Here is a 254,070-nt window from a genome sequence, read left to right on the forward strand (position 1 = left end):
GTGAGCAGTTAACAGATTCAGAAGCCCCCCTAAGGCAAGTAAGCACCTCTTGATTGGCGTTTCTCCATACATCTCCCCTGTTAGGTCTGTCCCAGCACTAGAGACTGGGAGTTCTCAGAAATCTGCAGACCCACCAAGAAGACTAGACGTTTGGAACTCAAGATTCTTAAGTGTTGGTGCACTGTAATACCATCTTCCAGTTTAAACTCTTTGGTAAATTTACATGTTAGGATGGTCACATATTCTTTTCAGATCAAGCTTCAAGGCAGAGAGTCTAAAATATCAGGACAATTCCAGGGCTTTAGGTATCTGGTGTGCTAGTTTGCAAGCTGCCTTTGGTTCCCAGGCTGTATCAGAAACACCTGAGGCATGTGTTAAAAGTGCAGATTCCCTAGCCCCACCCCACCCCACCTAGACCATCTGTATCAGAATGTCTAGGGTGGGGCCCAGGAATCTGTATCTTTCACAGGCACCTCACACAACTTGAAAGCTTGCGTAAAAAAATCTCCTGGCCACAAATATACCTTTGCCAAGCAGCTAGCAATGAAATTTAAATTTTAGGGTGTTCATTAGTAGTCTAGTGTGGTTTAATTCAAGCCAACAAATATTTCCTGAACACAGACTGTTTGTCAGGCATCCTGCTGGGTGCTGGGAAAACAAAGATGAATACGACATTGTCCAGTCTGCAAGGAGGTCGAGTTTATAGAGGGAGGAGGGACAATCAAAAGTGAAACCATACCTGGGGCACCATTGGTAACACTCATCAACATAAACAGATGTTCTCACTTGTTTGCCCTCCCTGATCCCCTTCTCCCTCTTCCCATTCTTTTCTCCTATGTTTTCTTCTTTATCAGATCTTCGTTTTTACCCTGAACATTGTAAATGTTTTATTCCTGATCTAACGTGGTTTTAAGACACTACTCTAACTTTTAAAGTCAACCTAGTGATTTCAAAATGGAGGGAAACAGCTGATTTTTCAGCAGAGAAAAATGGGTATGAGAACATTTTTTTAATATGTGAAGATCTTTTTTGTTCGTTTTTGTTTTTGTTTTTTGCTGTGTCGCATGGCTTGCAGGGTCTTAGTTCCCCGACCAGGGATTGAACCCATGCCCTCACAAGTGAAAGCACATAGTCTTAACCACTGGACCAGCAGGTAATTCCCTATATGTGAACATCTTGATGAGTCCCAGTTACTGGAGACTACTAAGGAATAGTTTCTAATATATGCACTCTTCTCCTAAAGAAAATTGTTAGAAGCTTGGATTTGGTTTTTGTTCATTTTCATTTATTTGGATGGGGCTGAGGGTTGTTGGGGGATTTGCACAGTAATACTTCCCAGCCTCTCTGGACAGCCCAGGGGGAGAAAACTGAGCAATAAATAACTCTATTTCTGGGACTTCCCTGGTGGTGCAGTGGTTAAGAATCCGCCTGCTAATGCAGGGGACATGGGTTCGAGCCCTGGTCCGGAAAGATCCCATATGCCGCAGAGCAACTAAGCCTGTGTGCCACAACTACTGAGCCTGCGCTCTAGAGCCTGCATGCTACAGCTACTGAAGCCCCCGCACCTAGAGCCCGTGCTTCACAACAAGAGAAGCCACTGCAATGAGAATCCCACACACCACAACAAAGAGTAGCCCCCACTCGCTGCACTCGCCGCAACTAGAGAAAGCCCACTCGCAGCAACAAAAACCCAATGCAGCCAAAAATAAATAAAATTTAAAAAAAATTACTAACTGCATTTAAAAAAAACAAACAAAAAAACAACTCTATTTCTTTGCACCAAGAAGAAAGAGTACCATGGGAAACTCTTGCCCAATGCATCATGGTATATTATTATCTCGTGTTCATGGTTTTCACTGTGGGTGGCCACCACCACTTTCAGAAGCATAAAGGAAACAAAATAAATGCACTGTCATTCTAAAGTAGGTAATGGAAATGATGATAAACCTAGAGGGCATTCCACAAGTGGGGGAAGTTTAAAGTTATGGGTTATTAATTTAAGATAAGGGTATACTGTCAATAAGGATGGATGAAATCCAGCCCTCCAATCCATTCGTGTGAGACTGTTTCTGTTTTCAGACCTTCCCATTCAAACCCAAGGTACTGAGTTTGAATTCCATCCATTCATTCTCCTAAACTGCTACAAATCAAATTTCCTTTTGAAAGGTAGCAATATATTTCCTATGCCTACTGAATAAATGTTTTTCTAATTCAGTGCTTCTATGGGAGTATGCTCCCAATTTGCTATGAAAATGGATCATTTATCCTGTCACATAAGCAAAGATTAAAATACTCATGGTTGGCAAGGGGAGAAATAGGAACCCTCAAATACTTTTGGTAAGAGTTTAAAATGATATCCTTTTTGAAGGTATTTTAGCCATCTGGATTCAAGGCATAACCCTTTCCATCACAATTCCAGTACTAGGACTTCATACTTCAGAGATACACTAAGATATATGTATAAGGATATACATAGTAGCACCCTTTGTAATGAAGAAAGATTGCCAATAATCCAAACAGCCATTAGCAGGTGCTTAAATAAATAAACTGTGGTGTGTGCATACCATAAAACACCATGCAGCTTTTAAAAGAATGAGTTAGATCTAAATGTACAGATATGGAAAAGGAAAATAGCAACTAGTAAAAGTAACTTTGATTCTATTTTTTTTAATTTATATGTGTAAGTTGGATTATTCACAGGAATGTTCTAGAAGAATATATGCCAAACTGTTAACAAGAGAAGACATACTTATACTAAAAAACTATTTGTTGCTTATCTGAAATTCAAATTTAACTGGGAGTCTTATCACACAAGATTGTTACACAAGCCTACGCTGGTGGCTTCAGGTAGCTATGGGTACTGTTTGAAAGCGTGTATTACGAACATTGACACCGATCCTAGCCTCCTTTAGAACTGTGTCTTCACATGCAACTTTGAATGATTCTTAAAGAGAGGAAAGGAGGAAGATGAAGACTGACTATAACAAAAATGCCAGGCACGCTGATAGATGGCATCATTTGAAGCTTCCTGAAAACAAGCACAGCAGATACTATAACTGATTTACTGACCCTCTCATCCCAGCAGCATACCTCTTTGCAAGGTGATTTTGCAATAACCTCCCATGTAAAGGCCCAGTCTCTTCTTCACACCATTAATCTGAGCTGGACTTCTGGCGAGTAAAATGTGGCCAAAGTGAACATGGTTCAAGTTCCTGAGCCTAGGCCTCTAGTGGCCCTGCAGCTTCAGCCTTCACCCTGTTGTAACGCTGCCCTGAGAACACCATCCTGGAAGAAAGACCACTTGGAGAGACCAGCCAACCCTCAGAATCATGAGAAATAATGAACTGATGGTATTTTAAGCCACTAAATTTGGTGGTTACGTGTTGTGCCACAATAGATAGCTCAGTTTCTTTCCTCATTGTTTTCCTCATTTTTTTCTTCACGAAATCTCTGTGAGGTTTCACTGAGGGTCAGAAATCTTCATCATGAATATCACCAGTCTCACAGCTACATGTAAAAGAATGAAATTAGAACACTCCCTAACACCATATACAAAAATAAACTCAAAACGGATTAAAGACTTAAATGTAAGGCCAGACACTATAAAACTCTTAGAGGAAAACACAGACACAACTCTATGACATACATCACAACAAGATCCTTTTTGACCTACCTCCTAGAGAAATGGAAATAAAAACAAAAATAAACAAATGGACCTAATGAAACTTAAAAGCTTTTGCACAGCAAAGGAAAACATAAACAAGACGAAACGACAACCCCCAGAATGGGAGAAAATTTTTGCAAATGAAGCAACTGACAAAGGGTTAATCTCCAAAATTTACAAGGAGCTCATGCAGTTTAAGATCAAAAAAACAAACAACTCAAACCAAAAATGGGCAGAAGACCTAAATAGACATTTCTCCAGAGAAGATATACAGATTGCCAACAAGCACATGAAAGGATGCTCAACATCACTAATCATTAGAGAAATGCAAATCAGAACTAAAATGAGGTATCACTTCACACCAGTCAGATTGGCCATCATAAAAAAATCTGCAAACAACAAATGCTGGAGAGGGTGTGGAGAAAAGGGAACCCTCTTGCACTGTTGGTAGGAATGTAAATTGATACAGCCACTATGGAGAACAGTATGGAGTTTTCTTAAAAAACTAAAAACAGAACTACCATATGACCCAGCAATCCCACTACTGGGCATATACCCTGAGAAAACCATAATTCAAAAAGAGTCATGTACCACAATGTTCATTGTAGCTCTTTTTACAATAGCCAGGACTTGGAAGCAACCTAAGTGTCCATCAACAGATGAATGGATAAAGAAGATGTGGCACCTAAATACAATGGAATATTACTCAGCCATTAAAAGAAACAAAATTGAATTATTTGTAGTGAGGTGGATGGACCTAGAGTTTGTCATACAGAGTGAAGTAAGTCAGAAAGAGAAAAACAAATACTATATGCTAACACGTATACATGGAACCTAAAAAAAAAAAATGGTTCTGAAGAACCTAGGGGCAGGACAGGAACAAAGATGCAGATGTAGAGAATGGACTTGAGGACATGGGGAGGGGGAAGGGTAAGCTGGGATGAAGTGAGAAAGTGGCATGGACATATATACACTACCAAATGTAAAATAGATAGCTAGTGGGAAGCAGCCACATAGCACAGGGAGATTAGCTCAGCTTTTGTGACCACCTAGAGGGGTGGGGTAGGGAGGGTGGGAGGGAGATGCAAGAGGGAGGGGATATGGGGATATATGTATATGTATAGCTGATTCACTTTGTTATAAAGCAGAAACTAACACACCATTGTAAAGCAATTACACTCAAATAAAGATGTTAAGAATATATATATATCACCAGTCTCACAGCTAATTAGGTGTGAAGCCAACAAAAATTTGAAAACAGATGTGTGTGGCTGTAAAAGTCCATTGTTTTCTGTACTCACACCTTGAACATAATGAGTATTCATTAAAAATTTAGTTGGATGACTGTCTGAATCAGAACTTGGTTTTTTTTTGTTTGTTTTTGTTTTATTAATTAATTATTTATTTGGCTGTGCCGGGTCTTAGTTGTGGCACGCTGGATCTTTGTTGCCTCGTGCCAGCTCTTTTAGTTGCAGCATGTGAACTCTTAGTTGCAGCATGCAGGATCTAGTTCCCTGACAAGGGATCAAACCCAGGCATTGGGACCTGGAGTCTTAACCACTGGACCACCAGGAAAGTCCCAGAACTTGATTTTTATTGCTTGTATATATCAGAATTAAGAATATATTTATTGGGACTTCCCTGGTGGCGCAGTGGTTGAGAATCTGTGCTCCCAATGCAGTGGGCCCGGGTTCGATCTCTGGTGAAGGAACTAGATCCCACATGCATGCCACAACTAAGAGTTCGCATGCCACAACTAAGGAGCCTGTGTGCCCCAACTAAAGGAGCCTGCCTGCCGCAACTAAGACCCAGAGCAAGCAAAAAAAAAAAAGAATATATTTATTCAACAAGACATGTCTACTAGTAAGAAATTTTTAACCCTTAGTCCTTTTCTCTTGATTAAATTACTTGAAAGGAAACAGTATTCAACCTATTATGTTCTCCCTAAAATGTGAACCACAATTGTTCATCCTTGGAGTAAGTACTCGAGTAGCTTAGGAATTGTGTTTCTCCATTTCAGGTAGGAAACTGAGAGACAGAAAAAATAAATGACTTAACCAGAAGGAACCAACTAATTGAACCCTCCTTGCCTGACTCATTTACCTAATACTGTCTTTTTTATTTTTCTTAACTTTTTTTTTTTTATTTTATTATTATTATTTTGGCCACACAGAGTGGCATGCAGAACTTCCCCCACCAGGGATCGAACCCATGACCCTGCAGTGGAAGCACTGGACAACCAGGGAAGTCCAACTTTTTATTTTTAAATGAATATAGTACAGCCTCACAGAAAGTTGCAAAACTCATTTATAGAGTCCCTTGAACTAAAATGAGAGTCTTTTTAAGTAATTTAATTAATTTATTTATTTAACTTTATTTATTTTTTGGCTGTGTTGGGTCTTTGTTGCTGCACACGGGTTTTCTCTAGTTGCAGCGAGTGGGGGCTACTCTTCGTTGCAATGCGCGGGCTTCTCATTGCGGTGGCTTCTCTTGTTGCGGAGCACGGGTTCTAGGCACGCAGGCTTTCAGTAGTTGTGGTGCACAGGCTTCGTTGCTCCGCGGCATGTGGGATCTTCATGCACCAGGGCTCGAAGCCGTGTCCCCAGCATTGACAGGCAGGTTCTTAACCACTGTGCCACCAGGGAAGTCCCTTTTTAAGTATTTTAAATTATATACTTCCTCCTGAAATATTCTTTACATTTTCAGTGTGAGCCATGAATAAAGGAGGGAAGAAATATTACTAATTAGTAATAAATGGGCACTCACTGTAGACTAGGCAATTTGATATATGCCTTATTTCTATTTAATACATTATTAACCACCATTTTATACAATCTGAGTTTTTGAAAAGCCAAAACTTGTCCAGAGTCAGAGGCTGAATAAGTGACAGAGCTGCAATTCCAAAGACAGTTTGTCTGATTCCAGGGCCCATGGTGTTTCCATCCTGTCAGAGTTCCTATCCAAAATAATTTCAACTTTCATTTACTAGTGAGGTTTTATTTTGTGATTATTTAATTTTTTTTAAATGTTACTTTGGTAAAAGTATTTATAAACCCTGGGCAAAGTCTTATTTCTTTTCCAACTCTCAGTGCAGTAGCATGTCTGCATAGCAAAACAATCTGCACACTTCCATTACTGATGAGATCTTTCTATTACATCTTTCTCTAAACAAACTGCATGTGATTTACTTGATGATAAAGATGCCCAGACAGAGAAAACAAATTTTTTTTAAAGAAAAAATATTTTAATTAATAAAAAAAGATGCCCAAGCATTTCTGTAAATCCTTGAAGGTATAATAATTCAAACTTCCTTAAGACAAGGTCATTATCGGACTTCCCTGGTGGCACAGTGGTTAAGAATCCTCCTGCCAATGCAGGGGACACGGGTTCGAGCCCTGGGCCAGGAAGATCCCACACACCGCAGAGCAACTAAGCCCACGTGCCACAACTACCGAGCCTGCGCTCTAGAGCCACAACTACTGAGTCCGCGTGACGCAACTACTGAAGCCCATGCACCTAGAGCCCGTGCTCTGCAACAAGTGAAGCCACCGCGATAAGAAGCCCGCACACCACAACGAAGAGTAGCCCCCGCTCACTGAAACTAGAGAAAACCCGCGTGTAGCAATGAAGACCCAATGCAACCAAAGATAAAATAAATAAATAAATGTAAATAAATATATATTTTTTAAAAAGGCAAGGTCATTATGCTTAGATATTAAATTCAGAATTGCTGTGATCCAACCACGAAATTTATTTAGTCATTTTAGGCTCTGATAAAATGGAGACTATCTTACTGACCTAAGAACAAAGTGCTGTCATAAAAGGCCTCATAACCCTATGACCCAGAAAGATCACATCTCCTGCCCAAAAAACCCTAATATGATGAAAATTTACATAATAAGATATTTATATCAAAATTATATAACATAATACATTAGGGATTTGTTAAAGTCTATTATTTGAGAAGTAATTAAGTAAGCTATCAGATGGGCAATTATATAACTGTTAAAAAATGCTAACCATGAAGAGTATGCAAAGCCAAAAAGGGAGCTAGAACATTGTATGTACTGTATGAGTACAACTATGTCAAAGACCATATAGAAAAAAATTAGGAAGAAATGACTCCTTTTCATTTTTCCAAGTATTCTGTAATGAGACCTTATATTGAAAATAATTTTTTTAATTAATTTAAAATTAAAATCCTATATATCTTGGAATGACTTACAGGATTAGTGTGTCTGAAATTCCAATATTACACTTTTACTGATCACTTATTCTTCCTGACTTAATAAAACATGCACTTCACTCACTTCCCAGGCCCTTTGAGCCCACAGGTTAAGGACCAAGGCTATTTTTATTTTCTTTTAATGTTTTATGATTTGTGTATTACACTGACTAACCTGGTGCTTCTTTTTTGTTTTTTTTTAAAGCCTGGTGCTTCCTAACCACATAGTCTAGGATAATTTTGTTTTAGCTACAGCTGTTTAACTGAACACACAACAGTGATATGCCAATTTCTTCTTTGCCAAGAAAGTGTGTGTACCACTATTTTATCTATGCTTATGAAGATCAAGATAAATGAAGAAAGCGTAACATAAGAATAAGAACAATCCTATGTGAATTTCAGCATGGAATCTACGTGTCATCATAATGTATGAAGTTTCTCATTGACCTTTCACGGTAATGACACAAGAACACAGATTGCATTCTGCAAGCATGTAAAGGCCTAATGTTCCTATATCTAAGCCACTAACATGTGAGCCAAACAAAATGTATATTTCTCTCCCTAACTTTTTGTCTGCCTGCTATTCAATATTTTGAAAGTATAAGTGATCAGTTTTATATGCAATTTCACGAACATGCCCAAAGGCCAAAAACCTTTGTCACCATAACCACTTTGAACTAACTCAAGATCATTCCTCCACAGAGCTCAGAATTCATCACATTTATTATTCTGTGAATCATAAAATCCCTGTGGAGATGGAGAAAGGAAAAAATAGCTTTAATTTCATAAGTAAAGTCAGATCTCATAGTAGAGAATTATCAACTAATGTAGTAAAAATTGACCAGTCTATTTGTGGCACCTCCCAGACATGGCATCCCGTAGCTCCACATGCTCTAGTCAACTGCCACTTGAACATCCTCTGCCACCAGTGTCCAGTCTTTATTGTCCAATGGAAAGAGGAATTGTGGAACACTAATAATCCCCCAAAATAAAAGTTTCTATCTCTCTAATCATCCTCCATTCTGTTTATTCTCCTCACCCATCTTACCTTATTAAAGCCTATAATAGAATTGCCTCCTGATCATGATGTATACTAAGAAGATAGTGCCCACTAGCCATCCAGATGTAACATCTCTTCTATCGTGGTGCTCTTGTCAAGTTCATACCATCCTTCCTGTTATTAGTTAAATCATGACCCCACCAAACAAAGATATATTAGTGTACTAATCCCCAGTACTTCAGAATATGACCTTATCTGGAGATATGGTCTTTACGGAGGCAATCAAGATAAATGAGGTCATTAGGATGGACTCTAAGCCAATATGACTAGTGTCCTTATAAAAAGGGGAAATTTGGACATAGAGACATGCAGAGAGGGGAGATGATGTGAAGATACAGGAAAAAGACAACCTTCTTCAGCCACGGACAGAGGTCTGGAACAGATCTTTCCCTCACAGTCTTCAGAAAGAACTGACCCTGCTGACACCTTGATTTTGGACTTCTAACTTCCAAAACTGCAAGACAATAAAATTTCCATTGTTTAAGCCACCCTTTTGTGGCAGCCCTTGCAAACTAATACACTTCCCTACCATTTATATTCACGGAAGTTCTCCTAAATCCTTTTTTTTTTTTTTTTTTTTTGCAGTACGCGGGCCTCTCACTGCTGTGGCCTCTCCCGTTGTGGAGCACAGGCTCCAGACGTGCAGGCTCAGCGGCCATGGCTCACAGGCCCAGCCGCTCCGCGGCATGTGGGATCCTCCCAGACCGGGGCACAAACCCGTGTCCCCTGCATCGGCAGGCGGACTCTCAACCACTGCGCCACCAGGGAAGCCCCAAATCCATTTTTTTAACGAAGGGCATCATGACTCCCCGTTAGCCTAAAATAGACTAAGATTGTGCCTCTTGCATAAACATAAATATTAGTAGCACCTTTTTTATTCTCAAAAGTGCCCAGGCTTATATAGTCATCCTACCTCTCATGCCACCCACAATCCTTCCTACACCCCACTTCCATTCAGCCAGGAGGTTCTTCACAATCACTTTAGTATCTCTGATTATTACAGACATACTTTGGTACAATGATAAAAGGGATATTCATTTAAAAGCTTTCATCAATTTTTGTTTTGACTAGATTGTACACCCTGTAAAGATAGGAACTGCTTCTCTCTCACTTTTGCTTCACTTAGCATTGACATGGTCCAGCATGCAAGAAATGTTTATACAACAAAATTAAATTGAAGTAGGAACTTTATTATCTTTACTGAAATATCATATTTGTTCCAAATTAACCTCTCAAAGTTATCAAGAAATAGATGCAAATTGCTAAGTATCTCTATTTTATGGGACTGAGGAATTCTTATTTTTTTAAAAGCATGAAGAATAAACAAGTTGAAGCATTTTAGCTTTTTATGGCATTAGTAAGCTTAGGCCAGCATGATTGTATCTACAGGGAGAAACCAAATATATTGCACATGCATTAGTATCATGTTCCCATAAATATTCTACAAAGTTGTAATAGCATAATGGAAATCAAAAACTACAAAAGCAGATGATTACTGCAAGTAATGCAATCATCACTGAGATAAGGAGAGATTTTAGAAGACAAATATTTCATGTGGGCTTGTAGCATATTTAAAGGGCATGGCATAAGTATTTATAAGTATCTATAGACTTAAAGTCCCATCTAGGACAGCACAGAGAGGACCTAAGAAGCCTAAACACTGCTGCTTGATGCTCTGGGCAGAAATGGAAAATGATCTGTGAACATGCCTTAACATGCATGGTCTTCAGTATAACCTCTTCTAGAATGGTGATGTAAACCCAGGGCTTAAAGGACTTATGGCTCAGTAGTAATCAGGCTCCTTTCTTGACTCTGTCAGGACCCTGCCCAAAGGTGTCAATGGTAGCTTTGTATTTCATTGCAGGAACCAAGGAAAGGATAGCATCTGTGCATTCCCAGAGTAAACCTCTCCTCTGTAAAGTTCTGAATTGTGTACATGCCTGTGCCCACTCAGAAGGTTCCTACCTTTCCAGGTACCTGTTACTGTACTTGGAAACCACCTTTGCTTCTACCTTGTGGAGCACATTGCTCCATATTCTACCTCCTCTCCTGCCAACCATATTGGGAACTGCTTGAAAAACCTGCATGCACCTCTTTCATTCCAGAGCACTCTAATTTTTGTGGTTATAAAAGCAATGCATCTCAGTTGTAGAGGATTTGGAAAATTCAAAAAGATACAAAAGAAACAGAGAGAGTGAGGATGAGGGAGAGGGAGAGAGAGAAAGAGAGAAAACATGAAGAATGAATCACTGGTAATTCCACCTCTCAGAGACAATCACTGTACTATTCTGGTGTATTTCTTTTAAGGAGCTCTCTTTTCAGTATTTCTCTGCCTAGTTCTCCTAACAGCTCCCTTGTCTGCACTTCCTCTGTCACCTCTTACAGGACTGATAGTTAAGTGGGTGAATACTTGAATTAGGAAAGATTTTATTTTTGTGTAATTAAAAGTATAAAAAAAGGGGTTTTCCTTTAATATTACCCATTGTATGCAGTGGGAGTTTGTAGCAAGAGAACTCCTATTAAGATAGGAGCCCATCTGACACAGCAGAGAATCCTCCTCCCTAACTCTCAGAAACCCAACCACTACCACCATGTACAGCAATGATCAGTATTGTTCTGTAAAGAGATTAGTTACATTTTGAGTTACGTGGCCCAGAGATAGGCCAGGGAACCCATAATCTATGTACCTCTGTTTCCATGAGAAAATCTGTTCTGGGTTCCAACTACTTATTTACAAACTAGCTCACAGAAAACAAACGGTTTCTAGGAGGGAGACTGCCTATGTTTGGATCACTGGAATAAGAGAACAGGAGTGACAGATGAATGGATAAAGAAGATGTGGTACATATACACAATGGAATACTACTCAGCCATAAAAAGAGCAAAATAATGCCATTTGCAGCAACATGGATGCAACCAGAGATTATCATACTAAGTGAAGTAAGTCAGAAAGTGAAAGACAAACCATATGATATCACTTATATGTAGACTCTAAAATATAACACAAATGAACCTATCTATGAAACAGAAACAGAATCACAGACATAGAGGACAGACTGCTGGTTGCCAGGGGGGAGAGGGCTGGTGGAGGGATGCAGTGGGAGGTTGCGGGTAGCAGACTTAAGCTTTTATATATAGAACGGATAAACAACACGGTCCTACTGTATAGCACAGAGAACGATATTCAATATCCTATGATAAACCATAATGGAAAAGAATATTTTTTTAAAAGAGCATGTATATATATAACTGAATCATTTTGTTTTTCAGCAGTAATTAACACAACATTGTAAATCAACTATACTTCAATTAAAAAAAAAGAGAGAGAGGGCTTCCCTGGTGGCGCAGTGGTTGAGAGTCCGCCTGCCAATGCAGGGGACACGGGTTCGTGCCCCAGTCCGGGAAGATCCCACATGCCGCAGAGCGGCTGGGCCCGTGAGCCATGGCCGCTGAGCCTGCGCGTCCGGAGCCTGTGCTCCGCAGCGGGAGAGGCCACAACAGTGAGAGGCCCGCGTACCGCAAAAAAAAAAAAAAAAAAATATATATATATATAGTTAAAACACTTGACCAAGTTTTTTTTTTTTTAAACAATATAGTTTGGTGCCCAGGAAACATTTGCTAGTTCAAGATTAGAGTTTAAAGGCTGTAGAAGCCTGTACCTCTGTCTCCTTTAATCTTGGTTATCACCATAAACAGGCAGTTATCAGCTGAGAAGCACAAAGGTTAGTCACAGGTGCGTTGTTTTAACACTTGCCATAAAATCTCTGTGAGTTCATTGAAGGAAATGCTGCAGAAGCACTTTGCTAACTCCAGAATCCACCCTTCCCTAGGTAATCTTGTCTGAATCAAAGGGTGAACAGGTTTGTTTAAGCTGAAAAGTTGGGTGAAAAAAACAAACAGGTAAATTTTAAACTTTATGAAAAATGTGTACCTTCAAAATCAATATGAACGGTATCTCCACACTGAGAAATTAGAAACGTATCTGCTGACTTAATAGAGAATATTCTTAGAAAAGTTACCTTCTGATTTAAACTTCTATTTACAGGCTAAAATATATGGGTTGTCGCCTAGAAATAGGAACTGACTTTATACAGTTGACCATTGAACAATATGGGTTTGAACAGTGTGGGTTCACTTATACGCAGATATTTTTCAATAAATACAATATAATTTTTTAAAATTTTTTGACAATTTGAAAAAATGTGCAGATGAAATGCGTGGTCTAAAATATTGAAAAAATTAAGAAAAAGGCATGTCATGAATGAGTAAAAAGTATGTAGATACTAGTCTATTCCTACATAGGCATAAGGTGAGTGACATTTAATATAAAATTAATAATGTGTTAGTTTTCTTACTGTTTCGTAAGCTTTCAAAGAATTACATTACTATACAGGATGCCTCTCTCTCCTGTACTTGGAGAAACTGCATATCAGCCTGTTATCACAGGTAAGTGGTTTTTTAAAAATGTAATAATGTTTCCAATACTGTGTTATAAATAAGACTGTAATACTACATGCCACAAAAATTTTATAATGATTTATTCATTAGTATATAGGCTACTCTACCATGAAGCAATCTTATTGATTACACAAAGCTACCATTAAAGCAAACACATTGCTGCTTCTTTGTTATCAAAGCATGAATCGTTTTATCTGTTAAAAAATATGAATTTCTTTTTCACATTACCTTTTCATTTTTGATGTCTAGTGTTAGTAACATGTATAACATCTACAGTGTTTTGTATTACATACAATATTAATGTAGGTACTGACAAGTAACTCACCTTGTAAACAGAGGACATAAACTTAAGTATAGTACTGTAAATGTATTTTCCCCTCCTATGATTTTCTTAACAACATTTTTAATCTAGCTTACTTTATTGTAAGAAAACAGTATATAATACTTATACAAAATATGTCTTAACCAAGTGTTAATGTTACTGGTAAGGCTTCCAGTTAGGTTTTTGAGGAGTCAAAAGTTATATGTGATTTTCGACTGTGAAGGGAATCAGCACACCTAACCTCTATGTTGTTTAAGGGCACTATGTGATAGTAGATATATTATCCACAAAATAAAATATTTAGTGAAATAAACAAAGATCAGAATATGTGTATGGTATTCTTTTTTAAAGTTTATTTTGTATTTTAATAACTTTTTATAATAATCAAAGTAAAAGCCACATAATTTTAATATTTAGAAAATATGGCAATGTAAAGAGAAAAATCATTTTTAATTGAAGTATAATTGATTTACAACATCGTGTTAGTTTCAGGTGTACAGCAAAGTGATTCAGTTATTTTTTTTCAGATTATATTCCACTATAGGTAGGATATTGAATATAATTCCCTGTTGTGCATGGTATTCTAATTCTACCACTTATACTTTTAAATGAGAGGACATTTTATACACATTTATATTTATATATACATACATATATACATATACACATACATACATGTATGTGTGTGATTTTATATGCATGAGATCTCTCTGGATAGATACACAAGAAGCAGGTGACAACGGCTACTTCTAGGGAAGAAAATTACTAGTAGACGAGTTGGGAAGATTGATTTTTTATAAAATTTTCCACTGTTTTGAGTATTTTACTACATGGATGTATTATCTTTAGAGATGTTTTATCTTTTTATTGTAAAATAAAACACAGGTAGAGAAAAACCACATGAAACAAATTAATGTCTCAGTAAATTATTAAAAGGTAAACACTTTCATTTACCTTGACACCAGGTCAAGAAATAAAACTTTGCCAGCCACCCAGAAGCCTCTCCATGTGCCCCATCTCAATCACAGACTGTCCCCACCCTTTCCAAAAGTAACTACTATCTTGGCTTTTAAAGTAATCATTTACTTCCACTATCCTGCTTTGATAACTTCCCTTGCACTTCTTTATAATTTTACCAATCAAGTGTGTATCCCTAGCTTCTATATTTAGTCTTGCCCATTTTTTTTTTAAATTGGTCTTTTACGTCTCTTGTAAGGTGTAGTTTTCTAAATTTTTTCTACTGTGAACTCATGGACTTACACGTATCTAATGGGTTTCAGATTGTGGGAGCCAGAGTCCAGGATGGCCCCCAGTGATCCCTGCCTTCTGGTATTCATACCTTTATATGGTCCCCTCCCATATTGGACAAGGGTTGGTCTGTGTAACCAATAAATTACAGGCATACCTCAGAGATATTGCAGGTCAGGTGCCAGAACACCACAATAATAAGAATATTGCAATGAAGTGAGTCACAGGAGCTTTTTGGTTTCCCAGTACCTATAAGTTATATTTACACTATACTGCAGTCTATTAAGTGTGCAATGGCATTGTCTAAAATAATGTACATATCTTAATTTTAAAATAGTTTATTGCTAAAAATTTCTAACCATTATCTAAGGCTTTAGTGAGCCCTAATCTTTTGCTGGTGGAGGGTCTTGCCTCGATGTTGATGACTGCTGACTAATCAGGGTGTTGGTTGCTGAAGATTGGGGTAGCTTTGGTCAACCCAACCCATTTCTTAAAATAAGACAACAATGAACGTTGCTGTGTTGATTGACTCTTCCTTTCATGAACAATTTCTCTGTAGCCTGCATTGATCTTTGATAGCATTTTACCATAGTAGAACTTCTTTCAAAATTGAAGTCAGTCCTCTCAAACCCTGCTGCTGCTTTATCAACTAAGTTTATGTAATATTCTAAATCCTTTGTTGTCACTTCAACAATCTTCACAGCACCTTCACCAGGAGTAGATTCCATCTCAAGAAACCAATTTCTTTGCTCATCCATAAGATGCAACTCAGTCTTTAAAGTTTTATCATGAGATTGCAGCAATTCAGTCACATCTTCAGGCTCCAATTCTAATTCTAGGTCTCTTGCTATTTCCACCACACCTACAGTTACTTCCTCCACTGAAGTCCTGAACCCCTCAAAATCATCCATGAGGGTCAGAATCACTTCTTCCAAATTCCTGTTAATGTTGATATTTTGACCTCTTCCCATGAATCACAAATGTTCTTAATGGCATCTAGAATGGTGAATCCTTTCCAGAAGTTTTCAATTTACTTTGCCCTCCATCAGAGGAATCACTATCTATGGGAGCTATAGCCTCATGAAGTATATTTCTTCAATAATAAGACTTGAAAGTCAAAGTGACTCTTGATCCATGGGCTGCAGTATGAATGTTGTGTTAACAGGCATGAAAACAACATTAATCTCATTGTACATCTCCATCAGAGCTCTTCGGTGACCAGGTACATTGTCAATGGGCAGTAACATTTTGAAAGGAATCTTTCCTTTCTGAGCAATAGGTCTCCACAGTGGCTTTAAAATATTCAACTTAAAGTCACCAGCTACATAAGCCCCAAACAAGAAAGTCACCCTATCCTTTGAAGACTTGAAGCCAGGCATTGATTTCTCCTCTCTAGTTTTAAAAGTCCTAGATGGCATCTTCTTCCAATATAAGTCTGTTTTGTCTACACTGAAAATCTCTTGTTTAGTGTAGCTACCTTCATTAATTATCTTAACTATATCTTCTGGATAACTTGCTGCAGCTTCTACATCACCTTGCTGCTTCATCTTCTACTTTTATGTTATGGAGATGGCTTCTTTCCTTAAACCTCATGAACCAGCCTCTGCTAGCTTCAGACTTTTCTTCTGAAGCTTCCTCATCTCTCTCAGCCTTCCTAGAATTGAAGACAGTTAGGGCCTTGCTTTGAATTAAGGGAATTTTGTGGCTGGTTTGCTCTTCTATCCTGATCACTCAAACTTTCTCCATATCAGTAATAAGGTTGTTTCACTTTCTTATCATTTGTGTGTTCACTGGAGTAGCACTTTTAATTTCCTTTAAGAACTTTTCCTTTGCATTCACAACTTGGTTAACTGTTTAGCGCAAGAGGCCTAGCTTTCTGCCTATGTCTTTTGACATACCTTCTTCACTACGCTCAATCATTTCTGGCTTTTGATTTAAAGTGAGAGAGAGCATTGAGTAGCGTTCCCTGTGCTATAAAGGAGGTTCTCATTAGTTATCTATTTTATACATAGTATCAAAAGTGTAAAAATGTCAATCCCAATCTCCCAATTCATCCCACCTCCCCTTACCCTCTTGGTAGCCATGTTAAAAATTTTTAACATAGGTCAGTGAGAGGAGAGACCTTCAAGATGGCGAAAGAGTCAAACGTGGAGATCACCTTCCTCCCCACAAATACATCAAAAATACATCTACACGTGGAACAATTCCTACAGAACACCTACTGAACGCTGACAGAAGACCTCAGACCCCCCAAAGGCAAGAAACTCCCCACATACCTGGGTAGGGCAAAAGAAAAAAAGAATAAACAGAGACAATAGGATAGGGACGGGACCTGCACCAGTGGGAGGGAGCCGTGAAGGAGGAAAGGTTTCCACACACTACAAGCCCCTTCGTGGGCGGAGACTGCGGGTGGCGGAAGGGGAAAGCTTCCGAGCCGTGGAGGAGAGCACAGCAACAGGGGTGCGGAGGGCAAAGCGGAGAGATTCCCGCCCAAAGATCAGTGCCGACCAGCACTCACCAGCCCGAGAGGCTTGTCTGCTCACCCGCTGGGGCAAGCAGGGGCTGGGAGCTGAGGCTAGGGCTTTGGGGGTCAGACCCCAGGGAGAGGACTGGGGTTGGCTGAGTGAACACAGCCTGGGGGGGGGGGCGCTAGTGTGCCACAGCTAGCCAGGAGGGAGTCCAGGGAAAAGTCTGGACCTGCCTAAGAGGCAAAACATCATTGTTTCGGGGTGTGCGAGGAGAGGGGGGTCAGAGCACAGCCTAAAGGAGCTCCAGAGACGGGCACGAGCCGTGGCTATCAGCGCGGGTATGAGACGCTAAGGCTGCTGCTGCAGCCACCAAGAAGCCTGTCTGCAAGCACAGGTCACTATCCACACCTCCCCTCCTGGGAGCCTGTGCAGACCGCCACTGCCAAGGCCCCATGATCCAGGGACAACTTCCCTGGGAGAACACACAGCATGCCTGGTGCAACGTCACACCGGACTCTGCCGCCGCAGGCTCCCCCCACATTCCATACCCCTCCCTACCCTCAGCCTGAGTGAGCCAGAGCCCCCTAATCAGCTGCTCCTTTAACCCCATCCTGTCTGGGCAAAGAACAGACGCCCTCAGGCGACCTACACTCAGAGGTGGGGCCAGATCCAAAGCTGAAGCCCAGGAGCTGTACAAACAAAGAAGAGAAAGGGAAATTTCAACCAGCAGCCACAGGAGCAGTGGATTAAATCTCCACAATCAACCTGATATACCCTGCATCTCTGAAATACCTGAATAGACAACGAATCATCCCAAAACTGAGGCAGTGGACATTGGGAGCAATTGTAGACTTCGGGTTAGCTTTCTGCATCGAATTTGTTTCCGGTTTTATGTTTATCTTAGTTTAGTATTTGGAGTTTATTATCATTAGTAGATTTATTGATTTGGTTGCTCTCTTCCTTCTTTTTTTATATATATATAGATATAGATATAGATATTTCTTCCTTTTTCTCTTTCTGTGAGTGTGTATGTGTATGCTTCTTTGTGTGATTTTGTCTGTATAGCTTTGTTTTTACCATTTGTCCTAGGGTTCTGTCTGTTCTTTTTTTGTCGTTGTTGTTGTTTTAGTATAGTTTTTCGCACTTGCTATCATTGGTGGATTTGTTTTTTGGTTTGGTTACTCTCTTCTTTCTTTCTTTTTTTTCTTTTTATTACTTCTTAATTTTTTATTTTTAATAACTTATTTGTATTTTTTTATTTTAATAATTTTATTTTTTTTTCTTTCCTTCTCTCTTTTTTCCTCCCTTTCCTTCTGAGCCTTATGGCTGACAGGGTCTTGGTGCTCCAGCTGGGTGTCAGACCTCTGCCTCTGACATGGGAGAGCCGAGTTCAGGACATTGGTCTCCCAGAGACCTCCCAGCTCCACATAATATCAAATGGTGAAAGCTCTCACAGAGATCTCCATCTCCACACTAAGCCCCAGCTACACACAAAGACCAGCAAGCTATAGTGCTGGATACCCTATGCCAAACAACTAGCAAGACAGGAACACGGGCTTCCCTGGTGGCGCAATGGTTCAGAGTTCACCTGCCGATGCAGGGGACATGGGTTCGTGCCCTGGTCTGGGAAGATACCACATGCCGCGGAGCGGGTGGGCCCGTGAGCCATGGCCGCTGAGCCTGAGCGTCTGGAGCCTGTGCTCTGCAATGGGAGAGGCCATTATAGTGAGAGCCCGCGTACCGCAAAAAACAAACAAACAAAGACAGGAACACAACCCCACGCGTTAGCAGAGACGCTGCCTAAAAGCATAATAAGGTCACAGACACCCCAAAACACACCACTGGATGTGGTCCTGCCCACCAGAAAGACAAGATCCAGCCTCATCCAGCACAACACAGGCACCAGTCCCGTCCACCAAGAAGCCTACACAACCCACTGACCCAACCTTAGCCACTGGGGACAGACACCAAAAACAATGGGAACTATGAACCTACAGCCTGCAAAAAGCTGACCCCAAACACAGTAAGTTAAGCAAAATGAGAAGACAGAGAAAAACACAGCAGATGAAGGAGCAAGGAAACAAACCACCAAACCAAACAAATGAAGAGGAAATAGGCAGTCTACTTGAAAAAGAATTCAGAGTAATGATAGTAAAGAGGATCCAAAATCTTGGAAATAGAATGGAGAAACTACAAGAAACATTTAACAAGGACCTAGAAGAACTAAAGAGTAAACAATGATGAAAAACACAATAAATGAAATTTAAAATTCTCTAGAAGGACTCAATAGCAGAATAACTGAGGCAGAAGAACAGATAAGTGACCTGGAAGATAAAATAGTGGAAATAACTACCACAGAGCAGAATAAACAAAAAAGAATGAAAAGAACTGAGGACACTCTCAGAGATCTCAGGGACAACATTAAATGCACCAACATTCAAATTATAGGAGTCCCAGAAGAGGAAGAGAAAAAGAAAGGGACTGAGAAAATATTTGAAGAGATTATAGTTGAAAACTTCCCTAGTATGGGAAAGGAAAGAGTCAATCAAGTCCAGGAAGGGCAGAGAGTTCCATGCCGGATAAATCCAAGGAGAAACAGGCAAAGACACATATTAATCAAACTATCAAAAAATAAATACCAAGAAAAAATATTAAAAGCAACAAGGGAGAAACAACAAATAACATACAAAGGAATCCTCATAAGGTTAACAGCTGATCGTTCAGCAGAAACTCTGCAAGCCAGAAGGGAGTGGCAGGACATATTTAAAATTATGAAAGGGAAAAACCTACAACCAAGATTACTCTACCCAGCAAAGATATCATTCAGATTCGATGGAGAAATTAAAACATTTACAGATAAGCAAGAGCTAAGAGAATTCAGCACCACCAAACCAGCTTTACAACAAATGTTAAAGGAACTTCTCTAGGCATGAAATGCAAGAGAAAGAAAAGACCTACAATAACAAACCCAAAGCAATTAAGAAAATGGTAACAGGAACATACATAGTGATAACTACCTTAAATGTAAATGGATTAAATGCTCCAACCAAAAGACATAGACTAGCTGAATGGATAGAAAAACAAGACCCGTATAGATGCTGTCTACAAGAGACCCACTTCAGACCCTGGAACACATACAGACTGAAAGTGAGGGGATGGAAAAAGATATTCCATGCAAATGGAAATCAAAAGAAAGCTGGAGTAGCAATTCTCATACCAGACAAAACAGACTTTAAAATAAAGACAATTACAAGAGACAAAGAAGGAGACTACATAATGATCAAGGGATCAATCCAAGAAGAAGATATAACAATTGTAAATACTTATGCACCCAACATAGGAGCACCTAAATACATAGGCAAATTCTAACAGCCAGAAAAGGGGAAATCGACAGTAACACAATCATAGTAGGGGACTTTAACACCCCACTTTCACCAATGGATAGATCATCCAAAATGAAAATACATAAGGAAACACAAGCCTTAAATGATACATTAAACAACATGGACTTAATTGATATTTATAGGACATTCCATCCAAAAACAACAGAATACACTTTCTTCTCAAGTACCCATGGACCATTCTCCAGTATAGATCATATCTTGGGTCACAAATCAAGCCTTCATAAATTTAAGAAAATTAAAATCATATCAAGTATCTTTTCCGACCACACGCTATGAGACTAGATATCAATTACAGGAAAAGATCTGTAAAAAATACAAACACATAGAGGCTAAACAATACACTAGTAAATAACCAAGAGATCACTGAAGAAATCAAAGAGGAAATCAAAAAATACCTAGAAACAAATGACAATGAAAACACGACGACCCAAATCCTATGGGATGCAGCAAAAGCAGTTCTAAGAGGGAAGTTTATAGCAATACAATCCTACCTCAAGAAGCAAGAAACATCTCAAACAACCTCACCTTACACGTAAAGAAATTAGAGAAAGAAGAACCCAAAACCCCCAAAGTTAGCAGAAGGAAAGGAATCATAAAGATCAGATCAGAAATAAATGAAAAAGAAAGGAATGAAACGATAGCAAAGATCAATAAAACTAAAGGCTGGTTCTTTGAGAAGATAAACAAAATTGATAAACCATTAGCCGGACTCATCAAGAAAAAAAGGGAGAGGTCTCAAATCAATAGAATTAGAAATGAAAAACGAGAAGTAACAACAGACGCTGCAGATATACAAAGGATCATGAGAGATTACTACAAGCAACTATATGCCAATAAAATGGACAACCTGGAAGAAATGGACAAATTCTTAGAAAAGCAAAACTTTCCAAGACTGAACCAGGAAGAAACTGAAAATATAAACAGACTAATCAGAAGCACTGAAATTGAGACTGTGATTAAAAATCTTCCAACAAACAAAAGACGAGGACCAGATGGCTTCACAGGAGACTTTTTTCAAACATTTAGAGAAGAGCTAATACCTACCCTTCTCAAACTCTTCCAAAATATAGCAGAGGGAAGAACACTCCCACACTCATTCTACAAGGCGACCATCACCCTGATACCAAAAGCAGACAAAGATGTCACAAAGAAAGAAAACTACAGGCCAATATCACTGATGAACATAGATGCAAAAATCCTCAACAAAATAGTAGCAAACAGAATCCAACAGCACATTAAAAGGATTATACACCATGATCAAGTGGGGTTTATCCCAGGAATGCAAGCATTATTCAATATATGCAAATCAATCAATGTGATAAACCATATCAACAAATTGAAGGAGAAAAACCATATGATAATCTCAATAGATGCAGAGAAAGCTTTCGACAAAATTCAACACCCATTTATGACAAAAACCCTCCAGAAAGTAGGCACAGAGGGAACTTACCTCAACATAATAAAGGCCATAAATGACAAACCCACAGCCAACATCGTCCTCAATGGTGAAAAACTGAAACCATTTCCACTAAGATCAGGAACAAGACAAGGTTGCCCACTCTCACCACTATTATTCAACATAGTTTTGGAAGTTTTACCCACAGCAATCAGAGAAGACTAAGAAATAAGAGGAATCCAAATCGAAAAAGACGTAAAGCTCTCACTGATTGCAGATGACATGATACTGCATGTACATAGAGAATCCTAAAGACTCTACCAGAAAACTACTAGAGCTAATCAATGAATTTGGTAAAGTAGCAGGATACAAAATTAACGCACAGAAATCTCCTGCATTCCTGTACACTAATGATGAAACACCTGAAAGAGAAATTAAGGAAACGCTCCCATTTACCATTGCAACAAAAAGAATAAAATACCTAGGAATAGGGCTTCCCTGGTGGCACAGTGGTTGAGAGTCCGCCTGCCGATGCAGGGGACACGGGTTCGTGCCCCGGTCCGGGAAGATCCCACATGCTGCGGAGCAGCTATGCCCGTGAGCCATGGCCACTGAGCCTGAGCGTCTGGAGCCTGTGCTCTGCAACAGGAGAGGCCACAACAGTGAGAGGCCCGCGTACCGCAAAAAAAAAAAAAAAAAATTAGCTATTTCTCCAAGAAGTTCTGGTTTATTTTATTCAGAATGGTCTTGAAAAAGACCACAGTCTGCGTGCCATGGGTGCTTGGTTGGTCATTATTTTTAGATCTTTTCAGTAAAGAGATAAAATATTTATCTAGTGAGTTCATACTTAAATTTCCAACTGATATTCAGGATTAAAGATTTTTAATTAAGTCCTTTTATATTAAATCTGATTTTTTTCAACTACATGAAGAATCCTAGTCCTCAAAGACAGAGACAACTAAATTAAATATCCATTAATTAGTCATTTGCTTTATTCCACATAAACACACAACAGTCTCAGAAAACAACTCCAATACTATAACCAATCATTATGATTTCTGAAAACCATTTGAAAAACTTTTGCATATGCTACCATACTTTTCTCCTCTTTAAATACTTGTACCATGTCTACATTCTATGATCAGGTAATCATTTTTAATGATTAAACCTTTTTAATATTCACATGTTAGTTCTAGAACTAACCATACAGTATATTTGATGCCTACCACCAGTACAATGATATGATAGGGTCTTTCATATCATTTTGGTTGGTAAGTTGTTCTTTAGTAGATTACTCAGGGAAAGCTCAGGAAAACAATATTCTCTAAATCCTTGCATGTTGCTAACAGTTTATGCCCTTCATACTTGATGGTCAATTTTGTTGGATATAAAAGCCTCAGTTCACATTTTCTTTCACTGAATATCTAAAATGTGTTACTTAATTTCCTTTGGAATAGATTATTGTGGTCAAAATGTCTGATGATAATATGATTTTCTTTCTCTTATACATCACATGCTATTTTTTTTCCTAGATGACAAATTTTTTTATTTTTTTAATTTTTAAAAAATATTTCTTTATTTATTTATCTCTGGCTGCATTGGGTCTTCGTTGCTGCACGCAGGCTTTCTCTAGTCGCGGCGATCAGGGGCTACTCTTCCTTGTGGTGCATGGGCTTCTCATTGTGGTGGCTTCTCTTGTTGCAGAGCACGGGCTCTAGACGCACAGGCTTCAGTAGTTGTGGCATGCAAGCTCAGTAGTTGTGGCTTGTGGGCTCTAGAGTGCAGGGTCAGTAGTTGTGGCACATGGGCTTAGTTGCTCCCCGGCATGTGGGATCTTAGTTCCCTGACCAGGGCTCGAACCCGTGTCCCTTGCATTGGCAGGTGGATTCTTTTTTTTTTTTTTTGCGGTACGCGGGCCTCTCACTGTTGTGGCCTCTCCCGTGGCGGAGCACAGGCTCTGGACGCGCAGGCTCAGTGGCCATGGCTCACGGGCCCAGCCGCTCCACGGCATGTGGGATCTTCCCGGACCGGGGCACGAACCCGTGTCCCCTGCATCGGCAGGCAGACTCTCAACCACTGCGCCACCAGGGAAGCCCGGCAGGTGGATTCTTAACCACTGTGCCACCTGGGAAGTCCCCTGGAAAGGTTCTTACAGGCAGACTTTTTTTTTTTTAAGTGAAAGAGACTTTATGGGGGGGAGGTGGGGGAAAGGGAATGTGTGCATAAACTAATGCCACCATTCTGCAGTGAAATCTGGTACTTCTTAGTCAAATTAAATAGATATATATCCTATGATCCAGCAATGTCATTCCAGGAGATACATCCCAAATAAACTCTCAGACTAGATGTATGAAGAAACAATATGAGATTGTGCTATTGGTTTCCATCACTGGAGATGTAAATAGGTGAAACGCGGTGAATTCACATCATGACGTCTTATGTAGCAATTAGAAACAACAGATCTATAGCAATATGCATAGATCTTTAAAACCTGAACACTTAGTGAAAAAGATAAGAACCCAAATTGAGACCCATAACGCATTACAGCATATATAAATGTTTTAAACACATGCTAAAAAAAAATACACATTTTACAAAAACTGATACGAAAAGAGAACATACATTAACCAAATTAGAATGGCTGCTGTGACAGTAATGAAAATAGTAATGGAGATAAAGAGGAACACAATAAATAAATCGATTTTTTTAAAAGAGCAAGATCTTATCAATAATGATAAATTTCCTTAAACTGAGAAATATATCAACTCATTTCTCCACATCTGAATTTCCATAATGTTTTAAAGTAAACTTAAATATTGTCTCTCAAAACCTGTACTTCTTGAGAATACCTCAAACCACAAAGTACTATTTATCTTCCTTGTCCTATAAGCATCTCCTCGAATTATTTTCCATTCTTTGACTTCCTTTTTTAGCAGCATTTCTAACCTCATAACTTTTTATTCATCTCATTCATTTATTTACTCAATAAGTATCTAAGTGTCTACTCAAATATTAAGTGTACATAAAGTATTGTTGGGCACTAAGAGGATATTTGGGAAATGTCTTATGATCCCTTTTTCCGGAACGTTTATTCTAATGGTGGGTGTAAAGCATTAAGCCATGAAACAGCTCAAAACAGTCCAAGGCAGTACTGATTTAGTGTCTAAAAATGAGAGGTGAATGTTAACATGTGATGGGATGCAGAGAGGAGATCAGTGAGGATTGGAGTAGATGAGAAAAATCTGTCGAAAGCGTCAAGGTGCAGGACTTCCCTGGCACTCCAGTGGTTAAGACTCCAAGCTTCCACTGCAGGGGGGCATGGATTCGATCCCTGGTCAGGGAACTAAGATCCTGCATGCCGTGTGAGGTGCAACAAAAAAGAAAAAAAGAAAGAGTCTAGGTGCATTGGATGTTTTTTTTTGGCTGCGTTGGGTCTTCGTTGCTGAGTGCGGACTTTCCCTAGTTCGCCATTGCGGTGCGCAAGCTTCTCTTAGCAGTGGCTTCTCTTGTTGCAGAGCACAGGCTCTAGGCACCCAGGCTTCAGCAGTCGTGGCACGCAGGCTCAGTAGTTGTGGCTCGCAGGCTGTGGAGCGCAGGCTCAGTAGTTGTTGTACATGGGCTTAGTTTTTCTGCAGCATGTAGGATCTTCCTGGACCAGGCCTTGAACCCATTTCCCCTGCATTGGCAGGCAGATTCTTAACCACTGCACCACCAAGGAAGTCCTGTGCACTGGGTCTTATATAATGAGTGGGGGGGTGGGGGAGAGAGAGAGAGAGAGAGAGAGAGACAGACAGACAGAAATAGAGAAGAGCATTCCAAGCAGGGATATGTCTTTTTACAAGGCACAAAGTTAAGACTGAATAAAGCATAATCAGAAAGCATAAAACTAGAGGGTTGGAACTGAGGTAAGGAACATTAAGGGCAATAAGATCAAACCAGGGGCTTCCCTGATGGCTCAGTGGTTAAGAATCTGCCTGCCAATGCAAGGGACACGGGTTCGAGCCCTGGCCCGGGAAGATCCCACATGCCGTGGAGCAACTAAGCCCATGCGCCACAACTACTGAGCCCGCAAGCCACAACTACTGAGCCCACGTGCCACAACTACTGAAGCCTGAACACCTAGAGCCCGTGCTCTGCAACAAGAGAAACCACGACAATGAGAAGCCCATGCACCACAACAAAGAGTAGCCCCAGCTCGCCGCAACTAGAGAAAGCCTGCAAACAGCACCGAAGACCCAACACAGCCATAAATAAATAAATAAATTTATAAATTTATAAAAAAGAAAAAGAAAAGATTAAGCCAGCAGAGGACAAATTACAGAGGACTTGAAGGTCTAACCTAGTAATCTGGATTTTATACTGTAGGTAGCAGGAAGCTTCTGGAGGTTTTTTGATTTGGGAACTGAATAGATTTTTCTGTGTTTTATTATCACATGAAATCTTTCACCAAATACTGCTCGGGATCATAGCTCTCTTTCTGTCCAGTCCCACAATGACAGACCTTGTCCAAGATCGGTCCAGTGAACTACTACAACCCCTTCATTGCTCCCCTCCCTCCCCGACTTGCTGCCTTTTTTCCTTCACTTCTTCCACTTCTTCAGCTTCATAACTTGACCTCTTTCCATCAGAGTTTGGGTTAGGTGTGTTTCCCTGGCATCCTATGCTTGCCTCTACCACATTAATTGATCATTATTTTATTCATCAAATATTTAGTGACCCCCTATGCCTTCTAGGCTGAACCCACAGTGATGAGCAAAAACAGAACCAAACCCTGCCCTCACGTAGCCTAGAAGCAGAGAGAGAAGCTATCATATTTTGGAATCTGATTTTTCACTGTAGAATGTATTGCACTGCATTTCAACTGAGCTCAGAGTGTCCCTCACTTTGTAGATGCTCAATAAATGTTTACTGAATGAATGAATGTGAAGATACTTGGAGAATCCTACTCATACGGCCACAAGCATTATCATCAGTCTTGGATTGATAATGGCAATCTCATCCCTTCTCAGAACTGCTTATCACATAAAAACGTAAACTCTAGGTCAAAGGTCAGCAAACTTTTTCTGTAAAGTGCTAGCTAGTAAATATTTTAGGCTTTATAAGCCATATAGTGTCTGTCACAACTACTCAGCTCTTCCATGGTTGTGCAAAAGCAGCCATAGGCAATATGTAAACAAATGAATGTGGCTGGTTCCAATAAAATATTATTTATAAAAACAGGTGGTGGTCTGGATTTGGCACACAGGCCCTTGTTTGCCACCCTGTGCTGTAGATCAGGGGTCCCCAACCCCGGGGCTGTGCACTGGTATGGGACTATGGCCTGTTAGGAGCGGGGGCCGTACAGCAGGAGGTGAGCAGCAGGCGAGCAAGCAAGCAAGTGAAGCTTCATCTGCCACTGCCCATCGCTCCCCATTGCTCCCCGTCGCTCGCATTGCCGCCTGAACCATCCTCCCTCACCCCCATCTGTGGAAGAACTGTCTTCCATGAATCCGGTCCCTGGTGTCAAAAAGGCTGGGGACTGTTGCTGTAGATGATGGCACTTCTGTCAATTTTTCAGGACCGCCTTCATGCCTAGTCCATACTCTGTTCTTTAGTCAGGTAAATTTACTTGCTACACGCAACAGCTGAGTTCCCCCTTAAACTCATGTCTGACACCTGTAATTGTGGTACTGTTGAAAGAGTATATAATTTGGAGCTCAAAAGACATGCTTTATTTATTGATTGACCTTTTGCCAAGTTACTTTAGCATTATTGAACCTTTATTTCCTCACAGTAAATGGAGTTTGGGTTTTTTTTTTAATCCTGACTATGAAGATCAAGTGTGAAATGTATATTGAGAACTGAACATGATGCTTACACAGAGTAGACAGTTCACAAATATGCCCCCCCATATCTTTGCCCAGTTATGTTCTTTTCCTCTTTTAAATCAAGTCATTAGATATTTATGGAGGATCTACTATATCCAAGGTACAGTTTCGGGTGCCTTTAAAACTATTCTAAATCCTCCCTGATATCTCTCTTGACCACTGGGTCTCCAAATTGCATATAACACAATACACCTGGGAGCCTAAAAGTACCGATGCTTGAGTCCCAACACTAGGTATTCTGATACAAGTGTTATAAAGAGTGACCTGAGCATCAGAATTACCCACAGATAATTTCAGTATAGAGCAAATTTGAGAGTCACTGCTCCAGATAGGACTCTGGGTTCAATCAATTCAGAAGCTCTCTTCTTCCATCTTTCCAACTGCCTTCTCTTTAACAGTTAGTACCTGTACGCACATCCTTATAGAGTTAGAATTGATTGAGTTCTCCCAGCGATTAATTACTCATATTTGGATATATTTATGTTAAGGAGAGAGGAAAGAAGAGAATCAAGTAATTCTCTTACCTTGCATTTGACATTTGTGGTTTAATTATCAGGCATCCATTCCCCTTTCTTGTGGCAACAACCTTGATTTTTATTTGGGGATCCTCCTCTCCCCACTCTCAGTTCACTTGGCCTGCTTGAGGCTTTATTCCTGGCCCCTAGAAGCTCATGAAACCAGTACACTAACATCCTGGTTTCAGTTACTGCTGGTCCACTCTGAGCAACTGTCATGATTTAGTTTTCTAGGATTGCTGAAAGACACTCACTTTTTTTCTGCTGGATTGGAATCTGAAAGAATATGGTTCTTGGAGATTCTGGCAGCTATTTTATAACCTCAAAGAGAAAGCCTGTCTGAGAACAGAATAAGAGAAAGAGAGACAAGACACACAAAGAGAGAGATATCACTTTGTGTCACAGTGTCTAGCTATTTCTCAAGCCAGGTGCACCATTAAACTGCTATATGAGCCAATAAATCGCCTTTGCTTCCACTTCTGCTTCTGCCAATTTTAGTCAGGCATTCTATCACTGGCAACCAAAAGAATCCCAAACTGATACAGCCTCCTCTCATCTCCCTCAGAACCCAATTTACCAGCCATACACACAGAGATTACATGCCAGAGTCAATCACCAATCATTCGTTCAGTAAGTGTACTGAGTGCCTATTGTATACGATGCTCAGCCTAGGAGGAGGGATTATAGTAGTATGCCATCATTAAGAACTGCACAAAAGTTTGTGGAAAGAATACTCAACAACAATGCCATCCTACTGTGTGTGAGGCCCTGTGCTAGGTATTGAGGACAGAAAGGATCATAAGACAGGGTCTGTATTCTCCAGGGTTTGCCATCAAATTGGAAAGATGGCACGCACATAAAAAGCTAAGCACCAATCTGGGATGTTAGATGCACGGATTCCTGAAGATGGATGTCAAACGCAAAGTAAGATGCCTCGGCAGAAAATCTTAAATAAGCACAGGCACCATGACATTTTCATTTCCCTTTGAACCAAAATTAGCTAGAAAAGGGAAGGAAATTGTTACAAAAAGTAGAAAAGAAGAAGAGGTAACATGAAGGGAAGAGAGATTAGAGGCTTTGAAAGTTGTTCTAAATATTTTTTAATTAAAACAATAAGTCATTTTGTGGATTTTATCTGCTTGAAAATCAACTGTGCTAAATTTTTAAAAATTTAAATATTACGTAAATCTCTTCATTCATTTATTCGACACTATCATATGCCTGTTACGTGCCAGACACTATTATATACACTGAGGTTTTAGCAGTAAATTTAAAAAGTCCCTACCAGTTACATTCTAATATCTACAAGGTAGAAAATAGGCTTTCTCATTCAATCCCCAAAAATGGTGACTCTAAATGATTCGGTAAATACACATACAGACATTGTAAATGTAGATACTGGTTTATTTGTTTTTACCAAAAAATGAGAATACTGTACACTATACCTACTAACTCACTATTTTTTTTGAAACTTGCTTTTTGAAAAAAATAACTTAGAAATATTATTTGGACTGCTTTCATGTTAATAAATATAGATTCACCTCATTCTTTTTTACAGGTTATGTAGTATGACATTGTCTTTAACCGCTGTTCTGTTCATTAACATTTAGTTTTTTCCAGGTTTTCACAGTGATGAGCAATGTTGTTGTAAAAAACAGGTGGCATTTTCTATAATTTTTCAAACACTCAGAAGAAAAGTATTAATTACAGTTCTCCAAAATACAAAGGTTTGGTTCATAGTGGGAAAGAGGTGAATTAAATTCCTTTCAGATAAAGACCCTTTTCTATTTCCTTTTTAATTCATCATTGACATATTGAGTACTGAATAAAGTTTTACACAAGTGACTAGAAGATATCTTCTAAAATCCATTAATGTAAGTTCAGACTTAAAAATAAATAATCAATAACTAATTCCACAAAGTCTTCTATGTGCCCAGGACTATTCTAGGCCTCAAAAAAGAGAAATTCTGTATTTTTCTTGAAATGAAAGGTCACCACAATTGAAATGGGCAAGAACAGAGTCTTGCCCAGTACTTTTCTAATGAAAGCACTTCTATTATACTCAAATATCATTTTCCTTTTCCAGAAAGACAATAATTGAAATATCATTATAGGTTTAATTTACAAAATTGTTACGACTACTTCAAATAGATTTCAAGAAACAAGAAAAAAATCATCTTGCTAAATAAAAACACACAGCTAGGGGCCTCCCTGGTGGCGCAGTGGTTGAGAGTCCGCCTGCCAATGCAGGGGATACGGGTTCGTGCCCCGGTCTGGGAGGATCCCATATGCCGCGGAGCGGCTGGGCCCGTGAGCCACGGCCGCTGGGCCTGCGCATCCGGAGCCTGTGCTCCGCAACGGGAGAGGCCACAACAGTGAGAGGCCCGCATACCGCAAAAGGAAAAAAAAAAAAAAAAAAAACACACAGCTAATATATTTCTATTAGAATTACTTGACATTTGAAGTTTGCCTCCAGATGTTCCATCCAGTTCCCACCTTGGCTATTTCCAATAATCAAAATTATTTATGTCTTTTTGTTCACAAAAAATTGTTTCCAGTCTATTTACTGAACAGTCCAACATTCCATTAATGCAGAAAGACATTTCAATAACAGTTCAATTAATTAAATAAACTGTATAATTAATAGAAATGATTTTTTTTAGGAGGAAAATGAAACAATTTTGTTTGGCATGTATGCCTAATGTATGTTTTAAATTCTTGGTTTTGGCCTGTGATCACTTAAAAACAACCTCCAAACACATCTAAATGGTTAACTATAAATGCAAGATTATGCCTTTTGCATTTTATTGTGTATAAAATCTAGCATAAGAGAAAATAAACCCAAAGAGGTCCAGTCACTTACCCTCTTCATAACCACAGCCAGGGTAAACTTCACTCAGCCTTCAGCCATTGAATTTTATCCTGAGGTTTCCATCTACCACACAATCAGATAAACCCCAATTTGTGGGAGCAACTAATGGAAATTGTGATGTAAAAAGAATTGCCAAACGAATTTCCATGTGCTTAACCTGAAAGGGAGAAACCGCAAAGTGAACTGAGTAAAATGTTTTTTAGCTGCTTTTAAACCCAAGGGGCTGATTTCACTTTTAGTGAACTTGTGACTAAGATTGCCTGGTCGGGAAATGATTAACACTCCTGTTGTCGTCATCTGCTTGAGCTCTCCAGCTGCAGGAAACTGGCTGAGGGAACCTTATCAATCCTGGGAATGTGTGCTGTGAATACACTGTCCTCCTGAGCTGGCATTTAGTTATTTTAAATAAAAATGTATTTAGAACCTCTACCAACTTCGTTAGTGGTTATTTTATTAAAACTATTATTATAAAACATTTTATTTTTATTTTTCATTTCCTTACCACCCCCTTAAAGGAAAGATCATCACTTAGATCCTTTTTCTTTAAATTCCAAAGTTTTATAAGTAACATTAGCAATACCTCTGTGTTCTCTCAGCCTTGTTTCTCTTCCCAGACATGCTTGTGTCTAAAGCTTCAGTGTCCTTTTGAACTGTCAGTTTTCAACTCATCTGGAAAACAGGGGCATGAAAAAATGAGGAGTTAATAGGTGTACATAATTTGGAGGCATTAGATAGCCATCAAAGGATTTTTTATTCTTTAAAATGATTGTCATGAATAGCATCTACTACCTGATGAGTCCTTCATAAATATTTGTAGAAGAAAAGAAAAATCTCATCCAAATATGAGAAAGAAATGGCAGAGATTTATTTAGATAAACTTCTGTGCAGTATTTGTGAATAGGAGTCTGAGATGATATTGCAAATGCATGGCTTCTCTCAGGAGGGCTTTCACTCCAACAACAGGGAGAAGTAAATGGTGCATTTCAGGTCAAATGGCCAAGGAAAGTTGAAACTAGGTTTCAAATACAGTGCTGAGTAAAGAGTTTAAGAACTAGTTGTCAGTTGTGTTTATTACACTATAAACTTCATTTTTCTCATAGCCTTAGATTGCTGATTTAGGAGTAGATTGATGACTCAAGAGTTCATATCACCCTTCCTGAGGTATTTTCCATGAATTGTCAAGTTCCTTTTAGGAACTCAGTTGCATCACCACCAAAGAAAGCAAGTTTGAACTGTTTCAATGCTATAAAACAATTCCAAACAAACTCAACTAGTTTTTCCCTTTGCACCTTTATATTGCTTTTGTCTCTGAAAAATAACAAGCACTCTGAGTTTCAAACATTCTTTGCATGCCTGCATGCTGAGCACTTTACAGTCCTAACTACCACACCTTCACTTGATTTTGCTGGGCCACAAGAAACAGATAGTAAGTTGAAGGAAAATGCCTCCTCCCCCTGCCCCCACCCCAAGCTTTAAGCCATCTTAGTTGCTTATCATTATAACAGTGCCTGGATCATAATAAGCACTGAATAATCATTTGTCATTATTATTCAGTTGTACAAAAGAATAGTGTCCACAAGCATACGAAAAAAGCAAAAACAAACAAACAACAACAACAACAAAAGCAAATCTTCCAGAACTGAAGTTCTTAACCTAGATTTTAAGGGAACCAGAGGTTCTGGGAACACCCTGAACTATATGTAAAATTTACAATTGTGTGCATTTTTCCTAACATGGTTAGGATTCATCAGATCCTTAACTGAATGAGTCAATAACACACATAGAAAAGGGCAAGAAACACCACCTCAGAGAACTATTAAAAATATGTAGTTTCAAAAGAGAGAGGACCAAAATAAGAGGAGAAATTATAACTAACATCACAGAGATTAAAAAAAAAAACATGAGAATACTACCATCAGTTATATACCAACAAGCTAGACAACCTAGAAGAAATGGATAAATTTCTAGAAACATACAATCTTCCAAGACTGAATCAGGAAGAAATAGGCAATCTGAACAGAACAATCACTAGTAGTGAAACTGAGTTAGTAATCAAAAACCTCCCAGTAATCAAAAACCTCCCAGCAAACAAAAGTCCAGGACCAGACAGCATCACAGGGAAATTCTACCAAACACATAAATAAGAGCTAATATCTATCTTTCTCAAACTATACCAAAAAAATGGAAGAGGACGGAATATGCTCAGATTCATTCTATGAGGCCACCATTACCCTGATACCAAAACCAGACAAAGACTCTACAAAAAAAATTACAGGCCAGTATCTCTGGTAAACATAGATGGAAAAAAACTCATCTAAATATTAGCAAATCAAATCCAACAATATATAAAAAGGATTAGGGACTTCCCTGGTGGCACAGTGGTTAAGAATCCACCTGCCAATGCAGGGGACGCGGGTTCAATTCCTGGTCCAGGAAGATCCCACATGCCGTGAAGCAGCTAAGCCCATGCGCCACAACTACTGAGCCTGTGCTCTAGAGCCCGCTAGCCACAACTACTGAACCCATGCGCCACAACTACTGAAGCCCATGTGCCCTAGTGCCCGTGCACCGCAACTACTGAGCCCACGTGCTGCAACTACTGAAGCCCGCAGGCCTAGAGCCCATGCTCTGCAACAAGAGAAGCCACGGCAATGAGAAGCCAGCGCACCACAACGAAGAGTAGCCCCCGCTCACCCCAACTAGAGAAAGTCCGTGCACAGCAAAAAAGACCCAATGCAGCCAAAAATAAATAAATAATAAATAAATAAACAAATTTATTAAAAAAAAGAAAGTTTCAGGGGAGGATTATATTATCTCCATAATATGGCAAAGCCCAATGTTAGCTATTTTGAGTGACATACAATATCACTACCTATTTTTACTATGAGTATTATGAGGTTACTATAATTAAAGCATAATAAACACCCATGAACAGGTGATCACAGTTCATGCTCCTTTGACTCTCAGAGTCAGTTACTGATAGCCATACTCATGATGTTACAAAGTAATTAGACCTAAATGATAAGAAAATGCAAGCTCCTGAAACCAGCATTACTTTTACGTGATCAAAGCAAATATCTCTCTTCATGCTTTAATTTGATATAGTTGCAATAATGCTAATGCCAGCATTAGGCATCATCCTAAGATGCTACTTGAGTCCTACCTGAGATGATTTCATCCTCACCCAGACTGGGGAGTTGGTGCTGGGTTGCAGAGAAGTCCCTAAGTAATGTACTCTTCATATCTGACATTTGAGCAGAGAGAAGGAATCCCATCTGGGTTCAAAAGAAACAGGGAAGGCAGGACACCAGGACAGGGAATGAAACCTAGAGCTGGAAACTGAACTCAAGCAGGAAATATCTCAGACTGGAAGAACATACACTGCTCCATCTACCCTCATAGCTACTGGGAAACTCACAGATCATGTGGTAACTCAGTCTCTGGAGGATGGTAGACACCACTCCTTCTCCTATATTTTCCCACCCTTCCTAGAAAGATGCCATCAGGTTTATCAACTTCTATCCCCTCAAAATTCCTTCCAAAGGAGAGAAGTACATTCCTCCCCAACAAATGCTTTGGAGGAGAGAGCGTGTGTGAGGAACCCAACCACCATCATTTATTGAGTACCCATTAAACACTGGGTGCTTGCTTTACATTCATTTTCTTATTTATTCTTCACAGCAACTTTATATGGTAGGCACTATAATTATTCCTATTTAACAGACCAATCCTTCTCAGGCTCAAAGTAGTATAATTTAGAGAAAGCAGTATGCCAGAACTCTCTAATTTTCATTACAATGTTTTATCTATAATCTTCTCATTTTATTCTCATTTGGTATAAACCTTTACATCTTCATTTCTGAACCACTAGACTTGCTGCCTACCTGGTGTCTTATCCTCCAGAGTCTATGTCCAATTCATTCTGCAGTGTCATATTAGCATGCACACACATGTGCACGTGCACACACACACAAACACACACACACAGCCCCTCAAGCATAAATGAGCCAGTCTAGAGTCCTCACCACTGCAAGGGGATGGAGTAGACAATAATAAACACTTTTCTGGCTTCACAGAAAAAAGTAGAATTGTGAACACTTTAATATTCATGCTTCTTTCATATTTTCAGTGACATTTTCCGGTTTTTTTTAAAGATGTATTTGGGTGTATTTAATCTTTAGAAGCCATTGACCAGAACACTGTCAAATATTAGAGTAAATAAAATCTATTGACTATGATTCTGATATAATGAAACACATGAGTGACGTTTCCAACTGCAAAGGCAGCTTGAAGCATTATTTTGACTTGGCATCACTGAGTGACATTTGGCCCAAGGAGGCCATAGTTCTCGGCCACTTGATGGTCATTTGCACAAGGCTGATTGTTTCATAGCGCCATTAGTACTCTATGGCAATGGAGTCATAGTTGGATTAACACTTGATAAGCAGCAAAGATGAGCTAAAAAAAAAAAAGGTCTCTTACACTAAGTGAACCGCAATTAAAAAAATAAGACCCATAGCAAAATTGCGTACAGGTCAGAAAAAAAATGTGACAAAGAAAATTCTAATGAGCCTTTGCAAAAAGACCAAAAAGGAATATATCTTGTCTCAAATTTGACTTTCACTTAGAGCTTTGCAAATCCTAGAACCATATGTATTATCTATATAAAATGTTGATGGGTTACCCACCCTAAAACTAATATGAATCATATATATATAAGTATGCAGTTGTCAACAAGTGCATGCTCTCAGATAATTACTTAATGGGGTTATCTTGTCTACCTTTCTGGTGGTTGGGACATCTCTGAGGGTAAGGATCATGGTTCCTGACCACTCTCTATAAGCCTCTGGCTTTGAGTCTTTGAAAATAATTATTTGAAATACATCAATAGTTTGATTTGACTTCTGCTAAGATCCATCTTCTTTGATTTCTCCTAACCACCATGGACCTGCCAAATAGAAACCCCTCTCCCCATCCTTGGTTTGAGAGATGCTACACTCTCTTCCCCTGTCTCCGACTGCCCTTCTTCTGCCTCCTACCCTTTCTATAGTTTTAAAGAGGCAGTGGTCCTAGGTATGTGGCCAGAGTCTTCTTTCTGTCTTCTCCCTCAGTATCTCAATTACTCCTTTTGCTTCAATGGGCACCTCCAGGCAAATGACTCTGAAATCTAGTACTTCAGCCCCAAGTCTCCTCCAGCTTGAGATTTCCTGACTACCTGCTGAACATTTGCAGCCGCCGCCAAGTTCAGTTCAACAATACTAAACTGGCCTTGCACTCCTCACAATTCCCATTCTTACTTCTCTATTTCTAGCAATGGTCCATTATTGTCTCTCTTACCAAGGTCTGAAACTTCAGTGTCATGTTTTATTTAACTCTCTCTCTGTCTCAGGGTCCTTTCCCACTCACTAGTATATCTAATCATTGCCTAAGTTTTATGGGATTTTTTCCTTCATTAGAAAAACTCTTGAGGGAGGGACTTCCCTGGTGGTCTAGCGGGTAAGACTCCACGCTCCCAATGCAGGGGACCCAGGTTCAATCCCTGGTCGGGGAACTAAGATCCCACATGCATGCCACAACTAAGAAGCCCACAGGCCACAACTAAAAGAAGTCCGCATGCTGCAACTAAAAGATCCTGCATGCCACAAGGAAGATCCCACGTGCCACAACTAAGACCCAGCACAGCCAAAATAAACAAATAAAAATAAATGATATAAATAAAATAAATACTAAAAAAAAAACTCTTGGGGGAATTCCCTGGCGGTCCAGTGGTTAGGGCTCCATGCTTCCACTGCAGGGGGCATGGGTTCGATCCTTGGTTAGGGAACTAAGATCCCCCATACTGTGCATGGCGCGGCCAACAAAACAAAACAAAAAACTCTTGGGAGGGAGAGGGAAAAACTGAAGATGCTGGAGACAAAAAAAAAAAAAAGTCAAAGGAGGAGATGAGAAGGAGGGGATCAAGGATTTGGAGGGAAGTATTAGTCTTAAACAAGAAGGGCAATGCTTAAGATCGGAGAACATAGATAAACAAAGACAAGTATAGGTATGAATAAGTGTATGGGAGTATGTGGGAAAAGAATGAGTACTGAAGGACAACATACATTGTAGCCTAGGAAGAGAATGGTTATGAAGAATTAAGGACATGGGAATTTCAAGATGAAATAATTAATAGCATATTTTGACACAAAGATGCCAAGGAACATGAAGAATGATAGAGGATCACTAGATTTGCAAAACCATCCATTGGTGTCACACAGGAGTGTATTTTTAGGAGAATGGTGATGATAGAAGCCTGATTATAAGGGTGAAAAAAGAAAAGAGATATAAAGACAAAGGGATATAAATAACAGGAAAACAAAACAAAACTCCGGAATTCCCTGGCAGTCCAGTGGTTAGGACTTGGCACTTTCACTACTGTGGCCCAGGTTCAATCCCTGATCAGGGAACTAAAATCTAAGATCTCGCAAGCTGCTCAGCCAAAGACAAAAACAAAAAAACTCTTGCCTCCATTCCTTCTTTTTTTTAATTATTTTTCACTCCTACTGTCATTATCCTACTTCAGCCATTCAGCCCCAAACTTCTGGGTAATTGGGGTTATTGTAATTTCCTCCTGGTTGGTATCCTTCTCTCTTCTCTCTTTGCTACCAAATAAAATTTCCACAGAGCATCACTTCAGTAGTATCCTTCCCCTGATCAATAAGCTTCAACAACAGTATTTCATAGTTTAGATGAGGGTTCCTCCTCAAATTTCAGTGTGCACATGAATCACCTGGGGCTCTTTCTAAAATGCAGATTGAGATTCAACTGGTCTGGAGTGAGGCCTGAGACTGCATTTCTAGGTCCCAGGTGATGTGGCTGCTCCTGGTCCATGGACCACATGTTGAAGGTTTATGACCTTGGTCATGTCCAAGTTACATTCTCCTCATCTATCACATGGGAAGACTAATAGCTAATAACAGGTCACGCTGCCCTCACCTTTGTCCCATTCAGTCTATTCTCAATAAAGCAGAACGATTTTATTATATGTAAGTCTGATCATGTCACTCCTCTGATCAAGATTCCAATGCCTTCCTTCTCAGGCAAAAAGAAAGTCCTCACAATGGCCTGCAAGGCCTACATGATCTCACCCACCCTTTGCCCACCTGACTGCATCTCCCTGCACTCTCCTTCTTGCTCACTCTATTCCAGCCACACTGCTTTTCTTGTTTTTAGAACACAAGCTCCTTCCTCTAGGCTTTTGCTCTCATCTTTTCTTCTGCCTAGAATGCTTTTCCTCCAGACAGTTGGACAGCTTGATCCTTCACTTCCTTTAAGCTTGGACTCAAAGGTCATTCTCTCACTGATATCTTCCTCAGCCCACTATCTAAAACTGCAAACATCTCTCCTTCATCACCATTTCCTCACATCCCCTTCCTTGCTCTATTTTTCTAAGCAACATTTATCCATATCTAGTATACCAAATATTTTCCCTATATAATGTAAGCTCCAGAAAGGTACTGATTCTAGTCTGCTTCATTTAACTATTCATAGATTTCTGTTTCTTTTAGTTGATTCCCCAACACCTAGAAAACTGCCTGGAACATAATAGGTATATTAATAAATATTTGTTAATTGAATGAGGAATGAATGTATGAATGATAGTATCCACTTCTAGGATTATTATGAGGATAAATAAGATAACACACATAAAGCATTTAACACAGTACTTGACCAATTTCACAGAAACAGAATAAAATGGTTGCCAGGTACTGGGGAGGGAGAGGAAAATGGGTGATATAGATTAAATGGGCACACATTTTCAGTTCTGAGAAGTATGAGGATCTAATGTACAGCATGGTGACTACAGTTATTAATATGATATTATGTATCTAAAACTTGCTGAAGGTAGATCTTAACTATTCTCACCACACACACAAAAGAGTTACCTATGTTAACTATATGAGGTGTTATAGTTAACTATATGTTAACTACCTTGATAATCATTCTACAATATATATGTATACCAAATCATGATGTTGTACACTTTAAATACATACAATTATACTTGTCAATTATTCCTCAGTAAAGTTTAAAAAATACAGTGCTTGAAATATAGAACCAGAATTCTTTGATTCTAACTCAATTGTCCATCAACAGTAAAATGGAAAAATAAATCGTGATAAATTCATACAGTGGAATTCTTTGAAGCCATGAAAATAAACAGCTACATGTAATAGTATGGATAAATCTAAGTAACATAATGTTGAGTAAAAGAAGCCAACAAATAAGGAAATAACATATATTTGTGTGTATGTTTGTTTAACGATGGGCAAAAACTAATCTGGAGTGGTAGAATTTTTTTTTTTTTTTTCCTGCTGGGCCATGCGGCTTGCAGGATTCTCACTTCCTCAACCAGGGACTGAACCCAGGCCATGGCAGTGAAAGCCTGGAATCCTAAACACTAGCCGACCAGGGTACTCCCTGGAGTGATAGAATTTAAAATATTAGTTACCTTTGATGGTGGGACAAGAATGACTGAAGATGCATAAAGTAGGCATCTGAGGTGCTGATTATGTTTTATTTCTTGATCTGTGTGGTGCTTACACAGCTGTATTTACTGTGTAAGAATTCAGTGAGTTCCACATTTATGTGTGCACTCTCTGTATGTTACATTTCAATAAAAACATTTCCTTTAAAAAAGAGAAAATAGTCTTTAGACTAGGAAATGCAAAGCAAAATTAAGCTAAGAGAAATTAATCAAAATTTCATGTAATAAATGTCTAGACCATCAGTCTTCTCTTTACTTGCCAATCAGAGCACACTCAGTCAGCATTTTCTTTCCAGACAGGAGGTTAGAAGATTCTTCCCTGGGAACTCTGACTAGTTGGAAGAGAAGACCTAAAAGTATTAATATTAGGAGTTCCTCAAAATAAGGCATAGCTGGACCACTGTCTAATGAAGGTGCCAGTTGACAGCCTTCACACATGCACAGAGCACGTAATAAGCTTTTTACTATTCAAATGTTAAATATGAACACATAGCTAAGGGCTACTGGATATTTTAAAAAATATTTAATAGGAGTAAAAGGAGAAAAAAATTTCAAAAAAGAAATCATTCCTACACTTACCGAGTTAGGATCATATTACATCCATGAACAAGAATAGGATTGTTATTTTGAAGGGAGTAGTCTGAGAACAAGCAAAAGTTCTTAAAAATTAAAAGTATGGTAGGATAAATAAAAAACTCTACAGAATGGCTGGAAGATAAAATTGAAAAAAATCTTCCAGGAAGTAGGACAAAAAGACAATGATATAAAAAATAGGATGCAAAAGCTAAGAAAATTAATAGACCAGTTTGAGAAGTCCAGGATAGACAGAAGAGAAAATCCAGAGTCAAGGATATTATCAAAGAATAGATTTTTTTTTAATTACCTAAAATACAAGAACCTAAATTTCCAGACTGAATGAGCACCTAACACAAAGAATGAAATGAGAGTCAAACTGCTGTGAAATTCTACAACAGTGGCAACAAATAAAAACTCTTACAAGCTTTCAACAGAAAAATGTCACACAAAAACTGATGAATCAGGACTTCCCTGGTGGTGCAGTGGTTAAGAATCTGCCTGCCAATGCAGGGGACATGGGTTCCCACATGCCATGGAGCAACAAAGCCCATGCGCCACAGCTACTGCCTAGAGCCCCAGCGCTGCAACTACTGAAGCCCGTGTGCTCTAGGGCCCGTGTGCTGCAACTACTGAGCCTGCGTGCTGCAGCTACTGAAGCCCGAGTGCCCAGAGCCCATGCTCTGCAACAAGAGAAGCCACCACAGTGAGAAGCCCACACATCTCTACGAAGAGTAGCCCCCACTGGCTGCAACTACGACCCAACGCAGCCAAAAAAAGAAAAAAAAAAAAAATGATGAATCAGAAGAACATTGGGGGAATTCCCTGGCAGTCCAGTGATTAGGACTCAGAACTTTCACTGCCATGGCCTGGGTTCAATCCTTGGTCTGGGAACTAAGATCCCCACAAGCTGTGCTGTGTGGCAAAAAAAAAAAAAAAAGAAAGAAAAGAAGAAGTTGGGAAGTCTAACTCCAAGGCTGGTGCAACTCTCCAAGGATCTTAGACCACCATAACCCTTCAATATTTCTGCTGTGCACCCTTTAGTATGTGATTTCTGACTTCATTGTTACAAGATGGCTGCTGCCTAACCACATAAAAGACATATGACTATGTTAATTAACAAAGGATAAAATTTAAGAGCAATCCCTAATAAAATATCTATTTGAGTTTTCTAGGTATGATATTTTTAAAATCTACATAGAGATCATTTTCTCTTTTCTTCTCCATGTTTGGCTGATTAAATTCGTTTCTGAACCATTAGCTAGAATCTCCAGAAAATTTTTTAAATAAAATAGTGATAATGGACATTATTTGCTGTTCTTAATTTTTCAGTAATTCACTGTTTTTATTTCATTTTCTTACTGTATTTGTAGGACTGCCAAAACAATGTTGAATAATGAGGATAGTAGTGTACCTTTTTATATTGTCTTGATTTTACTAAAAAAATGCTTCAGCATTTTATTACTCAGCATGATATTTATCACTTTTAAGGAGTTTTCTTTTATTTGTGTTTTATTTAGAATAATGCCTAAAAGGTTCCAAGAGGGAAAAAGTGAGACTTAAGAATATTATAGCCAGTCAAGCTTTGTTGAAATGTAAAGGCAATGGGCAGACAATGTCCACCATGCAAGGGCTGAAGGACTATAGAAATTGAGCACTCTTCTTGAAAAAATTCCTTAATTATAAATTCAAGACTATCAAAAATGAAAAATTTTATACCAGCCAAGATGTAATACAAATATAAGAATAGGGCATAGGCACTCTTGAATAAGCAAAGCAACACATATAAAAATAAACTTTAAAGAAAAACTATACAGCAATGAAATCAGCCAACCAGGAGATAACTTTTTTTAATCCTCTAGAATGAATGGGGTATGGTAAAAAATATGTTAACAAGTATCTATGGCAATTATGTATAGAACTAAAAGTAACTAAACATGGAATTATGATTACAGAGGGAAAATAAATGTTTTTAAGCTGACAAAGTAAAAATAATGTAAGTAACAAAAGTTAGAAGAAGGGAAATAGAAAAAAATATGAGAATATTAATTTCCTTGTCTTTTAGTAAAGAAAATCAATCAATATGATCTAAAATTGAGGGAATTCCCTGGGGGTCCAGTGGTTGGGACTCTGCTCTTCCACTGCAAGGGGCCTGAGTTCTATCCCTGGTTGGGGAACTAGGATTCCGCAAGTGGCATGGTGAGGCCAAAAATAAATAAATAAATAAATAAATAAATAAATAAATAAATAAATAAATAAATAAATAAATAAATAAATAAAAATTGAAACATGTAGGTCATGTAGAATTCTTCATGATCTTTCCTTTCTAACTTTTGATAATTCTTTATTTGCTAAAATATTCAGCGGTGAAGAAACATTTACCTGATGTTTAGCAATTTCTTCTGTCTTACATTAAATTCAAGTAAAACTGCATGTAATACTTTTCATGGTGCCATTTTATAAACCTACTTCTATCTTTTCTATACTCACCAATGTATTTCCATCCATCAATTCCTCTATCCATCAAGAGGTGCTAGATATGACTCTTACTTAGTGTTGTCAAACATTACTTCTAAGTGATAATGGCGGCATTTTACATTCTTCTTTGCATTTACCTGCATTGCTTAAATTCCTATGAGTATACTTCATTTTAATAAAGTTAAAGCCATTAAATTTTAAAATACTTGGGAATTTCAAGCACATAGGTCACAAAAGAAGAGTGTGTTAACAGATGTAGAGAACAAATGTATGGATACCAAGGGGGGAAAGTGGGGAGTTGAATTGGGAGATTGGGATTGACATATATACACTACTATGTATAAAATAGATTACTAATGTGCTACTGTATAGCACAGGGAACTCTACTCAGTGCTCTGTGGTGACCTAAATGAGAAGGAAATCCAAAAAAGAGGGGATATATGTATACGTATAGCTGATTCACTTTGCTGTATGGCAGAAAGTAACACAACATTGTAAAGCCACTATACTCTAATAAAAATTAATTTAAAAAAAAGAAGAGTGTTAAAACAACTCGAGTGTTCTAAAAACAACGTGAATTTGAAAAAAATTAAATGTATATTCAGCCATGTCCCTGAATTTCTTTGATTAAATAAAGCAATAATGGTGAATTCAAATATATATATAAGAAAAATCAAGCTAAAACCATGATTGTCTCTGGAAACAGGATTTGGATTTTTTCTGTATCTTCATGCCTTCATAAATTTCCAAAATGAGCACATATTACTTAGATAGTCAGAAAAAGAATATATGTTTTTTAAAGATAGATTTATCATTTATAGATGATGGATTTAGCTATGTACAGTTAGAGAGTCATGTACTGGGTTAATGTCTTTGCCTGCAAGACTTTACAGCTGCTTGTTTAACAATGAAACACAGTGATCAAATGATGCCTGTAAAGCTTAGAGTTAGAATTCTATTAGACGTCATTGAATACACCCACACTTTTGCACCTGCAGTTTTACAAGCTCAAGTTAGAAAACCTGTCATATTAGAAAAATAAAAATATTCTCAAATTTTAATAAGCATTATAAAATTATATAATAATGCCCTTTGTAATTCTAACTACCACCTTTCATCTAAAGGTCAAGCCAGTATATTTTAAAGAGATGATTAAAAATATTGAGCTACTTATATGAAAAGCAATACTATTTTTAAAAGTCCAGGTGTTCAAAAGACTCATTAAGCCTTAGAAATACCCAAATAAAATATTCAGGAGTAATAATGATTACAGCACCACTCTATCTTGGACTAAAAAACCAAACCAAACCAAACAAAAACAAACACAAAAACCAGAATTAGCTTATTGTAAGAAAAAAAGAACAACATTTATATCTATTCAATCTATTCTAATAGATTAGAGGGGGATATCTATTTTTATCTTTTTGTACATTACCATTTTAATATATTGTTAGATTTATTTGTGAATATTTTCTAGAGGGTTTTTGTGTTTAGCTTCATGAGGGGTACTGATCTATCGATTTTTTTTTGTTGTAATTATTTGTCTGGATTTGGTAGCAGGGTAATGCTGGCCTCATAAAATGAATTGGAAAGTGTCTCTCCTCTTTTTTTTTTTCTGAAAGAGATTATACTATTTCTTCCTTAACTGTCTGGTAGATTCCCCAGTGAAACCATGTTAAGTTTGGAGTTTTAAAGAATTAACTAGGAGTTTAATTTTTTTAAATAGATATAGGACTATTCAGGTTACCTATTTTCTCTTGACTGAGCCTGGTAGATTATGCTTTTGAATAACTTTGTCCATTTCATCAAATTTGTGAAACTTACAGGAATAAAGTTGTTCATAATATCTGAGACTACGATGACACAAATAAATTATGTGTTTTGATACATACAGGTCACAGAAGCTCTAATAATTTCTTTTAATCTTTTTTCTCCTTGTTTTTCAGACTGGAGAATCTCTATTGATTTATTTTCAAGTTCACTGATTCTTTCCCCTGTCATCTCTATTCTGCTCCTTAGCATATTTACTGAATCTTCTATTTCAGTTATCTTATTTTTCTCTTCTAAAATGTACATTTCTTTCTTTTCTTACCATTTATATTTCTCTTCTGAGAAATTCTATATTTTCATTAAGTTCATTTTCTTTATGGAACACAGTTTTTTGCTTTTTTGTTTTTTTGTGTTTTTTTTGCTATACGCAGGCCTCTCACTGTTGTGGCCCCTCCCGTTGCAGAGCACAGGCTCCGTATGCACAGGCTCAGCGGCCATGGCTCACGGGCCCAGCCGCTCCGCGGCATGTGGGATCTTCCCGGACCGGGGCACGAACCCGTGTCCCCTGCATCGGCAGGCGGACTCTCAACCACTGCGCCACCAGGGAAGCCCTGGAACACAGTTTTAATAGCTGCTTTAAAAGCATTGAAAATTTGGAGGGAGGGATCAAGATGGCAGAGTAGGAGAACGTGGACCTTACCTCCCCCCAGGAACACATCAAATATATATCTATATGTGTAACAGTTATCACTGAAAACTAACTTCAAATTGGCAGAAAAACTCCTGTACAACCAGGACTGTAAGAAAAATACACATATAATCAGGTACTAGGGGAAGAAAAGTGATTGGTTTGACACCTGTGTCCCTGGGAGGGGACTCAAAGAAAAAGGAAAATTACATGGGCAGATACCCTCGCTGATGAGTGAGTGGTTTGAGCCAGATTTGGGGCCCCAATTCTGGGGTTCTATGTGAAGGAGACAGCTGCCTGGACTAGTTTGAGGACCACTGAGACAAACAGAAAGGCTCTGGGAGGACTGGACTCTGATTTGGGGAGCATGTGTGCACTGGCTTGCTCATGAGGCAGAGCACACAGAGGTCTGCTCTAGCGGCTGCCGGTTTTCCCATTACCACATCGTTGTGTGCCCCAGCCCAAGCTAAGTGAACACTCCAGCCTCATTCACTCCATGCCACGGCACAGCACTGGATCTGGGGTGCCCACAACCGGGGAAAATACTCAACTATGGGACACAGAGGTGACCTGGTCCCAGGGTGGAGCCTGAGTAGGGTGGCGGCAGCCACTGTTGGTGCTTACTCAGGCAGAACCTCAGAAGACAGATCTCTGACGGTGGCTGCTCTACCACAGCTGACTTCCTGATACATGCTGAGAGTCCATGGGCCCTGCCAGCCATGTGGAGTCGGTCTACAATGGTGCAGTGATCAGCTGTGAGGGACAAAGGGGACTTGCACCCAAGGCTGCATCTGAGCAGAGCCACAGATGCCTGCACAGGCAGTACATCAGACCTCTGTCTGCACATGGGCCACACTTTCACTCCCCTCTGAGGCAAGGGCTCCAGCGTAGGAAGGGGTAAAAATCACACTTAAAAGGAACAGAGTCAGCTTGGGCCTAACCCTCAAGGCTGCAGCAACTTGGGATCAGACCCTGCTCCCAACAGGGTGATGACAGCCACCGAGCAGAAAGGAAGTCCTGCCTCACAGCTGGCACCAGCTCTAGCCCCTCCATCTCTAGCCCCACAACCTACCAAGGTGATACCTGCCAAGAAACCCTGAGGACAGACATGACTTGCATCCATGTCAAACCCAGCTCTTCCACCAAAGGCACTTGACAAATATAGTCTGCACAGGGATACTCCCACATAAGAACATTCCTTCAAGACCATAATAGGTAACTACTTCACCTAAGTTCTTAGAGGCAGAGAAAGTTAAGCAAAATGAAAAGTCAGAGGAACTACTCTCAATTGGAAGAACAAGAGAAAACACCTCTTGTTTTCTCATAAATAATGAAACAGAAATAAATAATTTACCAGATAAAGAATTCAAAACATTGGTAATAAAGATGTTAACTGAATTAGGGGGAAAAATCAATGCAAAAAGTGAATATTTTAACAAAGAACTAGAAAATGTAGAAATGAATAATTAAATAGCTGAAACACATTAGAAGGAATGAATAGCAGACTAAGAGATATAGAAGAACACATAAGTGATCTGGAAGATACAATAATGGAAATCACCCAATCACAACAGAAAAAAGAAAAACAAATTTTAAAAATGAAAGCAATCAAAGATATCTCTGAGATAACATTAAGTATATCAACATTCACATTATAGGGGTCCTAGAAGAAGAAGAGAGAGAAAAAGGGATCAAAAATTTATTTGAAGAAATTATGGCTGAAAACTTCCCAAACCTGAAGAAGGAAACAGATATCCAGGTCCAGGAAGCACAGAGGATCTCAAATATTAACCCAAACAACCCACACCAAGACATATCATAATTAAAATGGCAAAAATGAAAGATAAAGAGAATTCTAAAGGCTGCAGGAGAAAAACAAAGAGCTATATACAAGGGAATCCCCATAAGGATATCAGTTGATTTCTCTGCAGAAACTTCACAGGCCAGAAGGGATGGCATGATATATGCAAACTGCTCAGTGGTACAACCCTGCAACCTAGGATACTCTACCCAGGAAGATTATCATTTAGAATAGAAGGAGAGATAAAGAACTTCTCTGACAACCAAAAACTAAAAGAGTTCATCAATAATAACCCTACGCCAAAGTAAATGTTGAAGGGTCTTCTCTAAGGGGAAAAGAAGAAGAATCTATGAAATAGGGAAAATCCCATCAGGAAAAGCAAATATATAGTAAGGTCTGAGGATCGACTACTTAATTAAACCAGTATGTAGATTAAAAGACAAAAAATTTAAAAAGCAACTACAACTACAATAAACAATTAAGGGATAAGCATGAAGATGTAAAATATGACATCAAAAACACAAAATGTGAGAGAGGGGGGTAAAAAATGTATAAATCTTTTAGAATGTGTTTGAACTTAAATGACTACCAGTTTAAAACAAGTAGACATAATTATAGGTCAACATACATGAACCACATGGTAAATCACAAATCAAAAACCTACAGTAGAAAAAGAAAACTAAAAAGAAAGGAACACAGCACTCTACTGAAGAAAATCACCAACCACTAAGGAGGAAACAAAAAGAAAAATGAACAGATAAGAACTACAAAAACAACCAGAAAACAAGTAATAAAATGGCAATAAGTACATATTTATCAATAATAGCTTTAAATGTCAATGGACTAAATGCTTGAATCAAAAGACATGGGGAGGCTGACTGGATTTTTAAAAAGACTCTTCAATATGCTGCCTACAAGAGAATCACTTTGAGGCTAAAGACACATAGACTGAAAGTAAGAGGACAGAAAAAGATATTTCATGCAAATGGAAATGAGAAGAAAGTGGGGGTAGCAATAATTATATCAGACAAAAGAAACTTTAAAAGAAGGGCATAATATAATGATCAATACAAAAAGAGGATATTACACTCATTAACGCATATGAATCCAATAAAGGAGTGCTTAAATATATAAAGCAAACATTAACAGACAGAAAAGGAAAACTGACAACTATATAATAATATTAGGGGACTTTAACACTCCACTTACATCAATGGACAGATTAGCCAAATAGAAAACAGTGGTCTTAAATGACACAATAGACCAGTTGGACTTAACAGACAGCTACAGGACATTACATCCAAAAACAGCAGAATACACATTGTTTTCAAGTGCACATGGAATGTTCTCCAGGAGAAATCAAATGGTAGACAAAAGTCTCAACAAATTTAAGAGGATAGAAATTATATCAAACATTTTTTCTGAACACAACAGTATGAAACTAGAAATCAGTTACATAAAAAGACATGGGAAAAGAACAAACACATGGAAACTAAACGACATGCTACTAAAAATCCAATGCTTAATGAAGAACTCAAAGAGGATATCAGAAAATACCTCCAGACAAATGAAAATGGAAACACAACACTCCAAATCTATGTGATACAGCAAAAGCAGTTCTAAGAGAGAAGTTTATAGTGATGCAGGCCTTCTCCAAGAAACAAGAAAAATCTCAAATAAAAAACATAACCTACCATCTAAAGAAATTAGAAAAGGAAGGAAAAGCAAAGCCCAAAGTCAGCAGAAGCTAGGAAATAATAAAGATCAGAGAAGTAAATAAAATAGAGATCCCAAAAAACAATAGAAAATATCAATGAAACCAAGAGCTGGTCTTTGAAAAGATAAACAAAACTGATAAACCTTTAGCCAGGCTCACCAAGAAGAAAAGAGAGAGGAACAAATAAACAAAATAAGAAATGAAAGAGGAGAAATTACAACCAATACCACAGAGATACAAAGAATCATAAGAGGATACTACCATCAGTTATATGCCAACAAATTAGACAGCCTAGAAGAAATGGATATATTTCTAGAAACATACAACCTGCCAAGACTAAATCAAGAAGAAACAGACAATCTGAACTGCTTGATCACTAGTAGTGAAATTGAGCTTATAATTAAAAAACTTCCAGCAAACAAAATTCCAGGGTTCAACAGCTTCACAGAGGAATTCTACCAAATATAAAAAGAAGAACTAATACATATCCTTCTCAAACTAAACCAAAAAAAAAAAAATTGAAGAGGATGGAACACTCTCAAATTCATTCTATGAGGCCACCATTACCCTGATACCACAACCAGACAATGACACTACAAAAAAGGAAAATCACAGGCTAATATTTTGATGAATATAAACAAAAAATACTCAACAAAATACTAGCAAACCAAATCCAACAAAAAGGATCACACCATGATCAAATGGGATTTATTCCAGGGATGCAAGGATGGTTCAATATCTGCAAATCAATCAATGTGATGCACCACATTAACAAAAGAAAGGATAAAAACCACATGATCATCTCACTAGACACAAAAAAAGCATTTGACAAAATTCAACATCCTCTCATGATAAAAACTCTCATCAAAGTGGATACAGAGGGAATATATCTCAACATAATAAAGACCATTTATGAAAAACCCCAGCTAACATTATACTCAATGGTGAAAAGCTGAAATCCTTTCCTCTAAAATCAGGAACAAGACAGCAACATACACTCTCTCCACTTTTATTTAACATAGTATTGGAAGTCCTAGCCACAGCAATCAGACAAGAAAAAGAAATGAAAGGCAACCAAATTGGAAGGGAAGAAGAAAAACTGTTTTCATTCCAATATTATTAGAACTAATAAATGAGTTCAGCAAAGCTGCAGGATACAAGATTAATATACAGAAATACGTTGCTTTTCTTTTTTTTTAATTAATTCATTTATTTGTTTTTGGTATGTTGGGTCCTCGTTGCTATGCGTGGGCCTTCTCTACTCTTCATTGATGTGTGTGCACCTCTCACCGTGGTGGCCTCTCCCTCCGTGGAGCATGGGCTCTAGGCATGTATGGGCTCAGCAGTCACAGCCTGTGGGCTCCAGAGTGCAGGCCCAGCAGCCAGGGTGCACGGGCTCAGCCGCTCCGCAGCATGCGGGATCCTCCCGGATCAGGGATCGAACCCACGTCCCCCACACTGGCAGGCAGACCTTCAACCACTGCCCCACCAGGGAAGTCCCTATGTTGCTTTTCTACACACGAATAACTATGAACTATCAAATGAACTATCAGAAAGAGACAGCAGAAAAAATTCTATTTAAAATTGTTTATCAAAAGAATAAAATAACTAGGAATGAACTTAACCAAGGAGGTGAAAAACCTATACTCTGAAAACTATAAGACACTGATGGAGAAAACTGAAGATGATACAAACAAATGGAAATGTATGCCATGTTCATAGACTGGAAAAATTAATATTGTTAATGGCTATCATCAAAAAGTCTACAAATAATAAATATTGGAGAGGATGTGGAGAAAAGGGAACACTTATCCACTGTTGATGGGAATGTAAATTAGTGCAGGCACTATGGAAAACAATACAGAGGTTCCTCAAAAAATTAAAAATAGAACTACCATATGATCCAGCAGTTCCACTCCTGGGAATATATCCAGAAAAAACAATAACACCAATTCAAAAATATACATGCACCCCAGTGTTCATACCAGCACTATTTACAATAGTCAAGACATGGAAGCAACCTAAGTATCCATTAACAGACAAATGGATAAAGAAGATGCAGTACATATATGCAGTGGAATATTACTCAGGTATAAAAAAAGAATGAAATTTTGCTATTTGGAGCAATGTGGATGGACATAGAGCATATTATGCTTAGTGAAATAAGTCAGACAGAGAAAGAAAAATACTTTATATTATCACTTATATGTGGAATCTAAAAAATAATACAAACGAATATATATATCAAAACAGAAACAGACTCACAGATATTGAAAACAAACTAGTGGTTACCAGAGGGGAAAGGGAAGTGGGGAGGGGAAAATTAGGGGTATGGGATTAAAAGATGCAAACTACTGTGTATAAAATAGATAAGCAACAAGGCTATATTGTATAACATAGGGAATTATAGCTATTATCTTTTAATAATTTTTAATGGAGTATAATCTATTAAAATACTGAATCATTATGCTGTACACCTGAAACTAATATTGATTGTAAATCAACTATATTTCAATACAAAAATAACTTTCTTAATTCTAACATCTGTCTCATCTTGGAATTGGCATCTGTTGATTACCTTTCCCTGTAAATTGATCACATTTTCTTGATTGTTTGCATATCCTGAATATTATGTTGTGAGATTCTGGGACTTTTTAAAATCCTCTAGAGGATGTTGATTTTTTTTTAAAAGCAGGCACTCAGCCCAGTTAGGCTCAGACCATAAATTCTGTCTCTTCTGTGGGTACAGCTCTAAGGTCAGTTCAGTTTTCAAAGTCCTGGCTATGCTGCTATGTGCCGGTCCCATGCATGCACTGCTCAGACATCAGTGAAGAAATTGGGCAGAAGTTCATACTGTTGTTTAGTTCTCAAAGCCTTTGCTATATAGCTTTCAATCTGTGCCATGCATGTGTACCTTAGGGATGAGCCCAGGATTAGTGTCAGTTTATATACAGAATTATGGGATGACTTACCCAGCTCTCTCATCTCCAGAATTCTCTCTCCTGCTCAAAGCAGCTCCCTTTCCTGGTCTTCTACCCAAAAAGTGAAGCTTCTCTCAGAATTTGGGCTGCCCATGCTGCCACTGCAGTTCTGCTGGGTGTTCACTCTTGGTTCAAAGCTGGGGAAGAGTAAGAAATAAAACCAGAAAACTTAACGCTGTATGAATTGCTTTGCCAAATTTGACTTCTGTTTCCAACCCAGTAATGCTTTCATTTAGTTTTCAGAGACCACAGGTGTGTTTTAGCTAGTTTTTAGTTGTAATTAGTGGGAAAGAGAGAGTGTACTGAGTTTACTCCACCTGATCAACTCTTAAAGTCCTAATTTTTTTATTTTTCTATATCATTAAAAATTCTTAATAACACTATTTTATGATTTCATTATCTTCTATTACACATATTTAAATTATCCATCTGTTCTCTTTAAAGCTATTTTTTGTTTATTGCTAATATTTTGCTATTACAAATAAAACTACAAATAATAAGTGTGCATCTAATTTTCTGATTATTTCTTTAGGATAATTTTTAGATATAGAATTACCAGTTCAAATTATAATAAGGCTCTTAAAGCATATCATCAAATTGCTCTTCAGAAAGGTGTTACTAAAACTAAAGCATTATCTCCAACTTTTGCCAATTTATATAGAAAAATATTATAGTATCTTGTTTTAAATTTAGGACCACAATTGATGAGAAATGTTTATTTTTTATACTCATGTATATTTTTTCTTTTGTATTTTTTGTAGTTTAATGCATGTCCATTACTCATTTATTAGAATCATAGTTTTATAATAAATTTGTATGAATTCTATATATAAATAAAGAAGAAATTACATGTCTACCTGCCCACTAGTGCAAAAATAAAAACAATAGAACAAATCAGAAATTCATGAGATTTTTACTTACAGGGGTAAATGACAAAGTAGGAAAAATAGGCGAGTGAGAGTGGGGTAAAATATTTAGGGGGAATGACTTCTCTGATGATACATTTTTGTATAGTTCTGACTTGCAGAACTATGTGAATGTTTCACAAACTTATAAACTTAAAAGAACATAGATGGAAAGTCAAAACAAAATAGAAACAACTGAATCCAACTGTATTACAAATAACTAACATAACCACTTTGAAGAGAGGGATGGGAAAATAGAATCAAATGAAGTAACTTTGGGAAACAATATTTTAATTGCATATCCAAAGAATAAAGACAAAAAGAAAAGTGTATACAAATATTTTGCTCTAATTAGCTGCCTACTTATTACACAAGTACGGGTTAGCAGTTTACAAACTATGTTATATGTATTTGAGGACTGAGTAAATAAATATACTGTGGATAAAAAGCCCCATTTTCTCACAGTTGGAGAAAGGAGTTACAAATAAGGAAAGGTGGGAAGATAAAATGAACCCTGTTATGTTTATCAGTATGAATTCAAGTGTTTTTAAATATTTTTAAATGTTTTAAAAAATCCGCTTAAAAATATGTATAGGAATTCCCTGGCGGTCCAGTGGCTAGGACTACATGGTTGCACTGCAGGGGGCATGGGCTCGATCCCTGGTGGGGAACTAAGATCCCACAAGTCGCACAGCCAAAAATAAAAATAAATAATTAAAATATGTATATACAGATATAGACACAATGTACAGATACATATAGATATACATTAGTTGTATACACAAAATATATTTTATTGTTCTGTCAGCTGAGAGGACCTAGAAGCAATGATACCCAATACCAATGAGCAGATCTTGCACTGAGCTCTTCATTTCTAAATACCATTCTCTAATAAAGGAATCAGGGCTTTTTGGAGAAATAATTTCAGGACTAGGGTAGAGAAATTACAAGAGAAACATCTGTGCCAAACATCTTGTGTGAGAAGCTAAGGAAGTGTTAAAAAGTGATGGGGTCTGTATTAGCTGTCTATTGCTGCATAATAAATTACCACCAAACTAAGCAGCCTAAAAAAACAGAACAAAATTTATCAATTTATTAACTCACCTCTAAATGTCAGAAGTCCAGCTTGACATGTAACGTTCTCTGTTGAGAGTATCATTAAGCTGAAATCAAGGTATCAGCCAGGCTATGTTCCTTCTGAAGGTCCTGGGCAAGAATCCACTTCCAAGTTCATTCAGGATGTTGGCTGAGTTGATCCTTGAGGTTGTAGGACTGGGGTCCCATTTTCTTTCTGGGTTGCCACCAGGACTTAGGCCCTCAGCCTCTGGTGGTTGCTCTCAGGTTCTTGTCACATGGGCTCCCTCCATCTTCAAAGCCAGAGGAAAATTACTCTCATATTGAATCCCTCCTACACTTTGTATCTCTCTGACTTCCTCTCTCTCTGGCCTCTCCACCCATATTTAAAGGGCATGTATGATTAGATCAGGCCCACCAACTCATCTCCCTATCTTAAGGTCAACTGGTTTGAGACCTTAATTATATTTGCAAAGGTATTCAAGTAGTACCTAAAGTAGTGTTTGATCAAATAACTGGATGTTAACAACAGGGTCTGGGAATCTTGGGGCCCATCTCTGCCTATCACAGGGTCATATCATTAGAATACAACAATCAACAAATATAAGGTGTTATGGTATTCCTGTTTAGGTCTGTGGACTCCAGATAATTCAACAGCTGAAATTCTTGAAAACTGATCTTCCTTGAGTGTTTTCCTCAATCAACTTCAGGCATTGAGAGATCACTAATAGTTATCTATCTATCTATCCATCTACCTATCTGAAAGACAGTGAATACATGCATTTCAAGTACTGTTAAAGAAGAGAGATATGTATTTAGTGCCCACTATGGTTTCCCCACAGCCACCATATCATTTTCCCCCAACTCTGCTCCTCTGAGGGAAGTATTAGTGTCCCCATTTTCTGAGGACACCAAGGCTCAAACTGTTTACTGAGTAACAGAGTTGCCATAGCTGGCACTGATTTCCATCCAGAGACCTTGTAAATGCAAAAGTGCACTGCCAATATTAACCAGTACTCACACAATAAATAATAAAATACATTTAAAAAGGGGAAGGCACAAGAGCCAACTTGAAGGGACTCCCAATGGCTAAACCTAGGATTTGTGCAAGAAAATAATGATAGTAACAGATTATAACTCATAGAATAAAATATATACTCATTAGTCTATATTGATATAAACTGAATATAGAAATGAGGATGAAAGGAAAGCTCTTCCTTTACAGTAGAATTCCAATAAATAAATATACTAGGGATGATGGAACTAAAAAATTACCATTTGACAGATACCAGAGAAATAAGTATTTCAGGCAAGAATCATCAACATTCTAAAATTTGTGGGCAGAATGAGAAATTTATATAGTTTCGAAGTATCTTTCCAAAAGATAATTATTAATTACAAAGGAGAAAATTGTAAATTTACAAGAGAGAAACCTGGCAGATACCCCCTTGACCAAGTAATCAGTTACAATCACCAATAAAGAGACAAACTGACATCCCAGGCCTCCTGGTATGATGCACTGAGGTTACATCACTTCTATGGAGTTCTTATTAAAAATGCATAATTATGGGAAGTAACAGACAAACAGAAATTGAGTGCCATCTGATAAAATAACCAGAATACTTGTCAAAAAGTATCAAGATCATGAAAGGCAAAGAAATTCTGAGGAATTGTTTAAAGAGGACTAAGGAGGTACAACTAAATATATGACATGGATTGAATCTTGAGGCAGAAAAGGGATGTTAATAAGACAATGGTGAAATCTGAATCTTCCTTTTTTTTAGGTTTTTGACATATATTCTTTAAAAGAGTAGTCTGAAGTCACTCTTTCCATGTCCTCATCAAAGTATAATAGAATTATATTGATGCTAATTTCCTCATTTCATAATCATACTGTGATAATGTAAGATATTACAATAGGGAATCTGGGTGAAGGGCATACAAGTTAAAAAAAAAAAAAGAAAAACCTACTTTTTAATTTCCATCTCTATTTATCCACAACGCAATTTTGCCAAGTTACCTGAGGCTTACTAAATTGACAACTTTTTAAAGGACAAAATTATTTCAAATCTCTCTCTGTATATATACGTATATATATACACACACACACCCTGCATGTGTATATTATACATATTTAACATATATGAATGTTTACATTGTACTTATATATACACCTACATTAAAATATTAAACCTTTTAACATATTAAGAGCAAGTGTTTTCCCTGAATCTTTACCTTCTTTGTTTTTGTTTTATTTATTTATTTTTGGCTGCGTTGGTTGCTGTGCACAGGCTTTCTCTAGTTGCGGCGAGTGGGGGCTACTCTTCATTGCAGTGTGCAGGCTTCTCACTGCAGTGGCTTCTATTGTTGCAGAGCTCAGGCTCTAGGCCGTGGGCTTCAGTAGTTGCGGCACATGGGCTCAGCAGTTATGATTCGCAGGCTCTAGAGCGCAGGCTTAGTAGTTATGGCACACAGGCTTAGTTGCTCCGTGGCATGTGGGATCTTCCCGGACCAGGGATCGAACTCCATGTCCCCTGCATTGGCAGGCAGATTCTTAACCACTGTGCCACCAGGGAAGTCCTACCTTATGGTTTTGGTGTTTTTTGACATATGCTTGAAAAAGTCATCCAAGCTACTCTTTGGATCTCCTTCACTCAGACACTGCAATGTGGTGTCCGATGAAACTTCTTGTCAAAGTAACCACCTCCTATTGTTCATCTGGGGGACATGTCTTAGTCCTTACGTTACTATACAATAAATATAATAAAGTTAGCACATTTCCAATGTTTTACTACTGGATCTCTGTAACAAACCTTTTCTATATGCATCTTCAGGAAATGGTCTAAAATTGCTGGCATGACCCTCCCATCAACAAATAGGAACACCCATTCATTCGTTCATGCAATATTTATTGACTATGTGGCAGGCACTGTTCAGACACTAGGAAAAGCAGTGCAAAAAAACAGATACCTTCCAAAAATAAAAAATGGACACCTTCCTACCCTCAGGTCAAAGAGAAAGGAGGAAGAAAGTTTATCCTTTCCACAGTACTTTTAACTGCTTCTTCCCACCTGCCTGCTTTCTTTGCTATTTCTTCAATCCCAACTCTTAAACTTCTAGTAGCAATTTAAAGTGGAATGAAGTGCAACTATAGGAAGCACATTCATTCCAATTATGTTTTTTGTACCCATAAGATCATTACGAGAATTAAACATGATGATGCAGGTACTTAGTATACTGCTTGACAATAAACATAGTCTGAGGTAGATACCATTTATTTGTTTCTCATTTTACCAGTGAGGCATCTGGAGCTTAGAGATGAAAAATAACTTGCTTAATGTTACACAGGTAGAAAGTAGCAGGCCAAGACTTTGAACTGTCTGACTTCAAACCATTAATTATACAGTTTGTCTTCTGTTCTAGAATATTCTTATTAATGTCAACCCATACTTAGATCCTACAGTACACACAAAACATTGGTGGTTCTCTCTCTCTCACTGGCATTTATCATCTTTCCTAAATTTTGGATCTAATGTCATTAACAACAACAAAAAATATACAAGCAAGATGAGTTAGTCAATTACAAAGCCAACATTCTGAATGCAATACAAAAATTACTAAGTTATTAGTAACTTAGTTACTAATATAACTTAAACACAAACTGCTTACTTTATTTAACAATAAAACAGTAATAATGACACAATAATTCAGTTGTAACAAAGCCATCAACAGAGCAAAATAAAAACAAAGCTAACTAAGGAGGCAGTGCTTCAGCTCAAGTTAGTTATCTCTTTTAAACAGGAAAAACAATCATTAGTCTAGTGGTTCTTGAACTGGCCTGCTCATTTGAGGAATGGGAGGAAGGAAGATTGGTGCTTAAAAAAATAGCTACATCCAAAGCCCAGCTCAGAACAATCATATGAGAAGAGTGGGGCCCATCTGAAGTGTTGTCAGTGTTGACAAGTACAAGTCTAAAATAATAAGCAATAAACAGCATACCCTCAAAGCAATTCAAAACCAAGAAATTAAAAACAGAAAAGAAAAAGAAATATGATAAATTTCTTTCCTTTTTATCCTGGGACAAGGGGGAAGGAAGCACCTACTCATTTCTCTTTGTTCTTCATCCATCTTTGATTGCCCAAAGTCAAGTTTAACAAACGTTAAATATTGGAAGTTATGCAAACATCCTATCCAAATTAAAATGTTCACTACTGTACATTTAGAAAGCTCTTTTAAACACAAAAGGGGGCTTCCCTGGTGGCGCAGTGGTTGAGAGTCCGCCTGCCGATGCAGGGGACACGGGTTCGTGCCCGGGTCCAGGAAGATCCCACATGCCGCGGAGCGGCTGGGCCCGTGAGCCATGGCCGCTGAGCCTGCGCGTCCGGAGCCTGTGCTCCGCAACGGGAGAGGCCACAACAGTGAGAGGCCCGCATACCGCAAAAAATAAAAAATTAAAAAAATAAAATAAAAAAATAAAACAATACCAGGTTTCAGAAAGAATCCCCCACATTTTAAGTTTGCATAGATGTTTAAGTCAGCTATTTGTTCAATGAAGAAGAGTCGATGAAATGCATTAGAAAGCATTTTATTAATAAGTTATTATAAAACAATATTCATTTCGTGTACCACAAATTAACTTTTTGGTGCAACAAGAGGAATATCTGAATGTTTCCCATCTATTTCTAAAACTGTCACAATTCCTTTTTATAAGACTGATATCTTCAAATTTAGAACCTAAACATAAATTTTTCTTAAGAATGCATACATAAAATACTTCTCCTATAGCTGCACTATATCCTTGACAAATCCCTATCGGGAGGTATAGTAGTGACTGCAGGCATTTATCTTTAAAACAACTTTTCCTCATTTTTCAGGTTTGGGAATGATATCACATCAAGTATGGAAAATAACTTTTTTCCTTAAGAATACATAAATTCACTTAGAGATGTCTCCTCAAATTCAGAAAAACCCATTTCTTCAGCTCCTTCTGTCAGGACTCCATATCGATCTCAACAACTTCATTCTTGTCCTGAAGTGTTGTTTCTGTCAGGTTGTCTTCACTTACATCTTCAATGTCTGCCAGATCAATAGGTGGTAAAGGATTCCTCCAGTACTGGAAGGTGTTATACTGCCAAAATTCTTCATCGAGCTTTAGTGAAAAGAAGAGAGAGATGAAAGTACATCAGTGGTCTAGAAAAAGTTAAGTTTTTTCATGAAACAAATTTTTTTCTGCTTTAAAAGCAAACTCACGTTAAGATTTTGCAGTCTTTAACTTTGCATCTTCAACAAATATATATTTTTAATTCTGCCTAATCAAAGTACTTCATGGACTCAGTCAAATCTGTGCATTTTCATATTCATGAACTGGTGAAAGTATTTCCTGTGAGTAGTTTAAATTTAAAAGAATTTCCTCCAAGAGCTTCTCTTCCCAGAATTTTCTTCCATTTTTCAACCAAAAAATAATGTCTGAAGATGGTCTTAAATTTTTTTACCTTTCAGTGAGGAAAACAATTTATTTAAAAAACACATGCACACATCTTAAAATTTACTTTTGGTCTTTTCCCTGATGTTTGGTATTTTAAGGGATTGACTTGACGTAGGCTAAAATATTTTGACAACCTTCTAAAAAGCATTAGAATAAAAACATGGTAAATAACAAGAAAATCTTAAACTGATCATTTTATTAAAGATACCATTTTGTACAAGACATGACTCAAGATACCAAAACTGATAAATCCAAGTGAATGCTGGCCCCTTCAAAATTCAACAGCTTACTGTAAAAGGCTATAAAATTGTTTCTAGTAACTATGAAGTGAAGTTGATATTCCAACTTCACTTCATTCCATATTCAACTTCAAAACTGGCACAAAATTAAAATACTTTGTGCAAAGGAAGTGGCATTGCAATTACATATAGGCTTCCAAAGTGACCATTTTGAAGGTTAACACCTTTCCCAGATGGATATCTACATATCTATATTTAGTCTACTAAGTTGTGTTTGTACTTTAGGTTCATACTTGCTACAGCAGCACTAACCAACAGAAATATAATGAAAGCCACATATGTAATTTAAAATTTTCTAGTAACTTCAGTTAAAAAAAGTAAAAAGCAGCAGGTGAAATTAATCTTAAAATTTTACTTGCCCTAATAAAGCCAAAATACTATCATTTCAACATGCAGTCAATATTCTTAAAAATTAATGAGATATTTTACGTTCTTTTTGTCTAACTAGAAGTTTTCAAAATCTGCCAGGTATTTTACACTTCCAGCACTATTCAGACTAGCCCCATTTCAATGCTCAATAGGCACATGTGACTAGTTACTCAAATGGGGAGCACAGGTCTTCTCAATAATAAGTTTAGGGCCTCCCTGGTGGCGCAGTGGTTGAGAGTCCGCCTGCCGATGCAGGGGATACGGGTTCGTGCCCCCGTCTGGGAGGATCCCATATGCCGCGGAGTGGCTGGGCCCGTGAGCCATGGCCGCTGAGCCTGTGCGTCCGGAGCCTGTGCTCCGCAACGGGAGAGGCCACAGCAGTGAGAGACCCACGTACCGCAAAAAAAAAAAAAAAAAAAAAAAAAGTTTATTCAATGCCTTAGACACTAAGGCTTAGAGCATTAAGAGTCTCTTTGGAATTCCTTAACACTGGGATAAAAATGTAATAACTCAAAGGATGCCAAGAAAACCTTCATTTTAATAAGTAAATAGGGTTAAAAACAAGGACCTATTTCTCTGCCTTTTGGAAAGAAAAACTATTGTTCAAATGATCTACTTATAAAAACAACCCAGAAAAGATCCTTAATGAGGTCAGTATAACCTAGTAGCTAAGAGCACAGACTTTGCCACCAGACAGACCTGGGCTTGCATGATAACTCCTCCACCCATTAACTCTGATCTTGACCTAGGTCTCTTTCATCATTGGTAAAAAGCAGAAAGGCTCTTGTGCAAATTACAGTTTAGCACTATAAATGCCCAATATAGCTAGTTATAGAAGACTACGAACCAATATCACTATGAACCAAAATCACATTTCTGCTTCCTTTCTATTTAAAGTATTTAACAGTAAGGGTCAGCACCGACAGAGTACTCAATCTGCATAAAGTGACACTAACATGAGAAAATAAATGAATATTTATTGAAGTAATACCTGGTTTTATTTTAGTTCTCCGGTTAAAAAAACACCTGAAACAACTCATATATTCTGAGGTTCTAGGACAGAAAAATGGGTACCACGATTCTGCCTAGATTGCATCCTCAATATAGAAAGGACATATTTGAGGAAATTCTTCCCAAATGAGATCCCAAGGGTAAGGGCAGGGACTTAAGCTCTATTCTGAGCAAAATAGGAACCAGGAAGACATTTGCTGCATGAAGTGAAAAAGCTTTTTAACTTCTACATGTTTTTGCTATATCCTATTTTCCCTTGGCTGTAAGACCCTTAAAACAAAAACCATGCATCTCTGGTGGCAGGAAAGAAAGAGGGAAGCTGGAGAAAATTAAGTTTGCACAAAGAAGCAGCTCAAGGAACAGAACAAAAGAAAGGAACATGAGGGTAACTGGGCTTTTGCCAAAAGAGAACAGGGGACTAGTCTTGATGAAGAAGGAACCCCTAGAGGCAAGCTTGTTCCCTGTCACAGGCTTGTAGTGACTACAAGCAGCAGAGAGCTGTCAGATGTGGTCACTGCTGTGGAAGAAGACACAGGTGTGTCTAGATTCTAAGCAAATGTCTGTGTCAGTTTACTAAAAAATTCCTTTGCTTACCTGCCATTTCCATGTCCCTCTTATCAATTTGTGGCATACTGCAGTCAGTATATTCTGGTATGAAAGACAAGCCTAAGTATGGGCCCGGCACCAAAAATGGTCAAGTTTTCAAACTACACAGTACTTATCTCCATACCAAATAGGTCTGGATGACTGTCACTCTGGATTTTTGTTTTTTCAGGTCTTGCACATTGGTGTGACATGATTTAATTGGAAATTCTAATTCTTTATTCTACTTTCAAAACATAAGTGCTATCTAAAAGCAGTCTGAAGAAAAAAAAATCTAAATAAGGATCATGTTTTCTAAATTCCAAGAAAACTGGGGGTAGAAACATTTACAATTTATAGTTTCATCCAGAAATGCTCATCATAATAATTATATCTAAAGGATAATTTCTCATGACCACAGAAAAAGATCTTTCCCAACTACTGTATCTTATTGGCAAGGTGTTTGATAAATTCTGCATAAGATACTTTAGACAATGGAAAAATGTGGGGTGGATGCTATGATGGAGTAGTTGAAGAGAATCTGGTGAAGTCTGGTCTCTACATTTGGCTCTTCCCAAAGCTCCTGGTTCAACCCAGAACTGCCAAACTGCAGCTTGAATTCCAAAGGTTAGACCAACGCTGCCCAATAAATACAAAATGCCAGCCACAAACGTAATTCGAAATTTTCTGATGGCCATATTAAAAAAGTAAAAGAAATAAGTGAAATGAATTTTAATATATTCAATCCAATATCTCCATATTATTTCAACGTGTATTCAATATACAATTTTTTGAGATCTTCGAAATCTAGTGTGTATTTTACTTTGAGAGCATCTCAATTTGGACTAGTCCCATTTTAGGTGTTGTGTCACATAGTTAGTGGCTGCCACACTGACTAGCACAGATCTAGACAGATCTTATGTGCAGAGACAGGGCAGGCTCATTTCCCAAGGAACAGGAACTCTCCAAAGATCCTCATACAGACGGCGGATCTTAAGAACCAAATTAATTCTCAACAACGATCCTTTCTCATAGGTTCCGATTTAACACTGCCTTTTCCCAATATACGGAGGCCCTTCCTCTCAACCAAAAGAGCTATACCATGCCTAAAGGATGTTCAACTGGTGGCTACCACATTCGTCACCCTCTTTAGAAAGAAATCGATCACGAATTCCAGAAAAAAAAATCATCGTTAAACCAAGGAAGACGCAATACATCTTTCTCTGACGTTTGTCGTTGAGCTTAACTTATTGCGGTTCACGGTCAACGTCTTCCCCAAGTTCTACAGTCTGTCATTACCCACGCCCCCGCTTCCCTCTGGGACAGCACAGATGCTGAAGGTCCAAGGCCACGTCTACTACCTCACGCAACGAACAGTCTGTCTCCCCCTAGTTTAGCTTAGTGCTCTCAGCTCGTCGGACTCTCCCAAATCGCTGCCAAAGGTGGGCTCTGGGGCCCCTGGTGTGCTGCCTGGGGCGGGGGGTCGGTGTTCATTCTTGCGACGAGGATCCCGGCTTTTCATCTTTTGGGGCGTCGTGACGAACACGAGTCTAGAGAGGAACGATCGGTTCCTTCCCGGGACGCGCAGTGCCCGGGAAAGTATGACCCTTTTCCCCCTCACCCCGGGCCCCGCCTCCCGTCCCCCGCCGGAGCGCCCAGCCCACCGCCAGACCCTACCTGGCGCGGGGCGGCCCCCCAGTCTCCCCGCAGGGACTCTGCGTGCTCCGCCCCGTCGTCGCCACCGCCCCTCGGGGGCCGAACGCCCCGGGGCTCCTCCCCCGGCCCGCGGGGCCGCACGGGCGGCTGCAGCAGCGGCGGCTCGCCAGACTCCAGGCCGCGGCCCTCACGCTCTGCGCCGTCCGGAGCGCCAGTGTCCCCGCCGTCGCGGCGCTTGCTGGGCGAAACCAAAGGCTCAGTCATACCCCCTGCGTCAATTTTACGCTTTCGGGGCAGCTCCGGGACGCCGAGGGGCTGCTCGGGATGCGAGGCTCCCGGCGGCGGGATCCAGAGCGGTGGCCGCGGCGGCTCCTCAGGAAAGTCGCAGAGCAGGAGCCGCTTCCAAGGCACGTGGAACGTCAGGGGCTCGGCCGCACGCCGCTTGGCCATGGGCCCCGAAGGCTCGGGCGGAGCCCGCCGGGCGCGGGAGGCCGAGCGCCGATAGCTGTGGGGGCGGAGGGCGAGGGCGGAGCGCGCAGCACGCTAGGAAGGGCGAGGCCCGAGTCCGGGCGAGGCTGCGGCTGGAAGGTGCAGAGGGCGGAGGGGGCGGGGCGGCCGGTGTGGCCCAGCCCGCGGACGCTGCCCTCGCGACCGCCGAGGTAAGGCCGGACGCTGAGGAGCAACCACGAAGCGGCTGAGATTCGAACCTGCGCACAAATGTGCGCGCGCGCACTCGCACCGGCGAGGCGGAGCCTTTGGTTGGTGGAGGCTCGCGGGGCGAACTCCCGAGCGCCCCTGCGGCCGGAAGTGCGCGTCCCGGGGCGAGGCGGGAAGGCCGCGGCGGGTTTATTAAAGGCCGATTGGCGGTGTCCTCGGAGGGCGTGATTTTTCCTCAGGGGCGGGGAGAGGGGTGTGCAAATCCCGAGCTTAAAGTGTATATGTTAATATTCCCTTCCTTGAGTCAGTGGCCGTCGGGACGTCCCCAGGAGTTTAAAACAGAGAATTATACAAATTTAATAAATCAGTGTTAACAGGCTTTAGCGCTACGTTAAATGATTACTCAAGACAGACTGCTGAACGGGGGTCGGGGCTGAGGGAAATAGATAAAGCCAACATGCAAAAACAAAAGAGAAAACAAACCAACGAGTGTGTTTTGCAGTGGCTGTTGTGGAAAGTGAAGTAGGCACCACATTCCTTGATCTTTTGAATAAAAATTCACTGATGAAGTTGCAGAGAAGGTGCGTCGCTCATCTAAGGGCTAATCCTGGAGCACAGTCCTCTCCCAACTGAAACCTAAAATCGTTTGGCTCTTAAATTACGTGGGAAGTGCACAGAATTCCCTCCTTGCTCTGCGCGGTGATCAAAAGTGAGATTCCAAGACCTTTGTTATGTCAAACTTGTGTGTGTTGTCAAAGAAAATGAGGAGACGATAACAACATATAAGGTATTTACCTTATATTTTAATAGTTAATAAAGACAGTAACCAAGTAAAGAAGAAGGTAAGGAAGAAAATTGTATATAAGTGCTTTGAAGGGAGAAACTACTACGATCTTCTAGAGGAAAAGAGTGCAAGGAAGATAACTGTCCTCTAACTGGTTGGTACTACCTATATATTACCCACACCCCTATACCTCAAGGCTGTTGTGAGAAGATAAGGCAACCAGTTGTTTATTAATAAGCACAAATATAATAAGTAGGGTAATAAACAGTAGCTTTTCTGTTTGATCGTTCCATTTCCTCTTGTTTTGTTTTCCTCTCATCCCCGCGTCCCCCTCCCCTCTGGCAACCACCCGTTTGTTCTGTGTATCTATGACTACTTCTCTTAGGTTTGCTCACTTGTTTTTTAGATTCCACATATAAGTAAAATGATACAATACTTGTTTTTCTCTGACTTACTTCACTTTGCATATCCTCTAGGGCCATCCATATTGTTGCAGATGGCAAGATTTCATTCTTTTTCATAGCTGAGTAATTTTCCAGTTATTTTATTGATATTTATATTATATATATATATATATGGATATATCACAATTTGTTTATCCATTCACTGATGATGGACATGCAGGTTGCTTTCAGTTTGGGGCTATTACAGATAAAGCTGCTGAGAACATGTGTATGGACATAGGCTTTTTTTCTCTTGGGTGAATAAATACCTAGGAGTGGAAAGGCTGGATCACATAGTAAGTGTATATTTAACTTATTAGCAAACTGCCAAACTGGTTTCCAAAGTGGCTGTACCATGCTACATTGCCACGAGCAGTGTATGAGAGTTCTAGCTCCTACATATTCTCTCCAACAGTTGGTTTAGTTAGACTTTAATGTTAGTCTTTCTAAATAAGTATCTCATGTATCCCACTGTAGTTTATCCCTTTGGATTCCCCTAATGACTAATGATGTTGAGCATCTTCTAAGTGCTTACTTGCTATCTGTATATCGTCTTCGGTAAAATGTTTAAATTTTGCCCAATTTTATTTTATTTTATTTTTGCCCAATTTTATTTTATTTTTGCCTAATTTTAAAAGTGGGTCATTTGCTTTCTTATTTTTCTTACTTCATATTTTTATGCATGTAACCATATTTCATTCATTTGTATTAAGTATAGTATTCCATTATATGAATCCACTTCATTGTTGATAAACGTTTCAGTTTTTTCAGATTTTTGCAGTTACAAATAGTGTGCTATGAGCATGCTTGTTCATAATTTCTAAGGCACAGGTGCAAGAATGTCTCTACAGAGTGGAATTACTGAGTTGTAGAATATATTTAACTTCACCTGGACTAGGATAGTGCCAAAGCTTCCCAAAGTGCTTTTTACCAGTTTATCATTCTAGTAGAGGACAAGAGATGCCTTTTTGTCACATCCTCACCAGTAAACTGAGTATGGTCTTACCGGAGCAGTGTGATATGGTATCTCATTGTGGCCTCAGTTTGTATTTCCCCAGTGAAATTGGACATCTTTTTATATGGTTTATGGACCATTCCTGGAGCAATAATCCTGGCTCTTTACTCTGCATGGTGTCTTGTTGAACAAGTTCTAAACTTAAATGTGGTCTAAATTATCAATCTTTAGTTTATGCTTCTTTTTTGTCTTGTTTAAGGCATTGACCCTTTCACCACCACCTCTGCCTCAAGACCACCCTGCCTAATCCCATTCTCTGCTTGGCCCAACTTGGATCTCTAGCTTTTTGAAAAAGGATTGTTAAATTCTTTGCCCTTTAAAAAAAATTGGTTTAGTTGGTTTTTTTCTGATTTGGAAGAGCTTCTTTTATATTCTAGAAAGCAATGTTCTTATGGGTAGTAGGTGTTGTAAATATTATAAATATTTCCTCCCAATTTGTGTCTTGTATTTTTACTCTCTGTGATACCTTAATTTTAATGTAGTCAAGTTTATCAATGTTTTCTTTTCTGGTTTACACATGTTACATCTTGTTTAAGAAGTCCTTTCCTGTCCCAGTTCTAGACATTTTATGGTTTTATATTTTTGCTTCCACATTTAAATATTTCATCCATGTGGAATTGATTTGTGTGTTTTTAAGGTGTGAAAAAAGACTCAAGTTCATTCTCCTTCCCTGTATGGAATAACTAGTTTTCTTAACACCATATATTGAATAGTTGTCCTTTTTTCACTGTTATGCAGTACTTGCTTTGTCACAAGTCAAGTTTTCATAAATACACACAACTTTGGGGGAGCTCTCTATTCAGTTAGATTGGTCTATTTGCTATCTTGGGCCAATTCAACAGTGTCTTAATTACCATAGCTTTGTAATAAATCCTTGATATCTTTAGAGCAATCCTCCACATCTTGTTCTTCAGGAATATCTTGACTCTACTAGGCCCTTTGCTCTTCCATGTACAGTCATCTTGTAGCATTACATTACCCTTTGGAATCATAATTGCACTGAAACTATAGATCAATTTGGAGAGAACTGTCATCTTTACAATAGGGAGCCCATTTCCTTTTCAATGATATTTTATAGCCTCAAATTGTTTAGGTCTTTTAAAAAGTCTCTCAATAAAGTTTTATAATTCTTACTGCAAGGAGCTTATGTATCTTTTGTTAAGTTTATTCCTAGGCACTTTATAGTTTTTGTAAATAGTTCTTCCCCCCACACCATACCTTTTTTTTCTCCAACATTTTAAGTTATTACTCAGGAGTTGTTACTCCTGTGCTGTCTTTAAAAAATTAGTTTACTCCAAGTTTTATATAGTACCAGATTCATTGCTTCAAGGAATTTGTCCATTTCATTCCAGCTGTCATATTTGTTGGCATAATATTTTCTATTTTCTGTTTCCTTGATTTCTACTTAATTGGGGTTTACTTTGTTCTTCTTTCTCTAGGTTCTTTTGATTTAACCTCTAGCATCATTGATTTTAGCCTTTCTTCTTTTCTAATATAAACATTTAAAGCTATAAATTTCTCTGTAGCACTTCTTTATCTGCAGCCGCCCAAATTTTGCTATGTTATATTTTCATTATCTTTCAGTTTGAAATACTTTCTAATTTCCCTGATTTCTTTTTTGACCTATGGATTATTTCAATGTGTTAATTTTTCAAATATCTGAGATTTCCCTAAATATCCTTTTCTTATTGATTTCTAGTTTAATTTCATTCCCCTTTAATTCATACTCTGTAATTTTAATCCTTTTAAACTTATTGAGATTTTATGACCCAGTATATGAATTATCATGGTGCAGGTACCACGTGCTCCTGAAAAGAATATATATTCTGCATGTATTGGGCACCATGCTGTCACGTAAGTAAATGTCACTTAGGTAAAGGTGATTGATAATGTTTTTTAGATCTTATATGTCTTTACTGATTTTTTTTTTTGTCTAATAGTTCTATTAATTGCCAAGAAAGGAGTGTTAAAAATCTCCATCTATGATGGTGATTTTTTTGTTTCTCCCTTAAGTTCCATCAATTTTTGTCTATGTATTTTGAAGCTCTGTTATTAGGTACACACGTATTATGATTGTCATGTCTCTGATGTACATCCATCTAGTATAGTTGTTCCAGCCCTCCTATGCTTACCATTTGCATAGTATATCTTTTTTTTCCATCCATTTACTTTCAGCTTGTCTGTGTCTTTACATTTAACGTATCTCTTGCAGACAACTTACATAGCTGGATCTTGCTTTTCTGGCATTCTGACAATTTCTGAATTTTAATTGGAATGTTAAATTATTGATATGGCTATATTTAGGTCTGCTGTTGTGCTATTTATTTTGTTTGTTCCCTTTCTTTTCTGGCTCTGTACCTCCTTTCCTTTTTTTTTTTTTTTTTTAATATTTATTTATTTGGCTGCACCAGATCTTAGTTGTGGCACGTGGGATCTTTAGTTGCAGCACGTGGGATCTATTTCCCTTACCAGGGATTGAACTCTGGCCCCCAGCATTGGGAATGCAGAGTTTTAACCACTGGACCACCAGAGAAGTCCCTTTCCTTACTTCTTTTGGATTAACTGAATATTGTTTTGAATTTCATTTTAATTTAATTCTTAACATTTAACTATATCTCTTTGCATTAATTTTTAGAGATTGCTCTAAGGATTGCAGTATACATCTTTAACTTTTTAGTCTATATGAAGTTAACACAGTACCACTTCACGAAAAGCAGAAATCTTGAAACCCTTCTTTCTCACCCCTGCCCTGTCCCAGAAGCACTTTTATACTGACCCAGTAGGATATTCTACCTATCCTATAATTTCGTTAGAAGCACTGACTTCTTTCCCCAATACTTCTTGTGGAAAATAACCCAGAACTCATCATTAGTAACAACAAAGCAACAAAGAAGTTTTCTTAATGTCTTCTTGGTAAAGAAGACTCATGAATTTATTCTGCTTATCTTTAAACTTGCCTGTTTCAGACTGATTGAATGAAGCCTCACAGCAGTTTAGTGTAGGGAAGTGGTTTAAAAATTTTTTAGCAACTACGTATTTGCCAGACCTTTTACATATCTCATTTAAGCCTAAAAACTGCAGCAGATGCTATTACCAATTTAACAGATAAACCTCACCCCTGAGCATCAGATCCCTGTCAACTTCTCAATGCGTCCAGACTTGACCACCGTACTTAAAATCGCAACTCACTCGGCACTACCCATGTTAAGATTCCCCTTGCCTTTTTTTCCCCCACAGCACTTTACACCTTCCAATCTATTATATAATTCACTTATTTGTTATTCTTATTATCTCCCTCTCTAGAAAGTAAGCTCCTTGAGGGTAGGGTTCTTTGTGTTTTTTTCACAAAGATATATATATTCAAGCACTTAGAACAGCGCCTGGCATGTATTAGTAGCTCTTTACATATTGTTGAATGAATGACTATTCTTCATTTTACCTGGGTGTTTCACAGGCGTCTCATACTCCACCCTCCAGTATTCCCTATGAGCCATCATTCAGCCAACCAGGTACTCATATCAGAAATACTCCTGTGCCCCTTCACAATCTTATGTTCACTCATTAATTTATTCTTTGAACAAATATTTTGAGTATCTGCTATAACTGGGCAAAATTCTAGACACTAGAGTTTCAGCAATAAACAAAGCTAAAATCCCTATCCCTTGACTCTCCCACCGAAGCTTTGTATGGGGGAATTAGACAATAAACAAGTACATCTGTCATATGCTGAGGAAAAAAATAAAGCAGGGTAAGAAGGATAGGGAGGGTTTATATAAGGTGAGCAAGAAGGATCTCTCTGATAAGGAGACTTAAGCAGAGACCTGAGGAAAATGAAGGGACAAGTTGTATATATATATGGGGAGTGATTGTAGGCAGAGGCAATGGCAAATACAAATGTCCTAAAGCAAGAGCATACCTAGCATGAGCGTGGGACAGCAAAAAAGCCAGTGTGGCCTTTTTTCTGTCTTGTTTTGCATAGTTGCTATATCTGCTGTTAATCCTATACATTTTTTCATCCCAGACAATGTACCTTTCAACTCTAGAAGCTCAATGTGGGTTTTATATGTCTCTACATAACTTTTTGAACATATGGAATACAGTTATGCTATCTTATTATTTTTTTTAATATTTATTTATTAATTTGGCTGCACCAGGTCTTAGTTGTGGCATGTGGGATCTTTTAGTTGTGGCATGTGGGGTCTTTAGTTGTGGCATGGGGGATCTTTAGTTATGGCTTGTGGGATCTAGTTCCCTGACTAGGGATTGAACCTGGGCCCCTTTGCATGGGTCCACGGAGTCTTAGCCACTGGACGACCAAGGAAGTCCCCAATTATGCTATTTTAATGTTCTCTGCTAATTGTTGGTTCTGGGCTGGTTTCAATTGATTGATTTTTCTCCTCTTTATTGGTGGTGTTTTCTTCTTTCTCTGCACACATGGTAATTTTTGATTGGATACCAGATGTTATGAGTTTTATTTTGTTGGGTGCTTTTTTTTCCTCTGGCTCGGGTATCTAGTTATCTCACACACATGCACTGATCAGTACTCTACAGATTACTCCAAGGGCACTGTCCTCAGATCTCCCATGTTCTCTCTGTGTGCAACTCTTTCCTCTCAGGAACTCTGTCCTACACAAGGTAACAACAGCTCACTGCCGGTGGAATCTGAAGCCTGTGATGCTGTGCGATAACAAAAACAAGACTCAAACCCAACTCAAGTTCTTCTAAGATTGACTCAACCTCCCAGGCCTGCCTGAGAGGTATATATGTATACCCAGGCATAAATACTGTTTACCTCAGGTTCTGTTTTTTTCTACACAGTAAGTGGAATTCAATATTATGAGACTTAGGGAAAAAAAAGGAAAAAAAAAAAAGGCCTTGTTAGCAGATGAAGCACTTAATGGAACTAGACTCAGAGTTGACCCAGATATTGGGATTATCAGTTAGGGACTAAAATATCTATAATATATTAAAGGATACAGTAAAAAAAAAAAAAAAGGTGGACAACATGCACTGATACACAGGGAATTTCAGCAGAGATGAAAACTACAAAAAGATAAGTGGAAATGCTAGAAATATTAGAGATAAAATTTCTTTCAACAGTTTCATTAGTACAATGGACAAAGATGAGGAAAGACTCAAGGAACTTGAAGATAGGTAAAAAGAAACTATTCAGTTTGAAACACACGGAAAAAAATTTTTTTAAAGTGTAAAAAACAAAACAAAAACTAAGAAACCACCAAAAACAGAGCATCCAGCAGTTGTGGGACAATGACAAGACAATCTGATGTACATGTAATAGAAGCCCCAGAAGCAAGAAGCAAGAGACAGCAGGGCAGAAGAAATATTTGCAGAGATAACGGCAAAGAACATTACAGAAATAGTAACAAAATATCAAACCATAGATCCAACAAATGGGGCCCAATGGGTCAGCCTGCTGCTGGTCAGCCTCAGTGCCAGCTACGTAAAACCAAAAGCAGATGTGGTCAGTCTTCAGAGGCCAGAACTCAGAACAGTCCTCACGACTCTGGCCAATCCTCCACTTAATGAACCTCACTACATTTTTCCTAACTTTTGGGTCTGGTCTGCCAGGTGAGAGCCTACAGACTGGCAGATTAAAGACAGCTCTCTTTGGCCCTTAAACTTACACAAATTGCTCAGCTTCCCTCGTAGCTAAAAGAATATTAAAATTAGATACTTATATTGACAAAATATGGAAAGTTTAGCAATATCTAGTACTGGCCAGGAACAGATGCAAAGTTATTCTCAAATGCTGGATGGAATGTAAATTCCATCTTGAAAGGCAACTTGACTGAAAGTGCACATACACACCCAATGATCCCACTTCCAAACAGCTACTGAAGAGAAATAAACATATATATGAGGCAGGTACTACTAGCATGCTTGTGAAAATTAGGGTAACCCTCCATTAAATTTTACTTGCGCCCTCTGTCCCATTACCTACTATTATATTTCTTTACACTTCCCACCAAGCTTTTGGAATCTATACTTATACCTGTCATCTTTGATTTTTTCCCGTAAGATTGCACTGAAACTTTTTTTTCAAAGGGTCACCATAAATATTAAAAATAATGTCCTGTTACCAATCTTCATCTTTTTTTATCACTATACATCTTTTTCTATCACTATACAATAGTCAACACAGATTGAAATCACATTTACTTGTCCACCATGTGCTTTCACATATTCACATACAGGTATACCTCAGAGACATTGCAGACTCGGTTCCCGACCATTGCAATAAAGCTAATATCAGAATAAAGTGAGTCACACAAATATTCTGGTTTCCCAAGACATCTGAAAGTTATGTTTCTACTGTCGTTTATTAAGTGTGAAGTAGCATTGTCTTAAAAAAAATGTACATACCTTAATTTAAAAATACCTATTGCTGGGCTTCCCTGGTGGCGCAGTGGTTGAGAGTCCGCCTGCCGATGCAGGGGACACGGGTTCGTGCCCCGGTCCGGGAAGATCCCACATGCCGCAGAGCGGCTGGGCCCGTGAGCCATGGCCGCTGAGCCTGCGCGTCCGGAGCCTGTGCTCCGCAACGGGAGAGGCCACAACAGTGAGAGGCCCGCGTACTGCAAAAAAAAAAAAAAAAAAAAAAAAAAAAACAAACAAACAAACAAAAATACCTATTGCTAAAAATGCTACCATCATCTGAACCTTCAGCAAGTCATAATCTCTTTGCAATGGTAACATCAAAGATCACTGTTCACAGATGACCATAACAAATACAATAATGGAAAAGTTTGAAATATTGCAAGAATTACCAAAATGTGACACAAAGACATGAAATGAGCAAATACTGTTGGAAAAATGGTGCCGACAGACTTGCTCAACACAAGGGTTATCACAAACCTTCGATTTGTAAAAAATGCACTATTTGCAAAGTGCAATAAAATGAGGTACGCCTGTATAATATTTCACAGATAGCACATACGACCTCATAAAAACCCACTGAAATAGGTGGTATCAATCCTGTCTTATAGATGAAGAAACAAACTCGGAGCACCTTGCCCAAGATCACAAATAATAATTCAGGAAAAGTATCTAAGTGCAAGTTAAGTGCTCATCCTACTAATGGCTGGTCCTGGAATTTTCTTCTACTGGTTCCTTTACAATTCTTGGTTGATTATTTAACAAACCAAAGACCAAGATTAATTAGTATAAGGCCCAGCATACTCAGAAACCAAATAATCATATTAGAAGCATATAAAAATAGGCTAATCCAAGGGTTCAAAAGTATTATGTGTTCAATTAAAATTCCCATGTCTATGGTTATGAGTAATTTAGATGGAAACAACCAAGCAAATATTGTTTCATAGCAATTGGCAGACTTTAATATTCAAGAAAAATTAATCCCATCATACACATTAAAAATATAGGAAATTTCATGCAGACATGAAGCTTCCGATTCAGCCTTTGTGGCAACTTTTAGAATGAGAGTTACATATAAATACAGTGCATTTTACAGTTCCCAAACTTCATAATTTTTTACTGTGATTTATACAGCTTCTCTTTATATTTTACATATCCCATCTTGCTCACTTGATTAATATACCCTAGCCTGCATTGCTTCAGATTATGGAAATTTAAAAAAAAACAACAACAAAAGCAAACACAATAACCTATCTCCTCCCACTTGATGAAAATGAATGACAACATTTGTGTATAGTTATTTAAGAAAAATGTTTTAAACTTTAAGGCTTATACACTTTAGTAGCTATTTCTACACATAAGAAATACAAAATTAAATTCTCCAGTGACACCTCTATTATTGATTGATACCACAATTTTCAAGTTTAGAATATATTAACTACAAAAGCTATAAGAAAAAGAGTGATGCAAATTTGTGAAGTACGTTTAAAAAACAGTATTCATAATATGAGGGAGAAATTAGAAACAAATGAAATAACTGATTTCAGAATTAACTAAAATATAAGCTATAATTTAGAAATATAAGTAACATTATTAAAGAATAAAACCTGATAGCAAAAATTTTAAGTAATAATGCCAACCCATTGGTGTCAACCTGTTTTTCCCTCTATGAGAAAACCAAGATCGTTTGTTTTGATACAAGTTGTAAAAAAGTGAATATTAATCAGTGAATAAAAAGCATTTCTAAATTACAAACAGCATGATTCCTTTCCTTTCAATGGCTTTTTAAAAATACTTATGCTCCTCTTAAGTTTCTTTCTTTAAAAGAAAATAATAAATTTGGGGGCTTTTTCCCCTTGCAATTAATTTCAAGTTCATCCATGTGGTAGGTAAGGAGAATTCCCACTAAGTGAATATCTGCCAAGTATTGAGGAACACAAAAAAGAGAAACAGTTTTTCAGAAACACTCAACAGGTTACATACACGTGTCCATAACCTGACAAATCAAATTAACTTCACGGAATCCTTCACTGCATCATGGGCATAAAGGCCACAGGAGCTCCTGTAGTGTATGCAGAAAAGGTCCTACTGGTAAGATGCCAAATCGCGTAGTGACTCCCCCGCACCTAACTGACAGTAAAGGCCTAAAGATTTCTAAGTAAGTTTTCCTATGAAAACATGACATTTATGCTACCAGCACATTATTGAGATTAAGTCTATCTATCCAAATTGCCACAGAGGTCACTTAATATCATCACAATCATCTGTGAAAAAATTCAATATTACTTCCTTTTCTCCAAGAAAAGGTTAAATTAGTCATCTCTACTTATCAAGCTACTGGAAAACAGGACAATAAGCATTAAAAAAATACAAAGGAAAACTCCCTCCAATAAAGATCCGCTAGAGGTAGAAATTTAAAGCAGCATATATACTGTTTTAGCTATAGCTATCAGGGAACAAAATTGGTATTAATCTGAAATTATATTAATGGCTGCTTCTTACAATATTAAAGACACAGACCATGGGCAGTAATTTATCCCTAAATTTCATAATCAAAATTTCTCCACATTAATACTATCATGACAGTTTTTACTAGTATATAATTGTTTTAACGGAAAAAAAAGTGCTTGCTTTTGTAATTGATGTAACCTAAAGAAAAGACATTATTGTAAACATCTCACTGACAAACTCTGTATTCATTTATAGTTTGAAATCATACATTTCAAATGGGCAGATTTTATTCTTATGTCCCCAGTTTCTGAGCAGTACCTTTAATAAAGGCTTTTGTGCCTCACTTAGAATGTTGAGATCTCATACATTTCAGAGTGATCCATGATGAGTATGCTTTCAAAAAGCGTTCAATTTAGTGTGGCCAAAAGACTTAATTTCTCAGTTATTTAAAATGCATTTTACTGGCCTGTGATCCTATGAATTCAGCATTTCATAAAAATGAAATGTTTGATGCTAACTATAAATTCAGCTGAGCTAGAAAATAAAATCAAATAATCTGAATGATAAAAGAATAGATGCACATTTTTTTTTTTTTTTTGGCGGTACGCGGGCCTCTCACTGTTGTGGCCTCTCCCATTGCGGAGCACAGGCTCCGGACGCGCAGGCTCAGCGGCCACGGCTCACGGGCTCAGCCACTCCGCGGCATGTGGGATCTTCCCAGACTGGGACACGAACCCGTGGACCCTGCATTGGCAGGCGGACTCTCAACCACTGCGCCACCAGGGAAGCCCCTAGATGCACGTTTTATGTATAGATTCCTTAGGTCCAAAGTAAACAAAATTCCCAATTCCAGGTGTTGAAAGTGACAGAGGATCCTTAGACTCTTTTAAAAATAACATGTGCAATGTATACAAAAGAACAAAAAAAGGAGATTATTATGGACTTCAATACTATTAGTCATTCATATGGCAGACTTGCAATGGACAGCTTCATGAAGACACTGGAGATAAAGTTTTTTCTACTGAAAGATAATTCTGGGCTTCAAGGAAAATGTATATTTGAAGACACTGGAGATAAAGTTTTTTCAACTGAAAGATAATTCTGGGCTTCAAGGAAAATGTATACTTGAAGACATTTCCTCCATTTTTACTTGTGTAGTACAAATATGCATGGCATAGTATGTTTCTGAAAAAGCAATAGACATATTAAGAAAATAGACGATATTTCTTAATTTTGTTAGGAATAAGAAGGCACCACTGACTTGAGGTTGTGTCCTGTCATTGTGATAGTTGACTTTGAGTTGTTTATTTCAGCATCTGCTATTATTAAACTTTTTTCCTTGTGATACCACTTGAGATTGTGTCCTGTCATTGTAATAGTTGACTCTGAGTTGTTTATTTCAGCATCTGCTATTATTAAACTTTTTTCCTTGTGATACCACCTGAGACCATTATTGTGGTTTACGGACCACAAACAAGACACATTCATAGTAGTACTTCATCATGGAGAGATCATTCACAGTATATGTTGACAAGACAGATTCTTTTTCCACCTGAAATGCAAACAATAATCATAATGATGATGATGATGACAACCATGGTGCTATTTTAAACATATTCTGTATATTAATTCATTTATTACACACAAGTACCCCCTAAGATTGGCACTATTAGTAATCCCACTTTACCAACAACAGTTTTGCTCAAGGTCACACCACTAATAAGTGGTGGAACTGGAATTCACACTCAAGAAGTCTAATTCCAGAGCTTGAACTCTAAACTACTGTAATATGTTGCTTTTTTTTAATCTTTAAGAACAAACCTTTTACTTTTTAAATGAATCAAATGCTTCTAAATAAACATACAACTAAAACACAATAGTCAAAGTATCATGAAACCTTATAATCACATGATAAGGAAAGACTGAACAGTACAAAAGTACATACAGTAAACAATATCCCTCTTACACCTGCCCTCCCACCCTGTCTACCTGGTACTTTTCAGTCTACAAAGGCCAATATTATAATGGTCAGCTACCACTTATTGAAAGGTGATTACACCAGAGATTACAGTTTTCCATTTACATATATATTAACTAAAATCCTTATAGTTCTAAAAGCTAAGTATTATTATTTTCACTTTATGGGTGAGAAAACAAAGAGGTTAAGAGGTAAAGCCAGTAACTGCCATAACATCAGCATTCCTGTTTAAGTGCTTTGGAAGTTAAATTTTGGCAATACTTCATTCCATCCTTACCTCTACCTGGAATCCATACTGCAGGACAACGTTTTTTATATCCTCATAGCTCAATTCTATGGAAAGTTCATTTGCCAAATTTTCAAAGTGGTATAGCAGAGGACCTATGGTTTAAAGATACTATGAATGAACTACTTAAATATAAACATGCACTAGTAGCCGTTTAAACTGAACTCCAAGTTGAGAATTAAGTTGGATAGAGGATGAAACGTAAAAAGGAGAGGTAAAGAACCATTACATTTGTCAAGGACAAGTATCCAGACCACTGAAACTTTGGCCAAGTAACTGCCATTTGAGTGCTGGGCCTACATTCATGGGGAGCGAGACCCTCTGGTATAACCGCCTTACACTGTGATTCTCCACATCATGGGCCTTACACCTGCAACTCTTAAGGTCCTGAAGGAGTAGCTGAATCACAGAATACCAAGTCCCCAAAATGCAAGGGTATACTGTAATTATAATTCCATAAATGCAAAACTGCAATTACAAACTGAGTATCACGTGAAAACAGAGAAGAGTCCTCAAGCCAGACTGGGAAGGAAAAATATGGGGGTAAGGGGGGTTGGAGAGTTATAGGCTGGGCTTCCTAGAAGGAAAAGGTGATACGAGAGCTGGCTTTTTTTTTTTCCCCCCTTCTTTTTTTGGCAGCACCTCGTGGCTTGCAGGATCTTAGTTCCCTGACCAGGGATTGAACCCGGGCTACCGCAGTGAAAGCACTGAGTCCTAACCACTTGACCGCCTTGTGCTGGCTTTTTAAGTGCACAGCTCATATCCCAGCTCTAACACCAACTAATTGTGTGCCTATGAACAAGTCACTAACTCTGCCCCATCTGTAACATGACTTTAACATGAGATAACACACCTGGCATATAGTAGGCACTAAGTTCATCAAAGCTATTACAACTTCTTAAAATAACATTCCCCCTTTACTATTCTCTCACTCCAGATATCCAAGGAACTATCACCTGACTCAAACCAAATTTTCCAATCTTTTAGTCTCACATTTTGCCCAATCTATCAGCTTTATCCAGGTAACATTATCATTCCAAAGTTATACTAAAGGATTAATCTAGACAATCATCTCTGCACCTTTCATTGGGTTAATTATAAATCCTGAGACCAACTCACCACCCACACCCCATCCCCACTGCTCATACCATGTGCTAATAATCACAAGAGATAAAAGTAACAAACAAGACAAAGTTTCTACTCCCAAACTGCTCACCACTCTGTGGAACATACTTACTTAGGGTTAAAAGGTTTTTCTTCTTCTCTTTTTTACTGTACATAAACCACTAGAAAAAAAACCCTATAATTTATATATTAGTGCTCTTTTCAAAAGATAACAATGACTCCCCACCAAACTACTCACTCTATCAAGCTTCAATTCCTTTTAGCTGGATTAGTACTAGTAAAAAGGAAAGATGCTACCATTTACTGAGCACCTGTTATATCCAAGATCATCCCAAAGCTTTTGAAGCCTTTTATTAAAGAACGCAAAGCCTCATAGCAAAGTCTTTCCAGCTCTAAAGCATATGCTGTTCCTTCTCTATTATTTTAAGAACCTCCAACAATATTGTTTTATTATATCTACATAAACACATTCCTAGGCCAGATTTTACTTCTACTTATGCTTTATTCCACTACAAGCTATATGTCTTAAGTTTCTTTTGAATCCACCATAATGCCCAGCATAGCACTGAATGTACAGTTAAGCATCTGTAACTTTACCACCCAAAGACAGCCATTATAATTGTGCTGTATTTTTCAGTCTCCTATCACAAATGGTACTTCAACAAATAGCTCTATGTGCATTTCAGATTCTTCCTTACAAAGACATACCTTGAAGTGAAATTTCCAGGTCAAAGAGAATAAACAGGGCTTCCCTGGGGGCGCAGCAGTTAAGAATCCGCCTGCCAATGCAGGGGACACTGTTCGATCCCTAGTCTGGGAAGATCCCACATGCCGCAGAGTAACTAAGACCATGCGCCACAACTACTGAGCTTGCACTCTAGAGTTCGTGAGCCACAACTACTGAGCCTGTGTGCCACAACTACTGAAGCCCACGCGCCTAGAGCCCGTGCTCTGAAACAAGAGAGGCCACCACAATGAGAAGCCTGTGCACTGCAACGAAGAGTAGCCCCCGCTCACCGCAACTAGAGAAAGCCCACGTGTAGCAAGGAAGACCCAACACAGCCAAAACTAAATTTATTAAATAAATAAATAAAATAAAACAAAGAGAATAAACATTTTTACTGACTTGATTCAAACTGCCAAAATGCTTTCCAAAGGAGATATAACAGTTTTCACTCACAATTGCAATGGTAAGTACTTGTTTTAACACCTTACTTAGGAAGTGGTGGGAATGCAATGGTACAGTCACTCTGGAAAACTGGTTGGCAGTTTCTTGTAAAGTTTTGCATACATGCACCACATATGACCCAGTAATTCCACCAGTAGGTACTTATCCAAGAGAAATGAAAACTTGTGGCTACAAAATTTGTACTCAAGTGTTTATAGCAACTTTATTCATAATCATAATAATTTGGGAACAACCCATATGTCCATCAACCAATGAAAGAATAAACAGAATGTACTATATCCATACAATGAAATATTACTCAGCAAAAAAGAAAAAAGCTATTGGTATATGCAACAAAACGGATGAATTTCAAAAGCATTATGTTAAGCGAAGAAAGTCAGACATAAAAAGCAACCTACTGTATGATTCTATTTATATGGTATTCTGGAAAAGGGAGAACTATAGTAACATAAAACAGAGAACTGCCAGGTATTAAGGATGAGACAACTGACTACAAAGGGGCACAAGAGACCTTTTGGGGACGATAGAAATGTTCCCTATCTTGACAGAGGTAACAGTTACATGATTATCCAGCTTTCAAAATGCATCAAACTGTACACTTAAAAAAAAAAAGGGTGATCTGTTCCGGGTAAGATGGCGGAAGAGTAAGACGCGGAGATCACCCTCCTCCCCACGGATACACCAGAAATACAGCTACACGTGGAACAACTCCTACAGAACACCGACTGAACGCTGGCAGAAGACCCCATACCTCCCAAAAGGCAAGAAACTCCCCACATACCTGGGTAGGGCAAAGCGGAGAGATTCCCGCACAGAGGATCGGTGCCGAGCGGCACTCACCAGCCCGAGAGGCTTGTCTGCTCGCCCGCCAGGCGGGCGGCGCTGGAAGCTGAGGCTTCGGGCTTCGGTCAGAGCGCAGGGAGAGGACTGGGGCTGGCGGCGAGAACTCAGCCTGAAGGGGGCTAATGTGCCACAGCTAGCCGGGAGGGAGTGCGGGAAAACTCTGGAGCTGCCGAAAAGGCAAGAGACTTTTTCTTCCCTCTTGGTTTCCTGGTGCGCGAGGACAGGGGATTAAGAGCGCTGCTTAAAGGAGCCCCACAGACGGGCGCGAGTCGCGGCTGAAAGCGCGGAGCCCAGTGACGGGCGTGGGACGCTGGGGCTGCTGCTGCCACCGCCAAGTAGCCTGTGTGCGAGCGCAGGTCACTGTCAACACCGCCCTTCCGGGAGCCTGTGCAGCCCGCCACTGCCGGGGCCCCGGGATCCAGGGGCGGCTTCCCTGGGACAACGCACGGCGCGCCTCGTGCTGGTGCAACGTCACGCCGGCCTCTGCCGCTGCAGGCTCGCCCCGCACTCTGGGCCCCTCCCTCCCGCCCGGCCTGAGTGAGCCAGAGTCCCCGAAGAGGCTGCTCCTTTAACCCTGTCCTGTCTGAGCGAAGAACAGACGCCCTCCGGCGACCTACACGCAGAGGCGGGGCCAAATCCAAAGCTGAGACCCAGGAGCTGTGAGAACAAAGAAGAGAAAGGGAAACCTCTCCCAGCAGCCTCAGAAGCAGCGGATTAAAGCTCCACAATCAACTTGATGTACTCTGCATCTGTGGAATACATGAATAGACAACAAATCATCCCAAATTGAGGAGCCCGGAGTCAGTGCTGTGCCTCTGAGGTGGGAGAGCCAACTTCAGGACACTGGTCCACAAGAGACCTTCCACCTCCACATAATATCAAACGGCGAAAATCTTCCAGAGATCTCCATCTCAACACCAGCACCCAGCTTCACTCAACGACCAGCAAGCTACAGTGCTGGACACCCTATGCCAAACAACTAGCAAGACAGGAACATAACGCCACCCATTAGCAGAGAGGTGGCCTAAAATGATAAAAAGTCTGCAGACACCCCAAAACACACCACCAGACGTGGACCTGCCCACCAGAAAGACAAGATCCAGCCTCATCCACCAGAACACAGGCACTAGTCCCCTCCACCAGGAAGCCTACACAACCCACTAAACCAACCTTGGCCACTGGGGACAGACACCAAAAACAATGGGAACTACGAACCTGCAGCCTGCAAAAAGAAGACCCCAAACACAGTAACATAAGCAAAATGAGAAGACAGAAAAACACACAGCAGGAGAAGGAGCAAGATAAAAACCCACCAGACCTAACAAATGAAGAGGTAATAGGCAGTCTACCTGAAAAAGAATTCAGAATAATGATGGTAAAGATGATCCAAGATTCTATTTCCAAGATCCAAAATCTTGGAAATAGAATAAACAAAATGCAAGAAACAGTTAACAAGGACCTAGAAGAACTAAAGATGAATCAAGCATCGATTAAAAACACAATAAATGAAATAAAAAATACTCTAGATGGGATCAATAGCAGAATAACTGAGGCAGAAGAACGGATAAGTGAGGTGGAAGATAAAATAGTGGAAATAACTGCTGCAGAGCAAAATAAAGAAAAAAGAATGAAAAGAACAGAGGACAGTCTCAGAGACCTCTGGGACAACATTAAACGCACCAACATTCGAATTATAGGGGTTCCAGAAGAAGAAGAGAAAAAGAAAGGGACTGAGAAAATATTTGAAGAGATTATAGTTGAAAACTTCCCTAATATGGGGAAGGAAATAGTTAATCAAGTCCAGGAGGCACAGAGAGTCCCATACAGAATAAATCCAAGGAGAAATACGCCAAGACACATATTAATCAAACTGTCAAAAATTAAACACAAAGAAATCCTATTAAAAGCAGCAAGGCAAAAACAACAAATAACACACAAGGGAATCCCCATCAGGATAACAGCTGATCTCTCAGCAGAAACTCTACAAGCCAGAAGGGAGTGGCAGGACATAATTAAAGTGATGAAGGAGAAAAACCTGCAACCAAGATTACTCTACCCAGCAAGGATCTCATTCAGATTTGATGGAGAAATTAAAACGTTTACAGACAAGCAAAGGCTGAGAGAGTTCAACACCACCAAACCAGCTTTACAACAAATGCTAAAGGAACTTCTCTAAGCAAGAAACACAACAGAAGGAAAAGACCTACAATGACGAACCCAAAACAATTAAGAAAATGGGAATAGGAACATACATATTGATAATTACCTTAAATGTAAATGGACTAAATGCTCCCACCAAAAGACACAGAGTGGCTGAATGGATACAAAAACAAGACCCATATATATGCTGTCTACAAGAGACCCACTTCAGACCTAGAGACACATACAGACTGAAAGTAAGGGGATGGAAAAAGATATTCCATGCAAATGGAAATCAAAAGAAAGCTGGAGTAGCAATTCTCATATCAGACAAAATAGACTTTAAAATAAAGACTACTAGAAGAGACAAAGAAGGACACTACATAATGATCAAGGGATCGATCCAAGAAGAAGATATAACAATTGTAAATATTTATGCACCCAACATAGGAGCACCTCAATACATAAGGCAAATACTAACAGCCATAAAAGGAGAAATCGACAGTAACACAATCATAGTAGGGGACTTTAACACCCCACTTTCACCAATGGACAGATCATCCAAAATGAAAATAAATAAGGAAACACAAGCTTTAAATGATACATTAAACAAGATGGACTTAATTGATATTTATAGGACATTCCATCCAAAAACAACAGAATACACATTTTTCTCAAGTGCTCATGGAACATTCTCCAGGATAGATCATATCTTGGGTCACAAATCAAGCCTTGGTAAATTTAAGAAAATTGAAATTGTATCAAGTATCTTTTCCGACCACAATGCTATGAGACTTGATATCAATTACAGGAAAAGAGCTGTAAAAAATACAAACACATGGAGGCTAAACAATACACTACTTAATAACGAAGTGATCACTGAAGAAATCAAAGAGGAAATTAAAAAATACCTAGAAACAAATGACAATGGAGACACGACGACCCAAAACCTATGGGATGCAGCAAAAGCAGTTCTAAGAGGGAAGTTTATAGCAATACAATCCCACCTTAAGAAACAGGAAACATCTCGAATAAACAACCTAACCTTGCACCTAAAGCAATTAGAGAAAGAAGAACAAAAACATCCCAAAGTTAGCAGAAGGAAAGAAATCATAAAAATCAGATCAGAAATAAATGAAAAAGAAATGAAGGAAACGATAGCAAAGATCAATAAAACTAAAAGCTGGTTCTTTGAGAAGATAAACAAAATTGATAAACCATTAGCCAGACTCATCAAGAAAAAAAGGGAGAAGACTCAAATCAATAGAATTAGAAATGAAAAAGGAGAAGTAACAACTGACACTGCAGAAATACAAAAGATCATGAGAGATTACTACAAGCAACTCTATGCCAATAAAATGGACAACCTGGAAGAAATGGACAAATTCTTAGAAATGCAAAACCTGCCAAACTGAATCAGGAAGAAATAGAAAATATGAATAGACCAATCACAAGCACTGAAATTGAAACTGTGATTAAAAATCTTCCAACAAACAGAAGCCCAGGACCAGATGGCTTCACAGGCGAATTCTATCAAGCATTTAGAGAAGAGCTAACACGTATCCTTCTCAAACTCTTCCCAAATATAGCAGAGGGAGGAACACTCCCAAACTCATTCTATGAGGCCACCATCACCCTGATACCAAAACCAGACAAGGATGTCACAAAGAAAGAAAACTACAGGCCAATATCACTGATGAACATAGATGCAAAAATCCTCAACAAAATACTAGCAAACAGAATCCAACAGCACATTAAAAGGATCATACACCATGATCAAGTGGGGTTTATTCCAGGAATGCAAGGATTCTTCAATATACGCAAATCAATCAACGTGATACACCATATTAACAAACTGAAGGAGAAAAACCATATGATCATCTCAATAGATGCAGAGAAAGCTTTCGACAAAATTCAACACCCATTTATGATAAAAACCCTGCAGAAAGTAGGCATAGAGGGAACTTTCCTCAACATAATAAAGGCCATATATGACAAACCCACAGCCAGCATCGTCCTCAATGGTGAAAAACTGAAACCATTTCCACTAAGATCAGGAACAAGACAAGGTTGCCCACTCTCACCACTCTTATTCAACATAGTTTTGGAAGTGTTAGCCACAGCAATCAGAGAAGAAAAGGAAATAAAAGGAATCCAAATCGGAAAAGAAGAAGTAAAGCTGTCACTGTTTGCAGATGACATGATACTATACATAGAGAATCCTAAAGATGCTACCAGAAAACTACTAGAGCTAATCAATGAATTTGGTAAAGTTGCAGGATACAAAATTAATGCACAGAAATCTCTGGCATTCCTATATACTAATGATGAAAAATCTGAAAGTGAAATCAAGGAAACACTCCCATTTACCATTGCAACAAAAAGAATAAAATATCTAGGAATAAACCTACCTAAGGAGACAAAAGACCTGTATGCAGAAAATTATAAGACACTGATGAAAGAAATTAAAGATGATACAAATAGATGGAGAGATGTACCATGTTCTTGGATTGGAAGAATCAACATTGTGAAAATGACTCTACTACCCAAAGCAATCTACAGATTCAATGCAATCCCTAGCAAACTACCACTGGCATTTTTCACAGAACTAGAACAAAAAATTTCACAATTTGTATGGAAACACAAAAGACCCCGAATAGCCAAAGCAATCGTGAGAACGAAAAATGGAGCTGGAGGAATCAAGCTCCCTGACTTCAGACTATACTACAAAGCTACAGTAATCAAGACAGTATGGTACTGGCACAAAAACAGAAAGATAGATCAATGGAACAGGATAGAAAGCCCAGAGATAAACCCACGGACATATGGTCACCTTATCTTTGATAAAGGAGGCAGGAATGTACAGTAGAGAAAGGACAGTCTCTTCAATAAGTGGTGCTGGGAAAACTGGATAGGGACATGTAGAAGTATGAGATTAGATCACTCCCTAGCACCATACACAAAAATAAGCTCAAAATGGATTAAAGACCTAAATGTAAGACCAGACACTATCAAACTCTTAGAGGAAAACATAGGCAGAACACTCTATGACATAAATCACAGCAAGATCCTTTTTGACCCACCTCCTAAAGAAATGGAAATAAAGACAAATATAAACACATGGGACCTAATGAAACTTCAAAGCTTCTGCACAGCAAAGGAAACCATAAACAAGACCAAAAGACAACCCTCAGAATGGGAGAAAATATTTGCAAATGAAGCAACTGACAAAGGATTAATCTCCAAAATTTATAAGCAGCTCATGCAGCTCAATAACAAAAAAACAAACAACCCAATCCAAAAATGGGCAGAAGACCTAAATAGACATTTCTCCACAGAAGATACACAGACTGCCAACAAACACATGAAAGGATGCTCAACATCTTTACTCATTAGAGAAATACAAATCAAAACTACAATGAGATATCATCTCACACCAGTCAGAATGGCCATCATCAAAAAATCTAGAAACAATAAATGCTGGAGAGGGTGTGGAAAAAAGGGAACACTCTTGCACTGCTGGTGGGAATGTGAATTGGTACAGCCACTATGGAGAACGGTATGGAGGTTCCTTAAAAAACTACAAATAGAACTACCATATGACCCAGCAATCCCACTACTGGGCATATACCCTGAGAAAACCATAATTCAAAAAGAGACATGTACCACAATGTTCATAGCAGCCCTATTTACAATAGCCTGGAGATGGAAACAACCTAAGTGTCCATCATCGGATGAATGGGTAAAGAAGATGTGGCACATGTATACAATGGAATATTACTCAGCCATAAAAAGAAATGAAATTGAGGGCCTCCCTGGTGGCGCAGTGGTTGAGAGTCCGCCTGCCGATGCAGGGGATACGGGTTCGTGCCCCGGTCTGGGAGGATCCCATATGCCGCAGAGCGGCTGGGCCCGTGAGCCACGGCCGCTGGGCCTGCGCATCCGGAGCCTGTGCTCCGCAACGGGAGAGGCCACAACAGTGAGAGGCCCGCATACCGCAAAAAGAAAAAAAAAAAAAGAAATGAAATTGAGCTATTTGTAATGAGGTGGATGGACCTAGAGCCTCTCATACAGAGTGAAGTAAGTCAGAAAGAGAAAGACAAATACTGTATGCTGACACATATATATGGAATTTAAGAAAAAAAATGTCATGAAGAACATAGGGGTAAGACAGGAATAAAGACACAGACCTACTAGAGAATGGACTTGAGGATATGGGGAGGGGGAAGGGTAAGCTGTGACAAAGTGAAAGAGCAGCATGGACATATATACACTACCAAACGTAAGGCAGATAGCTAGTGGGAAGCAGCCGCATAGCACAGGGAGATCAACTCGGTGCTTTGTGACCGCCTGGAGGGGTGGGATAGGGAGGGTGGGAGGGAGACGCAAAAGGGAGGGGATATGGGAACATATGTATATGTATAACTGATTAAATTTGTTATAAAGCAAAAAATAAAGATAAAAAAAGAATATCTATCTATCTATCTATATGTATGTATAACTGAATCACTTTGCTGTACACCTGAAACTAACACAACATTGTAAGTCAACAATATTTCAATAAAAATTTTTAAAATAAAAAAAAAGGGTGAATTTATTATATGTCAACTATACCCCTCCCAAATCTAACTTAAAAAGAAAAAACACAATAAGTATTTTTATTAAACTAAGTATTTGCTAATTTGGCAAGAGGAAAATGATAGGCCAGACATGATTTCATCTGCATTTCCTTGAGGCTGACCAGTTTTTCACATTTATTACCTGGTCGCTCATTCTTTAAGTGAATGTTTACCAAGCACCTAGCAAATACCTGGCACTGGATATATAAAGATGAATAAAACACTGCCACACTCCTCAAGGAGTTCTTTATTTTCTCAATTTGTGTGTCTCTTCACATTTTTTAATGGAAATAACAGAAGAAGCAAAGAAATATTTTTTTCCTTGACCATAAGTATAAAGCAAGCTCAATAAGAGAAAGCTAAAATAACATGTAATATGATAAAAATAAAATCAAACCCATGAGTAATCCTAACTCACAGATAACCACTTGAAAACTTAATGTATCTCCTTGCAGTCTTTCCTGGATGCATTAGCATGAGATATTATGTATATAGTTTTGCATCTTCATTAGGAACATTTCCCTATTTTATTGATTATTTCTGGAAAATGGTTTTACTATGTGGCTATCCCATGACCATCCATTCCATTACTGTTAGAAATGTAGGTTCAGTCTAAGTTTTCGCTCAGTGAGTATGTCCATTAATTGGTCTTTAGTCTTCACCCATATCTAATTATTTCGCTCTGACAGACTTCTACAAGTGTAATTAACCTAACACATGTACGTAATACTGAATGCAATTATGTAATAGGTTAGATGGCAAGGCAAATATCTGAGGCTTTGTGGGCCACATACAATCTCAATCACACATTCTTATTTGTGTGTCCCCCTACCCCAACCCTTTAAAAAATGTAAAAAATACTCTTAGCTGGTGGGCCATAAATAGGCGGCTGGCCAAATTTGGCCTGTGGGTGATAGTTTGCCAAGCCCTGACCAGTGTATGAATTGTTAAGATTTTATCATACATTATCAAATTGTTTTCTTCCTGAATAAAGTTTTATTACTATACTCCCACTAGCAGTACATAAGTACACCTTATCTCACTGTACCTTATCTAAACATCAAGCAAAAAATTTTTAAATCTACCCAATATGATACGTGAAAAATGGCATCTCATGTATATTTATTTGATTAGCAATGAAGGTGAACATTTTTCCCCCTGTATACAGGTTATTTACATTTACTCTTTTATAACTTATACATTTATGTTGTCTGTCTATTTCACTTCTGAGTAGGTTTCTCTTAAAGACTTTTACTTTTTTTTCCCTTTCCAATTTTTTTCTAATTAAAAAAATAGAGCTCATTGCAAAAATACGAAAATATATAAAGGAACTGCTGCTTCCTGTAAAGGCAGGTTAGGTTATTCAGACCAATGCTTCTACTGAAAACAACTAAAATTGGCGTATATAATTTATTTTTTTTAATATTAAAAATAAAGAATACATGGCAAGTTTCTAAGAAACTACCAGGAGCCCAGAGGATTAAGCAGAGGTAAAGCTAGATACCATTTTTTTTACCCTGAGGGTATTTGACTATCCATATGAAATGGACCTGCACTTAACAAACTCTTTTGGCCAGGGTGATAAAAAGACAAAACTGTGAGCCTACCCAAGGTAGGTCTGACAGATCACCCAACATTATATTTGGAATCGTACAGGCTATCTTCTTCTTCTTTTTTAAAAAAAATTTTTTTAAACATCTTTATTGGAGTAGAATTGCTTTACAATGCTGTGTTAGTTTCTGCTTTATAACAAAGTGAGTCAGCTATACACATATATATCCCCATATCCCCTCCCTCTTGCGTCTCCCTCCCACCCTCCCTATCCCATCCCTCTAGGTGGTCACAAAGCACCGAACTGATCTCCCTGTGCTATGTGGCTGCTTCCCACTAGCTATCTATTTTACGTTTGGTAGTGTATATATGTCCATGCCACTCTCTCACTTTGTCTTATGGGCTATCTTTAAGGTAAGAAATAAGTAAACTGAATTCTATCCTTTAACCTAGGGGTGGGGGGAAAGGGGGTTGCAAGAAAAGCTGACCTAGTGCTTACTAAACAAGGGGGAAAAAAGAGAAAAAATAATTTTGGAGAGATATTGTAAATCATGCTTTAACCCTAGGGTAGATCTTCAGCCTAATTTTACATAACATGAGTGGTCCAATGAACCTCAAGTCCAGGTTTTAGTTTAATATTTAATTTTAATTTAATTTAGAATTTAATATTCTGTTGTTTTTCTGATAATATTCCAATCATCTCCCAAAAGCTAATGCACATTCCTTTGGAGAAAAAAACCCTTTAATGTAGGTCTCCAGAAATCTCCAAAAGTGACTTCTCAAGGGCAATGAGCAATAAATAAATGGTTAAGGTCCACAGCCCAGGGAAACAAAGAACTATAAGCAAAAACCAGCAGGAACAGGAGAAAGCAGAGACTGACCTGCAAAGACTTGAGATATTACAATTATTGGACAAAATATGCTCAGTATTTTCAAAGAAATAAAAAGACTATCTTGAAAATATATTCAGAGAATAGAAGATTCTTAAATGACATAGCAGACCAAAGCACACAAACAAACAAACAAAACCCACCTAATAGAAATAAAATAGATATTAGACACAGTGAAAGAGAGAATTTGTGAATGGGACGACAGGTCAGAATAAATTATCCAGAATGCAAAACAGAGAGACAAAAAAATTGCAAGTAAAGAGAAGTGAAAGCTAGAGTGAGAAGGTCTAAAATATATTTGATTGCCTTTCCAGGAGAGAAAAAGAATGAGGGAGAGGAGATTTATGAAATAATAGAAATAATACATGTTATTACTTATTTTGATGCTATGCTTGCCTCATATTGGCAAGTGGAGACCCCTTTTTAAGCTAAGATTTTTCAGAACTGATGAAAAAATTTACAGACTCAGGTAGCCCAATAAACTGTATAGTCTTTGTTTTTGTTTTTGTTTTGCGGTACGCGGGCATCTCACTGTTGTGGCCTCTCCTGTTGCGGAGCACAGGCTCCGGACGCGCAGGTTCAGCAGCCATGGCCCACGGGCCCAGCCGCTCCATGGCATGTGGGATCTTCCCGGACCAGGGCACGAACCCGTGTCCCCTGCATCGGCAGGCGGACTCTCAACCACTGTGCCACCAGGGAAGCCCAACTGCATAGTTTTTAAAAAGAAAAAATTACAACTAGATATAATATTGAACCTGAAAAAACTACAAAGTGAAAAATCTTAAAAACAAAACCGATTACTTAAAGGAGCAACAGTTAAAATAGCTAAAGTCTCAACAGAAGCTAGAAGCCACTGGAATGATATCTTCCATGTATTGAAAGCTATATGCCAACCTTGTACTCTATACCTAGTGTTGCTTGGGAACTAAAAGTACCAGCATAAACTCATGATCTATAAACATGAACTGTGTCTACAGACATAGAAGGGTACAAACATATACTTCTAAAAAGGCCTAGAAGCAATACCATCACAGTGGTAGAATCCAGATTTTCATTTCTACATACCATTCCCCACTAAAAGGAACCAGGAATCCTTGGAAAAAATGACTGACTTCAGGGATCTCAGGCAGAAAAAGTATAAGATGAGCCTGGTATACCTGGTTATGCCAGAAAGGAGGTGCTCAGAAAATGACAGGGATATTTCAAAAGGACACAGGAGCCAGCTTGAAGGAGATCCCATTTACCAAATCTGGGATAAGTTGATTTAAACCATTTATATCCTTAAGGTTCTAAAAGTTCCAGTTAAGAGACAGAGATTATTAGATTGGATAGTGAAAGAAAATTTAACTGTATGCTATATATAAGAGACACATCTAAAACATAAAGATACAGAAAGGAGGGGTTTTTCTGGTGGTGCAGTGGTTGAGAGTCCGCCTGCCAATGCAGGGGACATGGGTTCGTGCCCCGGTCCGGGAGGATCCCACATGCTGTGGAGCGGCTGGGCCCGTGAGCCATGGCCACTGGGCCTGCGCATCCAGAGCCTGTGCTCCACAACGGGAGAGGCCACAACAGTGAGAGGCCCGCGTACCGCAAAAAAAAAAAAAAAAAAAAGATACAGAAAGGATTTAAGAGAAAAAGATCCACCATGCGATTATTAAAAGCTAGTGTAGGACTTCCTTGGTGGTGCAGTGGTTAAGAATCCACCTGCCAATGCAGGGGACATGGGTTCGAGCTCTGGTCCAGGAAGATGCCACATGCCACGGAGCAACTAAGCCTGTGCACTGCAACTACTGAGCCTGCACTGTAGAGCCCGCGAACCGCAACTACTGAGGCTACGTGCCAAAATTACTGAAGGCCGCACACCTCTAGCCTGTCCTCCACAACGAGAAGCCACCGCAATGAGAAGCCCGCGCACTGCAACGAAGAGTAGCCCCCGCTCGCCACAACTAGAGAAAGCCTGCGCGCAGCAACGAAGACCCAATGCAGCCAAAAATAAATTAATTACCAAAAAAAAAAAAAAAAAGCTCATGTAGCTATACTGACATGCCCATTTAAAGACACATGGCTTGCATCTGTGCAAAACAGACAGCTGGCACTCAAACCCCAGCAAAAAGTTTTATAGGCAGGGTAGGGAGGTGTTGGGGGTAGGAATAGGGTGAACTGGTGGTCACTGCCTGCTCATTTTCCAATGCAGACTTTTAATTAATCCTCTTCTTTTCTGTCCTACATTTCACACTCACTCTCTACTAGGCCATGCTTTCATAAATTCTGCTCCTTTTCCATTCACTTTTTCCAGGGAATTAAACTTCTGGTCTCCTGCCTGAGCATGGACTGGAAGGGGGCATAAGGTAGGCATCTTGGCTACATAGAGGTCAACTGTTTCCTAAATATAGATTTTCAACTTATGTTGTTTTCATTTAGTGCCTCATTTTCCAGGGTTATTCCAGGTCAACTGGCTCTATTCACGTTGGTTTCTTTGCACAACTTATCCACTTACCCCATCTTCTGAAATACTGTTACATTCTTTTGTCCCCTGATGACATCCCTGCCATTATTTGTTCATGTGTTTTATACCTTTTTATAAACTGTAACAAGATCTCAGTGAGGAGATAATGTATGTGTTCAATCATCCACCTTTTATAGGAAATCGTTCATGTTTTTAAAAATTCTGTAGGTTTACAGTGCTTTCAAATCTGATAGGCTCCATTTCTCATTACGCTTTACAAAGACCTCCTTTGGTACTTTAACCTGTTTATTCTTCCAGATGAAGTTAGATTCAATTTGCTAATTGCCTGCCCTCCACTATCCAACTATAAATGTATCAGTGCATGGGCACAGACATGCACACCTACACCCCCACTTTTAAAAATAAATTCCATATAAATGCATTTAAGGGGTACTGATCACCGTGAAAAACTGAAAAACAGTTGCACAGGATGCACAGGCATTCTTCTGCATTTTGCCAGATCAGAGCCTTTCCCAAAGGACATATGCATAAGAGTTCCCTTGAAAAGCTCACTAGTTTTCCCGAACCTAAGAAACATTAAAGTGAATACCTTAAATACCCCTTAAAGCATTTTCTAAATTAATAATATTCCCAACTCTAATCTCATATAATGTCGCAAATTTTTCATTACAATTTAACTTCCAATGTAACTTTTTGGTATTCCAGAATGGCTAGCAGTTACCTCTCCCATTACATATGAATATGTTGACATTCTGGTCTATGTAAGCATGATTAGGGTGAAACTGTCCCCGAGGGGCTGGGGACACACTCTCAGTTTACAGGTAAAACTAATTTTCCAAATCCACATGGCTGAAGCCGAAACCATAGGAATGTTATGAATTTACCAATATAAATGCCATTTTATTAAGTCCCTTGGCAGCAAACTTCTGTGGCATCTTAACATTACTTTGATCCTGATTTCAAATTCTGAAACAATACATCCATTCATACACATAACAGTTGCTAAATATTCACTCCAAGTGAGGAAGAGGCATTAGATTCCTGCCCTCATCAAGCTTAAAGACTAGTAGTGGGGGCTTCCCTGGTGGCACAGCGGTTGAGAGTCCGCCTGCCGATGCAGGGGACACGGGTTCGTGCCCGGGTCCGGGAAGATCCCACATGCCACGGAGCGGCTGAGCCCGTGAACCATGGCCGCTGAGCCTGCGCGTCCGAAGTCTGTGCTCTACAACGGGAGAGGCCACAACAGTGAGAGGCCCGCGTACTGCCAAAAAAAAAAAAAAGACTAGTAGGGGAAACAAAAAGATGACTATACCACAATGTGTTAAATGCTACTGACAGATTCTGTAATGATATAAAAGAGAAATACAGGATATTTAACCCAAACTGAAAGGATCTCCTGAGCTGAGTGTTAAAGAGCACATAGGGAAGAGTCAAATGAAAACAGAGAAGAAAAAGAAAGGGCTTTCTAGGCCAGAGGACTAGCACTTGAGGTCAGGGCAGGAGCAGTTAAAAAAAAAAAAAAAAAAAAAAAATGAAGCTGAGACACAAGACAGAAGAAAGATCACAAAGGGCACAACACATCCAGAAGAGTTTAGGTTACCAACGAAGTTAGACTTTAATGCAGGGAGTCTGACAGGGATAGATTTGCACATTGGGAAGATCACTCTGGTGGTAAATGGAGAAACTGAAAGAGGTGCAGAGGGTTGAAGATAACTTGAAAGCAGGGATACTCTTAAGAAAACTACTGCATTAATCCAGGCAAGCAATGATGAGGGCCTGGACTAGGGCATTAGCACAAGGCTAGAGCAATGGTTTTTGATCAAGGGTAGTTTTGCATTTTTGGCTGTCACAACTGGGGAAGTACTACTGGAATCTAATAGGTACAAGCCAGGGATGCTGTCAACCATCCTACAGTATACAAGACAAACTCCCAACCCCCAAATGACTGCACAGTCAGAATAATGCTAAGTTATAGACTGACCCAGCACAAGCCTGCAGAGGTAGCTGATTAGGCATTCAAGGGGTTGGATGGGGGCTGTCAGCCTGTCTCTGCCATATATAAGCTCCACAACCTTTCTGCTAGTTATTTAACCCAAGATTCAGTTTCTTCAATTATAAAATAGCAATAATCCCATTTCAACATAGGGTTGTTTTGAGACTAAACAAGGTATTTTTAAGTGGCTAACATAATGCCTAACCCACAGGGAGCAAATACCCAGTAGGTAATGTTATCTGTCAATCATTCCTCAGGAAAAAGAATACTTTTCTTTTAAGGAAGACCCAAGGTTAGAGATATTTGCTTCATATCATAGCTACAGTTTACAGCTGCTCTCATCTTTCCTATGGACTTCTAAAGAGAAGTCTGGAAAAGACTTACTATTACCTGTAGGCTTAGTCCTACTGGCTAAATCTCTGGTAAAGTCAAATCATTAAAGAGAGCACATAATAGAACCCACCAACAAAACTACACCAATACTAAAGACACCAAGGACTCAAACAATGTTTATCTGACTTTTATGTAATATAGGCTTCCTTAGTATGGATTATATATCCTACTAAAAAAGACAAGTATATTTACCTTGATTATCATTATTCTCCCTTTATTTTAAAGGAAGAGCATAAAATTGGCAATTTCCCTTAGACTCTGGATGGGAAGGACCACGTCATACTCATTATTTGATTTCTAGCACGTGGCAATAGGATGCAGTAAAAAGGTTTTTGCATAAATTAAATTATATTTCTACCCTTTCTTAAACTCAAGGTAATCACATAAGTTATCATACCTACTCTTTTCCTAGTATGTGTATGTACTGGGGAGGAGGTTTCCATGGGAGAGATTAAGTGCTTTCCCTCAAATGTTTCATTACAGAAATAAAAAAAGAACACTTCCTTCTTAAAGGAAGCACTGTCTCCATGGAATGGAGGGTGGGGAAGATGAGGGAACGATTATAATCAAGTTAATAGTTAGTACCTCTTTGAAATTACGACTGCTGTGAGACTGACCTAGTATGAATATACAAATTTGGGGGGTTCTACTGCTTTTGGAGGAACTAACTATGATTGGAGGAGCTGTACCATTAACTAGAATGCAGTCTAAAGGAAACTGCGGAAGTTTTAAAACATGTATGACATAATTACAACTTCTGTGAACATTTAGTACTGTGAAGTTACCAAATGCAGAACAGCTCTAAGTACTCAGATGAATGTGTAAATTCTAATAAATACTGAGGAACTTACCTAGGTTTATCCAAATTCCACCTGGTTTGAGTATTTTCCATATTGTGTCAATATAATCAATTACATTGTGAGCTGTGTCTATAAAGAAACAGGTAGCAATACAGTCCCAGGTACCTATTCAAGGAAAATCAAATTACTATATGTTATATTATTTTGCCTTTCTTTTAATGAATTCTATAAAGGTACCAGTTACCTCTTTACAGACTATGAATATTTCATATAACTGCAGGGGTATAGAAGCTAAACTCTTCCAATCAACTACTATAATCAAGGCTACCAAATAATCATTTATGAGATACTTTGTAATTCATAAAAGCTTTTATTACTAATTTGATAAGGTAATCAATTTGGAAATCATTTTTGATAACCTATATCACTATACCCTTACCAGATAATATTTATAAGAGTTTTGTTTATAATCTTTTCAACTTCTAGCCTTCATTTAAAATCAGTTAAGATGAAATGATATTTGAATTTTAAGTTGTGATTTAAACCAGTGTTAGCTACCAATTCCGGAAGGTTTCAAAAAGACTTCATGCATTTGCTGCCAATTGAGAAATGAATGGCATCAAAATACATAAGCATCCACCAGTACTTGGGAGAACTGCCAGTTGAAAAGGGGGATGGGGGCAGTCAGCAGCAGTGGGTGGGAACCCAGCAGAGAACTCTGTTTGCCTTCTGGAGGCTGTGGCCTGGCACAGAGACAGAAGAGACTGCATTGAAGGTGGCTGTCTGTACAAATAAGGCACTTGATCCAACTGCGGATTACCTTCACCATCTCCTCTTTCAAACCTGCTCCAGAAGAAAGTCACTTTTACTTGACAAAGCAATGTTTTCCATTATTTCACTCCTATTTTGAGACCCTGCTCCCTAACTTATCCCCAGCACCTAACACCTTCTATCTCCCTCCTTCTACCTTCAGAGTGCAGGTTTTCACAAGGTCAGCGTTCAGGGAAAAATAAACAAAAACTTGACTATCTTGTTCCTCTCCCACTCTAATCTCTCCAAGGCCTCCCAATTCTCTCAGAACACAATTCAAAGTCTTCGCTGTGGCCTACGAGTCAGCCTCACCAAACCCACTCCAACCTGATCTCCCATCATTTGCCCACTGCCTATCACACCCCAGCCAAACTCACCTTCTTACTCTTCTTGAGCAGAACAAGCGTCCTTCCCACCCCCTAATCTTCTTTCCTTTGCCATTCCCTCTGCAACACTTGCCCCCACGTATCTGAATGGCTTGCTTCTTCATTCCTTTGAGGTTCTCTGCTCAATCTTTCTTCTTAAGTTCCCCTTTTAGAAAGACCTTCCCTGGGAATTCTATATAAACCAGCAGTCTCTCCCCAGTCACTCATTATCCCCTTTACCCTGCCTTATTTTTTCTTCCTCACAATATTAATTTGTTATCGCCTCTCTCTCCGAACTAGAATATGGGTTCCCTGTGCACAGGGGCTTTGTTTTGCTCACTGCTCTCTTTGCAATGCCTGCTACTTAGCAGGTACTCAACAAATACCTGTTAAATGAATGAACCTGCTGACCCCTCAGCCTTCTATTTTTCTTCTTCCTTTTATTGCCAATCCCTCTCTCCTCTTTCCCCATTATCATCTCCCTTTCTCTAATGCTTAGCTCAAATTTCTTCAACATTTTGCCAGGCTGAAGTCCAAACTTCATAGCCTGATTATAAAGGTCATCCACAATCTGGAACCAACCTACTTCTCTAGCCGTATCTGCCATTAAATCCCCAAATGTTCTTTTTCCTTCCAGTAAGGCTATTCTACCATCCCCGATTACCTTACTCATTCATATCTTTGTACCTCTGAATGCCATTCCTCCCTATCCTTCAAGTCACAGCCTCTCCACAAAGAGCTCACTTCTCACACTAACCTACTTCCATCTTTATTGTATTCATTACTCAACCTTTGTTTACATGTTGTCTTATATTAATAGACCCAACATTCTAAATTTCTTAATTGTGGGATCTCATACTTCTTTATATTTCACATCACTGCCTTATACATAACTTTGAAAATATTCTAAATTGTCGTTGAAGTATACCTTATATTCTATTGTCAAAATGAATGACCACAACTTTGGTTTAGTATAAAATTAGCTCATTAAATTTAGAATAAAGCATGTGATCTTTGGACTTACTGCATTCTGAGTATATCTCCTGAAAATCTCCTGCTGTCATAGAAAAGTTAGAACCGGGAGGAAGACTGTGGGGGTCAACATCAGGGAAAAAGATGGGTCGAATCTGATCAGCTGACCTCCGGTTATTGCTAAACTGATGAATCCAGGGATAAAGCTTATATTTATTAATTTCAGAACATCTGCAAAATATGAGCATAAAATTCAGTGTTAACTAAATATTTTACCAGGGAAATCTACTTTAAACACTAAAATATAATCTGTTTGATTGAAGATTTACTTATATAATTAACACTTAAAAAGTGTTACCACTACACTCCACCCAATTATCTGAAACTCCACATAGGCATGTAGATGAGTAACCAATCACGGATTAAAACACAGAAACAAAATTAAGGTAAATTAAGATATATAAATGTGCTATTTTCATTCAAATTTTTAAAAATATATCACTGAACTCAAGCTCAAGTAAAAAAGTCTAAGTATTTTTTTCAAAAAAGGTATGGGTTTTGTTTGTTACCTAATTATTTTAATTATTTTGTACAACACTCTCCTTTTTACCTTCTCACTATCCCCTAACTCACACTGCTACCAAGACAACACATTATTTAAACAAGGCAGCTATTTATTTTTTCTCTAACACACCTCTTCTGGCTTTGAAAACTCTTTTCCACTACTTTCTAAATGAGGCCACAGAAGTTCTGCGAGATCTTTCCAACTCAGATATGTGAGCCATTTATAAGAATTTGACTAAGAAAAAAATTATGATTGCTACATTATAATCTTACTCCACTAAAGAAACAAAGGGGTAAATAAGTTTAAGGAACAATAAGAAAATACTCCTTCCAGGACAATACTTAGCCCAAAATTCTGCAGAGAAATCATCTCAGCTTCATGGAGTACCCAATCACTTTTTAAAATATCACTTACCCATCCCGTTCAACATTCTGTTAACTAGGCAACTAATTAAAGTAGTAATTGTATAAGCAATTTAATTTTAATAAGAAACATTTATGATATATACCATATTTAACCACTACGTACTTATCTTCAAATTCAGAATTCTGCAAAAATAGGTAAGTCAATCTGATTCTGAGAAATTACTATTTCCAGCAAAAAGTAAATTAAATACCTGTTGAGTACAAAGTTGGAAGAAAAGAGCATAAAAAAACTCCATTCATTTCCTTGACAAGCATAACCTAGCATAGCTATTTCCCAGGCCAGTCTTCCTAGTCCAGCACCAGGTACCAGAATATTTACTTTAGAAGGATCCCTGAAATGAAATAAGGCAATTATGTCCAACCCCTCAAAGAAAAGGGGAAAAAAATAGACAAAATCCATATTAACAACTAAAAACTTAAGATATTTAGTAAGAATAAGCTCACTCAAGACTCTGACTTCTTAAATTTGAGACATACTTGTAAATATCAGTGAGAAATAAGGATATAAAGAATTATCAAATGTTCAGTTGTTATTTTAGGGTTTTATCCCCAAAGTATTATTTTTAAGAAGAAAAAGGAGTCGCCTTATATCCAAGACTTATGAAGACACTCATATTCCTAGTAGCTATCAACTAACTGGGAAGACAAATTATTCCAAAATGATCCCTATACATACAAAGAGACTGAACAAAATTATTTTAGCATATGAGACAGTAAAACAAGACATAACTTTATTTCTGAATTCTACATGTAATACAATGGTTTATGTAACCAAATTAAGTACAAGCAGATTTTAATGTGTCAGGTCTCTCCTTAAAATCTTATATATTTCAATTGGCAAAAGAATCTGGAGCTGGGATATTCTCATGGGGAAAATGGGGAACTGCCTTCTAATTGAGCATATATGATGGCAAACGTATCATACCAAACCAGAGGTTCACAATCAAACTGTTCTCCACTTATTAGCATCACTCTACCATCACAAATTTCCTTTACTGTAACATCTGTCATTCTATTTTCAGACCACTGAAAAGCCTTAGCAAAGCAAAGACTTTTCTCAGTACTTCTGGCAAATCAACATAAGCCTAAGGAAACTAAAATGTGTTCTTGTGAAAAACCAGAGAAAAATGTGTATAATCAGCTGTCATTGTGTCAATTAAAAAGGAATTTCATTATTGTCTGTATTCCCCAAATTTAGCTCATAAGTCAAATCCAATTTCCAAGTCTACTCCCATGAACAATTCTTTTTTATCTTTAAACTGTATGGGCTTTAAGTTTGATGTGCTCCAAATGGCAACAGGACTTTTTACTAGTAGCCCGTATGATAACCTTTAGCATTTCCCATTTTGAAATAAAAACAAACAAATAGAACTATGGGGCTTCTGAAAATTCAGTCTACAAATACAGTAACAAGGGAATTTGCCCAGGGTCCTTCAATCTTAAGTATCTATATATGGAATATGTATTTGTATAAAAATCGCAACAAAGTCTATTTAGTCTGTTTTACTGCTGAATTTTATATATACAATAAGGCATAAACTGAAATTTGTTAAAAATGATTTCTGACAAACAGGCTTATTATGATTAGTAAGATATTCTTTAATACTTGACATGGACAAACTAATACCAAGCTGCCTTATAATAGTTTTCACTAAAATAAAATAGAATGTTTCCTTTTCATTCCAGATTACATGCAATATGTTTGTATGTGCGAACACTAATTTTTAATAAAGAAAATGGGTACATCCTCTCATTCTGTTCAGGCCTACCTATATCAGTTATCTAACATGAACATATATACTTTTTTTTTTTTTTTTGAACATATATACTTTTAATACTAGAATCTGAAAAACTCCTAGCTGTAAGACTATATGCTAGCCCTTGTATAAAGGACCAGCCACTGTCATTTTCTACTCCCCACCAGACCCACCAAAACACTTACCCTCCAGAACTACTACCTCTTTTCTTTTCCCAGTTCCCATTTGCCCAGTCAAAAACATGTGTTTTTTTTTTACAAGTGGTTGTTTTCAGCTTAGATTTTTTTTTAAAAAATCAAGGTAATGCAACAGAAAGTAAAAGGATCTGCAAGTAAATTCATAGAGTATTTAAACCTTTATAAAAACAATCACTAATAATCAATTTCTGAATGGCTCATAATCCGAGTAAAAGATTACCATGCAGAAATTAGAAATCATGCCAAACTTAAGGGAAAGTTGTGTTAATAACTGTACTAATATTTATTTTGTTCACTTAAAGAAAGTTAACTTTATGATAGCTATTACCAAATACTTCCAAACTGATCAGGCCTATAGAACTCTTTATCCCTACCTTGTGGCAGAAAGTTTCTATATAAAACCGCTATTAAAAGGCTGTCATATGCAAGAGGGAGGAGATATGGGAACATATGTATATGTATAACTGATTCATTTTGTTATAAAGCAGAAACTAACCATTGTTAAGCAATTATACTCCAATAAAGATGTAAAAAAAAAAAAGGCTGTCATAAAGCCACGGAATACAGAATACATCAAGCCTTACCTTAAGAGTTAGTAGAGATTACTATAGATCTATCAAGAGTTAGTAGAGATTACTATAGATCAATTATTTGTATCACAGAAAAAAAAGGATTTTAGTGGGAATATTAAAGGAGACACATTAAAACAAATTCTCTAAGAACTGAAAAAATGATCAAGAATCAAGCACTGAATGGGAGAATTTTCCCCCAAATCTTTGTTCTTAGCTAGATTTTTTTTTCCCCCAATTGGGTCTTCATATAAGGGATATTAACAGCATACAAGAAAGTCTCTCTAAACACAATGTGTATAAAACTAAGGCACTCTAAAAGGCATTTTCTAGTATAAGTTCTTATAAAGTCAAGGGCATTTCTACTCTGTGGAGAATAAGAGGCATATAAATCTAAGTATAGACCTTAATGGTGAACTGACTTTAAACTTAGAAAACCAGGAATAGAGCCATATGATTAATATGTGCCTCAGTAATCAAATGTTGCCTGCTTGAGATTCTCAGCAAAAAATTGGCAAGCAAACAAGTTTATGTAGTTATTAAGGCCCAACTATGGAGAAGCAGTATATTCACTACAAATTTAACACCTCTGATAATAGTGGGAAAATCTTCAATGGTTTTCCAGACAAGCCAAGAATGAAGACGACAGAGAACCCCTGTGTGTCTGAAGAGGCCGTGGATCATGTTTGCACCAACCTTTGCGCTCCAACTATTTTACCAGCAGGAAATGTTGTTCTTGAAAGAAGTTTCCTTTATTGTACACAGAATGATTTTTGCATAGCAGCTGCAAATCAGCAAATTCCAACACACAAAATTGTGGCTACTAAATACTTAAAATGTGGTTAGTTCTAATTGAGATGTGTTTCAAGTATAAAATAAATACCAGATTTCAAAGACTTAGTATAAAAAAGGAATGTAAAATATCTCATTAATAATCTTGTATACTGATTATATGTTAATAATTTTAGATATACTGGGTTATTAAAGTATATTATTAATTTCACCTGTTTCCATTTACACTTCTGATGTGACTACAAGAAAATTTAAAGTAACACAGGCAATTTGCATTGTATTTCTGTTGAACAGTGCTGGTCCATACAGAGAAATCATAACAACACAATTCTGAGCAAAAAAAAACAATTGTGAAATGACACCACAAACCATTATATGATCTTTTAAAACACACAGAACACAATGTGTTGTTTATGTACATGTATATAGACACGTAGCTAATGTAGGAAGGTAAGATTAGAGTAACAAATTTATATTAGTTGTTATCTCTGGAAAGAGAGAAGAATGTGCTCTGTATGGTTTGCAGGGCAGTTTCAAGTGTATCTGTAATGTTTCTTTTAAAAAATACAGAAAAAAGAGATCTGAAGCTACTATGGCAAAATGTCAAGGTTTAACAGAGTTGGATGTTGAAACACTTTTTATTCAGACTAGAAAATGGTTTAGAAATCAGAATTAGTGTCTAGCCCCTTCAAAAATATGGTCCCAACTTACCTATCTACTCCCAATAAAGAACTCCATATATTAGCAAGACAACTTCTCATCCATTTCAGAAAACACTTTCTCACCTTAATCTTTAGAGCTCCTATAGAAACTGAGCTTAAATTATCACCGAATCTATAAAGTCTTTCTTTTTCCAAATATCCCAGGCAAAGCTTTAAGTCACTTCTCAATGCTTTCAGTACTTCATTCATCTCTCTGTTATAGTTTATATACCTAGTTCATCACTTCGCTTCTTTCATTTAATACGGGGGTCAGCAACTATGACCCACTAGCCAATCACCTGTATTTGCAAATAAGGTTTTATTAGAACACAGCCATGTCCAGTCATTTATGTATTGTCTATGGTTGCATTCCCATGACAAGAGAGCTAAATAGTCAGTCTCCAGAGACCACATTGCCTTTAAAATCTAAAATATTTTCTAGCTGGCTCTTTAAGAAAAAGTTTACCAATCCTGATCTAATGTATCTTGAACTTCTTTCCCAATCAGTGCACAGAGCTTTCTTAATCTGTTTTATGACTGAATAAGTAGTCCATTGTAAGACTGTATAATAATGTATCAAAATTTGCTAATTAAGGACAACTAGATTGTTTCCAATCTCTTGTTATTATAACATTAAAACTAATATCCTTGGCATAAATAGTTTCCCTCATGTACCTCTGTGGATAGCTTTCCCAAAACTGAACTGCAAGGATCAAAAGATATGCATTTGAATTTTGTTAAAATTACCAAGTTGCCCTCCATAAAATTTTACTAATTTATTCTTCCATCAGCCACATGCTTCCTCACACCTTCAGTAAGTTATGTAACTTTTAAATCTTTACAATATAATGGATGAAAATGGCATCTTAGTGTGGTTTTTACATTTGCATTTTTGCATGAGATTAAGCATCCTGTATTTCTTTTTCTGTTTACTATTTACACTATTTTTCTACTAGATTATAGTCTTGAATTGTTTTTCCACTGAGTTATTACTCTAGATTTGTAAGCACTTGAAATCCTGGAATGTAGGTGCTTGACATCTTGAGTTGAAAGAAATCTGAAATATATATCTGTCTTTGGTCTAAGAGGACTTTCTGGATAGAAAAAAGAGACTATTTTCAGTCTCTAAACTACTTTGGCATTATTTGGCAATCTCCATTTGCTCTTTTAAAATGGTTTCTTACAGTTAAAAATAATCCTTTTAAAATGTGTAAATCTTAACAGTTACTATCTCTGATAGATTAAACAATATGATTTTTTAAAAAATCCTTTTATAAATTATAACTTACATTCTTTATTTCAATCTAAGTGAAAAATGCTTCTTTAAAGCTCAGCATATTTTTTCCTAAGGGTCAACTATATAAAAGAAAAAACATATTCAATATAGTCAGTAGTACATCATTGGCTTCTTGAAGTGTTAGACATATACTGAAATGCAAAGGCATAATAGATTTACCACCCACAAACAAAATATCACTTCAAATTCTTCTAAAATAGAATGGGTTAACAAAATTAAGCTCTAAAAAGTACAGTCCAGAAATTTTCAGGATTCATAAGAGAATATGATTCTACATGGTTGTGATTTCCCATTTCAAATAGGACTCGTACCTAAGAATCTCTCCTTAGCAACTATAAACTTTATAGCACTAAATTCTTGAGCTAATAACTACTGAAGTGTTTGGCATTCAGCACAATTAAAACAGCATTTCCTTAATTTAAAAGTAGACCCCAATATAGATGTTAATCTGTGGCTTCAAAGCTGCTTGTACTTGTAAACTCAGACACTTAAAAATTCTAAACAGGAACAAATTTGACAAACTGATAAGACAAATATGCTTTCATAGGAAAAAGTATTTTAATGATCACAAGTACAGTTAATTTATGCATATTTAGGTATATTGTTTTTTGCAGACAGCTCAGTTAGAAAAGGCCTATATTGAAATTTCAAAAAGAAAAGAACACAATCCAAAGGCTAGCTGACATAAATATAAGTCAAATTCAGCCTGAGTGTAAAAATATAAAATTCTCACGCACTTGCTGTGGCACAAACAGAATCCTAAAAATTTATCTGAGACCCAAACTTAACCAGGATTTACCTAGAGTCAACCTGGATTCTGAAGGGCTATAATTATGTCCCTTTTCCAGGACTCGGAGTTTACTTTTTATGGCAAAGTTATAACTTTAATATGGATAAAGACTTTGTTGTATTTTATTAGGTTTATTTTTTACTTTTTTTTTAATAGCTCATCTTATCTATTATAAGGAAACCAATCTAAGTTTAACAAGCAAAACAAGTGACATAGGAAGAAACATGTAAATTTTCCATTGGGTACCAGAATGCCAAAAATAAAGTTTGATATTTTGGTGCACTTCATTTAAAGTTCAAATATCAATGTCCACTTTTATAACATTGATTACTTTCAGGGAAGGGAAATGGGTAACTAGATAGGAAACTTTATATCCTTTGAAACCTTTAAAATTTTGAACCCTGCAAAATGTTTTACCTATTCAGAAATTTTTTTCAATTATTTACTTATTTTAAAGAAACATTAAGAGTTAATTCATCCTTTTCTCACCAGTCTACATTGTATCTGCCAACAGTAATAATAATAATAATAACAACAATAACAGGGACTTCCCTGGTGGGCCTTCCAATGCAAGAGACGAGGGTTTGATCCCTGGTTGGGGAACTAAGATCCCACATACCGCGAGGCAACTAAGCCCACGCACCGCAACTACTGTGCCCGCGCGCCACAACTAGAGAGCCCACACGCCACAACTACTGAGCCTGCGTGCCACAATGAAAGATCCCACGTGCTGCAACTAAGACCCAATGCAGCCAAAAATACATAAATAAATTTTAAAATAAAAATAATAACAATAACAGATAAATAATAGTAAAATAATACTTGTGCTAGTTCAGTAAGTACCTTTAACAATGACATGCCTTTTTAGTACAGCTAACATAACATTGTTACGCTGACTGGATACCATGGTAATATACATGATTCAATGATCACTGAGTATGAACGAAATCATGTTTAAAGTGCTAGAAATTATGCTGACTTAAGCATTTGACATTCGGCCTTCCAAGAATACCCAAACTTGTATACTCCAACAGTAAAAAGTCTTATCTCATAACCTACTTTTCAGAAACAAAGATATTTTGAATTTTGAGAAATACCTGGATTTTATGTTTACAAAAGCTATCAAGGGGCTTCCCTGGTGGCGCAGTGGTTGAGAGTACGCCTGCCGATGCAGGGGACACGGGTTCGTGCCCCGGTCCGGGAAGATCCCACGTGCCGCGGAGCGGCTGGGCCCGTGAGCCATGGCCGCTGAGCTTGCACGTCCGGAGCCTGTGCTCCGCAACGGGAGAGGCCACAACAGTGAGAGGCTCGCATACCACAAAAAAAAAAAAAAAAAGCTATCGAACTATATTATCCATTATTTTATAAATAGTATATACATTGAGAGAGTGTACCAACTAGGAACTTTAAGAATATATTTTTGGAAGCAGCAATATTTATAAAAGTTCCTAAAACTGAAAACATATATTTATAAAAAGTATGAAAAATAAGGAAATAATGAGACTAGATTATAACTTTAATAGTTGTAGAATATTTAAGGTAAGACTATCGATAAAAATTAACAAAAAAACTTGTAACATTTATTAAAGTAAAGAAAGGTAGGCTTTAAGAAGAGAAGAAAATTAATAGAACAAAGGAAAAAAACATGATCATTTCATCTGACACAGAAAAGGTATTTGACAAAAGGCAACATTCTTTCATGACAAAAACTCTCAGGACAATAGGAATACAGGGAAAATTCCTCAATATAAAAAAGGGTATTTATGAAAAACCCAGAGCTAACATCGTAATCAATGGTGAAAGACTGAAATCTTTCCCTCTAAGACCAGAATACTATATATGGATGCCCCCTTTCACCACTGCTATGTATTGTTATGTACTTCCAGAGCTATTTAAATGTGAAAGGAAGAGGTAAAAACTATATTCACAGATGAGATGCTCCTATATGTAGAAAAACACAAAGAATCCAGAAGAAAGCTACTAGAGCTAATAAACAAATTAAGCAAAGTTGCAGAGTACAAGATGAACACATTAAAAAGTTAGTTGTTTCTATACATCAGAAAAGGAAATTAAAAAAACAATTCCATTTACAATAGCATCTAAAAGAATTTAAAACTTAGGAATAAATCTAAACAAGGAGGTGTTACATTGAAACTTGTACACTGAAAACTAAAAAACAAAGCTTAATGATATTAAAGAACACCTAAATAAATGGAAAGACATCCTGTATTCATGGATAGGAAGATTTAACATTATTAAGATATCAACACACCAAAAACAATCTACCTATTCAACACACTCCCTAACAATATTCCAATAGCCTCTTTCACAGAAATGGAAATGGAAAAACTGACTCTGAAATTCATATGGAATTGCAAGGAGCCCCAAATAGCCAAAACAATCTTGAAAAAGAACAAAATGTACAAATCACACTTCCTGACTTCAAAAATTGCAAAGCTACAGAAATTTAAATAGTATGGTACTGGCAAAGGGCAGACACATAGACCAATGGAATAGAACAGAGAGTCCAGAAATAAACCATCACATATGGTCAATTGATTTTCAAGGACAGTGCCAAGACAATTCAATGGGGGGGAAAGACAGTCTTTTTAACAAATGGTGCTGGGAAAACTGGATATTCACATGTAAAGGAATGAAGTCAGACCCTTACCTGATACCATATGCAAAAATTAACTCAAAATGGACCAAAGACCTAAGCTTAAGAACTAAAATTATAAAACTCTTAGAAGAGAAGATTGGGGAAAATCTTCATGACACTGGACTTGGCAATGATTTAATGGATATGGTATGAAAAGCACAGGTAACAAAAGAAAAAAACTGATAAACTGGATTTCAAATTATAAAATTTTGTACATCAAAAGACACTATCAAGAAAGTAAAAACAGCCTACAGAACGGGAGAAAATATTTGCAAATCATGTATCTAACAATGGATTAACACATGCAAAAAAAGAAAAAGAGTCAAATCTTATCACACAATCTTATCTATGAAAACCATCTTCAATCCAGACATAATAAAGTATAAAAATGCATTAACAAAGCCTATGGACAATAAAAATGTAAATTAAAAGCTTGTCAAGTGAGTACTATATATGTCAAGCATTTGAAATCTGAAATCTGAAGTATCTGTAGTTGAATATTTGAAATCTGCCTAGCTTTGAAGCCTAAGAATAAACTTCTTTCTAGAAAAAACATGTCACTAAAAAACTTCTTTCTAAATCGTATCTGCAGAGCATACACAAAAAGGCAGTGAATTATTACCGACTCTACATCTGAATCTTGTGCATTAAATATCTGGACATGCAGAAATAAGCAGTCGTCTTTTTTTTTCTTTTTTAAGTCTGACAACATGGCTGAAATAATGATAAATTCAATTGTGGGGCGTCCAAAGTTACTCGCTTACTGAGATATTTCTGGGTCTCACACCCAGAACACTATACACTTGACTGAAGAAATATTTATAGAATTGAACATCAGTAGTGTCATGACTTCATCAACAATGGAATAAAAATTATGAAAGTTTTAAGTGATTAAAAAAAATCAAAAGTATACAACGAATCTATTATCCCTTCAACTGTGTGTTCAGAACATAATTACAGCACAGCATGCCAAAAAACTACTGGTCACAAGCAGAAATACATTGGATGATTTTCATACTTATTAAGCTAAAGACAATCTACATGGCACACAGACATAAAAGTGTTCAAACAAGGTGGATCGGCATCCATTACATGTTAAAGGCTCACTAAATAAAACAGATATTTTAAAGTCTTTCAATGGGCTTATCAACAGACTGGCATAATAAAGAATCAGTGAAGTTCAAGTAAAGTCAATAGAAATTATCCAAACTAAAATATTAAACGAGTTAACAGGGAGGGGCAATGTAGAAAAAGAGCCACCTGAAACCTGAGAGACAATAGCAAACAGTTTAATATATATGTAACTGACATCCCTAAGAGAAAGAAATAGAGAAAAAGGTAGGAGAAACATGTGAAGAGATAAGAGTAAAGAATTATTGATTCGGTGATATATATCTACTCAAACCCCCAAAAGCAAAGCCAACCTCAAGTGGGAGAAACACAAAGAAAACCACATCTAGTCACACAGCTGACAAAGGTGGGGAATGGGGTGAAGAGAAGGGCGAGTAACTGTTTAATGGGTATGGGATTTATTCTGGGTTGATGAAAATGTTTTAGAAGTATACAGAGATGATGGATGCACAATACTGTGAATGTACTTAATGCCACTGAATTGTTTCCTTTAACATGGTTACTTTTGGGGCTTCCCTAGTGGCGCAGTGGTTAAGGATCTGCCTGCCAATGCAGGGGACATGGGTTTGAGCCCTGGTCCGGGAAGATCCCACACGCCACGGAGCAACTAAGCCTGTGTGCCACAACTACTGAGCCTGTGCTCTAGAGCCCAAGAGCCACAACTACTGAGCCCCCACACCTAGAACCTGTGCTCTGCAACAAGAGAAGCCACTGCAATGAGAAGCCTGTACACCGCAAGGAAGAGTGGCCCCTGCTCACCGCAACTAGAGAAAGCCTGCACGCAACAAAGACCCAACGCAGCCAAAAATAAATAAATTAAATAAATAAATTAAAAATAAATAAATAAATAAAACTAAGCCAAGATACAATTTCCCATCTATTAGATTGGCAAAAGTTCAAAAGCTTAATAATACAATATATTTGGCAAGGCTGTGAGTAAACAGGCACATTCATATATTGCTGGTAGAAGGCAAAACAATACAACCCTTATAGTGACACATGGCAATAACTGTGGCAGACAGACTCTAAAGTGGACCCCACCTCCTGGTGTTCACGCCTTTTTATAATTCCTTCCTTTGAGTGTGCCCCGGACCTATGACTTGCTTCTAACCAACAGATGTCACTCTTGTGATTGTGTTACATTAGAAAAGACTCCACTGAGTCTTCTATAATGAAACAGAGCCTGCTGGCTCCAGAGACTTTCCTTGCTGGCTTGATGAAGTTAAGTAGCTATTTGTGAAAGCCCACAAGACAAGGGACTCTGAGAGGTCTCCAGGAGCTAAGGTAGGCTTCTAGCCCTTAGTCAACTAGAGCCAGGGCCTACAACCACAATGAAACAAATTCTGCCAACAACCTGAGTGAGCTTGGAAGTCAGTGCTTCTACACCCAAGCCTCTAGATGAGAACACAGCCCAGCAGACATCTTGATTACAGCCTTATAAGATCCTATACAGAGAACTCAGTGAAGCCATGCGCAGACTTTTGACCCAAGGAAACTATGAAATAATAAATATGTGTTGTTTTAAGCAGTTAAATTTATGGTATTTTGTTGCACAGCAACCAATATACATTTACCTTTCAGATGCAGCAATCCCACATCTAAGAATTTACACTAAAGATACATCTCCAAAAATACAAAAATATACGTGCACAAGGTTATTAACTGTAGCATTATAATTGCAAGATACTGTCAGCTACTTTACTTAAATAACCAAATATAAGAGACTGGTTGAAGTATTCTGAAACTGTTTAAAAGAAAAAAAAAGATTGAGTAAGATTTCCATGAACTGATAATCGAGGATTAAGTGGAAAAAGGAAAGTGCAAAATAAAATATATAGTATGCTCCCTTTTGTGTATGAAAAAGGGGGTACTTAAAAAGAAAAAAATACTTATCTTCTTACTTCCATAAAAAAAGACCAGGGGCTTCCCCGGTGGTGCAGTGGTTGAGAGTCTGCCTGCCAATGCAGGGGACATGGGTTCGAGCCCTGGTCCGGGAAGATCCCACATGTTGCCGAGCAACTAAGCCTGTGCACCACAACTACTGAGCCTGTGCTCCAGAGCCCATGAGCCACAACTACTGAGCCTGCGTGCCACAACTACTGAAGCCCACGTGCCTAGAGCCCATGCTCTGCAACAAGACGAGCCACCACAGTGAGAACCCCGCGCACCGCAACCAAGAATAGTTGCTCACAGCAACTAGAGAAAGCCCACGCAAAGCAATGAAGACCCAATGCAGCCAAAAATAAAATAAATTTATAAATAAATAAATAAATAAATAAATGTTATTAAAAAACCAGAAAAACACAAGAAGAATACATGAGAAATTAATAATATTGATAACCTACATGGCAGAGTGAGGGTGAGATGGAGTATGGAAAAAACAAGGGAAGGAATGACATTTTTTCTGAATATCACTTTTTTGTATAGTTTTGTTGAGATGATTAGTCCACAAATCAAAAAAATAAAAAATCAACAAGAATGGGGTAGGGGGCAGGGACACACAACCCTAAAACTGAAAGAAAACAGAAACAAATAAACCTAAGTATACTGAATTTCACATAAAAAATATAACCACGGTGAGATTGCGAAGGCTGAAGGGGAGCTAATTTGAGTAAATTGTGAAGAATATTTTTATTAAAAACCCTTAATTTAGGGGGAAAAATAATTGCTAGCAAACCCTGAACTTTTTGGGTAGTTCTGTTTTTCCTACAGTATGGAGGTATCAATTCTGAAACAATTTTGTGTGTACTGTAGGACTGACTGAATGAGCAAATATACTGATGTTGTCCGAAGCCAGGGTTTTCACTGTGGAAAAAGACAGACAGATTTAAAGAATGGGGGAAGCCAAGGGAGGAACCCAATGGGGTTGGAATAGAATTGAAGATATCAGTATGAACTCATTATTTCTTGTGTTTGGTGTGTGTGTGTGTTCTGTCCACTGAAAGGCCCATAAGCAATGACATCTTAGGAAGAGTGAACATGCCTAGTGCCAGATCTTGGTTTCAACCCACCATTCCACATTAAAGGAACCAGGTCCTTGGAAAAACACTCAATTTCAGGACTGAAGTAGTGAAGATACAAGATGGGACTGAAATATCTTATGTCAGAAAGTAAGGAAGTGCTCAAAAAAATGACTGAGGCATGCCATGGCAAAAGGCCATAGGCACCAACTGACTGAACTCCTGCTGGCCAAACCTGAGGAGATTTGAAAAAGAAAAAAAAAAAAACAAAAAACGGTAATGGATTATAACCGATTGAATAAAACAGGAACCATGAGTCTTTCCTGTAATAGATAGTTAGAGCAGAATGCTGACTGATAATTGTAGTTAGAAAACCACCATTCCACAACCATCATAGCACAGGTTAGTTCATGTAATTCAATGGATGACTATTCTAGGAGGCAGAAGGTTTGAGAAGGAGCAGGATATTAATTGCATGGTGTCAAAGTGTCTCCTCAGAAATTGCTTATTGGTTGCCAGAAGAGAAACAGTGGACTTCCCTGGTGGCTCAGTGGTTGAGAATCGCCTGCCAATACAAGGGACACGAGTTTGAGCCCTGGTCCGGGAAGATCCCACATGCCACGGAGCAACTAAGCCTGTGCGCCACAACTACTGAGCCTGCGCTCTAGAGCCCATGAGCCACAACTACTGAAGCCTGTGCGCCTAGAGCCCATGCTCTGCAACGAAAGAAGCCACTGCAATGAGAAGCCCGCACACCACAACGAAGAGTAGCCCCCGCTCGCTGCAACTAGAGAAAGCCCGTGCTCAGCAACGAAGACCCAAGGTGGTGAAATAATTAATTAAATTTTTTTTTTTTAAAAAAAGAAGAGAAACAGTAACTAAACAGTGGGAAAACCAAATAACATCTTGATTAGAATCATCAATGATGGGCTAACAGACTTTGCATGTCTCTGAAGGTGATATCCTGAAAAGGATACAACATCAATTACCTATTATTTTGAGAGGACATATAACCTAGATCTAATCATGAAGAAACATCAGACAATGTCAAACTGAGGAAGAGTCTATAAAATAACTTACTTGTATTCTTCAAAAATGTTAATGTCATGAAAGTCAAAAAAAGGCCTAGGAACTGTTCCAGATTAAAGACATTAGAATTAAACATAACACAATATCCTGGATTGGATCCTAGACTGTGCAGAAAAATAAGTCTCATAAAGGACATTATTAGGATAATTTATGAAACTTAAATATAGACCATTGATTAGAAAGCAGTAATCAAGTTTAAATTTCCTCAATCTGGTAACTGCACTGTATGCTTATGTAAGAGAGTATCATTATTCTTAAGAAAAAAAAACTCAAGTATTAAGCAGTGAAAAAGCATGATATATGGAAACTGATCTCTCAAATAGTTTAAATAATAATCGTGTATATGTACGGCTATAGACTAACACATAAAGGGGGGAAGGAGGAAGGAAGGGAAATAGGAAAGGAAATAAAGAAGCAAATGTACAATGCTAAGAATTGGTGAATTTAGGTAAAAAAAAAAATATGGGAGCTCTTTGTACAATTCATACAATTTATCTGTAATTTTCAAGTTATTTCAAAATAAAAAGTTTTCAAACAAGAGAGGGAGAGAAGGGACACACACATATGTACGGAAATTTCTGGATGGATACATCCAAACTTAAAGATGTCAATCAATGAGGAGGGGAAGAAGATGAGGAAAAGGAGCATCTCTCTCTACAATGATCCTTTTAAACAATAGACTGAACTCCATCCAGTGGTTCTCTTTAAATATATAACCTGTAAGTCAGGTTCCTAACCTGGGATCCATGGACCAAAGAGGTCTACAGACAGAATTCACTGTACCTATAAGGGGGTGGAAAAAAATTACATTTTCATTTCATTAACCTTTAACTGATTATTTTTTTGTCAATTATGAATGTAGACAAAAACAATAGTAGTTTTAGGAGTACCTGTAACTGTATCACCAATAGAAATCATATATATTTTCACTTCACATTAGCTGTTGAGATTCTCAAAATAACATATACCGTTCAGTTATTTTCAAAGTAACACTTCCTGCAAGACTTTTATTTAATGTGATACATGATAAAAAGCAGGTTACATAACATTTGCTTTTTAAGCTTTTAAACATTACTTTACATGTTACATAACATTGCTTTTTCATAAGTATATTTCAAAATAACTGGTTTCTTTGTAATCCTATGTATGTTATTCACTTATGTTATTCTGAAAAAGAAAATTATGAGCTTCAGACTGCTCAAGGTTTTCATGGCATAAAAAAGTTAAGAATCTCTTCTCTGAGCTATAGATCCCTCACTTGTTTACAAATATGCCATAATGAGGAAAATTAAAATAGTTTGCAGCTTTTTGCTCTGCTATAAAGCAAATTATAAAAAAAAATGTCGCTGATAATGAACATTCAATCTAATCTTCTCATAATGTAATTTCTAGATAGAGTAACTTCCCATAGTGCTAGAGCAATAATTATTCAAAACACTAACTGCAATCTCACAAAGTACCCAAGAACAAATATAACAGCATACACCCACACATGAAAAAATACAGGCACACAGCAACTTGTAAAAATGAATCAACACTGTGAAATGTCTCTTAGAGAAACTCAGTGCTTACGTATCTTAAAGAAACTGGTTAAAAACAAGATACTATTTACCATCTCTCTTTTGGAAAGTTTTTTAAAATTTCTTTAATGATTGGCTGGTAGCAGGCATCCCTTTCTGCTTTCCCAGTTTCACTCCAGTCTCTCACAAACTGTTTCAATGTGGATTTTAACTTATCCATGTCAAATGTAGATGCTGGCATAATCTTTCCATTCTCCTGTTTAAAAAACAGAAATCAATTAGTTTCTCAGAAAGTAATCAATCTTGAATATGATTAAATAAACATGCTACTAAGGGGCTTTATAGATGGTTTAGAGGGTAAGTCACTAGCCTTTCAACTCGACCAGGGTTCAAGTGCAGCTTGAGATTCTAAATGAAAAGAGTTTGGTGGTCTCACTTCTACCCTCAATACAGTATGGTCCATTAATCATGAAACCACCATATAATTAAGCAGTCTTTACTCAGGAGAGGACCAGAACTGAGCTGCTATGGACACCAAACATTCTCTCCATCTAAGAGAGGAAAGAAAGTCCCTCCAGGTCATTGATGGGGCAGCATGGAAAGGCTCACACTGGAGTGGCCCAACTGTATCTATCCTGTGGATACAAAAACAGGACTTCAGTTTCTATTACTTCCTGTCCCTTGAGATTTATAAGTGAAAATAATCTTTTAGAGTAAAAGATCAACATCAATAGATGCAAGATTCTGAAGATAATGTTTAGCAAGGGAAATTAATTTCACACAGCTAGGAAAGTTGTTGATAAAAATGTAAGTCACTAACTCCATATGCCACAATAGGCGGAACACTATGTGAAAAGTGTATCAAAATGCCCACAATTTTCTTAGTACTTTTAGGGGAAAAAAAATCAGTGAACAAATCCAGTTTCTGGAATACTGTTCTATTAAGCCTAATAAAATGACTGGACATACAAGCGAAAACATTCTCTAAGTAGAGCCAATGACTCTTTCATTTCATAAAAATGAAATCCAGGAAGATACAGATCTCAAAATATAGAAGTCAAACGCTAAAATAAAAACAAATAGAACAAAATTGCACATACATCTTCTCCATATTCTTTATTTTCAAACATATGTATGCAATCATTCACAATGGTGAGTAGTATTTCTTGATTATGATCAACACATTTCCGGATCTTGTCCAAGTGAAGAAGAAACTGCGGAAGTAGTTTCTGCTGATTAGCTGGGAGTGATCGAAATTGTCTTTCCGTTCGGTGCACTCGCTCATGCATACTGGTGCTAAAACATAAAAGGTGTTTTTTAAATTGGCAAAGAATTCTCACCAGAAGCCAATCTTATTTTAAGTTTGTCTTCCTGTGCAATTATTTCCTTATAATGTTGGAGACTGTCCAGCCATTTTCAATCTTTCGGTTTCTTAAAGGATATCGATTTACGAAGTTTTGTATATTTTCATCTTATTACAAACTCTCTAAGCAACCAAACAAAAGACAAATAGTTAAAACACCTGCACCAATTAGAAGGGAGAAAAAAGGAAACGTAAAGAAGATTAATGCACATGTTTATTTTTATGATTTCAATTTCCAAAATTAAAATTTTCAGCAAAACAGCTTTGATTTTAGAAATTTTAGATTTCTCCATCAAGTAGCAGAATGCTGCTCTGAAATTACTTTAGAATATATACAAAATGTGTTTTGAAATTATTAAGAGCCAACCAAGTTGAATTTTTTTAAATATTGTAAAAGATCTTATATACTACAAAAGTAGTAAACAAATGAAAAACTGAAATTCTATAGCTTTTTGTATGACGATATTCACACTTTGTATTCCAAAAGTTTCCAGATAACTCTAAAGGTCATTTTGAGGACTTTTTTTCAAAATAAAACCTAAAAAGAACACCATTTTTTTTTTTTTTTTTTTTTTTTGAGGTACGTGGGCCTCTCACTGTTGTGGCCTCTCCCGTTGCAGAGCACAGGCTCAGGACGCGCAGGCTCAGCGGCCATGGCTCACGGGCCCAGCCGCTCCGCCGCATGTGGGATCTTCCCGGACCGGGGCACGAACCTGTATCCCCTGCATCGGCAGGCGTACTCTCAACCACTGCGCCACCAGGGAAGCCCAAGAACACCATTTTTTAAAGTTAAATATTATACTCAAAATGAAATGTCATTTTACATCTATCAGATGGGCAAAATTTTAAAGCCTGACTATATGAAATATTGGTAAAAGTGCGGAAGATTTAGAATATTTATATACTGATTGATGGTGGGTGAATAAATTAGTACAACCACTTCAGAAAATTTAGCATTACCTAGTAAAGCTTAATATGCAGACTCCCTATGACCAAGCAATCATACACCTAGACACATACTCAAGAAACTCTTGCAAATGGGCACATGACACATGAATAAGTCTCATCACAGCACTGTAATAAATAACAAGCAAAAAATCTGGAAACAACCCAAAAAGTCTATCACCAGTAGACTGAACGAAGAAAACACAGTATAGTTATACACAGAATACAGTTAATAAATACAGCTACACACAATAATATGGATAAAACTCAGAAACAAAACATTTGTTGACAAAAGCAAGTTGCAGAAAAATACATAATGTACAATTCCATCTTATATAAAAATAAGCAATATATTGTAGGGACTAAACATATGTAGAGAAACTACAAGGAAAGTAAGGAAACGAAAATGCAGGAAAATGATGTCCTATGAGGGGAAAAGGATAAGATAATGTTCTTTTTGTAAACTGGGTGGTAGGTGTTCACTACATCATTCTTTACATTTTACATATACAAATAAACAAATACATAAGTGCATATGCTTCTTTTAAATGTCCTTTAGCATTTACTCAATATTAAATGGAAATGAAAAATATTCTTTTTCATTTGGTTGCCTAAGTCTATTTATCCAAATAATTCTGTCATTTTATCGTATGTCAAATTACTGTATAATTTCTGAACAGTCAAATTTAAAGAGGTTCTGAAGAAACTTGACAAAACTGAAGCAAAAACCTGGTCACATTTTTAGAAGATTGTGTGTGGTGGTATTCTGGGGGTGGTTAGGGATAATGTGAAACCAAGTAGGCAGTGGCTGCACTAATGTTTGCTTTTTTTCCCCCCTGGAGACAGTACAACAGTGAGCTCTGGAGTGTAACAGATCCAGATTGAAACCCAGGTTATGCTACCTATTCGCTATGTGACCCTTGGCAAGTTACTTCCTTTCCCTGTGGCTCAACTGTTTCATACACCAAAACAAGGAAATACATAACAATGATGATGATGATGACAGAAGCTATGATTTATTGAGATTTAATAAATGTCAGGCACTAAACCAAGTCACTTAAAATGAATTATTCTGAAAAATCTCCATAAAACCCCACGAGGTAGACACCATTATACTCCTCTGCCTACTTAATGGATTTCATTGAAAGTGTAACAAAATAAAGCACACAACACACTTAGCCCAGTGCCTAAATCATAGTCAATGCTCAAATATAGGAGGTATATCTAATTTATATAACTAATGTGTACACAGTGAAAGTATGAAAAATGAAGAAAAGTAAAAGTATTCAGGAGGAAAAAAGTTCCTAATAATTCCTGTTCTAGAGGCAACCACTTCTAACTTTCTGGCATATTTCTCTGTTTTATTGTTGTTAAGACAAAGTCATCTAACACCTTTCTAGTCAAAATGCGGTACAGACCACAGCAGATCACTTGGAAGTGGTTAGGAATGGAGAATCTCTGGCGCCATGCAAGACCTACTGAAATGTAGTCTGCCTTTTAACAAGATCACCAAATGCTTCACATGCACATTAAAGTTTTAGAAACACTTGTAATTCTTCATCCTTATCGAAAGAATTTTCCCAGGTCAGAAAAAAAGTTCTCAAATGACTATATGACAAATGACTATAAGGGCTGCTCATCATCATCCCATCTTAGGCAACCAAAATTTACTTAGCTATTTCCCAAACATTGGGCATCTAGATACTTTCACTTGTCTATACAGTGAAATTTTGTGTTCAAAATCTGTCTACATTTTAGAAAAAAAGAAAAAAAATACCACAAATTCCCAAAAGAATTACCAGATCAGAAAGATAAGTATTTTTAAAGCTCTTGATACAAACTGATTTTCAGAAAGATTTTACCAATTTACATTCCTATCAGTAGAGTATGACACTAACTACTTAAAGTGGGCAAACAGCAGAGTTGCAACAGTTTACAATTTACTGTCAACAGGTTAAATAGTCTCACAGTAATCCTTTCCTAGAATTCCTGGGCACTGGATACCCCACCAACTCCCTCTCACCACGCCTCAAAACTCAGCATTTCCAAACTGAACTAAGCACACATCCCACCAAAAAAACTTGCACATCTTCCTATATGGCTGATGTTGATGAATGGTACACCACACATCCACTCAAGTCAGAAATTAATGAGTCAGCCTAAAATGCCTCTTCTCATAGCACACACAATCAAGCAGCCTGAAATCCTTTTGATTCTACTTCATAAAACTATCTACATATTCCCCCTCCTCCAATGCTTTACCTCGGGCCCTCACTATGTCTCCCAAAGATAAACTGAGAGGCCTGTTACCTAAATATGCTTTCCCCAACCTAACCCCCTCCCACCTCCAAGCAGATAAATTCTTCTAAAATACAAAACTCATCTTTGTCACTATTTAAACTCCATATTTCAGCATATGTAAAAAGCAATCAATAAATGTTTATGCTCCCTCGGCACCACTTCTGGTTCTCCTTGGAGACTACTTATTTCCATAAGTGCAGGGGAGTTGAGTAAGTTATGGATTGGTCAGAAAAGCCAATCCATATAAAAGTTCTGTTAATTCCATATAAAAGTGATGTAATGGGGCTTCCCTGGTGGCGCAGTGGTTAAAGAGTCCGCTGGCCAGTGCAGGGGACACGGGTTTGATCCCTGGTCCGGTAAGATCCCACATGCCGCGAAGCAATTAAGACCGTGTGCCACAACTACTGAGCCTGCGCTCTAGAGCCTGCGAGACACAACTACTGAGCCGGCGTGCAACTACTGAAGCCCTCGCACCTAGAGCCCATGCTCTGCAATAAGAGAAGCCACCGCAATGAGAAGCCTGTGCACCGCAATGAAGGGTAGCCCCTGCTCACCGCACCCAGAGAAAGACGGCGTGCAGCAAGGAAGACCCAATGCAGCCAAAAACAACAAAAAACCAAACCAAAACAAAAAACAACAAAGAAAGTGATGTAACTACACAGAGCAGGATGAGATGCAGCATATCCCTTAACCCTCGGTTACTTAATGGTATGCAAAGCTGTCCATAACACACATCTACATACTCTCTTGAAATAAGTGAGGTCTTATCAAAGTTGAAAAGAGTCCAATCCTTACTATACTATTAAAACTGGGGCTAATTTCACTATTCTGTAAATGCTTACATTATCAATGTGTTTTAAGACAGTGGTGGGCAAGTTATGACCTCCTGGCTACTTGTCTGTTTTTGTGAAGAGTTCTAGTGGAACACAGCTGTACTCATTCCTTCGCATACTGCCTGTGGTTGCTTTCACAGAAGCATACAGTTGAACAGTTTTAACAGAGACCACCTAGCTCTCAGAGCTTAAAATGTTCATTGCCTGGCTCTTTAAAGAAAGTTTGCCAACCTTGATTTAAAGGAATGTTTTACAACCTTCAGACTCTCCTTAGTTCTGAACTCAGTCAGCATGAAGAGGCTACATCCTTGGGCACCTAAGAGGAGAACAGAGTCAGCAGCCATATTTCCTCAAGGGTATCCCTACCTCCAGCTCTCTCTAGAAGGCTGATCTCAGCAGTGACCCCAACTCTGACTCAAAGTGGGTCCAGTGCTGGATCTAGCCAAGGGCTAAGGTCATAGACCCATTCCTCTGCACCTGTTGAACTATTCTAGAATTCCAAACACGGAAGCATACCTTTTCAGAGGAGAGTCTGTCTCAATCCATTTAAAATATTTATTAAATGCCCAAGGTTAAAACTGTCTTACTAGTACCACTGCTTACTAATGCAGGGTAAATTTTTAGGTAATGACTTTGGATTTCAGGCCAGACTCTACCACAATTTGGTTGTATAACCCTAGGCAAGGTGCCCACCTCTTTATATCCCCTCACCTGTAAAAATGAGCTCTACATCTCAGTTTTTAAGATCTCACCTAACTGCTATTTCTAAAAGTAGGACATTTCTGACGACGTTTGATATTTCAAATGTAGTATTTCCTCTGTGAGTAGGTATCTCCATTCATAACAAGAGCAGTATTTTAAGGCTAACGTTTTTTGCTATTCAGTACAATGCTATAATCATTTTTACCTCAGTCAGAATATGTCATCTAAGCAAAATCTGTAGGAAGTACAGAACTGGAAGCCACTGGAAAGAGAAATTTTTTTTGAATTTTGAATTTTATTTTTTTTTACAGCACGTTCTTATTAGTTATCCATTTTATACATGTTAATGTATACATGTCATCCCAATCTCCCAATTCATCCCCCCACCACCACTCCCCACTGCTGCTTTCCCCCCTTGGTGTTCATACGTTTGTTCTCTGCATCTGTGTCTCTATTTCTGCCCTGCAAACCGGTTCATCTGTACCATTTTTCTAGGTTCCACATATATGCGTTAATATGATATTTGTTTTTCTCTTGGAAAGAGAAAATATTAATCAAAAGACATTTCTTGCCTTATGACCTTTATCTAAATCTCCTATATATTGACAAAAAGGCAGTGAGTAGTAAAACCAAACTGTCTGAAATTTGGAAGTATCTGCTAAAGGTCTAGAATAGAATTGTCCATAAGAACTTACTACAATGATGGAAAGGCTTACATCTGCACTGTCCAGTACAGCAGACAATAGCCACATGTGGCTACTGAGCACCTGAAATGTAGCTAGTGAGACTGAGGAAAGGAATTTTTAATTTTATTAAATTTTAAGTAATTTAAGCTTAAATGCAGCCAGATGTGATTAGTGGCTATGGTATTGGACAGTACAGGTCTAGAAGATTATAAAATGTTGGAATGTAATAATCCAGTGTTTTCTGCTACACAATCCTTCCCATACCCCTAAACATATTTTTAATTGTATACTATTTTCAGTACAAGGATTTCAATTTTTTCATTAAGAGAGTACATGCAAATAAAAAGGATTGCTGTTAAAAATGAAATTTTCCTCAGTCCCACACTGAACTTGTAAAGAAGAGGGAGGAGAGTATAGGAAATTGTATCACAACCACCAGAACATGCACACAGTGCCCTTTTCTATATTGCCACACTTAGGTCCTAGTTTCAGGTCAAAACCCCCTGCCCTCCCCCACAAAAAGGCCCAGCTGATACCCAATCATAAATATCAATTCTAAATTAGTCCCAATATATTAGAACTGCGTACAAACACACATTTTAACTGAGTCCACAATAGTCCCAAGACATTTCCCAGTATTCTTTCTACATTTTTCAACAGCAAAATATACCAGACTTCTCTGCAGCTAACACTCCTGGCTATCTAATGTCAGCTTCTTCCCCTCGCTGTATGGTTCTTCCAGACACAATACTTGTAACAAGTTCAGTGCTCCAGTTGTCTGCCTTCCTTACTCCGCTGATACTAAATCAAATCCCCATGTTACTAATTCCCTCTTGAGCTCCATAAGTAATGCAATCCATGCCTCCTATATCCGAGTTTAATTAGTAAATTATTTCATCAGAATCTCTCAACTTCAAAAATTCATGTCACAAATTTAATCAGAGTCTAAAGTAACTTTAAGCTTTCATTAAGCAAGTTTTAAAATTCAGAATAGTAACAAACTAGCTTAACCATCAGTCACAAATTGACAAACTATTTGGGAATGACAAATGTACTTCTTTGCTACTACTTGTCTTATTTGTTAAAAATAGAGCTCCAACAACATGGCAAGCACTGGCAACATAAAAACAAATAAGGCTCAGTCCTGCCCTTGAGAAGGTCAGTCAAGCAATATTTTAAAATTTGCGGGCTTCCCTGGTGGCGCAGTGGTTGAGAGTCCGCCTGCCAGTGCAGGAGACACGGGTTCGTGCCCCGGTCCGGGAAGATCCCACATGCCGTGGAGCGGCTGGGCCCGTGAGCCATGGCCGCTGAGCCTGTGCTCCGCAATGGGAGAGGCCACAACAGTGAGAGGCCCGCATACCGCAAAAAAAAAAAAAAAAAAAAAAAAAAAATTGCATAAAGCACAGCAGGAGCCCATCTAAGGGAACAGTTTTACTTCAGTAGGAGGTCACATCTATCTGATTCCAACTGCAGACTCAGAACATCGCCGTCGGTTTACTCATCTCTCACACGAATAAAAGTGCTTTCTTTACCTGAAAATCCAATTGTTTTAAGTCCCTTTCAGATCTTGGAATTATAATTTTGTGACTAAGCTACTTTACGATTTATCTACAAGAAAAATGAAAGTTAGGAAGTTTAAAAGTCCTACCACTGTGCCCAACCCACAGTGAGAATTCGATAAATATTTGCAGGAAAAAAATCATAAAAGCGGCTCCTACAGTGCTTTCCGTCATTTCCCCCTTAAAAACCCACAAATTTTAGAACATCCGGACCATCTCCGACCTTAATTTCACCCACCAGTTAAAGGCACTGAGCAGCATCATTCACTAGCTCAGCACAAAAGTGCTGTGCTTTCGCAGCGCCAAGGGGGGGGGGGGTGAGGGGCGGAAATCTTAATGCTGCTCTCACAAGAACTGACAACAGTTTGAGAAAAAACATCCTACGGCATCCCACGTGTAGGTGAACTTGGGCTCTCTGTCTGTTCAGTTTGCAGGACAGCGACAATACATACAAATCATGCCCAGCACTGGACGATTTTACTACCACCATCTTCTATCTGAAATTCTTACAGCACTTTTCCGGTCACCCTCACCGGCCTCAAAGCCAAACCTTTAACGAGGGATGAAAGGCAAGAGGGCTAATCTGATCCAGAGATCAGAAGACAAGAGGCTGAGCAACAGACGGCGCGGCAGACACGCGGGAGTGCAGGGCCGGGAGGGGCTAAGGTGGTGCGAGATGACTCGGGGGCGCGGAGGTCATCTCAGGCGGCCCGGTTCCGACGCCCCGGAGGCGTGGCGACCGGAGGGCGAGCGCGGCGTGCGCCACGGTGCGGACGGGTCAGCCGCAAGCATCGGGCGCGCCGACGGGCTGAGCAGGGGTCCGCCACGGGCTCCTTACCCGTAGTAGCGGAAGGCATTAATGATCTTCCAGAAGTGCTCGCGCTCGAGCCTCTCCTCCTCTTCCTCTGTGCTGCGCGTGGCCGCCGCCGCCGAAACCGCCGCGGCGGAGCCCAAACGCCCGGCGGAGAACTGCACTTCCACCTCCTCGCTGCCGCCGCCTCCTCCGCGGCTGCCGCCGCCTCCCCCGCAGCCCTCGGGCAGCTGAGAGACTGGCGGCGGAGGGCGCCGCCGTCGCTGCATCGCCGCCGCGGCCCTCGGCCTGGCTCGCCTGCGTCTCGCCGCGACTGAAAGCGTGGTGGCGGCTGCTCGGCCCTCCTCTAGACGGCGCCCGCTGTGGACATGCCCCCAGCTCGCGGCGCGCCCCGCCCCCGCCGCCCTCAGGCCTCCATCAGCGCCGGGATCCGCCAGGTCTTCCGAGCACCCGGAACGACCGCGCTTGCGCATTCGAGAGTACGACGAAGGGCCGCAGCCACCTGCGCTCATTTGCTGCCGGCCTTTGGCGACGGCGCGCTGATGTCACGACAACGCGTGAAGTAGGCGGGGGCAAGGGCCAGATGGGTGGGGCGAAGGAGGAGATTCCTGGCAGGTTGGGGATGGCACCTGCGAGCCGCCGCGTGGTTCGGGCTTGAGAGCCGGTGAGTGCTGGGTGGTGGAACAGGCCACTGAACTAAGGCTAACACATTAGCAAAGGAGAAATGCAGGAAAAAAGTTCAGCTTTGATGAATTTAATCGGAACTTTTATTTCAGAAAGTCTAGAAGGAAGGTCTTGCATTCGCCCTAAGTTGTTTTAATGAATTTCTTAAGTGAATTTCTATTTTTAATTGCATAAATGTAGAGGGACACTGTCATCTTTTCAGTGTTTAGGGGCCAGCAAAAGCCCTAACCCAAGCCCTGGACTGGTCATGGCAGCAGATAGGGAAACATTCAGGAACCTAACTCTGGCTAGTACTCGCACTTTGAAAGACCACCAAAGCGCAAAGGAGCCGTAACGCGGTGCAGCACTAACATCAAACGGTGGCCCATAGCAATGTCAGACTTAACCACTAACTCTCATTTACCTGCGTTCATTTTCCGCCCCATTTCTCTCTGGGCTCGTGGATAAAACCGCTGCCCTACCTGCATTTGATGTTATTCTTAGAAAATAACTCGTTTCACTCAATTTAATCTACCATCCAGCAAACTAGTCTTTCAAAATAATGGTAAAAGAAGATTGTTTTATTCAGGAGAATTAAACTTGCTCAGGGACCACGGATTCTATTAAAAAGATAAAATCATATTGAAAATGAAGTGGCTCTCTGATCGCGCGGCGGGCCTTCAGGATGGCGCCGAAGAAAGACAAGAAGCCTAAGAAGTCAACCTGGAAGTTTAATTTGGACCTTACTCATCCAGAAGAAGATGGAATTTTTGATTCTGGAAATTTTGAACAGTTTCTACGGGAGAAGGTTAAAGTGAATGGAAATCTTGGGAATGTTGTTCACATTGAACGCTTCATGAATAAAATCAGTTGTTTCTGAGAAACAGTTCTCTAAAAGGTATTTGAAATACCTTACCAAGAAGTACCTTAAAAAGAACAGTCTTCGTGATTGGCTTCGTGTGGTTGCATCTGACAAGGAGATTTACGAACTTCGTTACTTCCAGATTAGTCAAGATGAAGATGGATCCGAGTCTGAGGACTAGATGAAGCCATCCCTTGTAGGGCTTTGCTTGCTAATAAAACAAATGAAGTATACAAGAGAGACATCTTGAAATGGACCTTTAGTTTATCAGTGAATAAAAAACATTACTCTGGGGCTTCCCTGGTGGCACAGTGGTTAAGAATCCACCTGCCAATGCAGGGGACACAGGTTCGAGCCCTAGTCCAGGAAGATCCCACATACCGCGGAGCAACTAAGCCCGTGTGCCACAACTACTGAGGCTGCGCTCTAGAGCCCGCAACCCACAGCTACTGAGCCCGTGTGCCACAACTACTGAAACCCGCGCACCTAGAGCCCGTGCTCCACAACAGGAGAAGCCACCACAATGAGAAGCCCGCGCACCGCAACGAAGAGCGGCCCCCACTCGCTTGCTGCAACTAGAGAAAGCCCACGCACAGCAACAAAGACCCAACACAGCCAAAAATAAATAAATTTATTTTAAAAACAAAAAAACATTACTCTGTATGTTAAGCATTCATCTCTTTTATTTAAGTGTATGCTGTTTATATGGTGCTGGCTTTCCTTTAATACTTTTTTAAAAAATTTTTATCGGAGTATAGTTGATTTACAATGTTCTGTTAGTTCCGAGTGTATAGCAAAGTGAATCAGTTATACACATATGCACTCCTTTTTTTTTAAGATTCTTTTCCCATATAGGCCATTACAGAATGTTGAGTAGAGTTCCCTGTGCTATAGAGCAGGTTCTTATTAGTTATCTATTTTATATGTAGTAGTGTGTACATGTCAGTCCCAGTCTCCCAATTTATCCCTCCCCCCCTTATCCCCTGGTAACCGTAAGTTTGTTTTCTACATTTGTGACTCTACTTCTGTTTTGTAAATAAGTTCATTTGTACTCCCTCATTTTTTAAAAAATACTTTCTGTAAGCAGTATTTAAATAGCCTATAGTTAGTGGAATTTCTTTCAGGATTTCTAAAATGTACTGCTTTTACAAATGTCCTTGAGTTAAAGTATATAGTGAAAAAATGAAGCACAATTTTGGGTATAACTTTATATAATAAAATATTTAAATTCTCAAAAAAAATGAAGTGGCTTCATTTTCATAATTTAAATTAATAATTGAAATAAAGGCAATGCTAAAAAAAAGTACTGTGGTTATTCTGTGTTAATGTTACATTTTAATACAATGTTTTTATAAAGTGTAAAGTTATTTATTTTTTGAATAGTAATGCAGTAATACATGGTTCAAAATTCAAAAGGAAAATGCAAAGGGTTACAAATGTAAAGTTTCTTTACCCTGTCCCTAACCGCCAATATCCCTGTCCCAGACACAATATATCAATTCCTTGCCTATTCTTCCAACTTTTCTATCCAGTACCTTTTTTCTTAGAGTCTGGTGTTTGGAAGTTATGTATAAATTCTCATAATATTAACTGTTACCAATGCTGTTTTCATATGCACACACAAATTATACATGTCATAATTTGTGACATATATCATGCTAACATTTAATATTTTATATTTTAATTGTTTTTCCCTATTGTATCACCTTATTTGTTCCTTACCTCAACTCTGTGAAGTAAGTCTTGTTATATTCCTTTAAGAAATGAAGACAGACTCAGCAAAATTGTCTTACCGGGGACACATAAATAGCAGAGCTAAAGTACATTTATTCACTCATTCTTTCCAGCAAATGTGTTGGTTGCCTCCTATGTCTCTTGCACTGAGCTAAAGGCAGCTAGAAGCTAGTGGAAACATGGACTTCTCATTTTCACTTTGCCAGTTAGTAAGTGTGACCTGTTTTAAAAAGTTATTTGAGGTGTCGACTGTATTGTTTCTAAAATGGATGTAATATTACCCTTCCTACAGGGCCATTGGGAGAAATAACTGAGATAAAGAGAAAGAAACGCCTAGTATATCAGCTTAATAAATGTTTTCTCTTCAGAATACATTTTTGACCTTGTTTTAAAACACTTTTCTTAAGACTTCCTCTTCCTAACTTCTTTGCAATGAGTTTCTCCTATAGACATCTTCCCAAATAATAGATCCCTTTGGGCTGAAAGTTTGGGAATGTTTTCATCCCAAGGTCAATTAACCTCCAAGAATTAATAACCAAAACATACTAAGCATCCCTTAGTTTTCCCAGTCCTACCAACAAAGTTACGCCTTCATTATTCTCAAGGTTGTTTCATAATGAATAAATGTTTATAAATAAAGGCTTAGAAATCAGCAGGCCTATTCACCTGTTAATCATAAGTATATTTCTATTCGCCTCATGTTCCCCAAGTGGATATCTCACTGGAAGTTGGCACTTAAATATTATGTTGGTTTACCTTTTAACCAGTTGCTTTCCCTACTATTAAGTTCTTTGAGGGCGAGATGCATATATTGATCTGCTTTGTTCAAGACCATATCCCCAACATCCAGCACAGTGTCTGGCATGTGAAGATTTTCTAAAACCAGTTTATGGATTGAGTACAAGAACTTACAAGTGCCAGGCACTGTGCTAAACACTACATACATCATTGCCTTTAACTTAGTACTTAAAATAGTATCGTCATTCCTGGTTTGTTTTTTTTAACAGATGAAACCACTGTAATTTAAAGACTTTAAGTAATGCTATCAAAGCATACAGCTCCTACATGGTAAAGCCCAGATTTGAAAGCAAGTGGACAAAGCCCAAAATACTATTAACCACTGGATCTGCTGCCTCTACTGAAGTTGATCTTGTTTATTCTTACATCAGTTTCATGAAGTCCTTTTACTTTTGGAAACCTTGCAAATAATTGTTATTTACAGCATTTGACCTTCTAGGTGGGCGAGAAATTTACTTATTTACATATTTACTTATGAAAAGCAAAAATTTACATATTTACTTATGAAAAGCAAGAGACTAGATTGCTCAAGAAATATGTTTATGGAGATAAACTATTTCTTACTCTTTATGTTTAAATATCTTGTTTTTATATCAACAAAGATTCAAATTGCTATTGATCTAAGCTCCTCATGGAAAAAGGGGACAGCAGCTAGGGACTTCCTCAGCTTAATATCAGGGTCCCCTTATAATCATCATCATTCTGGGGTTTACAGTTTTTCTTCTTGGAATCCCTCTATTAAGGCTACTCTTTATGAGTAATGTCTGTGATTGAGAACTAGCTAGTTTTGCCTTTGTATTCTTTGTTCTAATACCTGGATTTAGGCTAAGAGTACCATAATTTGTCTTTAAATAACGACCATACTCTCCACTGTGGAACTAAAGATATGACTCCTGTAATGATCTCTTTTTCCCTTTAGAGAATCTTTATATTCTTAATCACAGGAGCCACTTCCAGTTGCAATCTTTGTGTACATATTATTTTAATGCTCTCAATAGTTATTCTCAAACTTGGGAAAATAAGTCATAGATTATTTACCATACTGCTAGGAGTCACTACTTATTTCCAGAAGCACTAAAGTAGCCCTGCAAATAAGTTTTCCCATCCTCTAAGCTCTAAATCATTTTTTTGTTGCTGTTGGGAAACATTTCAAGTTAAAAGAATAATTTGAACTGACATTATTCCATGCTTCCCTGTCCAGAAATCCAGGGCCAACCGACCCTACTGGCATACCCGTGCATGGTTAGGGTACCAGTCAAGCAAATGTACCCCCACCAAAAATTTAAGAAGAGTAATATATCTATTACTTCCCCCCCGCCACCAAAAATTTAAGAAGAGTAACATATCTATTACTTCCCCCCCCGCCCCCCAAAAAGTGCCAGAGTAGTCATTGTGGAGGAAAATCAAAATTTGTACTTCCTTACACTTATTTTACAGATTATTTTGGTGGTGGTGGTTTAAATTACCTATGGTGGTGAAGATGGGAGTACCGCAATATTTTCAGGCAAAAGGCCTACAAAAGTCATCTAAAAGACCTGCTAGTACCAAGAATTTGTGCTTTGTCTGAGCACCTCCTACAAGTAAGAAAGACACTTTCTACTTCCTTCTTCTCTGCAGAGGCAGTCTCTAAGATCTTGTCCTGGTTTCTGTCTGCCCCTGGCACCTATCTGCCCCTTACCTTTTCTGAAATTATCAGTATTAATAAGGAATAATATTGGGCTAATCTGTGTGAATTAGCAGTCACTATTGTACCTCATCCTGACTCCTGGCTCTCCCTTTAAAAATCCTATCAGTCACTTGGAGGTTTCCCATCTATCTAACCTTTAATGAGCTATAGCTGTGGTCTACATTTGCTGCTCAAAGGTGTGGACCCTATTCCAGCACCATGGACAAATCCTGGGAGCTTCTTAGAAATGTAGTATTTCAGGCCTCACCTACTAAATATGCATTTAAACAATACCCCCAGGTGTTTGATAGGTACGTTAAAATTTGAAAAGCACTGCTTTAGAAACAACACAGAACATATACATATGAATCCCTTTACTGATGACAGATACATGTCTCATAGTATCTTTCTCTCTGAGAGCCTATATTAGGTAGACTGCTCTCGGTGATAGGAACAGAACACCCAACTAAAACTAGCTTAAATAATAAGGACATTTACTATCTAAAAAAACATGAAGTTCCAAGCTACATCAGCTCCAGATTATCAACCCAGTCCTTTCCATCCTTGGGCTCGGCTATTTTCAGCATGCTAGCTTAATCCCTCACAATCGTAAGATGGCTGCCACAGTTCAAGGCATCACACCCAGATACAACAAAGTCAGCAAAGAAAGCTTGTTTCCTCCTATATGTGTCTCTTTTCTTCAGTAGGAACACTTTTCCTGGAAGCCACCCAGCAGACTTCCCATAGTGCTTCACATTCCCATTTCTAAACTAACAGTAGACAAAAGATATAGAATTACCTGGACAGGCTTAGACTAATTAATATCATCTCTTCATAATCCTGAAATACAATCAGAATTTTTTTTTTTTTTTTTTTTTTTGCGGTACGTGGGCCTCTCACTGTTGTGGCCTCTCCCGTTGCGGAGCACAGGCTCCGGACGCGCAGGCTCAGCGGCCATGGCTCACGGGCCCAGCAGCTCCACGGCATGTGGGATATCCCCGGACCGGGGCACGAACCCGTGTCCCCTGCATCGGCAGGCGGACCCTCAACCACTGTGCCACCAGGGAAGCCCACAATCAGAATCTTTATTTTGGCCTAAACCTATCAGGCCTCTCTTATCAAGAAGAAAACTAAACACTCTAAGCTAGGTGGGGATGGGGGGAGTTTGCTGCTAGGAAGGCAAGTAACAGTACCTTTATCTTCACGTTTAAACAGAAAAAAGAAATAAAGTAGGAGTGACAGAAATCCTCTCAAAGAACAAATCCTCTCTGATTTAATATATACCCACACTATAAGCATAAATAACTTAATATGTATGTATAATTAAGGTTTGGCTTTAGTTCCTTTTATTGTACTCTATGCTCTATGCCAAATGAATCCTGGTGTGTACTTTACTTGCTAATAAATAGGCTAACGTAAAAATTATTTGGGGCAGGGCTTGGCCAAGGTCAAGAATCTGGTCTATTGCAACACTTCCTAACTTATCTGCTAGCCTCCAGTTTTCCCTCACATATGTGAGTGCCCCAGGTATATGAGAGACTTCAATGGATTCTTTTCTCAATAAATAGTTTTCTTTTCCAAAAGTGAATTGAGTAGGGACTTCCCTCGTGGTCCAGTGGTTAAGAATCCGCCTTCCAATGCAGGGGACGCAGGTTCAATCCCTGGTTGGAGAACTAAGATCCCACATGCTGCAGGGCAACTAAACCTGTGCACCACAACTACTGAGTACACAAGCCACAACTAGAGAGCCCACATGCCACAACTACATAGCCCACACACTCTGGAGCCTGCGCACCGCAAGGAAAGATCCCGCATGCCGCAACTAAGACCTGATGCAACCAAAAATAAGTAAATATATATATTAAAGTGAATTGATTATGTTGCTCTTCTGATTCAAATCCCGCAGTGACATTCCACTGCCTATTGAATAAAGTCTAAGTTCTTTAACATAACATATAACATATAACATCCCTCCCAGTGGGCCACAGGCAATCTTTCCAGTTATGTCCTATAAGTCCCCACCCATCCCCTCACCTTATCACCCACAAAGAATAACTCCTTCCCCTATGATCTCAGAGCTCTCCTTCCTCTGTTACTGAGTGCCTCACACTCCTTTGTAATTAGTTGCTAAAATATCTGGTTCCCCAGCAGAATATGAGCTCATTTATCTTCTTCACTTTGCATGACTGAATTTTCTAATTTTTCTACAAACTTTTATACCAAAAGTTTTATATCAGCATTTTACTAAAAGTGTGCCTTAATAAAAAATATGTTGTAAACAAGCTTGTAATATTTTGGATGGACATAAAAAATCTTGGTGGGAGGAGGCATCAGGCTGCAGAAGAAGGAAGTATCTGTGGTGGATGTGATGTCCATGTTCAGATTTAATGTCTTTTCAGAGAGAGAAAAAAAAAAAGCCTTTTTACCTTCAGCCAAAGGCAGAATAAGAGTATGATGTCATATGGCAGAAAACTGAAGTTCTAAAGATAGAAGAATTTCTTTTGCAGAATTAGAACCATCCAATAGATGAAGACGAAGAAATAAAAACTTAGAAGCTGGAATCATGGCTAAGGAAGTGGCAGAATTCCATTATCTTAATAAAATCTCCAGAAAAATCAATGTTTTTTGGTGGGAGGTAATGTTTCTTTCCCGCTCTTGACCTGTCCATCTATGAAAAGGGAGTTCAGTCGAGCAATACCCCTTGACTTTCTCTACTCCTCTGCCTGGGGAAGGTGGGGTGTCTCATCTGGTTGGAACATTTGGGAGGAATAAACTGGGCGTGCTCAACCCAGCTCCGGGCCTTATTTATTTTGCCCCTCTTGGGAGTAAACTTGCTTATAGTAAGCACAATTTCTTCTCTGTTACTCATGCCATAAAATCCTTCCCAGCTGGAAAAGTTGTCCTGGTCCAATACTGCTATGACTATATGAGTAAGTCTAATTCCGAATGGAGTTAGGAGGCCCATTTGACTCTCGTGTAAAGATATATTCTCCAAGGTAGGCTTTATCAGTAAAAGAGGGGATATTTGGACTACCATCTGCCTCTGCTTTGTCTTATTGCTTAATTGTTCTGAATCCAGGTGGGAAAGAGGGGAGTGCAGTAACTATATTTTCTTATTTTCTGTATTCTTTTTTTTTTTAAGTTTTATTATGGAAAATTTCTAACATGTATAAAGTACTGAGAATAGCAATGAGGACTACCATACAGCTTCAACAGTCATCACTCATGGCCAATCTTGTTTCCTTTGTACCTCCCACTCTCCATTATTCTGAAGCAAATTCTAGATATCACATCATTTCGCCCCTAAACATGTAGGCACGCACCTCTAAAACAAAAGAATGGGAACCAAGACATTTGGTGTCTGTGCCTAGCTCAGTGGGTGGCAGTCCTCTGTATCTTCATTTCTGCAATTTGTAAAATACGATTTATAGGTGGCTGCAATGAAATTTTTTGTTTTTTAAGTAACCACAATCAAAAAGGAGGGCTAAATCCTCCCAAGTCTCCAGGAGGGAAGCTCACCCCATAAATCCAGGCTGGCAAAGCCCAAGGCACCACTCAGGAACAATTCCCTTCAAGGTGGGGATCCCAGGCACTGCCCATGGTCCCTGGCCATCTAGGGTGCAGTGGGTCCTCATCCTCCCCTTATTTTCCATATTCTTGATGCTCTGCCACCTGGGCCTCACTGACTGGGGAGAGACTGCTCCTCTCAGGGCTAGATAATTGTCCAATAGCTAACAAATCCCCTGAACCTTTCATATACAAACTGACCAATCCAGAACCCACATCCGTCCTTCAACCACCTTCTTTATCAAACTCTCACACACCAAGTCAATATTCCCCTGCCCTAATCAACCCAGCACTAGGTACTAGATAACTGGAGACAGTCCCTACATCCCAGAGCCTGCTGAAATTATTCAGACTAGCCAATCCTAAACATGCTTACTCTGCCTTGCCTTTACTGTGGAAACCACAATAAACGCTTTTGCCCACGCTTTCCCCTTGACCACCCCCATCTCCTGATTGATCCTGGTGCTTCCCTGTATGGCCCTATGTGGTGAAGCATGCCCCTCTCCTTGAAGACGGTAAGTAAAAACTATCTTGTCAATGGCATCTGTCTCCAGATCTCCTGGTCTCACCATACCTGAATAATAATAAAACATATATTTTAAAATGGGGAGCTGTTATCAGGCTCCTCCAAAGGCCCCAAAAGATATCTTCAGGAGGTGGTACAAAATGTGTCTTTATAACACACTCATTGATATCATTTCCCCTTCTTTCTTGCCATATTTGTTTTTAAATCAGTAAGGTGGGAACAGAATTACCCAAAGAGCTAGGCCCTGATTAGTAACAGTTTGCCCAGTTTTCATTTATTCTTGAGATTCTAACCACAGATTTCTAAAGAAAAATAATATATCCAATAGTTTATCAGTCAATCTGCATCTTAAGTGTAAAAAATTCTTAAGTGTTGTGAACATAAGAGAAATGTAACTCATGGTCCAAGCGTTCAAGAAGGTTATGGTACAGTGGGGAAGTAAAACTAGGAAATATTAAACAATTGAGATGATTTAGTGTTAAAGCAGTAGATTAAGTAAGGTATAATGGGAGTTAAGGAAAGGGAAGAACGGTTTGAAAGTAGCATGAGAGCTACATCTTAAAGGGTAAACTTAACTTGAAGAGGCAAAGAGGTGGGAGTATTCTTTGCAAGCCAATTCAAATTGGTTTAAGTCAAAACAGAAAAAAAAATTTATTGTTTCTTATTACCAAAGAGATCAGTCATATGTAGATCGAGAAGCTCAATTATATATCATCAGGAATCTGTCAGTTGCTGTTTCTTGGCTTTGTCAAGCACTACTTTTTCTAAAAGTTCCTGCTGAAGGTTCAGGCAAGGCTTACATTGGGCCAGCTTGGGTCATATGTTTTTTTTGTTTATTTTTTTAATAAAGTTATTTATTTATTTATTTGTGGCTGAGTTGGATCTTTGTTGCTGCGCGCGGGCTTTCTCTAGTTGCAGCGAGCTGGGGCTACTCTTTGTTGCGGTGCACAGGCTTCTCATTGCAGAGGCTTCTCTTGTTGCGGAGCATGGGCTCTAGGCACGTGGGCTTCAGTAGTTGTGGCTCACGGGCTCTAGAGCACAGGCTCAGTAGTTGTGGCACACAGACTCAGTAGTTGTGGTGCACAGGCTTAGTTGCTCTGCGGCATGTGGGATCTTCCCGGACCAGGGCTCGAACCCATGTTCCCTTCATTAGCAGGCAGATTCTTAACCACTGCACCACCAGGGAAGCCCTGGGTCATATATTCTTTATTGAACTGATTGCTGTGACCAAGGGGTCATGGTCCTCTGATTAGCCGGGCTTGGGTCGCATGTCCACCCTAGAGCTGGCTGTGGAGTCAGCCACATGCAAACCTTTGGACCAAAGGTAAGGGTTTGATGATTCCCAAAGGAAATTCTGAACGATGTTACCAAAAGGTAAGATCAATTCTGGACAGGAGAGTATAACAATCTTCGGCGTGGTGGGGGAATAACAGCATGAGCAGGGTGGAAAGGAAAGCAAAGACCCATCTGACTATAATCCATATTAAGAAACAGAGGAAAATTTTGATAATTCAGGTGGCATAAAATTATTAGAACCTTTAAAAGTCAGACTGAAGAGATTGAATGACTCACTAAGCAGTGGAGATTCATTTTAGATTCTGAAGCAATAGAGTGATATGGTAAAAACAATATTACAGAACAATTAATCAGACAAGAGCCAGTAGCTAAACTGTTGTCAGGAAGACCAGATGAGGAGATTGTTCAAATAATCCTGAAAGGACATGATAAAGATTTATGCTAGACAGTAATAGTGAAAGGAAGAGATTAAGGTAAATCTAGATATTACTTTCCAAGGAAGAAAAGACTAAATTGAATACAGGGATGAAGAGAAGAATCAGAGGGGATGACAAAGGTTGTAGCTAGAGTTATAAAACTATTGCTAATAGAAATTTATAAGGAGAGTGGGTTTCCCTTTCTCCCAATGCGCCCGCCTGTTCTCTTAGCCTACAATTTCTTTCAGTAGCCTGGATGTAGACTGCTGAAGGGTCTAAGTACTGAAAGATTATGGTACCTAACTCCACCATCATATGTGATTCCATATAAAAATATTAAATGGTAAAATAAGCATAAGAAGTCCAACGGTCATGATTTGTCGAATGATGGTTTTTTTTACAATCACAAAATTTTCTCATTAGAAATTTACTGGTGACCTAAATGGGAATGAAATCCAAAAAACGTGATACATGTATACATATAGCTGATTCACTTTGCTATACAGTAGAAACTAACACAACATTGTAAAGCAACTATACTCCAATAAAAATTTTTTAAATTAAATTAAAAATAAAAGAAATTTACTTATTGATACCCTAATTCACATTTAGTTTATATAATCCAGCACTACTTGTTAGTAATTATGTACTTATTTTCACCCTCATCTTGAAAACACAAATTTTTAGACTCGTTTTTTTTTTTTTTAAAGCAACTTTTAACAGTGCCCTAATACAGCTGAAATACTTCCCCCCCACCAAAGGAAATGAAAACAGGGTATCGAAGAGATATCTGCATTCCCATGTTCATAGCATCATTATTCACAATTGCCAAGACATACAAACAACCTAAGTGTCTTTCAACGGATGAATGGATAAAGAAGATGTGGTACACAAATACATATAAATAAGAATTCTGAAATTCTTATTTATAACTGTCAGCTGTTTAAAAAATAAAAGCTTATTTATATAATCTTAGTAATTAGGACTATTCAGTTGGGGGTACTAATTATACATAAGCAGAGGGAAGAGAAAAGAGGGAAGAGGAAAGATGAAAAGTACATGAGGTAAAGCTATCTCTTGATGGGGGATGGGACTCACATTAGCATTCAGGCAAAGAGATTCATCTTCCCTTCTAGCTTCCCTTCTCTGGTCACTAGATCAGAGGATGGATTCCTCGTTTTAGGAAGCTAGAGAGATTCAATGATTTGGTGGATAGAATACAGAGACTGTGAGAATTACCGAAGGAGTAAAGTGTAGACTGGAGAAAGAAACCTAAGTAACGGCTCCTAATTTAAAAACTTGATTACTGGATTGATGGAGCATGCAATTGGAGTCATACTTGAATGTCTTGTCACTAACCTTCCACTGCTACAAATTTTAGACATTTTCTCTAAGTAACTAATATTTAAATAATGAATAAAAATAAATTTAAATAATAACAAATATTTAATGAACACACATTCTGTGCCAGATTACTATGTTAAATGTAAAGCATTTGCATGGGTTAAAAATTTAATCCCCACAGCAAATTTATAAAGTAAATTGATCATTATCATTATCTCTATTTTATGAACAAGGTGACTAAGCCTCAACATAGATAATAACTTGCTTGAGGTCACAGAGCTATATTTGATTCTGCTCTATGTGATGGACACTAAGCCTTGGTTTTCACTGCCACATTATACTCTCTTCCAAATAAATAATCTCTTAAATTTCTTATAGCTGGGTGACAATGCTCAGGCCTGAAAAACCAGGACTGTTATTGCTAAAGGAGGGGCAGTGGGAAATTGGGAGGCTTTCTCTGCCACATTCAATAAATCAGCACAGTTTTTCCTCTACTGTTGGAACAGATCACTGTTTCTTCAGCTGAGCACCAGATGAAGTAACTGGCTTGCATTTAGGGGGTGTATTTTCTAAAGAGTGAACCACATTTAGCATTGTGGGATGCTCATACTATATGTGTATGTGAGGCACTAGTGGGAGATCGTATAAATTCATGTGTTATCCCATGGTACCTGCCAAACGTACATTCATTTTCTGTCTTTCTGCCTCTCTTTCTCCCTTTCCTCCTTCCAGCTATCCCTCTCTCCCTCTCTACTAAACTTCTATAGTTAATTGGAATTTGTTGTAATAGCATATGATTTTTCTTCTGGTCTCTTTTTCTTTTTTTTAATATTTATTTATTTGGTTGCACCGGGTCTTAGTTGTGGCACATGGGCTCCTTAGTTGTGGCAGGCAGGCTCCTTAGTTGTGGCTCACCGGCTCCTTAGTTGTGGCATGCGAACTCTTAGTTGCAGCATGCATGTGGGATCTAGTTCCCTGACCAGGGATCGAACGCCGGCCCCCTGCATTGGGAGCATGCAGTCTTAACCACTGCGCCACCAGGGAAGTCCCCCTGGTCTCTCTTTTTTTTTTTTTTTTTTGCGGTACGCGGGCCTCTCACTGTTGTGGCCTCTCCCGTTGAGGAGCACAGGCTCCGGACATGCAGGCTAAGCGACCATGGCTCACGGGCCCAGCCGCTCCGCGGCATGTGGGATCTTCCCAGACCAGGGCACGAACCCATGTCCCCTGTATCAGCAGACGGACTCTCAACCAATGCGCCACCAGAGAAGCCCTTTGGTCTCTTTTTTATCTACCTTTTGAAATAATTTTTCACTTTGTAAAAGTTACAAGAGTGGTACAGAGAGTTTTCATATTCTCTCCACCCAGCTTCCTCTCATGTTAACATCTTGCTTAATCATAGTACAATGATCAAAACTAAGAAGTTGGTACGGTAGCATTAACTACAGAATTTATATGAATTTAATCAGTTTTTCCACTTACATCCTTCCACTGGTCCAGAATCCAATCCAGAATGTAGCATTGCATTTACTCATCACGCCTCCTTTGTCTTCTCCAGTTTGTCACAGCTCCTCAGTCTTTCTTTTCCTTTCATGATCTTGACACTTTGGAAAAGTACTGATCATTTATTTTGTAAAATGGCCCTCAATTGGGCTTATCTCATGTTTAGATTGAGGCTCTGCATTTTTGGCAAGAATACCGCAGATGTGATGAGCCCTTCCCAGTGCACCATGTTGGGGAGTACATGATGTAAGTGGCATGTTTTTAATCAAGGGAGTGGCCTGATACAATCTACAGCTTTGAAAGATAACTCTGACAGTGAGGTGCAGAGTAAACAGGAGTGAAGGAAGGTTGTTGTCAAGATACCAATTAAGGGGCGGTTGTAATAGACTAGGCAGGGCATGAAGGTAATCTGAACAAAGGCTGTGGCTGTAGGGATGGGGGTGAAAGTCTGAATATGAGATTCCCAAAGTAAAATGAATAGGATCTGGGGAGTTGTTTCCATGAGTGAAATGAGGTGAGAGAGGAACTGAGGATAATTACTAGGATATTAGGATATCAGGTAGATGGTTGACTCCATTATCAATTGGTGGCCAAGATCTTTGTAATTCAGATCCCTAATAAGATTTACAAAAAAAAAAAATGCTGGTGTGTGGCTGTAATAAGAGGTTGTTTGCATGTTTGTGACAAAAAGATACAGAAAGAGGGGAAGAAAGAGATCTTCGGCCATTTATTTACTCCTGTTTTCAAGTTTCAGGTTTGGAAATTCAGCGTTTTTGCTCTGTATCTATGAGTGAGAGAGAAGTCAGCATCTCATCACAGCCCTCATTTTCACTGGGTAAAAGGGACTTTTCATACATACTTGACAAATATTTGTGGAATAGTGCATGAAAGAGTTAGTATGTCTGAGTCAGGGGCAAGGGAGACAAAAGAATGTGATGGAAGCCACTGCAAATTGTCTCATGGCCAGAAGTATTTCAAATAAACTAGCTCTGGTCTTAACCTGGAACAGTGAAGCCAAGATGGAAATTCAAGATGAAAGCAGTGAAGTTTAACCTTTCTTGCTCATTTCTATGTTAGAGATAGAAGAGAGGAAGAAACCTTGGATTTTCCTAGTGTTGGAGAAACCTACCTGAGCTTCCACTGACCTAAAAGCTGACCTCACAGTGTATCATGGAGGGAAGAAGGGAGTTTAGCTGATTTGAAGCCAATGGATTATAATTACATGTTAAACATTCATACTTCCCAATAAAACAGGTTTTTAACTGGGCTGCACATAAGGTTTTTAACTGGGCTGCACATAAGGTTTATCTGCAGAGCTTTAAAAAACTACAGATGCCCAAGACCCATCCCAAATGATTCTGGTACAGAAGCCATATTATTCAGAATTTCTTTGACTGAAAGCAGCAAAAAATCAACTCAAATCAGCCTCAGCCACAATTTGGAGTGAGTTGTGAATTATTATCTAATGCTGCATAACAAATTAACCAACTCAAACCTTAGCAGCTTAAAACACACCTTGTACAGTTTCTGTTGATCAGGATTTGGGGGGTGGCCTAGCTGGGGGTTCTGCCTCAGGGTCTTCCACGAAGTTGAAATCAAGGTGTCAATTGGGCTTCAGTCATCCAAAGGCTTGACTGGGGTTGGAGGACCCACTTCCAAGGTGGCTCCGTTACATGGCTGGCAAACCATTTTGCCACACAGGTTTTTTGCACAGGGCTGCTTGAGTCTTCTCACAATTTATTGCCTGGTTTTCCCCAGATCAAGCAATCCGAGAGAACAAGGCTGAAGCAGCTTGATACGATTTTATGGCTCAGATGAAGGTGTCTTTGAGTAGGAGGAGGGGGATCATCACAGGTGGGATGTCTATTGCCGCAAAGGCTGAGGACCATCCTAGAGCAAACATACTATATGTTCCAACACACCCATTCATTGTTTATAAGGTGAAAATGATTAAAATGAGTATCAAGGGAAGGCTTGAAGGGGAAAGTATAATAATTTTAAAAACCTCAAGGGTTATGACTCACCTCTAACTGTGGAAATAGACTTAGATCTGTCTTAATAAGCCTTTAACATTTGCAGATCCCTTTAGAGTTTCTCGGATGATTTCATAACATCTTATTTGATCTTAAGAACAATGTTAGGTTTGTAGGCTGGCGTCAGGAAGATTGGGACTGAAAGACAGAGCTAATAATAGTGAACACCCACCAGATGCCAGGCATTTGACTAGATACTTCATATTCATAAACTTTTTAACCAAATGCCATGAGGTCAATATTAGTAATTTCAATTTTGAGGGAGGCTTAGCTTCCTTGGGCTCAGAGAAGTTAAATGACATGCCCATAGCTGAGCATTGGAGCCAGAAGGAGAACACAGATTTTCCTTCTCACAGTCCTACATGCTTTCCACTTGGCTGCTTCCCTTTCCAGCATAACAACCACTGCTGCTACTTTCTCCACATGCTACATCCTTGACTTAACCTTCATCTTATGGTAGCATGGGACTCCCCAAAAGACAGAGGACTCAATAATTGCAGGCCGGTGCAGGGGGGGTGGTGGTGGGATGAACTGGGAGATTGGGATTGACATATATACACTAATATGTATAAAATGGATAACTAATAAGAACCTGCTGTATAAAAAAATAAATAAAATAAAATTCAAAAAAAAAATTGCAGGCCCAGACTTATAGTACCCTAAGAATGGTGTTTTTTTGGTTTTGTTCTGCCTTGTTATTTTGGTGACCACTTCATTACAAGCCTATTGGAATGAAAAAAGAAAGGCAGAGAGAAAATATATTGAACAAGAAAAGATACCTAGTTTGCAGTTTATACTGAAAAAATCCAATTCTCTAGGAATGTCTACCTTTGTTTGATTTTTATTAAAAATCTGTCTCCAAAGCAGACAACTTGAGTGGCCACAAATAACATCTTGGCATCTCATTTTCCTTTTTGTCAAGTTGGGTAATATTTCTTAAGGTTGGCCTAACTTTCATGGGTGTGGAAGGATAGGTGGCATGAAAGATAAGATGTACTTTGTGTTCCTACATGTGTTTGAGTGAAAGAAATGATTTTCAAGAGGTAAACATCATCTCTATTACTAACGGCCTCAAAGTTCTAACTGTTCTTCTAACTTATAAATATGCAATTACACCTCCATGTTGTTTGTGGCTTACTAAAAGCAATGTGCAATAGTATTACATGAGATAATCCAAAATAGATGTCAAGTCTCCCACCAAATAAATCTGCTATTTTTAGCAGCTGTAGGCTAGCTAGGCAATATGTCCTCCATCCAATATTGTCAGGGTAATCATAGCAACTTTTCCGAGCTCTGTACAACCTTTGCTTCAGTAAGGACCACATCAAAACAGAGATCTGGAGGTTCTCTCCTCTTACATATCCTGTATATCCTGGCTTACAGGATACTAAGCCAGTCATATCTTCAGTGAAGTCTTATCCCTTAACCCCCTCATTCCAGTCCTACCAGTCGGGTACTCAAGCATTCCTGTTATTATGGCAGAGTATAATAATTAAGAGCATGAAATTGGAAATCAAATTTGGATTTGGTTCTGCCACTACTTGTATGGCCTTGAGCAAGTTATTTTACCTCTTTGTGCCTCAGTTCCTTCATCTGAAAAATAATACTATCTTCTAGTAGGATTTAATGAGTATTAAATGAGATAATATTAGGGAGTTTAGAATGATGCCAGGTATATGGTAAGCACTCTACAGCTGATACCTATTTTTATCATTGCATGTATTTTTCATGAAGCTAGGTTACCTCCTAAAAATTTGAAGACTCAGGCAACTGATTGTTTAACCAGTGGGTCAAATAAACATTTATATGCTGCCTACTGTAATTAGTATTATTGGACTAGACAGAGAAGACATGAAGATCAGCATAGACCTAAACAAAGTAGCTTTAAGTGTTGATGTCATGAATCCCTGATGCCTTTCTGCCTTATTCTACCACATCCCCCATTTTTAAAACAGGGAAAGGGACAAAAAGTGATTACCAGGGGAAGCAAGTTCCAGCAGAGTCTCCTGCTGGGTCTTTTACAGGCTTGGGGGAGAAAGGGGGGTGGGTAGAGAGGGAGAAGGTGCATAGCAACTCACTCACAAAGATAAGCTCAAGAAGTGTGTTGAACATGGAGTCTTGAGTTGAGTTGCTACAGGTCTCTGTCAGCCTCCTATTTTGTTGACATCTGTGATATTATAATAAAGTGAGCACAGAATGGTCCAAAGTTAGAAGGCTACTCTGATTGGTTCTTGGATTTTTAACTATGAAGGCCTTTCATAGTGTATAAATGGGGTGGCCAAGAACTGCAAAGGTATAGTTGCAAGCTAAGCACAATGACAACAGCAAGCCGAGTCCCAGAGTTTCAGGACTAGCCTCATAATACAGAGTAGCTCGGTGATTCACTATTTGGGGTCATAAAGTCTTGGGTTCCAAACCTGGTTCCAACAAATGTTAGCAGTGTGACTCTGGGTAGTTACTTTATCTTTCAAATCCTCAGATTTATACAGTTGTCATGAGAATTAAAGTAATGTATGTAAGGTACTGTCAAAACATACTTCCCAAAAAGTTAAAAACATGACTCTCATACAAATATAAAGTGAGCATGCGTCAAAGATTCATTTCACATGTTAATGAGAGAACTGACAAGATGGTTTAAAGAAAACTGGAGAGAGCAAAGTATTTACAGTGGCTAAAGAAAAAGGCTTGAAAAAGCTGGCTAATTTATATACAAGACTGTTTAATGTACAGGGCAATAAAACTGTAACTTCTGGGGTTGTCTTCGTTACCAGATAAATAATTTGCGTCTCTAGTGAACAAATTTCATTTTCATGACAATCAGTTGTTCCCAAGTGGGGGTAATTTCTCTTTCCAGGGGACATTTGGCAATGGCTGAAGACATTTTTGGTTGTTATAGCTGGGGGGTGAGGGTGTGTGTGAGTGCTGCTGGCATCTAGCGGGTAGAGAACAGGCATGGTCCTAAACATCCTTCAACGTACAGGACATCCCTCCCCCCCCGCAAAAAAGAATTTTCCAGCCCCCAATCCCCATAGTGCTGAGGTTGAGAAACCCTGTGTATCAATTTCTACAAGTTAACATCTACTCTTATGAAATTTAAAATATCCTAATCAAGAGAAAATAGCGAGTCAAACAAAGATACACACTCCCAGAGAACTGGCTAAGGTGGGTTGGCTAGAAAATGCTTAGATAACTCTGAAAGGACATGCAGTAGCCCTTTTGCCTATTTCCCGGTTTTGGAAAGTTTTCTTGACAATACTTGACACCATACCTGAAACATGGTAGGTGTTCAGTAAAGGTTAGTTATTTCTATAAATTTATAGGCCACTAGATAGAAGTCCAAATGCCCATACAGTAAAATAAATACCATACTTTTACAGAAGCATCGTCATTGTTGGAAATTTTTTTCCTGTTGGATTTTTTCATCATGGTCACTTTGAAGTTTTAAGGAAGTCCTCCAATATAACCTTCAGACTAACAGATGATAGATCTATTAAAAAAGACAAGTCATGTTTAAGAAATTTCCTGAAAGCCTCATTCAAAAAACTAAGCCCCTCCTCCTGCATGAAAAACTTATTGTCAAATTGAGAATATCCAAGATATCCTTAGGAAATCCATTTAAAGTCTGCTATAGAAAGGATAGTAAGGTAAAGATCGTAGAATTGCAGACCGTGGCCCTTTTTATTGGCCAAAATGTGTATGTGTGATTTTTGGGTTTTTTTTGACATTTTAAAAATTGAAGCATAATTGACGTACAATAGTATATTAGATTCAGGTGTACAACATAGTGATTTAATATTTATATACATTACAAAATGGTAACCACAATAAACCTAGTTACCATCTGTTACCATACAAATTTATTACAATATTATTGACTGTATTCCTTATGCCATACATTACAGAGGTAAAAAAAGAAAAAAAAGCAGCCACGCAATTGCCCAAATTTGTCTTGTATAAATCAGTTGAATAGTATATCCAGTGGTTGTATCTATCAGTCTGAGTCCAAAGGAAGAGGTTTTATTCCCCCCCCACCCCTTCCCCCCTTATTAATGACAGCCAGATCTTGTTGGAGAAGGCACTGCCATGGCTCACTGAGTGTCAAGGAAGCAGCTGTGGTGAAATGCTAGCAAAACTTGCTGGAAATCTATCCCCTGGAATTTTGGGGAAATCCACCCTCTAGGGTGCCATGGAAAAGCTGTTCCCCAGTAGATGTCTCACCAGAGACACTCTGCTGCATTGCCAACCCACAGGAACCTAAAAGCAAAATCCTTTTCCTGCAACGGCTCTCCAGTGCCCTCTATTGACAATGCTTAACATTGTTCCACTTGGCAAAGGAAAACTAGAAGGCCCAGATTCATTTTCACAGAAAAAGCAAAAAGGGAGAATTTGGAGCTAAGAGTGAATAAAATCAATAACTGATGCAAGAGTTATTCTGTAATATTTTTAGGAGCTGACAATATTGATAATTTCAGTCTGGTAGTGTCTGAATAACAGCCAGTTTGGGTCCTCCTGAGCCTGCAAGGTGCTTATTTGCCCACTATAGAGCAGTAATTCCTCCTGGGCCCTGAGTAGGCAATATCGACATCACCTGGGCACTTGTTAGAAATGCAGATTCTAGCACCCTACCCCAAACTAACTGAACCAGAAACTCTGGGGTTGGGGACCAGCAATCTCTGTTTTAATAAACCCTGCAAAGGATTCTGGTGCATGCTAAGATTTGAGAACCACTGTTATAACAGTAAGTTCTAGGAACTTGCTGTGCAGACACAGAAAGGAGAGTCAATAAGGATTTATTTGTACAAGTTTTAGTCTCTATTTATTTATTTATTTATTTATTTAGGCTGCTTTGGGTCTTCCTTGCTGTGCGGGCTTTCTCTAGTTGCAGCAAGGGGGGGCTACTTCTTGTTGCGGTGCACAGGCTTCTCATTGCAGTGGCTTCTCTTTGCTGTGGAGCATGGGCTCTAGGAACGTGGGCTTCAGTAGTTGTGGCACATGGGCTTAGTTGCTCCACAGCATGTGGGATCTTCCTGGACCAGGGGTTGAACCCGTGTCCCCTGCACTGGCAGGCAGATTCTTAACCACTGCACCACCAGGGACATCCTTAGTCTCAATTTTTAATCTTGAAAAAGACAACCTAACTTCTCTGGGATCTGGAAGCTAGCACGGAAAATAATATTTTAATCTCTACTTTTACATTGATGATGTGTTTCTGGACTCGTGGACATGAATGCATCAGCTATGCTCACTTTGGTAAGAAACTCTGTTTTTGATGTTCTCTTATCTGCAGGTCATGCTGCCTTGATGCGGGCCCCAAAGCTGCTATTGCAATTTTCATCTGTTTCTGTGTGTACACAGAAGTGGAGAGTAATGCTCATTCTACATTTTCCATACCCTTGCTTTTCCCTAGGTCTCCACCATGCCTGCAGTTACTGGAAGAACAGCTAGAGCCACAAACCTAAGGTCAGCATAGCAGACAGTGGCATGGAGCTCACATTAGCTCACCACTGCTCCTTGCCCCTCAGATAACCTCATGAGTTGGCTTGCCTCCTTGACAAAGCTCCAATAGCCCAAAACAGAAAGGTTCATTTTCCTGACACAGCCTTTGCCTTTACAATTTGCTCCCTTCGAAGGAAAGATGGTGAGATGTATGCTAGCAAGATATTTTTCTGCTGCTTTTTGCTTTAAAATGAAAAATATATGTGTGCATGTTTGTGTGGTGTAGGGATTATGTCCTGGCCCTGGTCCTGCCAATAACTAGCTGCATGGGGTTGGGCAGGTCACCAACTCTGGCTCTAATTTCTACACATAAATATAGAGCATTAGACAAGCTGATACTGCTCCAACATTTTATGATTCTATGCACTACCACAAGCGTATCCTTAAAAGGTAACTTGGTGGGCTTGAATCTCACCCTTTACTGTAACAGTCCGTGCATGAGGCCCTCTTCTAAATTCCCTCCTCTGGGTTTAACATTAAGCACAATGAAACCTTCCTACAGCAAATTCATCCTAAAGGGATTGAGGTTATTTATACATAGAAAGTGAAGTCTTCAGCAGATTTGCTCCTTTTCAATAAATAAAGAGCATGTGTCTTTCTAAACAGATATCTATCCCATTAACTGCTTTGATAAGAGTAACTAAATGTGAAAGCACACACTGGAAATGAAGCACTAGTATTCTTTATTTCAAATTCCTGATTTATTTCTCACTCATAGTAGTAAGCAAAAATGTTTACTTCTTCCCAAAATGATTTGAACGTTTACATTTTTAATGTTTGTTAAAGTTTTTTTTTTTCTCAAGATAAAGAGTCTTTCTCTGACCTGTTTTCACATGCTAAAATGGGGGAAATGACCATCAAGTATGATGCTTCTCAATCAACAATTGCCCTCTGTGGGGGATGGTATTTCAGAAATTCTTGGAAAAAATAAAGTTTGAAAAGTCATATCTAGACTTTTACACTAAAAAAAAAAAATAATCCTCTTAGGTTTTTTTTTTTTTTTTTTGGCCATACGCGGCCTCTCACTGTTGTGGCCTCTCCTGTTGCGGAGCACAGGCTCCGGACGCGCAGGCTCAGCGGCCATGGCTCACGGGCCCAGCCGCTCCACGGCATGTGGGATCTTCCCAGACCGGGGCACGAACCCACGTCCCCTGCATCGGCAGGCAGACTCTCAACCACTGCACCATCAGGGAAGCCCAATCCTCTTGTTTTGATAACACAAATTACATCTATCTAAGCTTGCAAAAATCAGAGCCAGAAAAAAGCAGAAAAAAGTTTGTGGTAATACTTGCTGTTGCTTACCTATTTTCTCCTCCTTCCTTAGTAAAAGCTTTTTCTTCCCCGTGGCAACATCCCCAGACAATGAAACACAATGAGCTCAAACCTCTCAGAACGCCTCTTCCCAGCCTCTCTTTCAGTGAGAAGTGGCCATGGAGGCAGTTCTGGCTGTTGGGGTCACTGCTGGGTGACTCTGGAAGGCCTGCGGCTGGCTGTGCGTCCTCTACCCAACTTCCTGCCTTTATAATTGACACTGTGCTGGCAGTTTCTGCTGCCTTCCTGTGACCTCCTGGGGTAGCTCCACAGCCAAGGATGAAAGACCCTGGCTTTTCCATAACACTTTCAAGTTGCTAAATATCAGAAAAACAGGTCTTCAATATGTAATATTGGGGACTTACCCTAAAAAGTTATTTATAGTTTATCTGAAATTCAAATTTAACTGTATGCCCTCTAATTTTCTTTTTGTTTTTTTCCCCCCTAAATCTGACAACTCTAACCCTAACCCTAACTCTAACTCTAACCCATAATTCTTGGTTATGTAAAAATAATAAACCCCAATAAGCTACTATTAGTCAAATAACATGTTGCTTGCATGTGAACTCATTCCTGACATAGTAGTAATTTATAACAAGTACCCAACATTTATTGTGTTCATTATGTGCCAGACACTGTGCTAGTTAGCAGGGGTGTGTTTGTAATTAAGTCACAGAGGTAGGTCCTGCCTTCAAGCAGCTTGCAGTCTAGCTGGAGAGACAGCCACTAAATGAGTGATTCTGTAAGCAGCAGCATAACTACAATTGTGATTAACGCTTTGAAGGAAAAGTAGAACTTTGAGAGCACCTATGAGGGTGGGGCAAGGAGGAGGGAATCCTCTGAGAAGCAGCATCTTCTGAGAGAGGAGGAGGAGTTAGCAGACTAATTGGAGGGAAGGGTTGCAGAAGTTTGCTCTAAGTATCTCGGGAGCAGCACGTGAGCCCGCTGTGAAGCAGGAAGGGTCCTGGTAAGTTTGAAGAGAGGAGGTCCCAATGGCTGAACAGCAGTGCGTCGAGTGACTGGAAATGAGGGTAGAGAGGCACTCATAAACTAGATCAGGGAGTGTCTTGGGGGCCATATGAAGGATTGGGAACTTTATCCTTACTCTCCACTAAACCCACACTAAGCACTGTTGATATCCCCTTCTTATAGAGAGGAAGTATAGACTTTCAATGGCTTGATCAAAGACATATAGCTATTAAAAGGAAGAACTGTAATTTGAGCCCAGATTTTTTTTTTTTTCAGTGTGTGTGACCAAAAAACCCCCTAGTCATCCCTGAGTGTAAGCTAGTTACAAATTTCTAAGTTCTGAGTGCTGATCAGATGAGTCTGTAGAGAATGTTTAAAGTTAATGTAAGAATATATTTTATATTTGTAAGGACTGAGAGGGTGTGAGCAATCTATCTACTATTAATAAATAACAAGTTGATCACTAATTTAAATTCCAGCATTGAATGAGGCCTCAAAAAAATGATACGATTATACAGATCTCCTATTGTGTTTTTCAATGAAAGCTCCCCTGTATTACTTATCACTGAAGTAACTAACTTATTTCTGCTATTTTAGACCAATGGTTTGACAAAAACAAAATAAAACATGCACATAAAAAACCTTATTTGTAACAAAGTCTCAACATAAGTGACACAAATGATTCAGTGGCTTCAGACACATATAAAAAACAGTAACAGCGGCAACAAGGACAAAACACAAAAAAGGGCTTCCCTGGTGGCGCAGTGGTTGAGAGTCCGCCTGCCGATGCAGGGGACACGGGTTCATGTCCCGGTCCGGGAGGATCCCACATGCGCAGAGAGGCTGGGCCCGTGAGCCATGGCTGCTGGGCCTGCGCGTCCGGAGCCTGTGCTCCGCAACAGGAGAGGCCACAACAGTGAGAGGCCCGCGTACCGCAAACAAAACAAAACAAAACAAACAAACACAAAAAAGATACTGTTGCAAATTGTTGATTTATTCAATATGATTACCAATATGACTACTCCTGGTAATCCCATTATTTGTAGGAGGTGGGCATTGGTATGGGATGGTAACCAATATTTTTAAAAAATTAAAAATAGAAAAATATCAAGAGTACATTGTATGTGAGGTAAATATTTTATAATTCTTGATATGATACATGCAACACATATAGATACATACACACAAACACACACATCAATAGATTACATATATACTGGATTGTGATCTATATCTTATTCCTTACTCCGGGTCCCATTCAGAAGAGTTTGACAATCACTGGTCTAGAGAAACTGACTCACTCTTTGGGGGCTATGCTATATCTTGCACTTCCTGGAGTGAGAACAAAGTTAAGGTAAATTCCTGTCCATTGTCATGGATAACTACTTACTTTTCCATGTGTTAAGGAAATCATGTGTGAAGAACAAACAGAGAAACAAATAAACAAAACAACAGGCTGTCATCGTACTGAAGTACACATTGTATCTTGGTTAACGTTCTTGCATAGATTCCTTTGAATTTCCTAATTCACTCCAGGAAGGATTCAGTGCATTCCAACTTTACGCTGTCACTTGCAAACCTGGGGAATAATTATAAATAGAAAAGAAATTAATGGAGAATTCCAATTGTCATTTCACACTAACATCTAAGGATGTTAAGATTACAGGGATTCTGGGGCAAGAAATGGTGGTTTTCTGTAAAGAACTAAATAGAGTCCAAGTCTCATTCATTTAATCCTTGTGTTAAATTTAAGCCTATTTTCAGCTATCAGATATCTAATATGATTTGCAATTGGTATAATAATCCTTGACTTCAAGGAATGAAATAATTTGAGAACTAGAAGAATAACACAAAAGGTGGCTGGTACAGTAGAATTCTTGTTTTGGAATGTTATCCTTGGTTCGAGGAAAGAAGTATTCTTACCTTCAATCTTTATTTTTTTAATATTTTTTATTTTTTTAAAGTAAGGAAGCCTTGCTGAATACTTAGTGACTTTGGCTTAGAAACTCAGTGATAAGCCTACCGCATTCTTATTACACATCTCATGCTGGAAAAGCACACCTATTTTAGGATACTATTTAATCTTTGAAGCATGTAAAATATAAAAATGATGATACTCTTTGACCAAGCAAGTGCTACTTCTGAAAAATCTTAATATAATTCAAGAAGAAGAAAACCAGTAATCTGTGCAGATATTTTTATCGCATGTTATTTGCCAATGTAAAAAGCTTTCTAACAACACAAAATATCCAACAATTGGGAAATGGTTCAATAATTTTATTAATTTGGATATTATACTATATAATTATACTGCTATTACTTTATAACTGGAAACTATTTTAAATTCAATATAGAAAAATATCCCAAATTCATTTTATTAAATTTTTATTTTACAATGTTTGTTCCTTTGATTTGACATCTTTCTTCCATAGCAAGATGTCACTGTCAGGTCTTATAATTTACTTTTAACGAACAAAACAGAACTCAGCCTTGAATCCTTCAACTGGGAGAACTATTTAGTTTTATTCAGTTTCATTACATAATGGACTCTATAAAGCTTATTAAATATTAAACACTAATTTAAAAACAAAAGTAAGCATGGCAATTAACTATGTAAACCATGTAACCATATAAAAGACTGATGTGAATAGCAAAAACGTTGGATATGTACTTATCAAAATGTTAACAGTGATGATTGGTGGGAATATAGGTGATTATTTTCTCCCTAAAAGATTAAAATTAAAAAAAAATTATTATGTTTTTATAATGAGATGAAAACATACATTTTATTTAAAGGGAGTTTGAATGTTCCTGGTAGCTAGAGCTGCCTTGTCATAGGGAGAATAGGTAATGATTAAATTTTGCCTCAAAGTCTGGATTTAAATAAGGATTAAACATATTACTTTATAAACTTACTCTCCTGGGTTATTTGTTTCATTACTAATTAAATTCAATCTTTGTTGTTTGCCTTTCATTATTATTACTTAATCACAATTATGATTCTATATGCTTAGAATAGAAAATTAGTTAAAGAGTTTATGAGATGCTATCAAAACCTTGAGGTGTAGTCGACTGAAACATTTGAAAGGTCTCCTGGCTAGCTCAGACCCATACTGAGGGTTAAACCAGGCTATGCTGAGGATCCCTCCAGGCTGGCTTTGGCAGGTACTGTGGTTGGAAGAACTGGGAAATGTGATGTATTATATAAATAATGCAGTAACTTATTTACGCAGCTGGAAAAAATGAACATAGATCTTGGAGGTAGGAAAAGCTGATCTTCTTTGGATTTTACGTCTTTTCTAACATTTTGCTATTACTTTTTTCTTTTTAAGCTTTATGCAATATCTTGAACACAAGCAAGATAGCCTTACAAAGGAATACTTCCTTACAAACCTCTAGGATGTAGGCAAGGAAAGAGGAGGGTGTCACACACATGGAAATGTACTTTGCTGTGGGCTTTCAGCCCATCAAAACATGCCAGCTATTCTTGGGCCTTGGACCAGATGGCACAAACTGGCACTTGGTATAGAATTAGGTGCAATTTTCCTGAGCTACACGATCAAGGCTCCTTCATTTTTTATTTTTTTATTTTTTATTTTATTTATTTATTTATATATATTTTTTGCGGTACGCGGGCCTCTCACTGCTGTGGCCTCTCCCGTTGTGGAGCACAGGCTCTGGACGCGCAGGCTCAGCGGCCATGGCTCACGGGCCTAGCCACTCCGCGGCATGTGGGTTCTTCCCAGACCGGGGCACGAACCCGTGTCCCCTGCATTGGCAGGCAGATTCTCAACCACTGCGCCACCAGGGAAGCCCCCTCCTTCATTTTTTAAATAAATAAATTTATTTAGTTAGTTAGTTGCGGCGAGTGGGGGCTACTCTTCATTGCAGTGCATGGGCTTCTCATTGCGGTGGCTTCTCTTGTTGTGCAGCACAGGCCCTAGGCACGCGGGCTTCAGCAGTTGTGGCACGAGGGCTCTAGACCGCAGGCTCAGTTGCGGCTCAGGGGCTTAGTTGCGGCTCAGGGGCTTAGTTGCTCCGCGGCATGTGGGATCTTCCCAGACCAGGGGTCGAACCCATGACCCCTGCATTGGCAGGCGGATTCTTAACCACTGTGCTATCAGGTAAGTCCCAAGGCTCCTTTACTTTTATCAGCAGGTGGATCATAAGGGCAAACTTCAGTGTATCCACTTATGCTGGCGCCTGAGCTTCATTATGGGAGGCCTATCAGAGTAACAGATGGCAGAGGTGAGCAGGCATACCTGAGCAGGCAAGGATTTTTTTTTTTAAACATCTTTATTGGAGTATAATTGCTTTACAGTGGTGTGTTAGTTTCTGCTTTATAACAAAGTGAATCAGCTCCTGGCAAGGATTTTAAGTTCCACTTAAAGGAAGAAATTTTAATATGGTCCTGAAATTTCTTTAAATAGGTTCATGTCTACATGAAGGGCTGATCCTGAAATTGGGAGTGTGTCAGGATCAATGAGCTGCCTGGCTGGGCTTAGACTGCTAGTCAGATAGGAATTTACTGAGGGCATAGGAAATCTAATTCTTTTTTTTTTTTTTTTTTTCTTTTTGCGGTATGCGGGCCTCTCACTGTTGTGGCCTCCCCCATTGTGGAGCACAGGCCCCGGACGCGCAGGCCCAGCGGCCATGGCTCACGGGCCCAGCCGCTCCGCGGCATATGGGATCCTCCCAGACCGGGGCACGAACCCGTATCCCCTGCATCGGCAGGCGGACTCTCAACCACTGCGCCACCAGGGAGGCCCCCGGGAAATCTAATTCTTATTGAGAGATTTTGAGATTTGGACTGGGGGATTTGTTTCTCACCAAAAGAGCATGTAATATTCTTCACTGCCAAAGTGACTCATACTGTCATCTCTTGAGCCAGCTGATGACTGCATTTTGTATGTTAGCCATGAAAACCCTTTTAGTTCAAACAGTTCCAATGAAACAGCTAGATCTATAGTTTTGTTTCCCCAGCACACTTTGTCATCCTTCTTCTTCTGGTTTCTACCTCCTGCCCTGCTTTCCCTTGGGGAATTTCTCCCCTTAAGTCAGGAGGTCTTACGAGGGGTACTCAATTACAAGATGAGTACATGATCCAGTCCTAGCCATTCAGAATAAACCATCTCCCCAGGCATAGTGACTGGTTTAGCAAAAGTCATGTGACCCAAGCAGGACCAATCAAAATCTTTCCTGGGACTTTTCTGCTGGGCTAAAATGGAAAACTGCTTTAAAAAATGTCCAAAATAAAGAATTTTAAACACATGCAAAACTAGTGAGAATAATATATAGACCCCCTGTACTCAACACCCAGCTTCAACATTTATCAACTCACAGACAATCTTGAAAAAGAATAAACTGTCTTTTTACTGGGGCTGTTGGACCTAGGAGGATGGTGTTGCCAAAAGACATCATATCTGTCAGTGGAGAGAGACTGACTTCAAAATATACCCAAACAGAAAATGAAATTGAGGCAAAACCATGAGGACCCCATTTGAGCTCCTTAATACAGCTGAGCCTGAAGCCACTGCCACTCTTGTACTTTCTTTCTGCTTAAGCCAGATTTAGGATTTCTGTCACTTGCAAAATGTATCGTCTGATATGAAAACCTTGAAGAAACACTCAGTAAGTAATTTTTAAAATTTTTTGTTTATTTTGGGAAATAGAATTTATGAAAAATCTTTAGGAGGAATAAATGAGAAAGGGAACTTTATACATATTAAAAGATCACCAGCATTTTAACTTCACTAGGCTCAAAGGATAATTTCAGTCCTATTGAAATAACAGCCATCTACTAAAAATTTTAAACTAAATAACATAAATATCATTAAGAGATATAACAAAGGGTGAATATTTTCACCCTTAAAAAGAAACTCACAAAGTAATCAAGTCCCTAAACCCATTCAGAGTGTCTGATTCTGTACTATCTTCAAAGCAATGCATGAATAGATACGATCACTCCTACATTAGCTGTCCGGTATACCATTCTTGGGTATGTAATGAACTATTTCTCCTGGCTGCTCCTTCACAATCCACTTTGATTGGACAATACTTACACTTTTGCTTTGCTAGTTCTTGTATTAGGTCTTCATACACTTGTGAAAAGAGGTCCTCTTCAGATTTTGTTCCATCTAGGTAAACTGAGAAGGGGAAAAGAGAGCAGTTTAAATGCTAACAGGCTTATTAATACAGGATGCTTACTCTGGCACTTGGCATCTCTTGAGAACACCAATAGGTTTAACCAAAGAACCCAGGAACATAACTTAAAAAGAAATTAATAGCCATTAAAGAGAGAAATATATCACAGCCAGGTACAACGGGTAAGAAATTGTGACTTATTGCAGAGAAAATTCAAACTAGCTGATGTGAAAATTAAAAAAGAAAGAAACAGAGTTAAGTGGCACTGTGCATATGGCACTTTAGGAGCACTGAAGAGGTCCCTTCTCAAAACAATCATTTATGGAATTCCCTGGCAGTCCACTGGTTAGGACTCCAGGTTCAATCCTGGTCCGGGAACTAAGCTCCCACAAGCTGCACAGCATGGCAAAAAAAAAAAAAAAAAAAAAAGGAAAGAAAGAAAGAAAGAAAAAGAAATCACTTAAGGGAGTAGTTCTTGAACTTACTTATACATCAGGATCACCTGTGAAGCTTCTTAAACCATGGAGGGGTCTGAGTTCACATGTGTACTGAATCTGAATTCTCCAGGCCCATGAGATATATATTTTTAACAAAACTGGCATAGTCAGTTTGGGATAAAAAGTAGAAGTTATGTAGGTTAAAGGAAAGAAAGGGCCTTCTAGTCAGAAAACTGCAGAGGTAGGGAGGTAGGAGGAACTTCGTCTGTTAAGGAAAAGATGCTCAGTTTGGAAAGGCTAGAATGTGGGGAGGCAGGAACAGTATAGAGATGAGATTTTAGAGCTGTGCCTTAGTCTTTAGTGGCCTTGAGGTCTGGCTGTTTGGATTTTATACTGAAGGGCTGGAGAATCTTTGAACGTATTTAAGCAAGGTAGGAGCATGGTTGGATTTGCATTTTAGATGGAGAGAGAGAGGGGTAGTAAGAAGACATCCCTGCAACCAATGGTCCATGTTGGAAGTGGTGTGGCCAGAATGTCACGAGAGGCTCTGTGGATGGGGAAGAGGGGTTGAACTGGACTGAAGAAGGGACCATAATAGCCGCCAGATCATGGGAAGGCCCTGTGTGCTTTCTGTAGCTACCAAAGAGGCCACAAGGCTTCTCACAATATGCGCAACGCCTTTTATTCTGAAAAGATACATCAGTTTTGATTGCTCTACCCCATCCAAAACCCTTCTCTCTCCAGCCTCCTGCATCTTCTCCATGTGGTACTCTATATTCCAAGGATCCGTTCTTGGCCCAGGCCCATAGATCCAGCTATTTATTTCTAAATCACTGCTTTAAGTCCCTCAGGCATCTCAGCTTCATTACGTGCAAAACAGACTCGCATTCCTCCTTGCAAATCTGAGACTCCTTCACTTTTTCCTGTTTTCTGAAATAACGCCTGCCAATTCCTGAGCTGTTGTCCTTGCCACCTCAATTGCCTGCACCCTCCATGTCTATCCTATCACGCAGTTCTTCTGAGTACATATGTCCAATATTGCACCCTCTACATCTACCCTTCACAGAGCCAGAGGGATCTTACTAAAACAAAAATTTTATATCTACCATATCCTTGTATAAATCCTCCTGTAGAGGGCGTCCCACTTTCCTTAGGATAATGACCTAAGTCCTTAACTGGTCTATGGCCTTGCAGGGTTTGGACCCTTCCTGTATCAGCAACATCACCTCTTGCCTTGGCTTTCTCTACCACAACCTTCCTTCTGGTGCCCCCTGGTCTCTTCATGCACCATACCCACCATCTGGGGTGACCTTCTATCTCCCCAAGTTACCTCCCTTTGTCTAGTTAAATCTATCATCTGGTTTAAATATGGCTTCCTCAAGGAAGCCTCCCCGGATTGCTGAGACTTGGGCGGTCCCCCTGAAGCTCAGTGTCACAGTACTCAGCACAGCTAAAAGGGATAATCTTGTGCATCATCCATTTAACATCCATTTTCCTGATAGAATGCTGGTTCATAAGAGTAGAAACTGAGTCTGACTTATTTCCCTTGATATCACCAGGGCAGTGCCTTGTACATGGAAGGCATTCAATCAATATTTGCTGAATGAATGACCATCTAGAAGTTGACAAACTTTCACAAGAGCCATAGAGAGAGAAACAGAAGGCAGGAGAGCCAGTATGGAAAAGGGGGAGCCCAGAGTGTTCTAGCTTAAAGTGTCCTTTTATAATCTAATACATGAGAAAAATGCCTTCTAAAGTCCTTTCTTTTGTGTACTTTGAGGCAATGACAAGTAAAAAGACTTCAGTGGAGGGAAAAAAAGGCACTTACCGATTTCCCATGAGATGTTCTCCATTTCTTTTCTGTGCTTTAGATACATGGGCCACACGTGGCCCTCAAAGTACCCTGGGGTGTCTGGAGGCTCGTAGATCCTTGTACTATCAAAATACGTAGGAAACTTTACGTTGACATAAACACAATTGATAAAGTAAAATAATGGTCAGGACAACGGGGAAATCACTCAGAGACTGAGTCTAAACAGGATTAAGACTACACTTTTTAGACTCAATGCCAGTTACAAAGACAACACCCAATGGATTTAGTCCCCTGATCTAAAAAATGAACTCTGTAATTCACTCACTACCATTCATATTATTTTCCCCCCTCTAGTGATTTATAAAAGAATTGAGAGACAAATATTAATGTAAATAATGAAAGAGATACTGATATGTTGTAGTAAGCTTTAAACTAATCGGTGTTCTCTGTGGCTGTAGCAGAATACAGGCCCCCTAATTTAAAACCAAAATCAACATGGGATTGCTTCATATGAAGATTTAGGAAAGATGAGCCAAAGAGCTTGTTGTACAAGAGCCTTTTCTTAGAAAAGTAATTTGCATTACTCCATGTGGGTGACCATTTATGGAAAAAGGTCTTGCTCTTTGTATGAAGAATTGAGGCTACTCTTGCTTGAAAAATGACATATACACATTGCTCAATAATGCTGTTTCCTTGTTTTTCCTAAAGTTTGTCTTTTGAATTACAATCCACAAAGGCAATTTCAAAACTTACCTCCTCCTCTTCTTACATTCTTCATAAGGAATGGTCAGAAAATAGCTTCTATTCCATATAGTGTCAAGGGGCCTAAATTAACAGCATATTTAGTGCACAAAATTTTTTCCCCATTCATTCAGAGTCAATATTAGAGTGGGGAATGCTTACTTATAATTATAGAGAAGGAAACCTTCGATAATTAAGATGGGAATTTCCTCAGTGTTTCCCTTGTCTCTTGATGCCAGAGGGTGTGCTGCGCTTTCCATCCAGCAGGAAATGGCGGACATCATTTCCTCCATGTTAAGTGCTTCAAGCACTTCAAACAAACACACAAAAATATGAAATCAATACAACAAAAGTTTTACGCTGTGGCTTTTTATGATGAGTATAGCCAGTGGTCTATAAATATATAAAATAACACTATTTTATTTACCCTTCAAAACACCTAATTAAGGACTTTCCTGGTGGTCCAGTGGTTAAGACTCTGCCTTCCAATGCAGGGGACACGGGTTCGATCCCTGGTCTGGGAACTAAGATCCCACATGCTGTGGGGCAACTGAGTCTGAGCACTCTAGAGCCTGCGCACCACAACCAGAGAGCTCACGGGCCACAACTACTGAGTCCGCATGCTCTAACTAGAGAGGAGCCCGCATGCCACAACTAGAGAGAAGCCCACACACCACAATGCAGAGCCTGTGCACCACAACTAAGAGCCTGTGTGCCGCAGCTAAGACTAAAAAAACACCTAATTAACAAATATTTTAGACAAAAAATATAAACTCTAATATTGATAAAGTGGTATGCTTGATATATTTTCATTCTGGAAAATTTTATTTATCTATTTATTTATTTTTGGCTGCATTGGGTCTTTGTTGCTGCACGTGGGCATTCTCTAGTTGCTGCAAGCGGGACTACTCTGTTGCAGTGCGTGGGCATCTCATCGCAGTGGCTTCTGTTGTTGCGGAGCACGGGCTCTAGGCGTGCGGGCTTCAGTAGTTGTGGCTCTTGGGCTCTAGAGCGCAGGCTCAGTAGTTGTGGCGCACAGGCTTAGTTGCTCTGCAGCATGTGGGATCTTCCCGGACCAGGGCTCAAACCTGTGTCCCCTGCATTGGCAGGCGGATTCCTAACCACTGTGCCACCAGGAAACTCCTGGAAAATTTTAAACATATACAAAAGTAGAGCATAGAGTACAATGAACTCCCATGTCCCCATTACCAGCTTTGACAATTATAAACTCATTGCTTTATTTATAACTTCTATTCCCCCTTGACTATATAAAAGTTTAACATTTTTGGATGACAAAATATTTATGAATTAGTTTGAAAGATATGACACACTGGTGAAAATACCTGCAATGTATTTGGCAAAGAATGGATATCTTTAATATATAAAGAGCTCTTACAGATAAATAAGAGGAGGAAAATCATTAAAATAATTTACAAAGGATACAAGTATGTCACATTCAAATTCTAAAATGTGCATACTTTTAGAGTTTACAGTTGTTAATGCTAGAAAAGTACCCTATAACAGTGATTCTCAAAGCATGCTATCTACACTAGCAGCATCAGCAGCATCTGAGAACTTATTAGAAATGCAAATTCTCAGCCCCACTCCAGAATGACTGAACTGAGCCATCTGGTCTTAAAGGTTTTTTAGTGGAAGGTTTTTAAATTATGAATTAATTCATTTAAAAGATATAGAGCTATTAAGATTTTCTCTTTTTTTCTGGTGTTTGTTTTGGTTAATTTGCATTTGGTAAGACTGTCAATTTCATTTAAGTTTTCAAATTTATTTGCATAAAATTCTTCATAATATCATCTTTTTTTTTTTTTTTGCGGTACGCAGGCTTCTCACTGTTGTGGCCTCTCCCGTTGCGGAGCACAGGCTCCGGACGCGCAGGCTCAGCGGCCATGGCTCACGGGCCCAGCTGCTCCATGGCATGTGGGATCTTCCCGGACCTGGGCACGAACCCGTGTCCCCTGCATCGGCAGGCGGACTCTCAACCACTGCGCCACCAGGGAAGCCCTATCCTCATCTTTTAATGTTTGTAGGATTTGTAGTGATATTAACCTTTTTGGTTTTGATATATGTAATTTGTGCCTTCTCTATTTTTTTAATTGATCAGTCTTGTTTAATTTTTTTGAGGATCACTCAGATTCTTCAATCTGTAGGTTTATGTCTTATGCCAAATTTGAGATGTTTTACATCATTACTTATTTGAATACTTTTTCAGCACCACACTCCTCCTCTCCTTCTGAGCTTCCAATGATATAAATGTTAGATCTTTCATTATTGTCCCACATTTCTGTTCTTTTTTTTTTTTTTGGCTGCTTTGTGTCTTCATTGCTGCACGAGGGCTTTCTCTGGTTGCAGCGAGTGGGGGCTACTATTTGTTGTGGTACACAGGATTCTTATTGTGGTAGCTTCTCTTGTTGCAGAGCACAGGCTCTAGGCACATGGGCTTCAGTAGTTGCAGCACGCAGGCTCAGTAGTTGCGGCATGCAGGCCCTAGAGAACGTGGGCTTCAGTAGTTGTGGTACATGGGCTCAGTAGTTGCAGTGTGAGGGTTCAAGGGCATGTGGGCTTCAGTAGTTGTGACGTGTGGGCTCAATAGTTGTGGTTCACAGGCTCTAGAGAGCAGGCTCAGTAGTTGTGGTGCACGGACTTAGCTGCTCTGTGGCATGTGGGACCTTCCTAGACCAGGGATTGAATCCTTGTAACCTGCACTGGCAGGTGGTTCTTAACCACTGCACCACCAGGGAAGTCCCTCTGTTCATTTCATTTCAGTCTACTTTCTCTTGCTTGTTCAGATTGAATAATTTCTATTGTTCTGTCTTGAAGTTCACTGATTCTTTCCTCTGTCATATTTATACTGCTGTTACACCCATCCAGTGAGTTTTAAAATTTCAATTATTGTATCAGTTTTCAGTTCTAAAATTTCTGTTTGGTTCTCTTTCACATCTTCTCTTTCTTTGTTGAGGCTTTCTAATTTTTTACTTGATTCAAGAATGGTCACAAATGCTCACTGAAGCCTTTTTATGAATACTGCTTTAAAATCCTTGTCAGAATTCCAGCATCTGTGTCATCACAGTATTAGTGTCTAATTGTCTTTTCTAATTCAAGTTGAAAGTTGCCTGGTTCTTAATATGACAAATGATTTTTAGTCTCATCCTGGAAATTTTGGGTATCATGCTATGTGGCTCTGGATCCTATTTAATCTTTTTTTTTGCAGGCAGTGTTCCTGTTTAGGTGTAGTGTGCAGGTCCAGGTGGGGTGGATGTTCAGCTGCCTGCTGGGCCTCACCAATACTGAGGTGGGGGGTGACGGTGGGGGGAAAAGAGGAAAGCATGCGGGTGTGGCTTCATTACAGCTCAGTGAGGATAGAAGTTCAGCTCTCAAGTGGGTCCTGCTGAGAGTAGTTGACACTGCCTGGTTAAGGAAAGTGGAGTGCCAACTAGCACCACCTCACACTGCCTTATTCGGTCTCTTTGCTGCCAGGTAGGTGTGGAAGTTCAGCTCCGTTCGGCACCACTGATATGATCCCTATGACGATGTGGAAAGCCAACTCACCATACCTTGCTGGTGCTGATGGGTCCAAAAGTCTATCCCTCCACTGGGCCCTGCTAACACCATGATGGGAAGTTGGTTTTTTCCTTTTGTTTGCCTACAGTAAGGTGGATATTATCAAAATAATTTTCTATTCTGTTAGGCCACCCTTTTTCTAGTCCTTTGACTATAGGGAACAGGTTTCTTGGGAATTTTGGGTTGTACCTATTGATGGTTCCATGTTGTACACTTCTCCATCACCAGTCACCCCCTTCCAGATATATGACACAGATAAAAAACAAAAAACAAACAGGAAACTCACAGCTATGTCATTCCTCAAGATCCAAAGTCCCCAGTCAGTCTTCTCTCTTCATCTTTCAGAGTCTTTCCTTTTTGTTGTATTCCATCCATGGTTTTTAGTTATAAGAGGGAGGAATAGCAAGGAATGGGGCCAAGCCATCTTGGCTGGAACCAGAAGTACCATCAGTTTTAATGTATTTCCACTATCATTCAGTTAAAAATATTTTCTAATTTTCATTGTGATTTATTCTGTGACCCATGGGATATACAGAAGTGTTTTGCTTCAGATAAAATGTGATAATGTCTGGAATTTGCTTCAAAATAATATAGAAGGAGCAGGTGGGTGAGGGTATAGATGAAATATAATTGGCCAAGAGTTCATCATTTTAAAATCAGGATGGTGAATTCATGAGAGTTCATTATACTTTTCTGTCTTTCTTTGTATATATTTAAAATTTTGCATAAGAAAAAGTTTTTAAGAATCAGACAAAAGGTACTGATTAATTTTCAAACACTTGGGAATTTACTATTTACTCTTTTGCTATTGATTTCTAATTCAGTTCTCTGTGATTAGAAGATATCTCTATATTACTTCAATACCTTGAAATGTATTAGGACTTGTTCCATGTCCTTGTGTATGCCTTCCATTTTGGTTAACGTTCCATGCGTTCTTGAGGAAAAAAATGTGTATTCTGCTGTTGTTGGGTACATGTTCTATATATGTTAGTTTGGTCAAGTTTGTTGTGTTGTTCAAATCTGTTAGACTCACAATTTTTGTCAGTTTGTTCCATAAGTTACTGAGAAAATTGTATTAAGGTCTCCCACAATACTTATAGATTTGTCTATTTGTCCACTTAGTTTTGTCAGTTTTTGCTTAATGTATTTTGAGGTCATTATTATTAAGTGCATACAAATTTTAGACTGTTTTATATTCCAGTTGAATTGATTCACTGAGCTCTCTTTATCTCTAGTAATACTCTTTGCTTTAAATTTTACTTTGTCTAAAATAAACACATGGGACCTAATGAAACTTAAAAGCTTTTGCACAGCAAAGGAAACCATAAACAAGACCAAAAGACAACCCTCAGAATGGGAGAAAATATTTGCAAATGAAGCAACTGACAAAGGATTAATCTCCAAAATTTATAAGCAGCTCATGCAGCTCAATAACAAAAAAACAAACAACCCAATCCAAAAATGGGCAGAAGACCTAAATAGACATTTCTCCACAGAAGATATACAGACTGCCAACAAACACATGAAAGGATGCTCAACATCTTTACTCATTAGAGAAATGCAAATCAAAACTACAATGAGATATCATCTCACACCAGTCAGAATGGCCATCATCAAAAAATCTAGAAACAATAAATGCTGGAGAGGGTGTGGAAAAAAGGGAACACTCTTGCACTGCTGGTGGGAATGTGAATTGGTACAGCCGCTATGGAGAACGGTATGGAGGTTCCTTAAAAAACTACAAATAGAACTACCATATGACCCAGCAATCCCACTACTGGGCATATACTCTGAGAAAACCATAATTCAAAAAGAGACATGTACCAAAATGTTCATAGCAGCCCTATTTACAATAGCCCGGAGATGGAAACAACCTAAGTGTCCATCATTGGATGAATGGATAAAGAAGATGTGGCACATATATACAATGGAATATTACTCAGCCATAAAAAGAAATGAAATTGAGCTATTTGTAATGAGGTGGATAGACCTAGAGTCTGTCATACAGAGTGAAGTAAGTCAGAAAGAGAAAGACAAATACTGTATGCTAACACATATATATGGAATTTAAGAAAAAAAAATGTCATGAAGAACATAGGGGTAAGACAGGAATAAAGACACAGACCTACTAGAGAATGGACTTGAGGATATGGGGAGGGGGAAGGGTAAGCTGTGACAAAGTGAGAGAGCGTCATGGACATATATACACTACCAAACGTAAGGTAGATAGCTAGTGGGAAGCAGCCGCATAGCACAGGGAGATCAGCTCGGTGCTTTGTGACCGCCTGGAGGGGTGGGATAGGGAGGGTGGGAGGGAGACGCAAAAGGGAGGGGATATGGAAACATATGTATATGTATAACTGATTAAATTTGTTATAAAGCAAAAAAAATAAAAAATAAAAAAAAATTTTACTTTGTCTGATATTAGTACAGTTATACTAATTTTCTTTCAGTAGATATTTGCATGGTATATCTTGTTCTAGCCTTTTAATATTTACTTTTCTATATCCTAATGCTTAAATATATCTCTTATAAGGAGCTTATAGTTGGCTTTTTAAAAAAATCCAGTCTGACAACTTTTGAGTATTTCATTTTAGTTAATTTAACTTTATATAGCTACTGATGTTTGATTTAAGCTATCATTTTACTATCATCTTCTATTTTTTTTTTTTTTTTTTTTTTTTTGCTGTACGCGGGCCTCTCACTGTTGTGGCCTCTCCCGTTGCGGAGCACAGGCTCCGGACGCACAGGCTTAGCGGCCATGGCTCACGGGCCCAGCCGCTCCGCGGCATATGGGATCCTCCCAGACCGGGGCACGAACCCGTATCCCCTGCATCGGCAGGCGGACTCTCAACCACTGCGCCACCAGGGAGGCCCTCATCTTCTATTTTTCCACCATCCTTTGATATTTTAGTTCTGATTTTTACTTCTTTTGCATTTATCAGCTATATATATATATATATATATATATATATATATTTTTTTTTTTTTTTTTTTTTTTTTTTGCGGTACATGGGCCTCACTGTTGTGGCCTCTCCCATTGCAGAGCACAGGCTCCGGATGCACAGGCTCAGTGGCCATGGCTCACAGGCCCAGCCGCTCCACGGCATGTGGGATCTTCCCGGACCGGGGCATGAACCCGTGTCCCCTGCATCGGCAGGCGGACTCTCAACCACTGCGCCACCAGGGAAACCCCTATCAGCTATATTTTAATGATTCTACCTACTTATAAATGTGATAGCTATATACTTTATTACTATTGTTATTGTTTTAAAAAATATTTATTTATTTGCGGCAGGCGTGCTCCTTAGTTGTGGCAGGTGAGCTCCTTAGTTGTGGCGTGCAAACTCTTAGTTGAGGCATGCATGTGGGATCTATTTCCCTGAGCAGGGAACGAACCTGGGCCCCCTGCGCTGGGAGTGCGGGGTCTTAACCATTGTGCCACCAGGGAAGTACTGATAGCTATATACTTTAAAACTATTGTTTTGGTAGTTATCACAAAGATTTCAACATTACCTTGACTTACCTTAAATTTGTACATTTACCTAAAAGTGCAGATTTCTCCTTAAGATAGATTCCTGGAAGTGGGACACCTGAACACATGGCATGAATATTTTACCATCTTTGGGACATGTGCTCAACCTCCTTTCCAGAAAAGGTTGTACCAATTTATATTCCCATCTATAAGTTTTTGTTTTATTGGGCCTATGCCATTACTAATTATTAATCTTTTAAAAATCTGTTGGGCTTCCCTGGTGGCGCAGTGGTTGAGAGCCCGCCTGCCAATGCAGGGGACACGGGTTTGTGCCCCAGTCCAGGAGGATCCCACATGCTGCGGAGCAGCTGGGCCCATGAGCCATGGCCACTGAGCCTGCGCGTCCAGAGCCTGTGCTCCACAACGGGAGAGGCCACAGTAGTGAGAGGCCCGCGTACCGCAAAAAACAAAAAAATCTGTTTATTAGGTAAGTGAGGAAAAAATAAGTTATAGTTCTTTGACTACTTTTCTTTTTTAAATTAAAAAAAAAAATTGGCCACACTGTGCAGTATGTGGGATCTTAGTTCCCCAACCAGGGATCAAACCTGGGCCCTTGCAGTGAAAGCACCAAGTCCTAATCGCTGGACCGCCAGAGAATTTCCTTGACTACTTTTGAGGTTGACTTTTTTTTTTTTTTTGGTGGTGGTATGCGGGCCTCTTACTGTTGTGGCCTCTCCCATTGCGGAGCACAGGCTCCGGACGCGCAGGCCCAGCGGCCATGGCTCACGGGCCCAGCCGCTCCGCAGCATGTGGGATCCTCCTGGACTGGGGCACGAACCCGTGTCCCCCGCATTGGCAGGCGGACTCGCAACCATTGCACCACCAGGGAAGCCTGAGGTTGACTTTTTATTGTACATTTATTAATCATATAACCTTTTGCTTCTGTGAATAATTATTCACATCATTGGACATTTTTCAATTGGGATATTAGTGTTTTTCTTATCAGTTTGTAAGAACTTATTTAGATTAGGAACAATTTTTCGTCAATCGTTGAAAACAGTTTTTCCTTGTTTAGCTCTTACTTTGTAATAATCTTCCTTAATAATCTTTAGAAAAGGGGGAGAGAAGAAAAAAATATCTTGGCTGCAGCTCAAGACACAAGAATAGATGGCCAGTCAAGGATTTTGCCTCCCTTAAAACTATCATGTTTCTGTAAAAACTGATTACACAACATTCTTCCTCCAAGGTTATCAAAGTTAAAAATAAAGAACAAATTTTATGGCTCTTTAAGAGATCTCTCTCTATTGCTAGTTTGCGTAAGCACTCATGATCATCTTGTTAATTATAAATGTTGATAAGACCATTAAATATAGTTTACTAGTATGACATTCCTTTACAGGCCTATATAGATGTTTTTCTGATGGACTTTACTCCGCTGGCTTCAAAGCAGTGTTAGACTGGGCAAGAGGGTAAAGTGAATCCACCTAAAAAATATTCACTATTCTTTTGAGCAGTGAAAAGACTCAGTACCTTGGTCACTGAGAGAGTAAGCTCAGAAGATAGATAGCCCTAAAGTTCACTACAAGCAAGAGGAGTAGACTAACAGAGACCCACCTTACCCCACCTTCAAAAGAAAAATTCATTTTCCAATGTTTTCAGTTTTAACTGTAAAAGTAGGGAAAAGGTTTCATTTATTTAAATAGCTGAACATAAATCAGAAACCCTTACAAAAGCATGCTAAAGTACAGCAACATAATTTAAACTTATTTTGAGACTCTATTCAGAGATAGCAAAGTTATTTGGGTTTGAAAAAGGAAACAAACATTATTGCATAATGTTTTGTAAGCTCATCTACTTACCATCATACTGAAGAAATCCATTTTCATCTGTCTCTATCTCAGACTTTGGCTGGAAAAATAATAAAGTACCCATAAAAACTGTGCAGTGCAGAAATAATACAATCATAGAATGAAGAGTTGATAAACCTTTATTTTAACAAATGCTTTGGATGGTGAGGATAAATAAAATAAAAGATTAGCTCCCATAAGTGTGCCATCTAGTGGAGAACTAACACTACTGCATTGAGCCTCCCTTCACTACAAAAGCACAATCACTCAGCAAACGCTTTTGGATGTAATTCAATTAACTTTGCTACTATGACTTCTTTTGGTTAAATAAGTTATCTGAGAAGTTTTATAGATACCTTGAAGAAATTATCCTGAGATATGATACTGCAGTTTGGAAGGCGTTTCTGCAAATTCTTAGCCAGTGTTGTCTTCCCACCATTTGTCACACTGAACAGCAACAAAAAAAGAAAACAAAGAAGAAAATACCAAGAAGGAAGATGCATTAAAAGAACATAAAACATTTAAAATTGATCTTAGAAAATGGATATTTAAAACAATATGTAATACCTAAGAAAAAATTATTTCTTTCATAGATAGGACTTTGTTGGCAAAAATCATAGGCTCAAGCAGGTCTGATGCAACAAATGATAAGAAATAAGCTGGAAAGGATGGAGCAGAAAGGTAACTAATATTGGGCAAGTGAACTGCGTAATACTAAGACTTAAATTACAGCTATTGCATTGGAAGCAAAAGAATTTTTTGTCTATGCTGAAACATTCACAAGGTTCACATGCCACACAGAGAATATGAGTAGCACACTTTAGTGCAAGTATATAAAACTGCACGTGATCACTGTGATTTTGTTTCAATGCACAGTGAAGAAAAATGGAGGAGTGGCTTATTACAAGCCCACCTATCATGACTTTTCATCTCCTTTGGAATGCCTCCTTTTCCCCAATCTCTCTCCACTTTGGCGCTGGTTGGGAGGTCCATTGTAGCTTATCACATCCTGTCAGTTACTTGTCCCCTCTGGCTGGACTGTGACATCAAGGAGAATGGCGACCCTCACAAACTCCTCTGTGTATGTATCTAGTTTTCCAGTACCCAGAACCACGCATAGTTGGCGGGGAAGCACTTCTCCAGTCAGTCACCCAAAGAGTTTTTAAAACCTGGGGCTTATGTACTTCCAAAGAGTCTATGGACAGATTCTGGGTCTTTGTGAACTTGAAAGATATTATATCTTTATTTTCAATAAATTCTAACAGAATTTTGGTATTCCCTTTAATTAAAATATAAGTCACAAGCAACAGTATTATTAATAGTACCTGTGGCTTTTTCACCAACAGAAATCACAGACAGGTATTTTCATATCATGTTGCACTTGGGGCAGACATCTTGAAGTACCATTGACACTCTATTACTTGAAATTTACAGCAGCTTTTAGACTCACCACAGGACACCATTATTTAGTGAGTTAACAAAGAAGCATGTGTATCATAATGCTACAAATTTGCTTTTAAAAATATTTTTATAACTATATTATTATCATAACTGGTTTCCTTTGTATTTCTGTATTTTATTTTGTGCATTTAAAACCACTACTCGGAAAAAGCAAGACTTCATCATACCACCAAATGTCTACAGCACAAAAAACTTCTGACTGCACATGAATTGTGCTTATTCCGAGGTAAGATGAATTGCAGTATGTTTATAATCTAGAAAGGGGAAAGGAACTAATACTTATTCATCAAAATTGTTTATTGGATATAATTCAATTATTAGCTAAATATCTTACACCTACAAAAGTATTAATAGAAGAAACTTGATTCACACTTTTTTATGTTTTTTTTTTTTTACTGTTTAACCTTAGATCACACAATTGGGTAGGATATGGGCAATCTCCTTAAAAATGGAAAAGTGGGTGGGTATTACCCTATGCATTGAGAAAATACTGTTATGAGAATTTTTTTCCCCCTTTACCGAAAATGTCTGTAATCCATGTTGAATGCCCATAGTTCGATTATTGAATTTTGGTTTAAAATACATAGTAAACAGGGATAACTTTATTACAGTATGAGCAACCTGGCTAGAAAATGTATCATTTTCTAGACTTACCTCTTTAGTTAAGATCATGCAATTGAACCAACAGTAATTAGATCCCTTCTCACTGACTTAGCTAGAGCCAATGAGAAATAAGCACCCCATTTTTGTAGACTTGGTAGAGATGGACCAGCTAGAAGGCAGTCCAGGTCAGAAAGATGAGGGAGGGGTAAAAGTATGTAACAAGTCTGAGACTAGGACCTGTAACTAGACTGTAACCATCCAGGTCAGGTGACACCTTAAGACTCAACCCTTCTCCTTCAGCATGCTCATACCCACCATGCAACAGCAGGCTCACAGCTTCATGCATGTGCTCTCCAACCCTGGGGCCAGAGTGTCCAGACAGGAGCATGTTCTATCCTGGGGTCTAGGGAAGGAAATGGGGGACTCCTTGGGCCCACTTGCTCCTTTGTTCATAACACCCAAATAAATGCACAACTTCTAGTCCATTTGTTTTTTATGTGACAGGTGAAAAGAGAGGTCACTGTATTTGGAACATGGCATTTGGGAAGGGAGAAGTTAAAAAGGCTGTCTGTAATTACTCCAACAAGTGGAGAATCCATTCTGCAATCCATTCGCCCAAGGTAAATAATAATTTTCCCAATGTCCAGTTGAGGAAACTAAGGATTGAAAAGCTGTATTCTCATAAAACTTGCTCAAGGTAACAACTAGCAAGTAATGGAGATGAGATACAAAGTCCAACTCTAACACCCATGGAGTTTACATTTTTTAACATTAAGGAACTTTGCGAGAATCTGATGAAAGTTATAAAATCTTTCCCCAGAAAAATGAACATCTTCACGCATGCATTAAGTTTTCAGGAGGTTCATGGATGCCACTTGAATCCTCCAGAACCTTTACTATTCCTTGCAGTCTCAACTGAATATTTAGTTCATAGGGCAGCAAGTGGTAAGTACATGAGAGAGATACGGCACAGTGAGTTTGGAGGAAGGAAGGCAGGAACTGCAGCTGAGTCTGGCAGGGGCTTTGCAGAAGCAGCAGCACTAAAATGAAATCCTGGCACTTGCTGAGGAAGAGACAGTGAAGAGAGGCTTTCTGGGGAAGTTATGGAACCAAATGCACGTGGCACGAAAGCATGACACAGGTTTCTAGACAGAGGGCATCATACTGGAATATTGAGATGAGGGGAATTTATTCACACACGTGCAGAATAGAAGTCGGATTGGATTCTGTAGTGGACCTGGTAGTGGCCTCCCCAGGTTCCACCCCTGTTTTCAAGGTCTGGTTGGGATTGACCCCGCTTTCAACTCCAGAGCAGGGCCCCAATGGCCTAAACCAATCAAGGCAATCCCCTCACTTTTACCACAGTAACTGTGGCTATGTGACCCAGGTGGTCCTGTCAAAGACCCTCGACCTAGGGGAAGCAAAGCACTTTTTTCCCCCTAGTGACAGGCTAAGAAGAAGCATGAGGTCCCAGGAGCTGCTAGTAGTCCCTTGCGACCAAAAAATGGAGCCAAAAGGAGGAAGACACAGAGAAGAGGCAGAGAGAAATGGAGTCTTTGGTGACACCACTAAGCTCCTGTTTCAAATCCTTCCTGTACCCTGCCTATCTGCCCACCCCTGAAGCTAATACATTTTATTATTTTTGGATGGTCCTCATATATCAGGAAATTTAGACTGCATTTTAAATAACTGGGAACCACTGAATATTGTTCATCAGGTGAGAGAAAATTTAAAAATTCTGTATGAAGATTAAACTGGTAGAGGTATGCAGGGAAGCTTGAGGAGGAGATTGGAATTAGGGAATGAGGGCTTGAACTAGGATGGTGGCAGTGAGTGTGGAAAGGAAAGGATGAATGAGAAGCAACGCAGAGAAAAACTGAACTTGGTTCTGATTAGATGGGAGCAAGTCAAGGCAGAGTTCTGGCATTTAATTCATTCAGTGTTACTTCTAATTGATTACTTACTGTAGCTATGTAATGCAATAATATGATGATCTCCCCCAAATTATAAACTTTCAATTTCAATAGTCTTAAATATTTCATTAACTATACTACACATAATGTGAAAGGACTCAGAAGAAAGACGAACATAATACACTAGCAAAGTGTATTTAAGTTGCTGTTGTCTTATTTGAATGCCCACTTCTTGGTACCATGGGTAGGGTGACCATAAAATTTAGGACACTTCTGAGAGGGAGAGGGGTGAATGATTAATAATCATGCCAGGGAAATAAGGACTACCTCAAGATGAAAAGTATGGGGAAAAGGGGTAGAGGTGAGGTGATTCCTTATTCCACATGTCCAAAGCTGGGCATAACGGGGAAGAAATGATAGATTTTCTCCTATGTCACACTGGAGGAGCAGCCATATGGAGAACGATAAATCGCCCTAAACCAACATAGCATCTGATCAGGACTTGCCTCTGGTGTCAGCTTTAGAAAACAAACAGTAAAGCAGGTAAACTTTGTGTACTGACTCCCCTGTTTCTGTTTATAGGAAACTCGCCCATCTCCTGTTGGCATTTATATAGCCAATGCTCCACTGTTTTAAATTCAAATGTACTGTTCTCTTTTCTGGGACTCAGGAATCCTTCTCACTGCTTCTCCTTCCCCCACCACACCCACATGGAAACACCCTTTGGACATCCTAAGTATCTCGATCAGCTGTTTGTAGCAAAATTACTCACCCACCGATTCCAATGACAAATGTTTTCATAATTAGCTTTGAAAATCACGTCTTCCTAAAAAAAAAAAAAATCAAAGGCACATCACTTAGGTGTCTAAAGAGATGAGTCCTAACTTACAAGGGCCAGCTGAGGGGGAAAGATGTCAGTGATCTTTGGGTTACCCCCCTAGGATTATCCACATTCTGTGGGAAAGCTTCACACTATACTGGCTTCTCTCTGCCACAGTCTCCAGCTACGTGCCAACAGCCGACAGTGCTCAGGGCCTGTAAGCAAGTCAAGTGAACTAAAGGGGCCCCCACGGCCAAGCATACATCCTTGAGGATCTGTTTTCAAGGGCATGGAAGGTTGCTGAGCCACAAGGAACACTACAGAGTTTCATGCTCCCCTCAGGCAGGTGGCCTGTCACCTGCATGACTCAGCCCAGGGATGACCCATTACCCCCAAGGCAGAGAAGTGGCAGAGATGGCTTCTCTCTCCTTCTGAAATGAGGAGACAGTCACTGCTGGCCAGAGGCAAGAGGAAGTGAATTCTCTTTAAGTATGCTATTTCCTCACCCTAGGGCCAGGGTAGACAAACTTTCAAAAATAAGCCAGTTAGTAAATCTTTGAGGCTTTACGGGCCAAGAGACAAAATCAAGATTATTATGTAGGTATTTATATAATAAGAGAGAAAACATTTCCACAAACTTTCTGATGGAGGTCAAAACATAATAATAATTCAGTACAATTTTTTTTTCCGTAATTCATGTCTACAAATGAGAAGAATAGAATTCCTTTTCTATTGGGATAACATTTCCCTTATTGGATATCAGAGTGAGTGTTCCCTACTACAAAATGGACTGCAGGTGTTCAGGCAGAGGGCCAGGTTTTATTTTTTAAAATTTTTTATTGAAAAAAATTTCTTTTAATATATATTTATTTATTATGTGGTTGCGCCAGGTCTTAGTTGTGGCATGCGGGCTCCTTAGTTGTGGCATGCATGTGGGATCTAGTTCCCTGACCAGGGATCTAACTCAGGCCCCCTGCATTGGGGGTGCAGTCTTTTTTTTTTTTTAACATATTTATTGGAATATAATTGCCTTACGATGGTGTGTTTTTGCTTTATAATAAAGTGAATCAGCTATACATATACATACATCCCCATATCTCCTCCCTCTTGTGTCTCCCTCCCATCCTCTGTATCCCACCCCTCTAGGTGGTCACAAAGCACCGAGCTGATCTCCCTGTGCTATGTGGCTGCTTCCCACTAGCTAGCTATTTAACATTTGGTAGTATATATAAGTCCATGACACTCTATCACATCATCCCAGCTTACCCTTCCCCCTCCCCGTGTGCTCAAGTCCATTTTTTACATCTGCGTCTTTATTCCCGTCTTGCCCACAGCTTCTTCAGAACCTTTTTTTTTTTAAGATTCCATATATATGTGTTAGCATGTGATATTTGTTTTTCTCTTTCTGACTTACTTCACTCTGTATGACAGGATCTAGGTCCATCCACCTCACTACAAATAACTTAATTTCGTTTCTTTTTATGGCTGAGTAATATTCCATTGTATATATGTGTCACATCTTCTTTATCCATTCATCTGTCGATGGACACTTAGGTTGCTTCCATGTCCTGGCTATTGTAACTAGAGCTGCAATGAACATTGGGGTGCATGTGTCTTTTTGAATTATGGTTTTCTCAGGGTATATGCCCAGTAGTGGGATTGCTGGGTCATATGGTAGTTCTATATTTAGTTTTAAAGGAACGTCCATACTGTTCTCCATAGTGGCTGTGTCAATTTACATTTCCACCAACAGTGCAGGAGGGTTCCCTTCTCTCCACACCCTCTCCAGCATTTATGGTTTGTAGATTTTTTTAAACTTATTTTTTGGCTGCGTTGGGTCTTTGTTGCTGCGCGTGGGCTTTCTCTAGTTGTGACTAGGGGGGCTACTCTTTGTTGTGATGCACAGGCTTCTCTTGTTGCAGAGCATGGCCTCTAGGTGCGCGGGCTCAGTAGTTGTGGCACACAGGCTTAGTTGTTCCGCAGCATGTGGGATCTTCCCGGAGGAGGGCTCGAAACCATGTCCCCTGCGTTGGCAGGTGGATTCTTAGCATTTGTATTGTTAACCACCACACCACCAGGGAAGCCCCTGTTTCTAGATTTTTTGATGATGGCCATTCTGACTGGTGTGAGGTGATATCTCATTGTAGTTTTTTTTTTTTTGTACCTGGGCCTCTCACTGTTGTGGCCTCTCCTGTTGCGGAGCACAGGCTCCGGACGCGCAGGCTCAACGGCCATGGCTCACGGGCCCAGCCGCTCCGTGTCATGTGGGATCTTCTCAGACCAGGGCACGAACCCGTGTCCCCCGCATCAGCAAGCGGACCCTCAACCACTGCGCCACCAGGGAAGCCCTCATTGTAGTTTTGATTAGCATTTCTCTAATGATTAGTGATGTTGAGCATCCTTTCATGCGTTTGTTGGCAATCTGTGTATCTTCTTTGGAGAAATGTCTGTTTAGGTCTTCTGCCCACTTTTGGATTGGGTTGTATATTCATTTGATAATGAGCTGCATGAGCTGCTTGTAAATTTTGGAGATTAATCCTTTGTCAGTTGCTTCATTTGCAAATATTTTCTCCAATTCTGAGGGTTGTTTTTTCGTCTTGTTTATGGTTTCCTTTGCTCTGCAAAAGCTTTTAAGTTTCATTAGCTCCCATTTGTTTATTTTAGTTTTTATTTCCATTTCTCTAGGAGGCGGGTCAAAAAGGATCTTGCTGTGATTTGTCATAGAGTGTTCTGTCTATGTTTTCCTCTAAGAGTTTTATAGTGTCTGGCCTTACGTTTAGGTCTTTAATCCATTTTGAGTTTATTTTTGTGTATGGTGTTAGGGAGTGTGCTAGCTTCATTTTTTTAAATGTAGCTGTCCAGTTTTCCCAGCACCACTTATTGAAGAGGCTATCGTTTCTCCATTGTATATTCTTGCCTCCTTTATCAAAGCTAAGGTAACCATATGTGTGTGGGTTTAACTCTGGGCATTCTATCCTGTTCCTTTGTTATATATTTCTATTTTTGTGCCAGTACCATACTGTCTTAATTACTGTAGCTCTGTAGTATAGTCTGAGGCCAGGGAGTCTGATTCCTCCAGCTCCATTTTTCTTTCTCAAGATTGCTTTGGCTATTCGGGGTCTTTTGTGTTTCCATACAAATTGTGAAATTTTTTGTTCTACTTCTGTGAAAAATGCCAGTGGTAGTTTGATAGGGATTCCACTGAATCAGCAGATTGCTGTGGGTAGTATAGTCATTTTCACAGTGCTGATTCTTCTAACCCAAGAATATGATATGTCTCCCCATCTGCTTGTATCATCTTTAATTTCTTTCATCAGTGTCTTATTGTTTTCTGCATACAGGTCTTTTGTCTCCTTAGGTAGGTTTATTCCTAGATATTTTATTCTTTATGTTGCAATGGTAAATGGGAGTGTTTCCTTAATTTCTCTTTCAGATTTTTCACCTTTCATATATAGGAATACAAGAGATTTCTGTGCAATAATTTTGTATCCTGCTACTTTACCAGATTCATTGATTAGCTCTAGTAGTTTTCTGGTAGCATCTTTAGAATTCTTTGTGTATAGTATCATGTCATCTGCACACAGTGACATCTTTACATCTTCTTTTCCGATTTGGATTCCTTTTATTTCTTTTTCTTCTCTGATTGCTGTGGCTAAAACTTCCAACACTATGTTGAATAATAGTCGTAAGAGTGGGCAACCTTGTCTTGTTCCTGATCTTAGTGGAAATGGTTTCAGTTATTCACCATTGAGGACAATGTTGGCTGTGGGTTTGTCATATATATATGGCCTTTATTATGTTGAGGTAAGTTCCCTCTATGCCTACTTTCTGGAGAGTTTTTATCACAAATGGGTGTTGAATTTTGTCAAAAGCTTTTTCTGCACCTACTGAGATGATCATATGGTTTTTCTGCTTCAATTTGTTGATATGGTTTATCACATTGATTGATTTGTGTATATTGAAGAATCCTTGCATTCCTGGGATAGACCCCACTTGATCATGGTGTATGATCCTTTTAATGTGCTGTTGGATTCTGTTTGCTAGTATTTTGTTGAGGATTTTTGCATCTATGTTCATCAGTGATATTGGCCTGTAGTTTTCTTTCTTTGTGACATCTTTGTCTGGTTTTGGTATCAGGGTGATGGTGGCCTCGTAGAATGAGTTTGGGAGTGTTCCTCCTTCTGGTATATTTTGGAAGAGTTTGAGAAGGATAGGTGTTGGCTCTTCTCTAAATGTTTGATAGAATCTGCCTGTGAAGCCATCTGGTCCTGGGCTTTTGTTTGTTGGAAGGTTTTTAATCACAGTCTCAATTTCAGTGCTTGTGATTGGTCTATTTATATTTTCTATTTCTTCCTGGTTCACTCTTGGAAGGTTGTGCTTTTCAAAGAATTTGTCCATTTCTTACAGGTTGTCCATTTTATTGGCATAGAGTTGCTTGTTGTAATCTCTCATGATCCTTTGTATTTCTGCAGTGTCAGTTGCTACTTCTCGTTTTTCATTTCTAATTCTATTGATTTGGGTCTTCTCTATTTTCTTCTTGATGAGCCTGGCTAATGGTTTATCAGTTTTGTTTATCATTTCAAAGAATCAGCTTTTAGTTTTATGGATCTTTGCTATCGTTTCCTTCATTTCTTTTTCATTTATTTCTGATCTGATCTTTATGATTGCTTTCCTTCTGCTAACTCTGGGGTTTTTTGTTCTTCTTTCTCTAACTGCTTTAGGTGTAAGGTTATGTTGTTTATTTGAGATGTTTCTTGCTTGTTGAGGTAGGATTGTATTGCTCTAAACGTCCCTCTTAGAGCTGCTTTTGCTGCATCCTATAGGTTTTGGGTCATCGTGTTTTCATTGTCATTTGTTTCTAGGTATTTTTTGATTTCCTCTTTGATTTCTTCAGTGATCTCTTGGTTATTTACTTGTGTATTGTTTAGCCTCCATGTGTTTGTATTTTTTACAGATTTTTTCCTGTAATTGATATCTAGTCTCATAGCATTGTGGTTGGAAAAGATAGTTAATACGATTTCAATTTTCTTAAATTTACCAAGGCTTGATTTGTGACCCAAGATATGATCTATCCTGGAGAATGGTCCATGAGCACTTGAGAAGAAAGTGTATTGTGTTGTTTTTGGATCGAATGTCCTATAAATATCAATTAAGTGCATGTTGTTTAATGTATCATTTAAAGCTTGTGTTTCCTTATTGATTTTCAGTTTGGATGATCTGTCCATTGGTGAAAGTGAGGTGTTAAAGTCCCCTACTATGATTGTGTTACTGTCGATTTCTCCTTTTATGGCTGTTAGCATTTGCCTTATGTATTGAGGTGCTCCTATGTTGGGTGCATAAATATTTACAATTGTTATATCTGCTTCCTGGGTTGATCCCTTGATCATTATGCAGTGTCCTTCTTTGTCTCTTGCAGTAGCCTTTATTTTAAAGTCTGTTTTGTCTAATATGAGAATTGCTACTCCAGCTTTCTTTTGGTTTCCATTTGCATGGAATATCTTTTTCCATCTCCTCACTTTCAGTCTGTATGTGTCCCTAGGTCTGAAGTGGGTCTCTTGTAGCCAGAATATATGCGGGTCTTGTTTTTGTATCCATTCAGCCAGTCTGTGTCTTTCAGTTGGACCATTTAATCTATTTACATTTAAGGTAGTTATCAATATGTATGTTCCTATTACCATTTTCTCAATTGTTTTGGGTAATTGTACGTATTTAACTTCTCTTGTGTTTCGTATCTTAATAAGTTCCGTTAGCATTTGTTGTAAAGCTGGTTTGGTGGTGCTGAATTCTCTTAGCTTTTGCTTGTCTGTAAAGGTTTTAATTTCTCCCTCAAATCTGAATGAGATCCTTGCTGGGTAGAGTAATCTTGGTTGTAGGTTCTTCCCTTTCATCACTTTAAATATGTCTGGGGCTTCCCTGGTGGCGCAGTGGTTGAGAGTCCACCTGCCAATGCAGGGGACATGGGTTTGTGCCCCGTTCCAGGAAGAACCCACGTGCTACGGAGTGGCTAGGCCCGTGAGCCATGGCCACTGAGCCTGTGCATCCGGAGCCTGTGCTCCACAACAGGAGAGGCCACACAGTGAGAGGCCCATGTACCACAAAAAAACAAACAAACAAAAAACATAAATATGTGTGCCACTCCCTTCTGGCCTACAGAGTTTCTGCTGAAAGATCAGCTGTTAACCTTAAGGGGATTCCCTTGTTTGTTATTTATTGTTTTTCCTTGCTGCTTTTAATATTTTTGCTTTGTATTTAATTTTTGATAGTTTGATTAATATGTGTCTTGGCATGTTTCTCCTTGGATTTATCCTGTATGGGACTCTCTGTGCTTCCTGAACTTGATTGACTGTTTCCTTTCTCATATTAGGGAAGTTTTCAACTATAATCTCTTCAAATATTTTCTCAATCCCTTTCTTTTTCTCTTCTTCTTTTTTTTTTTTTTTGGCTCTCTTTTATTTATTTATTTATTTATTTTTTCCAGTTTTTTTTTTAATTTTTTGCTTTATAACAAATTTAATCAATTATACATATACATATGTTTCCATATCCCCTCCCTTTTGCGTCTCCCTCCCACCCTCCCTATCCCACCCCTCCAGGCGGTCACAAAGCACCGAGCTGATCTCCCTGTGCTCTGCGGCTGCTTCCCACTAGCTATCTACCTTACGTTTGGTAGTGTATATATGTCCATGCCGCTCTTTCACTTTGTCACAGCTTACCCTTCCCCCTCCCCATATCCTCAAGTCCATTCTCTAGTAGGTCTGTGTCTTTATTCCTGTCTTACCCCTATGTTCTTCATGACATTTTTTTTCTTAAATTCCATATATATGTGTTAGCATACAGTATTTGTCTTTCTCTTTCTGACTTACTTCACTCTGTATGACAGACTCTAGGTCTATCCACCTCATTACAAATAGCTCAATTTCATTTCTTTTTATGGCTGAGTAATATTCCATTGTATATATGTGCCACATCTTCTTTATCCATTCATCCGATGATGGACACTTAGGTTGTTTCCAGCTCCGGGCTATTGTAAATAGGGCTGCTATGAACATTTTGGTACATGTCTCTTTTTGAATTATGGTTTTCTCAGGGTATATGCCTAGTAGTGGAATTGCTGGGTCATATGGTAGTTCTATTTGTAGTTTTTTAAGGAACCTCCATACCGTTCTCCATAGCGGCTGTACCAATTCACATTCCCACCAGCAGTGCAAGAGTGTTCCCTTTTCTCCACACCCTCTCCAGCATTTATTGTTTCTAGATTTTTTGATGATGGCCATTCTGACTGGTGTGAGATGATATCTCATTGTAGTTTTGATTTGCATTTCTCTAATGAGTAAAGATGTTGAGCATCCTTTCATGTGTTTGTTGGCAGTCTGTGTATCTTCTGTGGAGAAATGTCTATTTAGGTCTTCTGCCCATTTTTGGATTGGGTTGTTTGTTTTTTTGCTATTGAGCTGCATGAGCTGCTTATAAATTTTGGAGATTAATCCTTTGTCAGTTGCTTCATTTGCAAATATTTTCTCCCATTCTGAGGGTTGTCTTTTGGTCTTGTTTATGGTTTCCTTTGCTGTGCAAAAGCTTTTAAGTTTCATTAGGTCCCATGTGTTTATTTTTGTCTTTATTTCCATTCCTCTAGGAGGTGGGTCAAAAAGGATCTTGCTGTGATTTATGTCATAGAGTGTTCTGCCTATGTTTTCCTCTAAGAGTTTGATAGTGTCTGGCCTTACATTTAGGTCTTTAATCCATTTTGAGCTTATTTTTGTGTATGGTGTTAGGGAGTGATCTAATCTCATACTTTTACATGTCCCTATCCAGTTTTCCCAGCACCACTTATTGAAGAGACTGTCCTTTCTCCACTGTACACTCCTGCCTCCTTTATCAAAGATAAGGTGACCATATGTCCGTGGGTTTAACTCTGGGCTTTCTATCCTGTTCCATTGATCTATCTTTCTGTTTTTGTGCCAGTACCATACTGTCTTGATTACTGTAGCTTTGTAGTAGAGTCTGAAGTCAGGGAGCCTGATTCCTCCAGCTCCGTTTTTCGTTCTCAAGATTGCTTTGGCTATTCGGGGTCTTTTGTGTTTCCATACAAATTGTGAAATTTTTTGTTCTAGTTCTGTGAAAAATGCCAGTGGTAGTTTGCTAGGGATTGCATTGAATCTGTAGATTGCTTTGGGTAGTAGAGTCATTTTCACAATGTTGATTCTTCCAATCCAAGAACATGGTACATCTCTCCATCTATTTGTATCATCTTTAATTTCTTTCATCAGTGTCTTATAATTTTCTGCATACAGGTCTTTTGTCTCCTTAGGTAGGTTTATTCCTAGATATTTTATTCTTTTTGTTGCAATGGTAAATGGGAGTGTTTCCTTGATTTCACTTTCAGATTTTTCATCATTAGTATATAGGAATGCCAGAGATTTCTGTGCATTAATTTTGTATCCTGCAACTTTACCAAATTCATTGATTAGCTCTAGTAGTTTTCTGGTAGCATCTTTAGGATTCTCTATGTATAGTATCATGTCATCTGCAAACAGTGACAGCTTTACTTCTTCTTTTCCAATTTGGATTCCTTTTATTTCCTTTTCTTCTCTGATTGCTGTGGCTAAAACTTCCAAAACTAGGTTGAATAAGAGTGGTGAGAGTGGGCAACCTTGTCTTGTTCCTGATCTTAGTGGAAATGGTTTCAGTTTTTCACCATTGAGGACGATGCTGGCTGTGGGTTTGTCATATATGGCCTTTATTATGTTGAGGAAAGTTCCCTCTATGCCTACTTCCTGCAGGGTTTTTATCATAAATGGGTGTTGAATTTTGTCGAAAGCTTTCTCTGCATCGATTGAGATGATCATATGGTTTTTCTCCTTCAATTTGTTAATATGGTGTATCACGTTGATTGATTTGCGTATATTGAAGAATCCTTGCATTCCTGGAATAAACCCCACTTGATCATGGTGTATGATCCTTTTAATGTGCTGTTGGATTCTGTTTGCTAGTATTTTGTTGAGGATTTTTGCATCTATGTTCATCAGTGATATTGGCCTGTAGTTTTCTTTCTTTGTGACATCCTTGTCTGGTTTTGGTATCAAGGTGATGGTGGCCTCGTAGAATGAGTTTGGGAGTGTTCCTCCCTCTGCTATATTTTGGAAGAGTTTCAGAAGGATAGGTGTTAGCTCTTCTCTAAATGCTTGATAGAATTCGCCTGTGAAGCCATCTGGTCCTGGGCTTTTGTTTGTTGGAAGATTTTTTATCACAGTTTCAATTTCAGTGCTTGTGATTGGTCTGTTCATATTTTCTATTTCTTCCTGGTTCAGTCTCGGCAGGTTGTGCATTTCTAAGAATTTGTCCATTCCTTCCAGGTTGTCCATTTTATTGGCATAGAGTTGCTTATAGTAATCTCTCATGATCTTTTGTATTTCTGCAGTGTCAGTTGTTACTTCTCCTTTTTCATTTCTAAGTCTATTGATTTGAGTCTTCTCCCTTTTTTTCTTGATGAGTCTGGCTAATGGTTTATCAATTTTGTTTATCTTCTCAAAGAACCAGCTTTTAGTTTTATTGATCTTTGCTATCGTTTCCTTCATTTCTTTTTCATTTATTTCTGATCTGATTTTTATGATTTCTTTCCTTCTGCTAACTTTGGGATGTTTTTGTTCTTCTTTCTCTAATTGCTTTAGGTGCAAGGTTAGGTTGTTTATTTGAGATGTTTCCTGTTTCTTAAGGTGGGATTGTATTGCTATAAACTTCCCTCTTAGAACTGCTTTTGCTGCATCCCATAGGTTTTGGGTCGTCGTGTCTCCATTGTCATTTGTTTCTAGGTATTTTTTAATTTCCTCTTTGATTTCTTCAGTGATCACTTCGTTATTCAGTAGTGTATTGTTTAGCCTCCATGTGTTTGTATTTTTTACAGCTCTTTTCCTGTAATTGATATCTAGTCTCATAGCATTGTGGTCGGAAAAGATACTTGATACAATTTCAATTTCTTAAATTTACCAAGGGTTGATTTGTGACCCAAGATATGATCTATCCTGGAGAATGTTCCATGAGCACTTGAGAAAAATGTGTATTCTGTTGTTTTTGGATGGAATGTCCTATAAATATCAATTAAGTCCATCTTGTTTAATGTATCATTTAAAGCTTGTGTTTCCTTATTTATTTTCATTTTGGATGATCTGTCCATTGGTGAAAGTGGGGTGTTAAAGTCCCCTACTATGATTGTGTTACTGTCGATTTCTCCTTTTATGGCTGTTAGTATTTGCCTTATGTATTGAGGTGCTCCTATGTTGGGTGCATAAATATTTACAATTGTTATATCTTCTTCTTGGATCGATCCCTTGATCATTAGGTAGTGTCCTTCTTTGTCTCTTCTAGTAGTCTTTATTTTAAAGTCTATTTTGTCTGATATGAGAATTGCTACTCCAGCTTTCTTTTGATTTCCATTTGCATGGAATATCTTTTTCCATCCCCTTACTTTCAGTCTGTATGTGTCTCTAGGTCTGAAGTGGGTCTCTTGTAGACAGCATATATATGGGTCTTGTTTTTGTATCCATTCAGCCACTCTGTGTCTTTTGGTGGGAGCATTTAGTCCATTTACATTTAAGGTAATTATCGATATGTATGTTCCTATTCCCATTTTCTTAATTGTTTTGGGTTCATTATTGTAGGTCTTTTACTTCTGTTGTGTTTCTTGCCTAGAGAAGTTCCTTTAGCATTTGTTGTAAAGCTGGTTTGGTGGTGCTGAACTCTCTCAGCTTTTGCTTGTCTGTAAACGTTTTAATTTCTCCATCAAATCTGAATGAGATCCTTGCTGGGTAATCTTGGTTGAAGGTCTTTCTCCTTCATCACTTTAATTATGTCCTGCCACTCCCTTCTGGCTTGTAGAGTTTCTGCTGAGAGATCAGCTGTTATCCTGATGGGGATTCCCTTGTGTGTTATTTGTTGTTTTTGCCTTGCTGCTTTTAATAGGATTTCTTTGTGTTTAATTTTTGACAGTTTGATTAATATGTGTCTTGGCATATTTCTCCTTGGATTTATTCTGTATGGGACTCTCTGTGCCTCCTGGACTTGATTAACTATTTCCTTTCCCATATTAGGGAAGTTTTCAACTATAATCTCTTCAAATATTTTCTCAGTCCCTTTCTTTTTCTCTTCTTCTTCTGGAACCCCTATAATTCGAATGTTGGTGCGTTTAATGTTGTCCCAGAGGTCTCTGAGACTGTCCTCTGTTCTTTTCATTCTTTTTTCTTTATTTTGCTCTGCAGCAGTTATTTCCACTATTTTATCTTCCACCTCACTTATCCGTTCTTCTGCCTCAGTTATTCTGCTATTGATCCCGTCTAGAGTATTTTTTATTTCATGTATTGTGTTTTTAATCGATGCTTGATTCATCTTTAGTTCTTCTAGGTCCTTGTTAACTGTTTCTTGCATTTTGTCTATTCTATTTCCAAGATTTTGGATCTGGGAAATAGAATCTTGGATCATCTTTACCATCATTATTCTGAATTCTTTTTCAGGTAGACTGCCTATTACCTCTTCATTTGTTAGATCTGGTGGGTTTTTATCTTGCTCCTTCTCCTGCTGTGTGTTTTTCTGTCTTCTCATTTTGCTTATGTTATTGTGTTTGGGGTCTCCTTTTTGCAGGCTGCCAGTTCGTAGTTCCCGTTGTTTTTGGTGTCTGTCCCCAGTGGCTAAGGTTGGTTTAGTGGGTTGTGTAGGCTTCCTGGTGGAGGGGACTAGTGCCTGTGTTCTGGTGGATGAGGCTGGATCTTGTCTTTCTGGTGGGCAGGTCCACGTCTGGTGGTGTGTTTTGGGGTGTCTGCGGACTTTTTATGATTTTAGGCCACCTCTCTGCTAATGGGTGGCGTTGTGTTCCTGTCTTGCTAGTTGTTTGGCATAGGGTGTCCAGCACTGTAGCTTGCTGGTCGTTGAGCGAAGCTGGGTGCTGGTATTGAGATGGAGATCTCTGGAAGATTTTTGCCGTTTGATATTATGTGGAGCTGGGAGGTCTCTTGTGGACCAGTGTCCTGAAGTTGGCTCTCCCACCTCAGAGGCACAGCACTGACTCCGGGCTCCTCAATTTGGGATGATGTGTTGTCTATTCATGTATTCCACAGATGCAGGGTACATCAAGTTGATTGTGGAGCTTTAATCCGCTGCTTCTGAGGCTGCTGGGAGAGGTTTCCCTTTCTCTTCTTTGTTCTCACAGCTCCTGGGTCTCAGCTTTGGATTTGGCCCCGCCTCTGCGTGTAGGTCGCCGGAGGGCGTTTGTTCTTTGCTCAGACAGGACAGGGTTAAAGGAGCAGCCGCTTCGGGGACTCTTGCTCACTCAGGCCAGGCGGGAGGGAGGGGCATGGAGTGCGGGGCGAGCCTGCAGCGGCAGAGGTCGGCGTGACGTTGCACCAGCCCAAGGCGCGCCGTCCGTTCTCCCAGGGAAGCCGCCCCTGGATCCCGGGACCCCGGCAGTGGCGGGCTGCACAGGCTCCCGGAAGGGCGGTGTGGGCAGTGACCTGCGCTCGCACACAGGCTTCTTGGCGGCAGCAGCAGCAGCCCCAGCGTCCCACGCCCGTCACTGGACTCCGCGCTTTCAGTCGCGACTCGCGCCCGTCTGTGGAGCCCCTTTAAGCAGCGCTCTTAATCCCCTCTCCTCGCGCACCAGGAAACCAAGAGGGAAGAAAAAGTCTCTTGCCTCTTCGGCAGCTCCAGAGTTTTCCCGGACTCCCTGCCGGCTAGCTGTGGCACATTAGCCCCCTACACGCTGAGTTCTCGCCGCCAGCCCCAGTCCTCTCTCTGCGCTCTGACCAAAGCCCGAGCCTCAGCTTCCAGCGCTGCGTGCCCCGGCGGGCGAGCAGACAAGCCTCTCGGGCTGGTGAGTGCCGCTCGGCACCGATCCTCTGTGTGGGGATCTCTCCGCTTTGCCCTACCCAGGTATGTGGGGAGTTTCTTGCCTTTTGGGAGGTCTGGGGTCTTATGCCAGCGTTCAGTAGGTGTTCTGTAGGAGTTGTTCCACGTGTAGCTGTATTTCTGGTGTATCCGTGGGGAGGAAGGTGATCTCCGCGTCTTACTCTTCCGCCATCTTACCCGGAAGTCCTCTTCTTCTTCTAGGACCCCTATAATTTGAATGTTGGTGCATTTAATGTTGTCCCAGAGGTCTCTGAGACTGTCCTCAATTCTTTTCATTCTTTTTTTCTTTATTCTGCTCTGTGGTAGTTATTTCCACTGTTTTATCTTCCTGGTCACTTATCCATTCTTCTGCCTCAGTTATTCTGCTATTGATTCCTTCTAGAGAATTTTAAATTTCATTTATTGTTTTGTTCATCATTGTTTGCTCTGTAGTTCTTCTAGGTCCTTTTTAAACGTTTCTTGTATTTTCTCCATTCTATATCCAAGATTTTAGATCATCTTTACTATCATTACTCTGAATTCTTTTTCAGGTAGGCTGCCTATTTCCTGTTCATTTGTTTGATCTTGTGGGTTTTTACCTTGCTCCTTCATCTGCTGTGTGTTTCTCTGTCTTCTCATTTTGCTTAACTTACTGTGTTTGGGGTCTCTTTTTCGCAGGCTGCAGGTTCGTAGTTCCCATTATTTTTGGTGTCTGCACCCAGTGGCTAAAGTTGGTTCAGTGGGTTGTGTAGGCTTCCTGGTGGAGGGGACTAGTGCCTGTGTTCTGGTGGATGAGGCTGGATCTTGTCTTTGTGGTGGGCAGGACCGCATCTGGTGGTGTGTTTTAGGGTGTGTGTGACTTTATTATGATTTTAGGCAGCCTCTCTGCTAATGGGTGGGGTTGTGTTCCTGTCTTGCTCGTTGTTTGGCTTAGGGTGTCCAGCACTCTGGTTTGCTGGTCGTTGAGGGGGGCTGGGTCTTAGTGTTGAGATGGAGATCTCTGGGAGAGCTTTCGGTGTTTGATATTATGTGGAGTTGGGAGGTCTCTGGTGGACCAGTGTCCTGAACTTGGCTCTCCCACCTCAGAGGCAGAGGCCTGACACCCAGCTGGAGCACCACGACCCTGTCAGCTACACGCTCAGAAGAAAAGGGAGAAAAAAAGAAAGAAAGAAAATAAAATAAAGCTATCAAAATAAAAAATAATTATTAAAAATAAAAAAATTTTAAAGTAATTAAATAAATAAAGAAAGAAATAAGAGAGCAACCAAACCAAAAAACAAATCGACCAATGATAACAAGTGCTAAAAAGTATACTCAAACAAACAAACAAAAAATGGACAGACAGAACCCTAGGACAAATGGTAAAAGCAAAGCTATACAGACAAAATCACATGAAGAAGCATACATATACTCACTCACAAAAAGGGAAAAAGGAAAAAATTATATCTATCTATCTATCTATATATATATAAAAGGAAGAGAGCAACCAAATCAATAAACAAATCTATCAATGATAATAAACTCTAAATACTAAACTAAGATAAACATAAAACCAAAAGCAAATTAGATGCAGAAAGCAAACTCCAAGTCTACAGTTGCTCCCAAAGTCCACCGCCTCAATTTTGGGATGATTCATTGTCTATTCAGGTATTCCAGTGATGCACGTTAATGTGGAGATTTAATCCGCTGCTCCTGAGGCTGCTGAGAGAAATATCCCTTTCTCTTCTTTGTTCGCACAGCTCCTGGCGTTCAGGTTTGGATTTGGCCCTGCCTCTGCATGTAGGTCGCCTGAGGGCGTCTGCTTTTCACTCAGACAGGACGAGGTTAAAGGAGCAGCTGATTCGGGGGCTCTGGCTCACTCAGGCGGGGGGGAGGGAGGGGTACAGATGGGGGGCGAGCGTGCTGCGGCAGAGGCCAGTGTGACGTTGCAACAGCCTGAGGCACGCCGTGTGTTCTCCCAGGGAAGTTGTCCCTGGATCATGGGACCCTGGCAGTGGCGGGCTGCACAGGCTCCTGGGAGGGGAGGTGTGGATAGTGACCTGTGCTTGCACACAGGCTTCTTGGTGGCTGCAGCAGCAGCCTTAGCATCTTATGCCCGTCTCTGGGGTCCGCGCTGATGCTGATAGCCATGGCTCGCACCCATCTCTGGAGCTTGTTTAGGCGGTGCTCTGAATCCCCTCTCCTTATGCACCCCAAAACAGTGGTCTCTCGCCTCTTCAACAGCTCCAGACGTTTTCCTGGACTCCCTCCTGGCTAGCTGTGGTGCACTAGCTCTCTTCAGGCTGTGTTCACGCAGCCAACCCCGGTCCTCTCCCTGGGATCTGACCCCTGAAGCTCGAGCCTCAGCTCCCAGTCCCCACCTGCCCCAGCGGAGGAGGAGACAAGCCTCTCAGGCTGGTGCGTGCTGGTTGGCACCAATCCTCCGTGCGGGAATCTCTCCGCTTTGCCCTCTGCACCCCTGCTGCTGCGCTCTCCTCCGTGGCTCCAAAGCTTCCACCCTGCCCACTCCCCCATCTCCACCAGTGAAGGGGCTTCCTAGTGTGTGGAAACTTCACAGCTCCCTCCTAGAGGTGCAGGTCCCATCCCTATTCTTTTTTCTTTTGCCCTACCCAGGTATGTGGGGAGTTTCTTGCCTTTTGGGAGGTCTGCGGTCTTCTGCCAGCATTCAGTAGGTGATCTGTAGGAGCTCTTCCACATGTAGATGTATTTTTGATGTAATTGTGGGGAGGAAGGTTATCTCCATGTCTTACTCCTCCGCCATCTTGAAGGTCTCCGGGTGCGGAGTCTCAATCACTCCTCACCACCAGGGAAGTGATGCCACCAGGGAAGTCCCTAGGGGGCCAGGTTTTAGCTGCAGCCCATTGCTTATTGACCCCTGGTATGGGGGGTGGAGGACAGCTTCATGCAAGGTCCCCTAAGGCTCACCAAGGCAGTCCTGTGGATATTCCAAGGACCACTGTCATCTCTTTAAGTGAAAAGATGAAGCTCAGCTGCAGGGAACCTTAGCATAGTGGTTCTAGAAGGTTGCCTCTGACTGATGCTGCTCTTTTTTCCTGACTGCTCTGGTGGGGTGACCAGGAACCTAAGCTGTGCCACCTGGGGTGTGTGGTGGCTGAGCTGGAGGCTCTCAGCCACCCTCCCAGTTCCTATCCTGTGTCCCCAGTGGGGAGGTAGTAGGGAAGAGCGTGGTGGAGGGAGGGCTGTTGTTCCTTGGCCTGTCCTCAGTTTTTTCAGAACACAGTTGGCCCTCCATGTCTGAGGGTTCCACATTTGCAGATCCAACCAACAGTGGTTTGAAAGTATTTAGGGGAAACAATTTCAGAAAGTTCCAAGAAGCCAAACTTGAATTTGCTGCACCAGCAACTATTTATATAGTATTTTCATTGTATTTACAACTATTTTCATAGCATTTACATTGTATTAGGGATTACCTGTAATCTAGAAATGATTCAAAGTATGTGGGAGGACATGCATAGGTTATATGCAAATACTTTGCCATTTTATATAAAGAACTTGGGTACCTGTAGATTCTGGTATTCCTGGGTTGGGGGGTGTTGTCCAATCACCACCAACCTCCCTACTAATGAACAGCTGTATTCCAAATTGAGTGCAATTTAGTAAGGTTTGGTTCCACTTTCATTTACTAGACTACATGAGACAAGAATGTGACTGTGATAGAAATAAAATATCAAGTTGGACATCTGAGTTTCACCAGGAGCTGCACTGTTGAATATTTATCTCCATCCAAATTGCCACAGTGTATCAAGGGAACAATTACATATAGTGGGTATTGTAAAATAAATTTTTACATTGTAATTTTTCTGCTTTTGAATTATATTTTACCTTATTATTTTATTTATTTATTTATTTATTTTTGCGGCACGCAGGCTTCTCACTGTTGTGGCCTCTCCCGTTGTGGAGCACAGGCTCCAGACGCGCAGGCTCAGCGGCCATGGCTCACGGGCCCACCCGCTCCACGGCATGTGGGATCTTCCCGGACTGGGGCATGAACCCGTGTCCCCTGCATCGGCAGGCGGACTCTCAACCACTGCGCCACCAGGGAAGCCCTACCTTATTATTATTTTTAATATGTCAGTGCAAGGCTGCCAACTATCCTTTTTTGGGAAAGGAAAGGTTGCCCTTTTCCAAGCAAGATGGTAGCTTGCTTACATTTTTTGGTGCTAAATGTCCTTTTTCCTATGAAATCATGTTGGCTAGGTAGTAGTAGATTGATGTCCTCACTTGGCAAAATAAGAAAAAAAATTCATCAAAGTTTGTTATTCCTTGCTTCCACGTCACTTATTTTTAGATAATTTATCAGAGCATACATTCTCAAGCCTGGAGAAATATAGCCTTAGATATCACACAGTCCACCCCTTCATTTTGCAGAAGTTGAAACTGGCCCAGACAATGGAGTGACTTGTTCAAGATCACATGGATAGTAAATGGAAAACTAGAGAGAGTTCCCTGGTGGTCCAGTGGTTAGGACCCAGCGCTTTCACTGCTGGAGCCCCGGTTCGATCCCTGGTCAGGGAACTAAGATCCTACAAGCCGTGAGGTGTGGGCAAAAAACAAAACAGAACTAGAAACAAAACTAAACCAAGTGAGTTAACTTCTTTCCATCTTTCTAAGCTGCTAAAAAGCACTTTATTACCAAGAGCAAAGAAAGGATGTTGCATAGGTGCTGGCTTAATTGTGAGGCTCTCATGTATAATAGATGTTATTTTTATTGATGTATTATTGATGGGGTATTTTCTGTATCCACTGAATGGCAAGGACTACTAGTCTCCTGTGCTTCTTGCCACATCTATGCATAAACATGAGGATGTTGTACTGATTACATAGCAGGTAAATAACAAGGAAGTGTGGCTGAAGCACTTGAAATAGGCTTGAGGTGGTTATTTGGGTGGAAAATCTAACAATTCAGAAACTAACAGTAAGGGAGTCAAGAATCTTCTTATGACATCTCCTGGGCTCGGGAGAGAACTCCCACAGTCAAATGCCAGTTTTTACCAAAATAGGAACCTTCACTTCTATATTAGTTAGCAGTTTTAGCCTTTCCAAGACAGTGTTTGGGTAAATATTGGGCACAGTCCATTAGCAATGAAGAGGTGACACTGTGGTGGGAGGTTAGGGAATTGAGAGAAGCACAAGCAAGACCTATGGCTGGGCTGAGTGGCTGGGGTGTGGGATGGGTATAGCAATTCCAGAAGCCATGTATTTCAAAACCAGTGTTGGATGCACAGGGCAGCTTCAGGTGAACTCTAAGTTCAGCCCTGGCACTGTTGATCTCCACACCATGTTCTATTATTTCACTGCCTGTTGTCCCGTTTAAGAACTATTTTAAAATCACATTTAAAAAGCTTGCACTTGAGAGGTGCCAGGCTCCAAAAATACGTAGAAGTAGACTTCAATGAATGAAACACAATCTCCTCAATGAATGAAACACAATCTCCATCCCCTACAAACTGTAAATCACTGGATGTCTCCGGAGGGACAACCATTTGGCCTTTCCAACTTCATCAATCCAGGGCATCCAATTACTAGGAGTACATACCACTGCCACTCTTGTGTGATATTTATGTACAGCTGACCCTTGAACAACTCAGGGGTTGGATATGTCAACCTCCTCACAATCAAAAATCCACGTATAACTTTACTCAGCCCTCTGTATCCACCATTCTGCATTCTCAGATTAAACCAACCTTGGATTGTGTAGTACTGCAGTATGAATTTAGTGAAAGAAATCCGAGTATAAATAAACACATGCAGTTAAAACTTGTGTTGTTTAAGGGTCAACTGTACTTTATTCTCCAAGTAAGTGCAAGGCTTTCCTCAACAGCAGAGTGAATTTGCTTAGGAGGAGGAGAACAGATGAAGATGGCAAACAGCAAATCCAAAATGAGTACTTTTAACTTTTTTATACTTTTTTTAACCCTAAGTAAAATATGTTGTTGAGTCCTTTTTTCATAACTGGTATGTGTTTACTATATTTAAATTATTTCACTACTAAATACGGTACATTTTGGATTCTAAAAGAGTGAAATGTTTCAGGACTTCTCACTCATTTATTTAATTCAATATTTTGATTATCTTCTATGTGACAGGGTAGTCTTTTTCTACTATTTTTTAAACTTTGCTCCTTTTTGGTAAATGCCAAGGCTGGCGTGTTTGAATACACAACCTTTGCCCAGTTCTCTTGGAATCACTCTGTCACTAACCCATAGTAGAAACTTCGAAGCTTCATTTTACATAGACTCTCACGTAAAGTTTTTCTTTTCAATTTTTCTTCCCCCAAACATACAAGCGATTTATCATATTGACTGTGCTATTTTGAATTTACGCACGGTGCATTTACTGTCTGCTCCAGCCCTTACCGCTCAGTGGAAATTCAGTCGGCTAGGTCTGGGGTCAGCAAACTTGCTCTGCAAAGTGCTAGATGGTAAATGTTTTTGGCTTTGCGGCAGCTGCTCAACTCTGCTGTTAGGAAGTGAAAGCGGCCGCAGACAACACATAAGCAAATGACCGTGGCTCTGTTCTAATAAAACTTTATGGATACTGAAATTTGAATTTCATATGATTTTCACGTGCCACAAAATCTGCTTCTTTTGATTTCTTTTAAGCCTTTAAAATAAACTTGAAAACCATTCTTAGGCTGTACAATAACAGGCAGCAGGAAGGCTGCAGTTAGTCAACCTCAACGCTAGAGGAGTCAAGCTGGCTCCTCTGGCAGGGATCAACACCTGACCCTGAACTCAGTGACTTCTCCCAACCACCTGTCCGGTCTCTAGAAGGCAGACTCCCGTTTTCAGGATTATAAGGGGGCGTGAGGGCACTACACCATCACGAGTGCACGTCCTCCTTGGCAGGCCACTTATCAGCCCATTTAGGGTGGTAGGAGTCCCAAAAGGGCTTGCAAGACACAACGGGGCTCGGGCTCCAGCGCAGGAACACTTTGGAAACACCTCCAGGCCCCAAGGAGTCTGCGCGGCGGGGCGTCGGGCAGGTACTCACCGGGCGCCAGTTCGAGTGCTCCCAAGCAAAGCGGCACAGGCGATTGCCAAGCGCGCCTGTCACTAACCCGCCGCAACCCCCGAAGCTCGTTAACCGAGAGGCCCACGGCCCCTTCCCCCGTGCCCCTCCCGGGTGAGAGGTGGCGCAGGATAGAGGTGGCCAACTTAGGGCTCTGCCCCACCCTGAGCGGACGCGGGGCCCGACTCCGGCCAGCGTTGGATGAGGCGGGACTCCGGCGAGCGTGGTTGCGCGCGCGCGCTCCTGCCCAGTCCAGCCCTTTCCCGTCCAGGGCGCGCGCGGCCAGGCAGGCCCCGAGCCTGCGGCGCCCCCGTTCGGCTCCCGCTGCTTCGGCCGCCGCGCGCGCCGCCGTGCGCGCCGCCCGCGCTCCTGCAGCGGCGAAGCTGGCAGCCGGGGAGCCAATTAGCGCTCGGCGAGGCAGCGGCTACTTCCTCGTCTGCCCTGCTGCGCGCTCTGGACAGCTCTGTTGGCCGCGGGGCGAGGCGGGGCGCTGCGCCGAGCTGCTCTGCCTGCCTCTGCTCGTCCGGGTGCCCAGGGTGGACGCAGGTCCTTGAAGGCGCACCACTGCAAACCAGACATAAAGAAACTCTGAGGCACCCGGAGTGTCGGCTGGAGGGGCGTTCGGTTGGCTTTTCGTGCGTGGTCTTTAGAAATCAGCCGCTCCAGGAAGAGAGATGTCGAAGCCGCCACCCAAACCGGTCAAACCAGGTAAGGAAGGTGCTCGCTGGGTCCCCTGGCCGCCGCCGTGCCCTGCGCTCCCTCTGCCACTTGGCAGGGCAGATAAGGCACGTACCCGGCCCCGAGCCTCGCTTTCGATGCCACCCACCAGGGTGGGAGTTGTTAGCGTTGCTGCGTTCGCTGCAGGGGACGGATCGTTTTGGATAGCAAGAAGCTTTTCGAGGAATTTTAAAAATTTGATTTTTAAAGAGGAGTCACCCTCGGTTTTGCAGCATTGTCATTCGCTGCAACTTTCCAGTCGACGTGATGGCTACGTCCCATTGAGATTTCCTGGAAGACAGGGCCACTGATCTCCCTTAGGAAAAAAATTAAATAAATGCCTTGAAATGGTTTTTTAGCCACTTCCTCTTTTTTTTTTTTTCCCAGTGTGTGTCGCTGTCAAGTTTTAGTTCTTGACCGGCCAAAGCGAACGGGAAGTGCGCTGCTGGTAGGGTGGGGTGGGTGAATGAGTCTCCGCAAATTGACCTCGAGATCTTGGGAAAAGCTTTTAGAAAACTGTACTCGAGCTCCTGACTAGAAGAATCTAGGCTGCGGCAGAGTAATCTCAGCTATTACTATTCGGAAGTGTCACTTTATCATGCAGTACAAGTCATTTGCCTCCACTCCCTCAGTGAATTAGGCGAGTTAAACTGGAGAGGGTGAGCTTACTAAGTTCCTCAAGCAGCTTTCTTGGCCGATAGTCCTTGTTCATTTTTTATTCGATCCTTGGAATATTTTCTGGGACATGGAGAAAGGAAAATTTAAAAGCGACTGAGGTATTTCAGTTAAACACTGTAATAAACTCTTTCGTGCATTCATTGAGTAGGTAGTTACTGAAAACGTGGGAAATGGAAGAGACGTGGCTGTTACATACTCTGAACTTTTTTCTTCCAATCTCATGCAACTTCATTCAGCATAGCACAGGCTGACATTTATCCATTTACATTGAATTTCGAAGTAACCTTGATTAGGAAGGAGTAATTTCAGTGATTAATTTTTTTTCTTGATTTTTCTAAACTTTAGTCAAGCACTTCAACTTTCATGATTTTCCAGTTTTCTTCCTTTACCATCATACAGTGGTAGTTTCAAATCATTTTATTTGAAAATTATGTACATACTCACATATATGACATAGTCATTCACTGAGGACTTAAATTTTGCTGGGCTGGGCGTGACTTTGTTGGGACTTTGGCTCCACTGTGAGCAATGGTGGAGAAAGGCTAGAAGTGGGCTCTGTGCTTCTTTAGATATGGAGTCTGATGAGAAATTTGCATTTTAAGTGCGTTTGTAGGAGGCAGCAACCTTCTACACTCAGATGTAAATCAGGACCTCAAGTAACCAACAAAGAAGAGTTGTTCTTTGATAGCTCAACAGAGTACTTTATTTCAAAGAAGGTCCTGAGAAGCCGTTCATGAGGTTTTTCATCTCTAGACGTTAAGTGATGTCTGTGCTGTAGCAGGAGGGACATCGACGTGATGTTTATGTGTGTGTTTGCCCAGGTGTGGCTTAGGGATCACACGGCCATGGCCGTGAAAGCCTGGAATACTAACCAATAAGGCCACTGAGGAACTCCCTCACAAAAACTTTTTAAAAAGAGACTTTATTCTGAGTCTCGAGGTAAAGATGGGCCAAAAGATGTTGAATGAGATTTGGACTAGAATCCTCTCATTCGAAGCACGTTTGATAACCTTCCTCTGTAGTTAGAAGCCTGATGTCTGACCTTGACCAATTCTTTTAAATGGCTTATTGATTTTGGTGGTGGACGTAAAGTGGTATAAATATTTCGCTTGTCTTGGGAAAATAAATTAGTGGGACTTTGAAGGAGCATATGTCAGTGTTTTGGGTTCTTTCATATTTACAGTAAAAACATCATAAAACTTCAAAGATGTCACACATATGTTGCTTATATAACACCTTTGAGAGGGAAAAGTTTTTCACCTAAAATGATCTGAAGTTTTGTATAATTTTTTCTTCTCTGAATAAATGAATTAGTTAAAGGTGAGATATGGAGTTGGCTCGAGGTGTGCACATGAATAATTTTCCTTCATAAACTTGATGCTCTGTTAATACCTGATGGCAGAATAAAGTCTGAGAAACATCTTGAAAATTCCAGAATGATGATGATGATGATGATAATAGTAATAGTTAACATTTATTTGGCCCTGAGTGTCAGGCACTGTGCCAAGTACTTTGTATGCTCCGTCTCATTTAATTGTTCTAATTTCCCTATGAGGTGGATCCTAATATCCCCATTTTATGGATGAAATAGGACTTAGTGAGGTTAAATAAACTTTGTAAGGTCTCAAAGCTAGGAAGTGGTTGATTTGGCCTGGGAATGGAACAAAAGCCTTAACTGGAGTCTATGCATTTTGGGCAGAGAAACCTGTGAGGGTTCTTTTAGGTTGGACCAGGTTTACTTGGGCAGCCACCTTTATTAACTTACGCAGTTGTATTATTTGCATTTGCTTTGTATAGTTCCCCTCTTTAATTGGATCTGTATTAGACTATTTGACACTTAAAATTGTTTTTTAATTTAATTTAATTTTTTTTGGTATGCGGGCCTCTCACTGCTGTGGCCTCTGTCGTCGCGGGGCACAGGCTCCGGACGCGCAGGCCCAGCGGCCACGGCCCACGGCCCACGGGCCCAGCCGCTTGGCGACACGCGGGATCCTCCCAGACCGGGGCACGAACCCGCGTCCCCTGCATCAGCAGGCAGACTCTCAACCACTGCGCCACCAGGGAAGCCCATGTTTTTTAATTTTATATTGGAGCATAGTTGATTAACAATATTTGACACTTTTTGAGAGTAGAATAGTCTCTTGTTTCTTTGTAACTGCACAGCAACTATACTTTGTATGTGTGGCAGTTACATAAAAAGTCTTGATACATACTAAAGTCTTTGTCTAGAAGAAAGCAGGGGAGACTGTGATTGGGCATATCTTGTAGCTTCACATTAAATAGCAAAGGATGGAGGCAGTGTCCATCAACACGACTCCTGGAAGTAGTGGGGTCCCCTCCGTCTTGTGTTTTCAGCATTCCCATGGTTTGACTTCAATGGGACTAAGTGATGAGCTTTTCTGACATGCCTCTGTAAGGGAGAAAAAAACTTTTCCTCTACCCTCTTAGGTTTGATATCTAGTTACTGTGAATTAACTGAATTAAACCAACAAAAAACCAGATTAACAGGAGGAAAAGGCATACAAATTGAATTGATGTTTTTAATTTTATGTGCATAACGGCTATACAGAAAAGAGTCAAAATCCAAAGAAGTGGTTAGACTTGGACGTTTATATACCACTTTAACAAAGGGCGACACATTGTAGAGAAGTGACTAAAAGGAAAGAGGCGTTGAACTTCTGGGGGAGTAAATTGTGGGAAGGTAGAGATATGGGGAAACTAATGGAAAATAAGAGTTATTTTAGTAAGGTTGACTTATGCAGAGTCATCTCTGTGCCATCTCTATCCCTGGTGATAAGGGTTCTTCTCCTCTGTCTTTAATGGGGGACCTACAGGAGGAGGATACCTTCATGGGGAATTTATGCCATGCTTTCAGGAAGATGGGGGAGGGCTCAGAGTTCTTCCTGTGTCTGCTTTTTCTCAATTGCCTTCAACTCAAAATAATCCTTATGCCAAAGTGGCATATTTTGGGTTGACATTTTCTGATCCCCTTCACCTCATATACTTCACGTCCAATGAAGACCATCGCCAAATTTGTCCTCACTTGCTTTATGGCCAGGGGAAGCAAAATACATGGGGGTGAGGAGAGGAGGAGAGAGAGGGGGCAGACACACACACCCTTTTAGTGGGCTGACGTGATCTATTAAGTCAAAATTCTCTACTGACTTGTCATTCATACTTCAATAAAGCTGGGGAAAAAAGATTCTCTATCAGATAAATTAAAGGACTTTGGGAAAAGAGTATCAGACACCAGTATGGAGAGAGATTTCTGATTCTTACTGCATGGTACTCTATTGTATTTATTTAACCAGACCCATATTAAAATGTGCTTCGATCATTTCCACTCTTTTGTTACAACAAATAGTGTTACAACAACCTTGTTGCTTACCTGTGTGAGTATATCCACAGGACAAAGTCCTGGCAGTGGGATTGTTGTGTCAGAGGGTATGTGCATTGCCGTATTCACAGACATTTCCAAAATGCTCTCCAAAGAGGTTGTACTAATATACTTCCCTACCAAGTATGTGTGTGCATGCCTTACACAGAAAAATTACAACGCATGTGATAGGAGATATTATCAAAGTGTGGTCAGAGGTCTAGGAAGTACAAGGCAAGGAGCTTGAGGAAGCTGAAAAGATGTCACAGAAGAGGGGAAAATTAAGCAGGGTCTTGAATGCTGAGTAAGAATTTGGTAGGCAGAAAAGAGGGAAAAGTCGTTTGACGTGAACAGAAATGAAATAACTTGACATGACGTCCTGCCCACGTTTGATTGACTGCGTAGGAGCTGAGCTTCTCTCACAGAAGCCAGGGGGATTTGGTGTGGAACTGTGAACCAGAGAAATTTGTTCTGAATTAAAGAGAAAGCCGTTTGCCTAGTGTAGCAGGTTGTGGAAAACAGTATCGCTCCACACAGAAAGCAAGCATTTGAACGTCCACATGTGAGCCATCTACTCATGTGCTTTTATCTGTTTGTTAGAGTGTTAACAAGAGCTGGGGGTGGTAGTTTGCAGAACTGAGTTAAAGAGGGCCACAGCTTCAACTCACTTACACAGGTCACTGGTGGGACCGCTGAGGCCACCTCCTTTTTATTAGGTCTTGCCAGTTGTTTCCCACTCACTGTTTGAGTATCTGTAGAATTTTTAGAAAGTTACAAGGCAAATCTCTCAGCTTACTCTCAGGGTAAGAGTTAGGGGAGAGTTTTGTATTTGTGCTTTTGATTAGCATGTTCAGCTTGTTAGCATTCCTTAGAATTTGATAAATTACCTTGGTTTTATATTCTTGGAACGAAAGAATGTACTCATTCTTTTCTTTTCTTTTTTTTTTTTTTTTACCCCCCTGTGGACATGAATTTATTAGAGGAGCCAGCTCAGAGTGGGTACAAGTTGCAGGTTGAGAGGAAGGGGCAGGGGGCATGGGCAGCCCTGCCAGCCTGAAGCCAAGAAGACAGGAGGCCCGAGGGGGCACAGCCAGTAGAGCACTGAGTCAGCAGACGAGCAGACAGGCTGGTCTTCACCCTCCAAGTGTCAGGGCCGAGGGCAGAGCAGCAGCTTCGAGAGGGTGTGGAGGATGTAGGTGCCTGGCTCCAGTTGCGGCTAGGTGGGCAGGACGGTGAGGAAGCCCCCCACCCCTGGGGTCTTCAGCCACTGAGAGACAAGCTTGGGAGGGAGGGTGGTGCCACTCAGGGTTTTGGGAAGGGCACTTGGGTAAGACGGGCAAAAGGTGGAGGTGGTGGCTGCAGCAAGAGGGCAAGCCACAGAGGGGACAGTGGGATGGCGAGAGGCCGGGGGTCCCGGGGTTGGGGGGAGGGATCTGAGGGTTGCTTCCCAGTCTGGTGCTCCTGTTTCCCAGGGAACCTAAAAGCAATTTAAATTCAAATTCAGGAAGACCCTAGAGACGGATCTAGGGTCTCTAGACCAAGTTGATTCTCTTGCTGGAGGGTCTGCCTCCAGCCTCTTAACAATGATCTGAAAGCAGCCCTAGAGAGTCTTTCTGGCATCCCTACACTCCAGGGATTTTGGTAGGTTCTGAGAAACTCATGGGTCCTATTTCAGGATTCTCTCATCTACCAGGAAAAGCTTGATTCAACTCACTTGTATGAGACAAGGAAATTACTTCCACCTGGAGGGTGTTCTGGAGTGGCTGTTATCTTCTTGGAATTTCTTGACCCGATCCATACTTAGGGGGAGGACCCCTCCAAATTCCAGCTCTCTGAGCATAGATGAGGGCAGCTAGAGGCTGAGAGAAGCTCCTCCAGGCTTTTGGCACAGTTGGCAGGTATCTCAAGACTCCAGATTTGGAAGATTCCACAGAGTCTCATATTCCCTTTCTTGGAAACCAGATTCTTAGGACTATCTCTAAAATGTTGCCTATCCATGTTTACAGGGTTTGGGGGCTGCTTGTTGGGCCCATTGTTTTGATGAGTCAGTGCAAGTTTGTTGACAGTAGCCCTGGGAGGACCTAAACTGGTTTTTCAGGCAAAGAAACTGGCTGGGAAACATAGCAACAGACACCATTTCCTCCAAAGTTCATTTCTGAACGGTATACCAAACCCGAGATAGTTTTCAACGTTGTTTTTCTGTTGAGGAGTAAATCATTCTCTGTTATTCGTCTGTACTCAGGTTCTAAATCTAAGACACGCAAGCAGCTGCTAACCACAACCTGGGCCTACGTTAAGCAGAGCCGTGAAGTGGGAGTCAGCTGCTTATGGTGACTGCCCGCTTCCTCTTTCGGGGAGTCTGCCCCATCCATATAGGGCTGCTTCTAGTTCTTGCCTAACACCTTGCCACTCTTGAGGACCAATTCTATACCTAAATATTGGGTCTCTAAATGGTCCCTAGGACTTGACACTGGTTTAGTAGGTGCTCTGTTCTCCATAATGGGTTCCTGCCCGTTTCCTGATTCTTGGTTGGTACTGGGTCTCTCTGATGTTTTGACATCTAACCAGGCACTCTCTTGTTAACTGGCACTGGGATATCTGCTGCCCTGAACCCTTGTCATTAGCTTGCTTGGACACGTGCTCCATGTTGTACGGCCCTTTGGCTAACACACCCGTGCCTTTCCAACATGCTGTGACCTTAAGATTGGCGTCCGTCTGTGTCTGCTCTTAGATGGATTTCCCCTGGGACACCCATCCTTCAGACCTAACCTTTGGCAGACCTGAGTGCCATAGCCAGTTGTTGTTGGAGCTCTGATTTTGGCACCTCTGGGACCAGGGCCACACTCCCAGAGAGCCTTATAATATCCCGCTCAGGACCATCCTGGTTTTCGTTGCTGACATCACCTGGGACTTGGTTTCCTCTCCTCTGAGAATAAACTCACTGCTTCACATCTGATGACTAAATTCACCTGCAGTGTTAAACCAATCATTGATTTATCAAAATCCCCTTCCCCAATGTGCTTACATTAAAAAATAAGCTAAAAGTAAGATTCCTGAGAGAGAAATTCGCTTTTCAAATGAACTAGTCTTTAGTAATAGGAATTTAAGCATAAAGGTGGGCTAATTAGGTCAGATATTCTAGGACTAGGCTGTGATCTGGAGGAGAGGGATGCAGAATATAGTCATGGGACATGGACATTAGTTTTGGGGTGAAGTTCTGGTCCCAGTTTTTTTTTTTTATTAATTTGTTAGGTCACTTTGATAAGCAGTCCCTAGACTACTCTGGGCCTCAGTTTTTCGTTTGATTCTAAATCTGATTCTGAATCTTTATTGCCTTACACTGACTTTTCAGCTAATTCCCCAAATTTCTACACGATTTCATCCTGTGCTTTTTATAGAGCCCCTGGACATTTTCGATAAGCCCCACCCATCTTCCTGCTACTTCCAGTGTTCAGTGCCACGTGAATGCAAACATGGAGGAATTAAATACTTTTTAAAGGCAGTTCATAAATCCAGATTTCTATGAGAGAGAGAGAGAAAGAGAGAGAGAAGGATGGGAAGTGGGTTAGGGTGGGGACATAATGTATTCTTAATTAGGTCTGATCTGATTTCATTTAGGTCTCTGGCTACACAGGGCAGTGGAGTTTGGGGTTTTTTTTTTTTTTTTTTTGCAGCTGCCTAGAGGGCAACATTGGGATGGCTCTGTAGAAATGTGTCTGGGGTCTGCATGCACGGATTCCAGTAAGACCCTCGCAAAATGTAGCCATCATGTGGATGTTTATGTTTGGAAAATGTATAACATTAATTATAACTCAATAATATCAGCTCCGTAGATTTGAGATCTAAGAATATATCTTCGGCTAGTTTTGTTTTTGTTTTTTTGGGCTGAGTTGGGTCCTCATTGCTAAGCACAGGCTTTGTCTAGTTGTGGTGAGGGGGGCCTACTCTTCATTGTGGTGCGTGGGCTTCTTGTGGTGGCTTCTCTTGTTGCGAAGCACAGGTTCTAGGTGCGCGGGCTTCAGTAACTGTGGCATGCGGGCTCAGTAGTTGTGGCTCATAGGCTCTAGCGCAGGCTCAGTAGTTGTGGCACACGAGCTTAGTTGCTCTGCGGCATGTGGGATCTTCCTGGACCAGGGCTTGAACCCATGTCCCCTGCATTGGCAGACCGATTCTTAACCACTGCGCCACCAGGAAAGCCCTTTGGCCAGTTTTTAGAAATTAATTCTCTGTGTAAAATACTGTTCAGAATCCCCTTTTCTCCTTGTTTTCTTTCCTGTCTTTATTGGAGGTGATAGTTTTAAGCCATGAATTCAAGTTCAGGCCTCGCCGTATAGAAATTCTCACATTTCATTCCAGGAAGGAGGGTTTTCAATGCTTCTCTCTAAAAGAGGATTGACAGTCTTCCTCTAAGAGAGTGGTTCTCAGCCCACCCATCGCTCTGTCAGTTATGTAGATCTCACACAAGAAACCAACTCTTTAAAGAAAATAACATTTACATGCTTACAGGGCTTCTGATACAATGACAGTGTTAAGAACATAGAACTGTACTGATGGGAAAAAGTTTTATTGCTATAACTTTAGAACTCACACACAAAAAATTTGGTTCATAGTTAAAAATTATTATAGTGCTTTTGAGTATTAATTTTCCACTAAGCATCTTTAAGACTATAGGTAAAGAACTGCAATTTGTTAGGACAGATGACAGGAGGAGGCAGGGTACGTCTGCATCTGGACGGTGGGTACTGAAGGAGGGCAAATTCCTAGTAATTATTACAAAAGCCTGCAATTTGGATGACCGTTGCATATTGGTGGAAAGCCACTGCCCTAGAGAGCATGGAGTTTTCCCTCTTCTGTCCCTGTGGACAGAGAGGTTATTTTCACTGTCTACCCATCCACACTGTAAACAACAAATAGTTCTGCAAGCTCAAGGGAGGGGACCAGCGGTATTCCTAGAAGTTTAAGAACAAATTCCAATGTCTCAATACTTTGCCTTCCCCCATGACCCTGTGTTAATAAAAAAGAGAAATGATCTTCTGGGCATCCATTAATGAAAGAGTTAAGAAAAAGTCCAGAGCAATTTGCAGTCTCAGGAGTAGGTGTGAAAGGTGCCTTGGGCCTTCTAGTGGCTGACGTTAGTCACTGAAAGTAAGTGTAGAACCCTCAGGAATGTTATCACAGCTCCTGCCCAAGACCTTGAGTAGAAGGGAGATTTTCATAAGAACGGTCCTGTAATTACCCTATGTTAATTATAACCCCAGAAAACTAGAGCTTTTTGTTTGTCTCTCTCTAGCCTTGTCCTTCTCTAGGGGGAAATCCTAAGGACTCCATTCTCTCTTCCTCTGTTCCTCCTCCCAACAGCTGATCTGGTTTGGGAAAATACCTGAGCATTTCTTGGGGTTAAGATTCTCCCCTGACCTTTTCCAGGAGTCACTTGGTCTCTTTGGGTCTTCCCAGACCTTCCAGTTGTAGCCCCTCCTTTCTATAGGCAATCTTGACTTTCAGGACCAGGTGAGTTGGGCAGAGGAACTCATCACCTAGGGCAACCCCTTGCCAGGGCTGAGTCTTCAACAATGCCAGGTCTGGCCCTGGAACGGCCGATGGGCGTAGCTACCACTAGAGGTGTCATGTCCAACGTTTCTGGGGCCACCGGGCAAGGCTCACCACTTTCATGCCAGGAACGTGACCCTTTGGAATACTTCATAAACCTTTTTTTGTGTGTGTGTGGTACATGGAACTCTCACTGCTGTGGCCTCTCCCGCCGCGGGGCACAGGCTCTGGGCGCGCAGGCCCAGCGGCCATGGCTCACGGGCCCAGCCGCTCTGCGGCATGTGGGATCCTCCTGGACCGGGGCATGAACCCGTGTCCCCTACATCGGCAGGCGGACTCTCAACTACTGCGCCACCAGGGAAGCCCTTCATAAACCTTTTGAAGGAGCACTGTTGTGTGACTTGAGAAAGGATGCAATTAGGGAAACAATTTCCAGTTTAAAAGCTGTTGTCTTAGTGAGTAGATGATCTTGGAAGGAATGAATGTCTTAGACATCTTGTTGATTTCCTATAGATGGCCTCTCTGAACTCACTTTCCTGGTTTTGGTTCTGTTATAACTCTGGATAGGGACTTTTTTTAACATCTTTATTGGAGTATAATTGCTTTACAATGGGGGGTTAGTTTCTGCTTTAAAACAAAGTGAATCAGCTATACGTATACATATATCCTCATATCTCTTCCTTCTTGGGTCTCACTCCCATCCTTCCTATCCCACCCCTCTAGGTGGTCACAAAGCACCAAGCTGATCTCCCTGTGCTATGCAGCTGCTTCCCACTAGCTATCTATTTTACATTTGATAGCGTATATATGTCCATGCCACTCTCTCACTTCATCCCAGCTTACCCTTCCCCCTCCCCGTGTCCTCAAGTCCATTCTCTACATCTGCGTCTGTCTTTATTCCTGTCCTGCCCCTAGGTTCTTAAGAACCTTTTTTTATTTTTTTTTAGATTCCATATATATGTGTTAGCATACGGTATTTGTTTTTCTCTTTCTGACTTACATCACTCTGTCTGACAGACTCTAGGTAACCATCCACCTCACTGCAAATAACTCAATTTAGTTTCTTTTTATGGCTGAGTAATATTCCATTGTATATATGTGTCACATCTTCTTTATCCATTCATCTGTCAGTGGACACTTAGGTTGCTTCCATGTCCTGGCTATTGTAAATAGAGCTGCAATGAACATTGTGGTACATGACTCTTTTTGAATGATGGTTTTCTCAGGGTATATGCCCAGTAGTGGGATTGCTGGGTCGTATGGTAGTTCTATTTTTAGTTTTTTAAGGAACCTCCATACTGTTCTCCATAGTGGCTGTATCAATTTACATTCCCACCAACAGTGCAAGACAGTTCCCTTCTCTCTACACCCTCTCCAGCATTTATTGTTTGTGGTGGATAGGGACTTTTTCAGAGTCTCTCATATGTGCTGCAGAAGAAAATTTTAATTCTTCTTCTGAACTGAGAGGGGCTCAGTTTTAAGGTTATTGCTTATTCTTTGCCATCTAATTAATTTTTCCTGTTGTGTTTGATAATATTTTTCACACATCCAGAGTTTGTATTATTATACAAGAGTTCTAGGATTAACTAGAAATAGTAAAATGCTCTCGCTACAGATTTGACCCCTGTGTGTCCATCCGGTAAGCATGAAGTGAGTACTTAAGCTCTGTTCTGTATCTCTAGAGATTCTCTTATTCTTTTTTTAGATACAGTGTATATCTTTGTCCCTATATCAGGTTTTAAAGGGGTTCTGCTTTAAATAAAGGAAGCATTTTTATCACCATGTTATCTTGCTAGCGTGTGTCTTTATAGAGGGCTAAAGCCATTTTTGTTGCTGTTTTTGCAAATTTTTATTTCCCATGTACTAATTCCCAAGGAATTAGTCATTCATGAAGTCTGAAGTTTAAGCTTGTCCACTTATTATTTGCTCAAATTAAAAAAAATCTCTTGAAATAAAATAATTTCCAAGGCCATTTTTTAATATATTCTGAGAATATTTTATTATTGCAAGGAGTACCAGATATCTAAATCTGAAAAATTTCCATTTGGTCTCTAAACACTGGTTACACACATTCATATGGTAAATGTAAGGATAAGTATTTTTGGTGAAAATTTTTTCATTTTTTGAGTGTGTGTGTGTGTGTGTGTGTTTCCTTGGTCCTGATGTGCAAAATATTTCTTAATGTGGGTATCAGAAGAATTTGAGAAATCTCTAGCCCATCTGTGCTCAGGTCCCCAGCCTAATCTCTCACCATTTCTCCTGCCAGGCTTCAGGCACATTGATCTACGTGACATTCCTAGGCCACCCTTTCTGGCCTCCAGTCCCTCTGTCTGTATACTGCTCTGTTTCCCAGGTCTGCCCTACCCTGTCGCCTGCTCCTCTTTGACACTCCTGTCATTTTTTCCAAAAACAAAGTGTGTGCCTTCTCCCATACAGCCAGCACTGACCTAAGAGTTTACCCACTGTCTGTGTTACTTACATGATTCCTGTATTCTCATTTTTGTGAGTGAGCATACTTGGCATTACAGTTGCTTGTCTTTCCACCAATTCTTTTTTTTGGTAGTGAGATCAGAGAGTCAAAGAGGACAAAGGAGGGGAATTCCCTGGTGGTCCAGTGGTTAGGACTCTGTGCTCTGCTTGCTGAGGGCCCAGGTTCGATCCCTGGTTGGGGAACTAAAATCCCACAAGCCGTGCGGTGTGGCCAAAAAAAGAAAAGGACTCATGTTAATAAATACTCTGCCGATAAATAAAGTACACATAATTTTTAGGTTGTCCTTCAATAGGGCATTAAAAGAGACCATGTTTTCCTGGTTATGTATGGGATTTGTATTCTTTGTAGACAATTAAGAAAATAGAGAAGAAAATAAACATGACTCATAGTTCTACCACCCAGAGATTACATTGTGTTGTTGTTTCCTCCCAGTTTTCCTTCTGTGAATATCTTTATTTTACATAGCTGATTGTATGTATAAATTACCACCAGTGATATTATATTTACATAACATAAGCCTATCCCCCCAAAGCTAATTTTTTTAAAGGTTATGATAAATCCCTTTTTTATTATTACTGTGGTAACCTGTGTAACAACATATGTATACATTTACATGTTCATGCATTTCTGTTTTTTTCTGTAATTCTATATTCATTGCTGTTATGGACTGAATGTTTATGTCCCCCCCAGAATTCATGTATTGAAGTCCTAACCCCCAATGCGATGGGGATGGGGCCTTGGGGAAGTAATTAAGGTTAGATTTGGGTCATGAGGGTGGGGCCCACATGATGGGATTAGTGTTTTTGTAAGATGAGGAAGAGAGATCTCTCTATCTGTTCCTGTACAGAGGAAAGGCCATGTGTGCACACAGTGAGAAGGCAGCCATCTGCCAGCCAGGAAGAGTGCTCTCACCAGTACCCAAATTGACCAGCACCTTGATCCTGGACTTCCTAGCCTCTAGAACTGTGAGAAGTAAATGTTTGCTGCTTAAGCACCCAGTCTATAGTATTTTGTTGAGGAAGCCTGAGCTGAAAACTTAATGACACAATGACAAAAATGACAACTTAAAAGTCTCATTGAATTTTTTAATAGCCACTAAGGGATATAATATTAGATGTTATGCTTTGTTTGCTTAACAAAAGCATTTCAGTTTCTCTGTGGGGGTCTTGTAAATGATAAATTATCTAACATACAGGATATATAGGGTATATATATAATATAGGATATGTATATCTAATATACAGGATATATATAATATATAGGGTTTTGATAAGGCCATCTTGCCAGTGAAGATAAAAACTCAAGGAATAAGGAATAAGGTAAAATTTTATAGTAATTAATAAAAGCTAACACTTATGGGCACATACAACACCTCAGGAACTGCACTCAGTACTTTACATATATAAATTTGTTTAAACCCATTGAATCCCAGTGTGCCAGCATTAAAAGCTCAGATCTTTTGGAGCCACATCCAGAGTGTTTAGAGCATGAGCCCTGGAGCCAGACAGCATGGGTTTAAACCTCATCTCTGCCGCTTCCTAGCTGTGTAGACCTGGACTAGTTAACCCCTCTGACCTCAGTTACCTCAGCTGTAAAATAGTCTTAATAAAGTATTTATGTCCCAGGATTGTTTTGAGGATTAAAAGAGTTGCTGCAAGTCAGCACTTTGCATGGTGTCTGGTCCATGGTAAGTGTCCCATAAATGTGAGCTTAAATGGCTCATTCCCTTTTAGATGAGAGGTTCCAGTGTTAGGGAATTTTCTATTTCAATCTTGGATGTATGGACTCATTTCCCATAGGGCGAGGCGGAGCCCCAGACTGCTTGCGGGGCCAGTGAGAGGCAGGCCCACAGCTCCTCAGCCTGTGACATATGCTTCTTTGGTCTGACTTGTCCTTCACAGGAAAAGGGGGACCATGGGATAGAGGGCAGCAGACTTTTTCTGTAAAGGTACAGATAGTAAATATTTTAGGCTTTGTGGGCCACAGATGGTCTCTGTTATAACCACTCAACCCTGCCATTGGAATGGGGAAGCAGCCTTAGAGGATACACAAATATTGGCTCCATTCCAGAAAGCCTTTATTTATGGACACTGCAGTTTGAACTTCAGATAATTTTCATACGTCATGAAATATTTTTTCGATCCTCCCTCCTCCCCTCCCTCCCAACCATTTAAAAATGTAAAGCCATTCTTTTTTTTTTAATCTTTATTGGAGTATAATTGCTTCAAAATACTGTGTTAGTTTCTGTTGTACAACACAGTGAATCAGCCATATGCATACACATGTCCCCATTCTTAATTCTTAGCTCACAGGTTGTACAGAAACAGGCGTTGCTGTCATGAGTCAGCCCTCAGACTCATCTTGCCCTTTTGCAGAAGGTGCCGTGGCCTTTCTTCTTTAAATTCCAAGGACTGAAATAAAGAGTTTTCTTCCATTCTTCCCCCTGGTCTCCTTGTCAAACTGACTCTGGAAGCAGGGTGTCTTGAGATGAAGGGTTTTACGGGCCATTGCTCTTTTGTCTAATTTTTAACCAGTCAAGACATGGTTGGCAGTGAGCTTGTCTTTTGAAATTTTGAACCCTGCTCTTAGGGACTTCTATGTTATACCGCAGAGAAGAAATAAAAATAACCAGCAGATATGGCCCCTCAAGATGTGAAAGTAACCAAGTTTACCGAAAGGCACTGCAAAGTATAAAGCAAAGGAAAAAATGGATAAGAAAGGCACACTGTTAATAAACAGAACCCTCTTGTCAGAAAACACACTGGCTACTGTTTTTAACGAGTCTGCCATTCCTGCAGCTGCAATCAAGACATGTTTCAAATTCTTTAGTGTTTTTTTTTTCCCCCTTTGGATTGCATAGGGTGGAAGCAGGGAAGAGGTGGTACTGGAGTAAGGAGAGATGAAAACATTACATTCATAGTATTTTTTGTTAGTTATAGCCTTTAAAGGTATATGCAAATAGAGTTCGTTGGATTTGATTTAATTCATCCAAGAATATAAGTATGAGGGAAGAAACTTATTCTTTACATTGGAAACTCATGGACATTGCTCTACTCACATGATGATTTTCTTTGCAAGAAAAACATTTTATTTTTCAAGAGCACTGGGCTTTTGTGGACTGACAAATAGAGATCGTCACCCTGAAGGCTGCTCTGAGCTGACCACCTCATTTATGGGCGTTGGAATCCACAAAGCCCAGGGGAGCCCCGTGTTGGCCTAACAGAGCACAGCTGTTTCCTTTCACCCCAGCAATGGGAATGATGACCTTGACTCTTGGATACTACCACATAGACTCCTTCTGTTTTGTTTTTGAGCAGAAAACATCCTGTTTCATCATGCTTGTTTAATAGAATAATTTAAATATGCCTCGTAGAAATAACATTAATACTTTTACTTACCCTGAGACACATTTTTTTCATACCCACAGGATATAAATTAAGATTAATACTCCCTGCATTTGCTTAGATAAATGTGAGAAATATATGTACATAGTAAATTCTTATTTTTCTATAATTTTTCCTTGTTCAAATAATTCCCTTCCTCATCTTTCTTTTTGATTGGTTATAATTATCTAAAATTGGTTATAATATCTGCTTTTGGGGATGATGGGAGAATATTATATTTTATATGCTAGCTGAATTTTGAGCTTCATAAAGTAGAAGAATTTTACCCATTCTTTAGAGTCCTGTAGCAAATTTCTAACTTGATCAGATAGTCTAGAGCAGTGGCTTTCAAACTTTTTTTGACCTTGACCTCCAATAAGAAATATATATGTTTTACTTAATGACCTGGTACATTCAAAAATACACACACACACACACACACACACACGAGCATAGCGGTACACAGAAGTTTACCTTCCCCTCATATTTCTTCCAAAGTCTGCCATTCAGCTTTGGATGGCTGACCAAATGATGGAATGCCTACTTCAGTGTCAGTTTTGGCACACCAAGACTTGTACTTGATCAAGGATTGTAGACTGCATAGGTATCCCTTATGCCATGCCAGTGATGCAAACAAGGCATGCCATTTGGATTTACTGTTCTCTTAATATTCACTTTGAAAGATAGGTACATACTCTAAATGTAACTTAATTCAAATGTCCTCTTTGTACTTTATATATGAAAATTCTCTCAGTCAACTGAAAGTATAAATGTACATTTTTAAATTGGAGAATAAAATATTGTGATAATTAATGATGATTGTGAGGCTATGAATTTTATATGTCCAAATATTATTATATAAGTAGTAAAAATCATAGGTGTGGATTGACAGTGTTGAGAGAATACAGTCCCTAATAATTGGGGGGAAACAATTGTCTCCTTTGTGGGACTGCTTTCAATGAAATTGCATCACCAGCATTGAGCAAATCTTCAAGCCCAGGAGCTGAAGAGGAGGTAAGTCTTGACCTCAGTCAGTTTCTGTTAGAGAGGAAGGACAGCTTACTAACGTGGTGGCAAAATCATCATCAGAAACAGCTACACTGGCAGAAGTAGCACCATAATATCTTGCTTTTACCCAGACCTCATTTTAGAGAGAACATTTATTTAGTTTTGCAGAAGTTTTATCAGGCTGCAGTTGACAGTGCTGAGGAATTATGGTTCCTGCCCTTTTATATCAAACTTTAAATATGGGTCTACCGGGATTTTTAATAATAAAATTGTAATCATAATTAATTTTTGAATAAAATTTCAGATTTATTCTTCTTTCCCAGTAGTTCATTCTGTAAAGGCAACATTTAGCTTTGGCAAATGTTGATTTTAATATGTGGCCATTTGGCATTATGCCAAAGTGTGTATTTGGTAAATTTCTAAATTAAACATTCATTTCTGCATCCATCTGTCCAGTCTTCCTATTGAAACAAAAGTTTCACAAAGCCATAATTATTTCTATTATTTACAGTGTACTCTGGTCTTTTCTGTTTTATTTAATATTTTTTAAAGCCACTAAATTAGTTTTACCATCTACTAATATGTCATGATCCACAGTTTAAAAATGTTGAGACTCTCTGTACTCTGGGGATAGTGACATTGTCTGGGAGGGGTCATTTTTGTATGCAATATAAGGATGGTTTTCTTCCTCAGAAATGCATTTAAGATCTCAAAGACATGTTAAGACATAAAAAATGAATTAATGCTGCTGCCAAGTAATTTTCTATAGTGGTTGTACCAGTTTACACACCTACTGGTAATGTCTGAGAATTCCAGTTGTTCCATATCCTTCTTAACACTTAGCGTTGTCAGTGTTTTTAGGTTTAACTATCATAGTGGGTGTGTAGTAGTTATCCTAGCCATTTTAAATGAAGTCCATCTAAAATGTCTCATGCCTCCCAACATTTTTCAGCAGAATGTAAATGAAATAGTCGATCTGTTACTGATGACTAAGTTCTGATGTTTTGAATAGTCATTCTTCTTGCCATTTATGGTATGTCTACCCATTGTGGTGAGCAGTCTGCCTTTAATGCTGTCATAGTGGCTCACTCTAGAAGCTTTTCCTCCACTCTTCCACCAACAGAGAATAAAGTAGATTAGAAATTGTATGTTTGAGTTTGTAAGCCCCAAGTCCTTCTACGTGCTACTTCAGGGCCTTCGTGGTGCAACAATACATATTCTTTTTGCAGACCTCAGAAACAGCAAATTCTCTTACTCGCTGCCTGTTCGAGACCCCATCCCAGATCCCCTTCCCTCTATCAGCCTCAACTGCTATGGACAAGGATTAGTTTATTGAAGTCAGGGGTGAGGGGAGGTTGGGAGGTGGTAGTAGGGGAAGCAGTCAGCCTAACTCCAGAGGAAAATAGCGTTTGGCTGATGACTAGTGAACTCAGCCTTTCACTACAGGGTCTAGGTGGGATTGCAAAGAAAAGAGAAGGGGGCTTCCCTGGTGGCGCAGTGGTTGAGAGTCCGCCTGCCGATGCAGGGGACACGGGTTCGTGCCCTGGTCCGGGGATATCCCACATGCCACGGAGCGGCTGGGCCCGTGAGCCATGGCCGCGGGGCCTGCGCGTCCGGAGCCTGTGCTCCGCAACGGGGAGAGGCCACAACAGTGAGAGGCCCGGATACAACAAAAAAAAAATAAAAGAAAAGAGAAGGGTGTGCCTGGCAAGGTGCGGAGCCAGCTGCCTTTGGTGTCATAGGAATTTGCTTATCTTGCTTATGTTAGGAGGCCAGCCCTACTGAAATCCTTAACACCATTCACATGCTAGTTCATGTTTATGAGAGTCACATAAAGCATCAGGCAAAAGATTGGGCCTGTTTTCAGTCTTAATTCAGGGTGAATTCCAGGGTGACTTCAGGTAATTCATGCCATCTTCTCAGTTCCACTTTCTCCCTTCGTTGTATGTAACCAGACTTCTGTGAGAAAATGATCAAGATGCAGGGTATCTGAAGAAGGCATCTAATTTAGCCTCTCTGTGTATACAAGAACACAACTATTTTACGTTGTGAGTCTGCCTTCATTAAATGTTTGGAATTGATCAGCGCCTGCTCTTGATGACTTATTAAGATGGTTTTTTTGTTTGTTTGTTTTTTGGATGTCTGCAAGGACAATACTATAGAAACACAGAGTACCCTGATTTTGTTCCCTTTAGTACTCTGTGTAAACCTGTGCTATAGAATATTGCACACAGTTGAATTAAATATGATGTAAAAATGATCAGTGAATTAAGTATTATTAATTACTATTCTCTTGAGAGGCTATATCCAGGGTTGAAAGTCATCTGTTTTTCTTCTTTATGCTATTCTTTCATAACCTCTGCCTGCTTCTTTGTATTCTTTCATTTCTACTTGACTCAGCTTTGAGAATGGAATAAATTAAGGCCTAGAACTTTTATAATATATGAGTTAAAAGGGACCCACAAGGGGCTAATGTCCCAACGTTAATTGATAAAAAGGATCGTGTATGTGAAAGTGTTTTCTACAGCATTACATAGAAAGAGTGTTCCCTCGTATAATGGCCTAGAGGGTTGCCTGATGTTCTCTGTTTAGTATAAATCAAGATGCAAATAAATCTCCAACTTCCTCTTAAGTTGTGAACATTTTAAGTAAGACAATCACAAAAGATACAGTTACAAAGATCAGCGGCTTAGTCACACTCCAAGTTTTCTTTTTCCAGGTTTTAAAATTTATACTGAATTTTATCTAAGCTCGTTAAGTTGACATTGGATCTTGTTTCCAAAATCATACATAGCCTGTCTCAATCCTGCTCTTCCCTCAAAGGAGCAAGAAAATTCTGTCATTATTGAGTTTGGTCATGAGTGGATGCTTCCTTGTGTAACTTCTCTTTGGAAAGTTTGAAGTAATCAAGATGGTTAATCTCTCCTCTCAGAGAGACAGGTCAGCAGAAAATATTTCTCCTGGCAGCTCCTCCTTCCATTTAATGTTTCCTTTCTTAGGCCTAAGGGTGTGGGGTAAAAAACAAACTCCAAACAAAAAAGAGTTTTCACTTTTGCTTCTAGAAGTGGCACTAGAATTCAGATCGCAAAAATAATGTTTTCTTGCAGCCGCACTAAGTAACAGGGGATTTGAGCAGCTCTTCTATATTAGGGCATTTAGAAGAAAGAATGATTCCCACCCCTGCATACCCCCAGTGAAAGTATCTTTATTGTTTTCATTGATAATAAAAGTAATACACGCTCAGTGTAATAAATTTAAGCAATGCGTGTAAAGTAGAATGTGAAGATTCCCATAATTGGTGTTTTCACTCAAGATGTTTGTGTGCTGTCAACATGAATAGATGGTACTTGGCATACTGTTCTATAACGTGTTTTTTTTTCCACTGAATATTTTGCAGGCTTTTTGCTACATCAGTGTCTGTGGGTCTGTCTGCAGCATTCTTTTAAATGACTTTATCATAAGGTTGAATCAGAGTTGATTTACATAGTCCCCTCTTAATGGACATCATGTCATTTCTCATTTTCTGATGTTCTAAATTTGCATCATTCAGTATGCTAGCCACCAGCCACTTGTGGCAATTTTACCTTATTCAAATTAAATAATGTGTAAAACTCAGTTCCTCAGTAGCCATATTTCAAGTGCTCAGTAGCTATATGTGAGTAGCACAGATGTAGAGCTTTTCCATCATTGCATAAAGTTGTATTGGACAGTGCTGTTCTAAACTACTGGTTTTCAGACTTTTTTTGAGTACATGTTTCCATTCCTTTATTCATCCATTCTTCATTCATTCAATAAATAATTATTAAGTGCTTCCTATGTGTCAGGCACTGTGCTAGGTACTTGGATATATCATTCATAAAACAAAACACCTACCCTCATAATGCTTAACATTCTACCAGCAAAAGGTTTTGACTACTCCCAGTAAATGTATTTATTAGTTGTATATGTATTCTATCATGCTGTTATATTTTATTTACTTTTTTTTTTTTTGCGGTACGCGGGCCTCTCACCGCTGTGGCCCCTCCCGCCGCGGAGCACAGGCTCCGGACGCGCAGGCCCAGCGGCCATGGCTCACGGGCCCAGCCGCTCCGCGGCATACGGGATCCTCCTGGACCGGGGCACGAACCCGTATCCCCTGCATCGGCAGGCGGACTCCCAACCACTGTGCGACCAGGGAGGCCCTATTTACTTATTTATTAAATATTTATTTATTTATGGTTGCATCAGGTCTTAGTTGCGGCACGCAACTAAGATTTTTTTCATTGCGGCACTCGCGCTCTTTGTTGTGGTGCGTGGGCTTCTCTCCAGTTGTGGCGCACGGGCCCCAGAGCTCGTGAGCTCAGTAGTTGTGGCATGCGGGCATAGTTGCCCCGCGACATGTGGGATCTTAGTTCCCCGACCAGAGATAGAACCTGCATCCCCTGCACTAGAAGGTGGACCCTTAACCACTGGACTACCAGGGAAGTCCCAATCATGCTGTTATATTTTAAAACATGTTAAAATAGGGATGAAAATGAATAAGATAAAAATGTACATAATTTCTGAAGTAGTCTTCCTGTGTCCCACCTTGGGGACCACCATTCTGAATAATGCCCTTGGACTAGGTGGTCATCTCTAAAGGTTCTTCCAGTACTGAAACTGAACTGTTACCACATTTTAAGTAGGTAGTTCTTCTATTTTGATATGTGTAGGCTTTTTCCGACACTGTTTGAATTTGTTCTTATACTTATATATTTATTTAGCAAGCATTTATTAAGTTCGTACTATATGTCAGGTAGGTGCCAGGAGATTGAACAAGTCAGGGTTCCTGCCCTCAAATGAGACAGGCCAGCAAATCAGTTATTCTGATACCAGGTGTTATGGAAATGCAGCAAAGGGACATAGAAAGAGAGAGATGGTTTGGCAGAATGGACAGCTCTCATGAACATGACTTATTTTTGGATAGTTATTGAACTCTGTTGTGGGACTTAATGGAATCACAGATTTCTCCAACAGGTACAGTTTTTCTCCCCGGTATTTTCTTTTCTCTTGGAAAATATAAAATCCTAAGCCATTAATTTAAGAATATTCAACTACTGTTGATTGTCCCATTAAGTATCTCTTTATGTTAAACTCTCACCTTTCTGTTTTTAAACTTAGATCTTAGGGTTGGAGAGGTTCTACATAGGACAGAAGCTAAGTACAAATAATTAGGTAGCTCCTGTTTTTTGAGAGGGGGAAGGTATGTGTTTATTCATACTTTCATTTAACAAATATTTTAAAAATACCTCCTATGCAGAAAAAACACTTAATTCCAAAATAATTTCTCACAGGGACTTTTAGTTAAGGAATTCTGAAGAATATAAAGGAAAATACTGTTTACAGCAAATTTAGAAATGGAAGAATTGATCATGTGTTTTTTCTTTCCTTTCTTTCAGGGCAAGTTAAAGTGTTCAGAGCTCTTTATACGTTTGAACCCAGAACTGTAAGTATTCAGTTTTTCACTTTCAAATTGACATAAAAACCAAAAGTGATTTCATTTAGATACTTCCTCTGTCCTAAATGGTCATCAACCCTGCTTCAACCCTTCATTTGACTAAGGATAGAGTCCTCTGTGGTCCAGCCCCCTTTCTAGTCCTGCCGTCCTCTGCTCCTTCCCCTCTGTGGACCATTCCAGTCTGGATTTGGTGCACAGTATAACTCATCTCTGAACTCTTTGTAGACTCATGACTCTGCACCTCTCTAAGCTTTTTGTTTTGTTTTGTTTTGCGATACGCGGGCCTCTCACCGCTGTGGCCTCCCCCGTTGCAGAGCACAGGCTCCGGACGCGCAGGCTCAGCGGCCATGGCTCACGGGCCCAGCCGCTCCGCGGCATGTGGGATCTTCCCGGACCAGGGCACGAACCCGCGTCCCCTGCATCGGCAGGCGGACTCTCAACCACTGCGCCACCAGGGAAGCCCATAAGCTTTGATTACACACTTCCTCTTCCATAAAGACTTTCTGATCACCCCAGGGAGGAGTGGGATGTCTCTCCTGCCTCTGAACTTCTGCACTTGGCATTGCACTCCTGCTCACCAGCACAGTGTCTAGGGTGCAGAACACAGGGGTTTAGAGCTTACAGTAGCTTTTAGGACCTGCTCTGCCTCTTTTAGCAGCTGTGTGACCTGGTAAATTCAGAAATTACCTAACCTCTGTGCTTCAGTGTACTCATCTGTAAAGTGAAAATAATAATAATCTCATAGGGTTTTAGTGAGAATTAAGTGAGATTGTATAAAGCTGCTGTGACTGTTAAGGAGTCATTGTTACTATTAGAAGGAGTAGTGGTTGCTATATTCATAGACTCTTAACACATACTTTTGATTGGTTGATGTATTGATTACTTTAACTCACCTCCAGTTCTTTTCCAGGATGGATTCTCTCTACTGTTATTTATTTATTTTTGGCTGCGTCGGGTCTTCGTTGCTGCGCAAGGGCTTTCTCTAGTTGCGGTGAGCAGGGGCTACTCTTCGTTGCGGTGCACGGGCTTCTCATCACTATGGCTTCTCTTGTTTGGGAGCACGGGCTCTAGGCGCGCAGGCTTCAGTAATTGTGGCACATGGGCTCAGTAGTTGTGGCTTGCGGGCTCTAGAGCACAGGCTCATTAGTTGTGGCGCACGGGCTTAGTTGCTCCGTGGCATGTGGGATCTTCTTGGACCAGGGATCAAACCCATGTCCCCTGCATTGGCAGGCAGATTCTTAACCACTGCACCACCAGGGAGGTCCCTCTACTGCTTTTTTTTTTTTTTTTTTTTCTTTTTGCGGTATGCGGGCCTCTCACTGTTGTGGCCCCTCCCGCTGCGGAGCACAGGCTCCGGACGCGCAGGCCCAGCGGCCATGGCTCACGGGCCCAGCCGCTCCGTGGCACATGGGATCCCCCCAGACCGGGGCACGAACCCGCATCCCCCGCATCGGCAGGCGGACTCTCAACCACTGCGCCACCAGGGAGGCCCCCTCTACTGCTTTTTAAAAGTCTTGGTTATTGTTGAATGCACAGGAGAAAATAGACATTTAATTCACTAGGTTTTTTGAATATTCCACATTTAAAATGCTATTTTTAATATCCATGGTCCCAAGGATCCTAGGCTGCAGAGCAGTGCTGCTAATTCATCCTGTGTGTGTGTGCTGGATGGTCAGTAATGGCTACCTCATGCCCTGTTGCTCCCACACTCTGCTCCTCTCCATCTCCCCTCAATACAGATGTTGAAGGGGAGGTGTCTGGCTGATCAGGTCCCAGGGGTCTTCCTGACTGCTTAAGTGCCCATGCTGTACCAGTTGTTCAGTATTTTGAATATCACCCTAGAACTAGGTTCATCTTAACATTCTTTTCTGAATGAGAATTTCTTTTGGACAAGCTCAGTTTGGTCTTTCTCCCCTGGGCCCAGTGGCCATCTTCTCTAGTGGGATGGGTGTACCCCAGTATATCCTAAACTCACCTACAAGTCATTGAGACAAAGAAGTTGGAAGGGCTGAGCTGGACTCTGTGAGACCATCGCTGACATGTACAGCACCCCAGAAATACCTGGGTCCAGCTTTTAGCTACTATACTACTCTCAGGATATAGGGACAGCAATACCCAACTCGTCTTGGTGATCCACTGGGAAGCTTGTCACTCCTGGTTCTTCCTGTCAATGCATTTCTCTCCTCTGTCGTGCATGAAGGCAAGGTAGTCCTGACACCACCCAGCCCTGTTTGGTTCTTATTTCTTACCCAACCCCCAATCCAATAAAGTGCCATATAGAGGCCTGGTAAGACTGGATAGACCAGTGTAAAGTTGCACTGATGGAGAGAGAACAGCATTTCCTGTGTGCTGGAGGTATATTGATTTCTGCAAGGAAACCAGCAGGATCCTCCTCTCTATCATGTAACATTTGCTGGACTTTTCTAGGTTTATAGCACTATATGTAGGGGAAGGAGCCCTAGGATGGGATTCCAAAAGCTGAAGTTGGAGTCCAGCCCTACCACTCACTAACTGTGTGATTTGTGGCAAGTTCTTCAACCTCTCTGAGCCTGGCTGTGAGATGGAGATTATACCCATGGACCCAGCCCTGCCTTAATGGGCTGTTGTAGGATAAAATGACGTTAAGTATGCTTTGCAAGTATAAGGCACTGCTGTTGATTTTGTTGTATTGCATTATGTTGGGGTGGGGAAGAGAGAAACAACAGATATTTTCCACAGCCATTGCCTTTTATCCTGATCATGACACCATGGCAGCCAGTAATGGCTATGCATGACCCTTCTGTATGAGAGAAAGCAGAGGTGGTGATGAAGGACAGGGACTGCAGAATCTGAATGTCACGGTTCAAGTTTAGGGTCTTCCATGTACCTGCTGTATGGCCTTGGACAAGTTTCTCATCTATAATGTGATGATAAGAATAGCGCCCACCTCACAGTGTTGCTGTGAGATTGTAAGTGTCCAGTGCCTGGCACATGATCATACTATAAAGTGCTAAATGAAAACATCTGTGGAGAATTTGATTTTTTTTTCTTTTTCTTTTTATTAATTCTCAGGGCTCCAGGTTGACAAATGTGGGAAATTTCAAAAGGACGTCACGGTCTTTCCAAAATTTTTCATAAAATATATATTTGCATAAACCAACCAAAATTAATGCCTTGAGAATTATATGTTACCAAGAATATATGGAACAGTATATACATTACCGAGTGCGTACTCATCCCTATAACATCCCAGTGGCCAACAATTTACTTGTTCTGATACCTTGTGGTTCTTCAAGGAGAGAGGAAAAGAAGAATGTGGTTAAAAACCAAAGAACAGACTAGAAATAGACAAGTGCTTACTTGATTGTGTCACTCTTTTCCCATCATGGTCCATGAATACGATGCCAGGAATTTAAAAGTCGATGCTCACTGAACATTTACATTGTGTCCTGCAAGTGTTTTCTTAATGGAAAGTATGAATATTGGAGGTACAAATCTATCTAGGTTTTAAAATCATGAAATTACCTTGTTGTTTATATTGCCACCAGCAGTCTGAAGAATTTGGTAAACGACCTCCTCAGCTACATTAGGAAAAACCACCCCTAGCTTCTTTGGAAGAAGATATTTTAGCGGGGGTAGCATTGTGTGTCTGGGAGCTATTGATTAAAAAGAAAATAAACCTTCTACTCTCTTTTCTCAGGATGAAAAATTAGCGAGACCTTTTTTTTACGTGACTGAAATCGACTGCCCGTTGTTGCTCCCTTTGTTGAAAAACAAGTCTGATCTAATAGGTAGCTGAGGCAGGCACTGCTATTGAACAGCAGCCATTAATTTAAAACCCGAAACAGCACAAGAAGTTTTGAAATGACTGTACTTGGTGACATTTTCCAAATCATGCATTTTACCAAACCACAAAAGAAAATAATTATTTACAAATACCATATGATTTTAAAAATTGAGGTAAAATTCACATAACACAACATTAACCATTTTTTGTATTTAAGGTGAACAATGAAGCGGCATTTAGTACAATCACAATGTTGTGCAGCTATTACCTCTGTCTAGTTCCAAAATGTTTTCACTGTCCCCAAAGAAAACTCTGTACCCATTAAACACTGACTTCCCATTCTTCCAGGCTTTATTCCTTTTTATGAGGAAGACTAATTACAGAGACTTGTGTGTGTTCTTTGTTTTTTAAGTTATGTGTTTGGTACTTTCTCAAAATATGCCTTTTGTTTCAAGGGTGAATGATCTTATTAAGTGTGGAAATTCAGGCAAACTTGACTTTTGTGATTTTAGACATGACTCCTTCACTTCAACATAAGCACTGATGGAGGAGGATTCATTGTTAGACATAAGTGGGCAAGGTTAGCTTCTCTTCAAGACATTGAACTCTTTCGAAACTCCAAGAAACTCAGTCACTCCAAAAAAATGCTAAGATTTCACATATATTCTATTTTCTTTACTTCCTTACATCCTGCTTCATTCTCCCCACCCATTCCTTACTGTCATCTAAAGGAGAGATAGTCAGATGCTGTTCAAATTGCCAGCTAAGGCCAACCTTTCTGTTGTAAGTATGGCTACTCCATCCCACCAACTGGGATGCTGTGGTGGCAGTGAGTCACCTTTCTGGCCTCTGAGAAGTGAGCCAGTTAACGGCAGGGAAGTGCTAAATTAAACAATTTGTTTCCCTAATCACTTTCTTTATCCATCACATATTGGTAGTAATATTGATCATAGATCATCAGGACATTTTAGAGAAAAATTGAGAAAAGTCTTAGAAGGCTTTACTTTTTTTCTTCCAAATGCCTATTTCCAATAATATTAAAATGTATGTCATTGATCTACCTAGGCTCAATTAATTTTGCATAGATATGCTATATGTAAGTCTAGTCTCTGCAGATCAAAGTGTAAATTAAGAAATGCTTCAGAAAGTGCTTTTTAGAGGAACTCACATTTTTTAGTTTCATTAATCATCATTTGCTCATTTTTATATTTGAATGCATATTGCATCTAAATATTTATGAATTGTGGTTGCTTAAAGCATGATATAGCTGATAAAGTCTTCATTTAAATTCACGGGGAAATAGTTATAAAAATAATGGAGATCATCTTTGAAACTGTTGCAGAGTCACATTTACTGCCGTAGTCTGCAGCTGAGAGAGGAGGAGATAAACAAAAGGAAAATGAAAGAATGAAATAACTTGTTTCACTAGCATAATTTTTATTTGTGTGGAGCAGTAACTGGAATCAAATATCGAAGCCTTTAAAACAAATTTTTTTTCCAACCAGCATTATGAAACTAATATGTGCTCATGATCTTATCCTATGTAAAATTCTGTGCCCTACATTCTTCACTCAGCATGACAATGTAAACATTTCCCAATATCTGAAACTTGCTCATCAGTAGACATAAATATACGTATATATATATTTTGGCCACACCACGCAGCTTGCAGGATCTTAGTTCCCTGACCAGGGATTGAACCTGGGCCACAGCACTGTAAGTGCTGAGTCCTAACCAGTGGACCACCAGGGAACTCCCTAGACATTTTATTTACTCATACAGGCATGCTGATAAGTGTTATCTACTGATGGGAAAAAGATGTTTAATTAAAGTGCCTGGCTTTATTCAGGGAGTTTGTAGGACATTTGGCTGGTATAAGAGCACGTATTGTCTGTGTAATTAATTAACCCCTTAGAGCTTGCTTATGGTCTAGAATGAGTTACTGCTTCATATCTTTCAGCTCTTTAGCCATATTAATGGTTGAATTATGTATTAACTGTTCTCATATATAAGATATTCATTCTCTCTGAACATGAAGAGTTAAGATAATGGTTTTCTCAAAATAAGTAGAGAGTGATGTTGATATGAAAGTGTTTAAGGATTGAAGGCTAATCGTTTAAGAGAGAGCCAAACTTCTAGCTATTTTTCATGGTTTTAGTTCTAGACATTTATCCTTTTATGAAAAAATATATATCACCTTTTGAAATTTTTATAATGAAAAAGTTTTATTAATATTCTATTTTGGTATAAAAATGCCTTGCTTTCATTGTGGAAGAAAATAAGGTGTGTGTGTGTGGGGGGGAATTCTTATTTCTTATATTCTTTGAAGTTTATCATGGGAAAATTCACATTTCTACGTGTGTTAGCTTGTCAATAATGTTTTGTTATATGGTTTATGTGCAGATTTAAGTATATAAAAACTATGCTGTCTATAAGGATTTTAGAATCTGTATAATTATCATCATCATTGTATTCTAATGCATGAAAAAATCACATGGAGTAAAACTTAATTTTTTATTTTTTTAGCCAGATGAATTGTACTTTGAAGAAGGTGATATTATCTACATTACTGACATGGTAAGCCCAGCCAATATTTTGTCATACCACGCATGAACTAAAGATGTGTAAGACTACTTTGTATAGCTGTAATATTGTACATTATTTACATGTATATCTGTATAGAAATACATATACCCAAGTTTACTCACTGAGCATAATTTGTAATAACATAAGATTGGAAGTAGCCCTTAGTCCATCAATAGGAAAATAGTTGAATAAACTTTGCTCTATCTACAGAGTATTATGCAGCTATAAAAAGGAGTGAGGAATATCTCTATATGATATTATGGAGTAATTTAAGTGAAAAAAGCAAGGTGAAAAAAGTGTAGATAGTGTGCCTTTACTTATGTAAGTAAGAAAGGGTGAGAGGATATACATATACTTATTTTCCTCAATTTAAAATAAAAAGTCAAAGGAGGAGTCATAAATTTTTAAAAAGTAGTTTCTTCTCTGAAAGGACAGGGAAAAAGGGTAGAAGAAACATAGATGGAATATAGACTTTAAAAAAATTACACCTTGTTTTGGAGATCTATCTTTGGAATCATGTAAACTTTTGTATAGTTATAAAATTAAATTAAATGATAAAAAGCAATCCCTAAAAACTAAAAGCAGAATGAATCAAATGAACTTAGTTGTACCCCAGGTATTTGGCATGACACACAGAGAGGAACTATTCCAAGTGACTTTGAAACTCAGCATTTCAACTGAATATCTCTAGTAGAATAATATGAAGAACAAAAAGAACTTCTACGCCCAAATTATAAACAGTTTTTAATCATGATGTTGGAGAAGTGTTGGTATGGTTATTCTGAGATTGCTGCATGTGTGTTGCAGTTTAGAGCAAATGAGTCATTAAGTCAATGATGTAGAAAACTGGCAGTTTCAGCCTGCAAGAAAGGATGTACATATAGATATAAGATCAATGAAGTTAAGTAGCTCTGCGTTTGAATTGGAAGTATGTTGTATTTTATCTAAAATAAAATAAATAAAAAGATTTCTTGCTCTGTCCTTTGAAAAGGCCAAAAAAAAAAAAAAAAAAAGACCAATCTAATAATAATATGTTATTTCCCATTAAAAGGAACAAAGTTCCTTTGAGAAATGTCTGGTACCAGGTTGGGGGCAGGAAAGGTACAAGATAATCCCAGGACATCTCGTTCTTAGAAGCAAGGAAGCTCCCAAAGACTACTAGGGTCACACTGGAAAGACACAGAACTAAATTGAAGAGGCTGCCACTGGTCAAAGGACAATTTGAGCAATCAGTTAGGGCAACAATCCCAAGGACTGAAACAAATCTACTCTGTTTAAATTCATGAGCTCCTAATGATACTTAAAAACAAAAACAAACATCATTGGTCAACCTGAGAGAATGATAGGGAACCAACTTTTTATTCTGATGACTGTTATGGAAAAGAATCAGTACTTATTCTGACAACTCTAAAGGAAAAGAATCAGTATTTATTCTGCCTTTCTCCATGAACTTTATCGCTGGGTAACCTGAGAGTTGATGAGGGAAAGTTCGTCTTTAAAGTAATATTCTAGTTATTTAAATGAAGAAGGAATGATAGAATAAGAATGTCACCATTTGCAACCCTTATGAAATAATGGATCCAAATAATGCTCATCAGTGGTTACTAATGTTACAAAAAGAGAGACATTGTGTGTCTCCTGATGGAAGAATCAATGCTACACATGAAATAGTCTTGCTAAAAATTGAATCTGAATCTGATTAAGCCTCTAGAACTAATGACTGATTTACAGGCAATACAGGGAGCAGAGGAACACATTGTTTTAAAACAAGGGAAACAAAAAGGAAAATCCAGACTCTTCCAAACTCTTCGGAACAAACTAGTGTCTTTGAAAAGTCTATTGTGAAGGAGTGAAAGAAAATGAAGGGGGAAACTATAGACTAAAAGAGACTTAAGAGGCAAATCAATCAATCATACTATATGGACTTTATTATAAGACATACTGGAAATTTTGAGTATTGTAGATATTTGAGGATATTAAGGAATTATTGTTAAAAAAATTTTAAGCTAGCAAACAAAATAACACATGATAATGGTGTTGTTATTATGGAAAAGTCCTTATCTTTCAGAGATTCATATTAAAATATTTACAGATAAAAGAACATGATGTCTAGAATTTATTTCAGGATAATCTGAAGGGGAGGGAGGTTGTAGGTGAGGATATGCATGAAACAGTATTGGCCGTGAGTAAATAGTTCATGCAGTTAGGAAATGGGTATGTGTAGGTTCCTCATACGGTTCCTTCTACTTTGGTATAGGTTTGAATTTTTCTATGAAAAAAAGTTACTGAAAAAGCAAAGGTGAAATAAAGAGACCTTTAGAAAACCAAATATATGCATATCTTGAGACTAAGAGAAATTAGACTCTGAACCAAAAAATCCTACAGATAGCCTAAACTAAACATAATTTTTTCCCTTCTCTTTCATATTGTCTCTGTTTGATTTGTTTGAATGTGGAGTCTCTATGATGAAGTGTCTTTGATCTGTTGCAGGCAGATGTGTGTATATTCGTAATTTAATGATAAGGGGAATGGACATCCATAACTAGGGAGTGAGGAAGCTTGATCAATGTGACCAGGGCTGATGGACATTTGGTAAAGCAGTAACTCTGCATTTGAATTGGAAGTATGTTGTATTTTATCTAAAATAAAACAAAAAGTGTCAACTGCTCTACCCTTTGAAAAGGCCAAAATGAGGCCAATATGAGCCATATGGTTTTAAAAATGACTGAATGTAAACTGGATTTGGTGCCACTTAATTTAACTCTTCTTTCACCAGAGTGATACCAATTGGTGGAAAGGCACCTCCAAAGGCCGGACGGGACTAATCCCAAGCAACTATGGTAAGTATGGCAGCGGTGGCTTTACTTGGGCTGTACTTTGTGTATTTTCAGTTATCTGGTTCCTGAGGCCTTTCTGCTTCCTGCTGTGGCTGAGAAATCAATGGAGTCCTTGCCAGCCTAGGGCATTTTCTACTCTGAGCCTCCTCTTAATAGAGTGGTCAGGGATGCTGGATGTACTTGAACTTGACTCCTTGGCTTAAGAAAATGCATTGTAACATTCTTGAAAGAACCTAAGGTTTCCAGAGAAATGCTTATGGTAACGCTTAGAACATTTTTCTTTTTCTTTTCTTTCTTTTTTGTTTTTTTTTAGACTAGCCCTTTCTTTTGTGATGAAGTAACCTTGTCTTGTTATGTTAATTAATGTTTGGGGCAGTGATGTTCATTAAATGAATATTAGGGCAGTTTGAGGAGAGCAGTGAGACGTGGGCCCTTCCTTGAAGCCACTTCTAGTTGGAAGGGGGACAAAGCAGACTTTCGTAGAAATCATCAGAGTAAAGTAAAAAGCGCACAGGATTGATAAACAAGGGTCCTGGGTTTTAATCCTTCTTCCACTTCTAACAACAAGGGACCTTAGTTAGGGCACTTAACTGCCGCCCCTGGGACCGTTTCTCCATCTGTATAATGAGAGGTTTTGATTTAAATCACTTCTAAGGTTCCTTTGGACTTTAGCATTAGATACATCCTTAGACCAATAAGTCTGACATCAGGAACCAGTTCCAAACACTGGAAGGGGACTTAGAAATTTCAAGGAAGGCAGTTCAAAGCTCCTAGGGGAGGGGAGGGGAGGAGGTGGAGGAGAGGAGAGGAAGGGGGTGGGGAGGGAAATGAATGAGACCTGGGGCTCAACACATGGGCCCCACTTACCTGGCCTAAGGGCCATATCATTCTGGATTTTAAAAGACTTTAAGCATTTCTACACTCTAACCTTTGAAATCCCAAATAAACAACTTCTCCAGCTGGTCATAGACTGAGGGTGCGAAATGTTTCTCAGTTGCTAGATCCCTGGTAGCCAAGGGAGTATCTAGTTACAGCCCTTTGTGGTGGGAGGGGTGGGCGTGAAGTCTCATTTGAACAACAGTCTTCATGTGGTCACTCCTACTGATTCTAGGACAGCAGTGAATACACCTTCCTTAGGGGCAGGTAGGTATGCTGATTGCCCGTTCTGAATATAGAAAGCAAAAGATTTCTCCTTTACCTCACCCTTCATATCCACACACACAAGGGAAACAATTATTTTCAGCCATCTTCAAAGCAGGGTGTTTTTATAGAATGTAAAAACGAACCTCAAATGCTTTCTTTTGCAGTTTCTTGACTAAATTTGTTGGTGAAATATTTGAGCAAACTGTTAGGCAGACCTTGGATCTGTTTTTTTCTATTTATACTTGCAGTTAATTGCTATATTTGTTTCTGTTTATACTCCCAGTTAATTGCCGTGTCATTGTCTTAGCTTGGTTTCTTTTGACACATAATTCAGCTTCTTTCAAAGCACAAAACATCACTTTTGATTTTCTGCCATTTTTTAAAACTCACATTAAGTAAGGGAAGCTGTATGGTGGAAGGTCCTGGCACTTCTGAAGCTGGGACACTGAATTGGCTTCAGGGAATCCTTTGGGTGGCCCTCTCAACATTGATGTGCACCTTTTTTTTCGATCTAGTGGCTGAGCAGGCAGAATCCATTGACAATCCATTGCATGAAGCTGCAAAAAGAGGTAGGTCTGATTCTTTTTGATTGAGATAAACAGTACAGTAAAACACAGACATATTAATTATGTAGTTTGATGACTTTTAACAAATGCATTTACCTGTGTAACCAACACCCAGATCAAGATCCAGAACATTTCTATCATCCCAGAAAGTTCTTTTCCCAGTTAAATCCTTGTCTCCCCCAGAGGCAGTCTCTGTTCTGGCCTTCTTTCACTCTACAGAAATGTGTGATTTTAATTTTTAAAATGTCAGTCAACAAATAACTTTTGAGTCTTACCTGCCCTGTGCTTAGTTGCAAGTGAAAAGTCATGCTCTGTGACTCGCAGAGCTCGAAGTCTGGCGGGGGAGAGATGTGTGTAGCAGATCATTACAAGATGGTGTGATAAGTATAGCGGTTGAAGTGTGTTTCAGTTAAACAGGCTATAGAGTCCAGAATGAGTAATAGAAGGGCAGAGGGTGGGGGCTTCTCAGGGGTCCAGCATCTGGGAGAGTGTTGGTATACTGCAAGTATGAATGGTGAGGATGGAGTTGGGGAGGAAGGGAACACCAGGGATGGGGCTTATACTTGGGTATAAGTGGTTCTCCACAGAGGGTAATTCCTCTCTGCAAACCCTGGGACATTTGGCAGTATCTGGAGGCATTTTTTTTTTTTTTTTTTTTTTTTTTTTTTTTTGCGGTACGTGGGCCTCTCACTGTTGTGGCCTCTCCCATTGCGGAGCACAGGCTCCGGACGCGCAGGCTCAGCGGCCATGGCTCACGGGCCCAGCCGCTCCGCGGCATGTGGGATCCTCCCGGACCAGGGCACAAACCCATGTCCCCTGCATCGGCAGGCAGACTCTCAACCACTGCGCCACCCGGGAAGCCCTCTGGAGGCATTTTGACTGTCATAACTGGGGGGATGCTGGCACCTTTTGTGTAGAGGCTGGGGATGTTGCTAAACATCGTGCAATGCAGCCCCCATAACAAAGAATCCTCCAGCGCCAGATGTCAGTAGGGCCGCTGTTGAGAAACCCTGCTGTAGATCATGGGGAATTTTTTGTAAGGCCACAGTAAGCTCTCTTTCATTTAATTGTAGATATTTCTGAAATCTGAATGTGCAAAAGGAAATTATTGGTTTAGGATTGTGCATAAGTAGAACTACTAAATTGACATTTAAAAAATTCTTTGTAAACTAGATATTTAGGTCATTAGCCAGAGGATTTTAAATGAATAGTTATACTTTAACATATAAGAACAGCAGCTTTGAGTAGCTTATTTAGTTTTTCTTTTCTTGTAGGAACTGAAAATGTATTTTAAATATGAATGTGAGTAGTGTCTGCTTGTTTTTAGGTTTGACATTTTTTCCCAAAGTTCCAGGATTTCACAAAGGAAAAAAAAGTTGTTTTTACAAAGTAAAAATACCTTAAATGGACCCATTTAGGCAACTCTTCCCATTAACCTACCATTACAAATTGATGTTAATGCTTTCCATTAATAAACTGGAAGTCAAAATGTACCATAGAGAATGCGTTATGGGGCAGGCTTTAATTTCAGACTTGCTGATTAATCCTTTGCAAATGCGAATTTATGCAGGATGAAATTGATTGAAAAGCAAAATGAAAAAAACTAAAAACCTTTTTCATGTGTTTTTATAAATGTAAAATGTTTTCAGGCAACTTGAGTTGGTTGAGAGAGTGTTTGGACAACCGAGTAGGTGTTAATGGCTTGGACAAAGCTGGAAGCACCGCCCTGTACTGGGCTTGTCACGGGGGTCACAAAGGTATTACATTTTGTTTGTTATCATAAATATCTGTGCTACTGAAAATGTGCTTCATCTAGGGGAGCCAGAGTTACACAAATGAAAAAAAAATTGGTTATTCTTTTTAAATTTTTCAGAACGTCAGCCAAAAGCCCAGTCCCTGGAAGCTCTGTAAAACAGTAGGTAGATTGTGATTGGTCAGCCTCACTACACGGACCTTTTCACTTGAAAGAGTGGAAGCTTCCTTTCCTCTCTCAGACTAGCAAAGGTTACAGGAAAACAACAGTAATATAAAAAGAAACCCCACTGTCTAATCTCACGGAAGAAAGGACCAGAATTGATTCTTCTGACTTAGTTTTTCCCAGGAAGCTTTTTTTTTTCTTTCTTTTTTTTTTTTTTTGCGGTACGCGGCCCTCTCACTGTTGTGGCCTCTCCCATTGCGGAGCACAGGCTCCGGACGCGCAGGCTCAGCGTCCATGGCTCACGGGCCCAGCCGGTCCGCGGTATGTGGGATTTTCCCGGACCGGGGCACGAACCCGTGTCCTCTGCATCAGCAGGCAGACTGTCAACCACTGTGCCACCAGGGAAGCCCTCCCAGGGAGCTTTTATGATTTACATTCTAAGTTTAAGATTTAGGAAAGAGACAGCATTTGCTTGAGTTAGTGATTCAGTTGATAACTTTCTCTGTTATAATCAATAATAATGACAAATGGAATTTCTAGATGTATTTCAGCCTGGCTGAGAACCTACCACACCCACTCTCTTTCTCCCTCTCTCTACAACACACAGAAAATGATCCCAACAGTAATGAGAAACAAAGAATCCTACAAATTAAATAGCATGGCCAAAGGAAAATTTAAACACAAATTAGTGGTATGAATATTAAGTGCCCCAGCAAATGTAAAAATATTCCTATCATAGATGTCATGTGAAAATACAAAAGCCAAAATATTTGAAAAAAATTTTCCCTATGTAATTCTACCTTTTACAGTCTTAGGTCTTCTATTTACATAAATGTTGAAAACTTTGTTATAACGATTTTCTTGATGATTCTTCTAAAAAGAATCCTTTCTTTTAAAATTATTATGCCGAGTCTTTTCAGACTTTTAGTCTCATTCTTTAAAAAGATCTTTTCTATTTGGATTTCAGATATAGTGGAAATGCTATTTACTCAACCAAACATTGAACTGAACCAACAGGTGAGATTGCTTATGCAGAAGTCATTTAACCCACCTACCTTGCTCTCCTGGTACAGCTTATATGTGTGTAAAATCCTATCTTGGTGTCTTGGAACTCACCTTTTCTCATTTATTATTTTTCATAAAACTTTTAATCAAAATACAACAAGCACATAGTTAAAAAATTATTATTACATTAAAGTCCAAATTGCATAAAGCCCCAAATTCCTGCCATACTCCTCCTCATATATCACTTTCAGCTTTTAGTGCTTTCCTCTTACCTTCATGTTACTAAGGAATATGCTTGTGGAGCTGTCTCATAATTCATCATCTTCATAAAGTGTTTTGGTATCCTATCTGGTAAGTGAAGGTTTACGCTTGTCAACTTCCCGGCTGTCATCTTCCAGCACCCAGCGCCCAATCTTTCCTCCTTCGGTCCTCCTAATGTATCATACATAGCATAGTTTTTGGTTATATTACTATATAGTGCTTATGGTATTATAGCTATTTAAATATCATTCACTGCTTGTATAACTTTTTTGTTTCTGTATTTATTGACTTTTATTTAGTGCTTTTTTTTTTTTGTATTTCACAAAGACCTCTACACTGTTTTATACTCTCTTGATATACTTTCCTAAATTGTATAAGATAATTGCTTTCTTTTTTTTCTTCCTGGAATCATACTGAAGGCTTCCATCTTCATTCTCTAAGAGGAGCAACTTGGTCTCTACTGCCCTTTGCTGTCTTCCTGGGGAACGCTTCACCTCTCTCCTGTGTTGTGTCCTCACTTTTCTGGATCCTCTGTCTTCCATTTGTTGAAGAATACCTTCAAGTAAATTCCTGAGAAAGGGGAGCTTGGGCTTGATTATTTGGCTGATAGAATTCTGGGTGGAAAATGACTTCCCTCAGAACTTTGCAGGCATGGCTCCATGGTATTCTAGTTTCCAGGGTTGCTTTTGAGAGGTTTGATGCCTTTTTGAGCCCCATTCTTTGTGTGTTAACTGCTTTTTCCCTTTTTTATTTGGCCGTGCTGCGAGGCTTATAGGATCTTAGTTCCCTGACCAGGGATTGAACCCAGGCCCCTGGGCCCTCAGCAGTGAAAGTGCAGAGTCCTAACCACTGGGCGGCCAGGAAATTCCCTCCGTTTTCTCATGATTAGAATTTTACTCTATCCGTGGTATTCCAAACTTTCACAATGATGTGCTTTTAGAATGGGTCTTTTCCTGAAAATGGTAGTGAACTCTTTCAGCCTGGAAAAATACCTTGTATTCTTTCTTATATATTTTTATCTGACTGTTTCCTTTCTTCTTTGGTTCTGGAATGCCCATTAGCAGCTATGTTGGACCTCTCAGATTAAGCCTCTAATTTTCTTAGTTTTCCTCAGAGGTTTTCTCATCTTTATGTTTTATTTTGGTCACCTTTTTAATTCCCCAGAGCACTGTATTAGATCTCTGTTGCTGTGTAACAAATTGTCACATATTTAGCAGCTTAAAAGTATACCCATTGACCTTATGCTTTCTGTAGGTGAGAATTCTGGGTGGCATAGCTGGATTTTCTGTTCAGGGTCTCACAGGTTGGAATCAAGGTATTGGCTGGAGTGGGGTTCTCATCTGGAGCTCGAGTCCTATTCCAAATTCATTCATGTTGCTGGGAGAATTGTGTTTCTTGCACCTATGGTACTGAGGCCCTCAACTTTTAGAGACCACCCCTCCTGATGGACAGTTCACAACATGGCTGTTTGCTTTCTTCCTCAAGGCCAGCAGTAGATTGTGTTGCTGGTTCTATGCCTTTTCTTATAAGGGCCCACCTGACTAGGTCAGGTCCACCCAGGGTAATGTCTTTTGATGAACTTAACATCAACTGATTAGAAAATATGGGCATGATATCCTGTTATATTCACTGGTCTCACCCACTCTCAAGGGGAGGAAATTATACAGGGAGGTATATTCCAGGGGGTAGGGAGCTTGAAGGCTGTCTTAGAATTCTTTCTACCACAAGCTCCTCCTTTTACTCTTATTTTTACTTTTACATAGCATCTTTTTCTCATTTCCTAACATAATGTCATATTATATCTCTGATATATTAATTATATACATATTTTAAAACATGTTCTGCTATTCACTACACTGTGTCTTTTTCCTCTGAGATCCATTAGCTTTGTTTTGATCTTTCTTCAGATATTGGAGGCCGTCCTCAAATATATAGTACCTTTGTCTGTCCATTCATGTTTGAGTGTGACTGAAAGCTCTGTGTGCTTGTGGGCTTATTGACTGGTGGTTTTCTCCATAGCGTGAAGTGGTGAGGTCCTGGATGTTCTGCTGGCTTATACCCAGATGCCAGTTAAAATATTCCCTTCCTCCCCCGCATTGGGACTGTTCAGCTCTCCCAGAGAAGTATTCTCCAGCCTCCTCCCTGGGCGTAGATGCTAGATTGTACACACTGGGGCACTGGGGTAGGTAAAGGCAGCTGGGAGAGGGGTCTTACTGCTCAGTTTGTAGGTTTTTCAGCTAGCCCCCTGCTTTTAGTTCCTAGCCTAATTGCCACCTTCTCTTGTGCGTGGAAGTTCCATGAGCTTGGAAGCTATCTGGTTAATTTCTCAGCAGGGTAATTCTACCATCTGTACTGGGTCATCTGGCAGCAGGGAGAAAGGAAGGTGATCTGGGGTTCTGGGGTTCTAATTACTCCTGAGAAACACTTTCACCCAGTACTCTTGGTTTCACTCCCATGCCTCATTCCTGCTCCCGTGTCTCCAGGCATCTCCAGTTCCAAATTCATGCTGGTTTCTGCGGAGACAAATCTGCTTGTTTCCTCCTGGCGTCTCCCTCTGCAGGCATCTGCACTTCCACTTGTGATCTGCCGAGTCAGTTTCTCCTCTTCCATCCCATTCCCTTTCCCCAAATGACTCACCTCTCATCTTTTGAGTCTCCTTTCCCTCTTTGGAATTTTATATGATTTTATAACTTCGTTCTCATTTTAGATTTACTTAGGTTAGAGTAAACCTAAATTCATGCGCGGTTTCAATCCACACTCTCTTTTTAAAATGCTGCTTTCTCTTGTTATATCACCATAGAACAAGTTGGGAGACACAGCTTTGCATGCTGCTGCCTGGAAGGGTTATGCAGATATTGTCCAGTTGCTTCTGGCAAAAGGTAAAGTGTGCTTAGTTTATCTGGTCTTTGCTTACCCTGAAAAATAGGCTACATCCACTTATACCACTTGAAATAGTAGGGAAAATAATAGGCTTCTTATTTTAAAACTGGAATTTTGATCTCTACTCTGTCTGCATCACAGAGTTGTTATGATAAGATAAAATTGAGGTGATTTGTGTAAGTTTTTAATTTTAACTCAAAAGCTTGGTAAGCTTTAAAATCACATATATTACCCTTAGTAAGAATTTATTGTACATTTCTGCAGGATTAAAGGGCCTCAGAAGGAAGGGGTGTGTGTGTGTATATGTGTGCATGCGCACACATGTGTACGCACACATACAGAGGAGACCTCTCTAAGAAAGCTGTATGGGTAAAGTTGCTGAGGCCCCTGTTCTCACAGGAAAGCTTGATAGATAACAAAGAATGCTGTGGCTGCGATGTCCTGCTTTGAGCTGAGCAGATGCTAGATGTACAGAAAATAAGAAGATACGTTGATTCTCTGTTTTTACACAAGTCAGAAGCAACAGTGAAATTATGGACTCACTATCCATTCATCTATTTGTCCCACAAATATTAGTTAACCTTTATAGAAGGCCAGGGATATCACCCCGTCCTGCACCCTGGTCCAGAAGGCTGTAATATAGGATGCTTGAATCCCCAACCTACATGTCACATGGATGCAGTATCATCAAGGATCCTTGGAACAATGTTGTGGGTTATATGAGAGGAAATGTTTTTGATTTAAAGGATGTTGATGATGTAAACTCCAGGTGCAAAAGATCAGACACCTTGAGGACCACTGTAGTGCCCCCCAAAGGTACGCCAACATCTGCACTGTCTGCTATGGCAGCCACTAACCACACGTGCTCCTGAGCCCTTGAAATGAGGCTAGTCTGAATTGAGATGTGCTGTAAGTGCAAAATGAATACCAGATTTTGAAGACTTAGTAGAAACAAAAAGAGTGAAGTATCACAATAATTTTCGTATTGGTTACATGATGAAGTGATAACACTTTGGATATACTGGGTTAAATGAAATATATTATTAAAATGAATTTCACATTTTGAAAACGTAGCCACTAGAAAAATTTCAATTACATCTATGGCTCACATAATTTTCTGCTGGGCAGCGCTGTTTGAGAGGGACGCAGGAAATGGTTGAGTTTCTTCTCTAGCATCCTGTCCCTGAACATTTCCCATCCTGACAGAAATCATGTATGTGAGTTCTCAAGTGTAAAGTAAGGTATGCTTAGTCACAGAACTATGAACCTGCAGGATTTTTGACCTGTAGTACAGCGAGAGAATGAGGTTTTCCCTATAACCCCAGCTGTGGATATCTCAATCTGTTCATGAGAGATTTTCACACACAGTCACTGTATTCCTAATTAAACATACTATTCTTTTCTTGACAGTATTTTTGTGCCTTTGAGTTTTAGGAGATTTATATTTTGTTTACTGAAGAGGATGTGGTTGTAGAGAAAATGGCACTTTCAGACACTGTGGCAGAAAGTGTCAATTGGTAAGCCTTCTTGGCAGGCAGTCTAACAGTAGCTAGCAGAATGAAAACATACATATCCTTACATTTCAGCACCACTTCTAGGAAACTGTCCTTCAGAAATGCATATAAAAGATGTTGTTCAAGGAAGTTCATGGCAGCATTGTTTGTGATAATGAAAATTAGGAACAGCCTAAACACCCCTCAATAGAGGAGTGGTTAAATAAATTTTGGAGTACCCACAAAATGGAATAATTATAAATATTTACATAGATTGGGTTATAAGTATGTGTACTACTAAGGAATGAATACGATGATATATTATTAAGTTAAAAAAATCAAAACTAGTGGTTACCAGGGAGGAGAGGGAGGGAAAGGGGTAAGATAGGGGTAGGGGATTAAGAGGTACAAACTACTGTGTATAAAATAAATAAGCTACAAGGATACATAGTGCAACACAGGGAATATAGCCAATATTTTGTGACAATTATAAATGAAATATAACCTTTAAAAATTGTGAACCCCTATGTTATATACCTGAAACTTATAAATATTGTACATCAACTAAAAAAACAGGAAAATATCATTGGCAAAAAAAAAATCAAATTACAGACTAATACATGGAGTATGATTTTGTGTATATGTCCACATATGTCTGTGAATGCATTCTTGCACATAAGGGAGATGGGAACTGATGCCCACTTGTTGGGAATGGTCACCTCTGGGGAAGGTAGAAGATGGGGAAGGAAGGGGTTAGTTGAAGGCTGAAATGAGACATAAGCTTTTGTTCAGCATACATCTGTATTTTTGAATCTTTGACAGTGAGAAAGATTTATGAATTCTGATGTAATTTATCACATAATAAAGACATGGAAAAAAGGGCGTAGAAGATGGGCTGTGGGAACAATGGATTGCCTCTAGATTTTAGTGTTACTAATTCTGCTAATAAGCATGAGAGTATACTGAAGATAAATATTAATCTCCTGAAGCTCAACTTACATGGTCTTTTCTAAAGACCTTCTTGAAAAGAAGAGGCAAAGGGTGTATTGAATTTAATCTCCAAAAACTCATGCCAAGGCACGTTGAGTCTAACTGATTTACCGTCCACAGGGACAGTAAACTCCTCACTGAAAAGTTCACGTGCAATTCCATAGGGACTCGAAAGGAAGGCTATATTTTAATTGTGTATAATTATTACAGGTGCAGCAATAAGCTCCCTGATTAAAGCTGCCAAATATGCTATTACTGTTTTGAGAAAGTTTTACTGTTTGGAAAGAGCCTAGTTCGGGGCCAGAATGGTTGTCTAGTTAGTTCTGCCAAAAGTGATTAGTTTTGACGGAAAGAGGATTGGCTGCTATATAATTAACACTGCTGTTTGTTATATAAGAAAGTTGTTAAGAGAGTAAATCCTAAGAGTTCTCATTACAAGGAAAAAAATTTTTGTATTCTTTTAATTTTGTATCTATATGGGATGATGGATGTTTACTAAACTTACTGTGATAATCATTTCGTGATGTTCGTAAGTCAAATCATAATGCCGTACACCTTAAACTTATACAGTGTTGTGTGTCAATTATATCTCAATATAACTGGAAGAAAGAAAAGAAAAAGAGAAAAAGGAAACTAAAAAAAAAAAAGTATTGGCTGCTACTATAGAGTCTTCAAAACACCTAATTTGCTTTCTTGTGTTGGGGAAGGTGCTAGAACAGACTTAAGAAACAATGAGAAGAAGCTGGCCCTGGACATGGCTACTAATGCTGCCTGTGCATCTCTCCTGAAAAAGAAACAGGGAACAGGTACTTGATTTTAATCCTTCTTCCTCCTGATGCCATCATGACTAAGAGTAATTGATTTAATATTAGGGAAAATTTTTTCTTGGTAAATTCTTCAGGTGATTCTAAAGTTAGATTTTATATCCTTGGTCTGAATCAGAACTTCAACATGGAAGAATACCTTTATGCAAACAAATTTGAAGAGACATCGATTTTTTGCTATGATTAGTATGTTTCTTTTATTCCTTGCCATCAAGTTCTAATTACTTTACTTTCCATTACAGTCCTTATCTGAGAACCATTGTTTCCATATTCTCATTTCAGATTTGTTTTTATGAGTGGTTATCGCTAAATATTTTTTAAATTATGCATTCAAGAGTTTTATGATTATATTTTGTTTCTATTTTAAATGAGGGTATCAAAATTATTTGTAATCAAAATTTTGTAATCAAAATTATTCTAGACTTTGTAAATGTATCGGTATCTCTTCACAGTTCTATGCGTGGTTTTTTAAAGATAAGAGTGTATATTCTTTTTTTTAAAATTAATTTATTTTTGGCTGTGTTAGGTCTTTGTTGCTGCGCACAAGCTTTCTCTAGTTGCGGGGAGTGGGGGCTGCTCTTCGTTGTGGTGCACGGGCTTCTCATTGCGGTGGCTTCTCTTGTTGTGGAGCACGGGCTCTAGACGCGTGGGCTTTCGTAGTTGTGGCACGCAGGCTCAGTAGTTGGTGGCTTGCGGGCTGTAGAGCACAGGCTCAGTAGTTGTGGCACACGGGCTTAGTTGCTCCACGGCATGTGGGATCTTCCCAGACTGGGGATCGAACCTGTGTCCCCTGCATTGGCAGGTGGATTCTTAACCACTGCGCCACCAGGGGAGTCTGAAGATAGAGTGTATATTCTTAAAGATAATATCTATTGATGTGGGAGAAGAGGTTTGAAAAGTTCACATGCAATTCTATAAAAATGAAGAGTTTGTGTCGTGGTTTTGAAAAGGTGTTAAAGGAAAGAAGAGGTGTTAAACACATTTGCACTGTTCATGATTACTATTCAGAGACTGGCTGTTGATTTGACTTCTCAGTATATAGCCTGCTGAATGTGCTCCCCTAGATTCATTCTAATATGGTGATTCCAGAAAGGAGTACTGGGAGTGGCAGGGTGTGAACTCTTCTTCCCATCCACCTCTCCTCTGTCCCTCTTTCATTTATCATCAGCCTTCTGGCCCATGAGAAACCCAGAGAGGTAGAAAAAAAGAAAGGTGGAAGATGCTTGGTTGGAGGGAACATTTGATCTCTTTTTTTCTCACTTCTCAAGCCTTATTCTACTTAATTATCTCATGTTTGGCACTTTAATTCCACTTTGAAGTATAAGCCTGTAATGGATACATTTTTACTGCCATTTTCTAGAAAGGAACTAGTATAATGGAGGATTCACCTTTTGCAAGTCTTTGTATTGCTACTCATCATTCTGGACTTTTTTAGTATTGCTTTAGAGTCAGAAGTTTAGACTGATTCATGTTGGTGGAGAATCACCAAGACAACTTTTTAGAAATTTCCATTATAGAGGCTAAGTTCATGTGTTTTCATTTTATCCTTAGGGTATTATCATTTTCAGAGTTCTCAAACTTGGGTAATGAGATACTCATTTCTGTTTCTATCATTTGAATCAAATTCCCATTAATGTTTGAACCCTTGGAAAACTTATTTCTCCCTCAGGTATCCCTTGATTTATGAGAAGAGTCAATATTATGCTGTCCCATATTCCATTTCTAGCAGAAGCAGCAAAGTACATCAGTCCCCTGGTTTCCTGCTTTAGTCAATTAAAAAAAGCAAACAGCCCCCCTCTCTTCATGGCTTCCCAAGGGAACTTCCCAGAATCATCTTCCTTACCTATCGTCAAATTCCCATCATAGTTCTCCACACAAATCCATTGTTCCGTTTGTCCCTTATTTCAGATAAGTGTTTGTTCCAGATTCTTATTTAACCTCAGTTCAGGTATAGTGTAAACTATTAAGCAGTTAGGGGTTTCTTAATTATTTAAGCCATGAATGTTTGCTGGCAGTGCAAGTCTTTCTTTAAAGTGATTACTCATGCATAGATGTGTATAGGTTCTACCAAATGAGTGAGAAAGTGTTTACCAGCTGAGTGGTGCTCCCTAGCTACATTTTGACTGAGAAGCCATATTTGCAGCCATGTGGGAGAAACACTTTTACTTGAGGTGGACCTCTCACACCCTGCTGCCTTGGTTGGGTCAGGAAGAAGGACTATGACCTAATTTCCTTTCTCTGCCACTGACTTCCTGCTGCTATATGGGTACCTCCAAAACATCCTGACTGAGGAGTAAGATTTCTTATGAGCTAAAGGTTATCAGAGTCTCATGCACACTCTGAGTTTGATGGTGATAGACAGTGAAAATATCACACCTGCTCAGACCCCAGAGAGCTACATCCAGAAGCCTCCACATGAACAACTGGAGCTGGAAGAGACAGGTGGCAAACTTTTCTCTTTTTCTCCTCATTTTTCTGTAGTCTTTGTAGAAAAGGGCAGGGACGTTGGTGTTCTGTTTCTCTGTTTACTCCAAGTTTCTTTAGTTTACCTTCCTAAATGTGTGCTATACTGATTTCAGTAATGAGGGAATCTTGGGGCCTGGCACACAGAGCCAAGAAATGAATTTTTGTATTTCATTTTTTCATGTTACCTTTTTCTGTTTTTTTTCTTCATTTGCCCAATTATCCAGTTTAAAAAATTTTAATTTGTATTTTGATCCTAGTTGGGATGAGAGTTTGAATATTTGGCCATATAGCAAATTGCCAGCATGAACTCTAAACCAGAAAAGGTATATTCTGATATCGTTGTCCACTTTTAAAAACACATCTTGAATTTCTTATATGGACAAAATAATTTACATGTTACAGTTACCATGAAGGGTAACTTTATGATATAGGGTGGGGTCAAGCCATACTTGAGGATTGAACCTTTAAGTTCTTTTTCCAATTTTTAAAAACTAGGGTATAATTTACATTAAGTAAAGTACATAAATCTTAAGTGTACATCTTGATGATTTTTTTCTTTTACTGTGCTTACACTTTTTAAAAAAATGCATTAACCTGATTTAATCCACACTGAAATTAACCTTTTTTTTTTTTTCCGGCTGTGCCACACGGCATGCAGGATCTTAGTTCCCCAACCAGGGATTGAACCTGGGCCCCCTTCAGTGGAAGTGCAGAGTCCTAACCACTGGACCGCCAGGGGATTCCCACTGTGCCTAAACTTATTAACCATAACCCAGATGATAGAGGACACTTCCCACACAATAGAAGCCTCCCTCAGAATCCTCTGCTTCTCTCACCATAGATTAGTTTTGCCTGTTTTCAAACTTGATATAAATGGAATCAAACAGTATGTGCTCTTTGGTGTCTAACTTCTTTCACATAACATGTCTATGAGATTTATACATGTTATTGTGTTTATCCCTCCACCATTTGTTTATTTATTTGTTTGTCTAAGTTCTGGTGCTTTGGAACATGGCAGGGCAGTGAGATTGAGAAAAAAATGGAAGTGAGGTAGGGGAGGCTGGGAAGCACTACTAGGGGATACATTACCATGATAGTCATGCCCTAAGACGGGCTATGACGATACAGCTCATTATCAGCACTTGGCCATATGAGAAGTTTCCAGAGAAACTGCCTCAGAGCAGTCCATGGAAGGAAGGAAGGAGAAGTTTATTTGCCTGGCTCTCACTTTCTATTTGGTCAGAATTTGCACGGTGGCAAGTCATCTTTCTCTTGCTTAAAGCAAAGTGCCGATGTAACCACTGAAGGACAAAGAATATCTCCAATATCGAAAAACACAGGATTGTAGTAACAAGGTAGAAAGGGGAAGAGCTTTACTATTTGTCTCTTTGTCTTTAGCTTAAAAGGCTACTTTTATCAAGTTCATGGCCAGTCCTGAAGTTTGTGGGTGTGTATGGAACAGAACAAAATACCTTCCTCCCAGGTCTCCAGAACTCCTCTTAAGGAGAATGGAGAAGAGTACAGTCAACCCGGAGACTTCTAATAGTTTGGAAGCTTGTGTGAAGTCGTTGAAGGCCACCTCTGTTCTGCGTAAAGCCACTTGTTCTTTTACCTTTCTTTCTCTCTCTTATATAAGATAAATCGGTTTCTATATCCCTGCCCTCTCCCCTGCCCCTTCCTTTTTTTTTTCAATAATCATTTTTCTAAACCTATGAAGACTTAAAAAAAACTACAGTATCATCAAACATCTTGTGATGGTCTAAATTTACCATTTTCTCTTACATGTTTGTTTATTCTTTGCTTATTTATTTTTTTTTAAGTAGGGTCCAAACTGATAGCTATGTCTCTTGTTTCTTTGTTTTTCAATTAATGTTTCCTTTCCCTCTCCTTTTCCTCTTTGTTTAGCCTTGCAGTTTATTTGTTAAAGAAACTGGGACAATTTCCCTGAATATCCCAGTGTAGACATTGCATGCGTGCATTCCCATGGTGTTGTCATGCTCCTCTGTCCTCTGTAGTTTTGTCAATTGGTGTTACATCTAGAGGTTTGATTAGATTTGGATTCTATCTATCATCTATCTATCTGTCTATCTATCTATTTTAGGGATAGAGGGAAGAATACTTCATAAAGAAAATTGTGTTCTTCTATCAGAGGCACATAATATCTGTTTGTCACTTGTCCTGCAATGTAAGCATCCATGGATGATCATTGTCTAGATTCATTATTTCACTAATGGTTGCGAAATGGTGATATTCTAATTTTGTCACTCCTTTCTTGGTTAATAGTTGGAACATTCTATAAAGAAAAATCTTCCCTTATCAACTGTTTGGTTACTCGAGCAATAGTTTGTATATAAGTGGCAGAATAAAGGCTTGATTTTTGCCTTTTAAGAGTTTTCAAAATAACCTGCTGGTTCCCTATTATTTTTCGAAGGGGGCCAATGAATTCTCTTTGGTGTGTGTTGAAATATTTGCTGTGTTTTAATCCAGCATAGTTTCCTTACTGGTAGCCTATCTTTGGCTAGTGGAGGCCTCTTCTGGTTGGATCCTGAGCCCTTTTAAAATCATGCTGTCTTTGCTAGGATCCTTGTTTTATGGCATAACAAGAGGTTTCAGGTCTATCTTTTACAGTTTCTTCCCCAGACTTGGAATCAGTCATATCTCCAATGAGCATGGGCTTATAGTATTTAGAGATCATGTTCTGGGTACTATATATAACACACATTTTTTTTTTTTTTTTTTTTGCTGTACGCGGGCCTCTCACTGCTGTGGCCTCTCCCGTTGCGGAGCACAGGCTCCGGACACACAGGCTCCGCGGCCATGGCTCGCGGGCCCAGCCGCTCCGCGGCATGTGGGATCTTCCGGGATCGGGGCACGAACCCGTGTCCCCTGTATCGGCAGGCGGACTCTCAACCACTGCGCCACCAGGGAAGCCCTATAACACACATTTATTGAGCTCTAACAATGTGCTTATACTTGCATTTCAGTTTTCCCCTTAAAACTATACCTCGTGTAACCTGTTGCTATAGGAATTTGACTAGACAGTTTGAATTTGACTGGACAGGTGAACAGTTAAAGGTCAGATGTCTTCCTTTTGAACTCTGTTTAAGGTTGACTTAACATTTGGTGGGGTTCAGCTCTTTCTATTTTAAAACTTATTTTTCATTTCAGTTTCTTTTGCTTCTGAGTATACTTTATCAATGTTTTCTAAAATGAAACTGAAGCTTTTGTGTTTTCATTCTCTTTCTTTTCCTTTTCCCCCCTCTCATTAGTTATCTTTCTACCCAGTGACCTTGCCCTCAGGTAAGGCCACAGGTTGTCGACTGACTGAAGCCACCTGTGCACTTGTCATTGGGAGAGGAGGTTGGAAGCACAGTTGTCAGGGTGGACGGGCTTCTGGTGTGTTCCACATTGGTCATGGTGCATGTGGCTGGTCGTATTTTGTTTGAGATAGACTAATGGTACCTCAGCACCATGTGCTTTACTTTTCTGCATGTCTAGGTAACATGCAGACAAATGTATTTGTCAGCCTCTGTGGCAACAGAAACTAATCAGTTAGACTGGAAAGCAAAAGTAGAAAAATATCCTTGGAGAAAATACAACCCCTAGGTCTGAGGGAAGATTACAGTGTTTTGAATTGTCAGGAGCTTTGAAAGTGAAAACAAAATCTGAGCCATTTGTAATTTCTCTGTTTTGCTTTTCCCCCATTCCTTTTAGATGCAGTCCGAACATTAAGCAATGCCGAGGACTATCTTGATGATGAAGACTCAGATTAATTCCTTTCCAGAGCTTTGAGATCTAAAACTTGTGTTGCTTTTGCCATTTCAAAACCTTGTCTTTGCCAGAAGAGTGTTGGTAATGGTAAAAAAAAAAAAAAAAAAAAAAAAAAAGTCTATATGAACGTGGCAGCATTGCACTGTTTGAATAAAACATGTAAATGAATAGTTCTCACCTTTAGTTTGCCAATAAGTGACTGGATATTTTGCTGTATAAAGTACATTTTTGTTCACCAGAGTAGAACAAGAAGATATTATTTCTATTTATCAAGCTTAAAGGAATTTTAAGAATTTTTTTCTTTAAAAAAATCGGGATTTTTTTTTTTAAGTTCTTTACCTCAAGGATTGAGATATTTTGAATGGATTTTTCAAGGGGGGAATGCTTATTATAATAATAAACCGAAAGACTTAATAGAAAATCGTCAGCTATTCTGACAAAAATAAACATTTTAAGAGACTTTATTTCCTTTGTTTTGTGGTATCACTCTTTGCTGGTAAATAAATAAAGCTTTTTATATTTATATTTAGGTAAAGACTGATTTGATTTTTTAAATAACATTTTGTATTATTAACACAGAAGAATCATAGTAGCCAAATTTTCTTTCTTTTTTTTTTCTGGATACAGTGTATTTTATTGATGGTACGTGACAAAGTAGGGCTCCCTAAGCCCCTCCTCTTCTTTAGGGGGTCTGGGATGGAAACCGTGGAGGTCGGGAGATTCTCAGGGTCTTGGGGGATCGAGTTGGCATAGTAGCCAAATTTCTGTTCAGCCTTCTATATCTGCTTTGATTAAAGTGAAGACAACAGTCATTGAGGAGATACATTTCTAATAAACTTTAATAATTCTGCGACTTTCAATTTTCTCTCCAATGTTGTCCTTAATGTGAAGAAACCCAGCAACTCATTAAAATTGTTTAAGGTTTAAAAGATTAAAATATTGATTTCCTTATTATGGAAGCTGCTATAATTTTCCATAATGGAGTAGCATTCAGTTTTTCACTTTTTTTTTTTTTTTTTTTTTTTTGTGGTACGCGGGCCTCTCACTGTTGCGGCCTCTCCCGTTGCGGAGCACAGGCTCCGGACGCGCAGGCTCAGCGGCCATGGCTCACGGGCCCAGCCGCTCCGCGGCATGTGGGATCCTCCCGGACCAGGGCACGAACCGTGTCCCCTGCATCAGCAGGCGGACTCTCAACCACTGCGCCACCAGGGAAGCCCAGTTTTTCACTTTGGTGACAATTATTTTCTCTAAACATGGCTCTACCTTGTAATGATCTGGATTCTTTTGCTAAAACATCAGTTTAACATTGCAGGGAGGCTTCTGTACTACTGAAGTGACACTTCATTTGAGATTCTAATTTTGTATCACTGCAGTGATGATATTAGAAATGACACAGCCATTGGCATTTGCCTGGATTCCAGGCCCCAGACCCAGAAGTATATTTTGCAAGAAGCCTTTGATGCTAATTTCAAAAACACACATTGATGAAGAGAAGAAAATGTTTGAAGAAGGAAGTGGGTTAGCTCAGGAAATGAATAACTGCCTCTAGAGGAGTTTCCTCTGTCTGTGACTTTGGCTTTTCTCTCTGTGGGTGCTTTGAGAAAGGATACCCTGAGAAGCCTGGTAGAGGTCTATCAAATACCCCAAATAAATTTTAGTAGAAAGACATCTGTACAAGTAGTAACAGCGAAAAGATGAGCACAAAATCTGAAATTAGTAAAAAGATATTTTATTTTCAAAACAAATGTGTAAATTTTAATTAAACATTTTTGTTGCTTCATAAGCATAAACTTGAATATATGAAATTCTCATTGAAATTCTGTTCCCACAGAAACTTTTAAGGATTTGTTTTTTAAAATAGGGCTTGTGCCTTAACAAAAAGCTTTTGGAAATCGCTAACTTTTTACTCTTGTGTACTTTGGACCTGGGGTAATCAGGATAGATGCCAACTAAGCACTCAATTTTTTTTAACATCAGTAGAGATAATACAGTTTGTAGGAATATAGATAATTTTTATGAAAATACTACGTGTTTGTTGTAGATTTATAATGTATTTGAGGAAAAGAAGCCTCACTGTCATTACTTTTAACATCATCAAAACTAAGAGAATTCTAGAAAGTTGGCCAACTATGTATAGTTTTTTTGGCAGTGGAGGGTAGACTTAGGTATATGCACAATTTTTTTGGTTGAAACAGCACAATGCATTTGGCTGTGGTTGAAACTCCATGGGAAAATTTACTTTGCTGCTTGTTTATTCAGTCTAGCTTATCTGAGCTTTCGCAGAGATTGTTTAATGCTGAACTCAGCAAAAAAATTCAGTTCCAGGAACTTGCCACCACTCTGACTCTGTGCAGAGGACAGCTTTGATTATATTCTAGAGATGACTTTGAAGGTTTTGCTGTAACCCGAGCTTTCTGACAGTCACTGTGGCCTGAACTCCTTCCCAGACACTGCATCCTTTACATAGAAAATGCCTTTCAGCCCCTTGGGCAGTGGGAGACTTGTCCAGCTATAGGCCCAGTAACCTCATGCAAAGAACAGTTTTTATCATAGTTTCCCATTTTAGTTTCTTTCTGGGACTGGTGTCTTGCAAATTATTTGTTGCTAGATTGCTATGCATTACAGTTGTCAGTTTCTGTTTCTTCAGTGAGCACCCCCATTGGCTGCTTTTTAAAATAGGATTGGCTATGTTGTTACCCAAAGGGAAATGTTGAGCAAAGCAGTGGTGGCCGTATTTTTTTTTTTTATCTTAAAAATCAAACTGGAAATAATGCTAAAAATGAAATCTGAGATAATTTTAGGCAGAGGAAAACAATGTTTCCATATAAACTTTCCTTATAAATGTTCTTTATTGTGTAGAATTTGATTTACTGATATTTTTTCTTTTGTGAATCACGTATTTTTCATCTTTTCTTTGTAAATGATGATTTCTGATAGGCTACAAGAGCCTAACATTTACATCTGACCATCAGCATTTCCCTGTTGACTTTTTTGTGTTTGTTCCCATGAATTTTATGTTCTAAATATGTTTGTAGCAGTAATACACAGATAGCCATTCATTGTGCAGTCAAACTTCGAAGTGTCTGATTACTAAAAGTTGAGGTTTTGGTGGGAGAGGTATTGCAAAAGATTTTGCTCTCTCTATTTTAACTGAAAATATAGCTTTGGTGAACAGTTTTCTTAAATGAAGGAAAAATTACAGACCACAAATTTACAGTTTCTGTCTCCTTATTTCTTAATAACAAGTCTGTACATCTTCTCCCTTAAAATGACATAAAATTAAATAAAACAACCATTTATTAAATGCCTACTCTGCTAGTTCTGTGCTAGGTACTTTCATAGACTTGATGTCACTTGATCCTTACAGCAACCCCCGGGTGGCGCGAACATTAACGCCCCTACCTTTTTACAGAGAAGCTGAGGTTTGAAGAAGTTAAGTAAGTGGCTCAAGGTCACACTGCTGGAAGGTGAAAATGCAGGTCTGGTCGACTCCTGAGCTCATGCATCTGCTGCCTACCGCAACTGACAGGTGACGCCATTCACATGCTGCCAGAAAAATATGTAGACAGAGGCCAGCTCCTTTTCCAACTCAAGCTTTGGATGTAATATCTAATAAATTGAGCTAATGTAATTGAATGTGTTATTTAAACCAACCCTCTAAAAAAACAATTTTTTTAAAAAATAAAGGATCTCCTTTTTTCTCCCCCAGAAAAATTTTGGCAAAACTTTTTGGTTCTCAGTAAACCTGAAGAAATATGATTTAATGAAGCAGGTCGTACCCCTAAGTTTCCAAAATTTCCAACTCAATGCATAGCAGACTGAGTATTAAAGAAGGAAAGTCTAGATTAGCAGCTGTTCATCTTGCTCTGAGTTTGCATTGCTAAATTCAACATTTCCCTCAGAGTCTGAGGGCTCCTCACATATTTCCACCTCACCATGAAAATAAGTGCATCCCTGGAAAGGGTCGGAGAATGTTTCTTACGCAAGTGTGGGAGGTCATCATGGACATGCAGGTAACCTCACACTTCCCAGGCAGTTCCGCTGTGTCTTCTGCCAACGGCCATCTGCTCGTGGCTCCCAACAGGCTCCCACCTAAACTTGCACTGTTGCCAGCTAGGAGCTGGAGTGAGGCCAGGTTCCTGGCTGTGGCTGGAAAAGAAAACCGAGGAATCTAAAGGTGCGAGTTAGACTCAGAGGAAGTAAGAAGGAAGATGGAAGAAGAGACAAGGAGGAAAGAGGCTAAACAGCAAAGGGGAACTGGTGACCTTTCCTAAATTACCCATAGTTCTGATATGAAATCATAAGAATGCTTCAAGAAGTGGCTAAGCGTATGGGCTTTGGAGTAGAATTCTCTGGATTCAAGTCTGGTTCTCTTGCCTGTTGCTGAGTGACCTGGACAGGTTACCTAAAGCACTCAGATTCCTTAACTGTAAAATGGGGGATGTCATAGTACCTACTGCTTAAAGTTAAGAGGATTAAATAAAATGATCTATGTAAATGACTTAGGATAGTACCTGGCAGAGTAACTGCTAAATAAATGTTGGCTATACTCATAAGCTTGAATGACTAAGTTTTCATTAAAAACAAATGATGTGTGGGCTTCCCTGGTGGCGCGGTGGTTCAGAGTCCGCCTGCCGATGTAGGAGACACGGGTTCGTGCCCTGGTCCGGGAAGATCCCACATGCCGCGGAGCAGCTGGGCCCGTGAGCCATGGCCGCTGAGCCTGCGCGTCCGGAGCCTGTGCTCCGCAGCGGGAGAGGCCACAGCAGTGAGAGGTCCGCGTACCACACACACACACACAAAGATATTTCCTTACAGTCATTTAGATGTGTTTACTTGTGATAGCGTTTTTCAAGATAAATATACTTTCTGTGAGTTACAGGAAGAGATGTGTAACTTGAAAAGACCTGGTTATTACTGTTGTTATTATTAAAATAATTCAAATGTCGAGTGAGGAGAATGTCTCTGCCACTGCTTCAGCTTTATATTGTTGCTTTGGAGTGGTTTGATGGGCTTGAAAGACCATAGGTCCAATATTTGGTATGTGGTGATTTCTAATTGGAATTGGATGATTTCTAATTTGGTGTTAGCATCTTGCTCTTACGTGTGCCTTCAAAATGGGAACAATGTGTCTATTTAAATGGATAAGCTTTTCAGCTTTGTACGTTTCCCCCATAAGGTCTAAGCTTCAAGAATTTGGTCTCCCAGTGTCAAAGACATACAGTAGAGAATCTAAGACAACTGGAAGTAAAGTATCATAGAATCCTCACTAAATTTGAACAAGAAGGCGATAGTATAAGGACTAAATTGGGTATTTCGTCATTTGCCACTCCGGGAGGGGAACTGTTGGGGCCACAAGGAAAATGCCTTCTTATTCCAAGAGGAAGTTTCAGATGTAGAAGTGAGGCCTGTTTAGGTACTGGGTGGTGTGGAGAATCAGCCAAAGCCAGTCATTGACTGAAACTATAAATAGCTTCAGAGAAGTCCACAGCTCCGAAAAGCTCTCAGGTAGAGAGGATTTGTCACCATGACACCAGGACTCAGGGAAACCCGGCCTGTAGCCCTTGCCCTGTCATTTCTGAGCGCTGTGATACCAGCCAGGCCCCTTGATGCCCCTGTAATGAGGATCAGGTGACATTGGCTCCTTGTGTGAATGCCAAGTGTCATTGCTGCAATTTTTTAGAGGACCTCGATCAAGGATCTGATTTTTGAGAATCTCAGGTTACAGCGTAAGTCACTGTGGTTGCTGTGTCAGTTTTCCATCATGTGATACCCCCCGATCTGCAGCAGGACACATGAAGAACCCCTGCACTGAATCTCAGAACTGGGGTTCAGATGGTGGATTTCAGGATGAAAGGGCACTTGGAGGTCTTCAACTCAGCTGAGTATGAGCGTGGTGTGGTGTAGTGGGAGGTTTTTGCTTCTCTTTAGGTCTGCATTCATCAGTGCTGGGGATACTGCTTTTCTATGAGTCATGTGATTTCCACGTTTTTTTTTTTAACATCTTTATTGGAGTATATAATTGCTTTACAATGGTGTGTTAGTTTCTGCTGTATAACAAAGTGAATCAGCTATACATATACATATATCCCCATATCTCCTCCCTCTTGCATCGATTTCCACGTTTTTAACCACTTGGTCACTACTTACAGATACTGTATCAAATTTGTGAATGCCTTTCTTCTCCCTCTTAAAATTGGAAATTGTGCCTTCTCTCTCTCTCCATTTTTCATTTTTATTTAGTAATGGTTTCTTCTGTACTGTTATGTGAATTCAGTTACTACCATCACATCTGATTATTTAGCATTTATTCCCCACTGGGAAATTTCAGCAAGAAAACTTTTTGTACGAGAATTGTTCTTAAATTGCGTCCTTGAACATTGCTCAGATGTTATTTATTCAGTCTAATTTCTGGCCCCTCTCCACTTTTTAATAGCTGGAGCTTGAGGCCCAGAAGTGACATCTTAATTAGAAACAGTAAATTAATGGCAGAGCTGATCACCAAGGAGGAATCAGATGCAGAGGATTCGAAATAGTTGCCATGGGTGTTTCTTTCTAAATCATGTTGCTGTGTGAGAGACTGTTTTCCTACTTTAGGCATTTTTTTCCTCTAGAGGATTTTCCAAGTTCTTCATCTTCAGCTCTGACTCTCCATCCTCTTTTTTTTTTTTCTCTAACTACATTTTAGCCACACACAGGGGGAGTGGGAAGGGCCTAATTGAATCAATTTTTTAAAATTTTATCTCCTGATAAAAGGTTAGTATGGGAAGAAATGGAAATGCTAGCCAAAATGAAATCTGAAAGGATTGAATTTATCATCTGTGTTTTGTGGCTGGCCCCTATTACCTATCCTAGATGAAAAGGAGTTGAAACTCTTGTGTCCTAATTTTTATGGTGTCTGAGTTACTACAATAAGATGACTCAATTCCATAGAGTATGTCCAATCACAGAATATCAGTGTTCATTGTGCTTTCTCTCTGTTTCATCTATCAGCAATGAATATTGCTGAATATTCAGCAAATATTGATAACACTTCTGCGTTTAAGGAACTCCTTTTTAAGCTGAAGAATAATAACTAAATATGTTGAATGGTTTTACTTAGTACTTGTCTAACAGCATTGTCATTAGACCCACCTAGGAATCCTAAGAATGAAACCGTGGTAAAAAGGTAAATATTTGTGTCTATTATGTTTCCTTTGAACCAAGAGCCCAGTAAACTTTGTAATGACTTCAAGTGAGTAAGAATAAAAGGCCAGTTTCACTTCCTCAGTTTTCATTGATGTGCCTTGCTTATTTTAATGGCTTGCATGTATTTTTTATTGTGTTAGTAATGATTTCACGTAAATTCATACCAATAGGAAAAATCTCATTGTGTTCAAATTAGTTTGTGGATCCCTTCTGCTGCATACAATTGTGGTTTAGTACTAAAACCGTAACAATATACATCCAGTACTATCAAATTTTCCTTTTTACTCCAAGTTGTGTAACAAACTTTATTCTCTATATGTCATTTTTATTTCTCTTTCAACATAATTTCTTTATTGTGAGAAAAGTCACCAATACTCATTTTAAAAGAATACTTTGATTATATACTATTTTCTTGTTCTGTATTTTGTAAAATCCATGAAAATCCTCTCATCTCCACACCAGTAAGGAGTTTTTAATTGTGATCTGAGGGATTGTCTATTATTTGATTTTTTTAAAAATTGGATTACATCATGCTGTTGCTTAAAATACTTTTAAGTTTTTAATTTGAAGTTGGAATGGCCTGTTCTCGAACATTTTTTTATTGCCCTGCATGTATTTTTTTAATGAAGAAAAATTGGTTTCATTTAAAAATATTGATTAAAGCAAACTAATATTTAAATGCAATTGTTGGATAATAATAAAATTATCACTATCTACATTTCCTCCTTTTAGAACTTTGAAACCTGTATTTGTTCTTTCTTCCCTGTTCCTTTATCCCTTACATCCAATTTACAGCCCTTGTCAATCCTAACTCCAAAATGATGTCTCTCAATCTGTGCTTTCCTTTCCATTTCCACTACTACTGCCTGGACTCTCAAGGAGTTTGTGACCCTGTTTTGGGGGTAGCATCTGAGTAGAGGTTGCTGGTAAATAAAATAAGCTGGAAAGGGATGTCCTTGGGGATTTGAGGACAAACTGCAGGTAAGAGACAGCATAATTTTAGGAAGAGCCAAAGTTGCAGCAAGGAAGATGAAGATGTGCCCCACATGTGTAAGTGAGGCAAAAAACTCAACTGGTGGGAATAAAATGAAGATGTGGACCAGGCGAACCTTATACATGGTCTCCAGGGTAACTTGCAGGTATAGGTCTAGCTGCCTAGAAAGGCTTGCTGTGCTATATGGCCAGCACCTCAGATCAGGCTCTCCCCAAATGCCTTACCATCTAACCAGGCACACTTTCTGCGCTCAGGCACTTTCCCAGCTCAGGCTCTCCCCAAATTCCTTGCCATCTAACCAGACTCACTTTCTGCACTCAGGCACTTTCTGTTGCATTCCTTCCTGCACACTATTGACATGATTATTTAATTGACCATTTTCCGTAGGGAATGATCCTCTGTCCTCTCTTGCTCTTGAAACTGAAATCCAAGGCAACCTCTGCTCTGAAGCAGAGGTTTTCTGTTCAGTTAAGCTGGAAATTATCTCTTTCTCCTTTAATTTCCTATAACATTTTCTGTTTTTACTTTTCAGTTATCATATATCAAATATTTTTGTGCCATAGTTACTTTGTGTTTATATCCACTCCTTATCTCATTGAGCTCATTGTTTTTGCCTCAGATAACATAGCGCCTGGCATACAGTAAGTGCTTTAAAAAAAAAAGTCATACTGTAAAATTGATTTTTTCCCCTTTTCTATGTAGAGTTCTATGAATTTCAACACGTGTATATATTTGTATAACCACCATAATCAGGATACAGAACAGTTCTGTCACCCCAGATAACTTTATGTGCTATCTCTTTTTAGTCACACCCTCCCCCTACTCCACCCCAATCACTCCATCTACTGTCAATTCCTGATCTGTTCTCCATGCCTGTTTTGTCTTTTCCAGGATGTCATGTAAATGGAGTCATACAGTATATATAATCTTTTGAGACAAACTTCTTTCACTCAGCATAATGCCTTTGAGATTATCCAAATTTGTTGCATGTATCAACAGTTCCTTTTTTTAAAATTGCTGGGCAATATTCCACTTCATGAATGTAACACAGTTTGTTGCTGAACATTTGGGTTGTTTCCAGTTTTTGGCAATTTTGAAAAGCCATAAACATTTATGTACACGTTTAGTAAGTGTTTTGTTTTTTTTTTTTAAATAGAAAGCAAATCAGATTTCCCCCATTTCCGTCTTCACCAGGGGGGTGAAGCAGCAGAAATGGAACAGGTGCTTGAATTCTAACCTCCCACGGCTGCATGGACCCTTTCTTGCGCCTATGATTTCCTTCCCTGTCCTTCAAATATGTTTCCATTTACTCTGGCAATCTACATTTCTTTGGCAACACACCCAGGGCCCAGGTGCAGGTATCTCTGCTACCACCTGGGTGATAACCAAGATGTACCTCTAAATCCGCGATTTTCCGCAAGCATTCAGCAGCTGGTCCAGAGGGTCTCCACGCAGGGCTCACCCCTCCGGACTAGCATGGGGTCCGCGCGGGCCAATGCCGTCTACCCGCCGGGAGGGGGACCCGCAGGCAGAAGCACAACTACTTGGACCGGAGCGACAGAGCACCCGAGTCTCTGCAGCCGCTGCAGCCCCCACAGCCCCGTGCTTGCCGTGCTGGTCTTCGCCCCGGCGCCTGCGCCGGGTCATCTCGCGAGATCTGGACTAGGAGATCTCACACCACCACATGCAGTATCGCGTGAGTGTCGCTGGGCAGCTGTGGCTTTAGCACTTCGAACACAAAGTCTCCCCGCGACCTGTGTCGCGTGCTCCGCTGCGCCCTCTGCCACCGGGGCAGTGAGCAGCCCTGCTGCTGCAACATTTCTGAGGGCGAGTCCCCAGCCTGCCGGCCCCTCGCCCTGGGGGACTGGAGCCCAGGCCTCCACGTCCGGCGCGGGCAGCGCACCAGCCACCAGGCAAGTGCCTTTTTGGTGAGTCGATGAATACATAGTCACCATGGTTTCAACCGCTTGGTCTTATGGACTGTCTTATGTTAGCAAAACTTGGGATAGGCCTCAGTGGAGGCTGAGAAGGAAAATCTTCGTTTCCTTTACTGTTAACACTGACACCAATGTGTGGGTTTCCCCACCAAACAATTCTCGAACTCTCCAGAGGACAACCGGGTGTCCTATAATTCAGTTAAATTCTGATACTCTCTACCTGGGGTTAGGGCTAGATACCACAGGTTAAGGGCTCGGTCCTACAAGACTGCCCCTGGCCACCCTTCATATGCCAGTCAGAAGCCCAGGTTGTCACCTGTGCACCTGGGTGGTTATGATTCAGATATACCCATGACCCCTGACCCCTCTTGAGCTTGATAATTTGCTAACGTGGCTCACAGAACTTAGGAAAATGTTTACTAGTTTGACAGAGCTGCATAGGGCAAGGTGTGGCGGAAAGGACTGGAAGAGTCCCCACCTCTCTGAGTGTGCTGCCCTCCCAGTGCCTCCTTGTATTCACCCACCAAAAGTTCCCCAAATCCTTTCCCTTAGGTTTTCTTACAGAGGCTTCATTACACAGGCATGATTGATTAAATCATTGGTCATAGGTGATTAACTCAACCTCCAGTCCCTCTTTCCTCCCAGAGTTGGGGAGGCTTCTTTCCCTGGTTAAACAGCTGTCATCCTGAGGCTTTCCAGGATCCCCCAGCTGTTAGTCATCTCATTAGCATACAAAAAAGACAGCACTTCCGAGGTTACAAGGGTTTTAGGAACTGTGAGCCAGGAAAAGGGGAAGGAGACCAAATGTATATTTCTTATTATTTATTCTCTGTCTATATATAATTAATGTATATGTTATACATGCATTATATATACAAGTTGCATTGTGTTTGTATATATATAATGAGTAGTTCTAAAATAGGCATACAATGATCTTTCAGATTTCAGGAAAACAGGATTACTTCTGGCTAGTTGTGGGTGTCACTGAGGTATGATCAATATTATTTGGATTCTGAAGTCAAATTATTGCTTCCCAAACAGGGGCTTGTCACTACAAATCAAGGAAATATAAGGAGTTGTATAAAGATTTGTTTGTTTGTGATTTATATACAACTGACCATTTTTGAAATTCTTGTTTATATCATTTATATCAAGAGGTACAAAATGTCAGTTTATATAGTCGATAGAATCATTCCCTATGATTCAGAAATACAGAACATTTTAAATATAGATTTCTTAAGACGTCGTCACTTTAGACATTCTCAGAAATTTCAAATAGAGCAAGACATTCTCAGAAAAAGTCAAAATAGTGCAAGACATTCTGACTTCCCCTTTTACTAACAGAAGGCAGTATGTTTTACAAATTATGGCATAGAGAAAAAGACATTCATTTTCAGGGAGAGCTGAATTTTTAGTCCTGAATTGGCTACAAACTAGCTGAATGACTTCAGGCAAGTCGCTTAACATCTATGAGCCTGTTTCCTCATCTCTAAAATGAGGATACTGTTGGCTACCAAGCAGAATGGTTATGCAGATGCCAAGAGATAATGTACAGAAAATGCTAGTCATATTATTCATTTAATAAATGTTAAGTTCTTGCCTTCTTTCCTTCTCTGAAATTTAACTTCATTATCTTTAAAATTTCATTTTCAATTATCTACCATGGGTCAAACTAGAGCATAAAAGAGAATGTAAGACATAATAGTTTACTTGCTGATCTAGAAATTTTGTGCCTGAAAGATGTATCTGTTCACAGTTCACACAATCACAAGAAGTAAAAGTAAAAATTTAAAAATCCAGAACTGGAAAAATTTTATAGTAAATCATTTGGTCTTCATTCTACACTTTAAAGATAAGGAAGTTTTTTCTATTTGAAATTTCTTTGAAGGGTGTGATGAGGGAGATTATGCATTGTGATCTAGGCTTACAAATTAAGAAATATATTTCATTATAAATGAGGAAAAACGCCATTAAATATTTAACCTTGAACTCAAAGATTCCTAAGTGCTCTTTAGAATTTATGTTTTAGTCTGGAGTCCAGTGGGTTTTTTGGGTTTTCTTTGGCCGTGCTGTGCGGCGTGCGGGAGCTTAGTTCCCTGACCAGGGATCGAACCCACGGTGCCTGCACTGGAAGCGCAGTCTTAACCACTGGACCGCCAGGGAAGTGCCCCCCCAACTTTTTTTTTTTTTTCTTTTGCGGTACGCGGGCCTCTCAGTGTTGTGGCCTCTCCCATTGCAGAGCACAAGCTCCGGACGCGCAGGCCCAGCGGCCATGGCTTATGGGCCCAGCCGCTCCACAGCATGTGGGATCTTCCCGGACCGGGGCACGAACCCGTGTCCCCTGCATCGGCAGGCGGACTCTCAACCACTGCGCCACCAGGGAAGCGCCCCCCCCCCCCCCGCCTTTTTTAAAGACTTTATTTCTTTGGAGCAGTTTTAGGTTCACAGCAACATTAAGAAGAAAATACAGTTTTCTCATATATCACCTGACCCCACACACATGCATAATTTTCCCCATTATCAACATCTTCTGCCAGAGAATACATTTGTTATAATTGATGAACCTATATTGACACATTGTAATTATCCAAAGTCCACATTAGGGTTCACTCTTGGTGTGGTACATTCTATAGTTTTTAACAAATGTATAATGACACGTATCCATGGTTATAGTGTCATACAGAGTATTGTACAGCAGTAACACTGCTTTAAAAATCCTCTGTCCTTTACCTAATCATCACTCCTTCCCTGACAACTGCTGTCAACCACTCATCTTTCTACCGTTTCCATAATTTTGCCTTTTCCAGAATGTCATGTAATTAGAATAATACAGTATGTAGCCTTTTAGATTGGCTTCTTTCACTTAGTAATATGCATTTAAGTTTCCTCCATGTCTTTTCATGGCTTGGTAGCTCATTTCTTTTTAGCACTGAAGAATATTCTATTGTCTGGATGTGCCATAGTTTATTTATCCATTCACCTACTGAAGCATATCTTCATTGCTTTCAAGTTTTGGCAATTATAAATAAAGCTGCTGTAAATATTTGTGTGCAGGTTTTCGTGTGGACATAGTTTCTAATTCCTTTGGGTAAATATCAGGCAGCATGATTACTGGATTGTATGGTAAGAGTATGTTCGGTTTTGTAAGAAACTACCAAAGTGTCTTCCAAAGTGGCTGCACTGTTTTGCATTTCCACCAGCAATGAATGTGAGTTCCTATTGCTCCACATTCTTACAGCATTTGGTGTTGTTAGAGTTTTGGATTTTGGCCATTGTAATAGGCGAGTCATGGTATCTCGTTGTTTTAATTTGCATTTCTCTGAATATGTGGAGCATCTTGTCATATGCTTATTTGCCATCTATCTGTATATCTTCACTGGTGAAGTGTCTGTTATGGTCTTTGGCCCATTTTTTAAATTGAGTTGTTTGTTTTGTTTTCTTTTTTATAAATTTATTTATTTATTTTTGGCTGTGTTGAGTCTTCATTGCTGCACGTGGGCTTTTCTTGTTGTGGCGAGCGGGGGCTACTCTTCGTTGTGGTGTGCCAGCTTCTCGTTGCAGTGTCTCCTCTTGTTGCAGAGCACGGGCTCTAGGCGTGGGCTTCAGTAGTTGTGTCACACGGCTCAGTAGTTGTGGCTCGCGGGCTCAATAGTTGTGGCACACAGGCTTAGTTGCTCCACGGCACATGGGATCCTCCACGACTAGGGCTCGAACCCATGTCCCCTGCATTGGCAGGTGGATTCTTAACCACTGCGCCACCAGGGAAGCCCCTGTTTGTTTTCTTATTGTTGAATTTTAAGAGTTCTTTGTATATTCTGGGTAACGTCTTTTTCTTTTTATCATGTATGTCTCTTGGAAATATTGATATTTCTCCCAGTCTGTGGATTGTCTTCTTATTCTCTTGACATTGTATTTGACAGAGCAGAAGTTTTTAGTTTTATTGAAGTCCAGCTTATCTTTTTTTTTTTTTCCCATGGATTATGTCTTTAGTGTTGTATCTAAAAAGGCATCACCATACCCAAGGTCCTCCAGGTTTTCTCCTATGTTATCTTCTAGGCATTTTATAGTTTTGCATTTTACATTTAGGTCTATGATCCATTTTTTTTTTTTTTTTTTTCTTTTTGCGGTATGCGGGCCTCTCACTGTTGTGGCCTCTCCCGTTGCGGAGCACAGGCTCCGGATGCGCAGGCCCAGCGGCCATGGCTCACGGGCCCAGCCGCTCCGCGGCATATGGGATCCTCCCAGACCGGGGCACGAACCCGTATCCCCTGCATCGGCAGGCGGACTCTCAACCACTGCGCCACCAGGGAGGCCCCTATGATCCATTTTGAGTTAATTTTTGTGAAGGGTGTAAGGTCTGTGTCTGGAGCCCACTTTTAAAATTAATTCTTATGGATGTTCCTAAAACACAGAGAAGATGAGAAACCCATAGGTCTCTAATCAATATGTCAGACAGATGGTCAGGAGGAAATTTAGAATTGGATGTTGAATGACTAATATTGCTAGGAGTCATTTGCACAATAGGCATTATTATCTCTCCAGTAGGCATAAATTTGATGGCAGCAAATGTCCTTATTTTCCAAAGAAGAATATAGTGAGTTGAATTGCAGAAACTATAGGTAA

General features: G+C 39.5%; 5 protein-coding genes across 6 annotated transcripts; 2 read left to right on the top strand and 3 right to left on the bottom strand.

Moving 5' to 3' along the window:
* Positions 1-58,262: 58,262 nt before the first annotated feature.
* LOC309798726 (uncharacterized protein C9orf40) lies at positions 58,263-64,142 on the bottom strand. The gene is made up of 2 exons (XM_082611281.1): positions 63,437-64,142; positions 58,263-59,162 (listed from the first exon to the last, which is right to left on the bottom strand). Exons 1-2 carry the CDS (start codon positions 63,863-63,865, stop codon positions 59,004-59,006), a joined length of 588 nt encoding a protein of 195 aa, XP_082467407.1. The 5' UTR covers positions 63,866-64,142; the 3' UTR covers positions 58,263-59,003.
* A 9,504-nt stretch (positions 64,143-73,646) lies between these two features.
* CARNMT1 (carnosine N-methyltransferase 1) lies at positions 73,647-123,829 on the bottom strand. Of its 2 annotated transcripts, XM_082629261.1 has the most exons (8): positions 123,261-123,829; positions 115,134-115,329; positions 114,126-114,289; positions 98,763-98,903; positions 97,634-97,812; positions 95,486-95,599; positions 77,417-77,520; positions 73,647-76,713 (listed from the first exon to the last, which is right to left on the bottom strand). In XM_082629261.1, the coding sequence occupies exons 1-8, from the start codon at positions 123,743-123,745 to the stop codon at positions 76,612-76,614; spliced, it is 1,485 nt and encodes a 494-aa protein (XP_082485387.1). In that variant the 5' UTR covers positions 123,746-123,829; the 3' UTR covers positions 73,647-76,611. The 2 variants fall into 2 exon arrangements, with proteins under 2 accessions (XP_082485387.1, XP_082485388.1); XM_082629262.1 differs by lacking the exon at positions 77,417-77,520.
* A 706-nt stretch (positions 123,830-124,535) lies between these two features.
* On the top strand, positions 124,536-125,369 carry LOC309808702 (ribosomal protein eL22-like). The gene is given in 2 exon segments (XM_082629282.1): positions 124,536-124,763; positions 124,765-125,369. Coding segments are annotated over 2 exon segments (357 nt in total). The 5' UTR covers positions 124,536-124,581; the 3' UTR covers positions 124,940-125,369.
* A 23,018-nt stretch (positions 125,370-148,387) lies between these two features.
* NMRK1 (nicotinamide riboside kinase 1) lies at positions 148,388-190,251 on the bottom strand. Its single transcript, XM_082615504.1, has 9 exons — positions 190,129-190,251; positions 170,197-170,250; positions 165,804-165,894; positions 165,460-165,508; positions 156,712-156,859; positions 156,562-156,633; positions 155,824-155,930; positions 153,477-153,560; positions 148,388-148,993 (listed from the first exon to the last, which is right to left on the bottom strand). Exons 2-9 carry the CDS (start codon positions 170,223-170,225, stop codon positions 148,974-148,976), a joined length of 600 nt encoding a protein of 199 aa, XP_082471630.1. The 5' UTR covers positions 170,226-170,250; positions 190,129-190,251; the 3' UTR covers positions 148,388-148,973.
* A 307-nt stretch (positions 190,252-190,558) lies between these two features.
* OSTF1 (osteoclast stimulating factor 1) lies at positions 190,559-239,851 on the top strand. Its single transcript, XM_082624789.1, has 10 exons — positions 190,559-190,854; positions 212,764-212,810; positions 219,115-219,165; positions 221,951-222,014; positions 223,670-223,723; positions 225,370-225,477; positions 226,606-226,655; positions 229,705-229,783; positions 232,975-233,073; positions 239,272-239,851. Exons 1-10 carry the CDS (start codon positions 190,821-190,823, stop codon positions 239,328-239,330), a joined length of 645 nt encoding a protein of 214 aa, XP_082480915.1. The 5' UTR covers positions 190,559-190,820; the 3' UTR covers positions 239,331-239,851.
* Positions 239,852-254,070: the final 14,219 nt, after the last annotated feature.

Source organism: Mesoplodon mirus, assembly GCF_964341445.2.
Source record: "Mesoplodon mirus genome assembly, chromosome: 1".
NCBI classification, from domain to species: domain Eukaryota; kingdom Metazoa; phylum Chordata; class Mammalia; order Artiodactyla; family Ziphiidae; genus Mesoplodon; species Mesoplodon mirus.

Coding starts and splice junctions, on each gene's coding strand:
- OSTF1 (XM_082624789.1), top strand. CDS start 190,821: ATGTCGAAGCCGCCACCCAAACCGGTCAAACCAG. Junction 225,478..226,605: donor TTGTCACGGGGGTCACAAAG/GTATTACATTTT, acceptor TTTGGATTTCAG/ATATAGTGGAAATGCTATTT. Junction 229,784..232,974: donor CCAGTTGCTTCTGGCAAAAG/GTAAAGTGTGCT, acceptor GTGTTGGGGAAG/GTGCTAGAACAGACTTAAGA.
- NMRK1 (XM_082615504.1), bottom strand. CDS start 170,225: ATGAAAACATTTGTCATTGGAATCGGTGG. Junction 156,634..156,711: donor TTCCTTCTCTATAATTATAA/GTAAGCATTCCC, acceptor CTGTTAATTTAG/GCCCCTTGACACTATATGGA. Junction 148,994..153,476: donor AGAACTAGCAAAGCAAAAGT/GTAAGTATTGTC, acceptor ATTATTCCCCAG/GTTTGCAAGTGACAGCGTAA.
- LOC309798726 (XM_082611281.1), bottom strand. CDS start 63,865: ATGGCCAAGCGGCGTGCGGCCGAGCCCCTGACGTTCCACGTGCCTTGG. Junction 59,163..63,436: donor GGGGGGCCGCCCCGCGCCAG/GTAGGGTCTGGC, acceptor TTTTCACTAAAG/CTCGATGAAGAATTTTGGCA.
- CARNMT1 (XM_082629261.1), bottom strand. CDS start 123,745: ATGAGCGCAGGTGGCTGCGGCCCTTCGTCGTACTCTCGAATGCGCAAG. Junction 114,290..115,133: donor ATAAAGAATATGGAGAAGAT/GTATGTGCAATT, acceptor TTTTTTAAACAG/GAGAATGGAAAGATTATGCC. Junction 98,904..114,125: donor AACTTTCCAAAAGAGAGATG/GTAAATAGTATC, acceptor ATTTCATTTCAG/GGATCCTTCTAAAGTAAATA.